The 288,358-nt window shown below is 46.7% G+C and overlaps 4 protein-coding genes across 4 annotated transcripts in view; 1 reads left to right on the forward strand and 3 right to left on the reverse strand.

The window, feature by feature from the left end:
- The first annotated feature begins 3,903 nt into the window (after positions 1-3,903).
- On the forward strand, positions 3,904-49,521 carry NOS2 (nitric oxide synthase 2). The gene is made up of 26 exons (XM_063146846.1): positions 3,904-4,023; positions 7,251-7,332; positions 8,654-8,767; positions 9,494-9,642; positions 15,122-15,281; positions 16,231-16,322; positions 16,404-16,545; positions 18,113-18,252; positions 19,890-20,064; positions 22,808-22,909; positions 25,313-25,507; positions 25,897-25,979; positions 26,861-27,005; positions 29,111-29,215; positions 29,313-29,362; positions 30,443-30,617; positions 33,674-33,806; positions 34,999-35,077; positions 35,987-36,165; positions 36,424-36,587; positions 38,411-38,621; positions 39,564-39,651; positions 40,744-40,865; positions 43,266-43,414; positions 45,647-45,841; positions 49,355-49,521. The coding sequence occupies exons 1-26, from the start codon at positions 3,905-3,907 to the stop codon at positions 49,481-49,483; spliced, it is 3,477 nt and encodes a 1,158-aa protein (XP_063002916.1). The 5' UTR covers position 3,904; the 3' UTR covers positions 49,484-49,521.
- A 6,312-nt stretch (positions 49,522-55,833) lies between these two features.
- Positions 55,834-76,757, reverse strand: LGALS9 (galectin 9). Its single transcript, XM_063146358.1, has 9 exons — positions 76,590-76,757; positions 71,772-71,860; positions 69,108-69,315; positions 66,912-67,031; positions 64,982-65,017; positions 62,943-63,068; positions 59,573-59,661; positions 58,871-59,033; positions 55,834-56,283 (listed from the first exon to the last, which is right to left on the reverse strand). Exons 1-9 carry the CDS (start codon positions 76,617-76,619, stop codon positions 56,137-56,139), a joined length of 1,008 nt encoding a protein of 335 aa, XP_063002428.1. The 5' UTR covers positions 76,620-76,757; the 3' UTR covers positions 55,834-56,136.
- An 8,584-nt stretch (positions 76,758-85,341) lies between these two features.
- KSR1 (kinase suppressor of ras 1) lies at positions 85,342-237,751 on the reverse strand. The gene is made up of 20 exons (XM_063146847.1): positions 237,659-237,751; positions 181,275-181,415; positions 136,876-137,023; positions 135,164-135,629; positions 131,425-131,429; positions 122,289-122,349; positions 121,903-121,986; positions 120,804-120,865; positions 120,563-120,669; positions 119,082-119,250; positions 116,899-116,940; positions 113,109-113,163; positions 109,902-109,950; positions 107,999-108,381; positions 105,755-105,851; positions 105,120-105,253; positions 103,730-103,861; positions 102,158-102,293; positions 100,794-100,927; positions 85,342-90,789 (listed from the first exon to the last, which is right to left on the reverse strand). Exons 3-20 carry the CDS (start codon positions 136,982-136,984, stop codon positions 90,720-90,722), a joined length of 2,295 nt encoding a protein of 764 aa, XP_063002917.1. The 5' UTR covers positions 136,985-137,023; positions 181,275-181,415; positions 237,659-237,751; the 3' UTR covers positions 85,342-90,719.
- A 37,292-nt stretch (positions 237,752-275,043) lies between these two features.
- Positions 275,044-288,358, reverse strand: part of WSB1 (WD repeat and SOCS box containing 1) — a 21,055-nt gene continuing 7,740 nt past the window's right edge. The window contains exons 3-9 of the mRNA XM_063146727.1: positions 288,317-288,358; positions 285,487-285,618; positions 284,571-284,671; positions 281,478-281,650; positions 279,630-279,743; positions 278,321-278,428; positions 275,044-276,237 (exon numbers count right to left, since the gene is read on the reverse strand). The exon at positions 288,317-288,358 is cut by the window's right edge and continues 227 nt beyond it. Coding sequence (XP_063002797.1) covers positions 276,078-276,237; positions 278,321-278,428; positions 279,630-279,743; positions 281,478-281,650; positions 284,571-284,671; positions 285,487-285,618; positions 288,317-288,358 — 830 coding nt within the window. The 3' untranslated portion in view covers positions 275,044-276,077. The remainder of the gene's footprint in view (positions 276,238-278,320; positions 278,429-279,629; positions 279,744-281,477; positions 281,651-284,570; positions 284,672-285,486; positions 285,619-288,316) is intronic.

Genomic DNA, 288,358 nt, shown 5'->3' on the forward strand with positions numbered 1-288,358 from the left:
GGCACAGCAGCTGCTGCCAAAAGACGGCGTAGTGGTCTACATCTTGGACATAAAGTTAAGGATATATATATATATTAGAACAATAGTGTTTAATATACAAGAATAAAATTAAGATTAACAGTAATATTGCATTAAAAGTGCAATAGCATATTGCACAGAAACAAATGTCTAACAGAAACAACGTAGAATAAAAAGGCCAAACGCGTTGCAACACAAAGTCTTCATCAGTGGCTAATGCAGGCTGCTGTATGCTCCCTGGAGACTTAATTGGGCTGATGTTAACAGTTCCCACAGTAATGTGGTAGAGGGTGTCACTCCCATTTGAAAATAATGCAGGGCCTCAGCCTTTTCAAACCGCCTAGGTCGTGGTCTTTAGATAAATGGCGCTATGTATCTATTGCACATTTGTTTCTGTGCAATATGCTATTGCACTTTTAAAGCAATATTACTGTTAATCTTAATTTTATTCTTGTATATTAAACACTGTTGTCCTACTGTGTGTGTGTGTATGTGTGTGTGTGTATATATATATATATATATATATATATATATATATATATATATATCCATATCCTTAACTTTTTGTTTAGTATTACATGTTTGTTGGTTAAGGATTTCACCTGTCTTTGCTCTTGCTACACCTTGGACCTGACATGAGAAAAAGGAGGAAGAATGGGACACAGCAGTTAGAACCCAACTCAAGCCCTACATATTGTGGGATTTAAGGTCATACATCTACGTAGGACTTTAGCTGAATTCTACCCAACATGGCTTCAAACTGTATAAGATGACCAGCACAAGATTTTCCAGGAGTTTCTTTTCCCAGCACCAGAGAGAAACATTGCTCTCAAAGTGAACAGCCTGGTTCTGCCGGTTTCCCTCTCTGTCCGGAACCGGTCTTTTGTAACATAAATGGCTTTTCGTTGTCTGTTGGACCAGACCCGCCCCCCCCCCCTCCAGTACTCTGCATTACAACAAGGAGCAAGATATTATTGTTGGGAATTTTCATTCCCTCCCCCATGCACCATTGTTCTACATGCATATCGATGTATGCCACCTCTGTATTGAGAACCGGTGCGGTGCAGTGGTTAGAGTGTTGGTCTTGGACTCAGGAGAGCCGAGTTCTAGTCCCCACTTGGGACTTTGGGTCGGTCACTAATTCTCAGCCTAACCTCCCTCACAGGGTTGTTGTCGTTGTAGGGATAAAATGGAGAGGAGGAGGGCTATGGAAATCACCATGGGTTCCTTGCAAGAGGAAAAAAGTCAGGATATAAATGTAATAATAAATATAAGCCTCTTCTTGCTCATCACAGGTAGCTGGGGATAAAGTGAGGAGAGATAGTGGGATTGAGGGTGGACCTGGGTCCACCATGTGGTGGAATTCCCGGTTCATACATAATCCTTGACCTGTTCTTTTGTCTGTTCTGGCTCCACATATTATTATTATTATTATTATTATTATTATTATTATTATTATCTTTCTTTTCTCGCTCGGGGCGGTTTTTCTAGGCAGAGATGGCGGGCTTTGCCAGGTCATGCTGTCTTTTACTGATTCAGGGATTTCCTGACTATTGAGCATGTTTTAAGTATGACTGCGTTCCGGATGTTGGCGTGGATGCGTTTTGTCAGGCCCAGTTTCTGAAAGTTTTCTGTATAGTTTTTTTGATGCTGCTGCTGCTGATAGTCAATTAATATCCCACCTATATACAAAATACCCTAGGCGGTATTTTAGTGTTATATGAGACAGCGAGAGAGCAAGAGAATGAAATGACTCTCTCCATACCATACAATGGGTAATTTAGAGAGGGGAGGCTTTTACATTATTTTATTTATTTATTTACTACATTTTTATACCGCCCAATAGCCGAATTCAAAGACTTTATTTATTTAAAACATTTCTTGGCGGCCTTTCAGAGCCCTCTCAAGGTGGTGGACAGCAATAAAACCCATAAAAACCGTTATATTAAGATTGATGAAAACACAATAAAAACAGCAATAAAAACAGCAATAAAACCAACAACAAAATCAGCAATAAAAACAGCCACCAAAGTTAAGCGAATTAGGAGAAGGCCGGAGTAGAATAACATGCTTTCAAGGGTTTCTTAAAAGCTGCAATGTTAGAGCATGGCAGATCCCTGGTGACAATTTATTCCAGAGTTGTGGGGCCACAGCAAAGAAGGCCCTTTCGCGTGTGGTTGTCCACATAGCTGCTCTCGCAGGTGGGCAAGTGAGAAAAATGAGACCACATCACACCAGTCCTTTTCCAGCTTCACTGGCTGCCAGTCCAGGTCCGGGCCCGATCCAAAGTGCTGGTATTAACATTTAAAGCCCTAAACGGCTTGGGGCCAGGTTATCTGAAGGAACGCCTCCGCTCATATGGACCTGCCCGGACCCTAAGGTCATCTTCAGGGGTCCTTCTCCGCGAGCCCCTGCTAAAGGAAGCGAGGCAGGTGGCTACCAGGAGCAGGGCCTTCTCTGCTGTGGCACCCCGGCTGTGGAATGAGCTCCCTAAGGAGGTTCGCCTGGCATCTACACCATATTCTTTCAGACGCCAGGTGAAGACTTTTTTATTCTCTCGGCATTTTAACAGGCTATAAATTCAATTTTAACTTTGCTGATTTAAATTTGTATTTTAAAATTGTATTTCTGCATTGGTTGTGCTTTTCTATTGTATTTTATATCATGTTTTTATGCTGTTTGTTTTATACTTCGAATGGTTTTAATTTTTGTGAACCGCCCAGAGAGCTTCGGCTATTGGGCAGTATAGAAATGCAATAAATAAATAAATACAACCATCTTCCCCTGTAATTTATTATACACTTCTATGGTGCCCCCCTTTGTTGTATGGGTGTGGGTTCCCCCCCCACCCTTTACAAAATAAAAAACAGCCAAAATGCTTTAGCCATCCTTCGTAGAAATTAGGTGCGGAGGTCAAGGCCCTTGAATTTAGACGTTCCAAAATCCAGAAATGTTGTCATTCATTTCTGAACTCATTTCAAAGTGTTTCTGGGTGCAGAAAACAAACCTCCATTGTTGTAGGCAGGTATGTTTCAGGTAGGGTGACCATATTTGGGAAACCAAAAAAGAGGACACCTAGTGTGTGTGTGGGGGGGAAGCAGCTTTCTGAGTCCTGCAGAAAGTACGTTATTCCCCCGCCACCTTAAAGAACCCGATTGGAGTGGAGGAGGGGAAAGGATTTCATTCTGCACCACCACCATCCACTCCAATTGGGGCCTTTTCTATAATGTCCACGAATGACCCACTTTCCCCTTTAAGACCTCAATTGGAGCTCGGGGTGGGGGAATGATGTGCCTCAAGAAAGCATGTCATTCCCTCCTGCCATGCTAATGGCAGCCTTAAAGAGGAAGGTGTGTCATTCCAGGACATTATTGAAAATTATAGAAAATCCCCCCTGACACCATGGAAAGAACAAAAACCAGGACAAATCCGGGGAAATCCTGACAGTTGGTCACCCTAGTTTCAGGCAGCAGTAGCGATGCCATGGAGGTAAGACTTTAGGGCAGGTGTCTGGGGCCCCACTAAGCAAAATAAACTTGAGGGCCCAGAAGGCAGCAGGGCTGGCTTAACTCATTCTAAAGTAAGTGAATAACTACACTGTCAGACCATTTGAAGTAAGTGAAGCAATACTCATTTGCATCTGCATTAGCATCCAGAGTGTAAAATTACTTCACTCCACCGCAGACGGCAATGAAATGTAAGTTGTGGCACAATGGCAGAGGTTTTGGGGAGATTTTGATCCTTCTGAGGACGCGGACGCATTTCTCCCTTTTTAACAGGACGATGATTCTCCGTTCCTGAAAGCCTTTGTTTTATATGTTTCCCTGAACAGGAGAGTGTCCACCTTGCTTAGTAGGACTTGGGTGCTGCCGAACGATCCCCTAATATGCGGAAAATGATGTGTCCTTGGCAGTTACTTTTTAAGCCTCAAGCCGGTAAAAACGAGTCCCAGGAGGAGAAGGACATCAACAACAACATGGAAAAAACCACCAGGAACGTTCGCAGGTGAGCTTGCCTGCTTTTCTCCTTCTCTCACCACTCAGTTGTTACCTGAGGAATGTGGCTGAAATTGAAATTGATTGAGAACGAATTCAGGACAGCCCAAACAAGGTACCGCTTCACGCAGCATACGTAATGGCATCAAATGTCATTACGGCCACTGGTTTATTTATTCAGGGTGCAACCCAATGCATTTTTACACAGGAAAAAAAAGTCCTACAATTCCCAGCAAGCCCCAGCCAGCATGGGAGTTGTAGGACTTCTGTCTGTCTAAACACACATAGCATTGCACCCGTATTGAATTCATTCCTATCCTGCCTTTCTGCCCCAAAATGACACTCAAAGCAGCTGACAATAAATTCCGCAGATTAAAAACCAAATCTCAATGGAAACATAACATAACAAACAAGTTAAAAACACAATTCAAAACGCGAACAACCAAAGAAATAAACTGCACCCCTTTTCTAGGATACTCCATTCCCTTCCTGGTTTCCCATTTTTCCTCCCCGCCCCATCAATCAGTAAAATCCCATGTCTATTGAGCATGCTCAGTCCTCATTGGGCTCTTTTTCGGGGGGGGGCTGTTTGCCAGGGGTGTGTGCCTCCTTAAGTTTTGTTTCCCTGTTTTGTACTTCTGCAAAATATTAGAACCTTGGGTTCAAATCCTGAATCAACCATGAAGCTCACTGAGTGTTCTTGGGTTAGTCTCTCTCTCTCGGCCTGACCTTCCTCACAGGGTTGTTGTGAGGATAAACGGCAGAGGACAAAGAACCGTGTGCACAATCGTGTGCTCCTTGGAGGAAGGGTGGGATAAAAACACAATCAGTCAATCAATAACCTCTCCTGTATCCTGGCAAGCATCAAAATGAAAAGGAAGAGATAAGTTCAGAAGTCATTATTATACTGGAAACCAAGGAAATACATAGCTATTTTCTGAACGAGCACTTAGCCTGGGACTCTTTGAAATATCCGCCCAGTTAATCCCCCAAAGTAATAACTTCTGTCAATTACTTTCCCTGCCTTTGTTTTGCTACTATAACTAGCTTGCTACCAGTTTATATTTGAAGCGGCTTGACGTGGGCCCTTTGTTCTGTCCCCCAGTCTTTGCATCACCCTAAGCGTGGCCGGAACGCCAGGGATCGCCCTTCCCAATTTAACCAGGCTTGGGAAACTTCTCCTGTTTACCTAAGCAGTGGAGTGAGGGCTAATGGCCTTCCTCTCATGGGCTAGATGGGACTGAGGGTTCAAGGCAGCTTCCTATGTTTCTATGAGACATCACAGGGCAGTGACGTGCCCAGGGTATCATAGGATCATAGAACAGTAGAGTTGGAAGGGGCCCACAAGGCCATCAAGTCCAACCCCCTGCTCATTGCAGGAATCCACCTTAAAGCATCCTTGACCGATGGCTGTCCAGCTGCCTCTTGAAGGCCTCTAATGTGGGAAAGCCCACAACCTCCCTAGGTCATTGGTTCCATTGTCGTACTGCCCTGACAGTCAGGAAGTTTTTCCTGATGTCCAGCCGGAATCTGGCTTCCTGTAACTTGAGCCCATTATTCCGTGTCCTGCACTCTGGGAGGATCGAGAAGAGATCCTGGCCCTGCTCTGTGCGACAACCTTTTAAGTATTTGAAGAGTGCTATCATGTCTCCCCTCAATCTTCTCTTCTCCAGGCTAAACACGCCCAGTTCGTTTCCTTTTGAATGAGAGAGTACTCGAGATTGATCCATGGTACTTGTGTATTTTTTTCTTTCTTTAGAAATATACCAGTAGCACAGGTTTGGCAACCTGGAGCCCTCCAGATGTTTTGGAGAATGACTTCCAGGATCCCTGGCTATTATCCATGCCTTCTGGAAGGTCCCAACCATTTGGAGGTCACCAAGTCTCCTGATAAATGGGGGAGGCAAATGGCATAAATACTCCTACAAGGGAACTGATCGGCTAGCCCATATCAGAACCAAAGATGGGAGTTGTACATCTCCAAATGCCTTCAACTAATCACATGTCTATACCACCCAATAGCCAAAGCTATCGGAGCAGTTCACAACAATTCTATCTTTGTTCAGAATGGCAGCATTTTCTCACTCACACTCATGGGCTGGCAGCCGTGACACTGTTCAGCTGGTGGGTCAGGATTCACAAGTCGATTCTGGCCCCACCGAATAAGAAAAGGGGTTCCTTTATCTTAATAGATAACTTTCTTGGGGAACATCACGGAATTCCAACTTGTAAAAAAGTTTGATATTATCCGTTTGGGCAAGAATGGAGATAATGGTTCACCCATCCCACTGCAGGTGTTAATTAACTTAGCCAGACTTGTATTATTGTATTATTCATAGAATTATAGGATAGCAGAGTTGGAAGGGGCCTACAAGGCCATGGAGTCCAACCCCCTGCTCAATGCAGGAATCCACCCTAAAGCATCCCTGACGGGTGGTTGTCCAGCTGCCTCTTGAATGACTCTAGTGTGGGAGAGCCCACAACCTCCCTAGGGAACTGATTCCATTGTCGTACTGCTCTAACAGTCAGGAAGTTTTTCCTGATGTCCAGCTGGAATCTGGCTTCCTTTAACTTGAGCCCATTATTCCATTATTGTCAATTACTGCTGTGGTGAATAGTCACTGTGTATGTTTTGCATTAATTGAATTGTCACAGAGCATTCTTTACGCGTTCTGTTGTCACTTGACCTCACTGTTTATCTTCCGTTTGCCAGTGTGTGTGTGTGTGTGCAATTACCAGCAATGGAGCTGTGAAAAAGAACTATGTGGCCTAGAATTGTATTGTATAAAAGAACATACAGCAAGAGAGTTGAGAGGAACCCAAAATGGAAAAGAATTCCTAGGGTAGCTTTATACAGTACTGGAATAGAATACCAGTTATGAAAATGTTGATAGGGGTGTAATTTAAGCAATAAAGAACAGGATATAAACAGATAGGAATCCTGTCTTTCTTTTTCATATATCTGGTAATCCTAGAGAGAGGAAGAGAAATATGAACATATCCACATAAAGTGTGTATATCAAGTTGCAATTCATTGTGAGTTTTCCTGGATTTAAAATAGTTGAACGGCATTATTAAGGGAGGAATTAGGAGATGCAGACACACACACCCTCCCCAACTTTAGGGCAGTGAAGTGTAGTGGGTAGAGTGTAGGACTAGGGCTGCCAACACCCGGGTTCAAATCCTCACTCAGCCATGGCGATTCTCTTAACATCAATTTCTTCTTTGTTCTTCTAGCTTGGCGAAACAGGAAGGAGCCGTTTTAAATGGCCTAAGCGAGAAACCAGATGTGATCATGCACACAGCAACAGCGGGAGAAGTGAGTCTGAATTTGAGATACTCTTATTCCAAAAGGTCTTCAGAGTTGAAGGCTGCACACTGATCTGGGAGCCGATGTGGTGTAGCAGCTACAGTATTGGGCTAGGACGTGGGAGGGCCAGATCCTGATTTTGGGTGTACCCGTACCTGTACTCAACGTCTAAGGTCTTCCTCTGGTGCCTACTTCAAGGGAAGCTCGGAGGACAGTGACAAGAGAGAGGGTCTTCTCTGTGGTGGCCCCCCAATTATGGAATGATCTCCCTGATGAGGCCTGCCTGGCGCCAACATTGCTATCTTTTCGGCGATTTTTCTTTTCCCCCAGGCATTTAGCAATATTGTGATGAGTTTCACCAATCCTGAATCTGTTTTTAGGTTCATAGCTTAAAGTTGTTTATAGTTGGGCTCTGGAGGTACGGAAGCTTTTGCTTGCCATATAGGATCAAATTTTACTAATCTGAGATTACATGCGGGCCAGTACTGGTACTGCAATTGAGCCTACTATCAGTTTTATATTATTATCTGATTGCGGTGAGATGGTGTGTGGACATGCTATTACGTTATTATGTTAATATGTTATTTTGCTACTATTTTATCTGTTTGCGAATGGCCTAGTCAGCTAACAAGCAATAAAGATTGATTGACGGATATCTAAGTTTTTGTGTATGTTGCATGTTTTTGTGGCTTTAAATTTTGTATATTTTAAATTGTATTATTATTATTAATAATACATGTAATAAGTAATAACAATTGTTTTAATCTTATGTAAACCACCGAGAGAGCTTTGGCTATGGGGTGGCATAGAAATGTAATTATTATTAATAATAATAATAATAATAATAATAATAATAGGACAGCAAATTGTAACGTTATTTAATTTATCAGTCTTGTATTTTTGCTGCACGTGAGGATTTTGTGGGACAAATTAAGTTGCTGGTCTTAGCTACTGTGCACTTTGACGTGGGTTGGCAATGTGGTGGGGGAGGGAACACTTGGGCCAGCAACAGAGGCAAGGAGGCAGTAAGCCTACATATACCAGTTCCTGGGGAACATGGGCGGGAGGGTGCTGTTGGACTGGATGGACCCTTGGTCCTGTTTCCTGCTCACCTCAGGCAGCAAAATGTCTATAAAAGAGAGAGACAGTTTCTGTGGTGGGTTCAAATCCTTCCTCAGCTCTGAAGTTTGCCTGACAGCCTTGGGCAAGCCATTCTCAGCCTTGTCCTACCTCACAAAGTTGTTGTGAAGACAAGACAAGAGACCTGAGGCCCAAAGGTGACAAAGGAATGACATCATATGTATTTCTTTTGGGTTTCTTTTCTGCTCAGAAACTTCTCCAAAATGGCGCCAGGAACGGCACTGGGTGCCCAAGGCATTTCAAAATTAAAAACTGGGAAAACGGATCAACCTTTCAAGATGTGTTACACCACCAGGCCAAAGAGGTACATGGATAGAAGAAGATGAGGATTTAGGAGATCCTTCTCACTCTCTGGGCCTATTCAGACAACACGCTAAGCCATGGTTTGTCCGCTAACCCTTTTGCAGCAAATGGTTAGTGAGTGTGTTTAAACCGTAGGTATGTAGCCACCATGGTTAGGAATGGTTCATATGACAATCTAAGGTTTAGCTCAAAATGCTTAATCACCATGGTTTAGTGTGTCGTCATGTGTCACCATATATGTCACCATATGTGCTAATTGTGGTTAGCAAATTGGACACTCCTCTGCGCACTATATTATATTAGGACAGTGACAGCTGCAGACAGTTGGGAGGGGGGATGAAAAACTGGGATGTAATGGAGTAGCCTAGAAGCGGGCATGGCTGGCTGGAATCTTAAACAGGAACATTCCACACTGCAGCCTTGTGCTGCAGGTCCTGCTCATTCTTAACAAAATGAAAATTCTAAAGGCACCAACGTAGAAGCCTGACTTTGAAAATTGCTTACGTGCGATGAGCCACTGCTCCAGGTGATGGCTCTAAGGCCAACCATGGACATGGAGACATTGATTGGCATTTCCCTCTTACTTAGAATCATAGAATCATAGAATAGCAGAGTTGGAAGTGACCTAAAAGGCCATCTAGTCCAACCCCCTGCTCAATGCAGGAATCCACCCTAAAGCATCCCTGACAGATGGTTGTCCAACTTTATTTTGTTTCTTTCTTTTCAGGCTTTTAACTGCCGGACCAGAGTTTGTCAGGGGTCTCTCATGAACCCCAAAAGTTTGGTCAGGGGTCCCCGAGACGGACCCATCCCCAGAGACGAATTATTACGCCAAGCGACGGAGTTTGTCAATCGGTTCTACGATGCGTTGAAAGAGTGAGCCGCTTTTGACTTGCCATGATCCTATCCTGTGAATCAGTCTGTTATGGTTGTCTCTGGGGGGCTTTTTAGATGGGGGGGGGGGAAGGTTGTGGCAAGTTAGTTTATCCCAGTTCGAGCTCTAACAGTGCAATATCCTGTCTCTTTGCTGCTTTGGGTGTAAAAGAGAGAGAGAGAGAGAGAGAGAGAGAATGTGTGTTTCCTGTTTGAATGTTCACTGGGGGGTGGGGGGGCTGTTCCACACCCAGGACATAGAAAATTTATACAATAATTCGAAACACTTGACTAAGCATTTTCGACCGTTGAAAGCGCTTCATGTGTGTTACTTAGTTCTCTTCCTTATAACAGCCCTTTAAGTTAAGTCAATATTATTATCTTCCATTTTGCTGAGAGGGAAACTGAGGCTGGCAGAGAGAAAGAGAAAGAGAGAGAGAGAGATTAACTGGCTGGTTTAACACCAGCTGGGGAAGACTCGAACCAGGAGCATCCTGATCCATCTTGTAGCTACTGTTTTGCCAAGGGCCAAAGCAATAGCTGAGCACCTGGTTTGCAGGATGCAAGAGATCCCAAATTCAACCCTGAGCACCCACTACTAGTCAGAGTATTATTTATTTAAAATACTTTAGGGTGCCTTTAAGAGTGAAATTGTCTCAAGATAATAAACATATGAAAGTATACAAATAGGCAACACATAAATATCCAATAGCATGCTAAAGAAGACTATAAAAACGGATTACACCAATAAAACCTCTAGCCCACAGATTAGGGGGAAGGCCAGCAAAGACAGGTGGTGCTTCAGAGTAGGGATGTGCATGGACCCCCCGATCCTCTTCGCTCCTGATCCGCAAATTGCGGATCAAGTCCGCTCCGCCCCGCCTCGACCTGCCTAGTGTCCGCTCCGCTGCAAAGTTCCGGCTCTGAATCGGAGCTCCGCAGCGGCGGGGAGTGGAGCCAGGTAAGGCCCCCCTCCCTCCTCCCCCTTACCTGTGTCTGTCCTGGCCCATCCCAACTTCACTAGAGCCCGCGGCTCAACCAGGAACTGTAGGCCCCGGCCTACACTTCCTGGTTGAGCCGCGGGCTCTAGTGAAACTGGCGAGAGGCCACAATGGATGCAGGTAAGACCACCCTCCCCCTTACCTGGCTCTGCAGCGGTGGCGGCAGCAGGGCCAGGTAACCCCCTCCCTCCTCCCTCTTACCTGCATCCGTTCGTGGACCTCTGTTGAACCTGATCTGCATCTTGTTTGAGGAACATTGTCATGGATTAGTTCATCAAAGCTAGAACAAAGAAAAAATGTCTTGAGGCTAATTCTTCCAAGAGTAGGTTTTTAATCATTTCTCCTGTTCTAAGTTAGCTCCGTAGGTGATCCAGGGGTGTGTATGTGTGTTTTAGAAAACATTTTAAGAAGCAAATTGGTTTTGAAATTAGCAGCCTCTCTGCCAATTATTTTTTTATGAAAGCAGCTTCTGATAATCAAGAACTTTCATCCTTCTCTCTTACTTATTGCTCCTGGGGCAATTTTTAAATTAGATCAAATGAGCTTTTGTTTCCCTAGTGACTTTAGAGCAATAAATCTGTAGCTATTGACAACCGTCAAAGAACGATGAAAGGAAATATCAGATTCTCAGATTCATTTGCCGTTTTGCAATGTCACCATGTTAAGGTCAAAGAGGCCTGACCATTCATGGCACCACCGACCTTCAGCCCTCCTTCTAAACTAACCCCCTCCACATACACACACTTTGGCCTTTCCTCACAGGCAAGTGTCATGAGTCCCTTCAAATTTGAGCACCTTTTCCACCTTGATCATAACCTTTCTGGTTGCCCAATCTCAAAACTGTCCACAATATTCCATGATGAAAGGGGTTCAGGGTTTGTACCATATTCCATTCCAGCATAGAATCATAGAATAATAGAGCTGGAAGGGACATATAAGGCCATTGAGTCCAACCCCCTGCTCAATGCAGGAATCCACCTTAAAGCAACCCTGACTGATGGCTTTCCAGCTGCATCTTGAAGGCCTCTAATGTGGGAGAGCCCACAACCTCCCTAGATCATTGGTTCCATTGTTGTACTTCTCTATCAGCCAGGACGTTTTTCCTGATGTCCAGCCAGAATTTGGCTTCCTGTAACTTGAGCCCATTAGTCCATGTCCTGCATTCTGAGATGATCGAAAAGAGATCCTGACCCTCCTCTGCGTGACAACCTTTCAAGTCTTTGAAAAGTGCTATCATGTCTCCCCTCAATCTTCTCTTCTCCAGGCTAAACATGCCCAGTTCTTTCAGTGTCTCCTCATAGGGCTTTGTTTCCAGAGCCCTGATCATCCTGGTTGCCCTCCTCTGAACACGCTCCAGCTTGTCTGCATCCTTCTTGAAGTGTGGTGCCCAGAACTGGACTCAAGATGAGGCCTAACCAGTGTTGAATAGATCATAGAATCATAGAATAGCAGAGTTGGAAGGGGCCTACAAGGCCATCGAGTCCAACCCACTGCTCAATGCAGGAATCCACCCTAAAGCATACTTGACAAATGGTTGTCCAGCTGCCTCTTGAATGCCTCTAGTGTGGGAGAGCCCACAACCTCCCTAGGTAACTGGTTCCATTGTCGTACTGCTCTAACAGTCAGGACGTTTTTCCTGGTGTCCAGTTGGAATCTGGCTTCCTTTAACTTGAGCCCGTTATTCCATGTCCTGCACTCTGGGAGGATCGAGAAGAGACAACCTTTTAAGTATTTGAAGAGTGCTATCATGTCTCCCCTAGACTTATTTCTAATCTGATTTAGATGTATGTAAATGTATCACATACATGATCACCACTGTTAAAGCTGACACCAACAACCATGTGTGTGATAGATTTCCATGTGCCATGTGCCATGTGCTGAATTAGAATCCGCTTACAAATCATGATAGGCAAACTTCCCCTGGGTGAATTTGTTATTTCTACATATAATAATGAACTGATCCATGTAAGCTTAAAACAAACTCTTGTTTTGTGACTCTGAGCTTTTGCGCGTGCACAGTCGCAAAGTTCATTTTGCGAGCTGTGGCTTGGAAATATGTACTAGGTTGTGATGTCCTGTGCACTGCTGTCGTGACTGGTGGTCTCCACGTGGCCTGCCTATGTGACATGATGTTTTCTCCCCATTGCAATGATAAGGGAAGCAGCGATGGGCACACTAGATAATTCAAGGGTTAAACCAACGAACTCTGCACATGCACAGAAATAGTATTGTTTAGAAAGAAACTGTACATGCTCACAAGTTCATGATCAATTCTGAATTTAATAGCAAATTCGTAAAATGTCAGTCAGGATCTTTAAAAAGGTGAGCTTTACGAACAGACGAAATTCGGCCAGTGAGCCAACGAATTGTGAAATGCATCATTATCACTTCTTCCAAGAAGTTTTGCTGAATCAAAATGAGCATGTACAATATAATCCTTATAAAGAGCTTGTTGACTTTGTTGGAATAAATTTGGGGAGGGTTCCCCCCCCCAATAATCATGCCAAACCATGGTTTGACCTTCCAAAGGTACAATACGCAAACCTTGGTTTAGAACTGCTTCTCTGCTTTCATTTTCGATTCTCTCAACACACAGCTTTCTAAATTCACTCCTTTCTACAGAACACAGAAGCCCCTTGAGGCAGCCTGATAGCCAGAATTCTTGCTTGTCAATTCAGACATTACACCAAACCAGAGTTAACAAGCCATCTGCAAACCATGCCTTCTGACTGGGGTTTTCCGGCTGATCGTAAACCATGCTTTGTTAATTTAGGAAACAAATTAACAAATTTGTTAAACAAATTTGTGGAAACAAAGCCCTGTGAGGAGAGACTGACAGAACTGGGCGTGTTTAGCCTGGAGAAGACTGAGGGGAGACATGATAGCCCTCTTCAAATACTTAAAAGGTTGTCACACAGAGGAGGGCCAGGATCTCTTCTCGATCCTCCCACAGTGCAGGACATAGAATTATGGGCTGAAGTTAAAGGAAGCCAGATTCTGGCTGGACATCAGGAAAAACTCCTGACTGTTAGAGCAGTACGACAATGGAACCAATAACCTAGGGAGGTCATGGACTCTCCCACCCAAGATTCAGCTGGACAGCCATCGCTCAGGGATGCTTTAATGGGGATTCCTGCAATGAGCAAGTGGTTGGACCTGATGGCCTTAGAGGCCCCTTCTGACTCTACTATTCTATGATTCTGTGATTCTGTGACCTGGGTATGTTCTTTAACCTGGAGAAGAAGCAATTAAGGGGAGACATGATAGCAGTGTTCAAATACCTGAAGAGCTCTCATGCGGAAGATGGAATAGACCAGTCCTCTGTTGGTCCCAAGGGCAGGACTAGAGTCAAGGGGTGGGAATTATAGAGAAGCTGATTTTGGCTAAACATTAGAAGAAATGTCCTGAAGCCAGATTCCGGCTGGACATCAGGAAAAACTTCCTGACTGTTAGAGCAGTACGACAATGGAATCAGTGATCTAGGGATGTCGTGGGCTCTCCCACACTAGAGGCCTTCAAGAGGCAGCTGGACAACCATCTGTCAGGGATGTTTTAGCGTGGATTCCTGCATTGAGCAGGGGATTGGACTCAATGGCCTTATAGGCCCCTTCCAACTCTACTATTCTATTATTCACCTACACCAAGCAGGATGGTGCACTATGAAAGCTGTATGAAAGGGGGTATATAAAAGGCAGGAGCCACACTATGGCTTTAGAACAGCATTGAAGTGCACTGACAGGAAGCCAGATTCCAGCTGGACATCAGGAAAAACTTCCTGACTGTTAGAGCAGTACGACAATGGAATCAGTTACCTAGGGAGGTGGTGGGCTCTCCCACACTAGAGGCCTTCAAGAGGCAGCTGGACAACCATCTGTCAGGGATGCTTTAAGGTGGATAGTTGCGTTTCCTTAGCCGTGTTTTGTGTGGTGTGTATGGTGTGTGTATGTGTTTGTGTGCGGGTGTTCATTCTTGTTCAGAGACCCTGGCTATTTTGAGAGTTGCTTTTAACCTCACATTTTGCAACCCTAACTTGCCTAGACTAATTTCTAATCTAAATATTTGAAATGAAACACTTCTTGTTTTCTGTACCACAAGAACGATATCTCATTATTTTGTCTTTTGCTGCATCTTGTCAAGGTAATAAGGTATTTTAAGCATCATTCGAATCCCAGGGCAGCCAGCCTTTCCCCCCTCTTTGCTGCATACATTGCTTGGAAGATGAAATTTGGTTTTTTTGTAAATGAATGACGTCAACTTGGGAAATCATAACGCTTCCTACAAATGCACTCACTTCCATGGGGTCCACCTAGGAGAATTTCCTGATAGATTACATCTCTAAAGTCGCATCTGTGTATTCCCTTGACGTGGAAGATGTGCCTGAGGGATATTTTTGCAAGTTGCCTGTTTGGATTATATTAGGTCCAGGTGTCACCCGCTGTTTGCTCATTGTTCACCGTGTTTGCTGTTTCCTCTTTGCACAGACCAAATATAGGCCGTCTCAGACGTTTGGAAGCAGTGGCTGAGGAGATAGAAAGAACAGGAACGTATCAGTTGACCGGGGACGAACTCATCTTCGCGACGAAGCAGGCCTGGAGAAATGCCCCAAGATGTGTTGGGAGAATCCAGTGGTCCAATTTACAGGTGACTGGATTAATCTGTTTGCATGGTGCTTGCCAAGGCCCACAACCTGGCATTGGCTCACTGACAAAAGCTCTCTGGAGTGGTTCCTCCTGGGAAACCCAGGTTTGGCTTCTAGGCTTGAATTCTACATCCCTGATCTAAGAACATCAGAAGAGACCTACAGGATCAGACCAAGGGGTCCATCTAGTCCAGCACTCTGTTCACGCAGTGGCCAACCAGCTGCCCACAGGAAACCCACGACTGAAGGGGGTTCAGAGGAGGGCAACGAGGATGATCAGGGGTCTGGAAAGAAAGCCCTATGAGGAGAGATGGAAAGAACTGGGCATGTTTAGCCTGGAGAAGAGAAGACTGACGGGAGACACGAGAGCACTCTTTAAATACATGAAAGGTTGTCACATAGAGGAGGGCCAGGCTCTCTTCTCCATCATCCCAGGATGCAGGACACGGACTAATGGGATCAAGTTACAGGAAGCCAGATTCCTGCTGGACAACAGGAAAAAACTTCCTGATTGTTAGAGCAGTACAACAATGGAACCAATGACCTAGGGAGGTTGTGGGCTTTCTCACGCTAGAGGCCTTCAAGAGGCAGCTGGACAGCCATCTGTCAGAAATGCTTTAAGGTGGATTTCTGCATTGAGCAAGGGCTTGGACTCCATGGCCTTATAGACCCCTTCCAACTCTACTATTCTATGGTTCTATGACACAGGTGCAACAGCACCCTCCCACCCATGTTCCTCAGCAACTGGTGCATATTGGCTTACTGCCTCTGACACTGGAGGTACCATAGCCATCAGGACTGGTAGCCATTGGTAGCCTTCTCCTCCAGATCTATGGATTGCTTAAGAGTCTTCTGAGGTTTCCACCATTTTCTTTTTTCCTGCCTTTTTTTTTTTGAAAGCTAAACAGAACCATTAACTCTTTCTTTTGTTCCCAAATGGGAACCTCTTAGGTATTTGATGCTCGTAGCTGTGCTACTGCCAAGGAGATGTTTGAGCACCTCTGCCGTCATTTGCAGTATTCAACGAACGGAGGGAACATAAGGTACGGGCTCTTTTCTTTCGTCCCACTGGGATCCCTAGAACCACAGGGACAGGTTGTCATCCGCTCTGTCTCTTGGAACAGGTCCGCCATCACCGTCTTTCCGCAGAGGACTGACGGGAAACACGACTTCCGAATATGGAACAGCCAACTCATTCGATACGCCGGCTACCAAATGCCGGATGGTTCCATTATGGGAGATCCAGCCAATGTGGAGTTCACGCAGGTATGCATGTAATGTAGGAATTGAAAAACCTGAATGAACGGATGAACAACATCCATGTATTCTTAACGTTGGCAAAGCTGCTGGCACATCCAGAAGACAACTTGCGGCAGCCAGCTAATGCTTAACCTGTGTACATTTTAAGCATTTATAAATATGGCCCCATTATGGGGAGAGGACATGCTTTGCATGTAGAAGGTCTTGGGTTTGATTCCTGGCATCTCCAGGTAGGGCTGGAAAAACTCCTGCCTGAACTCCTGAAGAGTCGTTGCTGCCAGTCCGTGTCGACAATCCTAGGTTAGATGGCGCAAGGATCTAATAAGGCATCTTCCAGTACTTGAAAGGTTGTCACACAGAGGAGGGCCAGGATCTCTTCTCGATCATCCCACAGTCCAGGACACGGAATAATGGGCTCAAGTTACAGGATGCCAGATTCTGGCTGGGCATCAGGAAAAACTTCCTGTTAGAGCAGTACGACAATGGAACTAATGACATAGGGAGGTGGTGGGCTCTCCCACACTAGAGGCCTCCAAGAAGCAGCTGGACAGCCATCTGTCGGGGATGCTTTAAGGTGGATTCCTGAATTGAGCAGAGGGTTAGACTCCATGGCCTTGTAGGCCCCTTCCAACTCTACTATTGTACGTAGGATTCTATGGTCTTCCTAAAACTCCAGGGGAATTCCACAGAAACAAAAGGTTGAGAAGCACCTGCACAGAAGGTGACTGTTTGTAGACGCTGCATGCTGCGTGGTCCTTTCCCTCCTAAACCTTCTGAGACATTGGCATCTCCCAGGGTTGAAAAACTGCATTCCTATTGCCATGGCAACTGGATCACAGCTCCCTCTCGCTTCCAGTCCAGCAATGACTGGAGCCAGTGCCAGCTCTAGGGTTTTTTGAGGGCCCATGGGCAGGACCCCTTAACCGGGGTCCTCCCCTCGGGGAGTCTACCTTCTCACCGCCATTGTCACCAGTAGCTCCTCCTCTTTCTCATCCTTGCTGCCACTTGCTTGATTGACAGGTGGAGAGCCAATAAACAAACAGCCCGTGGCAGCTCCTCCTCCTTACCACCACCATTGTCTGAGTTAAAGGGAGAGGCGGGTGAACAAGCTGGTTGTCATGGTGAAGAGGAGAAGGAACTCTCCAAGGGGTCATGTCAGTGGGCCCCTGCTGGGGGTGGGCCCTTGGCAGTAGGCCAACCATGCCTAACCTTCACGCTGGTCCTGATGGGAGCCCACCCTCCTGTTTCTGAAGCAACCAGCTCTGAGTTGCTCTCCTGGCTTTGATGCTGTTCTTCAGATTTCCCCTGCCAAGCCTCCATCTTTCACACACATTACATTGACCCGATTGGACCGTGTTTCACTTTCTGGTCCAAGATCCCCCGCCCACCAGGCGAGGTGACTAGCATGGACCGATTCCTCTCATTGGCTGTGGAGCATGTGGGTCAGGAGTGCATCCAGCCCTTGACGAAAGCCCAATCACGAACAGGCCAAAAGGAAGCACAGAAGGAGTTAAAAGTCCTTCCCCACAACGCACGGGGGAAAAAAACTCCTCCTTTCTTTCCCTCCTCCCAGCTCTGTATCCAGCTTGGTTGGAAGGCCAAATATGGCCGCTTTGATGTGGTTCCCTGGATCCTCCAAGCCAACGGCCAAGACCCAGAACTCTTTGAACTGCCGCCAGAGCTCGTCCTCGACGTGCCGATGGAGCACCCCACGTAAGCGTCTTGGCGTGAGATGACAGAGGCCCGGGCCTCCTCTCGGCCGGCTGAACTGGCAAGGGTCAAAGCGAGATTGTTGGCCCGGGCCTCGTGACCGCTTTCGCTCTCTTGGCTTTCATTGGGGTGGAATTACGTTGAATTAATCTTGGAGATAAAATGCGGGCCAGGGCAGCAAATCTGAGCTGAGACCAACAAGGGAGCAGGAATGTTTGGACACGTAACATTCCTCCACCCCATCTTGTATTTTCATCGAAACAGGCTCTCTTTCACTTGCTTTCTCTGTGGCCAGATCTACACCAAGTAGGATATTCCACTGTGAAAGTGGCATGAAAGCGGTATATAAGAGGCAGGAGCCACACTGCTGCTTTATAGCAGTATCGAAGTGCACTGACAACTGTTGGGGCCCATTGACACGTACCATATACCGCTTTCATACCTCTTTCATACTGCTTTTATAGTGAATTTGAATTTTATTATTAAGGCAACCCAACATGGGTTTTAGCCAAATACAAGATCAGAATCCTGATATACAAACATTACATTACATTACAGCATTGTATTGAACTTCAAATATTGAACTTTTACATATAAAACACCATATATGGCGCTGGGATTTTTACCAGCAATCTTCGATATCATCAGGGGACACTGAGCCTTTCCTAATTTTTGCCGCTTTCACTGCAAAACAAGCCAGGTTTAACAAGATGGATTTCGCAGTATTTGTAAATAGGTAGCCAATTTTATCCAGATCTCTATAATGCGCAATTGAATATCTTGCTCGGTGTAGATCTGGCGTCTTTCTCATTTTATCTGTGCCAAACACGCATTTTGTACATTGCATAGCTGACTGCCTTCCGCTGTAGACATACAGCCAACCTCTGAGATCTTCCGAGGAAGCCTTAACGGTTATTCCGTGACCGATAGACTGTTGCCAAATAACAGCACGTAAGCAGGCCTTCCCAGTGGAGCCACCCACCCTTTCTGCCTCTTGTTCAAGAGGCAGAAATTGTGAGGGGCTTTAAACGCCTCTTGAAGACGTATTGACTAATCCAGGTCCATTGTCTGGGCGTGACTGGTTGAAGCGTAGGTTGTTTGTTGAACTGTGGGTCCGTGCGTTGTCTGCATCCAGGACATTTTCCGGTGGGTAGTTTGTTAACCGTGCATTGTGGCTTACTTTTCTCCAACAAGCCACCTTGAGAACCCATGGCTTGTTATTCAGGGTGGTTAAGAAGCCATCGTGCACGGTTAGAAAGCCACCTTCCAGGAAATGTCCTGGGTTCAGACAACACAGAAACCCACGGTTCGACAAGCAACAACAAATCGTTCCTTGCTCCTGAAATTCAATCTGACCTTCAAGATGTCTCCAAGCCTGCAGGCAGGGTCTTGTTTTACTGTCTATATCAGCCTTCCTCAACCTGGGGCGCGCCAGATGTGTTGGACTGCATCTCCCAGAATGCCCCAGCCAGCTGGCTGGGGCATTCTGGGAGTTGTAGTCCAACACATCTGGAGCGCCCCAGGTTGAGGAAAGCTAGTCTATATGTAAGGCACTCCAGGCACCCTTTTGGCTGAAGAACAGGGGGAAATGCTACAAATCAATAAATTGCTCATTGAATTCTATGTGCTCCTTCTGGCAGGTATGAATGGTTTAAGGAACTAGACCTGAAGTGGTACGCAGTTCCGGCTGTCTCTAACATGCTCCTTGAGGTTGGAGGCTTGGAGTTTACAGCTTGCCCTTTTAATGGCTGGTACGTGGGGACCGAGATCGGGGTGCGAGATTTCTGCGACGTGCAGCGCTACAATATTCTGCAGGTAAGCTTTCGGCAGGGGTGTTCTACAGAACTGTGGTTCCATTGGGTCAGATCCTTCGCCCCTGCTCACCCTTTGCCCCTCCTCCCCGCATCCTCTGTTGCAGTGGAGGCTGGTGGCTCCGATGTCAGTGGGGTGGTGAATCCGCTCTGGGTTTCAGACAGGACCGGCCGGAACTCTAAAGGAGCTCTCCATGGCCCGTCTTATCCTCTTCTATGGCCCCTCCTAGTTGTTTATATTATATATATATATATATATATATATATATATATATTATTAATTAACACAAATTAAAATACATCAACATAACATTAAAACAATCAATCGAAAGAAAAAAAAATTACATAAATTTGCTCAACTGTTAACATTTGTAATTTATCATTATTCATAATCAAACAATACAATTGCTCCCCTTCACCCTTTGGGATCTATTCCTGCTTCCAAAATCTCATTACTTCTGGTGGTGGTTTTCCGCTTCCCTTAGAGAACACATATACCAGGAACTGTTTCCAAATTCCCTCAAATTCATTCGTATTTGTTATGCCTCTTCTTACTTTTATATTACATGTCAATTTATCATTAATGGCAATATCCCAAATTTCCTTATACCATTCTTCAATACGATAATCTCCTTGAACCTTCCAGTTCCTAGATATAATTAATCTCGCTGCTGTCAGCAAATTTGATATCAGTTCTTTAATTTCTTTATTACACTTTAAATTTCCATATAATGATAGTAATGCCACACTAGGTGTCTCTTCAATCTCCATTCCAACAATTTCTTTTATCTCGCCCCTCCTAGTTGTTAAGGGAACAATCATATGCATGTCTATGGACACCAGCTGCTGGGGAACATGGGCAGGAAGCTGCTTTTGCACTCATGTCCTGCTTGTGGGCTTCCGGTAGGAAGTTGGTTGGCCACCGTGTGAACACAAAGCTGGATGGGATGGGCCCTTGGTCTGATCCAGCAGGGCTCTTCTGATGTTGTTATGTTCATGTTCAGACAGAAAAAGATCCCAGCATGGGAATTCCACGTTGGGAATTGTATTTATTTTTGTTTATTATTTATTGCATTTAAATAATGCCATATTGAAATGCAATGGAGACAGGAGAGGAGGAAGTGGGCTGCAGCGGTAGAGTCCAGGTTTCGCATTCAGCACCCAGCATCTCAGTGAAAGAGACGCTGCTTTGCGTGAAGGAGGTCTCAGCTCCCCCGAGGAACCCAAGGAGGCGTACGTAATGCTCCTCCTCCTCCTCCTCCTCCTCCTCTCCATCTTATCCTCACAACAACAACCTTGTGAGGTAGGTTGGGCTAAGTGTCTGCGACTGGCCCAAAGTCACACAGTGAGCATTCACGGCGGAGTGGGGACTAGAACCCGGATCTCCCAACTCACCGTCCAACACTTTAGCTATTACAAAAACATTGGCTTCTTTCTGTCTAGACATGCATAGGATTGCACCCTAACTCCGTTTGTATTTTATTGGTTAGCAGTCTTGGATAAATTCAATCAGATTATCTCTCTCTCTCTCTCTCTCTCTCTCTCTCTCCAAAGGGAAAGGGAATAGTTAAAGAAAAATTTTGGTTGGTATTTATTCCTTTTGGGATGTGTATTGGGATACCCACATCCTAGCAGTCTGGCTTTGCTTACTTCTGTTCAAGCTGACTGGGGCACAGAGCCACTTGCTGCTCCCAACATCAAAATCAAAGAAATGGGCAGCTCAGTCCTATGTGCTGCTGTGCTGAGGTTGCAGAGTTCAAGATCAAGAAACAAGTCTTCTTCTTCTTCATAGAATCATAGAATAGCAGAGTTGGAAGGGGCCTCCAAGGCCATCGAGTCCAACCCCCTGCTCAATGCAGGAATCCACCCTAAAGCATCCCTGACAGATGCTTGTCCAGCTGCCTCTTGAATGTCTCTAGTGTGGGAGAGCCCACAACCTCCCTAGGTAACTGATTCCACTGTCGTACTGCTCTAACAATCAGGAAGTTTTCCCTGATGTCCAGCTGGAATCTGGCTTCCTTTAACTTGAGCCCGTTATTCTGTGTCCTGCACTCTGGGAGGATCGAGAAGAGATCCTGGCCCTCCTCTGTGTGACAACCTTTCAAGTATTTGAAGAGTGTTATCATGTCTCCCCTCCATCTTCTCTTCTCCAGGCTAAACACACCCAGTTCTTTCAGTCTCTCTTCATAGGGCTTTGTTTCCAGACCCCTGATCATCCTGGTTGCCCTCCTCTGAACATGCTCCAGCTTGTCTGCATCCTTCTTGAATTGTGGAGCCCAGAACTGGACGCAATACTCTAGATGAGGCCTAACCAGGGCCGAATAGAGAGGAACCAGTACCTCACGTGATTTGGAAGCTATACTTCTATTAATGCAGCCCAAAATAGCATTTGCCTTTCTTGCAGCCATATTGCACTGTGGCGGCTTCTTCTTCTTCTTCTTCTTCTTCTTCTTCTTCTTCTTCTTCTTCTTCTTCTTCTTCTTCTTCTTCTTCTTCTTCTTCCTCCTCCTCCTCCTCCTCCTCCTCCACCACCACCACCACCACCACCACTTGGGCTTGCACTTGTGGTCCTTCCTCTTCAGCAGTTAGGATGTTAGTGAATATTCTGCAACTTCAGCATTTCCATAACTAGGAGATTGTTTATAGCCTGCAGTGCTACGTTAAGGCCCTTTCTCTAGTGCACTGATGCCAGCCTTTGAAGTCCAGGATATGACACGTTGTTCCTTCTCTGTCTTGTCTCTTTCTAGGACGTGGGGAGGAGGATGGGCCTGGAAACGAACAAACTGTCCTCGCTGTGGAAAGACAAAGCTGTGATAGAGGTGAACATCGCTGTGCTGCACAGCTTTCAGGTGAGTGGAGAAAAGAGAGGAGGAAGCTTGCTGCAGCGCTGCGGTAGAGTCCAGGTTTTGCGTTCAGCGCCCAGCATCTCAGTGAAAGAGCTGCTGCTTTGCGTGCAGGAGGTCCCAGTTCCAGTTCCAGCAAAAAGGCCCTCAGGGAGCAGGTGATGGGAAAGACTCCTGCCTGAAACCTGAGACCATCCGCACACATGCTCCAGCCGGCTACGCGCACGTGCGTAGCTCTGCTCACATAACACCCGCTGCTCCCCGCATGGCTGCCTGGCGGCGATGTTTGAGCAGCCAGTGAGCAGGAAGGACAGATATGTGCGTGCTGCACCCCTGCTGCCCTCAGCAGCGATGGAGGACACTGACCTCCTAACAAATTATAAGGAACGCCAACAGGCACACAATTGCATAACAATGTTACCAATTAAATCAGACAATAGTAGTATGATTGAAGATTCAAAATAATGACTTCTATTTTGTAAAATCAGTTAGAACAGTTCAAACATACAAATTTGTGAAGATGACAAAATATCAAACAAATAGTCACTTTTTTTTATGATACCTTAGCAATAAAATTATAACAACAGACTGGATATTGGTGATGTACTAAGTTATTAATTATTATAACAGGATTCCGGTTATCTTTCCCGTTTCGCCATTTCAGACTTCTTCGGATGTACAATCTTTCAGGTGTCCGCTTGCCATATAGCCGCGGGGGTGTAGACAGAAGATAATGCTCCCTAAATGAACTCCAGTTTTCAGAGAGGGAAATTCTTTCTTGTGTCCCGGCTGAAAATTCATTAGCTGATGGACTGTTTGTTCGCCGCTTGGAAGCTAATGAATTTTCAGCCGGGACACAAGAAAGAATTTCCCTCTCTGAAAACTGGAGGTCATTTAGGGAGCATTATCTTCTGTCTACACCCCCACAGCTTTATGGCAAGCGGACACCTGAAAGATTGTACATCCGAAGAAGTCTGAAATGACGAAACGGGAAAGTTAACCGGAATCCTGTTATAATAATTAATAACTTAGTACATCAACAATATCCAGTCTGTTGTTATAATTTTATTGCTAAGGTATCATAAAAAAGTGACTATTTGTTTGATATTTTGTCATCTTCACAAATTTGTATGTTTGAATTGTTCTAATTGATTTTATAAAATAGAAGTCATTATTTTGAATGTTCATACTACTACTGTCTGATTTAATTAGTTGTGCGCCTGTTGGCGTTCCTTATAATTTGTTATTATCAACTGCAGCCTTCATGTGTGTTGGACACTGACCTCCTGACACCAATATGTCAGGTTCAATTGGTGATGTTTCCAACTGGCTTCTGTATGCTAATTTTGCAAGGGGGCTGCCATCTGGTCCGTTGCCCAGGGCTGACTACAGTTTTTTTTGGGGGGGGGGTCCTTGAGAAAAGCACCCTCGAGGGGCCCCCTCCTTCAGCGAGCCTCTCTTCTCACCACCAATGTCACCAGCTGTTCCTGCTCGCTTGGCAGGCGGAGAGCCAGGGAGCAAGTGGGCCATGGCGTCCACTGCTCCTCCTTGTCAACCCCCCTTTGTCTGGGCCAGAGCGAGAGGCAGGGGAACAGTGGTGAAGAGGAGGAGAAAGACCACGGTGGCCTCATCAGTGGGCCTCTGCTGGATGTGGGCCCTCGGCAGCTGCCCGACCATGCCTGTCCTCCAGGCTGGTCCCGCCGTGGCCTCAGGTAGCAAAATAACTTAGGCCAGCTCTGACATTCCCACATGCGTGTGGGCGGAATGGGTCCCTCTGCATCGGAACAGCTGTCCTTCACTGAGTAACCGATTCTGGCCCGCTTGCATTGGCTGCTTATATGTTTCCGAGCCCAAATCAAGGTGCTGGTTTTATCCTACAAAGCCTTACATGGCTTGGGACCACAATACCTGATGGAACGCCTCTCCTGACATGAACCTACCCGTACACTGCGCTCAACATCTAAGGTCCTCCTCCGAGTGCCTACTCCGAGGGAAGCTCGGAGGATGGCAACAAGGGAGAGGGCCTTTTCGGTGGTGGCCCCCCGACTGTGGAATGATCTTCCCGATGAGGCTCGCCTGGTGCCAACGTTGTTATCTTTTCGGCGCCAGGTCAACACTTTTCTCTTCTCCCAGGCATTGAACAGCATTTGACAACACTAAGTTTGTTTTTTAATGGATCCCAGAACTGTTGTTTTTAAATGGATACCATTGTCTTTATACTGTTGTTTTTATGTTTTTGTTGGTTTAAAATTTTGCATACTTTTTAATGCTTACTGTTTTTAACTTTTGTAAACCGCCCAGAGAGCTTCGGCTATGGGGCGGTGTATAAATGTAATAAATAAATAAATAACCCTTGGAGTAGACGCCCGTCACCTTTACGGATCTGCTGAGCTTCTGTGGTTCTTCCAGAAACAAAACGTCACCATCATGGACCACCACTCCGCCACGGAGTCATTCATGAAATACATGCAGAATGAATACCGGCTCCGCGGGGGGTGTCCGGCCGACTGGGTGTGGCTCGTGCCCCCTATCTCTGGCAGCATCACGCCCCTCTTCCACCAGGAGATGTTGAACTACATCCTGTCTCCGTTCTATTATTACCAAGTGAGCAAAATGGTCTTTCGGGAGGGTTGGCAGCAACTGGGCATATTAGGCTTACTGACCCTGATTCTGGAGGTAGCACATAGCCGTCAGGACTAGTAGTCCTTGAGAGCCTTCTCCTCCAGGAATTTATCCAACCCCATTTTCAAGCCATCCCAATTGGTGGCCATCACTACGTCTTGTGGTAGTGAGTTCCGCCGTTTAACTATCCGCTGTGTGAAGAAGTCTCACACAGAATCATAGAACAGAATCACAGTAGAGTTGGAAGGGTCCTCTAAGGCCATCAAGTCCAACCCCATCGGGTTCTCTTATTGTGCGAGAGGGAGAAAAATGCCTCTTTATCCACTTTCTCCCTACCCTTTAATTATCCGACTTCCGCCTGTCCTTTCAAGGTGGATGCATGGAAAACGCACGTCTGGCAAGACGAGAGACGCAAGCCGAGGAAACGAGAGGTCAGATTCCGCATTTGGGCCAAGTAAGTTTCCAGGACGTGATGTTGTCAGAGAATCTGATGCGGAAGCCGGCCGAGGCTACGCACTTGCAATGAAGCTGTCTTCCGTCTTGCTTGCAGGATCCTCTTCTCGTAAGAACTGGGAGGGAGCGTGGCTCAGTGGTAGAGCCCCTGATTTGCATACAGAAGGTCGCGGGTTCAATCCCTGGCACCCTTGCGTATTTTCCTCCCTGAAACCCTAGAGAGTTGCTGCTGCCAGTCAGTGTTGACAACACTGGGCAAGATGGACCAATGGTCTGATTCAGTAGAAGGCAACTTTTGATGTTCTTCAATGTACCCCCTTCTACCATGAGTCCAAGGGCCCTTCTGGTCCATCTAGTTTCCAATGGATGCTTCTGAGAAGGCCATAACTGAGTGGCCGAGGCCATGTTGTGCATGGAGAAGGCCCCAGGCCTAAGCCCCTGCACCTCCAGTTATGCCAGCAACCTCTGGAGAACCCCTGACAATCACACCAGGCAATGCCAAGCTAGGTGGACAAATAAGATGACCGGGTAGAGGTCCGCTTCCTAGGACCACAAGGGAAGGGTATCTCACCCAGTGCTTCCAACAGCAAGCGGCTCCAATGCACGAATGTATTAAGGTTTTAGAAGACATCTTCCAGGTCAGTTTTGCTACAGCTTGAGATTAGTGATATGCTACAATCAGCCAGTGGACGCTGGTGGCTCTGATGTCAGTGGGGCTGTGAATCTGGTCTGGGTTCCGTTCGGAACCAGTCAGAACTCCCAATGGAACCCAGAGCAGGTTCACCACCCCACTGATCCCCACCTTGGATAGCTCCTTTAGAGTTCTGACTGACTGAAACCCAGATTCACTGCCCCACTGAGTCCATGCCTCCTCTTCCCCAGGGCCGTGCTTTTTGCCTCCTCACTAATGCGGAGAGTCACGGCGGCCCGAGTGAAAGCAACCGTCCTCTACGCAACGGAGACGGGGAAATCCGAAACGCTAGCCCGGAATCTGGGCGATCTGTTCAACTGTGCCTTCAACACCAGGGTAAGACCATTATTTTCATTTTATTTTTCATGAAAGAGAGAAAGGAAAAAAGTAATATTATAGAGAGCACATTGCGTTGTCTTCCTTCCTCTTCACATTGCAGGGGACACCTGATGGCAGTGAGCAAGCTCCCTTTCAGGGACGCCTGTCTGCCATTACGGATCTCGTCATTACAGAAGCTCAGTTAAGCTTCTGTTGAGTAACCCCAGGAGGGATCCCGGAGAAATATGTCCGGGGGGGTGGAGTTTGCCAAGCCTTAAGCACCTCCCACCCTGCCCCCGGACTTCAGCTTGCCTCCCTGCAAGCTGAAAACAAAATAAGTTTAAGGAAACTGATAAAAACAATATATCAAATTTTGGTATAACTATGCTTATTACAATAAAATCATATTGTTAGGAGAAAATATTTTTAATCCTAAAACAAATGCATACATTTAAAATTTAAACAGAATGGTCCACGTACAACAAACATCAAACAAAAATCCCACATTTTGGCTATAATGTGTGTAATTTGCACAAAATTCGGCTGTAATTTGCACAAAATTCGGCTATATTTTCTGCAATTTGTGCAAATTTTGGCTGTGTGTGCAAATTTCGGCTGTAATCTGTGTGAATTTCAGCAATAATGTGTGTAATTTGGACAAAATATGGCTGTATTTTGTGCAAAATTTGGCTGTAATTTCTGCAAATTTGGGCTCTAATTTGTGTGGTTTGTGCAAATTTGGGCTGTAATTTCTGTAATTTGTGTGAACTGCAACTGCAGTTTGAACACCTTGCGGTTTACAGGGCAGGGGGAAATCTAGAAAAGTTACCAGATTTCTGTAAATAGCTCTCGGCTCAGCTCACAAATGCAAGCTGAGCCGGGGGTGGGTGGGCAGGAAAATGTAGCGAGCCCCAAATTGGCTTGATTTCCTCGTGATGGACACTCCTAAACTCTGGGGCAGTTTGAAAACTCTTTCACACACCACAGAAGCCTTTCTCTTTAAACCAGGCACAAAGCTCTCCAGAAATTATTTATTTATTCATCCTAGACAGGCATATACTGCTTTCTATGAAGTTATCACAGCAGTGACCAATACAATGGCGTTACAACTAAAATATAACAATAGAACACATTGGGCCTGTTCAGACGACACGCTAAGCCATAATATTTAGCTCAAAATGCTTAACCATCATGGTTTAGCATGTTATCTGAACAAAGTCAATGGTAGTAATTAAATTAAGGACAAAACTATACACTCTGCTGTATACTGCAGACTATATCTGGCTGGTTAATAATATTAATATTAATAATAATATTTATTTGTTACCCGCCTCTTCCTCTGGATCGAGGCGGGGTACAACACAAATGCAAACACCATAAAATACATACAACTAATTAAAACATTTAAAACTAATACATTATTAAAAGACCTCACATTATTTTTAAAAAAGGCATCTTAAAATTCTACTGGGTAGGCCTGCCGGAAGAGATCCGTCTTTATGGCTTTCTTAAATTCCGGAAGACTGTTAAGTTGACGAATCTCTCCCGACAGGTCATTCCATAATCTGGGAGCGGCAGAGGAAAAGGTCTTCTGGGTAATAGTTATCAGCCTTGTTTTTGTTGACTGGAATAAATTCTTCCCAGAGGACCTGAGTGTGCTGGGCGGAATGTATGGGAGAAGGCGATCCCGCAGGTAGCTTGGACCCAAACCATGTAGGGCTTTAAAGGTGATAACCAACACTTTACACTTCGCCCGGAAACTAATTGGCAGCCAGTGAAGAGATTTTAAAACTGGTGTGATGTGGTCACCTCTAGGTGTACCAGTGACCAGCCTGGCTGTCATTTTCTGGACTAGTTGAAGTTTCCAAACTAGGCACAAAGGTAGCCCTATGTAGAGGGCATTGCAGAAGTTGAGCCTCGAAGTTACCAGCACGTGCCCTCCAGGTATTTTGGATAAACTCCCATCAGCCCCGTCCAGACAGGGATGATGGGAATCTTTGTCCAAAATATCTGGAGGGCACCAAGTAAGTGAAGGCTTTTATGTGTAGGCTCCGTGGAATATATCTTTGCTCATCCACACTGACCCTCCCCTACCTTCTCACCAACTCTTTGTCTTCTCCTAGGTTATCTGCATGGACAGTTACAACCCGAGCGACCTTGAAAAGGAAACCCTCTTCCTGGTGGTGACCAGCACATTCGGAAATGGCGACTCGCCGAGCAACGGAAAAGTAACTTGGCTTTAAATGTGTGCGATCTACGTTGGCTTTCTGTTAGCGGTGTGGTTATCCATGCAATGTCAACAGTTCTCTATTATTTTCCTTGCAGTCGCTGCAGAACTCCCTCCTGACCATGAAACAACTGAGTAACAAATTCAGGTGACTACTAGGGATGTACGAGCGTTACTCTTCCTTTCATTAAACGTCTGATCTTGCCATTGGAGGCTAGTGGGGTGGCGAATCCGTTCCGGGTTTCAGCCGGAACCAGTCAGAACTCTAAACGAGCTATCCAAAGTGGCTTTAAAAGGGGGTTGGACATATTCTTGGAGGAGTAAGCTATTGATTGCTAGTCGTCCTTATGGCTATAAGTGTTGTGTTTCTCGGAAAACCCCTGCTTTCGACGGGAGGCAAACGACAAGGCCTGTTATTAAACAATAAACAAAGCTGTTATTAAACAATAAACATCTCTTCCCACCTGAAGAGAGTCTAGCCTCTTGGGAACGTCCCCCCTAGGCAAAACTATGCAAACTAAGCGAGACAATTGTCCAGTCAAGGAGAACAGGAAGCCTTTTCCCAAAGCCCATTAATTCAGAGAGGCTGGTTTGGAGGCGGGTTCTGGCGCAATGCGAGCCGGGCTGACTTTCTCACGCCTTCCTTCCGCTCTGTGCGTTTTAGCCTGCATCGGACCCTAGGGTCAGTTAGCCTGTCGGTGGTCTTTCCTTCAGAAGAATGTTGGCTTCCCACTGCCTCTGTATGATTTGCCCTTGATGAGATGAGCTCTGGAGAGAGGATCAGGACCAGCTGGGGAATCGCCCGTGAGAGCTTTCTCCCCCACTGGTACAGGCTGGCCTGTATTTGGGGACAACTCCTCTACCTCAGAGTCTGATTCTGGTTGAATACTTGGAAGACCTTCTTCCAAACCAGGGGGAGCAGGGCTAGACCTGACAATATGCTTCCTCCGGGATCAGAGGCAGTAAGCCCATTCTCAGTGGGGAACATGGGCGGGACGGCGCTCTTGCGTCCTCCTTATGGGTTTCTCGTCAACAGCTGGTTGGCCACTGTGTGAACAGAAAGCTGGACTAGATGGAGCCTTGTTCTGATCCAGCAGGGCTCTTCCGATGTTCTCAGCAGGTCTCCTTAGCTTCAGCAATGCTCCCAAACCATTCGCCACCTGCCATATCCTATTTGTTAATAATTCTATCAATGAAGACGGTTAATGCAGGCCTTTTCTTGGAACAGATATGGCGTCTTTGGCTTGGGGTCAACCATGTACCCTGAGTTTTGTGCCTTTGCCCGGGCCATTAACCACAAGCTCGCACAGCTGGGGGCGTCTCCGGTCACCCCGATGGGCCAAGGGGACGAACTCAATGGGCAAGAGGAAGCTTTCCGCACCTGGGCTGTGAATACATTCAAGGTAACCGCAAAAATCGTGGTGTGCCAGAGGTTCTGGAGTTCTTACAGTCAAGATGGGTGCATCAGGCAAGATCCAAAAGCCATCCGTTCCAACTTTTGCTGCGCAGACTCTGAAGAGAAGGGCTGGGTTCACACAACACGCTAACCTACCATGGGTTATCATGGTGTCAGAACGCAGCACTTTTTCCGCAGGGTGGGTTAACGTACTGTCTGAACCCAGTGCAAGGTAGCTTGTCATTTATTTTATTTATTTACAATATTTATATACCTCCCCCCATTGAAAATTTAGGAGTGGTGTACAAGATAAAATTAAAAACAGAATAAAACACTTTCAAATAGATTTTAAAAGAAGTTAACCGTGCAGTGTGGTTTATTTTTCTGGAACAAGCTGCCTTGACAACCCATGGTTTGTTGTTGGGCTGATCAGGGTGGTTAACAAGCCACATTGCATGGTTAACAAGCAGCCCCACAGAAAATGTGCTGGGTTCAGACATCACGATAACCCACCCTGCAGAAAATGCCCTGTATTCAGGCAACACGATAACCCACCCTGCAGAAAATGCCCTGTATTCAGGCAACACGATAACCCACCCTGCAGAAAATGCCCTGTATTCAGGCAACACGATAACCCACCCTGCAGAAAATGCCCTGTATTCAGGCAACACGATAACCCACCCTGCAGAAAATGCCCTGTATTCAGACAACACGATAACCCACCCTGCAGAAAATGCCCTGCATTCAGGCAACACGATAACCCACCCTGCAGAAAATGCCCTGCATTCAGGCAACACGATAACCCACCCTGCAGAAAATGCCCTGCATTCAGGCAACACGATAACCCACCCTGCAGAAAATGCCCTGCATTCAGGCAACACGATAACCCACCCTGCAGAAAATGCCCTGTATTCAGACAACACGATAACCCACCCTGCAGAAAATGCCCTGTATTCAGGCAACACGATAACCCAACCTGCAGAAAAAGCCCTGCATTCAGACAACACGATAACCCACCCTGCAGAAAATGCCCTGTATTCAGGCAACACGATAACCCACCCTGCAGAAAATGCCCTACATTCAGACAACACGATAACCCACCCGGAGAAAATGCCCTGCATTCAGACAACACGACAACCCACCCTGCAGAAAATGCCCTGTATTCAGACAACACGATAACCCACCCTGCAGAAAATACCCTGTATTCAGACAACACGATAACCCACCCTGCAGAAAATGCCCTGTATTCAGACAACACGATAACCCACCCTGCAGAAAATGCCCTACATTCAGACAACACGATAACCCACCCGGAGAAAATGCCCTGCATTCAGACAACACGACAACCCACCCTGCAGAAAATGCCCTGTATTCAGACAACACGATAATCCACCCTGCAGAAAATACCCTGTATTCAGACAACACGATAACCCACCCTGCAGAAAATGCCCTGTATTCAGACAACACGATAACCCACCCTGCAGAAAATGCCCTACATTCAGACAACACGATAACCCACCCGGAGAAAATGCCCTGCATTCAGACAACACGACAACCCACCCTGCAGAAAATGCCCTGTATTCAGACAACACGATAACCCACCCTGCAGAAAATACCCTGTATTCAGACAACACGATAACCCACAGTTTAACAACAACCCACAATGGGTGAGTTAGTATGTTTCCCCACCGCCATGCCAAGGCTCCATGCAGTTTGAAAGAAGTAGCTCAGGGTCTTAGAGGCTGTGTGGCTTCGCCTGGAAAAGCTACTGTGAACTGTAAGAGGCTCAAGGGAAGAGTTAGTGGATTGCAGCATAAGCCCCTGTGATTGGTAGGCAGTGTGAAGGTTCTGGATTGGCTGTTGTATTTTATATCCTAATAGCGAAATTGTTCTCCACATGTTGATTCTTATATAGCCAAAGCAGCACCAGCCACGCACAAGAGGGAGGCATCAGCAGGGAACCCCACAGTTTAGGAACCCCACAGTTTGTGGAAGTACAGAAAAACCTTATGGAGAAAAGCTGAAAGGAGGTAGGGAGCAGTGGCCCCAGAACACTGGGTGTCTCTTGAGGAGAAGAGGAAAAACCTGCGTGGGGGGAGAAGGAAATGGCGAACTTCTCCAAAATGGAATTTGTTCCTTTGCATTGATAGAGGTTCAAGGCCCCTGCACTAAATAGCACAAAGGCAGTGCATGTGTGTATTTTCTGTATTCACCTTGCTGTGTAGTGTGTGGCTTGTTATCTGCTTGCACTACTTCTGATGCCTTTGAATATGGATCACGAGCTTTTTCTACATGAGGCTGTTAATCTGCTGCGTCTACTTTCGGTGTCATCGCAGACTTGAGATCCGAGCTTCACCCAACGAGCTTTTCTTTTCATGCTTTTATGCTGCATATCCACTAGGTGGCGCTGTGCCGTGGTGAAACAGTGTGATTACAGGAAAAGGAAAAACGTTTTCTTTTGCTTTTGCAAATAATACTCCATTTTGCTTGCTCTTTTAAAAAAAGGGGAAAGTACTCTTAAAAAACAGAAGTGAAAGAAGAGGGCCATGATGTTGTCTAAAGGAGCAGTAAACAACCATGAGTGAGGAAGGACAAGTGCACAATAAATGCCTCATGTAGAAAAACTCTCTGTTGGCCTACTAGGCCATGCCACCAGGCTGCTGAACTCTGCCCTTGGCTTGACTTGCCCACTCATGCACAAGAGTGTCCCTATTTATCATGAACTGTTGGACTGCATGGGACCATAGGGGTAAACAAAGCCTATTCCGAGTAATGCTTCCGAAAGAAGTGAATAATTTTGTCCCTTTTGAAGCTGAGTTTTTGACACTAAGAAAATTGTTCTGGAAAATGTCTTTATCCAAGAACAAGCAAACCAATACCAGTTGCATGAATTTTGCATTTGTTTCGCTCTGAATGGAAATGTCATATTTTAAAAAAAATCCAATTAACTAATTGCAATTAATGGCATTACTTACAGCCTCTTCTAATCCAGAGGCTCAAGATTACTAACTGTAGGTCTCCATAATTTTTGTCTTTCTTTCTTTCTTTTTGTATTTTTAAAAGACTGCCTGTGAAATTTTTGATATCCGTGGGAAGCACAAGATCCTGTTACCGAAAACTTATATATGTAATGAAACCTGGGACCCAAAGGATTTTAGGATCATGTATGACTCTCAGCCACTGGATTTGGGGAAAGGTATATTCTCCCACTGCCCCTCAAATGCCTCTGTTGTTGCTTTAATTTGATTATCTCACCTATATCGCTGCTTAATGCACAAAACGCGTTCTAGTAATTATGCTGTTTGATTCACATCTGAGCACTCTATAACCCTAACCTTGTTTATCACTTTCATCTTGCTAGCCCACATTTTGTAAAGTAGTGAACTAAACTGGTTGAGGCGAAGGCAGGTGGCCAAAAACTAAAATTAGAACGGCCGTCCAGTATGCATGCTACTGCACCAAACTAATGCCTGCTTAAGCCGTGCATTTGTTAAGAGACCATTACAAAGACAGCACAAAAGTAATTGTCACAAGCATGTGCATTCCTGAAGCTTCTGCTACTCTGAGCTCCAGTGCTTTAGTGCACTCTCGCCATGCCTGGTGGGTGGATTTGCAGCACGGTACTCACATGACGCCGTGCCTGTCCTGCTGACACCCCGCCTCTTCCCCAGCCTTTTCCGTCTTTTCCTAGAATGCCTAAAGTCTGGATTATTTTCCTTTGTTGGGGGCGTGTGCTGTGACGGGAGCCTTGCTGTTGGCTTGAATGGATTGCATCAGGTCCTGGCAGGGAAAAGCGATCTCTCCCAGCGGCTGGCCCCAAGCCTCAGTATAAAACCCAAACCTTGCATCCCAGGCTCGAAAGCGTTTTTTAAAACCATACAATGCCCAAATCTCTGCAGAAACAGGATTGTACTCCCTCGATGCCCCCAAAAAGCAGACTAAAGGGTTGTTCCATTTTTGCAGGGCAAAAAGGTGGTCTGGTTGAAGTACTTATCTGAACAATTTTTGTGAACCGTCCAGAGAGCTCCGGCTGTTGGGCGGTATAGAAATGTAATTAATAAATAAACAAGCAACAGCAGAGAGAAGCCCGCACAGTTAACAAGCACATAACAGGAGACCATTACACTAATAATATGAATACAAACCGTGCAACTAGATAACTACATTAGCTAAACATTCAATTCTTACAATATACATAAAACCATAGAATGTTATAGGATTTTTTGTATATGAAAAATCAGAGCTACTTTTTTTGCTATAAATATAATGCACAGATGATATATAGTTATAAAGCAATAATTATTATTCCGTGCAGGACTAATATCTATCGTAAAAGCTTCAGAAGGAAAGGAATGTTTGCCAAATTATCTATCTCTTTTTTGCCTCAGCACTCGGTGATATCCATGGGAAAAATGTCATTCCAATGAAACTCAAATTTCGGCAGAATCTGCAAAGTTCAAACTCCAGGTATTCTAGTTTTGCATTGAACGTCTCTCTTTTAACCCTCTTTCCCTTGTAGATTTTTTTTAAAAATAACTAATTTGGTATTGGGGCCATTTAGGCCTCAATGATTACTCCCACTGGCCCCAAATCTGTCACAGGTTGTTGTTTTTAAAAAAAGGGGGGGAGGAAGAAATAATAACTTTACTCCATCCTCTATGTGACTACAGCTCTTCAGATATTTAAAGACTGCTGTCATGTCTCCCTTTAATATTCTTAGTGTGACCCTATGAAAAGGAGGACAGGGCTCCTGTATCTTTAACAGTCGCATAGAAAAGGGAATTTCAGCAGGTGTCATTTGTATATATGGAGAACCTGGTGAAATTCCCTCTTCATCTCACAACAGTTAAAGCTGCAGGAGCTATACTAGAGGGACCAGATTTAAAAGAGGGCAGGGCTCCTGCAGCTTTAACTGTTGTGATGAATAGGGAATTTTCACCAGGTTCTCCATATATACAAATGACACCTGCAGAAATTCCCTTTTCTGTGCAACTGTTAAAGATACAGGAGCCCTGTCCTCCTTTTCATAGGGTCACCCTAATATTCTCTTCTCCAGACTAGAAAAAACGTTACATAGTTTTGAACGCTTTGGAGGACACTTATGGCCCCAAATGGGTTGGAAGACGGAAGTCCCCCATCTCTCTGTGCCGGTTGATTGGCACATTTCAATGACCTCCTTCAATCCGGTGCAACCCCCCAGTGTATTGTAATTGGGCAAGTTTTCCCATATATGGTCTGGAAGCCTTAAAACTTTCTGTGAAACCGACCATAACTCTTCACACCTGTTCCTTGAAATGTATCCCATCAATTGTTGTCAACAAGGAAATCCTGTGACAGTCGGCTTCAGAAAGATCTGTGTTTTTCTTTCTAATTCAGCCGTGCTACCGTCTTAATTAAGCTTTCCTGCGAGGCCAACCAGGAAGCCAAGTATCTCCCTGGGGACCATCTGGGAATCTTCCCTGGCAACCAAAAGTCTCTCGTTGATGGTATCATCAGCCGTGTTGCGGACGCGCCTCCGTCGGATGACATCATTCGCCTGGAAACGCGTCGCGATCGTAAGTTGGCCGAGACAAACACCGTAACAATGGGAGCTCTTTGCAAGTCTGTCCGGGGGCTGGTGGGAATTGAAGTCCTCTCGGCACGTCTTCCATTCCGTTGAGGTCAACGGAAAGCTAAAAAAGACCACTTGGGCAGGGAAAAGGCCCTGCCTATTGATTGCTTTGCTTTACCGTGCGAAATCTCTCCCCTCCCCAGCTGACTTCCTCTTCTGGAAGCCTGAAGGTTTTCCTCTCCCGTTTCCTCCTCCATTCCAGGTGGCTACTGGACCCCTGACAAGAAGTTTCCAGCCTGCACCCTCGCTCAAGCCTTGAGGCATTTCCTTGATGTCACCACGCCCCCTTCCCAGCAATTGCTCAGAGCCCTTGCTCAGCTGGCAAAAGAAGGAAGCGAAAAGGAGAAGCTCAGCGTCTTGTCCCATGTGAGTTCTGGCAGGTCGGAAATGAGGAGAGGTCCCTCAAACGTGGCCCGCTGAGTTCCACAACTTGGCCGGTAGCTACCAGCGCAGGGGTGGGGAACCTTTAGGCCCAGGGGCCGAGTCCTGTCCTCCAGTGTTCACCAGTTGGCCACTCCCCTTTTCCTCAACCACCAATCGCGTTTCTGTCGTTTCTTCCCCCACTCTAGAACATTGAAATCCCTCACCTGGGCTTAGTTACTGTCAGTAAGAGGTTTAAGCTAGAATAAGGTGGCATTTTTTATATACTTTAGCCCTTCCCATTTTGTCCTCGGCCTTGCCCCCTTTAGCCTCGCCCCTCGCCCCACAAGAAGACGGCCCCCAAGAGCTTCCCTGAAATGGAATTCGACTCTCTGGCTGAAAGCGGGTCCCCAGTGCTGTGCAGCCTCAGTCAATTGGTTAGGTGCCCACTACAACTCCCATGACCCCCAGACGGCATGAGCAATAGTGAGGGATGATGGGAGTTGTAGTCCAAAGCATCTGGAGGGTGCCAGGGTGCCTCCTCCTTGTTAGATGAATTGATTAGGCCTATCCAGATCAATGTTAAATCATGAATTTTTAAGATGTCTTGATTTCTGTTCTAATGTTGTTCCCCGCCTCGATCCAAAGGGAGAGGCGGGTAAGAAATAAATAAATAAATAAATAAATAAATAAATAAATAAATAATAATAATAATTAGGATGTCAACTAAAAAGCTGCCCATAAATTTTCAGATGTAAATTTCGGGCAGGGGACTTCGTTGGTCAAGATTGAGGGGAGACATGATAGCAATCTTCAAATACTTAAAAGGTTGCCACACAGAGGAGGGCCAGGATCTCTTCTCGATCCTCCCAGAGTGCAGGACACGGAATAACGGGCTCAAGTTAAAGGAAGCCAGATTCCAGCTGGACATCAGGAAAAACTTCCTGACTGTTAGAGCAGTACGACAATGGAATCAGTTACCTAGGGAGGTTGTGGGCTCTCCCACACTAGAGACATTCAAGAGGCAGCTGGACAACCATCTGTCAGGGATGCTTTAGGGTGGATTCCTGCATTGAGCAGGGGGTTGGACTCCATGGCTTTGTAGGCCCCTTCCAAGTCTGCTATTCTATGATTCTATGATTCTAGGTGAAGCTTTCAAACATATTTCAGAGGCAGCTTCACGCACAATGCATCCTTGTACCTTCAGGCTCCTGAGTACCACATGTGGAACAGTGGATACTCCCCTAGGCCAAAAAGTCCCTACCCATAGAAAGCTGGCCTTGTCAGGGACAAGGATTGTAGCCGTCTTCGTTGTGATGCGCTAGTTTTCTCGGTGTAGGGAGAGCCTTTGAGGCACCTTCTCCACCTGCGAGGCTGAAGTGGTACGGTCCAAGAAGGGTTTACCACCTGACCGTTCTGAATGTATAATTTGGCTCTGGTATGGAGAAGTTGGGCAATGTCAGCTGGAGAGACTAAGGGCTAAATTACATGCTCCTTTGGCTGCAGTGAAGGGTTGTTTTTCCTTTCTTTAGTCCCCATGAAGGCACGGGGGCTGATGAATTTAAAGGACAAAGTGGCTGGCTGGGAAGGTTAACCCCCTCCCAGCCTGTGTGTGGTGGTCCAGTCCATATTGAGACCCTGCACACTTACGCTGGAGTCCATACAATTTTTAGGATCACCTACATGCCCCATATAAGCCTGTAGTCTAGCCCTAAAAGGGATCCTCTTGGCCAAACGGAAAGGTTTTGTTATGATTCTGGAAGTTGGCCATGGCGTAGCAGTGCGGGTATCCTGTGAGATTCCACGTCTGTTTTTGTTTTGCATCTTAGAGCTTGGAGGAATACAACAAATGGAAGTTTTACAACAGCCCCACCATTTTAGAGGTCTTGGAGGAGTTCCCATCCGTCGAGGTCCCAACATCTTTCTTGGTCTCCCAGCTGCCTTTGCTGAAACCTCGGTATTACTCCATCAGTTCCTCGCAAGACTGGGAGCCTGGAGAACTTCACCTGACGGTCGCTGTGGTCACCTACAGGACCAGAGGTAATCGGTGCTTTCTGCAGTGAGGCGGCATATAGGAGACCCCAACTCCTCCTGGACTGGGGCAACGAAACATTCATCTGGTACCAGAGTATCTAAAGGAATGTCGCCTCCTCCTTAGGTCATCTTTGGAGGCCCTCTTCCAGGTGCCTCTGCCAAAGGAAGCTAGTCAGGTGGCTACAAGACACAGGGCCTTCTCAGTGGTGGCATCCCATTTATGGAATAAACTCCCCAAAGAGGTTTACCTGGCACCTGCGTTGTTATCTTTTCAGTGCCGGGCAAAGACCTTTCTTTTTCTCAGGCATTTTTAGAAATCTAATTCTTGATTTTTATGGCCTGTCTTTACCTGTGCTGTTTGTTGTTTTGCATTATACCGTATTTTATTCTGTTAAATATTTGTGTTGTATTTTATATTTTTAATGCCATAGTGGTGGCTCACCATTTATGGAATACACTCTGTTCTATGGCATTTTCAATTTTTTATCTGTTTGTAATCTGCCCGGAGAACATTAGTTATTGGGGGTATTAATGTAGTAAGTAAATAAATAAAATAATAAAGTGGAGTTTGGATGCACATTTTATTGTAAGATATGCATTTAGTTTTATGTATTTTATGGTATTTTTATTTGTGTTGTACCCCGCCTCGATCCAGAGCAGCCTTCCTCAACCTGGGGCGCTCCAGATGTGTTGGACTACAACTCCCAGAATGCCCCAGCCAGCTGGCTGGGGCATTCTGGGAGATGCAGTCCAACACATCTGGAGCGCCCCAGGTTGAGGAAGGCTGATCCAGAGGGAGAGGCAGGTAACAAATAAATAAATAAATAAATTATTATTATTATTATTATTATTATTATTATTATTATTATTATTATTATTATTGGTACATTTTTAAGCCATTTTTTAAAAAACAAACCAACCTATTTTGCCGTTCTTCCTCCTCTTAAGACGGAAAAGGTCCAGTCCACCACGGAGTATGCAGCACTTGGCTGAACGATATCGAACTAACGGAGACGATCCCCTGTTTTGTGCGCAGGTAACAATGCAGCCCAGATATTCTTTGGCAAACTCTTCACCCCAAACTGACGGGTGGTGGCGGCAAAACCGTGTCTTTTGAAATGCAGGCCAATCCTGTTCAAGCATAAAGCACTTGAACTTGATTCTATGCTTCTGCTGACCAAAACAAAGCCCACTACCTGCCCTGCATGTAGAAAACTAGCATATCACCCTGATATGCTAGTCTTCTAAGTGTAGGGATATTTTTTAAAAGTAAGGAGTCATGCAGTGTAAAAGGCCAAAAGGATACGTAGCTACTAGTGCTTGAACCTTCCCCTGCCATAATGCCCTTTTCCCTAGACCCGCCCCCTTTCCCCCCAACTGCCAATCATTGGGTGGTTTCTTGGCTTTTGTGCATTCCCCTTGTGTCCTAAGGCTGTGTGACTGGCAGGAAGAGCCAGTAGTATGTTTTGTAGGGTGACCATATGAAAAGGAGGACGGGGCTCCTGTATCTTTAACAGTTGTATTGAAAAGGAAATTTCAGCTGGTGTCATTTGCATATATGAAGAACCTGGTGAAAATTCCCTGTTCATCACACCAGTTAAAGCTGCAGGTGCCCTGCCCTCTTTTAAACTGGTCACTCTAGTATAGCTCCTGCAGCTTTAACTGTGGTGATGAAGAGGAAATTTCACCAGATTCTCCATATATACAAATAACACCTACTGAAATTCCGTTTTCTATGCAACTGTTAAAGATACAGGAGCCCGGTCCTCCTTTCCATATGGTCACCCTAATGTTTTGTACATTTGGCCCCACCACCTTTGCCCCGCCCCTTTTTGCCTTCCGCTCCGCCCACTGAGAGCCCCGAAATGGAATTCAGCCCTTGAGTTGAAGGAGATTTCCAACCCCTAGGAAAAAACCATTGAGAATCTGCAATGAGTTCAGGACAGAGGCGGAATTTGAACTCAGGGCTTGAATTTGTTGGGGATCTCCCTTAGCCATTACATTAGCTTCCGATGAATGAACATAAAAAGAATGAAGCACCTCCTCCTCCTCCTCCTCTTCTTCTTCCTCTTCTTCTTCCTCCTCTTCTTCCTCTTCCTCTTCACCTTCTTTTGGTGGTATTGTTTAGCGCTGATAACTTCCGACTTCCGAAAGACCCGAGAAAACCTTGCGTCCTGATTGGCCCAGGCACGGGGATTGCTCCTTTTAGAAGCTTCTGGCAGCAACGGCTCTACGATTTGGAAATAAAAGGTAAAGGACTGTGGTATTCATTATCAGACTTTTAAAAATAATATTAATAATAATTGAAGACTTTTAAACATTTCCATCTGCGCTTTATTAATTGCTTGCCCTGTTGAGTCTTAGCAGTGTTCATTTTAGGGGTGTTGGGAACAGAGAAAAGAAGGTTCCAGGTGCGCAGGTGTCCGTGTATCGAGACATGAGTGTTTTGAACATTAATCCTTCAGGGGAGGCTTTCTCCTTTCTTGGTTTGAAAAGCATTTCCCATAATGCTTCTGCTAGTCGTGGGAGAGGGAAGTCAGCAAAACAGTGAGGCCACACACCCAAATTACTGGCCTTTCTGATTAGCCCCCTCTCTGCAAAATAAAAAATGAATAAATTTTTAAAAAACCCTGCACGTAGAAATCTAGCATATCAGCACAGAAATCGGGCATTTATTACATTTCTATACCGTCCAATAGCCAGAGTCCCCTTTTCTATGTGCGTGGATTTGTTGGCTTATTTATTTATTCGCAATGGTGAAGCAGTCGATCCCCCAAAACAGCCTAAAGTAGAAGACTTCATTGAGAAATAGGCCCAAAAGGGAACTGCCCACGCTTTCTTCCGCAGACCCGTCTCCCTGTCTCATGCATACACATTCAGTGGTGTAATTCAGTAATTTTAGACTCCTTGACTTAATGGCTTTGTGAGTGTGAGTGTGTGTGAGTGAGTGTGTGTGTGTGTGTGTCACTGGCAAAATGTATTACTTTTCTTACTCCTAAATGTGATGGCCAACCGTGCTGCAATTATTATTATTATTATTATTATTATTATTATTATTATTATGCCTTACACGGCTTGGGATCACAATACCTGATGGAACGCCTCTCCCGACATGAACCTACCCACTCATCTAAGGCCCTCCTCTGGGTGCCTACTCCGAAGGAAGCTCGGAGGATGGCAACAAGGCAGAGGGCCTTTTCAGTGGTGGCCCCCCAATTATGGAATGATCTCCCTGACGAGGCTCGCCTGGCACCAACGCTGCTATCTTTCCGGCGCCAGGTCAACACTTTTCTCTTCTCCCAGGCATTTAACAGCACATGCTGAGTTTTTTAACTGACCCCAGAATGGTTGTTTTTAAATGGATATTGTCTGTTTTCGTTTGTATTTTATGCTTTTTATGGTTTTAAATTTTGTATATTTCTTTTTAATGCTCCCTGTTTTTAACTTTTGTAAACCGCTCAGAGAGCTTCGGCTATGGGGCAGTATATAAATGTAATAAATAATAATCATAATAATAATATTTCAATTTATACCCTGCCTATATACAGAATGCCCTGGGTGGCATACACAGTTTAAAGCAATTTAAACAGGATAAAACAATCAATAAAATACCACAGGTAGCAAAAAGATGTTAGAAACCATGTAAAAAGATATCTAAAACCATCTAAAACCAGACAGTATAAAAACAATATAGAACGGTCAGCGAGAGGATTCCAAAAGAAGAAGGCCTGCTGGAATAACAGAGTCTTGAATGCCTGCTTAAAGACATTCAAAGACGTCAACAGACGCATTTCAACGGGAAGGTCATCTACTACCGAGGGGCGGCAAAGGAGAAGGCCCCGCGGCGTGTGACTGCCGGTCTCACGTTCAGCAGTCGTAGAAGATGACCCTCCGAGGACCAGAAGTGGTGGACTGGAACATAGGGGAGGAAGGCGCTCCCTAAAGTACCTTGGACTAAAACCGGTGTTTATTTATCTATTTTTATTTATTTATTTATTGCATTCATATCTCGCCTTCTTTCCTCCAAGGAACCCAAGGCAACGTATATAATCCTCCTCTTCTCCATGTTATCCATGGAAACTCACTGGGGGACTGGCCCAAAGTCACCCAGGGGGAATCTGCACGTCGTTCTGAGATCGCTTCTAAGCGACCCCAGTGCGGCGTGAAAGCAAGCGTGTAACTTGCCTTTTGAAGAGCCGCCGCTTCCCGCCGCGGCCGCCGCCGCCCAACTCCCTCCTCGCCGGCTGGGACGGACAGCTCGGGGGAAGAAGGCGGGGCCTTCTTCCCCCGAGCTGTCCGTCCCAGCTGGCGAGGAGGGAGTTGGGCGGCGGCGGCGGCGGGAAGGACGTCTCTTCGTCGGCTCTTCAAAAGGCAAGTTACACGCTCGCTTTCACGCCACACTGGGGTCGCTTAGAAGCGATCTCAGAACGACGTGTGGATTCCCCCCCAGTGAGCTGCCATGGCCGAGTGGGAACTAGAACCCAGATCTCGACTCTCAGTCCAACACTCTAACCACTACACCACACTGTTTGAAGGCCGTCCTTCTGCTGAGTGGAGGTCCCGAAAGTCCTTCTCCGATGGCACCATTGTGCTTGCTGCCCTTGAATGTCCTAGGAAGACGAAACTTATTTGGGGGTTCTGTTTTTTTAGAGATCGATGGGAGGGGCATGATTCTGTTATTCGGCTGCCGACACTCCCACCTAGACCACCTCTACAAAGAAGAGATGAAGGCAATGCACCGGAAAGGGATTCTTCAAGAGGTCCACACCGCATACTCCAGAGAGCCCGGCTGTCCCAAAGTAAGGCTCCATTTTATCTTCATAGAATCATAGAATAGTAGAGTTGGAAGGGGCCTACAAGGCCATGGAGTCCAACCCCCTGCTCAGTGCAGGAATCCACCCTAAAGCATCCCTGACAGATTTTTATTTCATGTTGGTAAACTGCAGAGGGGGGGGGGGAATGGTGTATCCCTTTAAAATAAAGACCTGTATGAATCTCTGAGGTCACAATCAGGCTTACACAACAATGCTCTGAATTCCATCTGAATTGCCAGTTGCTCCTTTTCATTTCAAAATGCTCTTGGGTCAGTTGGGGAGTAGAGTGGACTACAGAGATCATTGCTATTCAAGGACCTGGGCAACACCAGGTAGGTTCATAGAATAGCAGAGTTGGAAGGGGCTTACAAGGCCATCGAGTCCAACCCCCTGCTCAAGGCAGGAATCCACCCTAAAGCATCCCTGACAGATGGTTGTTCAGCTGCATCTTGAAGGCCTCTAGGGTGGGAGAGCCCACCACCTCCCTAGGTCACTGGTTCCATTGTCGTACTGCTCTAACAGTCAGGAAGTTTTTCCTGATGTCCAGCCGGATTCTGGCTTCCTGTAACTTGAGCCCGTTATTCCGTATCCTGCACTCTGGGAGGATCGAGAAGAGATCCTGGCCCTCCTCTGTGTGACAACCTTTTAAGTATTTGAAGAGTGCCATCATGTCTTCTCTCAATCTTCTCTTCTCCAGGCTAAACATGCCCAGTTCTTTCAGTCTCTCTTCATAGGGCTTTGTTTCCAGACCCCTGATCATGCTCGTTGCCCTCCTCTGAACCCCCTCCAGCTTGTCTGCATCCATCTTGAATTGTGGTGCCCAGAAATGGACGCAATACTCAAGATGAGGCCTAACCAGGGCTGAATAGAGAGGAACCAGTACCTTCCACAATTTGGAAGCTATACTTCTATTAATGTATCCCAAAACAGCATTTGCTTTTTTTGCAGCCACATCACACTGTTGGCTCATAGTGTGCAAATCTTGTCCTCGTGGAGGTCGGGACGGGCGAAAGAGCTAGGATCCTCCGAACGTCGTTTCGTGCCTGCTTGCTGCTCGCATTTGCAAACGCTGCTCATTTTGTGCTGACGGAAGGTTTGCACAAAGCGAACAGCGGTGGAATGGGAGATTGGCACCAACTTCCCAAAATTTGCCCAGATCTCCTGAAATTTGCACAAATGCCCTCCATACGCTAAAGCGAGGCTTATTCAGCCGACTGAGGGGATTTGCTCAAACGAAGACATTTGTGCAAAGTGAACTGGGACATTTGCACACATTCGACAATTTGTGAAACTATTCGGCAGGCGTGTGAGCTCCCGCTGACGTTCGGGGCTTCATACAGGGCCTGCTCACATGTTGTGCAAGCAAACCCAAAATGTCCATACCAAGAAAGCTATAGCTGTACGACTGATCAGCCTTTTCCACGCAGAAAGTCTCAGGTTCAAATCCCCAGAATCTCCCTTTAGCAGTACTCCAACAGCTGTAGCAAAAACAGCGAGCTGCTTCAGGAGTAGGTTGTTCTGAAGCCGAAGACGATGGAAGGACGTCTACGCAACTGTTAAAGATATAGAGGCCTGTCCTCTTTTGCCTCTGGCTACCCTAGGGAAGAAATTGAATTCCCTGGAGGTATTTAAGCACGGGCTGGAGGCCATCATCAGTCAGCGAAGGTGCTGTTGCGAGATTCCTGCACTGAGCAGGGAGTTGGACTACATGACCTCCAAGGTCCCTCTCAAATTCTACAATCCTGTGACTTCGGGAGGAACCACAGCTCAGTGGCTGAGCCCTTGCTCTGCGTGTCCGAAGGCCCCAGTTCCATCCCAGGCATCTCCAGTTAAAACAGGTGTGAGGCAACCTGTGGACCTTCAGATATTTTTGGCCTAAATTCCCCTCACCCCTCTCTACTGGCTATGACGGCTAGGGCTGGCAGGAGTTGCAGGCCTGCCTCTAGTCAGGGGTGGGGAGGCAGGAGGGGGAGCAACGGAAGCCACGGCCCACTTGCCCCTTGGCTGTCTACCTGTCCAGCACACAAGTGGTGGCGAAGATGTTGAAGAAGAATACCAGGTGGTGAGAAGGTGGTGAGAAGGTAGACCCCCTGAGGGAGGAGGGCCGTTGGGGATGTCTTGCCCAAGTCCCCTCAAAAACCTAGGGCCGGAATGGATGATAACGCTGTGAAGAACAACGTCAAAGTTGGTTCTTCCCTTTCCCCCCCCCCCCCCCAGGTTTACGTTCAAGACCTTCTCCGGAACAAGCTAGCAGCAGAAGTGTGCAGCCTCTTGCATGAACGCGAGGGCCACCTCTACGTCTGTGGCGACGTCCGCATGGCCCGGGAAGTGGCAAAGGCCTTAAAGGAGGTGTGTGCAAAACAGCTGGGCTTGACGGAGGAGCAGGCAGGAGAATACTGCTTCCAGCTGAAGGTACGTTCACAAGGGCTTGGCTAGGTTTGCTGCCGGATTCCACCCGAGACGTAGTTCATGTGGCAAACGCGTTCCTGTTGCATCAAACAAGGAAGTGTCTGAAATCGCACGGTCTGGTTTGGGGCTGGCCTACACATCTTGGCTTCTCCATGTGTCTTGACTTGACGCCATCCTGTGATTTGGGCTGGAGTCCAGGGGTGGCAGCGCCAGCCCTTTTTTTATTAGCAGGGATGCTATCATCATCATCATCATCATCATCATCATCATCATCATCAATTTCATAGAATCATGCCCAGGGTATCATAGACTCATAGAATCAGAGTTGGAAGGGGCCTACAAGGCCATCGAGTCCAACCCCCTGCTCAATGCAGGAATCCACCCTAAAGCATCCCTGACAGATGCTTGTCCAGCTGCCTCTTGAAGGCCTCTAGTGTGGGAGAGCCCACAACCTCCCCAGCTAACTGATTCCATTGTCGTACTGCTCTAACAGTCCAGACGTTTTTCCTGATGTCCAGCTGGAATCTGGCTTCCTTTATCTTGAGCCCGTTATTCCGTGTCCTGCACTCTGGGAGGATCGAGAAGAGATCCTGGCCCTCCTCTGTGTGACAACCTTTTAAGTATTTGAAGAGTGCTCTCATGTCTCCCCTCAATCTTCTCTTCTTCAGGCTAAACATGCCCAGTTCTTTCAGTTCTTTATTTATTTCTTACTCGCATCTCCCTCTGGATCGGGGTGGGGAACAACATTAAATACATGAAACTGTTCTGTGTTTTAGAGTTTAAATTTTGTATACTTTAAAAACAAGTATATTGAATTTTAGAATTTTAGAATTTCTGTAAACCGCCCAGAGAGCCCTGGCTATGGGAGCGGTATATAAGTGTAATAAATAAATATAAATAAATAAATAAATGAAACTGGTTAAAAGAGTTAAAACCAACACAATATTAAAATAAGAATCACAATAACTTAAAATTCTTAGGTTTAAAATTCATCTGGGTAGGTCTGCCAGAAGAGACTAGTCTTTATGGCTGTCTTAAACTCAGAGAGAGTATTAAGCCAAAGAATTTCTCCCGGCAGGCCATTCCACAGTCTGGGGGCGGCAGAAGAAAAGGTCCTCTGGGTAGCAGTTGCCAGCCTAGTTGTCGCTGACTGGAGTAAACCCTTCCCAGAGGACCTGAGTGTGCGGGGTGGGTGGGATTGTATGGGAGAAGGTGATCCCACAGGTAACCTGGACCCAAACCATGTAGGGCTTTAAAGGTGATAACCAACACTTTACACTTCGCCCGGAAACTAATTGGCAGCCAGTGAAGTGATTTTAAGACTGCTGTGATGTGGTCACCCCTAGGTGTCCCCGTGACCAGCCCGGCTGCCATATTTTGATCTAGTTGAAGTTTCTGGACTAGGCACACAGATAGCCCTATGTAGAGCGCATTGCAGAAATCGAGCCTCAAAGTTACCAGCACGTGCACGACCGTCTTTAGGTCTTCCGACTCTAGGAAGGGGCGCAGGTATCACCTGGAGATATCTGTGGTCTTTTGTCCCTGTTCCTTTTGCCTCCCACCACTGGGCTCCAGCCCAAACCACATGATGGCCTAAAGCTAAGACATGCAGAGAAGCCTCAAGGATCGTTGCCTCCTTAAGAGACCCACCTTCCTTCTTTTTCCTTCCCCTTCCTAGTAACATGCGCTTTAGGCTGTAGATATACAGGTGTACAGTCGTACACCTTTAAAGCTCTCCAAACACTTGCCTTACCACCACAGTTTACTAGTTCAAAGTGCTGGTACTAACATTCAAAGCCCTAAACGGCTTGGGGCCAGGTTATTTGAAGGAACGCCTCCTCCCATATGTACCTGCCCGAACCTTAAGATCATCCACAGGGGCCCTTCTCCGTGAGCGCCTGCCAAAGGAAGTGAGGCAGGTGGCTACTAGGAGCAGGGCCTTCTCTGCTGTGGCACCCCGGTTGTGGAACGAGCTCCCCAGAGAGGTCCGCCTGGCGCCTACACTGTTCTCCTTTCGTCGCCAGCTGAAGACCTTTTTATTCTCTCAGTATTTTAACACCTAATTTTAACTGACACATAAATGTTACTGTTTTAATCCTGTATTTTAATCTATTATCAATTTTGCTGCGTGGTTTTATCCTGGTTGTGCTTTTTATACTGTATTTTGTATTTGTGTTTTTAGATTGTTGGTTGTTTTATTATGTTCTTCATGGTTTTAATTTTTGTGAACCGCCCAGAGAGCTTCGGCTATTGGGTGGTATAAAAATGAAATAAATAAATAAATAAGTGAAACCAGCAACTTACACTTAAAGGTATTTAGTCAATAGAACTGAGGCATTAAAATAAAATAAAAATGCAAGTTCTTTTACCCTAAGCTGCACCTAGACTTCTTCAAGCTGCATCTTTCTGCTCCTTCCTTATGGTCCCCAAAACAGAAAGTACTGCTCCAACTTTGAAGAAATGAAATTTAAATGGAGAAATGAAACTTCTCCTCTCAGGGCTACCCCCTCCCAACAGAAAACCCCCAGACGTCTAAGGCCTCAAACCTTGCCTACCTTGCCTCAGTAGGCCTCAAACCCTCCAAGAGCTCCTCTAAAATTAAATTCAGTGCTCTGGCTGAAGTACTTGTATTTAAAAGAATTCACGCTTTTAAAGAAATGTTTGTCCAAGTATGTTTAATTTTATTAATCGATCAGTGAATTTAATCATTCCATGTTGACAGCCCAGATAGATGTGACGGCCAGGAGTGCCTACTATCAGCTTCGGCTGATACGCCAGCTGCGCCCCTTCTTGGAGTCAGAAGACCTAAAGACAGTAGTTCACGCGCTGGTAACCTCAAGGCTTGACTTCTGCAATGCACTCTACATAGGGCTACCATCGTACCTAGTTCGGAAACTTCAACTAGTTCAAAATATGGCAGCCAGGTTGGTCACCAGTACATCTAGGGGTGAGCATATTACCCCAACATTGAAATCACTCCACTGGCTGCCAATTAGTTTCCGGGCAAAGTACAAAGTGTTGGTCATTACCTTTAAAGCCCTAAATGGTTTGGGTCCAGGCTACCTGCGGGATCGCCTTCTCCCATACAGTCCGCCCCGCACACTCAGGGCCTCTGGGGTGAACTTACTTCAGTCAGCTAAAACTAGGCTGACATCAGTTTCCCAGAGGACCTTTTCTTCTGTCGCCCCCAGATTGTGGAATGGCCTGCCGGAGGAGATTCGTAAAATTAACACTCTGTGTGATTTTAAGGCAGCTTTAAAGACTAGCCTTTTCCGGCAGGCCTATCCAGATCAATGTTAAATCATGATTTTTTAAGATGTATTGATTCCTGTTCTAATGTTGTTCCCCGCCTCGATCCAAAGGGAGAGGCGGGTAAGAAATAAATAAAATTATTATTATTATTATTATTATTATTATTATTATTATTATTATTATTATTATTATTATGCTGCAGACATATTGTTTATTTATGTATTTATTTCATTTCAACCCCCCTTGTTCTGTTTGCTTTTACAGAGGCAGAAGCGGTACCATGAAGACATATTCGGAGCTGTGTTTCCACACGAGAACCCGCGAACCTCAGACGAACAGAAATCCAGACGAGACCTAAGCTACTTGGGATCTCACACCCAGCTAACGTTTTAGCCATAAACTTTGCACACATGCTCCTGTTTTCTACCAAAGTGGGGGGTTGGGACTTGCTTCCTCTCCAAAAATTTGGAAGGAGCAGGATTTAGCCCATGAAACCCAGCCTTTTAAAAACGAAACTACGTTATTTTATTTAATTCTATTTATTCTTTTAGTTAATGTATATTTTATGGGACGTTTAGCAGCGGTCAGCTTTTTTTTTTTAGGTACCTATTATTGGACAAAGGCTCTTACGTTTGTGAGCTGATTTTACCCAGCAGCTGAACTGTTTACGAAAAGGAACAAAAGATAACTTTGAACTTTTAAAATAAGTAATCAGGAGAAATCAATAGACGCTGAAAAATGTCCTCTTCAGTGCAGCTGAGTGGCAGTTCTGCTGGACATCCTCCCGTCCAATCAAACTGTGGCCTTGAACCTGGAGCCAATCTGCTGGGCCAGTGGTTTCCAGGGGGCGGGGCTTAGGAGCGGACTGGTCAGAGGTCAGCTGCCAATTGGTGGGGCTGGGAAGGAATTTCATTTGAAATTCAGTCGGCTTCAGGGGCATCAAACAAATTCAGTTAGTGGGGAGGTGGATTCCATCGGTGGGCGGGGCCGAAGGCGACAATGGGAGGAGCCAAAATAGCCAAAGCGCTCAGATGCCAGCCCGTTTGACCTTAAAGGTCTTCCTTCCCCCAACTAAGCTGTAGGAGAGGCATTTCAGCCGTATAGAACAGGAGCAGGATTGGAGAGTCCTGGGTTCAAATCCCCTCTCAGCCATGCAGCTCATGGTTGAATGACCAACTGTCAGGATTTCCCCGGATTTGTCCTGGTTTTTGTTCTTTCCATGGGGTCGGGGGGATTTTCTATAATTTTCAATAATGTCCTGGAATGACACACCTTCCTCTTTAAGGCTGCCAGGAGGGAATGACATGCTTTCTTGAGGCACATCATTCCCCCACCCCGAGCTGCAATTGAGGTCTTAAAGGGGAAAGTGGGTCATTCGTGGACATTATAGAAAAGGCCCCAATTGGAGTGGATGGTGGTGGTGCAGAATGAAATCCTTTCCCCTCCTCCGCTCCAATCGGGTTCTTTAAGGTGTTGGGGGAATAACGTACTTTCTGCAGGACTCAGAAAACTGCTTCCCCCCCACACACACACACGGTGTCCTCTTTTTTGGGTTCCCAAATATGGTCACCCTAGCTCATGGGATTGAGCCAGTTGGTAAACCTACCTCACAGGGTAGCTTCCGCCGAGCTCTCCGACCTGGGTCACTCTTACCCTGGCAGCAGGAGGCCGGCGGGGAGGCGGCGGCGGCAAGGATGCGGCCGGATTCCCCAGCCGCCGCCGCCTCCGTCTCTTCTGGGCTGCAGGTAGGCAGAATCTACACCATCATTTTGGGGGCGTACTGGGGGCGCATGCATGTGCCTTCAGTACTACGTGTAGATTCCCTCAAAGTTAATGTTCAAAACTGCTACTCCGTTCAAACGTTCCTGCACCCTTGCCGAGCGAAAGTATGACTGGATTCATTTTAGGACACTGAAACTCCTCTCGTGAGAGGCCACGGTTGCTGGCAATGACAGAAAAATTGCACAACACGATGAGGACATTTGGGGAAATATTGCCCAATCTCAAGTTCAATATTTGAGCTACTTTGCAACAAATCTTTTCCGAAGGGTCCCCCTTTGCCTCTACCAGGGGGACTCTGAGAAGCCCTCCTCAAAATCGTAGGCCCATGCCAACTGGCCCCCCTGCCCCCCTGCCCCCCCCCCGCCCAGCCCAGCCCAGCCCAGCCCAGCCCACTGAGTTCAATGGGGTTTATTCCCAGGAAAATGAGTATAGGATTGCAACTTGACTCTTCTTATGTCTGTACTGTAAATAATAAACGCCCAATGCTGCTGTTGCGATTCAATCCAGGCTGTTCTTTACCTCTGGAGGAGGAGATCTTGTGTGTTAATTGTACTGGAGTGAAACACAGGGACTACCGACTTAAAGAGCCCTCTTTGCCTTGTGCCTCTGTCTGGGCCAGAAGACAGCCAGACCCCCCGGCAACGAGAACTCACGGACCGGAAGAACTGTGCGACAGACGCCGTTATGCGACGAACCGGGGTTAACTGATACCCCCGTGGGTTGGGGGCTCTGCCATTTGTACTGTTGATTATTCACTGTTATACTTGTTAGCTCACTGGTGGTGTAAACTGACTTAATTTATCTGATAAAGAAATAATTGTTCCTATCCGTGAGAGTTTGGCGTGCTTGGCAGCCCGGCTGCTCTTCGCCCATGGTGGCGAGGAGCTGGGTGTGTTACATTTGGGGTCACGAACAGGATTGATGGGATTTTCGTGGTGCAACATACCTCCACCACGAGGATGCTGACCACAGGAGGATGCTGGAGTGTACAAATCTCATTTGGTCTGATCTTCACAGTAGGAAGAGTTTTAAGGTGGATTCCTGCATTGAGCAGGGGGTTGGACTAGATGGCCTTATTAACCCTTCCAACTCTACTATTCTATGCTTCTATGGGACATTGGTGTCCCAGCTCTACCTAAGGCGGCTAGCACCCTCCCCAAACCCTACATCACCCTTCCCCAGTCTGCTTTGGACTACATTTCCCAGCATTCCTGGCCAATTTGGGTGGGGAGCTGATGGGGGAACTTGGAAGTTCAACGACGTTTGGACACAAGAAATGCTGTTAGCCCCGTTCTACACATTTTCCCAGCCAGGGTTCCTTGATCCACATTGCACCACTGTGAGAACGGATGTCTGCCGAGGACGGCGCCTTTTTGGTTGCAGCACCCAGGTTTCAAAACACTATCCTGGAAAGCTCATTGTGCCGGTGGGGGGATGGGGACACACACACACCTTCTAGCCCTGCCCCGTCACGTTCACACATGCAACAAACCATCATGTGGGAAGGAGAGGAGGGCTGAGCCAGCTGGCCGCTCTCCATCCCATGCATTGGGGGAGAATATTGAACAGGCGTAACCCAACACCCTGCACATTTAAATTTCATTGGGCACCAGTGGAGGCTGGTGGCTCCGAAGTCCACCGGGTGGTGAATCCGCTCTGGGTTGCAGTCAGACCTCCAAGGCCTCATCTACATCTAGAGGCCTTCCAGGAGGGAGGGAGGATCCCAGGCTTACCTGGGGATCGTCCCCCTGCATCTAAACGCCAGCGCACATCGTCTGAGAACTGAAGAGCACTTTCTCTTTTTTTTTAGGGAGACGTTCACACAATTGCGAGGCCTCGATCCAGCGCCTCGGTGGATTTTTTAAAAATGGAAAAATTCCGCACCGGAAAACGCCGACAGCCATCTCGAGGATGGCAAAAATGCTGCCCGCCGCAACCCACAATGGGCATGGAGCAGCCCGTTTGGGGAGCCCTGCTACTCCCGGGGAGGAGGGAGGACCCAGGAGCCCACATCACACTACCCATGTTTCTCGGTGGTGTGGGAAAATCAGGAAAACCACAATCCCAGTTATCCTGGGACAACTGAGAGGTCGTCCCTGGAGCAGATTCACTGCCCCACAGACTTCGGACCCACTTGTCTCCAGGGCTTGGTGCAATCTCTTGGAAATCTTACTTGCCCCTCCTGTCGGTTTCCATGTGAGAGTGCTAGTTCCAACATTGGCAGGGTGCCGGGACATCCTTAAAGCCTTGCCGGCCTTCGTGTTGCCCGAGTAAGCCGTAGGCTTGCCTCTTTACGGAAGGCCAACGCGGACGCTACAAGTGAGGTTGCGCCGTTTATTCAGAAGGTTACACAGCAGCAAAAGACGGCCGTGTGTCCTGCTCTGAGTTCATAGCCCGGTTCAGAGTACACGAGTCACCGTGCAGCTCCACGTATTCAAAGAAGAGCGGAGTTTGTAGGGAGCCGGCGCTGGCAGTTCACGCTTGGCAAATCCTCTTGAGCAAGAGATGTACACATTCCACGTTGAGCAAACCGGCCTTCGCATTAAAGTGCAGTTCGAAAAGCGAGAGAATCCTTTCCCCTCGCCGTCTGGGTCCATCTGAGCTGCAGCAGCCTCGAAGTTGAGAGGTCTTTGGGGACACGGCCCCACTTTCCCAACCAGGGGTTTCAACACAGGACGGAGAATGCCCAGCGAGTCTGGCTAGAGCAACTAGAATTCTCTCTTCGCCAGACAGGAAGGGTCTGCCAGCTTAATGCAGCCTCCAACTTCGGTAAACTCTTGAATATAACAGACAACAGACGAGGGGTCCTGGAGAGAAGCTGCCGGCGTGGCGTAAAATCTGGCCGCAAGCAAAAGCGAGAAACGTCTGGCTTGAAGTCAAGTTAATGAGACGCCTTTGATATAATTCCCTCTAGTTTCAATGTTCTGGCTAAGAGTGCTGATGTTTTTGCAGCCAAAACTGCAACACCCATGGTACTAAAATGTACTCAGAAAATGGAGGGACAAAATAGCCTCTGGCACACGCACACAAACACGTGTGTCCAAGGGGGGCTGAAGGCACAATCCTATGTGTGTTTAGACAGACAAAAGTCCTACATCTCTGAGCGTTCCCCAGGCTGGCTGGGAGTTGTCTGACTTTTGTCTGTCTAAACCTGCAGAAGATTCCACTCTTGGGGGCTGTCTAAAGGCTGTCTTTGTCCTGTGGCGGCTGAGTCAGTTGTATGACGCAGCCACAGATTTTCAGCCTCCGTGGGAAAAAGTCGGGGACTTACCCTGATTTTTCCCACTGAAATGAGGTCACCCCGGCTCTTCCACCATCTGACATCACTCCGGCATCAAGCTGGGGGCGTTCCCGGGTGGAAGGTAACCTCTGATTGGCCGAGGTTAGGGTCACACACACATGCAAAAAGCACAGGCAAAAACAGCCAATCTACATTTTCAAAAAGAAGCACTGCGCTCAACATCTAAGGTCCTCCTCCGAGTGCCTACTCCGAGGGAAGCTCGGAGGATGGCAACAAGGGAGAGGGCCTTTTCAGTGGTGGCCCCCCAATTATGGAGTGATCTTCCCGATGAGGCTCACCTGGCGCCAACAGTTATCTTTTCGGTGCCAGGTCAAGATTTTTCTCTTCTCCCAGGCATTTAACAGCATTTAACAACATATGCTGAGTTTGCTTGTCTTAAATGGACCCCAGAATGGTGGTTTTTAAATGGATATTATTGTTTTTATGCTTTTGATGGTTTAAAATGTTGTATACTTTTTAATGTTCACTGTTTTTAACTTTTGCAAACCGCCCAGAGAGCTTCGGCTATGGGTCGGTATGTAAATGTAATAAATAAATAAATGGTACATCCCTCCCTAGGCTATAGCATTTCAGAATGGAGATGGGAGAAAATTGCATGATGGAATCATATGCTTTAAACTAAAAGAGAGAGAGAGCTGGGCTAAGGGCTTGTTTATACGGCTTGTTTACCCCAACCTAAATGTGCATATTCATGTTTTAGGTTACAACACAGCTGTCCATTCGCCACAGCGCCGGGTTTTAACTGCGATAGTGCGCATCTTCGCATTTGCGATTTACCGCGACTTTCAGATCACGTCCGAGTTTGCACTGTGTTATGGCTGTGTGTCTTTGGGGGCATTAAATCAGATTTTGATATGTGGGCGGAGCTTTGAGGGTAGAACAATGTGATTGGCCGATTTCCCACCCATCGGCTGCCTCGTTCGTTCGTGCCGATTTTAGTTTGAAGTCTCTCTGCGGAGCTCCGCAGAGAAAGCTTCTTAAAACAAATTTATTCGTGTCTTTATATATTTAGTGCATTTCTGTCCCGCCCGATATGTGAAGCTCTCTGGGCGGTTCACAAAAACAAAGAAGGGGAAACGGGCAGCCAGACGAAGGAGACGTGTTCTGCTGCCTCGTTCCTTTCCCTCTGCTGCCTCGTTCCTTCCTCCCCCCACCCCTGCTCCCGGTTTGTCTGTTCAATGAATCTGCGGAGTTTATTTATTTATTTATTTAAGCATTTTTATATAAAAAATTTATAGCTTCTCTCCTCTCTCCTCCGTAGCTTCTTATATGCGATAATGCGCATGGGCGCATTCATAACTCACTATATAAAAAAAATAATTCAGAAAATAAATCGCTGTTGCTGCTGCAGTGTGACGCTCTTTACCTACATTTGAATCAATGAAAATTCTGGTTTATATTTAACGAGGAGCAATCCCGTTGTTGTATAGATGGGGGCCGTAGAAGACTTCTTCCTGACATGCTGGCTTTCTGCAGGTGGGGAATCCTGGATGCTATAGGAGCTTCCAAATATGCACACACCCCTCCTGCCTTCTGAAGTGGTAGAGTCCTAGGAGGGTTGAACTGTGCCTTTTCAGGGGGGGGGGAGAATTAACATGCTCCCATTTGGAAGTGCAATTTTGAGACAGAGTGCCTCCGCCCGCCCCCCCCCCCTGCCCCCCCGCCGCCCTACTACTGTCTAGAAACTGACCACAAGGACAGAAGTGCATGTTTCCGCTTTAACACTGAAATGATGTCTGGTTCCTTTAAGCAAACAGCCTCCCGTGGAAGCAATTCAAAACAGCTCCTAAAGGCCTTATTACTTATTAATGCTGTAAGACGTGGAATCCCGAAATTTTGCACGAAATAGGTGGGCTATTTTACAGTTTTACAAATTAGGAAGGGCTCCTTGGAAAAGGGCACACAGCAGTTTGCACAAGTTTCAAATCTACAGGCAAGACTGTTTCGAGAAAGGCTTGCCGGCCTAAACCTGGACATCGGTCAGTGTAACATCCCCCTCCACTTCGAGCTGATCTATCTGCTGCAGGTTAGGTGCGCGGTGATTGTAATCAAACTGATGTTGTCCGTTCACAGCCACCCGGAAGCAGTGCATTTCACACAGAATCCAGATCTGCAAAGAGAAAAGGGGTAGAATTGTGGCCCTCATATCCAAATCGTCATTCTCATGCCACAAATCTCAGTTGAAACCGAACGAATTAATTCCATTTCTGATCTGCCCAATAACCAATGTCCTCTGGGTGGATTGTGGATTAAATGCCGTAGAAAGAGTTCAAACATTAAATATAATTCAGATATTTAAAACAATAGAACACGAAACAACGCAAAACAACAACACAGCACAGGGATGGATTTTTTTAAAAAAGCCATACAAATCTAGAAGTCGATTTCTCAAATGCTTTGGGGAGGAAAACGAAGGGTTTTGTCTAGCGTTAAAAAGGTAACAAAGTAGGAGTCAAGTAGACCTCTTTGGTGGTGGCGGCTGGTGGTTCCAATGTCAGTGGGTTACGTCAGAACCAGTCAGAAGTCCACCTTGGAGAGCTCCTTTAGAGTTCTGACTGGAATCCAGAGCGGACTCACCGCCCCACTGAGGTCAGAGCCACCAGCCTCCACTGCTCTTTGGGGCATTCACGCTGTAAATACGGTGCCACAACTGAGGAGGCCCTCTCTCTTGTAGCCATCCATCTACCTTCCTCCTGAAGGTCCCAATCCAGCCCTCCGGAGTTGTCCTTCCCCTGTCCTTCTCGATCCTCCCAGAGTGCAGGACACAGACGAATGGGCACAAGTTGCAGGAAACCAGATTCCGGCTGGACATCAGGAAAAACTTCCTGACTGTTAGAGCAGTGTGACGGTGGAATCAGTTACCTAGGGAGGTTGTGGGCTCTCCCACACTAGAGGATTTCAAGAGGCAGCTGGACAACCATCTGTCAGAGATGCTTTAGGGTGGATTTCTGCACTGAGCAGGGGGTTGGACTCGATGGCCTTGTAGGCCCCTTCCAACTCTGCTATTCTATGATTCTATGATTCTATGAGGCAGCTGGACAACCATCTGTCAGGGATGCTTTAGGGTGGATTCCTGCATTGAGCAGGGGGTTGGACTCGATGGCCTTATAGGCCCCTTCCAACTCTGCTATTCTATGAACCTACCTGGTGCTGCCCAGGTCCTTGAATAGCAATGATCTCTGTAGTCCACTCTACTCCCCAAATGACCCAAGAGCATTTTGAAATGAAAAGGAGCAACTGGCAATTCAGCTGGAATTCAGAGCATTGTTGTGTAAGCCTGATTGTGACCTCAGAGATTCATACATGTCTTTATTTTAAAGGGATACACCATTTTTCCCCCTCTGCAGTTTACCAACATGAAAAAAAATCTGTCAGGGATGCGTTAGGGTGGATTCCTGCATTGAGTAAATGGAGCACTTGCAGAATGCCTCCTGATTGACAGCATCAAGAACTGTCTGGCAGAAGCCTAACATGCTTAGGGTGCAATCCTATGCATGTTTAGGCAGAAAAAAAGCCCTGCAACGGCCAGCATTCCCCAGCCAGGACTTTTTCCCCTGCCTGAACATGCATAGGATTGCACCCTTATTACGGCAGAGGCTTTTGAGTGCCAAAAATCTGACATGCATTTGATGAAGTGGGTTCTGGCCTACAACAGCTTTTATCGAAGGTGCTGCAAAGCACTTTGCTGTTGCAGCAATTTTAGGTGCTTTGGTGGCGGGGAGGTGAAGAGCGGGTCATTCCCAATATCAAGATGCAGGCAGGAAGTGCGATTTTATTGCTCTCGTTTCTACATCAGCCCACGAACTTCGCTATTGTTCTACGAAAACATAACGCGATAACTAAATAAATGAAATATAAGGTAGCTGCGGAGGGGGGAACGTATCAAGTTAAGCAGGAAACCGGCGTGTGGATGCCATTTTTGGAGGAGTTGGAGTGGGGGGGGGCAGGGTGGAACAATGAGAATTTGCTCCAAACGTCCTCCCCCAAAACAAAGGCACATTTTACCTGGAAAGTTGAAGCGGCTGTCCCGCTGGCCCATGGGGGACGGGTTCGGGGGTGGTGTTGCGCTGGGGGGGTTGGAAGACTGGACATCAGGAAAAACGTCCTGACTGTTAGAGCAGTGTGACAATGGAATCAGTGACCTAGGGAGGTGGTGGGCTCTCCCACACCAGAGGCCTTCAAGAGGCAGCTGGACAAGCATCTGTCAGGGATGCTTTAGGGTGGATTCCTGCCTTGAGCAGGGGGTTGGACTCGATGGCCTTAGAGGCCCCTTCCAGGTCTACAACTCTATGATTCTATGTTCCAACTCTTTTTTCCCTAATCACAGATCCTTTGGGTGTTTTACTGGGTTTTGTGCATTTCCCCCCATCCTAAAATGTCGACAAGCCTCTTCCGAAGAGCGTGAAAATAGGCTTTTATTTTCAGATGGGATCTTCCCTTGACGTACCCATTCGGCACACCTCTAAGACATGCCTTTTTGGTAAGCGAGTAATTTTTGGATGCAAAACGAGAGCCGAGAACGGCATTGCAAAGATGTGGGGGGAGTGAGCACTCTGAAGAATTAACGTGGTTCCGATCCGTGTTACTAGTCCGAAAAAATTAGGTCGGCCGGCTTAAAGATGCAAACCAAACCGAAGTCTGTCCAGCCCTCATCTGGAACAGCCAGAAAGGAACTATTAGGAAAGCCCTCTACTCACCGTGAAGGCCTGGCCACGGGACAAAGGCATCCCTGCGGGAAGCTGGCGCTCCTCTGAGCCCCACTTCTCGTTGAACTTAGAGTTTCGAACCATCACCTTTTCGTCGAATCGTGGGTTCAGGTGGAAAAAGACGTTTTGGCCCGCTTTCAGATTGATATGGAACCTGCATGCAAATACGAAAACATTGATTCCAGCAATTTCGGCAGTGAGGTCAGGCGGCTGCCTGGATCCGGGGTGGGTGAATTTGGGGGAGTCCATCAGACCCCCGGACTCAGTCAGGCACTTGCAACACCCATATACATTGTACAATGTACAATGTACAATGTACATTGATGGTGCTATATAAATAATAATAATAATAATAATAATAATAATAATAATAATAATAATATACACACCATCAATTGGAAGTGGATTGGAAGAAAAAGCCTTTTAAGGCCTGTTCAAAAAAACAATTAAAGAGGTGAGAACAGGCACACATCTTGTGGGAGGGAGTTCCCCAAGCTGGCTATTACTATTACTATTATTATTATTATTATTATTATTATTATTATTATTATTTGTTACCTGCCTCTCCCTCTGGTTCAAGGCAGGGTACAACACAAATGCAAGCACCATAAAAGACATATAATTGATTAAAACGTATAAAACTAATACATTATTAAAAGCAGCAGATTATTCAAAGGCATCCCAGATACCTACCTGATGGCGTTTGGAGGCGAATTTCCTGATATCTTAACAGATCTGGAGGGGGAAAGGCCTCCATAGATCGGAGCCCGATAAGGCACAGCCTGTGCAAAGAGAGGATAAACTATATTAAGTTAGAAGAACGTGATTCTGTTTTCAGATTTGGTGCCTGCTTCCCACACACCTTGGTGGTGGTGGTTTTGCAAAATACTTTGTTGCAGAGCAGGCCACGAAACGGCCACGGAGCCACGTGCGGCCTGCGTACTGTCCACCCCGATAACAAGGTCACACCCTTTTTACTGGAAATGACCTGACACGAGCCATTGTGGCCGGTGCTTTCATGGGCCTTGGGGCGGCGTCATCGCTTGGCTTGAGTCGGGGGCCCCAGTGTCCCAGCAGGGTCCCCCACTGACATCTGTCTTAAGACACCCCCCAAGGGTCTCCGGCCTCAACAGCACCTTCTGAGGAGCCCCTCACCCATCAGGCACAACTGATGGGTGAGGGCTCATCAGAAGGTGCTTTGCTCAGCAGGGCCAGAGCTAACATAAGGCAGGGTGAGGCAACTGCCTCAGGCAGCAAACGCTGGGAGGTGGCAGCAAGAATTTGGAGAAGAGAACTGTGGACAATGCAGCCTGCTCTAAACCCCCTAAAGTTAGCTCTGCTGCCTTTGGTGTGTGTGTAGGATGTTGTCCCACTGCCAGTGTTGAAGACTCAACTACCAGTCCAGTCAGGTTTTGTACATGGAATGGGCAAGGGCGCCATCTTGTCTCTTGCCTCAGGCAGCAAAATATCTTGGGCTGGCCCTCCTGCCCTTCAGACTTGAAACCAGCCCTGCGTGGGCTGCAGCAATAACCAAAGCTGTTGTCTCCTCAGTATAACACCCTCACAGTTGTCACTGAGGAGACCAACACAAATTGAGGGCCGCGTTCCCTTGAAGGCGATGTGCTGGAGGACGGACAGCAACTGTGAACAGGGCCAAAGCTAAAAGTGTGTGAGGCCACCCTCTTTCTGCCACCCTTTTCTCTCTCAGTTGCCCCCTTTTTCTCTCTCCCTTCCCAGCAGGTCACTTGCAGAGAGCGTTTGAAATTAGGCTGTAGAACTGCTCACACCTACTCTAGGCACTGAGAAGCCTCTAATCTGGGCCTCATATGACAGGGATCAAGAATACCTTTTGCAACCCGGGGCTTGAGGAATCATGCAGAAATATAGCCTCCAACCTTCCCCACATGCAATATTTGGGTTTGCACAACACACTAACCCACACTCAGTGGCTGAACGTGGCTTGTTGTTGAACCGTGGCTTAGCATGTTGTCTGAACCCAGGATATTTTCCTCAGGATGGCTTGTTAACCGTGTGGCTTATTTTTCTTAAACAAGCCACCTTAAAAACTCATGGTTTCTTGTTGCGTTGTTCAGCATGGTTAACAAGCCATGCTGCGGAAAGTGTCCGGGTTCAGACAACAGTGTGACCCACAGTTCAATAAACAAGCCACGGTTCAATAACAAGCCATACTCAACCACTGAATGTGGGCTAACATGTTGTGTGAACAGCTCCAATGTCCACCCATGGGGGGGGGAGGTTTGCCCCCATTTCTCATTTTCAGGGAAAATCTAACTGAAGATTAGATTTCTAGTTGCATTAAATTCTTGCTCACGCCACACATCCGTTTCTGATCAGAAGAAAGGCGGCACCAAACATGGATGTAAGAATCCATCCACAAAGCAGCGGAAAGGGCAGCATTCTCTGTGTTCCGAAGACAAGCCAGACAACTTTCCAGAATGCTGCTTCACTGCTTTGAGCTTAGTCATTTCCTTTTATTTATTGATGACAGGGTATAATCATAGATTCATAGAATCATAGAATAGCAGAGTTGGGAGGGGCCTACAAGGCCATCAAGTCCAACCCCCTGCTCAATGCAGGAATCCACCCTAAAGCATCCCTGACAGATGGTTGTTCAGCTGCCTCTTGAAGGCCTCTAGTGTGGGAGAGCCCACAACCTCCCTAGGTCACTGGTTCCACTGTCATACTGCTCTAACAGTCAGGAAGTTTTTCCTGATGTCCAGCCGGAATCGGACTTCCTGTAACTTGAGCCCATTATTCCGTGTCCTGCGCTCTGGGGTGATTGAGACGAGATCCTGGCCCTCCTCTGTGGGACAACCTTTCCAGTATTTGAAGACTGCTCTCATGACTCCCCTCTACCTTCTCTTCTCCAGGCTAAACATGCCCAGTTCTTTCAGTCTCTCTTCATAGGGCTTTGTTTCCAGACCCCTGATCATCCTCTGAACATGCTCCAGCTTGTCTGCGTCCTCCTTGAATTGTGGAGCCCAGAACTGAACACAATACTCTAGATGAGGCCTAACCAGGGCTGAATAGAGAGGAACCAGTACCTCACGTGATTTGGAAGCTATACTTCTATTAGTGCAGCCCAAAATAGCATTTGCCTTTCTTGCATCCATATCGCACTGTTGGCTCTTATTCAAGGTGGAGTACATTACTCTCTTTCCCGCCCCCAAATTATCCTCACCACAACCCTGTGAGGTAGGTTAGACTGAGCAAAAATTAACGGCACAAGGTTAATTGTGCTCCATAGCAGAGTGGGGTTTTAAACCAGCGGCTCCGACCCCCAGTTCACAGCTGCCTAGAATGTCTTGTTATTGTTGTTGCATAAATATATGTGTTGTTTCCAGCACAGAAAGCAGACTCAAAGCAACGGACACACACAAAGACAGAGTTTCGTACTGAAAGTCACAGAAAAAAACCCAAAACTGATATAAACCATTGCAGCACAATAATACAAATAAAACAAACACCACAAAACCGCTCTAAAACCCACACAAAACCTCTGCTCACAGCCTAGAATGAACACCATTTAAAAATTGTTTTAAAATAGAATCCCCCGCCTGAAGTGGTACAGCCTACTCCACCATCCCAGGACTCTACCATTTCCCTCTGCTGTATGCCAATACATTAGGTGGAAAATCCAGGGTAACATTTTTGCAGTACGTTTAATTTCTCCATTCCCCGCCCCCCATCATGATCCTCCCAGAGTGCAGGACACGGAATAACGGGCTCAAGTTACAGGAATCCGGATTCCAGCTGGACATCAGGAAAAACTTCCTGACTGTTAGAGCAGTACGACAATGGAACCAGTTACCTAGGGAGGTGGTGGGCTCTCCCACACTAGAGGCCTTCAAGAGGCAGCTGGAGAACCACCTGTCAGGGATGCTTTAGGGTGGGTTCCTGCATTGAGAAGGCGGGTTGGACTAGATGGCCTTTTAGGCCCCTTCCAACTCTACCATTCTATGATTCTATGACCCAAAAGTATCTAGAACTGGGATGAGTGGGGGAGAGAGAGTTCTAGACAAAAATGTATTCTGTGACTCACCAGATAGGTTGGTCCAGTTGGGAAGGCTGGTCCAGTTGGGAAGGCTGGTCCAGTTGGGAAAGCTGGTCCAGTTGGGAAAGCTGGTCCAGTTGGGAAACCAGGATTGGTTGGAAAGCCCGAATAGGCCTGAAATAAAAGAAAAGTGTATTTGCAAACACCACCTAAGAGCTGCCACTAGATGGCACTAGCAATCCACAAAAGAGACTACAACGCAGCATTTTATAAACCCCGCTGCTGCTGCTAAAGGCAGTATCAAAGTGATTTTTTGCGCCATCAATGCAGGCCTCCCACCGTTCATGTTGCACTCTAACTCTTGTCAAGCACGATAGACAACAAAGGAGCTTTTTAGATGCCTTTGCTGCCCAAACGGTGACTTAAAAAAAAAAAAACCCCACAAGCTTCTTTGCAATGTTTCTAGCTTGATCCTCGTATTTACATGGGTATTTTATGCACTGCTTTATTATTCAACAGAACTTCTAGCTAGGGCAGCCTTCGCCAACCTGGTGAACCCCCAGGAGATGTTGGACTACAACTCCCATCATTCCCAGCCAGCTGCCTAGAATGATCAGGAATCTGGAAACAAAGCCCTATGAAGAGAGACTGAAAGAACCAGGCATGTTTAGCCTGGAGAAGAGAAGGTTGAGGGGAGACATGATCGCACTCTTCAAAGACTTAAAAGGTTGTCCCACAGAGGAGGGCCAGGATCTCTTCTCGATCCTCCCAGAGTGCAGGACACGGAATAACGGGCTCAAGTTAAAGGAAGCCAGATTCCGGGTGGACATCAGGAAAAACTTCCTGACGGTTAGAGCAGTACGACAATGGAACCAGTTACCTAGGGAGGTTGTGGGCTCTCCCACCCTAGAGGCCTTGAAGAGGCAGCTGAACAGCCATCTGTCAGGGATGCTTTAGGGTGGATTCCTGCATTGAGCAGGGGGTTGGACTCGATGGCCTTGTAGGCCCCTTCCAACTCTGCTATTCTATGATTCTATGATTCTATGAATGCATTGTTATTGTTGTTGCATAAATATATGTGTTGTTTCCAGCACAGAAAGCAGACTCAAAGCAACGGACACACACAAAAACAGAGTTCCGTACTGAAAGTCACAGAAAAAAACCCAAAACTGATATAAACCATTGCAGCACAATAATACAAATAAAACAAACACCACAAAACCGCTCTAAAAACCACACAAAACCTCCGCTCACAGCCTAGAATGAACACCATTTAAAAATTGTTTTAAAATGGAATCCCCCGCCTGAAGTGGTACAGCCTACTCTACCATCCCGGGACTCTACCATCTCCCTCTGCTGTATGCCAATGCATTAGGTGGAAAATCCAGAGTAACATTTTTGCAGTACGTTTAATTTCTCCATTTTCCCCCCCATCATGATCCTCCCAGAGTGCAGGACACGGAATCATGGGCTCAAGTTACAGGAAGCCGGATTCCAGCTGGACATCAGGAAAAACTTCCTGACTGTTAGAGCAGTACGACAATGGAACTGATGACCTAGGGAAGTCGTGGGCTCTCCCACACTAGAAGCCTTCAAGGGCAGCTGGGCAGTCCAACACACCTGGAGGGCACCAGGTTACTTGACATGATAATCACCTGACTGGCCCTTGTGGGTGTGTCTTTTCTTTATTAAATTGGAGCTGCGTTTGTGGTGGGGAGAATAGGGCTTTGACCCTTTATTTACAAGTGTGAGCTGCAACAGAACGTTGCAGCATGGCATGCTCCTGTCCAGGGTCGCAGCCAGTCATGCCCTGTCCCTGGAGACTCCATTCCATTCTCCACAACAGTTCATCAGCCTTCTGAAGCACTGAGCTTGCTCAGGTCTCATTGGGCTCTTCTGGGAGATTTCTCCCCACCCCACCACTAAAGATATTTCTCTGCAAACCTTTGTTTTTCTCCATACCTGCTGATACCTCCCCTCTTGTTTTGGCTATATGAGCGACGGCACGCAAGGATGAATAAATAAATGACAAGGGCAAAGGCGGAAAGGACGAGGCAGCAAGAGAGGGAAATGGGATGGAATCATACCATTTGTATGGTTCTAGCAGACCAGACATCTGGAACCTGAAAGTTACGAAATAAGAAGTTAGTCTGTGTTCTCATGCGGTGGGTTGGTCTTGAAGCAGGTGCATCCAAGATGCTCCAGCAAAGAACAGAATTGATTAAAAAAAATCATTGGGTGTGTTGTTTTTACCACTTGGGACACCTTGAGGGGAAAGAAGTTCCCCAGATCTGTGTTAAACCAGAAAGGGGGGGGGGATTGGGAGGGAGAAGGAAATCAAGGGTTTTTGCTTGAATACTCTTTCACATGCCGGTCTTAACCACATGTGTGTGTGTGTGGAGTTTGACAACCTTTTAAGCTGCTAGGGGACACTGAGAGCGCCAGCTATTGGGCAGTATAGAAATGTAATAAATAAATAAACAAACAAATAAACAAACAAACAATTATTATTACTATCTCTCTTTTCTTGCTCATGGCAGTTTTTCTAGATGGATATGATGCACTTTGCCAGGTCATGCAGTCTTCTACTGATTCAGGAATGTATATTGGTAGGCCCAGTTTCTGAAGTTTTTTTTAATGTGATGGCGGTGACTGATGCGACTAGCGGAATAATTGTGACCTTCTCCTGTTGCCATAGTTCTTAAACTTCCATAGCAAGTGGTGTATATTTCTCTCTCTTTTCCTCTTCCTTTTCTGCAACATTTTTGTCATTAGGTATTGCTATGACAATGAGGTAAGTGTATTTTTCTTTTTTGTCTATAACTGTTATATATGGTCAACTGCAAGGTATTCTCTTGTCTGTATGAATTGTTCCATCCCAGTATAGTATATGATCTACATTTTACAAGATTGTTCGGGGTGAGTATGTAGGTTGTTTGATGAGGTTGAATTTGATGGCCAGTAGTTGGTAAATTATTTTTGCAGCTGTATTGTGTCTGTATAGTCCATTCCTGCCAGAATTTTACATCCTCCTTTTACATGGTCTATTGTTTCTTGGGATTGATGACATTTTCTTCATGAATCTGTTGTTACACTGTTACTGTGAAGATGGCTACGGTCTTGCTACTCCTTGCTGCCACCTTTCGGCAGAAAGAGAAAATAACAAGACCAGTCCTCAAGGACTGTTCTGGGGAAAAAAACAGCTTATTAGGGGCTTTCTCACAAACAGCGTCTGGGTAGTTATCACCAAGGAGTAATTGGCGAGGATGCTGCTGACTGATTTCAGCTCTGGGGAAAGCGTCCTAGTGGGAAGGGCTCCCTTCCAAAAGGGAGGGAGGCTGGAGGTTCGAGAGGGGCTTGGGATTGGCCAAGGCGGGTCATGGTACCGGCTGGCCCAAAAGGGATAAATGAGTTAGCAACCGGGGGGCGGCCATCTTCCCTGGAACTGAACAGAAGTGAGCGTGGAAGATCCCCCGGCAAGTAGGGTTACAACGTGGGTTTAGATAGGTTTCTTGTTTTAGCGTTAAAGTGCCTGGTTGCGCCAGGGAACAATCTTTGATTTATGGTGGGTTAATTTTTTTAGTGCTGCTAATTACCTTAAGCTTCTGTCCCCTTTTTCCCCTTCCTGCGTCTGTGTTAAGGGTATCTTTTGACTGAGGCCTTCCGTGTTGGTTTTAGAGTTTTAAATAAATTGCTTCAGTCCTTTGTCTGTTGTGCGGTTATTCGCTGAAGGCCGGCTGTTCCCACCCTGGCCCCGGGCTAAGGAGGTGGGAGTCTGGGTAACCAGACGGCTGTCCAGAGCCTACCTTGCAGGGAGGACAGGTGGACCCTGGCCTTCCTTCACAGTTACCTTTCATGATGTATATTTGGTAGTTCTTGGTTGCTATGACTTGATTCTGTATGATGATGATGATTCAACTTATGCCCTGCCTATCTATAAGGTAAATTGTAACACAGAGAGACAGGCTATACCGCCAGCCTAGCTTTGTGATGGTGCAATTCCTGGGAGATCCATACCGCAGGGCCTTGGAAGCTAATGGCAGCTACATCCAGCCCCCCCGAGACGCCGATGGTGTCCACTCTGGAAAGGGGGATCCTGTGCTTGAACTCCAAGTAATGCTTGCCGTCCACAGAAACCTGGAACATGGAGGAAACAGAGATGGAAGGAACAGAATTCAAGAAGGATGCAGACAAGCTGGAGCGTGTTCAGAGGAGGGCAACCAGGATGATCAGGGGTGTGGAAACAAAGCCCTATGAAGAGAGACTGAAAGAACCGGGCCTGTGTAGCCTGGAGAAGAGAAGATTGAGGGGAGACAGGATAGCACTCTTCAAATACTTAAAAGGTTGCCCCACAGAGGAGGGCCAGGATCTCTTCTCGATCCTCCCAGAGTGCAGGACACGAAATAGTGGGCTCAAGTTAAAGGAAGCCAGATTCCGGCTGGAGATCAGGAAAAACTTCCTCACTGTTAGAGCAGTACGACAGTGGAATCAATTACCTAGGGAGGTGGTGGGCTCTCCCACCCTGGAGGCCTTCAAGAGGCAGCTGGACAACCCTCTGCCAGGGATGCTTTAGGGTGGATTCCTGCATTGAGCAGGGGGTTGGATTCGATGGCCTTGTAGGCTCCTTCCAACCCTGCTATTCTATGATTCTATGACTTGTCAACATCCATTAAAAAAATGGAACAAATATTTCAAACGTGAAATATTGAATTCCCAGAAGTGGTATTGGGTTGTTCGTTGAATCGCAGGTTAGCACGATATCTGAACCCAGGACATTTTCTGCAGGGTTGCTTGTTAACCACCCTGAACAACCGAAGGAAAAACCACGGGTTCTCCAGAAAAATAAAGCCAAAATGAAGCCATATACACTTCACCACGATGTCCGTAGCAATTTTTGGGACAGCAACACTAACAGAGGCAAAGCAGCAGTTTCGAGGAACATAAAACCGGTAGTGGTAATAAAGCTCAGTGTGTGTTGTGTGTTTGGCTTTGTGAAACATCTGCCCACACAACCCCCCCACACAAAGCCCCCACATTTGAGCTGAAAACATTCTGAGCAGAACTTCTAAGCTTATCTCTCATAAAAGTAGAGTTGCCAACTGTCCAGAAAAAAACAACCCAACCTGCTCCGCTGCCTTATGGGAATATCCGTTGTTTTATCGGGATGGAGCTAAATGTCTTCAGCTGCTAATTGCTGTCACAGGGGCTGGGTGGGGACTGCTGCAGCCCTATGATTTTTTGGTCTACAACTCCCATTATCCCTGACCAGGAAGTCATAGAATCATAGAATCATAGAATAGTAGAGTTGGAAGGGGCCTCTGAGGCCATCGAGTCCAACCCCCTGCTCAATGCAGGAATCCACCTTAAAGCATCCCTGACAGATGGTTGTCCAGCTGCCTCTTGAATGTCTCTTGTGTGGGAGAGCCCACAACCTCCCTAGGTCATTGGTTTCATTGTCATACTGCTCTAACAGTCAGGAAGTTTTTCCTGATGTCCAGCTGGAATCTGGCTTCCTGTCACTTGAGCCCCTTATTCCGCATCCTGCACTCTGGGAGGATCGAGAAGAGATCCTGGCCCTCCTCTGTGTGACAACCATTTAAGTATTTAAAGAGGGCTATCATGTCTCCCCTCAATCTTCTCTTCTCCAGGCTAAACATGCCCAGTTCTTCATAGGGCTTTGTTTGCAGTCCAACAACAAATGGAGCCCAACAACATCTGGGGAGCGAGGGGTTCCCCCATCCGTCTTGTAGACGAAAACATCTTTAAAGGGACAGCTGTCCCTTGCATCACCTCCAGACCTATGCCAGAATGTCTCCCAACGCTCCACAGCAAATCCTTAAGGGGAACCAGAAACTGCAGAGGAAGGAGGAATTAACAAAAATCACCTCCTCCCTAGTTCCACCAGAGGGATTTCTCTGCTGGACTGGCAGCCTTCTGGAGACAGCATGAACTCTGCCCCCTTGACCAGATACAAAAGAGGGCAGGGCTCCTGCAGCTTTAACGGTTGTGATGAAGAGGGAATTTCACCAGGTGCTGCAGGCATACAAGTGACACCTGCTGAAATCCCCTTCTCTGCACAACTGTTAAAAGACACAGCAGCCCTTTCCTTCTTCCCATATGGTCTCTCTACAGAAGGCCCAAGGCTAAATCCAAACCAATGTGGAGTTAAAAATAATTAACTTTGCCCACAAATGGCATTTATCTTCCCAGTACCATGTAGGAGCTGCTGTTCACAAGGAAGCGGATTTCGAAAGCATGGCCTTTGCGGAATGGCAAGTCACGTTTCCTGTCCTCCTGCTGCCAATTTCCCCTTTCAAGGAAATTCCACACCACGCAGTTCTCATCGAATCGAGGATTGAAATGGAAAGCGATGTCGGAGCGGGGTGACTGGCAAGAGCCACACTGAAGGTCGACCTGGAATCTGCAAAGGGTGAAAAAAGATAGGTTAGAGTGTGTGTGTTTGCACCGTTGGCCAATATTCCCTTGTTGACACCTTTCCCCTGAGCAGTTAGAATGTTCATAGACGTTCTATGGCATCACTACTAAATGAAATACGCATCGATGAACATTCTGAGCTACCACTGAAAATCCCCACTGAAACTGATTCAAGTGTGTAAAGGGGTAACAGAACCCCTAGACTGCTGAAATTCCTTTCTCGGGGTTGCTTAGCTTCCTCAGAGCTGGAGAGAGTATCCTCAGATTTGACCATTAGATACACAAATGCTACATTTGCAGACTTATTTGGCAATCAAAGTATGTTTGGCTATGAGCATGCTACATTTCAACTTCCTACCTGGCGTAGGGCCTGAATTGTTTGGGGAGGCAATTCAGGTTTCAGGGTGGCCCATTTTGGGCTACAGTTCATAGTTTTGTTGTGTGTGAAAGAGATTAGGGCGACCCTATGAAAAGGAGGACAGGGCTCCTGTATCTTTACAGTTGTATAGAAAAGAGAATTTCAGCAGGTGTCCTTTGCATGCATGCAGCACCTGGTGAAATCCCCTCTTCATCACAACAGTTAAAGCTGAAGGAGCCCTGCCCTCTTTTGCATCTGGTCACTCTAGTATAGCTCCTGCAGCTTTAACTGGCGGTGAAGAGGGAATTTCACCAGGTGCTGCATAAATTTAAAAAAAATGACACCTGCTGACATTCCCTTTTCAATACAACTGTTAAAGATATAGGAGCCCTGTCCTCTTTTCCATAGGGTCACCTTACTTGCATCCTATTTTCAGGCCCACTTTGCTGAAGGACACCCGTCAATGGCTGTTCTGTTTGGCAGGGCTGATCTATACTCCAAAGATAAGTGGTGCTAATTATTTGGGCGAACACCACTCCAGCTAATAGTAAATTCAGGTGCTAAGTGCCGAGATCTATGTTGCCCAAACGGGGACAAGGGGGTGATACCTGCATTATTGGGGGAACTGCAAGGTTTGCAGAAGTACAAAAAAATTTAGGGGTTAAAAACCCTAAACGGGCAAAAAAAAGAAAAAAGAAAAAGTTAATGAGGCTATGCTCCTGACCGGAACATTGCCCCTGGAAAGAAAATCTGGAAGACCCCGGCTAGAACTCAGAACAGGTACTTCTCTTGTAAAATTACACTTAGCTAAAAAGAGTTAACAGCTTTGATGGAATACCATTTCCAGAGCTGGGCATGTTTAGCCTGGAGAAGAGAAGATTGAGGGGAGACATGAGAGCACTCTTCAAATACTTAAAAGGTTGTTCCACAGAGGAGGGCCAGGATCTCTTCTCGATCCTCCCAGAGTGTAGGACACAGAATAACGGGCTCAAGTTAAAGGAAGCCAGATTCCGGCTGGACATCAGGAAAAACTTCCTGACTGTTAGAGCAGTATGACAATGGAATCAGTTCCCTAGGGAGGTTGTGGGCCTTCAAGAGGCAGCTGGACAACCATCTGTCAGGGATGCTTTAGGGTGGATTCCTGCATTGAGCAGGGAGTTGGACTCGATGGCCTTGGAGGCCCCTTCCAACTCTGCTATTTATTTATTTATTTTATTTATTTTATTACCACCCCACAGCCGAAGCTCTCTGGGCGGTTTACTATTCTATGATTCTATGATTCTGTGACACAGCTCTACATTAATCAGAGAAAGAAGCTCCCTGATTTTCCAGCTCCTGCGGTTTGTACAGAGACGGGATGATCCCAACTTCGAGTCCCATCATACAATAAGGTTAATACTCTGCTGTCAGCGGCCAGCTCCACTTCTCCATTCGTTGAGTGGCTGTGATGTCACAGAACATACCCGGAACACACCTGGGTATGTCAGGGGTAGTCTGGCTTTTAACCACCCCACGTGAGGACTAGTAACTTGCGCGTGCTTATTGGCAAGGCTTCAAGCCCACCTGAAAGTCATATCCTTTTCTGGGGGAACAGTTTAGGGGAACCACCCATATACAACCCGCAGGTGCCTCACACCTGGAGGGCACCAGTTGGGGAACGAAGGTCATCACTGGGTTCAGCAACAACACTTCAAGGTTTCAGACAGGGGTCTTTCCACGCTCCCCCTGAAAATGGATTTACCAGTGGAGGTTGGTAACTCTGATGTCAGCAGGGAAATGAATCCTCTCCAGGTTTTAGTCAGAACAAGTCAGACCATTAAAGAAGCTCCTTTAGAATCATAGAATAGCAGAGTTGGAAGGGTCCTCCAAGGCCATCTAGTCCAACCCCCTGCTCAATGTTCAAACTGAAGCCTGGAAAGGATTCACTGCCCCACTGTTATCAAAGAAACCAGCCTCCACTGGTATTCAGTATTTTTTTTATTATTTTTTTTGTATTAACAGCATGTTTATTCTGTCCATTAACTATTAACCACTCTTGGCGGTGTATAGAAAATACAAAATACAAATAAAACGGGACTACCCACCTTTTACAAGAGGGCAGGATACTTCCAGTGACCAAGATCGTCTGCCCATCCCGGAGGCCGCCATAAATCGGACCGGTAAATGGGAGAGACTGATAAAGGGGGTGGGGGAAAATAGCATCAATGAAATGCAGACTTGCTCCGCTCCGAACATCCTATTCCGATACGCTACGCAGTTTTTATTCCGGCAATAGGGCGTTCGGTTAAATAGACATGTGTCCCACCTCCCTTTAAAAAAAAAGCACAATCAATGACTAAAATGTTGAAAAAGGGGTAGAATTCGGTTCCGGGCCAATCCGCACTGCACACAGCCGGAATTGGTGTCCCTTGAGCGCCACCTGAGCAATGGGGTGGCACACCTACCCAAAATGTGCCAAGCACATTTGCACAGCAGGCTCACGACTCAAATGAGGTTAAATTTCGCTCTCTCTACATGGCCCTTGGGAGGACAGGAAGCTGCTAGGCCAAGTCTTTGATATCGAAGCACTGAGTCCTCATTGCAGATGGATACTCCAGCAAAGGAAGTGTTCGTATGTTGTATGAAACACTAGTATTTGTGTCTGTCAGTTGAAGCTGCACCATGAGACAATATGGTTTTGTTGAACATTAGTTGTGTATAAATAAATATAAATGTTAGAATGTCAGCCTATGCGGCAGGGTTTTGCTATTTTATTGTTTTACTCTGTACAGCACCATGTACATTGATGGTGCTATATAAATAAATAATAATAATAATGGTCCATCTGGCTCCGGGTGGCCTACACCAGCCCTTCTCAACATGGTGGCCACCAAGTGTTTTCAACGTCAATGCCCATCAGCCTCAACCTGTCTGCCAGTCTGCCGACCAACACAGGCATTATCTGGGCGGTTCAGGGGGCGGAGCCTTCCTCCGTGGAAGCGCCTCAGGGCGCGCTTCTAAACCTTGCCAGACTCTGAACCCAGGAGATTGGAAACTTTTCTCTGGGTCCTCAGGGAGGAATGGGGAATAGGCGGCAGTTCCTCGTGGGGCCTCTCCGCGTCTGACTGCGGCTGGGGGCAGGATGTAGCACCCCTTACAGTCTCGGGGCTGGAACACGTAAAGGAGAAGACTCTGAGCATGTACAGAATGCATCTCCTCCCTGCACCTCATGCCTCCCTGTATTTGATAACTTCCCCTAGATTGTAACTGCTGCTGGGTTTATTTTGGTTTTACAAAGTGTTTTTTAAAACCTTTGAAGCTTCGTATTATGGCTTGATTTGTTGTATTTTCTGGTTTATGGGGGTCTTTTCTCACGCTACCTGGACTTTACTTCTTTATTTGTATATGTTAATGTTTTTATTAGGGCGGTGTTCCACCTCAGGCCGAGGTCCCGAATCTGAGCCAAGGCAGGCTGATTCGGCCTGCCTCGGCTCGGTTCCGAAGCGGTTCTGGCGAAGCTCGAAGCTGAAGCCAACTGGCTCCAAAGCTTCGGGCTGCCTCGGTGCTTCAGAACCAGCCCTTGGCAGGGCCCTTACCTGCTGCCTTCCGCCGTTGCCTTCTTGCTTCTGGCAGCTTCCTGTGCCGCCGACGCAAATGACAGGAAGTAGGCCGTGCGAAATCGCACGGCCTACTTCCTGTCATTTGCGTCGGCGGCGCCGGAAGCCGCAAGAAGACGGCGGTGATGGCAGACGGCAGATGGTGGAGGCAGCAGCCGGCACCCAGAAAAGTCCGAGTCAGTTCGGAGGGCCCGAATCTCGCCTCGGCTTTGGCGCCGAGGCAGGTAGAGCAACCCCGAAGCATCCCCAAGCCGAATGGGGCTGTTTCGGGGGCTCTGAGGCGGCTTCCGAGGCGAATCGGGGGTGGGTGGGTGCACAGCCCTAGTTTTTATACTGCCCATTAACAATACGTTTTCTGGGCTGTGTACCAGTGGTGCGTGTGTGTGTGTGTGAGGGGAGAGGATTAAAAACATAAACTATCGCATCTGCTGCTCCTCCTCCTCCTCCTCCTCCTCCTCACGACCACCGTTGTCTGGACCAGAGCGAGAGGCAGGTGAACAAGCAGGTTGCAATAGTGAAGAGTCCAGGAAACTCTCTGACACTGGACCCCTGCTAAGGTGTGGGGCCCTGACCAGCTGCCCAACCATGCCCGCCCTCGTGGCTGGCGCCAGTGTGGGCAGCTGTTATCATTCCTGACTTGGCGGTGAGGGGGAATCACACATTTTCAGCAGCTGGGACTACAGACTGGAGGCAGATGATGCAGCAACTTTCCTGAAGCTAAGCCGGACCGGCTTTGGCCTCTGTCTGGATGGGAGACTGCCCGATCAGGAAATGCCCAGGATAGCAGAGACCAAAAGGCTACTCAGCCTAAACGCCGCCTCCCATGTAGCTCAAGCAGGTTGAGCAAGTTCACATGCTGTGGGGCGGCAGGGGGCATGGAAGTTCAGGCCCAGAGGTCATCTGAGTCCGGTGCAAGGACACAGCTCTTCTCCCCGTGTCTTAATCCCCCGCTCGGCTTTCACTCGGCGGTGCTGGGCAGGGAACACCATTTCCTGTGTGGGAGGCTGTGGACTTCCCTGTGCTTGGAGGGCCTTTGATTTCCGCCTTGGGGAAGGGCTCCTCCCACCTCCTGCTCCAGACCCGGCAGAGCTATTAAAACCTGGCACAGGGCCCGCACTGAGCGCATAGGGAGGGCCCGCGGATACGAACAGCCAGTAGCAGAGCCATCAGCGGCGGGACCTGCCAAAAGGGGTTTGCCTGTGTATGCTCAGGAGTGCTCTTGCTCAGGAATCCTGCCATGCCCTCTTCTCCTCTCTGCCAGGATCCTGAACCTTGGGCTGTTCAGGGCTGTGTTCCCTTGGGGAAAATCTGCTCGAGGCTGCATGCCAGAAGGGTGCAACCTCCCGTACTGCTCTCTCTTTTCCTGCCACCCCTTCTCTCTCTCTCTCTCTCTCTGCCACCCCCCTTTTCTCTCTCTCTCTTTCTCTGCCACTCCTTTTCTCTCTCTCTCTCTCTCTCTGCCACACCCTTCTCTCTCTCTCTCTCTCTCTGCCACCTCCTTTTCTCTCTCTCTCTCTCTCCCTCTGCCACCCCCTTTTCTCTCTCTCTTTCTCTGCCACTCCTTTTCTCTCTCTCTCTCTCTCTGCCACACCCTTCTCTCTCTCTCTCTCTCTCTCTCTGCCACCTCCTTTTTTCTCTCTCTCTCTCTCTCCCTCTGCCACCCCCCTTTTCTCTCTCTCTCTCTTTTGAAATTAGCTGAAGGGCTACATGAAATTAGCCCAAAGGCATCAGGCTGTTCGCCCCTCCAATAAACTGTAAGGGGCTTAATCAGGTCATTCCACGCTCATCCCTTAATTTTTCATTTTTCTTTTTCAGCGTTGAAGCGAAAACACTTAACATCACTGGGGCTTCTAAGCATGATCAATCCTCACTGGGCTGTTTCCCCTCTCAGGTGTTTTTTTAAAAAGCTGTTTTTGTACTTCTGCATATCCCAAGGTGTGTCTGCGCGTTTGTTTCTCAGCGGGACAATTTCCCATTGGCTCTCGTCACCCGTGTTCGCTTTTAGAGGGAGTCCTAAGGCTGCAATCCTTTGCATGTTTCCTTGAAAGGAGAACTCTAGTTGAAATACAGCAACGTGATGAGGATTGGAATTAGAATTGAACTGAGAAAAGTGGAAACCGAGAGAGCTTCACGGCTGATAGGGGGATTGCAGACAGAAACCTAGCACCTCAAGTAGAATGGCTCTATCCTAGCCTGATCCCAGACATGCTAATTTTCTATCTACGGGGGTATTTATTTTGATTTTTGAATGGAGGCGCATTTCCACAGAGTGAGCCCTCCCTTGCTGATGGGAGAGAAGAAATCGAAATGCCTATTCCAGTATCAACCTGCCCAAGTGATGCCAGCTTCTTTAGGCAGAAAAACTTCTACAGCCCCCAGCATTCCCTAACCAGCCATGCTGCGTTGTAAGTCTTTTTTTTTCCTGTCTAAACATGCATCCAATTGGCCTTTTATTTAGAAGTCCCCTTTAGACGGTTATGTGTATTACTTCCTTCCGCTGTGAAGCACCTGACCCACATTTCTCCCCCTCCTGCACTCCATCCTTTACAACTTCTACATTCTCAGTATGTTAGAACAATAACAGATCTGTTTTCTAACTACGATTGTTAAAAAAACAAAGAAGATAGACTCTTGAGCATGTGCATTTTTGAACTCATTCAACTCACAGCACCATCGCCAGGACAGGAATAAAATGGAGTTTGCTTCTGCTACCCTGGCACTCTCTAGGTAGTCATTTGGAGGGCTGCAGGACTTTGGACCTGCAGGCCTAACTGCAACACTGAGTGGGAGGAGGCACGGAATGGAGTATCGGAAAGAGGGGCTGGCTGGCTGTCATGCTAAACCCCAGCACGCCACACAATTCAGTTTTGTTTTTTGTTTCGTTTTGGGGAAGCGTTTTGGTCGCAGATCCCCGTTGTGTTGTTCAATTTCTAAACTACCCTGGAAATGGATGTAAGGGTGGAACAAATGTATAAATAAATAAATAAATAAATAAATAAATAAATAAATAAATAAATACGCTTAAGTGGCAAGAGGAAGGCACTAGACCAGCCTGGATTTAAGTGGAGCTACTAACTCAGAGATCAGTTCAGAGTGCACCCAAGGGACATCTCTCAGAAGATCCTGGAAATTTTGGGAGTGCAGAGGGGGATGTTGTTGCGGGGGGGGGGAGGACAGGACAAGGAATCTGTCCCTAGACCCTGTGTGTGGTGGGGGTGGGGGTGGATGAGGGTCTGCGTGCTAAGTGGCTGTCCCCCCCTTTTTTTAAAAAAAAAAAAGTACAAAAATATATATTATGGGACTCACCGGTTTGTAGTAGGGTGTTTGGAGAGCCATGGGTAGGAATCGCGTGGAGAGAAAGTGTGTGTGTGGCGGGGGGGATCTTCAGGGAGCGTCTGCTGGCTTTGGGGGGGGGTCTTTTATCCGTCTGGTTGCGGACTGGAAAGAAAGCGAAAGTTCATCGCAAGCCCCGGCGCCTCGGTGATGGGCGGGGGGCGGGGCCTGGATGGAGAAGCGGTGTGTGTGTGTGTGTGATCGTATGGCAAGGAGGCTATTTTTGACCCATATGAAAGATGGGTCCGCAGATCCATCTTTTAATGAGTCTCCTTAGCACCAAACCAAAATTGATCAGCCTCCCTGGGAAACAATGTCGAGTGCGTGCTTTGATGTGTATTATCCGCCTCTGGGGACGAACTGGCAGCCGAAGTTTTTCCGAAATAGCAGCAGGGTCGTTTGAAAACACTCCCGCGAAAGTCAAATTCGGAACTGGGAGCACATGGCGGGGGGGGGAGGGGAGGGGGCGGATTTCACCGCCTCCCCCCACCCCCGTTCCACACTCTTTGGAGAAAGGCAAAGGGAAATGGCAACACAGCCGCAGCCCAAAAATAAACCAGAAAAGAAGGGAGAGGGGCGGGGCCCTTGAGCTGGAGAGGGAGGAAGGGACAGCGGATGATGGGAGTTGCAGTCCACGGCTCATCTCGACGGGACCAGGTTGGAGGGAAGGGTGTCCTGATGCTGCTAATGCTGCATCAATAGTGGCCCCGGAGGAGAGCCATCCTGTGGTGCGCCTGTCCAGAAGAACATAGAAAGCGGAGTGGGAGCAATGGTCCATGTAGCCCAATATTGCCGACACTGGCTGGCAGCAGTAAATCTTCTGGCAGTTTTCCCGCTCCTAGGTGATGTCGGGAATCGAACCTGGGACTTCTTTCCTGCATAGCAGGTGCTCTAGCCCTGAGCTTCGGCCCTTTGCTCGAGAAACAGGAGGGCGACCGTGCGTGGTGACATCCCTGCGGCGAGAAGAGTTCTCTAGAATTCAAAATCTGGCACTACCTCTGGCGGCATTTGGCTGGTCCGAATAAAGGGACGGCACCATAAGAAATGCCAGATTTGTTTTTTAAAAGCCAAGGGCAAAGGGGTAGGGGGGAAAGGATGCTTAATACAATAAAAGAACTCTGACGCATTTCATTATTATTATTATTATTATTATTGTTGTTGTTGTTGTATTATTTATTTATATAGCACCATCAATGTACATCTGGTGAAGTATGTTTCAGTCACTGTGTTAAGAGGTTAGCTTGTGACCTGTCAACTGTATCATAGAAACATAGAGTTGGAAGGGTCCTCTAAGGCCATCAAGTCCAACCCCCTGCTCAAGGCAAGAAGCCACCTTAAAGGCAACATCCTCTTTTTGAATAATTGAAACAAATGGTTTTCTTGCGCCCACTCATTTGATCTGATTCACTGAGGAAGAAGAAAAAGGGGGGGGGCGGTGAGACCAATACTTCACATGAAGGATTTGGGGTCCCTGACCACCACCTCTTTATTAAGCATTCCTCAAGAGTGCAGCATTTCTGGCTGAGTTTCCGATTGCATAAGTTTACTGTAAATTGCAAACTAGTTATCTAATTGCCTAAGTTCACTGTAATATTGCAAAATTGTGTGTGTGTGTGTGTGTTATTTACTGGAAAGAGGAATGAAGTTCATTCCCAAGAATCAACAGGCCAAGCAGTCTGCCCTGTTATTGAGGTTATAGTTCGGAACGGTTCTCAGTTAAATCTGTGGAACGGCTCTGAACATGCGGAAATTATGACCCACTCCATCCTATTGTTTCTCTAATAGTCTTTTCCTCCAGGAATGCCAGTGAGTTTGTTGTTTATTCGTTCAGTCGCTTCCGACTCTTCCGTGACTTCATGGACCAGCCCACGCCAGAGCTTTCTGTTGGCTGCCGCCACCCCTAGCTCCCCCAAGGTCAAGTCTGTCACCTCCAGAATATCATCCCTCCATCTTGCCCTTGGTCGGCCCCTCTTCCTTTTGCCTTCCACTTTCCACTTTCCACATCAGCCTCTTCTCCAGGGTATCCTGTCTTCTCATTATGTGGCCAAAGTACTTGTTTTGCCTTTAATACCAGTGGCTAAAAAATATTTCTTCAATAGTTTCTGCTGGCTGGTAGCTACCAGATATATTGTACACCTATCAGCAAGGCTAGGAGCACTGGTACTTCTGCCTGGATGTACCTGGAGAGAAATGTTTGAGAACTGAGATGTAGTGCTCCACCACACCTACTTTTTTAATTCAGTTTTCGTCCGTGGTTTCCCCCTCTGTTTCCTTAGCGAGATGAGCGCTGGGCACTTTCATGTCTGTGCATTGTTGTCCTCTTTCAGCTCACATATCTTTTCACCTGGAGCACCACTATGCTGGTGAAATCTCCCACCCTGCCCCCTTGGGAAAGGTTTACAGAGGAGAAGGAGCGAAGGTTTGTTTTGCTCATTTCAGGGTGAGCAGATGATCAATCATTTTAACTAATTTCTTTTGTAAAGGTGGTCAGGTCTCCTCCTTTGCTCCAAGGTAACCAAAATGCTTACATCTGTGTAAGTTTTAAAGATAAAGAGATCAAACTTAGCATGGTGATAGCTCATAAGGAGGGCTTTAGCCATCCCAAGTTTGAATCAGATCTGTTCATCCCTTGATTTTAAGGAATTTTTAAAATGGATTTTTTTTAAAAAAAAAAATGCTTAAATCTTGTACGTGGCCAAGGGATACCAAGTGCACCTTGTTTGCTTTGGGATGACGATGCTAATGTATTAAAGAGGGGCAGTGCGGTGTAGTGGTTAGGGTGTTGGACAGGGACACCGGAGATCTGGGATCGAGTCCCCATTTAGCCATGGGTGACTTTGGACCAGTCACTGACCCTCATAAAGAGTGATTTAAGGGCCTTTGGTGTAGTGGTGTTTGGTCCAGGAGGAAAATGATGAAAAGATGAAAAACAAAACAAATAAATGGAAACATGAGAGGAAAATGATGCTGGGGCAGAGGGGAAATGAAGTGGGGTTTGTTGATGAGGAAACTTCCTAGCAGGATTGGGCACCTGAGATCAGCTGTCCACCCAGCGATGATTCCAGCAGGTTTTGAAGGGCCTGTTGGACAAGACACCCCCAACCTCTACTTTCTGCAGGTCTACTTTCTCACCGCCAATTCTCTCCAAGTCCTCCTCCTCCTTCTCCCCTTCCTCATCATGGCTGCCACTTGCTTGCTCAACAGGCAGAGAACCAGTGAGCAAGTTGGCTCTTCCTTCTCACTGCCACGGCTGTCTGGGCCAAAGCAAGAAGCAGGTGAAGAAGCAGTTTGCAAGGGTGAAGAGGAGAGGCAACCCCAGGGGGCTCTGGTCCGTGCCCACCCATGCCTACTCCTGACACTGGCCCATCCATGCCCCACGAACTAAGAGCAGAATTTCCAGACTAGACCAAAGGTCCATCTAATCCAGCATCATGTGATCAATCAGATGCCTCCAGGAACCTCAGAAGCAGGACATGATGAAGGCAATCACCCTGCCTTGTGATTGCCACCTCCCACTGCTACACAGTGGTGGTGTCGTGACTAGGCCTGTTCCCCTTAGGCTGGGGGAAGGAGTTTCTGGCAATCAATCAGAATCGGATTCTGAAGCAGAAGAGACAGCACCGGAAATGTAACAGCCCACAAGGGAAGTGGGGGAGGTGATTCTCACCGGTTCTTCACCAGCTGGGGATGAACCTTCGCCAGACCTTATCACTGAAAACGTTAACAACACACAGTCTGTGGGAAATCAGTATTCTTCCGAGGGGGCGGGCACTTGAGGGCTAGCTGATCCTAGAGTCCGCCGCAGACTCAAACAGGTGGAGCCAAAGGAAGGCAAGAGAAGGTCGGCCCGGCTAGCTCTTCAAATACTTGAAAGGTTGTCACACAGAGGAGAGCCAGGATCTCTTCCCGATCCTCCCAGAGTGCAGGACATGGAATAATGGGCTTAAGTTACAGGACGCCAGATTCCGGCTGGACATCAGGAAAAACGTCCTGTTAGAGCAGTACAAAGATGGAACCAGTGACCTAGGGTGGTGGTGGGCTCTCCCACACTAGAGGCCTTCAAGAGGTAGTTGGACAACCATCCGTCAGGGATGCTTTAAGGTGGGTTCCTGCATTGAGCAGGGGGTTGGACTCCATGGCCTTGTAGGCCCCTCCCAACTCTACTATTCTATGATTCTATGAACAGCTTCTTCAGAACCAGCCTCTTTGAAGTTAAAACATTCTGGAAACGGCTTCCCCTTTTTTCTTGAAAGGGCAATTGTCTTGCTTAGTCTGCATAGTTTTGCCTAGAGGGAAGTTCCTAGTGGTTAGAGTTTCTTCAGGTGGGAAGAAATGTTTATTAGCTAAATAAACCTTTGTGGATTACGTGGCAGGCCTCTTTCTTGTCTCCCTAAAAGGCGGGAGGCTTTTGGAAACAGGACAGGTGTATTGCCCCTCCCACCCCATATCTTGCTTTTAAAATAGCCGTACCCCACCTTTACTCCTAGTTCAGGGCAGCTTACAAAAATAGTCAAATGCAACGCAATTAAAAACAGCAATATATAAAGTGGAAGTACAAGAACAAAAGCCAACAATAAAATAGTTTAAAAGCAACTGCAGTCAAAAGCAGTGTAAAAACATAATAAAAGGCAGAGTTAAAAAAGAAAGAAAAAGAGAACGTGAATGTATAATTAGGGTAAGCAGGAGAAGTAACAACGCGCCTGTTCAGAAGACACACTAAGCCATGGTTAGGCCTATAACCCTTTTGCAGCAAGTGGTTAGTGAGCGTGTTTAAACCGTGGTTATGCAGCCACCATGGTTAGGAACGGTTCACACGACAGGCTAAACCATCATGTTTTGCTCAAAGTGCTTAACCACCATGGCTTAGCTTGTTGTCTGAACAGGGTCGATGTCTTCTAGTAAATAGCCAATAAGTAGGAGGACTCGTAGTCCTTTTCTCCACAAAGGCATCTAACCATTTACGTTCGTGGCCATGTCCACTTTTCGGCTTTGTCTCTGAAAGAGGAAATACAATACTCCAAAAACGAGAGACTGGATTTTGCATAACTGGACGAGCAGCCCATATCGCCATGGTTGCTAATCGTCTGAGGGAGAAAGAGACTGTTTCTTGACTCGTGCTCTGTCAGTTCTGCAGAAGCTGCACCGAAGTTACTTCCCTTCGACGCAAGAGAAGAGTTTTGGGCCTCTCGCTTCCTCACACCCATCACCGCTGAACGAGATCTGCTTCCTCCCCTCACCCTCACGCCTCACCTCCTTCCCATTTCCCCCACATTTAAAAATGCAGCTTTTTCTAGGTCACTTCTTCGCCTCCTTCACTGCCACCTCAGGGTGTCCGCCGCTGCTGCCACCATCCCTGCCACCAATATGGTCACTTCAAGGCCCTCTCTTCTGTCCCCATCTTTGTGTGTTTTTCCCCCTGCATAACATGGAGCTACGTGGCAGCTGTAGTTCCCTAACCGCCTCAGGCTCCTGGCTATTTGGCTATTAAAGCTTAAGCTTCAAACTTTTTTTCAAAATTTCCTGCACATCTACACTGCTCACACTTCAGTTTAAAACAAAACTGAGCAAAATCGGTCTGGTCGATCTCAAGTTCTAAGTCTTACTCTACCTTATATAAGATGTATCCATGCAGTTTTAGACATTATAATTTAAAGAGAAATACAATACATCTCACCACATTGCGAAAGATTGAGACCAGGTGAGCTGAGTGCCCGCTTACTCTGTTGTCTGACAATTGTTAATGGGCAAATTTAAGGCCCCGGTTGATCCTACTTTGTAAGAGTTCTTTACCTTTAAACTGAAGAATTATTATTATTATTATTATTATTATTATTATTATTATTATTATTATTTATTACATTTATATCCCACCTTTTTTCCTCCAAGGAGCCCAAGGCAGCGTACATAATCCTCTTCTCCACATTATCCTCACAACAACCCTGTGAGGTAGGTTGGGGTGAGAGTCTGTGACTGGCCCAAAGTCACCCGGTGGGTTTCCATGGCCGAGTGGGGACTAGAACCTGGATTTCCCAACTCCCACTCCAACACTTTAGCCACTACACCACACTAGCTCTTAAAACAGAGGACTCCTTCAAACAGAGGGCTGTCCTTCATAACGTAGGATACATAGACACCCGACTTCTCCACACAAGACTGGTTCAAGTAAGATCGTGGGTGTGGGTGTGTGGGTCTTCTCCCATTAACTGTGATTTCATACCAAAACAAATACAAAAGGCAGATTTTTCCATGGTACAAAGCTTGTACAAACTTGTTCTCAGGAAGTAGATCCTAAAAACAGGCAGCCGGTCATATTTCTGAAGCCACTGTTCAGAACGTTAGCGTGTTTGAACAGTGTAGTGGCTCTTCAAGCATGTGACAGAGATCTTTTTGAAAGCTTTAGTCAACAGCTAAGTCAAGGGATACTTATTGTGAAATGTAGTTTCTTCCATTGCTTTCGATGGCTGGTGACTGTTAAGACAGTGAAATACCACGGGCTGGATTTCCTGTGCGAGAGCTAACCCACACACCCCTTAAAAACACACGCACACTTCATTTAAAGCACCTGAGAGAGTAGAAACGTATTCTAAAAGGCATCAACATTTTTCGTTGGCTGGTCGCTACAAGTTCTTGGAGACCCACCAGCAAGACACGAAAGAGAAACTGTGGTGGTGATGAACTGCCGTCGCTACATACCGCCTTTACCGTTAGTGGTGGCAGTGACAAGTCAGTAGATTCCATCAAAACCCCAGAAGGCCAAGAAATTTAACTGTAATGTGAAGAACTAGAAGCGTTTCAGCCATTTCAAGGTCACCAGGCCATTTCCTGGAGAGCTACGGAAGCCTATTTTGAACAGTGAGCACACCGTTTCCATCAGAGCTGGTCCTTATGGGCCGGGTTAGGGTCTCAGGAGGTCCGTTTTGGCCCCAGGGTTGAGGTCCCGATCCTTTTTCAGTGGAGGCTGGGGGCTAAGTGGGGCAGTGAATCCACTCCAGGGTTTTCAGAGATCTCCAAGGTGCCTGTAGACAGTTCCTTTCGAGTTCTGGCTGGTTTATTTATTTATTTAAAACATTTGCATTGTTTTAAATAACAATATCTTTAAGATCTCAGGGCACCGTACAGATAAAAGCAGACAGTATAAAAGAATAAATATACACAGCTAAAGACAAGTTAAACCATGAACCAAGTTAAAACAATGTATAATTTAAAAGCAGTAAAAACAATGAAAACAGTTAAAACAATGTTCTGAAACCCGGAACAGATTCAGCATTCCAGAACCACCGGCCTCCATTGCCCTCATTAAGACTGCTTGGGAGCAAGGCTGTCTTGTTTTTACCGTTCTCCGAGCTGCTCTTGGAGTCTTTCCAACTCAAGAACACGGTATAAATGCTTTAAACAAACAAAGTCTAAGCACACTGCAGTTTCTGCCTGCATGTAGCCAGAGGGAAACCGTTTTCAAAACCACGGTGCTCCCAGATGGGGGGCTCTTGGTGTTAACCATCAACGGGCAGCTATTCTGTCTTTTACTGCATTAATAGAAGTATAGCTTCCAAATGGCGTGAGGTACTGGTTCCCCTCTATTCAGCCCTGGTTAGGCCTCATCTAGAGTATTGAGTCCAGTTCTGGGCTCCACAATTCAAGAAGGACGCAGACAAGCTGGAGCGTGTTCAGAGGAGGGCAACCAGGATGATCAGGGGTCTGGAAACAAAGCCCTATGAAGAGAGACTGAAAGAACTGGGTGTGTTTAGCCTGGAGAAGAGAAGATTGAGGGGAGACATGATAGCACTCTTCAAATACTTGAAAGGTTGTCACACAGAGGAGGGCCAGGATCTCTTCTCGATCCTCCTGGAGGGTCACAGAATAGGCTCAAGTGACAGGAAGCCAGATTCCGGCTGGACATCAGGAAAAACGTCTTGACTGTTAGAGCAGTATGACAATGGAACCAGTTCCCTAGGGAGGTGGTGGGCTCTCCCACACTAGAGGCCTTCAAGAGGCAGCTGGACAGCCATCTGTCAGGGATGCTTTAGGGTAGATTCCTGCATTGAGCAGGGGGTTGGACTTGATGGCCTTATAGGCCCCTTCCAGCTCAACTATTCTATGATTCTATTCCTTGATTATTTTTCTGGCAAGAAACAAAGATGGATGAAGTGGTGGAAAGGCTGGGCTCCCTGTACAATTCTGTGGACAAGGCAGTGGGATTGCACCCACAAGAAAAGCCTCATCAGCAAAGCCCCCTTGAAATGTAACCAGCAAAGGAGTCCATGGCCTGAGTTTTAGAACAGGCCAAGGGACCTCAAGGGCACATGCTGTTTGCTTCAGGAGGGGGCTGTCGCTACTTTAAATAGTAGCGCCAATTGTCTGCTCTCTCACACTCCGTTTGCAAATAAGAAGGCCTCACAATAATCCGAGGAGTGGTTCTTCTCAAGGAAACACGCACACACCCCGTCCCCGCCTGCCTTGAAATATCTAGCTGCTCAGGGAAGAGGCTATGTCACAGCCTTCCTCAATCTGGAGCGCTCCAGATGTGTTGGACTGCATCTCCCAGAATGCCCCAGCCAGCAGAGCTGGCTGGGGCATTCTGGGAGTTGTAGTCCAACACATCTGGAGCGCCCCAGGTTGAGGAAGGCTGTTCTATGAGGAGACACAGACCACAAAATCGCTTCTTGTTTCTATCAAAACCCCACACAGATCATTGTTGTTGTTTTTTTTAAAAAAAGGGGGGCATAACTTTGATGTTTCATCCAGAGCAAAGTTTTATTCACTTAGAAGAATTCTAAAATATTCAGAATTTCATTAGCATAGAACGTATTTTCCTTTCTTTTCCGTCTTTCTTCTTTTTTTAACAGTTGGCATGAACTAACAGCGGAGCTCCTTGTTAATACTAACCCTTTTTAAATTAAATTAATAGCTGTTTTGGAAGACAAACTCAGTTGATAGAAAATATATTTATATATATATATATTTATATATATTTACTGTACAAAGTTTACATTACATTTGAAAAGAAAAAAAAAATGTCCATTTTCACCAATATTACAGACTTCATTTTACATACACAGTTGAAGTTGCGGCTAAGGAGTCTTACTTATTTTAATTTGTTTTGTACAACACCAAAAAAAGTTACGGACTCACAGTGCTAATTCACTCCCTTACAATCACCACGAGAAGGAATAGTTACAAACAAGTAGGAACTTATGGGCGCAGGGATCCCTTATCACCATGCAACACTCCCGGTGCAATTCAGTTACAAAAAAGGACTCCCATTTCCCCCCCCCCGCCCCCGCTTCCTTGCTGGCATGAAGTGGAGTGACTCCGGATTTACAGCAGTGTAAACAGAGATGGGTCACAAGGTTGACGTTTGGATTTTCTAAAGGTTCGAACTTTGTATTTACTGATTTCAGACTTTTAAAACCTTAGGTGGCTTAAAAAAAGATTAGACAAAATTTATGGAGGATAGCTCTATTAACAGCTATCAGCTATGATAGGTTAATGATGGCTATATATGAAGAGGCAGATCATGCATATGAAGTACTAGGAAGAGAGAGGAATATTCCTCTCATGCTTTCCTCTTAAGCTCCAAGAAGCATGTAAGCTGCGCACTGTCAGAAACATGATACTGGGTTGGATGAATCTTGGTGTGATCCAGCAAAATGTTTCAATATATATTAAGTATCCAGAGCATTAGGCAGAAATCCCCCATCTCACCTCACCCCCAAAAGAACCCAATATCATAATTCAACACAAGAACTCTGAATCAGGTAAAGTAAAACGGCATTCTCATCATAGCTTTCTCCCTCACCTTAAAGGAAAGCTTTGTGATTGACTTTGCAGCCAGACTGGCAACAGCCTCATGAACAGGCCCAATACATCTTAAGGGTTGGGTTCACACAACACCTTAACCCACCATGGGTTATCGTGTTGTCTGAATGCAGTGGTTTTTCCACAGAGTGGATTAACATATTGTCTGAACACAGTGCGTTTTCCACAGGATGGGTTATCGTGTTGTCTAAACGCAGCAGGATTTCCGCAGGATGAGTTTGTTAACCATGCAGTGTGGTTTATTTTTCTCAAACAAGCCACCTTGAGAACCCATGGTTTGTTGTTGGGTTGTTCAGGGTGGTTAACAAGCCACACTGCATGGTTAAAGAGCAACCCTGTGGAAAACGTGCGGCGTTCAGACAACACGATTTCCCATAGTTCAACAACAACCCACACTGGATGGGTTAGCGCGTTGTGTGAACCTAGCCAAAGTTACACCCTATCTAATAAGCAAGCAAAATAAAACGGCTCCTTGGAATAGCCCAGTGCAAGTTGCAGTCATGACATGAAGTGGAAGATCGAAAAGCGGAATCCGATTCTAAGGTGCGCCTGATTTGGGGCTGTGTTGGTGCTCATGAGCATGAGAAAACGACAGCCAGGGAATTCCCTACCAGCCTTCCCTAACCTGGTGCCTTTTATACTACAGCTCCCATCAGCCCTAGCCAGCATGGCCAATGGCCAAGGATGGTGGGTTTGGTAGTCCAGAAAGTCTGAAGGGCACCATGTTTGGTGAAGACTCTGAAATCAAGAAGCCCGTTAAACAGAGTTGTGCAAAATTCCAAGAAGGATGTTTAAACGTTGCTGACTATAATTAAAAATTGACCCTTGAGCCCACCTTGCCCACTCCTTCCCAACTCAATGAACCACAGTTTACCATTCCATCTCAACCAGGAAACTATGGTTAACAGCTTCAAAACAAGCCAGGATTGAAAACCAAGGTTTGAAATGGACTTAAGATCCTGTCGTCCCCACCCCCCATTAACCATTAAAGTATGGTTAATTTGAAACTCTTGGGCTTAACTGAGACACAATGGGCCTGTTCAGACAACACACTAAGCCATGGTTAGGCTGCTAACCCTTTTGCAGCAAATGGTTAATGAGCGTGTTTAAACCGTGGTTATGTAGGCACCATGGTTAGGAATGGTTTACATGACATGTTAAGCCATGGTACACATGACACACTAAGCCATGTTTAGCTCAAAATGCTTAACCACCACGGCTTAGCAGGTCACTGAGAAGGAAGGAGCAGCACGCGTTGGAACAAGCCTTGTTTGTATCTTGGCTTAAGCTGAGATGTGATTGCTGAACCGGACCGTTGATTATGAGCTATATTAAGAATGTACGTCGTAGAATCTTATGCTGAGCTCACAGCTGGGAACATGGAGGTTAGGTCCATCATGCTAGCTTCACAAGGGCAGGTGGGATACAGGCTAAGGAAGAGCTAACATCTGGAAGGCAGTCGTGTCTATATAGGCTTAGCATCTAAACCCCGTGTGAACAGAACCTAGTGCTTACAAGCACGAGTGGATCTATGCTTATGAGAGTTGGCAGTGCACAGATTCCGAGGATCTGGTGCACTAAGGAAAGCGGGTGGGAAACAAACCACGAAATATATACGGAGGATTGTTAAAGCAGTCAAACTGAGCCTGCCTGCCGTGTTGGGATTGGAAGTCCCTTAAATTGGGCCTGTTGCCCTTTTCATTAGAGCTGCAGTCTCGCTGAAGGGTCATCAGGGTGTGGGGATGGGGCGTGTGGCATGATAGCGTTATGGTTCTCCACGGGTTAAAGAAGGGATACAATGGAGGGGTGGAGTTTGGAAGGGGCCATCTCCTCTGGGAAGGGATCTTCGGTTTCTAGGGCAGCATGATCAATGGTCTTTTGTTTTACATGCGCTACGTTGTTTTGGAGGTCATACCTGAACAGCTTCTAGCATCAGCATGACTGGGCATCTGTCAAGGGACTGCATCTCAGCTGGGGCCCACTGACAAGAGACCTCTGGATTTGCTCCTCCTCCTCCTCCTCCTCCTCATCATCATCATCCTCATCCTCATCATCTCAATCTGCTTGTTCACCTGCCTCTCGCTATGGCCCAGACAACAGGTCAGGTGAGGAGGAGGAGCAATAGATGAACAGCCGATTTGCTGTCTGTCTGTCTGTCTGTCTGTCTCGAAAGCGATGACGATGACAATGACGAGGAGGAGGTGGAGCAATAGCGGCTCAGAAAACAATTCTCCACTCACAGAAATGGAACCTGTCAAGGAGAAGACAAGGTGAACACGGTTTCCCCTGGCATGGTCATTTTCTATCTGCAGAGAACATCCATGCGCCTGGAGGAGCCGCATGGGATCGTCGCCGCCACCACATTCTGGACATGGCAACAGCCCCCAAGCCCCAGCGAGAACTGGGCCCAAGGACAGAAGCATGCTTATGAGATGTGAAAGCTTACGTCTATCAAATAAACCACTGATAACCCAGGGAGTTGAAGGACCATGGAAGGCCATCATCTAACACCCGACAAAATAATCTCTTCTCAATCCTCCCAGAGTGCAGGACACGGAATAATGGGCTCAAGTTAAAAGAAGCCAGGTTCTGGCTGGACATCAGGAAAAACTTCCTGACTGTTAGAGCAGTACGACAATGGAACCAGTTACCTAGGGAGGTTGTGGGCTCTCCCACACTAGAGGCCTTCAAGAGGCAGCTGGACAGCCATCTGTCAGGGATGCTTTAGGGTGGATTCCTGCATTGAGCAGGGGGTTGGACTCGATGGCCTTGTAGGTCCCTTCCAACTTTGCTATTCTATTCTATGATGCTATGAAGTGGAGCTTCCAGGGTTTAGCAGGAACCAGCTGGCAGAAGACAGAAGTCCAGAGGGCTGGGCCAATGAAAGCTCATCAACTGGATTCCTCCAACACCCCTGATTCCACTTATACCAAGTCAAAAAATACCCTCCTTTCCTTGTCCTGTACAACCTCCTACACTCCAGGAAGAAGCAGAATATTAAGCCAAGATTAAGCCCAGATCACCAGCCACCCTAAAATCTGCCCCTACAATTATACGAAGCCAATGCTTGTAAAAAATGTCGAGTTTGAACAAACGGAGTTTCTCCACTCCCCATAGAGAGATGCACAGGGAGGGAGACACAGATTTAGGAAGTCTGTAAGGCTCTCCAGATATTGGACTGCAACTCCCATCATCCCTAACCACTGGCCATGCTGGCTGGAGATGATGGGAGCTGGACTCTAACATCATCTGGGGGCCATAAGTGCCTCACCCCTGCTATAAGGGGAGGAAATAGTGGTTACAAAGTGCAGGATGTGATGCCTGCTCCCCCAGGCCCGGAAGCCCTCTCCGGGGTGGGTGGGTGTTAATCTCCGGCCCTTTAGATATACCCCATGTGCCTCCAAGATGTCCCACCCACCACCCACCCCAGCAAAGAATCAGAGGTAGAAGCTTGTTTTTAAAAAAATAAAAGCTCAACCAAGATGCTAATTTCTACGCAATAGACTACATTTCACACTTGAAACCTCGTTACAAAACACAATCCCGTCACAGAGTCCATTCCATTTCACTTTAGCAGCCTCTGAGCTAAATATATATTTCAAGGGAATGGTCTGCACAATCCATTTAAACCATTTCCAAACTCTGCTGAACTGTCGCCGTTCCCAAACAGAGAAGATTGGGGGCAGAGTATCTCTGAAAAGGGAGCCTGTTTTTTTCGACATCTTCACAAAAGCCACAATTCTGAGTGTTTTTCAGAGGACAGCTGGAATTGTCCAGGCAGTTTCGAACTGGTTTAAACGTTTCGGGTAGACACTCCCTAAGGGACATGCATGCTTCACTTCACACAGGTTGTACGTTTTTCATGGGCAAAATTAAAAACCAGAGCTTCTTCACAAATGAAACCAAGATTTCTAATCCGGTTGCTTAAACATTGCCACTTGAACATCTGAAGGGGGGGGGAGTATGGATTTTTTTAAATTAAAAAAACTCCTTATATCACATTTATTATTAACCATTTAAAAATAGAATTCACACAGGAAAAAAAAGTAATCAGAATGTAAACATTTTTTTTTTAAAGTAAAGTTGCTGACTCAAGATGTCGGAAGCAAACGTTACAAAAGTCTAAATGAAATCTTCCTGGGTGACGGAGGGGGGGGGGAGTGTTGGGCGGGATCTCGCCACGCCGTGCCATTATTTGGGAAATTTCCATGAAGGCCTCCGATCCGTTTTTCCAGACGTGCGAGTGACACAGGTCAAAATCGTGCGTAAAGGACCAGATGCACCAAGCTAAATCTTTTGATTGCTCGATTCCAAATCCCCCAAGGGGAAGCGTTCAAACCGGATGACAACTTTGCTACTGTTAATGCGGTAGAGGAAGGTTAGGGTTGGGGAAAAGAGTAAAGCGGGTGGGGGGAAAAAAGGGGAATTAGAATCAGTTACATTCTGAGTGCTTGAACAAAAACCAGAAGCAGTGAATGAGCCGCTCTTTCCAAAACTGAAAGCCAAAACACGAGAGTATCTTTCGAAGTAACTGCATGATTTAAGCTTCGTTCTTGAGGTTGCTTCACCCATGACAATCGGCCTATACGGAAATATACTCCACAGTTGATTCAAGGTATCTCCCTGCCTAAGGCCTATACATGGGGACTCCCCAAAGTAGCTTCCTGGGGCCCAATCCCTGGGGAATTCTCCCATGCTGGGTGAGACCAAGGGTCCATCTAGTCCAGGACTCTGTTCACACAGTGGCCAACCAGCTGTCGGCCAGGGACCAGCAATGCAGGACATGGTGTAACAGCACCTTCCCACCCATGTTCCCCAGCAACTGGTACAGAGCTTGAGCGTTATTCTCCTGTCCCCCTCCTTTCTGGCCGCACCGGCTTGAGTCCTCATGGTTCTAAATAAGGCTGATTTAAACAGGAACCCTGGAAATGCAGGTTGCTTACCTGTAACTGTAGTTCTTCGAGTGGTCATCTATGCATTCACACATATGGGCTTTGCGCCTGCGCAGAGACCAGACCGGAACCTTCTCTAGCTGAGTGGAACGTTTTTGGCGGGAACCCCTCCCCCCACGCTACCGCGCATGTCCATGGGGTTCCCGCCCTTACCTCAGTTTACAGGAGTCCGACGTTGTGCCCCCATAAACATGAGTGTAAATAAAGTAAAGTACATTCCACAATAAAACAGTGTCATTTGTAAGTCTCACACCACCAAGTGGGGATGGTGGGTGGGTTGTGTGAATGCATAGATGACCACTCGAAGAACTACAGTTACAGGTAAGCAACCTGCATTTCTTCTTCGTGGTCTCTATGCATCACACATATGGGCGAATAGCGAGCTGACATACCTTTGGAGGTGGGTTGGTGCATCATCTGAAGATCTCTGAAAGCACTGTCCTCCCAAATGAGCAGTCCTGCCTCGCACGGGTGTCCAAACTGTAGTGCTTGACAAACGTGGATGGAGTGGACCACGTTGCGGCTCTACAGACTTCAGTCAGTGGAACACCTCTGGTGAAAGCCACCGACGTTGAAACAGCTCTGGTGGAATGAGCTGTTACAGGTTTCACTAACTCTAATTTAGCAATAGAGTAGGCCAATTCTATTGTCTCCACTATCCAGCGTGACAGTCGTTGGCAGGAGACAGGGAGTCCCTTAGAAGGCTCACCATAACAAATAAACAGTTGCTTTGTCTTTCTAAATGTCTCTGTCCTGTCTTTGTAAAAAGCAAGAGCCCTTCTTACATCCAGAGTATGCAAAGAAGACTCAAGAGGTGTAGTTGGATTAGGAAAGAAAGCAGGTAAAGAAATATGCTGTGACAGATGAAAAGTAGACACTACCTTTGGCAGGAAGGCTGGGTCTGTGCGTAGCACAACCTTGTCCTTATGAAAGATAGTGTATGGAACATCTATCCTAAGAGCTTTAAGCTCACTTGCACGTCTTGCTGATGTGATGGCTACTAAAAAGACAGTCTTTAAAGTAAGCAGCCTAAGGTCTGTCGAAGCCATGGGCTCGAAGGGCTTGCGTGTCAATGCTTGCAGCACAACTGACAGGCTCCAAGGCGGCACGATAGTCTTCACAGTCGGTATCGTGTTCTTCAGACCTTTCAGAAATTTCTTGGTTGTTGGATGGGTAAAAGGTGTAAAACCATCCACACCCCGGTGAAAAGATGTAATCGCAGCAAGGTGAACCCTGATGGATGCGAGCTTAAGTCCCTGCTGGAAAAGTGTCAATAAATAATTAAGGATGAAGGGCAAGTGGCAAGATTCTGGTGTTTGATCTTGTACTGAAGCAAAGTTCCGAAATCTTTGCCACTTTGCTGCATAAGTTTTCCTAGTGGAAGGCTTTAGCGCTGCCAATATAATGTGATCCACAGTCAAAGTTCTAGTTGCAGAGGAGGAGTTGTTGTTATCCTCCATGCAGTCATCTTGAGGGTCGACAGATCTGCGTGTCGAACCCTGCCCTGGTGTCGAGACAGTAGCTTCGGTGTCGACGGGAGCCTGATGTAATCCCCTCTCGATAACCGAAGAGCGTGTGAGAACCACGTCTGTCGAGGCCACCACGGCGTGATCAGGATGCAATCGGAGTTGTCCATCTGGATCTTGGCTATCACTCTTGTCAAAAGTGGAAAGGGAGGAAACATGTACAGGAGATTTCCTCTCCAAGTCCTGGTGAAAGCGTCTCCTAGAGAGCGCTTTCCTTTTCCTGCCCTGCTGCAAAACTTGGCGCAGACTGCGTTGTCCTCGGTAGCGAAGACATCGACAACAGGGCGGCCCCAGTACCGAAAAAGGCTTTCCCGCACTTCGACGTCGAGCTCCCACTCGTGGTCGACATGGAAGGATCTGCTGAGAGAGTCCGCAAAGACGTTCTCCTTGCCGGCTACATGGATCGCAGTCAGGTAAGACCTTCTCTTTATGCACCAGTTCCATATCCTGAGTGCAGAACGGTTCAGGGGGTGTGATCTTGTTCCACCCTGCCTGTTGATGTATGCCACTACAGTAGTATTGTCTGTCGCGATCAAGACATTCTTGCCCTCGATCATCTGTGCAAATGCTTTTACTGCATTTTCTACTGCCAGGAGTTCGAGATGGTTGATGTGATGCTCCCTCTGTGATCGAGGCCAACGACCCTGAGAGGTTAAGGAGCTGCAATGGGCTCCCCATCCTTCTAAGGATGCATCCGTCGTGATCGTTACCGAAGGCGCCTGTTGTTGGAATGGAACGCCTTCGAGAAGAGTCGACATCGAGAACCACCATTTCAGCGATGCCCTGACTTGCTTCGGTAACGAAAGGTAAGTTCGTCGAGCATTGAGCCTGAGATCGAAAGTTCTTAAAAACCAGGCCTGCAATACCCTCATTCTGAGTCTTGCAAACCTGATGACTGCCGTAGTGGCTGCCATCAGGCCTAATAGTCTCTGGACTGTCCAAGCCGATACTTTCCGCCGGCTCTCGATGTCGATGGCTAACTGCTGCAAGGTGTTTGCCCTGGTTGAAGGTAAGTATGCTCTCCCGTCTCGAGAGGATAGGGTTACCCCTATGAAGTCCAATCTCTGCTGTGGAGTCAAAATGGACTTTTCGTGGTTGACCCACAGCCCCAACGAGTCCAACAGGTTGAGGGTGGTTAGTATATCCGACTGGAGCGCCTCGCTGCTGTCCGCTACGAGAAGCCAATCGTCCAGGTACGGATAAACACAAATGCCTTTCTGCCTTAGGTGGGCGCATACCACCGCCATGACCTTCGTGAAGACTCTCGGTGCCGTGGCCAACCCGAACGGAAGAACGGTGAACTGGTACTGGGATGTTCCGATCGAAAACCGAAGGTAAGCTTGATGCGACTTCCTGATGGAAATGTGGAAGTACGCATCCTTCAGATCCACCACTGCAAACCAAACTCCTTTCTGTAGAAGCTGCAGAATTGAAGCGACCGTTGTCATACGGAACTTCCTCGGGGTGATGAACTTGTTCAGCTGTCTTAAGTCCATGATCGGTCGAAGACCTCCATCTTTCTTCGGGACCGTGAAGTAACGGGAGAAAAAACCTTGGTTGATTTCCTCTGTAGGTACGGGAGAGATGGCTCCTTTCGATAGCAAGGTCTGTACCTCGAGTAGCAGAGGAGGGGATGGAGCCGTTACTTTCACGCCGGAAAAAGGAGGAAGGGCATCGAGCTCGATGGCATAGCCCGAATTGATGATAGTGAGCACCCAGGAGTCCGATGTTATTAACTCCCATTGATGGTAATGGGGTGCTAGGCGGTTCGCAAAAGGGGGTGGATCTGGAGCCGAGGAGTCAAACCCGCTGCTTCTTAGAGAAGTCGGGCTGACGCTTTTCCTGTTGGAAACGGCTCTGATAAGGCCGCTTCCTTTGAAGTTGTTGCTGCTGCTGCCTTGGTTGCTGGTATTGGGGCCGTTGTTGTTGTGGAGGAGGTCTTATCCATCTCTTCTGTCGGTATTGAGTCTGTGGAGGAGGAGCAGTAAACCCCATCTTTTTGGCTGTTGTTCTCGCCTTGTAGATAGAGTCCAGCGTCTCGTCGGTCTTAGTATTAAATAGACCTTCGCCATCGAATGGCATGCTCTCTATCCTCCCTTTCGTTTCTTGAGTAAGATTGGCTGATCTGAGCCAAGCGTGCCTCCTCAAAGAAATGGCCCCCATCATCGACTTTGAGTGGCAATCCACCTGATGTCGAGCGGTAGACAATTGCTGCCTTGCTATGGCTGTCGCTTCATTCTGGAATACTCTTGCGAGCTCCTTCTTATCCTCCGGAAGATGTTCGCATAGAGAACCCATCTTTTCCCAAAGGAAAATCTGATATCTCGCCATCGTTGCCTCGTACACCGATGCTCTGATGCCCAAAGATGAGGACGAGTAAACTCTCCTGCCAGTTTGGTCCAATTTCCTCCCCTCTCTATCGACAGGTGCAGAATGAGTCTTTTGTGACTGTCCCTGTGCCGATTCCACTACAATGGAATTCGGCTTAGGATGTTGAAGCAAAAATTGTGCATCCTCTTCCTTAACTTTATAGAGTGTCTCCAATCTCTTTGATGTTGCCTGTGTCACTGCAGGGGTTTTCCATGACAGTTGAGCCGTTTGTTTCAAGGCTTGAGGAACAGGAATGGCCAAACGTTGGTTCGTTGTCGACTGAAAGACATCATAAATTGGGTCGACTACCGATTCATCTGTTTCCTGTATGTCAAGTCCCAATGCTCTGGACATCCTAAGCATATGGTCCGAAAAACGTACCATATCGTCCGAAGGCGAGGATGGATCGGCATCTTCGATTGCATCGTCTGGTGAAGGAGCAGCTGGGGCAACTGAATGTTGAGATTCAGAATCAGAAGGATAGCTATCCTCTGGTGATGATAACGTCACCACTTGCAGACCATATTGTTCGTCTTGCGGCAGCACAGTAGCGGATGCAGCAGATGGTATTGCTTGCTGTGCACGGTGTCGAGGCGTCGATACCGTCGACATTAACTGAGCGGATGGAGAAGGCAGAGGCAACTGGCAGACTCTTGTTGTTGGAGGAGGTTGTGCATAATAACCTTCCTGCTGGTAGTAACCTTGATCCCCTTGAAAATATTGTTGAGGACGGTATCTTTCCCAGTCATAATATCTAGACTGGGAATCAGAGTACTGCGATGCCCTGTCCCAATCTGTTCTTGAGGTCCGTCTCGGGGAAGGCTGTACGAGTTCTTGCGGCCTCATAGGTTGCCGAGCGGACGTTACCGACACTGAATCCCGAATTTCACCCTCTGATAAACTTGGAGGGCATGTCGGTACCGTGGCCGTCGGTACTGACATAGATCTTGGTACCGAAGGTGACCTCGGTATCGAAGTGGTCGGTACGGCAGGAGGCGTGGAATGGCTCTTGGCCGATTCCCGATGTCGAGGTGACGGTACGGTGGATTTCTCCACATCCCTCTTTTTCTTCTTCTTCTTTTTCTTCTCCGGCTCAGAAGAAGATATCAGAGTTCTGGCTGTTTTAGGGATTGTCTTAGCCATAGAACTCGATAAAGACCGACCAGGCGTGAGGGGTATCTCAGCCCTATTTGCTCTGGTCTGCACTTCAGTGCTATGGTCTGACGGTTTCTCCGCAACAGTCTTTGTAACTGCCGTTTTACGGGCAACAGACTTATGAACCGCCGTTCTTTCCATCGAAGGGGCCTCTGTGGCCTTGAGAGCCTTCTCCCAAAGTACGGAGCGGAGTCGGTCTGCTCGGTGTTTTCTGGTTTGTTTGGTAAAAGACATACAATGGTGGCAGGTCTCTACCACATGTCCCTCTCCCAAACAGATAATGCACAAAGAATGGCCGTCAGACGGAGGGAGCTTAGCTCCGCACTTGACGCACTTTCTAAATGGTGCTTTGATTGCCATAAAGGCCTCACACGACCGAAGTCGCTGAGGAGAAATCTAACTACAAAAATCTTTTTTTTTTTTTTTTTTTTTATATAGATAAAGAGAGAAAAAGGACGAAAAAGAAGAAAGCTGAAGAAAAGGTAAGTTAGAAAAGTATTTTAAATAGATCAACAGAGAAAACGCTAGAGGTAAAGTTTTTCGGTCTAGGCACAACGGCGGACGACGAAGAACTGAGGTAAGGGCGGGAACCCCATGGACATGCGCGGTAGCGTGGGGGGAGGGGTTCCCGCCAAAAACGTTCCACTCAGCTAGAGAAGGTTCCGGTCTGGTCTCTGCGCAGGCGCAAAGCCCATATGTGTGATGCATAGAGACCACGAAGAAGAACCACTGGTCCATCTAACTCAACACTGTCTACACCAGGACAGATCAACTTTGGGCAGGGGCCATCTTCACCTGCCCATGGGATGCACTGTTGCTGCTACCATGGCCCAATGGAATTTGGTAGTGAAGGGGGGGAAAACATCAATTTCCTGGCGATTTTTGGTGGCAAAGAGGTATGGAATGCTACAAAGGCCATATTCAGCTTGGATTTTGACTTTGCCAATTGTATTGGTGTGGTCTCAACAGAATCGTTTGTTCCTCCTTCTCAAATGCAGAGTATCCCAACCCCCTATGCTGCAAAGTCGGTCGCTTGATGGTATCCACTTTCCATTCCAGAGACCATCTCCATCGAGGGAAAATGTCACGGGTGAAACCCTGGAAGTCCAAATACGCCCTGAGCTATCATTGAAGCAGCAGGCCGGAAGCAACATCAACAAACACCTTATGAACGTGGCATCAAACGCAAAACTGTCTTGCTTGTTTGTAAACCAGGGCTGCTGCAATGTTTAGGTTGCAATGCGCTGCCTGTGTACCAGGGAGTAAGCCCCACAGAATTCAACGGGACTCATTTCTGAGTAGACATGCATAGGGTTACACTGGAAGATGCTGGACTTATTTGATTTTAGATCTTCCGACTAAAAGGCTGCCCCCAATTAAATAGATGATAATACAAATAATGTATAAAAACTGTCATGTTAGAAGAGGCATTCCTCTCTCTCTCTCTCTCTCTCTCTCTCTCTCTGGTGCTCATATACACAAGCATACAGCGGAATGCCTCTTCCAAGAATACCACTTCCATGCACAGAAAGGTGGGATAAATTAAAATGATAAACAAACTATAAATGTGCACATCTTTTAAAAACAAAGGAAAATATTTGTTTGCCTTCAAAACACTTAGCTTTGCTTCCATGCAAATTTATGCCGATTTAATCAATGAAACAATGAGTTGACTAATATTCATAAGATTAAATCAACCCAAATTTCTTTAATTTGGCAGCAGCCCTATTTAACCCCTCTTTTGGGGGCGGGGTTACGGGAGATGAAATCAACAATCATCCCAGCTGAAGCGGGAATAACTTAAGAATTGAGAGCAATTTTTAATGTCCTTTTGCTGGGCAGCCAGGACGCACAGAGCAGCACACCGCTTTTCGAATTTTAGAAAATCCCGTACAAACGACAAGCACATGATGCTGGTGGGGCTTTGACTTTGTTTGAGCTTACACCTTGCGTACAAGGCTGTTGGTCAGAATTCAGAGAAAGAATCATGGAGGGGGGGCACTCCGAGGAGAGCGCAGTTAGACAGAAGGAGTGACACGTGTTGCAGCCGGCGGTTGAACGCACTTCGGAAGGAGAAGGACTTAATCTTTGCCGGGTGTTAGTAGAGCGTCACAAGGTTCTGCAGACGGGAATGTTCATTTCAGGTTAGCAACCAAGAGAAGAGGCAGGAAAAGGAATTCATAGAAGCGCTGGGGGCTGAGAACCAAGGGTTAAAAACTGGCAAAAGTACACGTGTGTGTGTGTAAAGTAGTTGTCCACGTTGCTGAGTGGGTTAGGACAGAAGGAAGCATGCAAGCCAGAATCCAGTAGCTACAACCTAGAAGATAGGAGGCCAAAGGCAAAAGAAGAAAAAGAAGGAGAGACATGCACAAGAGAACAGAGTTAGTCCACTGTTATAGTTCAAAGGTCAGCCAAACAGCAAGGGTAGAAAACACACCAGACTGATGCCTGGTTGCAACAATTCATTTCCTGCCTAGGACGTGTTTCTCCAACCAATCACTCGGTACAAAGCCAGGGTCCTCTTCATGTTTAGGCAGAAAAAAGCCCTTGAACTCCCAGACAACATGTGGGATTTTCTTCTGTCTAAACATGCATAGGATTGCACCTTTAAGCCCTTTATTCGCCTCCCTAATTTCTAACTGAAGGCAGACGTTTTGGTGCTGATTAGCTGAATGTGTGCAGCCCATGGTGTAGTGGGGACGAGGAGATCCAGGTTCTGGTCCTCGCTGGGCCATGAAGCTCACTGGGTGACTTTAAACCAGTCACTGACTCTCAGACTGACCTACCTCACAAGGTTGTTCTAAGGATAAAATTCTCTCCCCCTGGCATCTGCTTCTTTGTCTTTCCCCATCTTCCTTCCCGCCCAGCAGGCTTCTGGGAAAGGACATATCACACCTGCCAGAGGTCTCAACCAATCATTTGCTGGGGGTGCCTGAAATTAGGCCAGGGGCCAAGCGAAGCTAGTGGAGGCCGCTGGTTGCTCAACTCTGTCTTAAAGACAAATACATTTATTATGGCAGAAGCTTTTGTGGACTAGAGTTTGCTTCATGAGATGCATGAAATATTATCCTAAGTTGCCAGGGATATATACACATAAGTGTGTGTTTGTGTGTGTGCATTTATGAGAGAGGAAATAGTGTGAAGAGTAACATCCTGCCGTTTGCTCCCAGTGGCTCTGCATGGACCTGCAGTCGCTTTGCAGTCCACTTTGAGTAGAATCTTTAAGTGTACTGGCTCCCTGACATTGACTTAATTTTGTCTTCTTCTCCCTCTGATATAATTTTGTCTTCTTCTGGTTTAATTTTGTCTTCTTCTGATTTAATTTTGTCTTCTTCTGATTTAATTTTGTCGTCATCATCATCATCATCCCCTTTTATTGGCCACCACTCAGAAATTGTCTTGGTTGCAGAAAGGTATACAAATTGTTTAAATAAATAAAATGTTATCTGTCTGTCCCAAACGTCTTCATTTTCTTCATGAGATTGATAGAGCCCCACTCTATACGGCTAGGCTTGATGCCTTCCGCTGTAATTAACTTACCAACGCTAGCATGTTTTGTGTTATCATCACCATTGTGTTATCATCACCACTTACACCAATTGCCATGTTCTGTACTTCTTTTTTCCATTTCATTTCCCTCCAACCTCACTCTTCACCTTTCTACCCTGCCAACTGGGTGAATAGTTACTTGCCAACTGAGAACAACACTTCGTGCATCTGATGGGGGTTGACTCCACAAAAGCTTTAGCCATAAGGGATGTGTTAGTCTGTAATGGCAGTATCTAACCAGACCACTCTGGGTCTGCTGGTGCCGTTGCACTCGCGGGACCCACCTCTTGCACAAGGGGGCTTTTGCGCTTTGAAAAATAACCCCAGAAATGAGCACAAATGCTTGTTTCTGGAGCTCTACTGACCTGCCCCGTTCTGGAAATGAGCATTTCTGCTCATTTCAAATTACGTTTTGAAGCGCAAAAGCACCGTTGCGCAAGTGGTGATTTCCGGAAGCGCCTGAGCACAATAGGATACTACCTTTAGATGCCGAAAGGCCCTTTGTTGTTTTCATTTGAAGTGTCTAAGTAAGACATAACCATGTTCATACTGGGAGCATATAATGAGAGAGGTTATGTGCGTGTGTGCCTCCTGATCCTATACATGTTCACTTAGAAGCCCCACTGAAATTAACGGGACCTATGGCCATGCAAACACACACAGGCCTGTGGCGTTAGTATGTTTAATTCAAGTACGCGTTAGCCTACTGATGCTCTCGTCCTCAGAGAATGGCTATTTGTCAGCCAATCAGCAGATTAAGAAAACGCAATTGCAGACACAAGATGACACAGACACAGGCCAATACATACTCGGCAGATTTCCAGAAGTGTCCCGGATGAGAAAGTCTCCGGTTGAGCTTTCGCAATTTTTCAAGCATGTCCATCAAGAGCGGGAAGGTGGGCCGCTGGCTGACGTCGAAAGACCAACACACCGAGAGGATTTCCTAAAAGGAGATGTAAACGTTTGTTTCTTTACAGCTTGTCGACAACAGATTCTTGCTCGATGGTGAACGTCAACAAGACAAGCAGAGAGCTTCGGCTATTGGGCGGTATAAAAATGTAATAAATAAATAAATAAAATGAATTGAAAAGCAACCTCAGCAAGGCCGTTCGGACTGAGAGGAGGCCTAGCTATGCAAACCCTACAGCAGGGGTGTTGAACCTCTTTCGGCCCAAGGGCCAAATTCAATTTCAGAGAAGTTTTCGAGGGTCACATCTCAATAATGGGTGGGGCCAAAGGTAAAGGGGGAGGGCCCAAAACCCCAAACTACCAACATATTCACTTTTCACTTTGCCTCTTTTAAAAATCTATTTTAAGGTGTTTTATTCTGTTTTTGTGGTATTTTATCTTGTACACTGCTCCGAAATTTTGAATGGGGAGCGATATATAAATATTGTAAATACATAAACATTGTAGCTTAAAGCTCTTACTGCCAGCATCTAAGCCTTACAGCCTTCCTCAACCTGGGGCGCTCCAGATGTGTTGGACTGCACCTCCCAGAATGCCCCAGCCAGCATTCTCCCGTACAATCCGCCCCGCACACTCAGGTCCTCTGGGAAGAATTTACTCCAGCCAACAAAAACAAGGCTGACAACTGTTACCCAGAGGACCTTCTCTTGTTTGTGGAATGGCTTGCCGGGAGAGATTCGTCAACTTAACAGTCTTCCAAAATGTAAGAAAGCCACAAAGACTGATCTCTTCCGGCAGGCCTACCCAGTTGAATTTTAAGATGCCTTTTTTAATGGTGTGCTGCTTTTAATGATGAACTGGTTTTAAACGTTTGAATTAGTTGTATGTATTTTATGTTGTTTTTATTTGTGTTGTACCCCACCTTGATCCAGAGGGAGAGGCAGGTACAAATAAATTTATTATTATTATTATTATTATTATTATTATTATTATTATTATTATTATTATCGAAATCAACGTGTGGTGCAGCATGTTGTATCTCCTGATGTCTTCTTTTAAAGCTTAAAAGCAGCAAATTGTCTTAGGGCAGGAGGAGGGGCGTGCAGAAATCCTCACCCTTCTCACAAAACTACAGCTCCCAGGGTTCAATGGGAGCCTCAGGGAAGCAGAATCTGGGAGCAAAAGGGGAAAGGGAGGCAGGTTGATAGAGGCGGCCCTAGTGGCTTACGGAAGGATCCGCCCCCCCACCCCACCCCTTACTTACACCAACTTCTTTCCCCAGGCTGCTTGCTGCCAGGACTTGCTTCATTCCTTCGCCGCTCCCAATTTGCCAGATCAACGCCTCGGCCGGCTGGCGCTTAAATGGCCACTCTCTGGCTTGGAGTTCGTACCACACGGTCCTGAGAGGCCAAGAAGTTTGAAGCAATTAAGCTTTGCAGCAGTCATAGCTCATCATCCCAGAGGGCAGGACACGGAATAACGGGCTCAAGTGACAGGAAGCCAGATTCCGGCTGGACAGCAGGGAAAACATCCTGACGGTTAGAGCAGTACAATGGAACCAGTTACCTAGGGAGGTCGTGGCCTCTCCCACACAAGAGGCCTTCAAGCGGCAGCTGGACAACCATCTGTCAGGGATGCTTTAGGGTGGATTCCTGCATTGAGCAGGGGGTTGGACTCGATGGCCTTAGAGGCCCCTTCCAACTCTGCTATTCTATGATTCTATGATCAATATATCAATATACTAGCTGATATACCTGGTGTTACCCAGGTCCCTGAATAACGTGAATATGTTAAAGCTAACAATGATCTCTGTAGTCCACTCCATTCCCCAACTGAGAGCATTTTGAAATGAAAAGGAGCAACTGACAATTCAGCTGGAATTCAGAGCATTGTTGGGTAGACCTGATTGTGACCTCAGAGATTCATACATGTCTTTACTTTAAAGGGATATACCATTTTTTCCTTTGCAGTTTACCAACATGAAGTAAAAATTACAGCAATAGATGATTTCTGATTTTGGCTGGCTGGTGGACATCAGGAAAAACTTCCTGACTGTTAGAGCAGTACGACAATGGAACCCATGGCCTAGGGAGGTTGTGGGCTCTCCCAAACTAGAGGCCTTCAAGAGGCAGCTGGACAGCCATCTGTCAGAGAGGCTTTAAGGTGGATTCCTGCATTGAGCAGGGGGTTGGACTCTACTATTCTATGATTCTAGGGTAAAAGAACGCGGGGGTTTGCAACTTTTACTTTCTTTTAATGCCTTTGGTATCACTCAGCTCTATTGACTAAATACGTTCAGTTGCAATTGGGTTGTATTAATTCCCTAGTAAACTGTTGTGTTAAACCTGAAGTGTCTGGCGCCCCCCAGATCTACAACCTAAACCCCGCATTATTGGGAAGGGGGAAGGCAAAAGACAGAAGCGGGGACCCTTAAGAAGGCAGCGATCCTTAAAGAGTTGTCTCAAAGGGTCCAGGTCGTAGAAGGAACCATGACGTCAGGGAAAACAACGGAAAATCCGCAAGCAGGCCGGCTCAATGTGAGTCAAGACAGCTCGCGGAGAGGTGAACTGAAGTCTGTTGGCGGCTGCTGAAAGATCACAGCGAACACAGCCCCTGGGTGGATCCTTACCCCCACCCAGAACACCCACTGCAGATGGTGAGATCGATGGGCCACTGTGGACCCTTTATCCCAGCCTTCCTCAAACTGGGGCGCTCCAGATGTGTTGGACTGCATCTCCCAGAATGCCCCAGCCAGCTGGCTGAGGCATTCTGGGAGTTGTAGTCCAACATATCTGGAGCGCCCCAAGTTGAGGAAGGCTGCTTTATCCGATCTTACCCGAAAGCATAGACGTCAGCAGCTTTGGAGAACGGGAGCTTATCTTCATCCTTGCCGGGAGCCATTTCACGCACGATCTCCGGGGCCAGGTAGCACAGCCAATCATGGGGCAGCTTCAGTTCGTTCTCACGCCTGACATCAGAAAGAAGGACGTTACAGGGCCGATCCTCCCACACTCCACCGACTACCGAACTTGGGAGCTACAGAACGCAGTCTTTCGGAAAGGAATGATCCGCAACCAACAGAAATGGGATCTGCGCCCGTTCCGCCATGGAGAGCTTGGGTAGGTGCCGTGGCTCAGTGGTAGCCCCATTGCTTTGCATGCAGAAGGACCCAGGTTCAATCCCCGGTATCTCCAGTTAAAAGAAGCAGGTGGTGAGACAATGAAGTGGTCTGCCAGGCAATCCGCAAAAAGCCTTATTCAGTAACTAGACATCTCTTCACACCTGAAGGGAGTGTGAAGGCCAGGAGCTCTCCTCGAAGCTTAATTCGGTTAACAAAGCCAGGCAGTTGCCTATTAACTGAATGGATGGTTTCCTGCCACGCCTGACAAGCTTTTACCAGACCCCCTCTGTCAAGGAGGGTCTTCAAGCTGTAACTTCTGCCGTCTGACTAATCTAGCACACTGCCTCCCACCTCCTCTCAACTCTGTGGCAGACTCCAGTGGACTCTGGGATCTGTCAATTCTGATGCTCCCTCCCCGTCTGACCATGACTGAATTCCCAGGGGGTGGGGAGATTATCTCTGAGCCTGGGCCTCCTGCTTGATAAGCTCCTGGGAAGATTCCTCCTTGACACCTGGAGAGTCTTGGAGAATTTGCTCTCCCCTTCCTGCCTTTACTGGTCTACTTCGATTCGGCTCCGATTCGGGATCCACACCAGGGAGACCAGGCCTGACCCTGACAAAATTCCCTTCTTTATCTGAGAGTCAGGAGAACTACTGTTCATCCCTGTAGGCCAGAAGTTCTGAACCTCATGCCCTGGGGGCAAATCCTTACTTTTGGGGTTCCCTGGACGACTTCTCCCCTGGCCACGCCCCCTTTCTCCCAGCTTTTGCAAAGTTTTTCCCCCATTCTATAGCGCTGAAATGCCTCTTCGCTGCTCAAAGTTCAACAATGCTGTTGCTTTTGGTATGTGGGCTCCACCAAAATGTAGAATGTGACAACATCTCTATGGCATTTAGCTCTTTTTAATAAATAAATAAATAAATAAATTAAAACCTGTCTTCCACCCCCATTTGCATTTCAGTAAATAGATAGCTTTATTTACAATAGACAATTTGATAGATGCAAAAATAAGCCAAAGGCTTGTCTGTAGGTGACCCCGCAACTCTAGAGCAGACCTTGGACATGGCAGGGAGGAGAAATTAACAGAAAACGTCACTGACTTACCTTCCTTCCTGGACAACACCAGAAATTCCAAACAGGCCAAAGTCTGTGATCACCACCTTGCCGTTTTCATAGAAAACGTTCTTGGATTTGAGATCTTTATGCACGATCCCTTTGGCGTGAAGGTAGCCCATGCCCTGAAAAACATGGTTGTGGGGGTTAAACGGGCCTCGTGTGGTGCAGAGCGGTAAAGCAGCCGTTTCTGCAGCTGAAACTCTCCCCATGGCCTGAGTTCGATCCCAGCGGAAGCTGGTTTCAGGCAGCCGGCTCGGGTCGACTCAGCCTTCCATCCTTCCGAGGTCGGTAAAATGAGTACCCAGTTAGCTGGGGGAAAGGTAATAATGGCCGGGGAAGGCAACGGCAAACCATCCCGCTATAAGGCCTGCCAAGAAAACGTCAGCGAAAGCTCCAAGAGTCAGTAATGACTCAGTGCATGCACGAGAGGGGTGTGTGTGTTGAACATAGAAAGAATGTGAGATTGTTTCCGATTGGATCAGTGTTTTCCGCACGCAGATTCAATCAGTGGTGGATGATGGCTCTGATGTCAGTGGGGCGGTGAATCTGCTCCGGATTTCAATCAGAACTCGAAAGGAGCTCTCCACGGTGCTAGGTTGATCTATATGCAAAATGCTTCTTACCTTAATGATCTCCTGGGCAATCTGCCTGGTCATATTAATATCCAAAGGTATTTTGGGATCCCGTACGACGGAGTGAAGCGTCCTTCCTTTGCAGAAGCTAAGGCAGATGGGTAGACAAATGGGTTGAGAAGAAAATTCAAAATAAGAAGCTCTTACTTTTTCCATGAGCAGTTATTAAATAACATTAGGGCAGGAAGGTCAGTTCATATTTTTCCCACCACACACACAATATCTCCCAGAATCTATAGATCCATAGGAGGACTGTCAAAGGAGAGAGAGTTTAGAATCCAGGCATATAAATGGTGCAGCACCACATCCGTATCATTGTCAGAACTAACCATGATTGCCGTCACATGAGCGTTTGCAACCATGGTTCGAAGCTGATTTGCAAACCCTGGTTAAAGGCAATAGCCATGGCTCTGTTTAACAGGATTCCTAAATTCTAAGTCTTGACTGAGTCATATTTATACAGCATTTTAGCAAGATCTCGAAGTGGTTTACCCCAACAATAAATCACAAAATATTGAAATTGCACACAATCAAAACAAAATTAAGTCTAAAAGAGAGCCAGATTCAATCCAGAAACTCAAAGCAGCTTACAAAATACAAATAGAACTCAGATGTACCTACGATTGCCTTAAGGAAGTACTATTTGATCCAGAAATTCAAAGGAATTCTCCGAGCCACTAAATTAGCAATTTGCACTATTTTAATGGCTCTCAAAAGGCTCGCAATCCTGTGCACCAGTGTGCAAATTTGAGCCTGGTGCACAACCAGGCTCAAGCATGGTTAAGCCCTTGGGAGGAGCGTGCCCTCCTCCTCTCTCACAAGCAAATTCCTCCTTCTTTCCCTTTATCTTGGACTTAACCATAGTGCAGCCTCACAACTGCACCACTGTCAGCACTAAACCATGGTTAACTTCAAACCAACGTTTGCAACCGTGGTTACAAGCTGTTTTGCAAATCCTGGTTAAAGCAAACCACAGTTAGCATTAACCCCAGTGCAGATGTAATTGGCTGCACCATGGTTAGCTTCAAAAAAGGAACGGGGTTGGGTGGGGGGAAATTCACTTATGAAGAGGCTGGTGAAAAAAGTCCATAACCGTTGTTAAAAGGACTCCATAACTGTTGTTAAAAGGACTTCTAAAGCAAAACCAAAAACGCCTTTCTCGGCTTTCAGGAAGCAGCACTGGAAAGCCCCGAAGGAGGAAGTTCTGGTGAAATTCTCTAGGGGACTTTTCAGAAAGCTGAAGCAACTAGCGGAGCTGCAAGGACCAAACCGGAGAAAACTAGCAAAATAAAGAGTGCAAACAACCCTCGGCTACCTCCTTACAGTAAGGTAAACCCTGCAGCTTTGCACTCGGAAATGTTTCTCCGAAATCCTCAAGATCCCGAGCAAAGAAGCCAAAGAAAAGGAAAGAAATCCCGGCTGACTCTCTCGCGAAAGGGCAGGTGGTGTTTCAGCACAGCGCTGGTTTTTATACCACCCTTCATCAAAACATTTTCAGGGTGGTTAATACCAAGAACTAAAAGTGATACAAAGACATATGCATAAAAACACAGATACAAGCAGAGAACAGCAGATGCAACTTAGGGGCTGTTCACACAACACACTTACCCACACGCAGCGGTTGAGTGTAGGTTGTTTTGAATCAGAGTATCAGAAGCAGTAAGCCTGTGCACACCAGTTGCTGGGGAACATGGGCGGGAGGGTGCTGTTGCACCTGTGTCCTGCTTGTGGGTCCCTGGTCGACGGCTGGTTGGCCACTGTGTGGACAGAGTGCTGGACTAGGTGGACCCTTGGTCTGATCCAGATTCAGGGCACTTCTTACGTTCTTAACCGTCGCTTGTTTCTTGAACCATGGGTTAGAGTGTTGTCTGAACGCAGCACGTTTTCCGCAGGGTGGGTTACCGTGTTGTTTGAACGCAGGCAGGGTGGCTTGCTAATCATGCAGTATGGCTTGTGAACCACCCTGAATAACCCAACAACAAACCATGGGGTCTCAAGGTGGCTTGTTTGAGAAATGCATGGCTGAGTTCAGACAACACAATAACCCACAGTTCAACAAACAACCCATGGCTTGAAACAACCCATGGCTTGAAACAACCCACGCTCAACCACTGACTGGGGGCGAGCGTGTTGTGTGAACAAGCCCTTAGAGTGGTTGAACATGTTAACAGAGACCTTTCAGGCCTATGAAACAAGGGGTTGGGTGGGTCAAAAATTTAAAATTAAGATCCTTACCTAGTAATAATTGCTAGGTGAGGGGGGTTCATGCAGGCCCCCATGAAAAGCACCACATTCTCATGTCTGGTTTGTCTGTAGTTCATCACCTCCTTCTTGAACAGCTTCAGATGGTCCTGATTGTTCCCATCAATTTCCAGCAACCGGATGGCCACCTCTCCATGCCACCTGCCCCGGTACACCTTGCCCCACCGCCCCTGGCCAATGGGATCACCCAGCTCGATCTGCTCAAAGGGGATGTCCCATTCCTGCAGGTAGACGCTCGTCTGGCTGGGCTTGCGGTCAATCTTGCCTTGCCAGCGCCTTCGCCGGCTCGGGAGGTCGTCAATCTCATCTTCATCGTCCTCGGGTTCCGACTTGTTTGGCTCTTGGTCTTCCGCGTGCTTGAAAAAGAAAGGGAACAGTAGCAGTGATGGGGTTTCAGCTCCTGAATCCTGACCCTGTACCCCATCTTTGCAGTGGCATATTTGGGCCACCCTCCATTCCTACTCATCATGGTTTCTTATCTCCATTCCTACTCATCATGGTTTCTTATCTCCATTCCTACTCATCATGGTTTCTTATCTCCATTCCTACTCATCATGGTTTCTTATCTCCATTCCTACTCATCTTGGTTTCTTATCTCCATTCCCACTCAACATGGTTTCTTATCTCCATTCCCACTCAACATGGCTTCTTATCTCCATTCCCACTCATCATGGCTTCTTATCTCCATTCCCACTCATCATGGTTTCTTATCTCCATTCCTACTCATCATGGTTTCTTATCTCCATTCCTACTCATCATGGTTTCTTATCTCCATTCCTACTCATCATGGTTTCTTATCTCCATTCCCACGTCCGCAGCTTGGGTGTACTTCTGGATCCAGCCCTGAGCCTGGATGCCCAGGTTTCGGCGGTGGCCAGGAGTTCATTTGCACAGTTAAAGCTAGTGCGCCAGCTGTGCCCGTTCCTAGAGATGTCGGACCTGGCCATGGTGACACATGCCTTAGTTACATCCTGACTGGATTACTGTAACACGCTCTACGTGGGGCTGCCTTTGAAGAGTGTTCGGAAACTCCAGCTGGTTCAAAGAGCTGCAGCCGGAGTGTTGACCGGGGCTAGTTACAGGGAGCACACAACTCCCCTGTTAAAACAGCTCCACTGGCTTCCAGTCTGTTTCCGGGCACAATTCAAAGTGCTGGATATGACCTATAAAGCTCTATATGGTTCGGGTCCAGGTTATTTGAAAGAACGTATTCTCCCTTATGAGCCTGCCCGGGCTTTGAGATCTTCTGGAGAAGCCCTTCATTCAGTCCCACCTTCTTCACAGGCACGCTTGGTGGGAACATGGGAGAGGGCCTTCTTGGTGGCTGCTCCGGTGCTCTGGAACCCTCTTCCCAGGGAAGCTAGGCTGGCTCCCTCCTTGATGGGCTTTCAGAAGCAGGCTAAAACTTTTTGTTCAAGCAGGCCTTTGGAGAATAATCCAGCCCTCCATCTATGTTAATGTCTTATAATTTTGTTGTGTATTTTTTAATTGTTTATGGTTTTGTTTCCCTCCCCCTCCCCATATGTATATTTTAAACTTTGTAAGGCCGCCTTGAGGCCCAGCATTGGGCAAAAGGCGGGATACAAATAATAATAATAATAATAATAATAATAATAATAATAATAATAATAATAATACTCAACAACCCATAAGTCTGCTGATACCTCTGTCATATGTCTGGGTCCTGCTGTTTTGGCTGCCTAAAGAACGGCACCCAACACTTAAGCATCAGAAATAGAGGGAATGACCAAACTATCATATTTGTAAGGTCAGTGGCTACCTTATTTGCTGATGTCACTATAATGGCATGGCAAGTGCTACTATAGTAACTAATAATTCACACACAATCCCCCACCTCAAACAAATGGAAACTTACCTCTGGTTCATGCTCTTCAACCCTGTCTGTCTCTAGGTGTTCATTGGTGCTATTCAAGAGAGAAAAGAGAGTCATTGCAAGATGACGCCATAATTGAAGGTTATGACATCATGTGCGTGGATGCTGCCCTCTAGTGCCCCCTAGTGGTGTGGAAGGCAAATACAGGTGATGAAAATACAGAGATGGGGAGGAACTCATCAAATCCAACCTTTCAGAGAGCCAGTGTGGTGTAGTAGTTAAGAGTGTTGAAGTACTGGGTTCCAATCCCCAGTCGGGCATGAATCTCACTGAGTGAAGTTAGGCCGGTCACGCTCTCTCAACCTAACCTACCTCACAGGACTGCTGAGAAGATAAAATGCAGGGAGGGGGGAAACTTTGGAGGTTGCCACCAGCTTCTCCGAAGGAAGGTTGAGAGAAAACAGTAATAAATAGATAAATAAACCACTATCCTGGAATCTTGCTTAATGCTATTGTTGCTGTCGGCCAGGGCTGGAGAACCTTTTTTTCTATCAAGGCTGAATTTCCTGGGGTGTGTGTGATCTTTTGGGTGCTGCATTCTAGTGACAGGTGGGACCAGAGCCAAAAGTGGGCAGAGACACTCTTTCCTCTGTCCTTCTCCCATACCCCTTTCTCTTTCTTTCTCCCCCTCTCTTTCTCTGCCACCCCTTTTCTCTCTTTCATTCCCATTTCTCTCTCCCTCGTCCACCTCCATTTCTCTCCCTCTCTTTCTTCCACTCCCTCTGTTCTCTCTCTTCCACCCCCTTTGCCCTCTCTCCTCCAACCCCCTGCTCTCTCGCTGTCTTTCTTCCACCCCCTTTCTCTCTCTTTCTCTGCCACCCCTTTTCTCTCTTTCATTCCCATTTCTCTCTCCCTCGTCCACCCCCATTTCTCTCCCTCTCTTTCTTCCACTCCCTCTGTTCTCTCTCTTCCACCCCCTTTGCCCTCTCTCCTCCAACCCCCTGCTCTCTCGCTGTCTTTCTTCCAACCCCTTTCTCTCTCTTTCTCTGCCACCCCTTTTCTCTCTTTCATTCCCATTTCTCTCTCCCTCATCCACCCCCATTTCTCTCCCTCTCTTTCTTCCACTCCCTCTGTTCTCTCTCTTCCACCCCCTTTGCCCTCTCTCCTCCAACCCCTTGCTCTCTTGTTGTCTTTCTTCCACCCCCTTCCTCTCTCTTTCCTCCACCCCCTTTTCTCTCTCTGGTTGGCCATTGGGTGATCAGAGTGCTGGACTAGATGGACCCTCGGTCTGATCCAGCAGGGCTCTTCTCATGTTATTATGTACACTACAAAAATGAAGTGAACCATCAGTGCTATAGAGAAGACCAAATACGTCTTTAGTAAGGCTGCCTCCCTGTCCTCTGGTTTAAGTTAACAGCTTGGTCCTATTGTTGAGCCCTGAAGCTCCAGCTCATACAGACTGACTGTTATAGTTCTGTGCTACCTTAAGTGGTACAGTCACAGCAGGCATAGGAATATAGGGAAATGCCTTATACTGAGTCAGACCTTTGGTCCACCTAGCCCAGTATTGTCAACACGGACTGGCAGCAGCTCTAAAGGGTTTCAGGCAGGGTTTTTTCTAGCCCTACCAGGAGATGCCGGAGAGTAAACCTGAGACCTTCTGCATGCAAAACAGGGACTCTACCTCTGTGCCATTGGCTCTCCTAAAGGCAGACATGCCCCCGGCCCTACTTTACCAAGAGAAGCTTCTCTGGCACTATTGTGGGCATATAAGAAGCACTGCAGGTGGCAGCCAGTTATGGACCACACCTCCAAATACCTTTCCCAGTCTCCCCCCATCACACACACACACACACACACAATCCCATCACTCTCTCTAATTTCAAACTCAGGTGGTGCGTGCCAACAGAAATCGAGGCACTGGGAGACAAGAGGGAGGTACTGGCCGGCTCTCAAGGGAACCCCTGAGGCTTTTGAATGTTTTAAAAAAAGAGAGCAGCAAAAATTAGCCCAATTAGGACTGAGCATGCTCAGTAGCCACAGAATGTTGAGGGTCACTGGGGGGGAATGGACAGAAAACTGGGAGGATGGGGAATGGAATGGAATGCCCTGGAAGAGGGCATGCCCCAGAGTTTCGGCTGTGGGGCGGTATATAAATGTAATTAATTAATAAATAAATAAATAATAGGCTTGCACAGCACGTTTCGTTAGGGGCTGCACCCAGGGAATTTTAGACTCCCTTTCCCCTTCCCTCCCACAATGCCTATGATGCAATGTGTGCCCCAATTGGAGTGGAGGCAGGGAAAGTGCACTTTACTGCCCCCTTCTGCTCCAACTGGGGCTTTTAAAGTGTTGGAGCAATAGGATGGGGGCAGGAAAGGGCACTTTCTGGAACCTCCGGAAAGTGTATATTTCCTCTGCTATGCTAATAGCGAATGCCATAAGTGTGTGTGTGTGTGGGGGGGAAATACACACTTTCCAGAGGCTCCGGAGATATTAGGGTGTGCCTGGGCACACCCGGCACACCCTATACACATGCCTATGGGTGTGCCCGTCTGTCTGTCTAAAACAGTGGTTCCCAAAGTGGGCGGTACCGCCCCCTTGGGGGCGGTGGGATTGCATAAGGGGCACTAAGACGTAAAGGGGCGGCCGGGGGGCACCTGAGGTGGTCTTTTTTGAGAAGCACCTCTTCAGAAGGTCTGAAAACCCAGGGACATTTTTATGGGAGAAGGTAGTTTGGTCCCAAGCCATATTTAGGGTCAGAATCCACGCATGTATTAATACCGTTTAAGAAGAGTCCTTTTAACGGTAAATTGAAATATTTCAAAAGCACCAAAACGCTAATGAAGAGACATATTCTGCTTGGTGTGCCCCGCCATGCCGGTCGCAAAACAGAGGCGTTCACTCCCTTTTCCCTCCCTCCCTTGGCAAGCCTGTGGTGAGTGCTTCGGATTTTGAATAAATATTCAATTAATTGTTACTGTTTTGAATTTTATTGTTATTAGCTTCCTTAGTGGGTCGTTGAAAACCGCTGTTCTGAATAATGATTTTTATAGTGTAGGGTAGGGGGCGCTGGGCATGAGTTTGTGGAACCAAGGGGGCGGTTACCTGAAAAAGTTTGGGAACCACTGGACTAAAACCCTAAATAGGAGCACCCCTCTTAGGTGGTGAGAATACACTGCGGAATTTTGTTACAGGTTGCAGTTATCAAATAGTACAGAAAATTATTAGAAACAAGGATAGACTTACTTAGTGCTTTCAGTAATTTCAGGAGGCTGCGTTACATGTGGGGTATTGGGGATTTCTACAAAAAAAGAGAGCAAGATATAAAAAAAAGAGATTGAAGTTTAGTTCTCAAGGTTTGTTTCTTTTTTAATAACTGCCGTAACACTCAGCCAAGAAATACTTTGCCAAATAGAGCTAAAGATCAATATGTATATATGAATCACATGGTACAACCCTCCTGAGGGTGTACTACTTCAAGCTGCGTGTGGGGCGTCCAATCCACCACATAATTCCTCCCCACAAGTAGAAAGCTAGGCTCCCCCCAAGCGGAAAGGAATGATAGCTTCTTCGTCCTTTATACAAGGAAGTGTTCCAAAATGGAATTTCCCACCCACCCGCAGATTGAAGTGGTACATTTCCAAGAGACCCTGATACATATTCATGAGGAAACTGACCCTGCCCACAGAGCTATGCTGTGCTGGAAAGCAGACCGCACCATTTTCAGAGAACTGCCTATAATGCGACACCAGTAACTCTATGCTGATATATGTGAGCAAAACAATATAGAATCATAGAATCATAGAATAGTAGAGTTGGAAGGGGCCTCTAAGGCCATTGAGTCCAACCCCCCGCTCAATGCAGGAATCCACCCTAAAGCATCCCTGACAGATGGTTGTCCAGCTGCATCTTGAAGGCCTCTAGTGTAGGAGAGCCCACCACCTCCCTAGGTAACTGGTTCCATTGTTGTGCTGCTCTGACAGTCAGGAAGTTTTTCCTGATGTCCAGCTGGAATCTGGCTTCCTGTCACTTGAGCCCATAGTTTTGTGTCCTGCACTCTGGGGTGATGGAGAAGAGATCCTGGCCCTGTGTGAGAACCTTTTGAAGAGTGCTATCAGGTCTCCCCAAATGGGAAGTTGTTTTTTAGCAGGTCAGACTATTTGTCCATCTGGCCCAATATTTTCTGCTCTATATGTTCAGCTTCCCAGGGTCAAAGAGAAGCATCGCTCCCACCAACTGTGACCTTGTCCCTTTACGCTCGAGATACTGGGAATGAACTTGGATCACATGCATCCAAAGTGTCTCTTCTACCGCTCAACTACGGCCCATCCCTGTTGCTCCATCACAGGTCCTTCGATGTTTTATACAAAACCCATCGTACTGCTAGCATCAAATCCCCACCTTGGAGAGGTCATTTAGAGTTCTCAGTGGTTGCGACTGAAATCAGGACATTGGAGCCACCACCAGCCTCCACTGGGCGATGGAATCACATACTTGTACCAATGGAGTTGTTCCAATGAAAGAGCGGGGAACATTTTTTCCTATGAAAAGCGGGGGGGGGAGCCAATTGGAGGCCTCAGCCAGCCCCATCTACAGCATTGCTTAATTCACACACACTGCCAAGCCGATCTCTCTCTCTCTTTCTCTCTCTCTTTCTCTCTTTCTCTCTCTCTTTCTCTCTCTCTCTCTCTCTCTCTCTCTTTCTTTCTCTCTCTCTCTCTTTCTCTCTCTCTCTCTCTTTCTCTCTCTCTCTCTTTCTCTCTCTCTCTTCTCTCTCTCTCTTTCTCTCTCTCTCTCTCTCTGAGTGCCATCACATGTGAAATGAAGCCGAGGGCCAGATGCCGCCCAAATATTGCCCACCCCAGTTCCAGGGCAGTTCCAGAGATACAAAATATATTCTCCAAACTAGTGAAGAAACCAGGGCTTTCTCTCCACTGCCCACTCCATAACCGCAAAGACCTTTGTCATTTCCATGACTAGCAGGCAGCCGAATTATGGAAACGTGCCCAATCCCTCTGCAAAGCTGCCTGATTTGCGTCCTGTACACAGGTCAGAGAATCCAGCTTCTCTTGAGGCGGAATTCCGATTGGAAGTGCACGGTGATCACACGCCCTGATCACACGCCCTGCACACAGGCGTCCAAGCTCTTCAGTTCAAGGTGTGGACGACACGAATTTCAGCTCCCCTGGCCCCTTCAGCGCACACCCAGGCAGTGCCACATGCTGGTACAAGAAAGGGGATGTGGCTGAAACCTCTCAGAAGCCCACCCAGAGCTCCGGAATCTTCAGCAAGCAGACAGGGAGGGCTGTGCACAGGAATGCACAGGAATGCACAGGAATGCACAGGAATGCACTGGTGCACGGCCCGTCCCTGGATCTATCTGTGTGCAGTGCACTGCCAATCCCAGAGGGAGGCAAAGAGAATCCTATACAAGTACCTTCTACCAACTCTGTTTGGTGGCCCAGCTATGCCCCTATCTGGACAGGGATAACCTAGCTTCAGTCATCCATGCTCCGGTAACCTCCAAATTAGATTACCACAATGCCCTCTATGTGGGGTAGCCTTTGAAGACGGTTCAGAAGCTGCAGCTTGTGCAAAATGCAGCGGCCAGATTGATAACTGGAACAAGGAGGTTCGAACATATAACACCGATTCTGGCCTGCTTGCATTGGCTGCCTGTATGTTTCCGAGCCCAATTCAAGGTGTTGGTTTTGACCTATAAAGCCTTACACGGCTTGGGACCACAATACCTGACAGAACGCCTCTCCCGACGTGAATATACCCGGACACTACGTTCAACATCTAAGGTCCTCCTCCGAGGGAAGCTCGGAGAGTGGCAACAAGGGAGAGGGCCTTCTCAGTGGTGGCCCCCCCAATTATGGAATTATCTCTCCAATGAGGCTTGCCTGGCACCAACACTGTTATCTTTTCGGCGCCAGGTCAAGACTTTTCTCTTCTCCCAGGCATTTAACAGCGTTTAACAACATATGCTAAGTTTGTTTTTAATGGACCCCAGAACTTTTGTGGTTTAAATGGATACTGTTTTATACGGTTGTTTTTTCGATGTTTCTAAATTTTGTATACTTTTTAATGTTCACTGTTTTTAACTTTTGTAAACCGCCCAGAGAGCTTCAGCTATGGGGCGGTATATAAATGTAATAAATACATAAATACATACATACATACATAAATACAAGCACAACGTCTGCACCCTACCATCCGAACATGCCTAAATGTCGCGCCAACGTACAGATGAAAATAAAAATTAAAGCATCCCTTCAAAACGCCGCCTATATCTGCAGAGACCACAAGTGTGGCTGGATTTCTCACTCCTCTTCCAGCTTTCACTAAGACCCATATCAAGGGTTTGAGGTATCCGGCACTCTTCAGACATTTGTGGACTACAATGTCTATCAGCCATAGCCAGCACGGCCAATGGGATGATGGGACTTTTAGTCCAACAGCTTCTGGAGAGGGTCATGTTTGCTCTACAAACACACACACACACACACACCACTATCACCATTGTGTGCTTATACTATTTTTGTGAACCACCTAGAGGGCTCCGGCTATTGGGTGGTATACAAATGTAATAAATAAATATAAATAAATACTATTTATAAAGGCGAATAACCACATCGAGATTCCTAGTTTTGCAACCAGTTTAATTTGTGGGGGACAAACCAAAGTGGCTTGATAACCATGCACTATTCCAACGTTTTAGGTCGGAATGGTGTACCTAAAATGTCGGAATGGTGTACCTAAAATGTCGGAATGAGGAACGGCTATAAAAAAAAATGTTGGAATGCTGTATAGTTATAAAACATCCTGCATTATAAAATAAGAGTTCAAAACAAGATAGGTCAGCGAGAAAAGAAATGATTCGTTCATGCAAGCAGGAGCCCATTTTTGATGCAACGTGCAGAAGAAAATTAATTCACTGTTATTATTTTTTTCTGTGCATGCTTCTGAGAAGGGATGGGTGGAAACAGAGTTTCAGCAGAAATGGAACTCGGAGGTTAAAGGAAAAACTCACCTGGGAAGATAAACTGTTGTCTATGCTGAATGTAGTAGGCAGCTTTTTTAAAAAAAGAGAGAGAGAGGGACAGCAAATACAAAATAAAAGATCACAAGAGATTAGCATGTGAGAAGATTACGGTGTCAGCAAATGCCCCCATATTTATCTAGCTGGCGAATTAATCCCCAATTCATTGTTAGTAAACTGTAAAAAGGCAATCAGAAACATGGGTGCGTTCGAAACGCATGCATATTGAGACATTAAAAAAGCAAAGATCGCTGTGCTGGTCCATGAAGGGAAAAAAATTAATCATCCAAAATCCACAGTTGGGTCATACCTTTATTAAGACCAACCAACACGCCAAAAGCTTTCGAGACGCAGAGTTATGCATACTGAAAAGAATGCAGCTGGGCTGGAGAAAGCATTATTTTTCTCCAGAGTCAGATGGGGTGAAATTATTAGCTTTTGGTGTTGGTTAAGACAGAACTGGATTTATCTGCCAGTTTCCTGTTCTGGCACATTTGCATCTTTCTTTCTTTTAACACTCTACAAGCCAAGAAAAGTCCCTCTCTTCTGCATTCCCAATCCATCAAGCAACATCCCATCCCCGCCCCCGCTTCAACCTCTTCATCAAACTCAACGTTTTAAGAAAAATATTAAACGATAATCATCATTTCCTCGGACTCTAACAAGAACAGAATCAAAATACAGCTTTACGCAGCGTGACAAGGACCCCAAATGAATAATGATCATTTTAAATTGACGATGTTCATGAACATACCTACAGCGAAATGGATTTTAAGCATGCCCGGAAGGCCCCGTGCTAATTTGTTTGTTAAAAAATAATCTGTACAGCACCTAGCGATGTTTGCGTTTGCTACAGAGGAAACTTGCATTTGTCTCCTGCAGTAAAAAACAGCAGCAGAGAGCCCGGCAGCATCTTAAAGACTTGGGCTGTTTCCAACGAAACTTTATAACAGTATAAAGTGTTGGTTATTACCTTTAAAGCCCTACCTGGTTTGGGTCCAGGCTACCTGCGGGATCGCCTTCTCCCGTACAATCCGCCCTGCACACTCAGGTCCTCTGGGAAGAATCTACTTCAGTCAACCAAAACTAGGCTGACAGGTATTACCCAGAGGACCTTCTCGTCTTCCCGCCTCGATCCAAGTGGAGAGGTGGGTAAGAAATAAATATTATTATTATTATCATCATCATCATCATCATCATTCCCTGTGCCTTCCTCATTCATGGCATTGTACGGGGAGCCCACCATGTCTTCCATCTTTTTACCTTCTCCAGAAAATCTGTTAAGGAGGATTTCTCAATCCTCCCAGAGTGCAGGACACGGAATAACGGGCTCAAGTTAAAGGAAGCCAGATTCCAGCTGGACATCAGGAAAAACTTCCTGACGGTTAGAGCAGTACGACAATGGAATCAGTTACCTAGGGAGGTGGTGGGCTCTCCCACACTAGAGACCTTCAAGAGGCAGCTGGACAACCATCTGTCAGGGATGCTTTAGGGTGGATTCCTGCATTGAGCAGGGGGTTGGACTCGATGGCCTTGTAGGCCCCTTCCAACTCTGCTATTCTATGATTCTATGAGTACATGGAGCACTTGCAGAATGCCTCCTGATTGACAGCATCAAGAACTGTCTGGCAGAAGCCTAACGTGCTTAGGGTGCAATCCTATGCATGTTTAGGCAGAAAAAAAGCCCTGCAACAGCCAGCATTCCCCAGCCAGGACTTTTTCCCCTGCCTAAACATGCATAGGATTGCACCCTTATTACGGCAGAGGCTTTTGAGTGCCAAAAATCTGACATGCATTTGATGAAGTGGGTTCTGGCCTACAACAGCTTTTATCGAAGGTGCTGCAAAACACTTTGTTGTTGCAGCAATTTTAGGTGCTTTGGTGGCGGGGAGGTGAAGAGCGGGTCATTCCCAATATCAAGATGCAGGCAGGAAGTGTGATTTTATTGCTCTCGTTTCTACATCAGCCCACCAACTTCGCTATTGTTCTACGAAAACATAACGCGATAACTAAATAAATGAAATATAAGGTAGCTGCGGAGGGGGGAACGTATCAAGTTAAGCAGGAAACCGGCGTGTGGATGCCATTTTTGGAGGAGTTGGGGTGGGGGGGGGAGGGCGGAACAATGAGAATTTGCTCCAAACGTCCTCCCCCAAAACAAAGGCACATTTTACCTGGAAAGTTGAAGCGGCTGTCCCGCTGGCCCATGGGAGACGGGTTCGGGGGTGGTGTTGCGCTGGGGGGGTTGGAAGACTGGAAGGGGGCCGGGGAGGACGGCGTGGAGGAGGTGGTGGAAGACGGGTTGCTGCTTGAGTCGAGGTGGTTCATTGCCGGGGCATGGTCCTAGAAGCGTTCGAAAGGAAGCAGAAATCCATGAGAATGTGGGCCTTGGAGAGTTGAGAATGAAGATCCACCAGTGTAGACAACGTGGCGACTTCCACCAGTTTTGAACTACAACCCCAAACAGCCCCTACCAGCATGGCCATCAGCCGGGGATTATGGGAGCTGCAATCCAAAACAGCTTGGAGGTCACTGGGTTGCCTTTCCCTAGCGTCGATGTAAACGCTAGGGGTAAGGAGGCAAGCATACCAGCTTTGGAGATCTTTGGAACACTTGATCAGGCTACCTGTTAAACAGCCCCCTTTTAATGTCATCCAAATGGGTGGCCATCACTAGTAGTGAATTCCAAGTCCTTCCTTTTATCTGTCCTGAATCTCCTACCCATCAGCTTCATGAGGGGGTTCTAGTATTATAGTTGGGGGGAACCTCCCCCTATCTACTTTCTCCACACCAGGCATAATTTTGTAGATCTCTGTATAGGAGAATCTCTATCACTCCGGGCAGCTCACTGATTCTACACAACATTGCCACTTTCCCCAACCAGAAGCATTGGACTACAACTTCCAGAATCCCCCAACCAGCTAGTAGATGCTGTAGTCTCACACTTCTAGAGGCCACCAGGTTAGGAATGATGCAATGACATTTAGAGCTTCTCCACACACCAGGCCTTTTATCCCACAACTTATCAAAGCTTCTGCTTCCGGATTCTTTGCGGAATTAAGGTCAGCTCCTTACACAGGCTGACAAGTGCTGTTTTTTTTGGGGGGGGGGGACTTCCTTTGCCTGCAAGTTCTACATGTTTTGTAATACAGCCACTAGATGGTGCTGTGGAATAATGGAACTGCGCAATTACACACAGCCACTAAAACGGATTAACATTTATTACCACATTTCCCCCGATCTTTTTAAAAGGTCAGAAGGCACGGCAGATGCTCTGGAGGTGGATGAGATTGTGTAACAGACTCACAAACTTCCAGAAGTGACCAATCATGAGCGAGCCATAAACGCCTCATGTAGAAATGATCATAACGATTAAACGGGTCTATGTGCTGGGTAAGCACATCAAAGCAACAAATCACACCGCAGAAGGCCCTCCCTTTGGCAGGTGGTAAATGTCCTTCCCTTTTTGGGAGAAGGATTCCTCTGGACTAGGGAGAAGGATCTCCTCTGACGTTCTTAATGCTAGGCCAAGTTGGTCAAAGCAACCTTGCTTAGGAGATGATCAAGCAACAGTGATACAAACACGTCTGTCATCTTTGGAGTGATGAGCGTGTGTTTAATGAGGTTCTCCTCAGCCTCTTCATAAACCCAGTACCTTCTTAGTTAGTGCTTTTGGAAGAGTCCCAAACTGCGGTTCCGATGGTCGGTCCACTGGGTTATTGATATCGGAAGGGACAGATTCTGTCCGCCTCAATGGCGATACTACTGAAGATACATGGGAGAAAAGAGAGAAAAGGGAAGCCTTTTATCTGCATTTCTTGTCATTGCAAAAGCATAAAAAGGCTGGGAATTTGCGGGAGGGGGGAGGAAAGGGGGGGAAGAAAACAGACACTTACTGGGTAAGAAAGATATTCTACAGGGCGGGGCTTCTTTTGTACATTTGTTATGACACTTTAATCTGCGAAAAAGAAAAGGCACGTTAGATGGAAGCAAACTGCTTTATGGACGCACCGCAGAGCGACTTCAGAGTATTTCCCAGGAGCAGACCCTTAAAACAGTGTGCTGCAGTGGTTAGAGAGTCAGACGAAGACCGGGGCGATCCGGAATAAAATCCCCACGCAGCCATGAAGTTCACCAGGGTGACCACGGGCCAGTCGCTATTGTAGCATTTGGAGGCACACTCTTAGCATTTCATAACAGAGGAGCTCTCGGGGGCCGCATTCCGGTGGTGGGCGGGGCTAAAGGCCAGAGGGGCGTGGCCAAAATACAAAAAGATACCTGGCTATTTCAAGCTCAAAGTTGTTCATATGACCAGTGATTAAGCTTCAGGAAAGGCATTGCAACCTTTTAGAATTTGGGGGTGGGGAGAATGCACAAAAGCTAAGAAACCAAAGCCCGGAGGGCAAGATAACCACTATCTCACACTGCCTCTTTTGTCTTAAACCTTTCATTCTACCTGTAATCCCACCTCTTAGTAGGGATGTCGGAGGAATCCATTTGGGAATCCCAACTCGTCCCCGCCCGCCCGCCAACTCCGTTCCATCTTCCGCCAGCTGGTCCGATTTGGTGCGCATTGAGTCAGGCCAGCTCGTGGAATTTCTATGAAAACATTTGCGCAAAAAACATTTGCGCAAATTACAGCTGGGGGGGGGGAAATTCGTCAAAATTCCCCTGAACTCGGGGATACCGTGTGGCCCGGCTCGCAAAGTCCACAGAAGTCCAACGAGCCCAAAAAGGGTCATATTCCGTGGCCACTGACACCCCTATCTGCAAGCCATCCGCGATGCGTAAGAGTAATGGTTTCTCATTACCCAATGCGTTTATAATTAGTAAAAATGTTAAGAGTTCCACCAGGCACATTTCTGTACCTTCTCAATAGGTACGAGGGTTGAATTTTCATTTGGGTGGGATGGCTGTTTTTTAGTGACATTTTCGCCCATCCCTGTCTGTAAAAAAACAAAAACACGGGTGGCGATATTCTCATTGGACACTCACCTGCAATGTTTACACTTCACTCCAAACATCATGCTTTTTTGACACACCTGGCACACCTGAGAGAGCCATGACTTCGTAGAAAATCTGGATATGAAAGAAAAACACAGAGAAAGTAGCAGTAGTGATTGGGAAAAGATATACCATTGAACTAAAACAAATGTTTGTACATTTTACACGGCTAAATTCCACAAGGGAAGGATTCAACACTCCTGACCGGGTTCGCACAATCAGCAGGCAGTGAACAAGCCACATCGGTGTAACGTGGTTCATGTGTCTAAAACCCATCCCACTATAGTTGCAAGTGAACTGGGAATGGCCTGTCCCTCTCCAGACCCCACCCAGGGCTGCCAAGAGATTTCAGTGGCCAAAAGTTCCGGAGTATTTACCTGTGCGTTACAGACAGACCGATATCTCTTCGTACCGTTTGAGGAGAGCCCTGGGGGAGATCTGAGAAAGCAAAACGTAAAAAGGAAGCATGTTAGTTCAATTCTGAATGCGCCTGCAGATGGCGTTGCTGCCGGAATCGACACACAGCCGGTTCCGAAGGTCCACTTCTACCAACTGGGATGTGGGACGACTGAAATGGTTTTGTGTGGGTTCGGGAAAGGTGAGGTAGGTAAAATGAAAGCGAGCGGTTGAGGGAGAACTATCTAATACAGTGGTTCCCAACTGGTGGTTCACGGACCCCAGGGGTCCACGTAACCCACCCAGGGGGTCTGTGACACCATTCACATATTAGCTCTGCAAGGTCCGCATTTTAGTAAAAGAAAATATGCCGTCTCCCGCGCTCCATTTGCTTCGACAGTGACGTCATGCGCAAAAGCACCTGCATGATTTAGCAACTAGCTTCAGAGATTCCTTCCCTGCACCTTATTATTATTATTATTATTATTTATTTATATAGCACCATCAATGTACATGGTCCTGAAAACTCATGGATAAGGAATCCTTTTGAATGTGGTGATGTACAACTGACAACTCTCTCTGCGGAAGAGCAAAATGCACTTGTTGACGTGACTTGTGATGGTTCATTGAAATCATTTTTCAAAGAATATAAACTGGACCAATTCTGGGTGAAGGTTTTTCCTGATTATAAGAAGTTAGGTGAAAAAGCTTTGAAACATCTAGTTCCCTTTTGTTCCACATATCTTTGCGAACAAACATTTTCGACATTTTGTTATATGAAGAACAAGTGTAGAAATCGGCTCGATGTTGATCCAGATTTGAGATTACAAGTAGGAAATATTGAACCGGATGTGGAAGAGATTGTTGGGGACAAAAAGAGGCATGATTTCTCTCATCACATTTAGGTTTAGTAGCTGCTAGAAAAGTCATGATTTGGTCAATTGTAAACTAGACATTAGTAAAATTAAATTCGTCTTTATATTCCTAACTAAATCATTGTCATTTTTGCGTGGTAATATCACAAATATCACAAATTTTATGGTCTTTTTTTTAGTATACCTAAAATCCTTTGCTTATTAGGGGTATCCCTTATTTTCTCCAAAAAATTGCTTCGCACAGGTAACTACCGTAGAGATAACAAAATTTTCGAAAGTAGGGGGTCCATGGCTTGGCATTTGAAAAACAAGGGGTCCGCAGTACTTAGCTAATTGGGAACCACTGATCTAATACCATTCGCTCTAGCAGCAGTGCTAGTCCTTAAAGAAGCACTCCCCAGTCAACTGAGTTCCAAACCGTCTGGCTGCTCCATCATCAAAGCTTTCCTCTAAATTGACTGCAAAGATTCAGGACTCGCTTCCATCTGAAGATCAGAGGACTGTGTCCCCCCCACCCCCGAATTTTGACGAAGGTGTCAAGTTGGATTGCAGGGAGACATTATTGCTCAATCATTATATCCCCCGTTGCAGTTGGTAGCCTTGTGGGCAATTGAGTTGTGCTGTATGGTAGTCCTGGGGACAAATGCATTGTACTTGTACTCAGTAAAACTGAGCGGTACCCTTTTCTCTTCGGTGGTCTGGGTTTCTGTTGCCCAGGGCTCCCTCAAAACTAGAGATGGTCCTGATGCTACCCTCTAGAGCAGGGGCAAGCAACTTGTGGCATTCCCAACTGCCCTAGCCAACGGTGAAGGATGGTAGGCCAAAATATCAGTTGCCACAGATTATCACAGGAGACAATTATTTTGCTAGAGAAAATTCTGCAGACACTATCTTCTAACAAGCCCCTGAGGAAGGCCTTTGACTAAAGTACAGGCCAAAATGCGTGGAGATAAAATATTTGCATCCTGAGAACCCCTTTCTCTTTTCTCCGGACGTGTTTTGGACGCTCTCCTGATTTTGTTTTTGCCCAAACATCTGGAAGGCCACAAATTGCCCGCCCCTGGAGTAAAACCAACTAAAGCACCCCAAAAACAACTTTGGATCAAAGAGACGCGAACGATACAGCAGCCAGCGAGGGAAAATTACAAAGCCTACATATTATTCCCTACTCTGGAGCTGCATTACCATCCGTATGCACCCTCCTTTACTCAGCCATTTCCCGAACAACTGGGGATTTGCGGCACGGACGTCAAGCATTTGTGGTAAGCAGGAGAACCCATTCGCCTTTCCCCCACCACCCCCTAGAAAAAGCTAATGGACTCTAATTCCTGCCTATATTTCCCCACTCTCTGCTACGGCCTGCTCCACAGCTTGATAGTCACGGGGTAAATCAAATGTCTGGCCACCCAAGCACCCTCGTATCTTGGATTCGGCACAAAGCCTTGGCGGAAACTTCTCCACGTTCATTCTTTTATCTGCCAGGCTCCCCTGGAGGGCACTCCTTCCTCCTGACTCTAGATGGCACCAGATTCTCACTCCTGATGCCAGGCAGGAAAGTGCTTTGACTTTTTTTCCTTACAGATTTATTTGGCAAATCACCAGGCCCGGTTGGTCAATGGGGATGCCAGAGCGACAAGCTCATTTCCCGCAAATCACCCGACCAGCTCGGAACGTGCATTTTAAGATTCAGGACAGATCAAAGGAAGGACTTCTTCATACTGTGCAGATTTAAACTTTGGAATTCGCTACCACAAGATGTAGTGATGGCCACCTATTTGGATGGCTTGAAAAGAGGGGAGCAGCCAAATTCCTGGAGCAGAAGGCTATCAGCAGCTCCTAGTCCTGATGGCTATATACTATCTCCAGTATCAGAGGCAATATGCCCATGTACACCAGGTGCTGGGGAACATGGGTGGGAGGGTGCTGTTGCACACGTGTCTGCTTGTGGGTTTCCTGTTGGCCACTGTGTGAATAGAATGTTGGACTAGATCAGTGGTTCCCAAAGTGGGGGGTACTGCCCCCTTGGGGGCGGAGGGATTGCATAGGGGGGCGTTAAGAGGCAAGGGGGCTGCAGGGGGGCGCTCGAGGTGGTCTTTTCCGAGAAGCACCTCTCCAGAAGGTCTTAAAACCCAGGGACATTTTTATGGGAGAAGGTAGTTTGGTCCCAAGCCATATAGGGGAAGAAGCCACACATGTATTAATACCGTTTAAGAAGAGTCCTTTTAACGGTGAATTGAAATGTTTCAAAAGCACCAAAACGCTAATGAAGAGACATACCCTGCTTGGTGTGCCCTGCCACGCTGGCTGCAAAACAGAGACATTGGCTCTCGTTTCCCTCCCTCCCTCGGCAAGCCTGCAGCAGGTACTTTGGATTTTGAATAAATATTAAATTAATTGTTACTGTTTTGAATTTTATTGTTATTATCTTCCTTAGTGGGTCGTTGAAAACCGCTATTCTGAATAATGATTTTTATAGTGTAGGGTAGGAGGCACTGGGCGTGAGTTTGTGGAACCAAGGGGGCGGTGACCTGAAAAAGTTTGGGAACGACTGGACTAGAAGGACCTTCAGCCTGATCCAGCATGGCTCTTCTTATGTTCTTATAGGGCCTGTTCTAGCCATGGTTAGGCCGCTAATCCCTTTGCAACAAGTGGTTAGTGAGCGTGTTTAATCCGTAGTTATGCAGCCACCACGGTTAGGAATGGTTCACACAACATGCTAAGCCATGGTTGACATGACATGCTAAGCCATAATGTTTAGCTCAAAATGCTTAACCACCATGGTTTAGTGTGTTGTCTGAACAGGGTCAATGTTTCTGTTTACAGTCATAGAATCATAGAATAGTAGAGCATCCCTGACAGATTTTTATTTCATGTTGGTAAACTGCAGAGGGAGAAAAAATGGTGTATCCCTTTAAAATAAAGACATGTATGAATCTCTGAGGTCACAATCAGGCTTACACAACAATGCTCTGAATTCCAGCTGAATTGCCAGTTGCTCCTTTTCATTTCAAAATGCTCTTGGGTCAGTTGGGGAGCAGAGTGGACTACAGAGATCATTGCTATTCAAGGACCTGGGCAACACCAGGTAGGTTAATAGAATAGCAAAGTTGGAAGGGGCCTCTAAGGCCATGGAGTCCAACCCCCTGTTCAATGCAGGAATCCACCCTAAAGCATCCCTGACAGATGGTTGTCCAGCTGCCTCTTGAAGGCCTCTAGTGTGGGAGAGCCCACAACCTCCCTGGGTAACTGGTTCCATTGATGTACTGCTCCAACAGTCAGGAGGTTTTTCCTGATGTCCAGCCAGAATCTGGCTTCCTGCAACTTCAGCCTGTTATTCCGTGTCCTGCACTCTGGGATGATCGAGAAGAGATCCTGGCCCTCCTCTGGGTGACAACCTTTTAAGTACCTGAAGAGTGCTCTCATGTCTCCCCTCAATCTTCTCTTCTCCAGGCTAAACATGCCCAGTTCTTTCAGTCTCTCTTCATAGGGCTTTGTTTCCAGACCCCTGATCATCCTGGTTGCCCTCTACTGAACACCTTTCTGAACCCAAATGTCCACTTTCTAACCAGATCAAACCTCAACCCCCTTTTCCTTTTATAACTAGCACAATCTGGGAGAGACAGGAGGTGCAGCATTCATGAAAAACTATGGAGATATCTAAGCAATAGAGAATATCTTGGATGCTGAAGGCATTCAAGTGGAGACCAGACAGTCATCTATTAGGGATGCTTTAAACTGGAGTCCTGCACAAGATGGACGCAACGGCCTAAAAGGCCCCTTCCAACTCTACTATTCTATGCTTGGCATGTCACAAGCCTCAACATTAGCATCTGGACTTCCAGCCCTTGACGAAAAATTTCATGCTCCCTATCCCTCCCTCTCACACAGATTTCTCAATTTCCTATACACTACCCTGCATCAGATCAAAGATGTCACACAGCAAAACCTCTTGAACAGAACTACCAGAGCTATGCTAAGACAAACCTCAGTTGCCTTTATGAAGGCTTCCAAAATTCCACAACGTAAGACTCATAAAATCGTAATCTCAACCACAGATCAATTTGAGAAACCATCACTGTTCATATTTCGATGACTAATCTGACTGCAAAACTTGGCCTTAAGCGTCAAACAGCATTTTAAAAATTACAGTTTCTGTTCAAGCCGACATAGTCACTGCACGCTGTTGCGCTTCGCACACAGAGCTTCTCAGCACTTTCCCTAAACTCATTTTTTTTTAAAAAAAAAAGATCCACAAACTGGAATGCCAGAGGTGAGGCCCACCACGTGGCGCTGATCTAGTCCCTCTCTCGCATCCACATGTGCAGTTTACGTTTCTGTAAGGGGTTTGGATTCAATGACCTAGGGAGGTTGTGGGCTCTCCCACACTTGAGGCCTTCAAGCGGCAGCTGGACAAGCATCTGTCGGGGATGCTTTAGGGTGGATTCCTGCATTGAGCAGGGGGTTGGACTTGATGGCCTTGTAGGCCCCTTCCAACTCTGCTATTCTATGATTCTATGATTCTATGAGGCAGCTGGACAACCATCTGTCAGGGATGCTTTAGGGTGGATTCCTGCATTGAGCAGGGGGTTGGACTTGATGGCCTTGTAGGCCCCTTCCAACTCTGCTATTCTATGATTCTATGATTCTATGAGGCAGCTGGACAACCATCTGTCAGGGATGCTTTAGGGTGGATTCCTGCATTGAGCAGGGGGTTGGACTTGATGGCCTTGTAGGCCCCTTCCAACTCTGCTATTCTATGATTCTATGATTCTATGAGGCAGCTGGACAACCATCTGTCAGGGATGCTTTAGGGTGGATTCCTGCATTGAGCAGGGGGTTGGACTCGATGGCCTTGTAGGCCCCTTCCAACTCTGCTATTCTATGATTCTATGATTCTATGACTTTCAAGATGCCTTCCAATTCTGTGATTCTACTGGGGAGGCTGGTGGCTCCAATGTCAGTGTGGCGGTGAATCCGCTCCGGGTTTCAGTCAGAACTCTAAAGGAGCAAACCAAGGTGTGGAAGAACCTTGCAGAGCTCCTTTAGAGTTCTGACTGAAACCCGGAGCAGATTTATCGCCCCACTGACACCGGAGCCACCAGCCTCCACTAGATTCTATGCCTCCTCAGAAGTAAGTCCCAATGAGTTTGGGCATAGAATTGCAGCCTAACGTGTTCTAGATTTCTAGGTAAAAAAATAAAATGTAAGAATTACGGTTATACGTTGTGATTAATCAAATGTTAACAACTACTTATCAACCACTGCGCTCCTTTGCTGGGTGAATTTAAACAGAGGTGTGACAGCCATCTACCAGGGATGCTACATTTGCAGGGCCTTAGACAAATTATCTCCAAGGACCCTTCTAAGAACACGCAACCCTTAATGTAGAATTCAGGATTTTAGCTGAGGGGCAGTCATGGGCTGTTCACACAATACGCTAACCCACGTTCAATGGTTGAGTGTATGTTGTTTTGAACCGTGGGTTTGTTGAACCGTTGGTTAGCGTGTTGCCTGAACGCAGCCATACAGTATGGCTTATTTTCTCAAACAAGCCATCTTCAGAACCCATGGTTTGTGGTTGGGTTGTTCAGGGTGGTCAACAAGCCACACTGCATCGTTTACAAGCCCCCACCCCCACCCCGGGCTGCGTTCGGATGACACAATAAGTCATCTAGAGGAGAACGTGCTGTGTTCAGACAACACGCTAACCCATGGATCAACGAACAACCCGTGGTTCAAAACAACCCATCCTCTGTGTTGTGTGAACAGCCCGAGTCTGAATCTCTATACAATCCTGGTTATTGTTCGTCCCAAAATAGACAGAGCAAGAGTGGAAAAGGTTGCAATCAGTTTGAGGCATGCATGCGCCTCCTCAACAGCTCAGTAAAGGCACAGAGAGAGAGAGAGAGAGAGAGAGAGAGAGAGAGAGAGAGAGAGAGAGAGAGAGAGAGCATCCTTCTAGATAGCTCTGATCACCGCTATTTCAGCCCTGAAGCCACAGAAGGATGAAGCATCTCAAAAATTTTAAGCTGCTGGAATTTCCTCCCAACTTCACAGTGAGTCATCATTCACACTTTGCTCAGCCACCCAGTGCTCAGCAAACTTCTCAATTACGTCATTTCTTTTAAAATTGGTTTAACCATTGGCTGTATAAAAGGAGTCACCCAAACCAGATGTGATGGTAGCAGACCCAATCGGTCTGGAACCTGCAGCCCTCCCACTGCTGAAACGCCGGTCAGGCCCTATCAGCATAGCCAACGGCCAGGGATGATGGGAACTGTAGTCCAACATCTGGAGGACTGCAGTTCCTCACCCCTGGTCTAAAACGCGAGTCAGCTCGAGTTGAAGGATCTAACTTTTAGAGTGGAAGTGTTCCTATGCCTGGATCTATGGAATCCCAAATCTATTTCACAGGGCCCTGAGTGGCCTTTGATGTCAAAGGAAGGTAGGTTTATTTATTTATTTCACAGAATCATAGAATCATAGAATAGCAGAGTTGGAAGGGGCCTACAAGGCCATCGAGTCCAACCCCCTGCTCAATGCAGGAATCCACGCTAAAGCATCCCTGACAGATGGTTGTCCAGCTGCCTCTTGAAGGCCTCTAGTGTGGGAGAGGCCACAACCTCACCAGGCAACTGATTCCATTGTCGTACTGCTCTAACAGTCAGGAAGTTTTTCCTGATGTCCAGATGGAATCTGGCTTCCTGTAACTTGAGCCTGTTATTCCGTGTCCTGCACTCTGGGAGGATCAAGAAGAGATCCTGGCCCTCCTCTGTGTGACAACCGTTTAAGTATTTGAAGAGTGCTATCATGTCTCCCCTCAATAAATTTATTTATTTATTTATTGCATTTCTATACCGCCCAATAGCCGGAGCTCTCTGTGCGGTTCACAAAAATTAAAAACATTCAAAATATAAAACAACAGTATAAAACCATAATATAAAATACAATATTGGGTGTTTTTCCCCCTCAGCTTAATTGCCATGCAACGAGAACTTTCTAGACAGATTGCACCCTTTCCCACATATTTCAACACACACACACCCCCTAGAAATGACAATTAAGATGAGGGGGGGCGGACTTTTCCCCTTTGTTTGGGATGATCTGGATCAGGGTGCAAATGGTTCGAAGAATTTATTCACTTTGAAATTATTCGCCTCTTATCAAATTTAAAGAAATCCCAGGACGCTTTTCCAAATTCGTAGGTATAAATTGGCATATGCAGACGTTGTATTAATTTCTGTCCCAAATCTTTCTAAGTGCCTAGCAATGCCCCTGTGAGAGAGAAAACTGTGCGTATGGAGAGTTAAATTCTCCTCTCTCCACTTTACCTCCACCGCACTGTGCCCCCGGACCTCTACCCCCCCCCCGACCCCAACCCGCCGTGACCGTGACCCTTCTCCTTTGCCCAGTTCCAAAACCAGAAGTGAGTTGGGCGAGGAGGTTACATGGAGGGAAACACGTGAAAGGGACCAGCTCCCCTTTCACCACTTTTGCTATAACCCCCCTTCACACAGCGCGTAGTCAAACTATGGAACTCACTAGTATGTAGTGATGGCCACCAATCTGGATGGCTTCAAAAGGGGGTTGGATAAATTCCTGGAGGAGAAGGCTATCCACGGCTACTAGCCCTGATGGTTGTGTGCTATCTCCAGTATTCGAGGCAGTAAGCCTGTGTGCACCAGTTGCTGGGGAACATGGGCGGGAGGGTGCTGTTGCACCATGTCCTGCTTGTTCATCCCTGGCCGATGGCTGGTTGGGCACTGTGTGAATAGAGGGCTGGACTAGATGGACCCTGGGTCTGATCCAGTGGGGTGCTGTTGCACTTGTGTCTTGCATGCAATTTCCTGGTCACTGTGTGAAGAGAATGCTGGATTGGGTCTTGTCTAGCAGGGCTCTTCTTATGGTCCAATAACGCCCCCTACACACACTTGCTTTATTCACAATTGGGAAAGACTCAGGTTTAAACCTAGCCCTCGTTCAGGGCCTTTTAAATTTCAGAATAGGGCGGCTTCAAAACCCCTTTAAGGATAGAGCTCCCCACCTCCTCTGTCTCCTTCCCACTAAATGCCCTTCCAAACGCATCCGGCGCAGTTTGCTCCTACTGTTTCGAAGCAAACTCCCGACGAAGGTAACCAGGGATGGGCGCGAAAGGCTAGACTTCAACGCTACAAGATTTGGCTTTCTCAACCCTCTCCGGAGCGGGGCGTAAAGAGCGCCAAAACAAAGCCAAATCTCTTACCGAATCTAAAAGACACAAAAAAGAAGGAGGGAGAGAAAAGAAAACAACAGTGAAGCATGGCAAAACATGAATCGGAGGAGTACATCGAACATACGAAGCTACTTTATGTTGGAGTCAGATGGTTGGTCCATTTGGTTCACATATGGGCAACCGGCAGGCTGCATGTGGCGCTTGGCTGCTGTCTTGTGGCCCACGGAGCCCTGGGGTGCCCCACACGTGTTTCCCGGCTGCTCTAACAGATGGCTGCTCTTCCTGCTGCTTTAACCTCTCCCCTCCCCGCTCCCAGAGTTGCAGGCATGGCTGTTTCTTTGCCACTAACGCGCAGATGGCAAATGGCGCTCAAGAGCTGTGTTCGGATCACTGGAAGACTCCCCCCCCCCAACCATCAGTGATCGGAAACAGCATGCTGAATCAGGACTGTGGGAGTGGGGGAGTCTTTTAACTCCCCCACCCTCAGCAATCCCACCTCCAGTTTATAGTTCCCCATTCCTGTGCGCTGAGAGGTGGGTGCTAGGATGCAGATGTATACGGCCACATGGATATAGGTGGGTGCGCACGCACGCACGCACGCCACCCGACCCACCACTCGGCACTGCAACTAGCTTCACACTGTCTCCAACGGCTCTCCGGGATTTCAGGCAGGGGGTCTTTCCTGGCCCTACCTGGAATGCCGGGGATTGAACCTAGGTCCAGCTGCATGCAAAGCATCTGCTCTGTCACTGAGCCAGGGCCGGTGCCAGACGATTTGGCGCCCTAGGCAGGTGAGCTGCTTTCACCCACCCCAGCGTACCTGGGCATGGGGCGCCATCTTGCCCGCCCAGCCGAAGCGAAGCCAGGACACTGGGGTGGGGGCGGCAGCTTCGGAACAGTGCGCCTGGCCAGAAGCCACTCTGGGAGAGCGACTTCCGGGCGCGCCGTTCGGAAACCGCCCGCCCGCCCCAGCGTCCTAGCTTCGCTTTGGCTGGGCGTCCACCCAGCCGAAGCGAAGCCAGGACACTGGAGTGGGGTGGGCGGGCGTGGCTTCGCTTTAGCTGGGTGGGTGCCCAGCCGAAGCGAAGCCAGGACACTGAGGAGGGTGGGTGGCTTCGGAACGGCACGCCCGGAAACCACCCTCTCAGAGCTGCTGTGGGAGAATGGCTTCCGGGTGTGGCGTACGGCGCCTCCCTTACCTTGGCGCTCTAGGCAGCCGCCTGAGTGGCCTCTATGGTAGCACCGGCCCTGCACTGAGCCACGCAATCAAAGAATTCAGGGCTGGGCAGGAAATAGGTCTCTGAACCATTGGCAGGTGCTTCAGCCAAAAACATCTAGAAATCGACCTTCTGCTCACCACTGTTCTAGAATCATGGAGTTGGACGGGAGTCTTGTAGGCCATTTCCAGATGGTTTGGACTTGAACTCCCAGCATTCCTGACCACTGGCCATGCTGGCAGGGGCTTCTGGGAGTTGAAGTCCAAAATACCTCCTGCCCATCCCCTACTTTAGAGGGTGTTTGTGTCTGTGTCCAGAGTGGGGAACTGTTTTCTTGTTGGGGGGTGGATAACCCCCCCCACCCCCCCAGGCCTCCGCGACTGATGTCAGGGGGAATGGCAAAGGGGAAGCCTGTGCATGGCCAGGCCAGGTTTTGGCTAGCACAATGACCCTGTTCAGATGACCCGCTAAGCCACGTTAAGCATTTTGAGCTAAACATTATGACACAGCGTGTTGTTTGAACCATGACTTAGCACGTCGGGTGAACCATTCCTAACCACGGCGGCTACATAACCATGGTTTAAACCCCACGTGCTGCAAAAGGGTTAGCAGCCTAACCATGGCTGGGCGTGTTGTCTGAACAGGCCCAGTGGGTAGCTCATCCACCCAACATTTTGGCAGGGCTGGCTTTGCCTTCCCTGCGCCTTCGCTCATTGGAAGAGGACACAGGCAGACGGAGTTGGGCTGTCCAGGCTTCTCCTCCGGCTGGCAAGCAGTGAGCAAAGATAAGGAGATCAGCTGGCATTTACAAGAGAGCCGGTCTCTTCCACGCCCCCATGGTTACTGCTTAAACTGAATTTCCCGTGCGCATTTTGTATTTTATCATGTACACCACCTTATCAACTGAATGCTGAAAGGCAGCTTATACCTGTCACTAATAATTAAAAGCGCTGGGCTAAATGAACCAGCAGTCTAGCTCTCTACAATGGTGCAAGGTAGGCAAAGATTCCGAGGCGAACACAAAAAGAGAAAAGAATCTCAGAATGCTGTGAACGGCATTACTGATGAAAAGCCCAGGACTTTCATAGAACAGTAGAGCTGGCAGGGGCCTCTAAGGCCATCGAGTCCAACCCCCCACTCAGTGCAGGAACCCACCTTAAAGCATCCCTGACAGATAGCTGTCCAACCACCTCTTGAAGGCCTCTAGTGGGGCAGAGCCCACGGCCCCCCAACGTCATTGCCAAGAGCACCTTTTATCAGCTTAGGTTGATATACCAACTACGCCCTTATCTGGACAGAGATAGCCTACCTACAGTTATCCATGCTCTGATAACCTCTTGTCTGCAGTACTGCAATGCGTTATACGTGGGGCTGCCTTTGAAAACAGTCCGGAAACTTCAACTGGTACAAAACAGGGCAGCATGCTTACTAACAGGGACTGGCCGACGAGATCACATTACGCCAGTCCTTTTACAACTTCATTGGCTGCCAGTCCAGGTCCGGGCCCGATTCAAAGTGCTGGTATTGACATTGAAAGCCCTAAACGGTTTGGGGCCAGGTTATCTGAAGGAACGCCTCCTCCCGTATGTACCTGCCCGGACCTTAAGATCATCTACAGGGGCCCTTCTCCATGAGCCCCTGCCAAAGGAAGTGAGGCAGGTGGCTACTAGGAGGAGGGCTTTCTCCGCTGTAGCACCCCGGTTGTGGAACGAGCTCCCCAGAGAGGTCCGCCTGGCGCCTACACTGTACTCCTTTTGTCGCCAGCTGAAGACCTTTTTATTCTCTCAGTATTTTAACACTTAATTTTAACTTAAATTTAAATTTTACTGTTTTAACTCTGTATTTTAATTTTATATCAATTTTGCTGCGTGGTTTTATCCTGGTTGCGCTTTTCATACTGTATTTTGTATTTGTGCTTTTAACCTGTTGGTTGTTTTATTATGTTCTTCATGGTTTTAATTTTTGTGAACTGCCCAGAGAGCTTCGGCTATTGGGCGGTATAAAAATGTAATAAATAAATAAATAAATAGCTTCCATTTTTCCATTTTCATCAATAAAGTCGTTTGCAGCATCCTGAGATTATTCCCTCTTTCATGTTAACTCTGTACAAGGCCTAGATCCACCAGCAGCTGAGAACACGAACACACACGCACACACACACACACACACCTGCTACCACTGTTGCAGCTGAGCCCATCAGAGGGAGAGGAAGCAGGATTTCAGCCTCCTCCCATTGGGCCCAGAACTGTATGAGGAGAAGGACACAGCAGCCCTTTCCCTGTGCCCATGCCCTGCAGGTCTTTGCAACTAAGGATCTAGTGCCTGAAATTGCTCTTTTCCTCCTCCCTCCCAATCCACTTTTCCTTTTGTGTCGTGTTTTAGACTGTAAGCCTGTGGCAGGGGACCGTCTTAAGAAATATCTTTGACAGGTGCCTTGGGAGCCCCTCTTTCGGCGAAAAATGCTAGAAATAAATAAGGCAACGCTTGAGAAAAACCGCAAACTTTGCGTATAAGCAAGCCCACCGCCTGGGCGGGAACTGGAGGACACTTACTTCATCGGAGGAACTTCATCGATCCTGTTGCCAAGCTGGGATTCGTGGGATTTGCTCCTCGTGAGGGTGGTGAAGTTGGGCAGCAGCTGGAAAACCTTCCGGCACGGCGGGGGAGGCGTCCGTGGCGGTTTCCCCCGCTTGAGCTGGGGGGTCGTCGGGGGCGTGATGGTGATGCTGTGGGGGGTCCTGAGGTTCCGCCGCCCGCAGTGGGTGGGGAAAGCAAAGGACTCCAGGAGGTTTTCGGCACAAGCGGGAGGCCCTTGGCCCGAGGGGAAGTTGTCCGAAGATGGGATTGCGGAGACAGAGATGGAGCGTGGCTGGGGCCCATTGCCCTTCAACAGGGGCAGGCTGCCGTGCATCCACGTCAGCCCCATGGGGCAGGGGGACAGTTCGGAAGGGGGCATCAAGCTGCTTTCACGGCACATGGCAGGCGGATGCCACACCAAGTCGTCCTTGTATTCTCCACCTGTGCATGGAGAACAGAGCATCGTGGTGCATCAATAACGAACACAGTGTATTGGGACAGGCAAAAAGGCCACCCCACGACACACACACCCCACGGCCACCCCCCAGTCTGCCTTCTTTCGTTTTTTGCACCCGGCTACAACTCCAGTGCCGTTCAGACCGACGGCCGCTTGCTTTTCCGCGCCTCCCAGCCCAGTTTCAGCAAGCCCCACCGCTCCAGTGTGGCTTTCCCTGATACCTGGAATTTTGTACACATTTTTTTTATTGGCGAACTCCGACGAAAAACTAGGAGAAGTGCGGATTTGGAAGGATGATGGTGTTTCAGTTTACAGAGTGGTTCACAAGGGCAAAATTCGGCAAACGTTCCCACGAAAACTGAAGGAATTTCTCCACCGGCCCTAATCTGTCGGGGGCCAGAGTGGGTGGGACACCTTTTCTCACTCTCACTCCCTATCTTTCTGTCTGTCTTCCCATCAGTCTGTCTGTCTTCCCTTCAGTCTGTCTGTCTTTACTTCCATTTGTCTGTCTTCCCTTCAGTCTGTCTGCCTTCCCTTCAGTCTGTCTGTCTTTACTTCCATTTGTCTGTCTTCCCATCAGTCTGTCTGTCTTCCCTTCAGTCTGTCTGTCTTTACTTCTATTTGTCTGTCTTCCCTTCAGTCTGTCTGTCTTCCCTTCAGTCTGTCTGTCTTTACTTCCATTTGTCTGTCTTCCCTTCAGTCTGTCTGTCTTTACTTCCATTTGTCTGTCTTCCCTTCAGTCTGTCTGTCTGTCTTCCCTTCAGTCTATCTGTCTTTACATCCATTTGTCTGTCTTCCCGTCAGTCTGTCTGTCTTCCCTTCCTTCTATCTTTCTTCCTCCTCGCCCAGTAGATCCCTGGGAGAGGGACCAATTCCTCATGCCAGAGGTTTGGACTGTTCCCTTCCAGAAGGCTTCCCACCGCTTCTGGCGCTCCATCCATTTTCACCCTTCTCCCAACCCTCGTTTCCTGCCCCCCCCCCCCCCGTCTTTCCCTGATCTCTGAATCAATCAGCTTGCAGAGGGCTTTCCCTGCTCCTCCTCCCACGGCTCCATGCATTTCAGCTTCCCCACCACCACCCTTCTTCCTTCCCTCTGGGCTCTCCCCCACTGGCCTGGAATTAGGCCCTCCCCTGCCCTAAAGGGAAACATCTCAGGGAAACATCTGTCTGAGCCCCCTTGCCTCCCCCCAAACAGAGATCCCCCAGTGGACAGAACCGGAAGACGTTTACCTGCCCGGGTCACTTTCCGCAAGCAGGCAAGGGCCCCGTTGAGCCGGGAGCAATCCTCTGTGCTGGCCCCACATCGCTTCATGGTGTCCTTCACTTTCGACTCGTTCATTTCCAGTAAGGCATCAAGGGTAAGCTCCTCCGGTATCTTCTGCCGAAAAGAGAGAGGGAGAGGTTTTTGGAAGTCCGAGAAAGCTTTCAGGAAGATTCAGTTCGAGCGTCTCCGCTACCCCCTGCCCTGCCTCCCAGTATTTGGGGACAGAATGAATCGCTCTTTGTGGTTTTGACATGCTCAGGAATTTCACTGGCTCAGGAACAGAGTCGTCCCCCCGCCATTCGGCAGCAGGCAGCAGCTGCTTTGGCAAAGGGTTTTCTGTTTTTTTTTAAGCTGAACAAAGGAATGAGAAATTTATTTCTCATTGGACGGCCCGGTCACTCTGGCTTTCGAGCAGTGACGAGACAGATGCGGGAAAAGCTGGCTGAGGTTTGCGCTCTGGCAACCCTACGCTCTCCCTAGAAGCAATGACTGGCATTGTGTGGTGACCTTTGCCGGAACGGCTTCTCGGCCAAAACATGTACAAAGAGCAGCCCACCCAAAAATTACACATACGAACATACGCAGGTACAGAAGACGACCGCAAAAGCAGGACGCTGCAAATTCTCCGCACACATTTATTTATTTATGGTTGGCTGCCATCTTTACTTTCCTAGTTCAGCATCATTATATTTGGGGGTCTGGAAAGCCATCGTAAGGAAACCGGGTGTATCCAACTCGAATGTGTATATGCAAATCCCTACCACAACGCCGCAAGGTAAGTCAACATTATTATCCCTGCATACTTTTGTATGTATTTTTTGTATGTAGGTATGTATTTCTTTGTATAAAAGTTGTGAACACTTTTAGTATTGTATTATTATTATTATTATTATTATTATTATTATTATTATTATTATTATTAATGCTTTTATGGTATTTGGATATTGATTTTGGATTCCCCGCCCCCCCCAGTTTCTGTATCGGGTGTGTACGTCGCTTCGAGACTGCTTTCTGTAGTGGGAAGGACACATGGGTTCAAACAACAGCAACCACAATGGGAAGGTAGGACTAAGGCTAAGAGAATATTTAAAAAGTTGTCACATAGAGGAGGGCCAGGATCTCTTCTCAATCATCCCAGAGTGCTGGACACAGAATAACGGGCTCAAGTGACAGGAAGCCAGATTCCAGCTGGACATCAGGAAAAACTTCCTGACTGTTAGAGTAGGATGACAATGGAACCAGTTACCTAGGGAGGTTGTGGGCTCTCCCACCCTGGAGGCCTTCAAGAGGCAGCTAGACAGCCATCTGTCAGGTATGCTTTAATGTGGATTCCTGCACTGAGCAGGGAGTTGGACTCAATGGCCTTGTAGGCCCCTTCCAACTCTACTATTCTGTGATTCTATGAGTCTATGAATACCTTCCCAGAGGCGAAATCGTGAGTTAAGGGAAGAGGTGAGATTTGAGACTCATAGCTCAGTCTTATGAGCCCTACGCTACATTAGCCTTCAAGATACAGGCATTGGCATGAAAAACCAAAAGTAGAAGACAGAGACAAAAAAAGAGAGAGACCCAAAGCATGCTGGGAAAAAGGCGAGGGTTTGATAACTTAAACCGGGCCGAGATCCAAATCACGAAGCAAGAGAGTCACAGAGCGTTCTAGAAATTCATTCCAACACCAGATGATTCGAGCACATGGTTAATATGTACTTGTGCGAGACAACGGCTTCTTCAGAGAATGCTTCCAAAGTTCCCCATCCCTTTCCACCAAACAAGAATCTGACTGCAAAGACAAAAGGTACTTTGGATGGACTCACACGAGACTGTCAGGTGGTACGGGGCTCGAACGCGCCACCAATTCCCTAGGCACCACACAAAGCCATCGGTCAGAGAAGGAAGCAGCAGACGGTTCAAGCTGGGATGTTAACACAACCCAGAATCCTCCTGGTCCCCATCAGGTAATCCCAGAAAGCCAATCCCATGTCTCTATTTACTATATAACTCCAAAGTCTGTGACATTCTCTGGCTCAGTTCAGACAACACGTTTCCCAACGGTGGTTTTAGAACTCTACGGTGGAGCTTTTACACCACCATTGAGAAATGCATTGTCTGGAGGAAAATGTCCACCCTACGGTGGAGTTGTTTTAGAAAACACTCCACGCAGAATATCAACGCTGTGCAGAGGAGAGCTCCTGCACAACCGTTGGGTTGCGTGTTGTGTGACGGGCTCCGTGGAGTTTCCCGTTGCGTTGAGTGGACTTTTCCCACTGGCTACAGCGTTCCCTGTCAAGAGCGGCGAAAGGAGCGAGTGCCACTCTAGAACAGCCACTGGGGTTGTCGGTTTTTTGCAGCAATGGCTGATGGGATACCATCACGAGGACTGGGGGAGAAGAGAGGGCGGAGGAACCGTCAATCAAACGCCGCGTTGTCATTTACTTAACTCCATGGGAGCCCACAGTCACACAACGGTGGAGTTAGAACATGTCGTGTGGCAGTACCCCCTACAAACTCAACCATTGAGTGGAGTTCTCCCACTGCATAGAGAAAAGTGTTGTCTCAGTCTGGACAACGTGTTGCTGAGGGAAACCCACTTGGCATTTCCAGGTTGTTCTGGTGGTTGTGCCACCTGGCCTTGACAGGTTTATCTGGCAGCCACCATTTTTTTTTCCCACCATCTGCCAAAACGACGTCGCATCAGGGATGTTGTGGGAAATTTAAACGGCCAGCTGCCCAGAGAGCTGACCAAAGATGCTGCACGTTGACACGGATGGTTTGGTTTGGTTTGGTTTTTAGCAGGTCCTGATCCAATAAGGCGTACGGTGCAAAACGAAAGCCAACACCGAAGTGGCTTGAATTAGCGGCACCTCGAAACACAGCCCCACGCTTGCACCTGGGCGGACAGAGAACTGCCGTTGCCCTGAGCAAACGTTAATCCAGGCCAACCAAACCACAAGCAACACCTCAGCCCACACGTAAAACAGATGATAGGCCCCAGGCCTTACGGTTTATGCGCCCTGAAGAGCGATTAGAAGAATTTAAAAATGAATTATGTAATTTTCATTTCATTACCAAGACACACCCTTGAAAGCTGGCAGACACAGCTCAGGAGTGAAACAGAACAGGATTTCTTTCGAGGGCAGCAGTGAGAACGGTTGGGAATGAACAGATACAGCGAACCGCCCAAACGTTAATAATTATTTATGTAGCGTCATAATCGTGCATGGTCCTTTACAGAAGCATAACCCAGCCTGGTGCCCTCCAGATTGGTTGGACAACGACTCCCATCACCCTCCAGCCAGGATGATGGGAGTTATAGCTCGATATATTGATTATGATTTTATTGATTAAAACAATTGTATCCTGCTATACAACATTGAGATATCATATCTAGATGGTGGCAGTTTGGGGAACAGAGTAGTACACATGTGCACACATACACATACACACGAGACCAAGGATTTAAACAGAAGGCATCAGAGGGGAAGAACATACATGCACAACGTTTTTTAGGCCTGCCAGCCACACCCAACTGTTGAGGCCTCAAGGCCCAGCAGCTCTGAAGGGGGTGGGTGGGCCTAGGAGCCGCCATTTTAATTTACCACATTCCCCTCCACACACCTCCAATGTAGCACCACTCTAGGGCATTGTGGGAAATTTAAATGGCATCTTCTGCCTGGCACTGATTGAAGCTGTAACCCCATGGGGCCCATTGCACAAGGAGAGGCCCACAACCGCTGAGGTCACCTCAAATGCAGACCTGCCCCCCCCCCCCGCTCCATTTCAGTAGGGGGTTGAGGGCTGCAGGGTTCTTCCAAGGGCTTCACAGACAGAGCTCCAGAAAGATGTGGCTACAGACACCTTCCCCAACTGACTGGCCTTCAGCTTTTTTGGAGTACACCTGGTTGGCTGGGGGATGCTAGCAGTTGCAGTCCAGCACATCCGGAGGGTTACACATTCATTAAAATGACCTTACGAGTGCCATCTCTCACTCCGCTTATGTAGGAGCGGATCATGAACATGCAAAATATGATATTAACGTAAGAACGTAAGAAGAGCCTAGCTCAGCATTTTGTTCATTCAGTGGCCAACCAACCGCCCACAGGAAACCGCCAACCAGGACATGAGTGCAACAGCACTCTCCCGCCCATGTTCCCCAGCAACTAGTGTACATAGGCTTACTGCCTCTGCTACTGGAGGTGGCATACAACCATCAGGACTAGTAGCTATTGCCAGCCTTCTCCTCCATAAATTTATCTAACCCCCTTTAAAGCCATCCAAAATGGCGCTCAAAACGTCCCTATTTCTCTATTTGTCTCTAAGTTAGAATGTTCTAAGTTAGAATGTTCACTTCCTTTGGTAGGGGCTCACGGAGAAGGACCCCTGAGGATGACCTTAGGGTCCGGGCAGGTACATATGGCAGATACAACACCTGATGGAACGCCTCTCCCGACATGAACCTACCCGTACGGTACATTCAACAGCTAAGGTCCTCCTCCAGGTGCCTACTCTGAGGATGGCAACAAGGGAGAGGGCCTTTTATGGAACGATCTCCCTGACAAGGCTCACCTGGTGCCAACATTGTTATCTTTTCAGCGCCAGGTAAGCGCTTTTCTCTTCTCCCAGGCATTTAACAGCATATGCTGAGTTTTTAACTGACCCAGAATAGTTGTTTTAAATGGATATTGTATATAATCTGTTTTTATGGTTTAAAATTTTGTATATCGGTTTTAATGTTCCATGTTTTAATCTTTGTAAACTGCCCAGAGAGCTACGCCTATGGCAGTCTTCCTCAACCTGGGGCGCTCCAGATGTGTTGGACTGCATCTCCCAGAATGCCCCAGCCAGCTGGCTGGGGCATTCTGGGAGTTGTAGTCCAACACATCTGGAGCGCCCCAGGTTGAGGAAGGCTGGCCTATGGGATGGTACATAAATGTAATAAATAAGTAAATAAAAAATAAAAGAAATTTCAATTTTTTAGGATAGGGGAAAGAACTGCACAAAATCTGGGGAAACTCCAAACTATCAGTGACGTTAGGAAAAGGATATGGATCCAAGTGTCGGGGACATAGCCAACACAGTCCTGACGTGCTGCACCCCTGGGGTAGACCCTTACTTAATAAACTCAGCTTTTAGCACTGACAGTGGTACAATCTAGACAGCCTGTGAACTTAATTATGCTGGGAAAACTGGCACCCTTGCCATTTTATTCTGCTGTATCTTCTCACATAATCTGGTGTCTGAACTACATTCCGGAACACTCTGTTAATTCTTGCCGACGGTCTGGCTCGCACCCAGAAACAGAAGAAAACCTGCTGTCATAGAAATACGGGTGGGAGAGGAGTGAGAAAAACAGCGCCAGGGAAAAAAATTATGTCTTCAAGACACAACCGGTAGAATAGGATCCATTGCATTTCTTAAGCAAACCGCTGGATTCGGTCGCAGAAAAGTACAGGATACGGTGGCCCAATTAAAACATTTCCAAGCATTCAAAACCAGGATTAAAACCTTGAAAGGCTGAGATATTCCATTACTCTGTTGAATTCCCAAGAAGCAAAGTGTTCAGGCATATTGTATTTTTATAAACAGCAGGCATGTAGTCCTCATTGTTGTGAAAAACTGCATTAAAAATGAAGGCAGTGTCTCATGGAGGTTCTGGGGCTAGAGTGGGTTTTGTTCAGATGTACTTCCAGGCAGAGGGCTCCTAGAGCTATTTCTGAGAAGAAAGCATTGTGCCGCTACTTTAGTCTTTTCTTACTCAAAGGATTTTCATTGTAAAGGGGGGGAGACGGAAGTATCATAGAATCATAGAATAGTAGAGTTGGAAGGGGCCTATAAGGCCATCAAGCCCAACCCCCTGCTCAGTGCAGGAATCCACCCTAAAGCATCCCTGACAGATGGTTGTCCAACTGCCTCTTGAATGTCTCTAGTGTGGGAGAGCCCACAACCTCCCTAGGTAACTGGTTCCATTGTCGTACTGCTCTAAAAGTCAGGAAGATTTTCCTGATCATAGAATCATAGAATCATAGAATAGCAGAGTTGGAAGGGGCCTACAAGGCCATCGAGTCCAACCCCCTGCTCAATGCAGGAATCCACCCTAAAGCATCCCTGACAGATGGTTGTCCAGCTGCCTCTTGAAGGCCTCTAGGGTGGGAGAGCCCACCACCTCACCAGGCAACTGATTCCATTGTCGTACTGCTCTAACAGTCAGGAAGTTTTTCCTGATGTCCAGCTGGAATCTGGCTTCCTTTAACTTGAGCTTGTTATTCTGTGTCCTGCACTCTGGGAGGATCGAGAAGAGATCCTGGCCCTCCTCTGTGTGACAACCTTTTAAGTATTTGAAGAGTGCTGTCATCTCTCCCCTCAATCTTCTCTTCTCCAGGCTAAACATGCCGAGTTCTTTCAGTCTCTCTTCATAGGGCTTTGTTTCCAGACCTCTGATCATCCTGGTTGCCCTCCTCTGAACACGCTCCAGCTTGTCTGCGTCCTTCTTGAACTGTGGAGCCCAGAACTGGACGCAATACTCTAGATGAGGCCTAACCAGGGCCGAATAGAGAGGAACCAGTACCTCACGTGATTTGGAAGCTATACTTCTATTAATGCAGCCCAAAATAGCATTTGCCCTTCTTGCAGCCATATCGCACTGTTGGCTCATATGATGTCCGGCCACAATCTGGCTTCCTGTAACTTGAGCCCGATATTCCGTGTCCTGCACTCTGGGATGATCGAGAAGAGATCCTGGCTGCAGAAGGGCTGCAAGCGGAAGACGACAACGTCTACCTTGCGTAAAACTCTGTGATTAAGGCAAAGCAATGGCGTGCGAAAAGCCTCATCTAGGGGGTGACTATACACTCTATTAACCCCACAGTGGCTGCGCAGTGGTGTTGCATTGTTTATACGACGCAGCCACCAACGCGCGCCCACGTCAGGATTTTACCCTCGACATGGCACTTTTTCACGGCGTCGTTTTACCGCGATTTTTCCAATTGCTCCAATGTTTCTTTCGCCTGTCTCCGGTGTCTTTGGCTCCAGGGAATTCCCAGGGGTGGATCCCAGTGCACGGTAAGCCTGAGAACGTAGAGCAGAGGGTGGGTTTGGCAGGCCATGTGTCCGCCAGCGCGGAGATTTGCCTGGCTGGATAGCCCGTGCTCCTTCCTGCCATCTCACTTTCTCGATTCCACTGTGCAGCAGCAAAGCTGCGGGGCTTTGAGGGAATCCGCATACAAAGCGACGACGTATAGACAACCTTCTAGAAGCTTCCAGGCTTTCAGGCTCCCAGGAGGAAGACTGTCTTCATTCTCCACTACGTTCTTCAGAGGAGGCCCTGTTGCCTGTGCTGCAGCCTACTGTTCTCTGCTCAGTGGCAACGCCAAAGCATACATCCACAGGAAGCTGTCTTAGACTGAGTCAGACCAGTATTGCTAACACCAACTGGCACCACGGTTCCCCGGGGCTTCAGGCCGGATTCTTTCCGCGCCCTACCTGGAGATGCCGGAAAATGAACCCGGGCCTCTCTGCACTCTACCACTGAGCCACGGGCCTCTCTGCAGCACCAGCAGCTACCTGCGGAATGATCTCCCACCTGATGTACGTCAGGCCTCAGCTCTGACGCGCATTCCACGTCGATTGAAATTGTATCTGTTTATTTTGGCTTTCGCCCAACTGTGAGCTCTTTGAACCAACCTCAGGCTACAAGGGTGTGCGTGTGCTTTAATTCTCTTGTAAACCACTTCTGAATTTGATCAAGTCGATCAATATTGCTAATAAATTAATAAGTAAGTACCCCAGCACCAATGCAACACCCCAGTCCCGTAGGAAGGGCTTTATACATTCCAAGCTTTGTGGCCACCTGAGAGTTTGAGTGTGCCGTTGGCAAAGGACGTGTAGGTAGGTTCCCTCCTACGTCGCTGGCAGGGTGACCTGGCAACACCAGCACTCCAAGCTGGAGCGTGTTCAGAGGAGGGCAACCAGGATGATCAGGGGTCTGGAAACAAAACCCTATGAAGAGAGTTGGAAAGAACTGGGCCTGTTTAGCCTGGAGAACAGAAGGTTGAGGGGAGACATGAGAGCACTCTTCAAATACTTGAAAGGTTGTCACACAGAGGAGGGCCAGGATCTCTCCTCGATCCTCCCAGAGTGCAGGACACGGAGTAACGGGCTCAAGTGACAGGAAGCCAGATTCCGGCTAGACATCAGGAAAAATGTCCTGACTGTTAGAGCAGTACGGCAATGGAACCAGTTCCCTAGGGAGGTTGTGGGCTCTCCCACACTAGAGGCAGGTGGACAGCCATCTGTCAGGGATGCTTTAGGGTGGATTCCTGGACTGAGCAGGGGGTTGGACTCGATGGCCTTGTAGGCCCCTTCCAACTCGGCTATTCTATGATTCTATTATTCCACCGGGCACCAGGCAGCCCTTAGCGGGGGGGGGTCTGGCTGGCAACAGCCATTTTCATTTGCCACAGTGCCCCAAAGCGCTGTTAAAAGAGCCAAGCTACACATCACACTTGTCAGGCCTTTTTCCTTGCTTTTTTTTTTTTTAACGCATGCTTAAAAACACTTTTATTCGGAAGGAAAAGAATCCAGCGCCACCCTCCCCATAAAGATCTGGTGCTTGCCTTAGTTTCCTCTTGAAAATCCTCCTCTCCACAAGCACAGAGTTAGAACACAAGAAGAGTCAATGCTGGATCAGACCAAGGGTCCATCTCGTCCAGCACTCTGTCCACACAGGGGGCCAAACAGCTGTCACCCAGGAACCCACAAGCAGGACACGGTGCAACAGCACCCTCCCACCCATGTTCCTCAGCAACTAGTGTTTACAGGCTTACTGCCTCTGATCCTGGAGGTATCACGTAGCCATCTGGACTAGTAGCCATGGATAGCCTTCCCCTCCAGGAATTTATCCAACCCCCTGTTGAAGCCATCCAAAGTAGTGGCCATCACCACACCTGCTGGTTATGACCTATAAAGCCCTATATGGTTCGGGTCCAGGTTATTTGAAAGACCGTATTCTCCCTTAAGAGCCTGCCCGGGCTTTGAGATCTTCTGGAGAAGCCCTTCTTTCAGTCCCACCTTCTTCACAGGCGCGCTTGGTGGGAACATGGGAGAGGGCCTTCTCGGTGGCTGCTCCGGTGCTCTGGAACTCTCTTCCCGGGGAAGCTAGGCCGGCTCCCTCCTTGCTGGACTTTTGGAAGCAGGCGAAAACTTTTTTGTTCCAGCAGGCCTTTGGAGAATAATCCGGCCCTCCATCTATGTTAATGTCTAATAATTTTGTTGTGTGTTTTTTAATTGTTTATGGTTTTGTTTCCCTCCCCCCCCCCCCATGTATATTTTAAACTTTGTAAGGCCGCCTTGAGGCCCAGAATTGGGCAAAAGGCGGGATACAAATAAATATAATAATAATAATAATAATAATAATAATAATAATAATAGTGAATTCCATAGTTTAACTCCGCGCTGTGTGAAGAAGTCCTTCCTTTGATTGTAAGCCTATGCGGCAGGGCCTTGCTATTTACTGTTTTACTCTGTACAGCACCATGTACATTGATGGTTCTATATAAATAAATAAATAATAATAATAATAATAATAATAATAATAATAATAATAATAATAATAATGATCTGTCCTGAATCTCCCACCCATCAGCTTCAAAGGATGACCCCAGGTTCTAGGATTATGGAAGAGGGAGAAAAATGTCTCCCTATCCACTTTCTCGTTTTGTACACCTCTACCACGTCTCCCCTGAACCCGCTTTTTTCCCAAGCTGAACAATCCGAGCGGTTTTAACCTCCCTTCATAGGGGAGAGTTGCTATTTTGCCCCCACTTCAGGCGCCGTTTGCAGTTAAGAGCATGGCTTAACGTAGCCAAGGATTTTTGAAAGAAAGATTTGCTTGTCCGAAGTGGATTCTGCCGAGATTTCTCAACAAGTCTGGCGGGATCAAACTCCTTAATCAGCATTAGGCCTTATGAGGATCCAGTACATGGCACGCTGCTTAAAGATGTTTAAAGCCGCACCCTAAGGGTGCTATGGAAGTAGCACCACAGGCAGAGTTAAAGGGCTGAAGGCTACGTGGAGCTTGGGACGAATGCCAGTGCACCAGGAATGCGCCCTCTCTCTCTCTCTCTCTCTCTCTCTCTCACACACACACACACACACACACACATACACACACACCCCAACACATATTCCAGCTAAAGCGAGCTATTATTAGCAGACGATCAGCTGCACACACCAACCTCGTGAGCTACACTGAGGCCTAATTCTTACTGAGATGTTAGACTTGTGTCTGGGCCGTACCACTTCAGATAGCAGGCGGATCTGAGCACTCCTTCAAATAAATACTTTCTCTGCATAAAGAAGCCTAGTATGTCAGGGAAGGAGCCTTCCTCCTCAATGCTTAGTTTTCTCAGTACAGGGTTGTGTTGTTTTCATTTCACGCAGAGGAACTTCCCATCTGTAAACCAATACTTGAACTATAAAGGGGCCCAGGCACGAGTTTACCTCCACGCTGAAAGCCAGATCTGAGATTCTTCCTTCTCACTGTCCAAAGTCCCTTCCCAGGAATGTAATTTTAGAATGCCGGAACGACAAGTTGTAGGAGAAGTATAAGCACAGAAAAGGAGATTATATTTAAACAATCCCAATGACCTTGAATTGGAAGAGCTCAGACAGGATTTCAAAGCCTGCTGCCAGTCCTCATGACATGTGCATGCACGCACACACACACACACACACACACACACACAGAGCCCAGAGGGGAAAGGAGAAAAGGAATAAGAGGCTAACTTTAAACAGCCTGCCACTCACGCATTGTACATATGTGGCAGCTTAACATGAAAACCGCTCGGCCACGTCCCTGGGAGGTTAGCCCAATATCATCCAATCCCTACGGGCGCCCGCCACAACACGAAAAAGACACTGCTTTGTCACTAGTTTAAACAGAGACAAAGATTAAAAACTAAGCTTCATCTCGTTTCTCGGAAGGTTTGGTGAAGAACACGTTAAATCAGAAATCTGACATGCGATGAAATGGGTTGTACGCAACCCATTTTTATCTGATGAGAGATGTTCCAGAAATGTTGATATCTCAAGTTGCTAGATCTCAATGAGTGAGATCAGTTTCCTCTCGCCTTTCTGTCCTAGTTCTCTCACTATTCAAAGAAAGACCAGTATTCCCTTGTGGCCACCAGTAAGGGGGACCTTGAGGTATGTTGAGTTAAATGGCCCAGTTTACATCTCCCCTCCACACAACCCCGAAGAGCAGGGAGTTTAAATTCCCAGTCTAAATTGCTCCTTTCAATGAACTCGACAGCGTGGCTTTAGGCAAGCCTCCCTCTCTCTCTCTCTCTCTCTCTCTCTCTCCCTCCCTCCCTCCCTGCCCCTTAACTGTAACATGGGGTTAATCATACCAGCCTACCTTGCAGGGCTGCTGTAACGTTGACTAGTAGATGATGTATGCAAAGCACTATTTACTTCTAAAATGTAGTAGCTGCTTTTTATCACAGAATAATCCCAAAGTAGGATTTACAAAACCGGTAAAACGTAATAAAATCTACAAGGATCATAATAGGAAGCTGGAGATTTTGCCCTTTTTATCTGTGCTGATCTAGTACCCCACTGGGGAGCTCTTGATTTATGCTAATGTGACTTTCCATTTTTATATTCTTGTATTTTTGTTTACTATTTTTTTATTTTATTTTAAATTATCTATTTTTATTCCATTTACTTTAGCTCATCTTTTTTACTTGTGTTTTATGTTTTTAACTACCCTACTTCTTCAATTCTAAGACACACTTTTTTCCCATATAAACATCTCTAAAAATGGGGTGCGTCTTAGAATCACCGGTGTGTCTTAGGGCTTTTTTTCTGATGGTGGTACTGAAATTAATGTGCGTCTTACAATCGATGGCGTCTTACAATCGAAGAAATACGGTATGTCAAATTGTGATTTCTTATCGCTTTCAGCAACAAAGATTTCATATAAATATACACCGATAAATATACACACTAGAGGCCTTCAAGAGGCAGCTGGACAACCGTCTGTCAGGGATGCTTTAGGGTGGATTCCTGCCTTGAGCAGGGGGTTGGACTTGATGGCCTTAGAGCCCCCTTCCAACTCTACTATTCTATTAACCTACCTGGTGTTGCCCAGGTCCTTGATTAGCAATGATCTCTGTAGTCCACTCTACTCCCCAACTGACCCAAGAGCATTTTGAAATGAAAAGGAGCAACTGGCAATTCAGCTGGAATTCAGAGCATTGTTGTGTAAGCCTGATTGTGACCTCAGAGATTCATACTTGTCTTTATTTTAAAGGGATACACCATTTCCCCCCCCTCTGCAGTTTACCAACATGAAATAAAAATCTGTCAGGGATGCTTTAGGGTGGATTCCTGCCTTGAGCAGGGGGTTGGACTCGATGGCCTTAGAGCCCCCTTCCAACTCTACTATTCTATTAACCTACCTGGTGTTGCCCAGGTCCTTGAATAGCAATGATCTCTGTAGTCCACTCTACTCCCCAACTGACCCAAGAGCATTTTGAAATGAAAAGGAGCAACTGGCAATTCAGCTGGAATTCAGAGCATTGTTGTGTAAGCCTGATTGTGACCTCAGAGATTCATACTTGTCTTTATTTTAAAGGGATACACCATTTCCCCCCCCCCCCCCTCTGCAGTTTACCAACATGAAATAAAAATCTGTCAGGGATGCTTTAGGGTGGATTCCTGCATCGAGCAGGGGGTTGGACTCGATGGCCCTGTAGGCCCCTTCCAACTCTACTATTCTATGATTCTATGATAAAATGGGGGAGAACAGAAACACAGATGCGTGACCATACATGACCATATGTGAGGGGGAGGCATTCCTATATCGAGAATGCCCTCTCTCAGTGTGACAAAACCCTACTTTGACTATACTTCCATAGTAACCCCTAGAGTTGGCACCCTGCTGGGCACCCACACAGATTTATCTAGGGTGTCTCGCTTGTTTGTCCTCACAAATGCAACCAAATCTTAATCCCCATTTTGGAATAGGTTGACTGGCTCAAACCAGCTTGGTCTGTTGCTATGAAAGCTTACGGCAATTAAGAAGGTGGGTCCAGCCAATAGGTAGTTTTCTGATTTGCTGGCTAGACTACTAACATCAGAGGTGGAGGCTATCACATTAAGGGATAAAACAACTATCAGTCTCATAGAATCACAGAATCATAGAATAGTAGAGTTGGAAGGGGCCTCTAAGACCATCAAGTCCAACCCCCGGCTCAATGCAGGAATCCACCCTAAAGCATCCCTGACAGAGGGTTGTCCAGCTGCCTCTTGAAGGCCTCTAGTGTGGGAGAGCCCACAACCTCACCAGGCAACTGATTCCATTGTCATACTGCTCTAACAGTCAGGAAGTTTTTCCTGATGTCCAGCTGGAATCTGGCTTCCTTTAACTTGAGCCCGTTATTCTGTGTCCTGCACTCTGGGAGGATCGAGAAGAGATCCTGGCCCTCCTCTGTGTGACAACCTTCTAAGTATTTGAAGAGTGCTCTCATGTCTCCCCTCAGTCTTCTCTTCTCAAGGCTAAACATGCCCAGTTCTTTCAGTCTCTCCTCATAGGGCTTTGTTTCCAAACCCCTGATCACCCTGGTTGCCCTCTTCTGAAGGGGACTGCGTTTACTGAACTGAGAACCCCATAAAAGAAGGGGCCTCCATATACCATCAAACTGGAGGCCAAGATGCTGTCTCTCAGATCATCCTCTCTGCAATAAACTCTGCATACATTCGATGACCCCAAAATCTAGTTAAGCAGGCAAAGTGACTAGATCAGTTAGACTGACATTTAAATTTTTATTTAGAAATCTGTGCATGTGTCTGATTGTTGCCTTCCCTTTGAGGGTTCCTCCGCTTTTGCCCTTTTCCCTAAATAAACTCATATATAGACATTGGCTGTGTTGTTTTAAAAGGAATTTCTCACGAAACACTTCCCCATGTGAAAGACCGCGTGGTTGTCAAGCTATCGCTTGTGTTTTTAGGTTGCTGGTATTTTTAAGGGTTTTATTTATTTATTTTTTATTGAAATTTTAAACATTATCTAACAAACATCAAATAAATCTTACACAAAACACAAAATTATAATGACAATACATAAGCTCTGTATTTTGGGGCTTTGGGAATAGAAGTCCAAAGTATTTCCTAGGCATGAGCTAAAAGGAGAAAAGAGCAGGTAAAGGAAACCCACCCACAAGAGAGAAGGTATCAGCTGGCATAGGGGAGCCCCAAAGTTTGAAAAAGTGCAAAACAAATTGGAAAAAAGTTCTGGTGGGGGGAGGGAGAACCCCAAAAACTAATGAGGGCTGGTCAAGCCCAGTAGCCATGGAATGCTGCCTGACTGGAAAACCAGGAAGTGGAGGGAATGAAATGGAGGATCCTGAAATATGCCGCACTGCAACATTTTGTTACAGTTTCAAATTCTTGGCATTACTGTTATTATTTAAAATTATTCTGAGCTGTAAGGTTTAAGACGCGTGCTGTGACAATGGGCACCATATAACCTAGAGTGACCATATGAAAAGGAGGACAGGGCTCCTGTATCTTTAACAGTTTAATTGAAAAGGAAATTTCAGCAGGTGTCATTTGTATATACGGAGAACCTGGTGAAATTTCCTCTTCATCACCACAGTTAAAGCTGCAGATGCCCTGCCCTCTTTTAAATCCAGCCACTCTAGCTCCTGCAGCTTTAAATGTTGTAATGAAGAGGGAATTTCACCAGGTTCTCCATATATACAAATCATGATACCTGCTGAAATTCCCTTTACTATGCAACTCTTAAAGATACAGGAGCCCTGTCCTCCTTTTCATATGGTCACCCTATATAACCACACACTTATTATCGGGGAGAAAAGACCTGGCAAAGGAAACTTCACGGCCTGCTCCACTGGGACATTAACAGCCTTGTGAGAAAGAAGGAGTGAGCCCTACTGACAGCTTACGTAGGTTTTTTTCCCCCCCTCTTCCCTCCCCATCTCATTTTCCTTGTGTGCCGTGTCTTTTTAGATTATATACCGGCAGGCAGGGACCGTGCGTTTTTTGTTGATTGATTGTAAGCTGCTCTGGGAGCCTTTTTTGGCTGAGGAGCATGATGAAAATACTCTATATAAATAAACACTAAAGTGCTTTCACTTTTTGATAACCAACCTCATTCATCGTGTTTTTCAACAGCAATTAAAGTAGGAAAATAATCATAATAAATCCAACCACAAACCAGAAAACGGGCCCTTCTTAGCAGCACAGGAAGGCATCACTTACTAAACCAACCTAAACTCTCTCTCTCTCTCTCTGTGCCCTTTGATGAAAACATGCACTTAGAAGCCAAATTTTAGAGGTGTGCAGCAGGAAGAGGCCAGCAGCTGCAGGGTTTTCTCTTGTACCACCCACCCAAAGGTAAGGCCCGTCAGGTCTACACGTGTGGCAGAAGAATGTGGGTATATTTTAACATTTATCCACGGATATTTAAGGCTACCTTTTAGGGCATAGCCTTTGGGGCTTGTCCTGATGAAGGGTTTGCCCTGGGGTGGATTCAGAGTGGTGACAAGTCATCTAAGCCATCCAGAGGCAAACCCCAGAAACTCCGCCTAAAAAAAGTCGGGCACTTACCCCGAAATTTTTTTGGGCTATGGAGCCTGTGGCGCCCCCTGATGGGCCGCCATCGGCTGGGCTGGACAGGGAAAAGGGCGGACGTCTGGGAGATCCAAGTCAGGAGAGCCGGTCGGGTGCCGCACATCCCTGTAAATAAATAAATAAGTAAAAACGATGGGGGGGGGGAGAGGAATGAGGCAGCTGGAGGGAGGTCAGAGGGAAAAGAGCCTATTCAGGCGCTACACATCCTTCTCTGTCTCCTCCGGCTGCCCCATTGCTTCTCCCATTATTATTATTATTATTATTATTATTATTATTATTATTATTATTATTTCTGTAGATGCGAACCTTTGCATCTACAGATTAAAAAATAGTGGGAGGAAAGCAACAGGGCAGCTGGAGGAGGAGGAAGAGAGGGATGCAAGGTGCTCAAACCAGCATTCCTCCCTCTGACCTCCTCCTGGCTGCCCCATTGCTTCCTGCCCCGTTTTGTTTCGTTTTTAATCTATAGATGCGAACCTTTGGATCTACAGATTTTTTAAAAACCGGGGTGGGGTGGGTGGGGAGAGGAACGGGGCAGCCAGAGGACGGTCAGTGGGAGGTGAGCCAGCTGCCCTGTTCCTCCGTCCTCCCTAGTGCTCGGCTCTGTGGTGACGGCAGATGCTGGGAAGGTGCACCAATGCCGGAGCCTCGACAACGTCAAGACGGGGGCCAAGGCAGCTTCCATAATCATCAAACACACAAAACCCAATGAAAACATTGCATCCAAACAACTGCAAAACAGCAGCACGGAGCTAATACACAGGCAAGGTCATGTCAAACATTGAATAAAACAGCAACTTAAAACTGAGCTCAGCAGCACTAAAAAAAAGGACTTTTTTTTAAAGGCAGGTCATTTTTAAAAAGCCTGTTTCGAGGCTTTGTAATAATGGGACCAAACGCAGAGCGGTGGGAAAGGAGTTCCAACAACCTGGGGGCCACCACTGAAAACGCCCTGTGTGGTAGAGTCCTGAGGGGGCGAAATAGCTTGTAACATACCTGCCCAGACCTTAAGATCACCCTCAGGAGTCCTTCTGTGTGAGCCCCTGCCAAACAAAGTGAGGCAGGTGGCTACCAGGACAAGGGCCTTTTTTTCTGCGGCACCCCGGTTGTGGAATGAGTTCCGTAGACAGGGTCGCCTGGCACCTACATTGTACTCTTTCCGGCACCAAGTGAAGGCCTTCTTATTTTCCCAGTATTTAGCAATTTACTATCCCCTAGTCCAGCCTTCCTCAACCTGGCACGCTCCAGATGTGTTGGACTGCATCTCCCAGAATGCCCCAGCCAGCTGGGGCATTCTGGAAGATGCAGTCCAACACATCTGGAGCGCCCCAGGTTGAGGAAGGCTGCCCTAGTCTTTTAACTCTGCTATTTTAAATCTGGGTTTTAAATCTGAATTTTAAATCTCTGCATTGATGCTTGATTTTTATTCTGGTTGTCCTTTTGTATTGTGGTTTTATATTGTGTTTTTAAGCTTTCATACTGTATTTTATGCTGTTCCTTATGGTTTTAATTTTTGTGAACCGCCCAGAGAGCTTCGTCTATTGGACAGTATAAAAACGAAATAAATCCATAATGCTCCACCAGCCTGCTGCTTAAACTGACTCCACACCCTAGAACCACGAGAACAACCAGAGAACCATTTGCAGTCGTTGAATTTTCATGGCAGACAACTTGGAGTGCAAAAGAATCCTGGAAAGCAACAAGCTTGAAAGCTTGAAAGCCACCAACACGGTAGCGCCGCCTGCATCTTTTCAAACCGAAGGCAGAAACAGCAAGAGCTAGAAACTTGGGGTTTTGTTTTGTTTTTAAAACATCATATCCACCAGTTGTCAGATTCGGTCTCTGCAGAGCACACTTAGGTTCAGTTTAGACAACACCTTAGTCAACGCAGTGTGAAAACTCCATTCAACGGTTGAGTTTCTAGGGGGCTCTCCCCACACAACATGTGGGCACCACACTTCAAGAAGGACGCAGACAAGCTGGAGCGGGTTCAGAGGAGGGCAACCAGGATGATCAGGGGTCTGGAAACAAAGCCCTATGAAGAGAGACTGAAAGAACTGGGCATGTTTAGCCTGGAGAAGAGAAGATGGAGGGGAGACATGAGAGCACTCTTCAAATACTTAAAAGGTTGTCACACAGAGGAGGGCCAGGATCTCTTCTCAATCATCCCAGAGTGCAGGACATGGAATAAGGGGCTCACGTTACAGGAAGCCAGATTCTGGCTGGACATCAGGAAAAACTTCCTGACTGTTAGAGCAGTACGACAACGGAACCAATGACCTAGGTAAGTTGTGGGCTCTCCCAATCTAGAGGCCTTCAAGATGCAGCTGGGCAACCATCTGTCAGGGATGCTTTAGGGTGGATGCCTGCATTGAGCAGGGGGTTGGACTTGATGGCCTTATAGGCCTCTTCCAACTCTGCTATTCTATGATTCTATGTTCTAACTCCACCCACCGTTGTGTGACTGTGGGCCACCACTGAGTTAAGTAAAACCCATTGCGGCATATGATTGACCGTTCCTCTGCCATCTGTCCTCCCCTGGTCCTTCCGATGGTCTCCCATCAGCCATTGCTGCAAGAAAAACAATCCTGGTGGCTCCCCTAGAGTGGCACTCGCTCCTTTCGCCGCTCTTGCCAGGGAACTCTGCGGCCAGTCGGAAAAGTCAATTCAACGCAATGGAAAACTCCACGGAGTCCATCACACAACACAACAGTTGTGCAGGAACTCTCCTCTGCACAGCGTGGATATTCTGCGTGGAGTGTTTTAAAAAAAAACAACTCCACCATGGGGTGGAGTTTTCCCTCAAGACGACACATTTCTCAACGGTGGTATAAAAACTCAATCGTGGAGTTCTAAAACCAACGTTGAGAAATGTGTTGTCTGAACTGACCCTTAGCATATTGCTCTCTCCCAATTCTAGCGACCAATTCACCGTGTCGTCTGTTAGCTGTGTTTCTTGAAGATACCTTGTGAACATCTTTGAGCTGGCAGTGAAATATCCAATGACAGCACACCAACTAGGTCAAAAAATATAGGCCTTTCATTTTCTTAAAACCACTGAGTCTTTAAAGGGTCCCTGTTCCAACCATCTAAGCCCTTTTGGACGCATGGGGACATTTGGGGATTTGAGAAAGTGCTGTGGGCACCACCACCAAATGCCTCATCAGTGGATCGCCGCTTTGGCGTCCACCTGTCGCGTCTCTGAGACTTAGGCTGCGTCTTATTCAGCAAAAAACGTTTGTTTCCTGTCTAATGGACACCGCAAAGCCTCTTTAATAAGGGATTGTCTAATTCAGCTAATTGCTGGTGGTGCAATTCAGCTAATGCTTCTTTTAGACATATATTTTGGCAATGTCCAGTAGTTGTTTCTTTTTGCAGGGAGGATATTACACAGATCAGCTTTGTACTGGAACAGTCTTTAACATTCACACACTGAATGCACACGCTGTTTTAAATTATTTACCTGCATCATGGAAAACAACAAATTGTCAATGTTAATGGGTTCCCTGAGCCCTTTTGACAGCTAAAAGACTGATATGACAACATTGGAATGATAAACACTCACCTCCTTTAATGTAATGGATGGAGGACCTTACAACGCTTTCGTTATTTGAACAAGTGGCATCTAGACGCCATCTTCAAATGGATACTTATTTGGATATTTGGTCCACTTTTGTTGAAGCCTATATATAATTGCTAGAAATTTGTATGCATCCATGTACATATATTTTTAAAAAACGGGGATTTTTTTTTAATTAATCCTGTTGACCTACAAAGCTGTCTAGCTCCTTCACTGTCTAGCTCCTTCCTATCTCTCCTCTCTCACCTCACACTATTGCCCCGCTCGTGCTCTTCGCTCCTCTGATGCCATGCTTCTCGCCTGCCCAAGGGCCTCTACTTCCCTTGCTCGGCTTCGTCCATTTTCTTCTGCTGCCCCTTACGCCTGGAACGCTCTTCCAGAACATCTGAGATCCACAAGTTCAACCGCAGCTTTTAAAGCTCAGCTAAAAACTTTTCTTTTTCCTAAAGCTTTTAAAACTTGATTTTGTTCTGACTTTATACTGTTGGTTTTACCCTACTCAGTGCCTGTTTACCCTACCCTGTGCCTGTTTGCATTCTCTTCCCCTCCTTATTGTTTTATTATGATTTTATTAGAATGTAAGCCTATGCGGCAGGGTCTTGCTATTTACTGTTTTACTCTGTACAGCACCATGTACATTGATGGTGCTATATAAATAAATAAATAAATAAATAAATAATAATAATAATAAAACATTTTGGGGGTGCCTGCAGCCTCCACACTGGGGACGCCTTCATAGGCACAGAGTTGGGGACCCCTGATACAATACGTGTCTTCCTTATCCAGAGCCTGACTTTTTGTCTCATTAATGTGCGACATAGGCATGGGCCTCTGTTCGCATGTAATGATAACCCATCAGTTTAAAAACTGAACAACAAACCATGTACTAACTACTGTGTTGTTAAGCCCCTTAAGAACCCCACGGTCCAGGTTTGCACATCACGCTCACAACCAATGAAGGAGATGATTGTGGGTTGTGTGGTAAAGCGGAAGAAGTGGGTGTGATGCACATAGTGTGCCTGCTTATACACGACAATCCATCTGTTTTCAAAACGATGTGTTGCTATTACGTGCAAAACGGTGTATGTATGTTGCAATTCCGAGGAAGCCCTGAAAAGCTGCAGCACATGGTTTTGGCAGCAAAGAATTCAGTTTCCTAAGAGCCGTTTCTAGTTTCTCGTTCTTATGATATTGAAGGTGCGGCTTAAAGCACGTAGGTAATGCCCAATTAAAATGTCAGGCGGAGAGGAGCTTCCAAATACTATTTCCACAATCAAAAGACACACTCTTCTTACATGTTCAACATTTAAATCTTAACTAGCTTGACTCACACGGACCATCTGCACGCTAGTACTTTATTACTCGGTATCAAACTTTTCAAGCTTTTCTGCGGGCACCTGGAAAAGCCGGGTGTGAGGACAACTGGGACCCCTTTGGACTCCCCTCTCCCAGGCACGCCACCTCCCTCCCAGCTGCTCCACCCCATTCCCTCCCAACCATTTCCCCCAACTCACCTGCCCATTGACCCGCGGGGCTTACCTGAGGCCTACACGTGCACCAGCGAGCCACCCAGTGGCTTCCCCCACTACCAGCCACTCCCCCAAGTTTCCTCCTAGGCGCTCCTCCCCACTCCCATTTCCAGCTGTGTTTATATATCCTGTTGCTTAGCCACACAAAGTTCTTCTCATAGCTCGGAACTTCCAGAGTACAAAGTTCTTCTCAAAGCTCGGAATCTCCAGCGTGTCATAGCTCAGAACCTTCATGCCACGCATTACCCACATCGCCTTAGCATTTTATATAGAGAGATTTGCTTAGTAACATTCATTAACAGACTCTCAGAATTCCATGGAATAGAGCAGGGGTAGGCAACTTGTAGCCTTCCAGATGTTTTGGCCTACAACTCCCATCAGCCCTGGCTAGCAGAGCCAACAGTGAGGGATCATGGGAGTTACAGGCCAAAACATCTGGAGGGCCACAAGTTCCCCACCCCTGGTGTAAGGCCTACTAATAAATCCTATTACACTGTAAAACAACACTACCAACTTAGGATCAAAAAGTTGTGAAGGATACAGCAGCCAGTGAGAGAAAATAAGGAGGCCTTTCCTATCGCCAGTGCCACCATCAATAGCCACCACAATTTATTTGTTTAAAAACATTTCTTAGCCACCTTTCGGGGCAAAAGCCCTCCCAAGGCATCTTACAGCAACAAAATACATTAAAAAAACCAGTTAAAATATTAAAAGTTGTAAAAACATAAACACAGTAAAACAGCAATTAAAACCAACAATGAAAGCCGACAATAAAACCACCAGCAACAACAGCAGTCATATCACGAGAAGGCCATGGTAAAATAATACGTTTTCAAGGCCTCCTTAAAAGCCTGCAGTGATGGAGCATGGTGGACCTCCGATGCATGGCAGCTCGTTCCAACAGCGAGGCCTAGCCCACATCGTGAACCGCAGCAGAAGGAGAGGGCTGGCACTCTACGTGCAAGCAAAAAAATGTGTCTCACAGTGATCAGGAAAGCGATTGCCATGTGGGCTTTATCACACCTGGCCAGAAAGATCTCTTCGCTCAAACCCACATGGGGGGGTGCTCTAGTCGGCTAGCAGGTGAGCCTGAGGCATACTCCTGATCTCACCTGGGGATAGAATACCAGGGATGAAGTAACGTCTGAATGACAACTTATCTTTGACAAGAGACAAGCCGACACCGAGTAAAGCACAAGAAGAAATGGCGATGCATTTACTCAGCATTAATGTCAGGATCATGCCCATTCTCCCTGGTGTGTATCTCGAATCAGACTCAGAGCCAGAAGAAGAAGAAGAAGTCCTGCCAAGACAGGAAGTGGGGGAAGAAATTCTCTAAGATTCTCCAGGAGTCAAGGAGGAATCTTCCCAGGAGCTTATCGGCCAGGAAGCCCAGGCTCAGAGATCCTCCTCCCCACCCCTGGGAACTTAGCCTTTGTCAGAGGGGAGGGAGCATCAGAGTTGACAGACCCCATAGTCCGCCACAGGGTCAAGTGGGCGAAATTGAGAGGAGGTGGGAGGGAGTCCGCTAGGCTAGCCACTTGCTAGAGGTTTCAACTCGAAGACCCTCCCTGAAGGAGGGATTCAGGAGAAGCCTGTTGGGCACATTTCCCCTGTTGGGGAAACTGTCCATTTAGTTCAGCCTTCCTCAACCTGGGGCGCTCCAGATGTGTTGGACTACAACTCCCAGAATGCCCCAGGCTGGGGCATTCTGGGAGATGCAGTCCAACACATCTGGAGCGCCCCAGGTTGAGGAAGGCTGATTTAGTTGATAGGCAACTGCCTGGCTTTGTTAACCGAATTAAGCTTCGAGGAGAGCTCCTGGCCTTCACACTCTCTTCAGGTGTGAAGAGATGTGTAGTTACTGAATAAAGTTTTCTGTGGATTGCACAGCAGACCTCTTTACTGTCTCACATCTCGGCAGGAGGGCTTAGAATCGTGACAGTTAATTTACTGCAGTGCACATACAACCATGAGGCCTTTGCTCCACTTGTGAAAATTTCATGTGAAATCAGAGAGAGAGAGAGAGAGAGAGAGAGAGTTAAATTCTCCTCATCCCACAGATAGGCATTATAGGCAACTAGTCCTCATTACTGTGTGCCAACCATGATGTTATCTCACACAATCTGTTTCAGGGAGCATTCAGATGGGTGCTTATTATTTATTATTTTTATTATTATTATTGTTATTAATAATAATAATAATAATAATAATAATAATAATAAAATAATAAATACTTTGATGCTGGGTTTGCCCCTGGGAACGCATTCCATCTATCCATGAAATATCAAAAACCATCCACAAAACTAGCATGATTACCTCTGAGAGATAGCCAGAGAATCCCCCTGAAAAGGAATCTGAAAAGCCAAAAGATGGATTGTGAAAGCTTGCGCCACAAACAGTATTAAAGGCAGGGCTGGCATCAGGCACATGCCAGGGCTACCGGAAACCAGTGCAGGCTACCTCCAAGACTTGCCTTCTTCTTAGAAACAGCCACTCTTAACATGCCCCAGCAACTTCTACCTTTGTTTTAGACTAGCCTTCCCGAACGTGGTATCCTCCAGATGTTTGTGGGGCATGCTGGGTGTTATAGTCCAACACATCTGGAGGTTGAGGAAGGCTGAAAATTCCCATTGAAAAGAGAACTCCAATTCATGGTATTATTGGGAGGAGGGAATTGGCCTTAAGCCCCTTTTTATGCCCCCCAAATTACCATTTGGGGAAGGGGGCCCACCAGATGGCACTTCGCTGAGGGAGGCGGTTCTCACCACAGTATTCATTATTAACTACCTAGCCACCACCTCAGGGTGCTTCCACATGAGGCCTTTATGGTACCGTCACCTCATGCAGGGACGTTTACAGGCAGGCCAGACGATGTCTTCCACTCATTACCCTCCCGTGTTTTCCCCACAACTTCTTCCGTCTTTTTCCTGACCTCTGGAAATCCGTTCAGTGCAGGGGGGGGGGGGGTGTCATAACAGCTGCACAACAGCCAAATTTGCCCACAGAGGAAAAAAAGGCTTTTTTAAAAAATCCTGGGTTCCCGTAAACAGTCCAGCATGCTAGTTCACACACAGCTCGGTCGCTGACTCTTACGGGAATGACAAACCAAGCCAGACATGTTCCGTTCCTGGCTTGGCTACTGTTACGTCTGAACTGGCCAGTGCCCTCTGGCTGCTAGTACTAGCAGTCCTCCATCTGGAAGCACCCTCTGTCTCCTGTTTGTAACACTCCCATATTTTCTCACCATTTCTTCCGTCTTTTGATCGGTACGACTAGAACCATCTGTCCGGAAGCAGCAGCAGCTTCTAAAATGTTCCCAATCAGCAGACATGTGCGTGCCAGCACTTAATTTTTAAAGAGAGATTCTGAAGTCCAACCCTGTCTGAAAGTCCTACTCTTTGCCAGCTGTGCTTTCCGTCTCCCAACCTCGGAAATATAGAAGACAGGTTGCCCAAGGAGAAGGATCTCTGCGCTAGCTCAGAGGCACCCTTACGTCACACGTTGCAAGACTGAGCACAGAAAACGTGAAAAGCCTGAGCACAAATTAAGCCCCCCACACATACCCTCATACGATGGCTTGCTTCTCTCGCAAGTACTTACTTGCTTCTAAGGAATTTTTTTTCGGTTTACAAAAAGAAAGCTTGTTGCTAGATATATATAGATTTTCTAATTGTAAAAAGACCAGAAGCTAGCACTTAATTTTGGATGAAGTCTAAAATTCACACGCAAGAAAGCCATTCAGCCCAGGACGCTGCGCAGTAATGAAATTTGTAAACCAATCCACTCATTTTAAGCGCTCTCACGACCCGTTTTTCTTTTTTCTTTTAGGAAGGGGATGACACCTCACCCAACATTTTCTGGAGCCTCACTTTCCAGCCGCCGGAGACTCCTTTCGGGCTACGATCTCCCCAAGAGCGCACGGCAATTGCCTCCAGCCTCCCAGCAATCCAACACTACAGACAGGCAGACAAAACTTGATGGACTAGAACCGCGGCTACAGAAGGCTTGCTCAGACACGCCTTGCAGAGAACCGGCCTGCCTAAACCCATCAAAACAAAAACACACAGACACAAGGAAGTGAGGGATGAGGGAAAGAAGGATGTTAATGTCCCAGGGTGTTAATGTCCTTTCGAGACTTGTTGGTTTTGTTTCGCTTTCAAATCTTAACAGTGCTGCTGTCGGGCAGAGAGTCCAGGGACTCGCTTTGCAGATAGGGCCAGAGAGTCCCCAACTGCAGCAGGGACGGCTTACTACATTTTGGCCCTGTTCAGACAACACGCTAAGCCACGGTAGTGAAGCATTTGGAGCTAAACGTTATGGCTTAGCGTGGCGTATGAACAATGACTTAGGGCAGTGGTTCCCAATTGGTGGTTCGTGGACCCCAGGGGGTCCGCGTAACCCACCCAGGGGGTCCGTGGCACCATTCACTTATTAGCTCTGCGAAGTCCACATTTTAATAAAAGAAAATACGCCGTCTCCCATGCTCTGTTTTCTTTGACGGTGACGTCACGCGCAAAAGCACCTGCGTGATTTAGCGGCTAGCTTCAGAAATGACTTCCCTGCACCTAATCCTGAAAACTCATGGAGAAGGAATCCTTTCGAATGTGGCGATGTACAACTAACAACTCTCTCTGCGGAAGAGCAAAATGTACTTGTTGACGTGACTTGTGCTGGTTCATTGAAATCATTTTTCAAAGAATATAGACTGGACCAATTCTGGGTGAAGGTTTTTCCTGATTATAAGAAGTTAGGTGAAAAAGCTTTGAAACATCTAGTTCCCTTTTGTTCCACATATCTTTGTGAACAAACGTTTTCGACATTTTGTTATATGAAGAACAAGCGTAGAAATCGGCTCGATGTTGATCCAGATTTGGGATTAGAAGTAGGAAATATTGAACCGGATGTGGAAGGGATTGTTCAGGACAAAAAGGGGCACGATTTCTCCAATCACATTTAGGTTTAGTAGCTGCTCAACAGGTCACAATTTGTTCATTTGTAAACTAGACGTTAGTAAAATTAAATTCAGCTTTATATTCCTAACTAAATCATTGTCATTTTTGCATGGTAATATCACAAATTTTATGGTCTGTTTTTTAGTATACCTAAAATCTTTTGCTTATTAGGGGCTACCCCTTATTTAATTTTTGTGAACCGCCCAGAGAGCTTCGGCTATTGGGCAGTATAAAAATGTAATAAATAAAATAAATGAATAAATTATTTCCCCAAAAAAATTGCTTCGCACAGGTAACTACGATAGAGATAACAATATTTTCAAAAGTTAGGGGTCCATGGCTTGGCATTTTAAAAAACAAGGGGTCCGCAGTACTTAGCTAATTGAAAACCACTGATTTAGGGCGTCATGTGAACCGTTTCTAACCACAGTGGTTTAAACACACTCATTTACCCTTTGCTGCAAAAGGGTTAGCAGCCTAACCCTGGCTTAGTGTGTTGTCTGAACAGGTCCTACAAAGTATGCAAAATAAACTACATCGCCATCTAAAGAGCCTCCCCACAAAGATTCAGTCCGCACATTATGGCAAATCATGGGTTAACTAATCTGTGTTTTGCCGGGCATGAGCAGAAGCAAGCAACTGTGCTGCATGATTTGTTGTAGGGTTCCAACCACTGGGTTGTTTAGCCCCCAAACAACCCGCCGTTCCAGATTTGTATGCCATGCTCATAACCTATATATGGGCCAATTGTAGTTTGCAGAAGGGAGCAGTGTGCTTACTTGCTCCATCTTGTGCCCAGCAAGTTGTGAGTTAATTAACCCACGCTTTGCTGTTTCGCAAACTGGCTTGATCAAGTCTAAAATTACTCAACTGCACTGCTGAGCAACAAATATTTCATTTTCTTTGAAGCTATCTTAAATGCATCGAGGACATGAATGCAATGACTTGGGGGGAAATTGCTCCCTTCTCTCAACCGTAAAAGGGATCCTGGTGACACAATTGTCCACAGAAAGAATCCAATTTCAGAATTGTAGGAATGGCTAAACTTCAAGGGTCAATTTGTCTCAGGGATGACTTGACGTATATCTATTTATTTACAATATTTATATACCGCTCCACATCGAAAAGATTTCAGAGCGGTGAACAACAGGTAAAATGAATAAAATCACCATATTAAAAAAAAATACTATTTTTAAAAGAACAGAGTTCTGATAAAACTGGAGAACTGGTAAAACTGTGACCAGTCACTCAAGGAAAGCTTCCTGAAACAACATTTTTAGGCAGTGCCAGAACCAATACAAGGTTGGCACCTGCCTGACCTCCAAAAAGAGGGAATTCCAATAGAAAGGGGGCCACCACCCCAAAGGCTCTTCTCCTGGTGGACTCGGTCGAACCATAGGTCCATGTGGAACCACCAGGAACATGCCTGGTGGGACTGCCCAGAAATCAGACTTTTGTGGGAAATGATTCCATATGTCACTATCCAAATTATCAAGTGACCTATAACTGATGATCCTATGGTCAATTTACTTGGATACATAAGGTGCCATTGACGTAGCATTAGTGTAAGCAACCTTAAGTGCAACACCTATAGCAGTGGATCCCAAAGTGGGCGGTACTGCCCCCTTGGGATTGCATAGGGGGCGTTAAGAGGTAAGGGGGCAGCAGGGGGGTGCTTGAGGTGGTCTTTTCCGAACCAGGAATTTTGGTTACAGAAGGAAATTTCTGATCGCTATCTTGCACTATGGCGAGCGGTTCAGAAGCTCCTGGTTGTATTTCCAACGTCATATTTGGTGGAATGTGGTTTTAGTGCGGTCTGCCTACTTCTCTCCAAGCAAAGAAATCGTCTCCAGATTACTAAACGGGGTGATTTAAGACTCATGTTAAGTGACTTTAAACCAGACATTGGGAAACTGGTATTCCTTCATCAAGCCCATCCATCACATTAAGAATTTACAGAATAGTGAGGTACTCTACCCTAGGTACTAAATGTGATATCTAATATTCTTGCTAAATGACTATCAGACTTTGAAAATATGATATCACTGGATCAAGTTCATCAATTATGATTAATTGAATAAACTAAAAATGTAATTGGATTCTGAATAAATATTCAATTAATTGTTACTGTTTTGAATTTTATTGTTATTATCTTCCTTAGTGGGTCGTTGAACCACTATTCTGAATAATGACTTTTATAGTGTAGGGTAGGGGGCGCTGGGCACGAGTTTGTGGAACCAAGGGGGCGGTGACCTGAAAAAGTTTGGGAACCACTGACCTATAGCGTATGCTGGTGCAATGAGTTTCCCGGGGTGTCAACTGCATAAGCGGAGCAGCTGTGTTGGATCCTGCCCAATATCAACATACTGAAAGAAAACCATCAAGAGCTGGCATGGAACAGGGTGGCTGCTGAAAACATTTTGGTCCCCGTCCCCCCAGAAAAATGCTGTAAAGTCTGAGTCCAGTAATTACATTACAGAAAATGGAAGTGATGATTAAATAAAAAGCCGGGGCGGAGTGATCCCCTTTTGCTGAGTTTAGGAGGCATAGACCCAACCTAGATTTGCTAACACAGAGAAGCTTTCCTACTCTGCAAATTAAGAAGCTGAATATTTCCTTAGGTAATATGGGTCAAGTTGAATCATGCATCAGTTTCTTTATTTCTACAGTACAGAGGTAGAGAATCTCAAGCACAGGCGATAAATTCACACACACACACACACACACACACACACACACACACACACAGCTTTTGTGTAATGTTTTCACCATTCTAAAAGAACATAAGATCAGACCAAGAGTCCATCTAGTCCAGCACTCTGTTCACACAGGGGCCAACCAGCTATTGACCAGGGACCAACAAAGCAGAACATGATGCAACAGCACCCTCCCACCCATGTTCCCCAGCAACTGGTGCACACAGGCTTACTGCCTTGAATACTGGAGGTAGCACACAACCATCAGGGCTATTAGCCATGGATAGCCTTCTCCTCCAGGAATTTATCCAACCTCTTTCAGCCGGAGGGCCAAATTCCATTTCATAGAATTCTTGGGGGCCGCATTCCAGTGGTAGGCAGGACCAAAAGGGATGTGGCCAAAATACCAGCACCTTGGATAGTTCCTTTACAGCACCTTGGATAGATGCCCTCTTTGGTGTCTGGTCAAGATAGCAGGGCTCCTGCAGCTTTAACAGTTGTGATGATGAAGGAATTTCACCAGGCGCTGCCTGCTGACACCTGCTGAAATTCCCTTTTCTATACAACTGTTAAAGATACAGGAGCCCTGCCCTCCTTTTTATATGGTCACCCTACTTAATGAAAGGGACCTTTCGTGCAAGCACTGAGTCACTGCTGACTCTTGGAGGGATGCCAGCTTTCGCTGACGTTTCTTGGCAGGCCTTATATCGGGGTGGTTTGCCATTGCCTTCCCCGGCCATTATTACCTTTCCCCCAGCTAGCTGGGTACTCATTTTACCGACCTCGGGAGGATGGAAGGCTGAGTCGACCCAAGCCGGCTGCCTGAAACCAGCTTCCACTGGGATCGAACTCAGGCCGTGGGGAGAGTTTCGGCTGCAGAAACTGCTGCTTTACCACTCTGCGCCACACGAGGCTCATGTCACCCTACTTAGACAGGTGTTAAAAACAACCAACCCAAACTAAAACAGGCTCACAAAACCCATCTGACCTGGAGAAATAGGGCAGAGACGGTAGTATGTATTGGTAGACGTGGGTCTGGGTGGTGCAAGTAGGAGAAGCAGGTGTTTTTACGCTCCTCTGTGAAGAGAAAATTCTCAACACATGGAAATGTAGCATGTCAAGAAGAAGGCAAGGCTAGAATCAACAGGCAGGGGTTTTTATTTTATTTTTTGATTGAAGGAGCATTCCATCATGCAAACCCCTCCCCAACAATCCAAAGCTTAAAAAACAAAACCCACCAATTTTCGCATTCTTATGATGATGAAGATGTTGCTTAAAGAATGTAAGATGTGGCTTAAAGCATTTTAATGCCCAATTAAAATTTCAGGCACAGGGCAGCTTCCAAATAAAATTTCCATGGTCAGAGGGCAAACTTTTACGTGTTCAGCATTTATATCTTAATTTGCTTAATAAGATTCATTTGCAGGCTTTCAGTATCCCATAGTAATACTGAAAGTATCCCAGGGATGAACAACTTCTGGCCTTCCAGATTCTTGGAGGGGATTGGTGTGGGGTTGGGGTTTTTTTTTTTGGGGGGGGGGGGTGTTGCCTACAACTCCCATCAGCCCTAGCCAGCAAAGCCAATGATGAAGGATCCCGGGAATTGTAGGCCAAAACATCTGGAGAGCCACAAGTTGCTCACTTCTGATGTAAAGCCAACTAATAAATCCTATTACACTGTAAAACAACATTACCAGCTGTGGATCAAAGAGACGTGAAGGATAGAGCTCCCAGTGAGGGAAAACAATGAAGGCCATGTATCATTCCCCACCCTGGAGCCAAATTTCCACCCTCACCCCTCTTTACAACGCCATTTTCCTAAGGACAGGCTGTTAAGGTCACAATTCCTAGAGAAAACACCTGGAACACAGGCCCGGACCACACAACGGCTGAAACCGTACCCAAACCAGTACACAATTCAAAGTGGTACAGGCCAGACACAAATTCAACCACCTCAGTTAGCCCTGGGCCTAAAAGAGTTCGAGGCATTTCACGCATTGAACCAGTTCACACAATCATCACAGCAAACTGGGGCTTATTTAAGGCATCGTGGGTTGTGGCACCTGCCAGTGGCCATTGGGAACATTCAATCCGGAGCATGGCTTCTCGTGACGTCTGGACCTGGCAAGGGTGGGTTGCAGCCATAGTTAACAAACCGCCCACCGCCTATGGGATGTTTTAGGGTCTTGGTGGTTTGTTAACCACAGCAACAACCCACCTTGTGCCGGGTTCGGATGTCACAGTAAGCCACAGCGATTGCCCGCCCTGGGTTGAATCTTCACAGTTGCCACTGGACTGGTACACGCCACAGCCCACTGTGGCTTAAGTAAGTGGGCTGCAGCCACGGTGGGCTGCAGCAATCATGTGAATCTGCCCAGTATACAGACTTTTTAAATGCTCCCCCACATTTTAAAAAAGCACCCAAAACAGAACAGGGCTAGTTTGCTCTGATGTGCTAGTTTATATGTATGGTTGGTTGATTCTCTTTAACCTAACAGAGCATTAAATGCAAACACATGCACACACGCAATTGGAAAGGGGGGGGGACCCACAAAGATTCGTTCGCCTCAGTCTACGATTTACTTCTGTGTAATGGGTACGCCCTTCTTCCCTTAAACTTCACACGGTCTTTCAGCTCCCACAAATTAGTCAGGCGGGATTAATGAGTTGCCTGATTGGTCAGTCCACTCCACCCTGGTTTTAATAAGTAACAGAAAGGGCAAAGAAGATGCCGGCCTCTTACCTACCTCAGGAACTACAGTCTCCGGACAGACGAGGCCTCGCACCCCCTGTAGCGTGACCGGCTGGCGGTCGTTCCCGCTGGCCGGAGATTTGGCCACGGCCCAGCTCCATAAGCACTGCATTGTTGCCCCAGGAATCTCTCCCCCAAACTAATGGATTTGACAAGCTGCCATGAGACTGGCTTTTAACGCAGGCTTTCGAGTCTGAAGATTTAAAAAGCCAAGCCACACAGCACTCAACAGCCCAGAGCGACCCCACCCCAAGGCACAGACCAGGACTGGATCGGGCCGGGGGGGCGGGGGGGAGTCAGCCGGCGAAATACAAGCTGATCGGTGGAGTCAGCAGATATTTTAAATTGTACCCGGCAGGCTATTTATGAAAATGGGGGGGGGAGGGTCTGGGGCTTTCCAACCTACCCTGTGTAGCAGGTTTATTTTTGGAATTGGCCGAGCAGGAGGGGAATAAAACACATCCTGATTTTAATGATCAAGCTGGGGGGAAAAGCAAAGCAAAAAAGAGCCAACCGTTTGTTTTTGGAAAGGGATGGGGTGGGGCGTTCGTCTCCGCCGACATTCATCCGATGCAAAAATAAGGCCACGCGCACGGATCTGTAACAATCCGTCACCCGAGCACCACCCCTCCCCCACCCCCCAATGCATTGCTAAAAACTCTTTCGCACCTGCTCAGTGGTGTATTTGCCTGCCCTGCAATGGGCCATACTCCAGAGATGCAAAAGCAGGGAGAAAAAGGACATGCATTGGGCTAAATGTTTACGAGAGCCAGTGTGTGTGTGTGTGTGTGTCTGTTATAACGGTTCTCCAACCTGGTGCCCTCCAGATGTTTAGACTTCAACTCCCATCAGCCCCAGCCAGGATGGCCAATGGTCAAGAGTCGTCGTCGAAACCATCCAGAGGGCGGCAAGTTGAGGAAGGTTAAGACAGGGCATCATAGAATCACAGAATCATATAATAGCAGAGTTGGAAGGGGCCTATAAGGCCATGGAGTCCAACCCCCTGCTCAATGCAGGAATCCACCCTACAGCATCCCTGACAGATGGTTGTCCAGCTGCCTCTTGAAGGCCTCTAGTGTGGGAGAACCCACCACCTCCCTAGGTCACTGATTCCATTGTCGTACTGCTCTAACAGTCAGGAAGTTTTTCCTGATGTCCAGCTGGAATCTGGCTTCCTTTAACTTGAGCCTGTTATTCCGTGTCCTGCACTCTGGGAGGATCGAGAAGAGATCCTGGCCCTCCTCTGTGTGACAACCTTTTAAGTCTTTGAAGAGTGCTATCATGTCTCCCCTCAATCTTCTCTTCTCCAGGCTAAGGACCTTCTCCAGGACCTTCATTCAGACTAAACCTGGGAAGGTCCAGACCCAAATCTCTACTCAGCTACGCACTTTCATAGAATCACAGAATAGTAGGGTTGGAAGGGGCCATTAAGGCCATTGAGTTTCTCAACAGCCTTCCTGTTGTAAAGAAAAACTAGGAACGCCATCTGTTAATTCGGTTTTGTTTAACTTCAGACCCTATACCTATGCCCGTTGCTGGATGGGGATGGCCTAGACCCACTGGTAACCTCACGATTAGACTACTGCAATACGATTTCTGTGCAGCTGCCTTGTGCAGCTAGTGCCAAATGCAGCAGCCTCAGCCTTCCTCAACCTGGGGCGCTCCAGATGTGTTGGACTACAACTCCCAGAATGCCCCAGCCAGCTCTGGCTGGGGCATTCTGGGAGATGCAGTCCAACACATCTGGAGCGCCCCAGGTTGAGGAAGGCTGAGCTAGAGTGTTCACTGGGACACCCAGCTATGCGCACATTCTGACCCTGTTAGGCAATGTGCTAAGCCCTGGTGGTGAAGCACTTTGCGCTAAACTTTATGGCGCAGCGTGCCGTATGAACTATTCCTAACCACGGTGGCTGCATAACCACGGTTTAAACACGCGCACTGACCATTTGCTGCAAAAGGATTAGCGGCCTAACCACGGCTTAGCGTGCTGCCTGAATGGGCCCAATATCTGTGTTAAAAGAACTGCACTGGGCCACATTCAAGGTTATGTTATTGGGCGTTTGAGAAAGTTCAAAGCCAAATAGGACGTTTTGGTGCCCAGGCTAAGACCCTGAGGTGGTCGGGGAAATACAACTTCCGCAAAGATCCAGAGGGAGAAAAACTCAATGGTGGGGATGGAGGGAAGGGCTTTGGTTTCGCGAGAGAAGCCCGCTCTTGGGGCAGCCATATTGGTGGTAGGGATTGGTGGCGAACACTCTGAGGCACTGGAGGAGTAGGAGGGAAAGAAGAGGCCCTAGGAAAAGCCAGGTTTTAAAATGTGGGGAAAGGTAGGACTTGAAGGCCTGAGGGGAAGAAGAAGATGTCGTTCAACAGTGACAGGCGTGAGGAAGCGAGGGCCAAAAGTCCTCAGCTGCGTTGAAGGAAAGTAACCTCCACACAGCTTCTAGAGGACTGACGAAGCGAGAGTCAAGGAACAGTATCTTTCGCCCTCAGACTATTCACTCCCATGGCGACATGGGCTTTACACTCGTGTAAATAGATTTCAAATTACTTTTTAGTCTTTGGTGATGTTTGCCTGTTTGGACATAACTTTGTTGACCCCACCGGGGTGTCTAGAACTGAACTGGTGTAAGTTCTGAAGTGAGACAGGACCGAATTAACACCATCATGAGCATTTTGGAAAATTTGGGGCTGGGAGGAAAAAAGCAGATTAAATAAAAAAATATCCTACATACCAACCATCCCCAACCTGGTGTCCTCCAGGTGTTTTGAACTAAAACTCCTTATCATGGGCCATGCTGGCTGGGGATGATGGGAGTTGAAATCCCAAATATGTGATAGGCACCAGGTTGGGGAGACTATTATACAGTAATAGCAAACTCATTATCCAAGTGTGGATCTTTATGTAATCTGAAGAGCTACCAGTGCGTGACCAGGCTTGGGGGAACCCTGGGACTTGTAAAAGTAAAAAACCCCAAAAAAACATCCCTAGGGAAAAAACCCCACGCAAGGGAGGACCGAAAACTCCTCAGAGAGAACTGAGCAATGTTCAGTGGGCACAAAATGTTGACCGGCTGTTGATGCAGAGGAATGGAATAGAGTCACCTAGAAAAGGGCACGGGTTGGGTGGCTGGCACCCTGAATAGCAATACTCCACACCACCACATTTTGTTGCACTGGTGGACCAAACCCTGTGCGACATTAAACACATCGCTTGTATTTGGGTGAATCTTTTAACCCTAACCCTGTCCAATGCTGCATTCCTAACAAAAATAAATCATCCCATGATTCTATCTAGTATGGTAGGCAAGCTCTAGGCAGCTGAACTTGGAAGTGAAATTAGGAGTGTTTAGGATTTTCTTATTTCTCCATCTGTGAAATCTTGGCAAGATATGGACAATTAAGAAAACAGAGGCAGGCCTTGATGTGAAAGGGACCCTTTGGAGCACCCAGGAGTTGAGCAAAGGATCAGAAAGGATCTGTTGCAATTCCCCAAGAGAACAATAGTGGCTTTTTCAGAAACAGCCAAAATAACAATTACTTCACCTAATGTCCAATCTATGCAAAAAAAGAGAGGAAAAAACACATCCCCCAGAAGGGGTGTTGCTAAGCGCTCAAAAGATGAGGGGACCCAGGCCCGTCAGACACAAATCAGCATAAAATTTAGACACGCTAATTTATATCTCTGTTTGCAAAATCTCCACCGCCACCCGCATCATGGCAACTGATCTTCTATTGGCACCAAAGGACACTCAGGGCCGGTTCGCATGATCACTACGGGGGACCCATTCTCAAGTGTTCCGAGGAAAAAACCTGGAGCCCTGAAAAATAGATTCAGGGTCAAGATTCCACCAGCTCGGGCCCAGATCACTCAAATCTAGGGTGACCCTATGAAAAGGAAGACAGGGCTCCTGTATCTTTAACAGTTGCATAGAAAGGGAATTTCAGCAGGTGTCATTTGTATGCATGCAGCACCTGGTGAAATTTCCTCTTCATGACACCACTTAAAGCTGCAGGAGCTATACTGCAGCTATACTGTGACCAGATTTAAAAGAGGGCAGGGCACCTGCAGCTTTAACTGTTGTGATGAATTTATTTATTTATTTATTTATTTATTTATTTATTTCACTTATATACCGCTCCCATAGCCAGGGCTCTCTGGGCGGTTTACAGGAAATTTCACCAGGTTCTCCATATCTACAAATGACACCTGCTGAAATTCCCTTTTCTATGCAACTGTTAAAGATACAGGAGCCCTCTCCTCCTTTTCATCGGGTCACCCTACTCAAATCTACTTTTCTAGACTAGATTTCAATGTTTTAATGAGCTGTTTTCCCACAGCCACGGCTGTACAACGATTATTCTACGGCACTGTTCTTTCCCGCAACACCCACCTGCAAGATATTTTTCACTGGAACATAACCTTTTCCAATGGGAAATTCCAAATAACTCTCGTCAGAGGGGGAAAACACCTCCTCCGCACAATCCCAAGCCATCGCAACCAAGGAATCCCACCTTCCACGCATGCAAATGGAATCCAGGAAAATCCTTCCAACCTACCCTCCCTGATAAGCTGAGCATTTCCCCTCCGTCAGCCTGTTTGCAGAGCTCCCAGCTAGAGAAGGCGGCACGAGGGGGTGGGGGAGTGAGCAGACCAACATGAGCCAGTGTGGTGTAGTGGTTAGAGCGTTGGACTGGAGAGATCCGGGTTCTAGACCCCACTCTGCCGTGAAGCTCCCTGGGTGATTTTGGGCCCGTCACTGACTTTCAGCCTAACCTACCTCACAGGGTTGTTGTGAGGATAACATGGGGAGGAGGAGGCGGAGGACCATGTACATTGCCTTGGTGGAAAAGGTAGAATATAAATGCAACAAATAAATGAATGAGCGGTGACAGCAATATTTCAGCCGCTACTTGTTATCTGTTCTTCCTATTCAGGAATTTAAAATAGGGGTGGGGGGGAACACACAGCCTCTGCCCAACTCTTTCTAGTAAACATGTATGAAGAGGAGGGAGAAAGAACAGGCACGCTCCACCCCTGACCTAGGGGTCCGGTGTACGGCCATCTACACAAGCTCAGGCCCTGGTTAGGCCTCATTTAGAGTACTGCGTCCAGTTCTGGGCTCCACAATTCAAGAAGGACGCAGACAAGCTGGAGCGTGTTCAGAGGAGGGCAACCGGGATGATCAGGGGTCCGGAAACAAAGCCCTAGGAAGAGAGACTGAAAGAACTGGGCATGTTTAGCCCGGAGAAGAGAAGATTGAGGGACATGAGAGCACTCTTCAAATACTTAAAAGGTTGTCACACAGAGGAGGGCCAGGCTTGATCCTCCCAGAGTGCAGGACACGGATAACAGGCTCAAGTTACAGGAAGCCAGATTCCGGCTGGACATCAGGAAAAACTTCCTGACTGTTAGAGTAGGACGACAATGGAACCAGTTACCTAGGGAGGTGGTGGGCTCTCCCACACTAGAGGCCTTCAAGAGGCAGCTGGACAATGATCTGTTAGGGATGCTTTAAGGTGGATTCCTGCATTGAACAAGGGGTTGGACTCGATGGCCTTAGAGGCCCCTTCCAACTCTACTGTTCTATGATCCTATGATGCTGGAAAAGCAGGATTCCGAATCACACGGAGGAAGTCCACCAGAAGGTTCTCTACAGACACTGTAATGAATGAGTATAGGTCGGATTGGGGGTGGGGTGAAGCCACATTTATTCTACTGGGTTTCTGGGTAATAGACGGGGTGGTGGGAAATCTCAAACTAGATGCAAGGACTGAACCACCTGGCACACGAGAATTTGGAGATCAGATGCATACCTGATCCTGAAAATAAGTGCTGCTTGAATGATCACAGCCGATATACTAACCGTGAGCTCATTCTCTGAGTGGAAGTGAGCCTTACGAAGCCCAAATGACACAAACCACTTGTGGGGGGGGGGGTAACCCCAAGATTTGCAGAAGCCGGAACAATCTTTAAGGGGGGAAATCCTAAATGGGGGTGTGGGGTACAACCCGATAGCATACTCAGCAGTAACGGAACATTGGCTGACTGTTGCGTGGGGGACGGAAACCTAGGCAGGGGAGTGGAGAATGCAATGGAGTATCCCCAAAAAGGGTCGGCTGGCACGCTGATCAGAAGCAGGCCACACGCTCCCACATTTTCTGCATGTGCCTCTTGTATATAGCTGTCAGCCAAGGCCTCTCGCTATTTTAATGACTGTGATGACAAAGTAGAGATAAGGTCACCGGAGTTCCTGGACATCACAGGGACGGTACTTTCCCTTGGCCTTCTGAGTAAGATCTCTGGGAGGCTGACAGGCAGACACACACACACAAGGGTGGAGCCCTTGGGCTGGTTCTTTTTGGGCTTAAGCAATTCTAGAAACCCCCAGCAGGTTATGTCAACATCACCGCTGAGATGTTGAGGGTTGCGTTCAAACCTTCTGGAAAATTACTGGCCCCAGCATTGTAACATTGTAGCCAGGCACCTCTCCACCGTGCCTGGGTCCAGCTCCAGCTCAGAGCCCCCTCCCTCCTGCCACCAACTGTCTCTGCAGAGGCCACCAGTGAAGGAGGAAGCAGCAGCCAGGCACCTCTCCACCATGCCTGGGTCCAGCTCCAGCTGAGAGCCCCCTCCCTCCTGCTGTCAACTGTCTCTGCAGAGGCCACCAGTGAGGGAGGAAGCAGCAGCCAGGCACCTCTCCACCATGCCTGGGTCCAGCTCCAGCTGAGAGCCCCCTCCCTCCTGCTACCAACTGTCTCTGCAGAGGCCACCAGTGAGGGAGGAAGCAGCAGCCTGGCACCTCTCCATCGTGCCTGGGTCCAGCTCCAGCTGAGAGCCCCCTCCCTCCTGCTGTCAACTGTCTCTGGAGAGGCCACCAGTGAGGGAGGAAGCAGCAGCCAGGCACCTCTCCACCGTGCCTGGGTCCAGCTCCAGCTGAGAGCCCCCTCCCTCCTGCCACCAACTGTTTCTGCAGAGGCCACCAGTGAGGGAGGAAGCAGCAGCCAGGCACCTCTCCACCATGCCTGGGTCCAGCTCCAGCTGAGAGCCCCCTCCATCCTGCTGTCAACTGTAACTGCTGAACTTTGCAACTAAGATTGTAGTGCCTGAATTTGCTTTCCTTTTCCCCCTCCTCCTCCTCCCTCCCAATCCCCTTTCCTTTTGTGTCATGTCTTTTCGATCGTAAGCCTGTGGGCAGGGACTGTCAAGAAATACTTTGGTAAGCCGCCGTGAGAGCCTTTTTTGGCTGAATGGCGGCATAAAAATCCTTAAATAAATAAATAAATAAAATAATAAATAAACATGAAGCCCCAGAGGGTTCAACACCTGGCCGAGGCACCTGGCCGAGGCCCGTATGCCAGAAGGGGGATGCGCCCAAAGCTCCCTGGTCCTGCTTCTTCCGTACCTTGCCGTTGCCACATGCGAGCATGCAAGCAAGAAGGCATAGATGGAACAGCCTCCAATTGCTTTCTGCATGGATTTGGCCCAGAGGCAGAGAACAAGTTAGCAGGCAGTGGCGAAGGGGGAGCACAGGGGGCAACTTGTCCAAGGCCTCTCCGAACACTAGAGCCGACAGGGATTAAAAAATGTCCCTTCACCAGGTTAATTATGTCTCGCTCGTTTGGAGGAAAGACAGCTATAACAGCAACAACTCTTTGATTAATGCTTTTTTGGTAAATAACAAGCCTGGCTTGTTATAGAATCATGTTGTTGTTTATTCGTTCAGTCGCTTCCGACTCTTCGTGACTTCATGGACCAGCCCACGCCAGAGCTTTCTGTCGGCTGTCGCCACCCTTAGCTCCCCCAAGGTCAAGTCTGTCACCTCCAGAATATCATCCCTCCATCTTGCCCTTGGTCGGCCCCTCTTCTTTTTGCCTTCCACTTTCCCTAGCATCAGCCTCTTCTCCAGGGTATCCTGTCTTCTCATTACGTGGCCAAAGTACTTCAGTTTTGCCTTTAATACCATTCCCTCAAGTGAGCAGTCTGGCTTTATTTCCTGGAGTATGGACTGGTTTGATCTTCTTGCAGTCCACGGCACTCTCAGAATTTTCCTCCAACACCACAGTTCAAAAGCATCTATCTTCCTTCGCTCAGCTTTCTTTATGGTCCAGCTCTCGCAGCCATAGGTTGCTACGGGGAATACCATTGCTTTAACTCTGCGGACCTCTGTTGTCAGTGTGGTGTCTCTGCTCTGAACTATTTTATCAAGAATTGTCATTGTTCTCCTCCCAAGAAGTAAACGTCTTCTGATTTCCTGGCTGAATCATAGAATCATAGAATAGCAGAGTTGGAAGGGGCCTACAAGGCCATCGAGTCCAACCCCCTGCTCAATACAGGAATCCACCCTAAAGCATCCCTGTGTGGGTTAATCCCGATCCGAGCTCAGGCAATGGAGGAAGTCAAACTGGATTCACTGAATGCAAATGAACTGCATTTGGGGAGTTTCTGATCACAGCAATGGAAGGTCTGGTGTCATTAAGTCAAGGAGAGCGTGCGTGTTCTAAGCACAGATACAGATTTGGCATTCAAGGAGGGACACAGGCAGCATCAGGACTCAACTAGATAATGGCGATTGTTGTCCAGAGGTGGTGGTGGGGAAACTGCAGTGGGGGTGCTCGATTCTGATCAGGACTTCAGCACTAGAGGAAATGGTGAGAGGCGGGAGGAGGAAACGTTTTCTCCCTGCACCATTTTCCAAGATGAAACCCACAAACATGCAGGTAAAGCGGCCGCTTTTGCATAGCCAAAAAAAGAAGGAACGCATCACCCAAACAGAGAGCACAGATTTGCATAAAACTGGCCTGGGCTCCTTTATATGTATAGATGCAAATAGGGAAGTCATTCCTATAACTTAAATAGGAATACAATACATATCACCCTAGCGGGGAAGGTTGTGGCCAGGTCACCTGTGTGTCTACCTGTTCAGTCTGCTGTTCAGGTGCTAACTGTTCATGGACAGCAACTTCAGGTCTCCTCTGTATTCCCTTTTTTATGGTTCTCTCTTTTTAAACTGGACTTGGACAAATCAACCCTTCAAACACGGGACTGTCTGTCCATAGGGAGCAAACAGCAGCTGTGGAAAGGTGGGTGACTTCCACAGGGGAAAACACTGGGAAGGGGGACTGAATGCCCCTCCCCCAGCATAGCAGCCCTAATCCAAAATCTCCCTGCCATCATGGTTGCGCTTTGCAAACATTTTAAGGGACGGGAGAGCTGTACACAGATCTCTGCTGTCCCATCTACTTGCTCGCTAGCAGCCCACAAACTTTCTGCCACAGCTACGTGACCTGTATGTAACTACAATCCGCAGCAGAGCGTCATTGTGAACATTGCCCATGCACTAAGATCTTCAGTGGGAGCTCTCTCTAGGTACCGCTACCCTCTGAGAGACAGTGGGTGGTTAGCGTGAAAAGCCTAGCGACACCCCAGCTTTGGAACGCTCTCCCCAGGGAGGCTTGCCTGGTGCCCACCTTGATACCATGCTGTCATTAGGAGGAGAACTTGTAATTATCCCTCCCCTTAATGTTTCATCTCTTTTATCTCGACTGTTGCACTTATCGCCCCCTAGTGTCTGGAGGCCTGCGGAGATGGTTGTTTTGCGTTTTACTTGCTGCTACTTTCTTTAGATTTTCTACTTTTAGTACATCGCTCATTTTTTTATTGTATTTCTGATTGATTTAGTCTTTCAAGCCACCCTAGTAATTTGTTTTATGGACTGAAGAGAAATCCCCATTATAAAGAAAACTCTGGGATCTTCACTACATAGCCCGTTGGAATCTATAAAGAATTAAAGAGAGAAAGAGAGACAGACAGACCACAAAACCAGTGTTAAACTAAAACCTGCCTCCCAGTTTCTAAGGCTTCACCCAGCATTTCCTACAAGCTATTTTTACAGGCTTAAGGAAACTTTTTCTGTGCGTTTGTGCCTGTAATTTTTAGAAAAACCAAAGCAGAAATTCACAAGAAGCTGAATTCTGTGTCCAGCGGCCAGTTTTGCTGCTCTTGCATGATAAATGCAAAATATAACCCAAAGACTAAGTCATGGTAGTTCAGGAAAAAACACTGCTAAGCAAGTTTTTTCCCCCCCAGTGAAAGGTGGAGGGGCGGGGAGGTGTAGAAGGATGAAGATAACATCTGACACACTTTGCTGATGCGCTGTTTTTACAGGCCAACAAGTCATCATCAAAATGCTGCAAACCAGCCAAATCTCGTCCCAGCAAAAGCACAGAGCTTGGTAAAGGTTGGCACACGGCGGCCAACATAAATCATTGCCACGCTTCCTAAAATAAAAACGAGGCACGCGACAGGCATTAAAAGAAAAACAAGAAAAGACAAGCAAGAAGCCACCAAGCGCCAGAGAATTTCGTTCAAGTTCCAGCATGCTTTGAAGGCACTGTCTTTGGCTCACCTGCAAGAAGAGCCACAAAACGCCCCCAAAATTATCTCTCTTTTTTTAAAAAAAAAATGCACACGATGACTAACTAATAGTATGCCTTAGGAGCGAGAGCTAAATGCAAACAGCTGCCTGCAAATCTTGTATGGTTTGATTCGGTTTGAAAGGCAGGCTTATTGTAGGTGGGAGAATACTGTTTTTGAATGCTCCCCTACTTTAAAATAAAAGAACCCAAACATAATAATCACACTTGGGGGGGGGGGAGATGCATTCACCTCCACAAATCTGGCACGCAACGGTTTGGGCACCCTCCTATGGGCCATTCCATTCATCCAGGCAGTACTGGATTTCAGAACAAGCCAAGTAAGCCATGGCTTAGGGCCTCATATTATGACGGGCCTCTAAATACTTTGGAGGTAACTAAGATGTATTATAATTGAAATTGCTTTGGCTTAAAGATGTTGGAAAGTCTGGGGTGACTTACAGTAGAGTTGCCTTATATAGAGAGAGTGCGGCAACACAGCATTTAGTATTGGAGGCAATAAGTGCAGACTAGAGCCAGTTTAGAAGAAGCTCGAATCATAGAATCATAGAATAGCAGAGTTGGAAGGGGCCTACAAGGCCATCGAGTCCAACCCCCTGCTCAATGCAGGAATCCACCCTAAAGCATCCCTGACAGATGGTTGTCCAGCTGCCTCTAGTGTGGGAGAGGCCACAACCTCACCAGGCAACTGATTCCATACTGCTCTAACAGTCAGGAAGTTTTTCCTGATGTCCAGCCGGAATCTGGCTTCCTTTAACTTGAGCCCGTTATTCCGTGTCCTGCACTCTGGGAGGATCGAGAAGAGATCCTGGCCCTCCTCTGTGTGACAACCTTTCAAGTATTTGAAGAGTGCTATCATGTCTCCCCTCAATCTTCTCTTCTCCAGGCTAAATCAACTAACTTAATTAGTGTTTGCAAGCACAGAGAAGGCTATCTAACACAGTTCAACTACAAGCATCCCGTAATGCTGGGTGGTACCACTTCTGTTATAATGTAATAGTTTTTTTCCCTCTCTGAATCTTGACATGGGTTAGGGCCTCAGGATGTCTTAATCCAGCTGTGCGCCCAGGTCTCGGCTGGAGCAGCAGGAAGGTTCCTCTCCCATGCATTTCACATCCACCTCCCTCAGGTGGGTTCCCCCCACAGCATGGCAACGTCTGCTTTCGCTTTCTTGAAAATGTGACAATCCAGCCTGGCCATCCCTTTCAGCATCACCGGGTTCCCCTCCTCTCCCCCCCCCACACCCCTAGACCCAAAGTTGCTTAGACTTCTCCACCGCTGCTATTTTACAGAACAACGAACGCACATTAACTGCATTCACTCAATTAACCTCACAGCTCATTTAACCATCACTCCAAATCGTGATGCAGGGCTTAATTCGAGGCCCAGAAGCAATTTACCCTGCCGGGGCTCAACTTCAAAAGTAACAGTAAAGCGTTCTGAGTCTCTGCAAATGTTAGTTCCTTTTCCTCCGGGTACTCTGTATCTCCCAGACAACTGGAGTTGGGGTGGGCGGCCTTTCAGGATCCGAGGCCTGACTGCCATACAGACCTGAGGCCTAACACGCTCACATATTACACATGAAATTCCTGTTTACGCCCTGGGTGGCCTTGCCAAAGCTCTCTGGGGATCTTATTGCAAGAAATGAAATGAAAAACGCGGCAGACGTGTTTCGAGGTTCCGTGAGATAAGGAAGTGACATCATCGCCGCTGGAGTTTCAAGATAAGGCGGCTATAAATCGAAGCAAATTTCCCTGTTTGGTTTTGCAGTGAGCCCCAGTGAACTATGCAAACCATGAAGGGGAGGAAAAATAACGGCAGGGTTCTGCCGAGTTCCGTGCAAAGTCAGAAAATTTGCATGCAAAAATCCCACCCACCCCAGGTGGAATTTTGAAGGAGCTTTGAGTTGAGAGTGAAAGAGAGACACAATACCTTAGATCTGACTCCTGAAATGATAGCTACATGAACAAAGTTCCTTCTACAGAGCCAAATCAAAAAGACACGAGAGCACGCATTAAGAAACATGTTCTGGAGCTTACAAAAGGAGCACTGAAGTCACAATCTCGTTGCCGCGTCACAGAAAAAAAAAATAAGAATGTGCAGAAGAAGACAACCAAAACAACACACTAACCCACACTCAGTGGTGAAGTGTGGCTTGTTGTTGAACCATGGATTGTTTGTTGAATTGTGGGTTAGCGTGTTGTATGAACCCAGGACATTTTCTACAGGATGGCTTGTTGACCATGCAGTGAGGCTTATTTTTCTCGAACAAGCCACCTTGGGAACCCATGGTTTGTTGTGGGATTATTCAGGGTGATTAACAAGCCACCGTGCGGAAAATGTCCTGGGTTCAGACAACACACTAACCCACAGTTCCACAAACAACCCACAGTTTAATAACAGCCTACACTCAACCACTGAGTATGGATTAGTGTGTTGTGTGAACAGGCCCAATGTCTGGGTTTTTTTTTTTGTTTAGGACAGCTTTCTCCAGGCTGGTACCCTCCATAAGTTGCTAGACTTCAACTCCCATCAACCCCAGCCAGCATGGCCAATGGACAAGAATGATGGGAGTTGAAGTCCAGGCTGGGAACGTCTGGTTTAGGAAAATCAGTGACTAACTGCGGGTCTTGATAGATGTTTATAAAATTATGCATGATGTGTGGAGAAGGTGGAAAGGGAGATATTTTTTCTCTGACTTTCTAGAATCCAGGGTCAACCTTTCAAACTGATTCGCACGTTGGCACACACCCTGAGGACCTTACCTGGACGACGTCTTTCCTCACGTTGACAAGATACAGCCAGTCGCTGAACTTTGGGTAGCTGTTCAGCTCAGCTGTCCTTTCGTTTGGGGGGACGCTCAACTTGCACTGCAGCTGGATGCCAATATAACGGACGAGTTTTACCTGCCGAGGGAGACAGAAGAGGATTCAAATGGAGAAACGAATTTTCCAAGCAAAAATATATTGACTTGGTTCGCACAACACGACAGCCCACTGTGGGTTAATTTACCCATGGCTTGTTTTAGGGTTGAAGATTGTTTAATCCTCAAACAATCCCTGCTGCCTGGGTCTGCACGACACGCCAAACCATGTGCCTATGGGAGCCATGTAATTAACCCACGGGGCTTTTCTAAACGAGCGATTTATAGCATGCTTGTGAGGGGCCACTCATGGAAGTTTGCAGGACGATTACATGATAGCGTCAACAGACAGGATGTCTCCCGGCCTTTCCCCCGTTTATCCCGTTTTCAAAAAGATCAGAGATGAGCTGGAATAAATCCTTAATGGCGAAAAATCGGGAGTCCGTAAAGGTGGCGTTGCACTATAAACTTGCTGAGAAAGGACCATCCATGTCTGTGATTGGAGGGTGAAGAGGGCAAATTGCCTCCCTGCAACAAAGGGAGTCAGTTCTGATACCCCTCACCACCACCAAATGCACCCCTTTAAGTTCAATGGGGCTTACTCCCAAATGTGCCAGGGATTACAGACTTACAGTGCAATCTTATGTCTACTCAGTACTAAGTCCCATTGTACTAACCCACAATGTGGGCCGCGCAGTAAGTGAGCCTAGAGTTGCAGGCTTACAGCATAATCTTACATCTACTCAGAAGTAAGTCTTTCCTGGGAGCTGCGAGAAAACGGTATAGCACAAGTTAAGCAACGAAAACAAGACTTCCTCCCCCCTTTTGCACACATGCCAAGGAGGGAGGGAGGCGCCCCCTTGATTTAAACCATGTATCAGCTGTATAAAGAAGTCCATCCTAATACCGCAAAGAACAAAAAAAAAAAGCCATGGTAAGTATGCAAGTTTTTCGCTTAATGCAGAGACACCCATGAACTAGCTGCTCAGAGGAACTCGCTATGTACCTGGTGAGTTCATGTGTGCAGTGAGATTTGAGCCAGGGACTTCTCTCTGCCATTATGCATAAAGTTTCCACAGTGTTGTCCAACCAGCGGTTGCGGCAAAACAAGCGTAGAGCAATCTCAAGCATTTCCTTTTAGGAAACGGTTTTAATTGCCCGAAAGGAAGACTTGAAAAACACAATGGGTGTCCATAACCTGAACGACTTCTCGTGCACCTGCGGGGTTTCCCTGCTTTTTGCTTGCTGAATCAGTGCCTCCCTCCCTTTCCACACTAAAATCAACCAAAAATAAAACAAAATAAAATGTAGGCCAATCTGATAAGGTCTCCAGATCAATATTCCCCCAACTTAGTGTCGTTGGACTTCAATTCCTATCAGCTCCAGGCAGCATGGATGTTGGGAGTTATTTATTTATTACATTTACATCCTGCCTTTTTTCCTCCAAGGAACTCAAACGTAGCGTACATAATCCTCCTCCTCTCTATTTCATCCTCGCAACAACAACCCTGTGAGGTAGGTCAGGCTGGACTACAACACAACATTTGGAGAGCCAGTGTGGTGTGTGTTGGACTGGGAGTTAAGAGATCCAGGTTCTAGACCCCACTCGGCCATGGAAGCCCATCATGTGACTTTGGGCCAGTCACAGACTCTCAGCCTGAACCACCTCACAGGGTTGTTGTTGTGAGGATAAAATGGAGAGAAGGAAGCATCTATAGGACATCACTTTGCCTACTGATTTCCCGAAAACCCCGCAGCAGCAGTAGGGTTACATGGCAGGAGTCAACGCAGGCTATCCAGCCAGGAAAAATCACAGCGCAGTTGCCAGACGAAGTAAATGGGCGGCAAATATCAAGGGACTGAAAACTGTGAAAACCTTTTTCTTCTTCTTCGGGCAACTCTGCACAACACTGTAGCTTTGAAAGCCTGTAGCTGTGCATCCGTGAATTTACGCGTGATACATCATAACTGTCCTTACTTTCCTTCGCCAGACTTTAAAACTGCAATGGCGGCCATGACTAGGCTCATCAAGCGCGCCCCGTGCCCCGCATTCCCGCGCCTATCCTGCACTGGGATCCGGCCCTATACACCCACTCTCTTAATCCAAACTGAAGCCACCGCTGACAGATGAACAAACAACTGTGACGACATCAGAGCAATGTAGAAAGTGGCGATAAAACAACGTATCGAAAAAGCGAAGTTTTGTGGCGAATAACACAATGCCAGCTGGCAAGTTGCCAGCTGCATCATACAGACCAGGGGTCCCCAATCCCCGGGCCATGGACCGGTACCAGTCCATGGCCTGTTAGGAACTGGGCCGCGCAGGTGAGCTGCTTTCACCCACCCACCCCAGCGTACCTGGGTGCGGGGCGACATCTTGCCTACCCAGCCGAAGCGAAGCCAGGACGCTGGAGGGGGGGCGGCTTCGGAACGGTGCACCCAGCCGGAAGCCGCTCTGGGAGAGTGAATTTCGGGCGCGCCGTTCCAAAGCCGCCCACCCGCCCCAGCGTCCTGTCTTCGCTTCAGCTGGGCGCCCACCCAGCCGAAGCGAAGCCAGGACGCTGGAGTGGGGGGGCTTCCCAAAACCATCCCCTCAACCCCCGCCCCCCAGTCCGTGGAAAAATTATCTTCCATGAAACTGGTCCCTGGTGCCAAAAAGGTTGGGGACCGCTGATATAAACAATTGGGCGCAACTGCGCAGCTACGAAAGAATATATAGAGCGTACAGCCAATCCTCTAGTCCATTTAGTTCCGTATTACCTGCTCTGAATGGGAGCCGCTGTCCAGCATCACAGGCAGAGAGCTCTTTCCCATCACCTGCTAGCTGATGCTCTTTTTTAACTGGGGGATACTGGGAGATTGATCCGGAGGCCTTCTGCTCGTGTTGTACTTGTTTTATGCTACTGTTCAGAAGATGCTTGGCATTGATCTTAAATTGTATCATTGCATTTCGATTCTTTCATTTAAAACCCTTTTAAAGCGGGGTACAAAACGTCGGTAAACAAGCAAAGAGACAAAAACAACATTCTTCGATTCTAAGACGCACTTTTCCCCCCATATAAACATCTCTAAAAATGGGGTGCGTCTTAGAATCGCGGGTGTGTCTTAGGTGTTTTTTTTTCTGTTGGTGGTACTGAAATTAATGTGCGTCTTACAAATCGATGGCGTCTTACAATCGAAGAAATACGGGAGAGAGAGAGAGAGAGATGCAACTTCCAAACTGTTACTAATGTCAGTTCAGGGTCACATTTTATGGTTTGCATTGCAGCAACCAAAGCTCCAGGGGACTGGAAGTGGGGATATTTTTTCCACGACTTCCACGTCGCCCATCTCCAGAGGGCAAAACGCAAGCTCCAAAAAGGCTTGTAAACCAAAGACTGGAATTGCTCTGAGATGTAGCTAACTGGATTTTTTTACGATCCAAAAACGACGCCTTGCAAGAATACACGCAAAGCATTTTGGGCAGGCCTCGCTCAGACCAGCCTTCCTGTCAGGGAATCGTCTTGGCTCTGCCCTGGGCTCTGTAGTTCGTAGCTAAGAATTGGTCAGAAGTAGCCTGGAAGGGTTTGGGCCAATTCACAGCTCAGCTGAAAACTTTTCTTTTTTCTAAAGCTTTTAGAACTTGATTTTGATCTGACTTTTATACTGTTAGTTTTACTCTACCCTGTGCCTGTTTGGTGCATTCTCTTCCCCTTCATATTGTTTTATTATGATTCGATTAGAATGTTAGCCTATGCGGCAGGGTTTTGCTATTTTATTGTTTTACTCTGTACAGCACCATGTACACTGATGGTGCTATATAAATAAATAATAATATTATTATTATAAATAATAATAATAATAATAGTAATAATAATTCAGCCGACAGGATATCAAAATCTGGCTAAGCTGATCTCTGTCGGTGTTCTCAGAGCGGAGCGAAAAGGGGCTTCGGCCTGGGAGAGAAGCAACTGTGAGTTGCTCCCCATGGAGTCCTGCTTCTCCTTTTCTATACTGGCCAACCAGACGTAAGCTCAGAGACAAGGGTGAAGGTGTGATGGATAACAGGGACAACCGTGCATGCTTCCAGACACTACAAAGCAACAGGTTAACCTAACTGAAGCAACCTTCTAGCCGGTCAGATTGTTTGTTTATCTAGCCCAATAATTTCTTCTCTGACTGACAGCAACTGTCCTGGGCCTCACAGTGTGAAGAGCATTTTCCCATCACCTGCTATCCTGATCCTTTTAACTCACAGGTGCCAAACCTCTTTCAGCCAAAATTCAATTTCGGAGAAGCTTTTGGGGACCCCGTTCCAGTGGTGGGACAGGGTGAAAATACTAGGATATTTTAACAGAAAGCTTTTACTGCCAGTAAGACGGCCTCAGGAGAGGCATTTCAACATTTTAGAACCGGAGGGGGGGGGGAACATGCACCAAATGATTGGTGGGTCGAAGTTTAACAACCGTGTGCTAACCGGAGGTGCCAGGATTGAACCCGGGACCTTCTGCTTAAAAAGGAAGGGTGTTGTTGCTGTTGTCGTCATCGTCATTGTCATCATCAATTTCTATATCACCCAATAGCTGAAACTCTCTGGGCAGCTCACAAAAGCTACAAACCATAAAATGCTAGATAATAAAAAAACACAGCATAAAGTTCTTAACATACAAAATTTAAACTGCAAAACAATTTCAATAACATTCTACGCCAGACAAAGACAGCTGACATAGAATCATAGAATAGCAGAGTTGGAAGGGGCCTACAAGGCCATCAAGTCCAACCCCCTGCTCAATGCAGGACTCCACCTTAAAGCATCCCTGACAGACGGCTGTCCAGCTGCCTCTCCTCGAGGGTGGGAGAGCCCACAACCTCCCTAGGTCACTGGTTCCATTGTCGTACTGCTCTAACAGTCAGGAAGTTTTTCCTGCTGTCCACAAGCCAGGCAAAATCAGAAATCATCTATTGCTGTAATTTTTACTTCATGTTGGTAAACTGCAGAGGAAAAAGTGGTATATCCCTTTAAAGTAAAGACATGTATGAATCTCTGAGGTCACAATCAGGCCTACCCAACAATGCTCTGAATTCAAGCTGAATTGTCAGTTGCTCCTTTTCATTTCAAAATGCTCTCAGTTGGGGAGTGGAGTGGACTACAGAGATCGTTGTTAGCTTTCACATATTCACATTATTCAGGGACCTGGGTAACACCAGGTATATCAGCTAGTATATTGATATATTGATCTTAGAATCATAGAATAGCAGAGTTGGAAGGGGCCTATGTAGAGGGCATTGCAGCAATCTAATTTGGAGGTTACCAGAGTATGGGCGACTGAAGCTAGGTTATCCCTGTCCAGATAGGGGCGTAGCTGGGCCACCAAAGTTGGTAGAAGGCACTCTATTCCACCGAGGCCACCTGAGCCTCAAGTGACAGATATATACAAACCTCAGCTGCCCCTACAAGGCTCCCTTCTGCTTTCGCCGCCTTTCCCCTTTTCTCTCAGCCCCGTGCACGAGAGAAGAAGAGCGCTGCATTTGAGCAAGGCAACTCCTGAACGATACTTTTCGAGAAAAGAGCAGCTGCGTTTTGCACAAGAAGTAAAAGCTGACTAAACCAGCTGCTTTCTGGGGCAACTGAGGTTTTCTCACTTCCCACGCAGTTACTTTCTCAGGTCTTAGAACAGCTTGCTGGAATTTTTAAGAAGCTTTAAAATATATTTTTTAAAAAAAAGGCTGGGTAGGGTGAACAATGCAACTGAAAGCAGAAAAAAAGTCAGTAGCAGAAAGAACATGAAAAAAGAAAAAAGGCAACAGAGTGAAAGCAATGCACACCGAAGGTGTCTTCTAACACCAGTGCTGTGTGGCTTCATAAAATGTTAGGAAAACTGCAATCAAGTGCTGGGGGGTGGGGGTGGGGAAACACACACACACACATACACACACACATATCCAAGAGTCCCTGTGAAATCAGACAAAAGGGCTATCAAGTTTGTTTATTTATTTATTTATTTATTTATTTATTTATTACATTTTTATACCACCCAATAGCCGAAGCTCTCTGGGCGGTTCACAAAAGTTAAAACCATAATAAAACCACCAACAGGTTAAAAGCACAATTACAAAATACAGTATAAAAACCACAACCGGGATAAAAACCACGCAGCAAAATTGATATAAGATTAAAATACAGAGTTAGAACAGTACAATTTCAATTTAAGTTAAAATTAAGTGTTAAAATACTGAGAGAATAAAAAGGTCTTCAGCTGGCGATGAAAGCAGTACAGTGTAGGCACCAGGCAGACCTCTCTGGGGAGATCATTGCACAACCGGGGTGCCATAGTGGAGAAGGCTCTCCTCCTAGTAGCCACCTGCCTCACTTCCTTTGGCAGGGGCTCACGGAGAAGGGCCCCTGTAGATGATCTTAAAGTCCGGGCAGGTACATATGGGAGGAGGCGTCCTGCTTCCTGTTCCAAGAGTGGCCATCTAGGTGCCACCATGCCCTGCTTCTAGGCATCTCAGAGGCAACCTTTGGTCTTCAGAGGTAGCCTGCCTTTAAACCTGGAAGTTCTAATTAGGCACCATGGCTAACACTAGTCATAGGAATACCGAAAGCTGACTTATCTTGAGACAGAGCCTCGGTCCATCTAGCTCAGTATTATCAACACTGGCTGGCAGCAGCTCACCGGGGTTGCAGGCAGGATATTTTCCCAGCCCTACTTGGAGAGGCCGGGCATTGAACCTGGGGCCTTCTGCATGCCAAGCAGGGACTCCACCACTGAGCTACACCGGGGCATTGCTATGTAACTTTAGACCCTGGCCTTGATGGCATTATGGTGGGCGGTAGGCATTTTAAACAGCCATATTTATTCCTTAATTGTGAAGCACACAGCTAACACTTCTTTTCACACACACACACACACACACACACCACTGTCTTTTTTGCTAAATGTAAGCCGCTCTGAGAGCCTTTTTTGGCAGAGGAGCGGGGTATAAGTATGATAAATAAATAAATAAAATAAACCTCCAGTTGATTTACAATAGCGTCTACATTCCTGATATGTTAGAATGGATGGCAACTCTGATGAAAGAAAGAGAGAGGGGTACTCTGACCATGTGCAGGTTTGCATTTTAAATTCACTTAAAATCACTGCACCATCGTGTCTAGAGGAATAAAATGGTATTTCTTTGTTTGTTCCAACCTATGATGCGGTTCTGCAAGTTGTGAGTTGCTAGATCACTCCTCTGCCACTTGTCTAATTCCAGGGTGGGTGAACTGTGGGCATCCAGTTGCTGTTGGGACTGCTGGCTGGGGCTGATGGGAGTTGGAGTCCGGCAACATCTGGCCGGCCGCAGTTTCCCCAACCCTGATCTCATTCCTCATTTTAAACGTTAGCTAAGCCTGACACCTGGCACAAGGGACGTCAGAAAAATCCACAGTGGAATCAAATCAGCTTGTATTTCTATGAATCAGAATTGCCATTTCCACAGCAGACCAGCTTGTCCCGAGCCGCACGGGTTCCGCGGACTTTGGCAGATGAGATTTCTTTACTTTCCGGAATTGTACAGAAATTTAATCGCCGAGAAATTTGTAAAATAGAAAAACACCGGTCGAAAGTCTGCATTTCCCTCATTGGCTGCAGCATTAGATTGTGCATTTTGGGGAGAATTTGTGCATTGGGGGTGGGGGAAATTTGCACATTTTGACAAGAGCAAATTTGCACAAATTCGGGAAATTGGCAAAAATCCGATTCCGTCAGCGAGCGGACATTGGAATGTAAGACAACTGGTAATCCGTGAAATGCAGCTTGCATGACATCAGTTTGTAAACCTCCCATCATCCCTCACCCAGCTTTTGCCAATTTCTTTCTTTCTTTCTTTATATCCTAAACAAACCCACATGCTTTTATAGGGGAAGTGTTCCAACCCTGGGATCCTTTCGATCACCTTTTCTGCGCACAAACTGTGTAAGGAAAGTCGATTGCCTTACAGTGCCTGTTTTGGGAAGACTTTCAAGAACCCAAAACCGAAGAAGAAAAAATCCTTCCGCTTTTTTTCGGAGGCGGGGATGATAGTGGCCCTAAATGCAGAGACAAAACCAGACCCAGCGCCAGCACCAGGCAGGCTAGGGCAGCCAGCCAAGGCCCTAGCAGGGCCCACCAAAGTTGACACCTGCCTTGAGCTTTCCACGCTGGGCAGCTGGTGCTGCAAACCAGAGTATGTCAGGCGCTCTAGGAAATTGTGAGGAGTTAAATTGGCAGCTTTCAGGCAACGGTGGGGTGCTGCTACCACAGCCAGAGATGCCTGAGGGGACCCCATTGACATAAGAGCCCCCCCCATAGAGGGCACTTTGCCCACCCCCACCCCAAAGCTGGAGCTGACTCTGGGTGGAATTTGAACACAGGTCTCAAGCTGTGTCCACCAGAGTACATGAGCAAGGCAGACGTGCTCTCACCACCACTAAACATGCAGCTACTGAGATACACAAACACTCACAGGTAAATCAACATGACTTCCTGCAAACAGCTCTTAACCATCAGTTGTGGTCTGCAGGAGTTTGCTCCAAGCTATGATGCCGTTGTGCACCTGGCATTGGCGAGCTTCCAGCGAGACAGGATTTTCAACTTTCCCATTTCCAAGCTCCAGCAAAAACCACTTTCAGCTGAAACCTGTTATCATTTTATTGCTTTCTCAATCTTGCGATCAGTGACCTTGCAGGCAACGTGGAAGGAGCAGGTGGGGTAGCGGGAGGCAATAGACACACGACAAGGATTTTTCTTTCCACGACAGGGGAGGGAGGGTAACACCTTAAATTTGGACTTCAGATCTTCCAAAGCGCGATATACACCATTATATGCCAACAATACCCTTTGGTTTTGTCCAGTATGTACAACCACTCCAGCTCTATACAAAAGAATAAGACTGAGCAGACATCTGACCCCTAAAAGTCACTTTCTTTTCAACAAAAGAACTTCAAAAGGGAGAGCACAGCATGAGAATGCTAAACTTGAATCTTCTATCAGTAAATTTGATTATGTCAATTCAGGGCTCAAATGAGAGCAAGGTTCTTTCTCCCATTAAAGGTGTTAAATGTGGTAGACTGTGTTAATCACCAATTACTACTATTTTAAGCGGTCATTGTGCTCATCTTCCAGGGGGATAGCTGTGGTTCATCTTATCACACACACACACACACAAAATTTGAGCTTTGCATAGAATAGAGCACAGAATATGATCACACTCAAATGTAACAATAAGCCTAGCTACGTCTGGCTTACTCTGAATGAGTAGCGTGCACACAACCCATTCATTTTTCCCTTCACACAAGTGGGTAAAAGAAGTGAGAAATGAGCATTATCATGTCATCTAAACTCAGGATCCTGGTTTGTTACTCCCAGACAAGCCAGAATTCCTAAGCCAACATTAAAACTTGGCTTGTTGGCTTACAAATGCTAGTTTGTTTGGAAGCCACAAACCAGGATCCCGGGTTCAGATATCATGATAAGCTATCCATTTCCCGTTAGGTTTACCTGCTCATGCAAAGTGGGGGTGAGGGTGGAGACCTCAAACTGGCCTATATCTCTTGCATTTCATGCTTTTGGGGTTCACTCTTGACCTTTTTGTCTTCCCTACAGCTGTGTGTGTGTGGACGTGGGGGATACTTTCTGTGATTTTAATCACTGCCCTAGCATCTGCATGGGGGCCGTTTTAGAATGATCTAATCAATAAAGCCATATATGAAGTCAGCTCAGGTCAGCAAAGACCTACGCTACAACAAATGTGTTCGTCTTTAGATGCCAAACTCTTCGTTATATTCCGTCCAATATCCTTGGTATTTACTGAAGGTGGGGAGCCACTGATTGGTGTTTCAAGAGTGCAGAGTCCATAGCAAATGTTGCCTCTAGTATATGACTTAGATATTCCAGATATTTGGCTTCCATTTCTTTTAAGCCAAATATCAACTTGCTGGACCGATGAAGGAGCCTACCTTGCCCAGCGTCTTCTGCAAGGAAAGTGAGATAACAATACTTAACATTCATATCGCCCTTTCAAGTATTCAAAGCACTCTGCATGCATGATCTAATCATCAACCTTACAACATCCCTGTAAGGTAAGCCAGTATCATTATCCCCCATACTAGAGACGGGGGAGGCAGAACTGAGGCTGAGACAGAGTGGCGTAACAAGCCCATGGTAGAGGTGAGATTCACACCAGGCACTTCCTCATTCATAGCTCATACTACACCAGTTCTCGGTATAAAAGCATGCATCTGCTGTACAGTCCTAACAAACAAAGGTACACCGCCTCTAACTATGGAGGTTCTATGCCTAATGTACATATTGATATACCTAAGGCTGATCACTTTAAACACAAACCACTGAGAAAGGAAGAGAGAAAGAAAAGGGAGTACCAGAAGGGTGTGTGTGTGTGTGTGTGTGTGTGTGTGTGTGTGTGAGAGAGAGAGAGAGAGAGAGAGAGAAGGTGGCCTTACCCACTGTGCGATCTGGCCCCACTCCCAGGCAAATGCAGTCTTTACCTTGAAAACACGTTCCCCACTTGTCTTTTAGTAAAAAAAATAATGCCCAAAGTAAATCTCACAAGTCTGCAATCTGCCCACATCTGATCTCAGCTAGCTTTAAAACAATTTGTACCTTTAATGATACGTTGTGTGTGAAATGGATTTGTCAGTTTGCTTGTTTTCGTCTGGCGATTCTGAAACTTATCTCCCAGTCACACCAAGCTCCTCCTTTCACACCCTACCTTATTTTATAAGAGAGAGAGATGAGGTTTCTAGTCCTCATCGTTACAGAGAAATTCAGCCTTGTTGCTAAATCAAAGCTGGGATCATGCCCTTCCTGAAATGTACTCAATACTTATGAAGCTCAATAAGAGAAAGGACTGAGGAACAGGGTTTTGAATCTACTGGTGACCTGAAATAGGGTAGCTAGAAAACAATAACCAATAATAACCCCCATGGGAAGACATCTAGTGGGGCTTAGGATGGGATAGGGAGGTCCACGGGTAAATTTGTCTAATCCATGAATTTCTCTAATCCAGTGGTTCGCAATGAGTTAAGTACTGCAGACCCCTTCTTTTTCAATTGCAAGCCATGGACCACCTACTTTTGAAAAAATTGTTATCTCTATGGTACCTGTGCGAAGCAATTTTTTGGAGAAAACAAGGGGTACCCCCTAATAAGCAAAGGATTTTAGGTATACTAAGAAACAGACCATAAAATTTGTGATATTTGTGATATTACCACGCAAAAATGACAATGATTTAGTTAGGAATATAAAGACGAATTTAATTTTACTAACGTCTAGTTTACAAATGGACAAATTGTGACCTGTTGAGCAGCTACTAAATCTAAATGTGATGGGAGAAATCATGCCTCTTTTTGACCCAAACAATCCCTTCCACATCCGGTTCAATATTTCCTACTTCTAATCTCAAATCTGGATCAACTTCAAGCCAATTTCTACGCTTGTTCTTCATACAACAAAATGTTGAAAACGTTTGTTCGCAAAGATATGTGGAACAAAAGGGAACTAGATGTTTCAAAGCTTTTTCACCTAACTTCTTATAATCAGGAAAAACCTTCACCCAGAATTGGTCCAGTCTATATTCTTTGAAAAATGATTTCAATGAACCAGCACAAGTCACGTCAACAAGTGCTTCTCGCTCTTCCGCAGAGAGAGTTGTTAGTTGTACATCACCACATTCAAAAGGATTCCTTCTCCATGAGTTTTCAGGATTAGGTGCAGGGAAGTAATCTCTGAAGCTAGTTGCTAAATCACGCAGGTGCTTTCGCGCATGACATCACTGTCAAAGCAAATGGAGCGTGGGAGACAGCGTATTTTCTTTTATTAAAATGGGGACCTTGCAGAACTAATATGTGAATGGTGTCACAGACCCCCTGGGTGGGTTAGGTGGACCCCCTGGGGTCCGTGGACCACCAATTGGGAACCTCTGCTCTAATCCCCTTTTAAAACTATCTAAATAGGCACTTATCATTGCAACTTGCGGAAGCAAATTCCGTCTATATAGCGCCTCATTTTCTACTGATTCCTCCCAAACCCCGCAGCACTGCTGCTGCAAAGCAGCAATGATAGGGTTACATGGCACGAGTGAGCAGGGCCTATCCAGCCAGGAAAATGCGCAGTGCCATTTTTCCATGGCGGCAATGCACAGCAAACATTGAGTGACTGAAAACCTCCGAAATCATTTTTTTTTCTGGCAACACTGTAGCTTTGAAAGCCTGTATCTGCGCACCTACGGTGCACTGAATTTGTGTGTTATACGTAATAACGGTTCTTACTTTCATTCCAGAATGAGACTTTAATGTCCATTACTAAACATTCACCTGGAGCCTGCTCTCTGCCCTGTATTTGCACACCTACCGTGCACTGGGATCCGCCCCCTACCTACGCCCACTCTCTTAATCCGAACCGAAGCCACCACTGACACCTGCACAAACAACCGCGGTGACGTTGGAGCAAAGTAAAAACTCGCGGTAAAACGAGACATCGAAAATGTGCAGCTTTGCAGGGAATAATACGAGGTGGCTGCAATGAGTAGATACAGAATATAGGCAAAGCCCTTTAACTCTTCACTGTATAAAGAAGTCCTTCCTTTTGCGCGTCCTAAATCTCCCAATACTCAAGAGGGAGAAAACTGTCTCCCTATCTGCGCCCCACACAAAAGAACCCTTTTATACACCTTCATCAAGGACTTGCCCCAAACATGTCCTTTCCTCACAGGGGAGTTGTTCCACTGCCCCCTGCTCATTTTGGTTGTGTCCTTTTGAGCAACTTCTCTGGTCCGACAATATGCTTTAGGAGCTGCTGTGACCAGAACTATTCACAGTATTCCATATGTGGTCGCACCATAGCTTTGTAGAAAGGCATTATGACATCATAATCATTAGGAGGGTGGGTGGATTCAGCCCTTGGGTAGCCAGCTGCTGATCTCTAACCCTATGGGTAGCCCACTACTTTCTTTTCTAGTGGGGACAGAAGGGAAAAGCCATCATTTCTTTCCTTCAGCATCTGCTTGTGTGTGTGTGTGTATGTTGTGGGGGGAGTTGTGATGTTGGGGAAGACAGGTACAAACTCGCCCTGAGATGAGAAATAAAAGATTTCCAAGTCAAAGTAACATTTTACAGGCACGCTTCATCCCTGGCATTTCTTAATTTAGCAGCTAAGCTCTGGTTGCCACAAGGCTGCTTTTGCCTGGCTGGTCAGCACTGGCCGGACTTTGATACCCAACTGGCAAAGAAACATTGGCAAAGGCAGCCGGATCGGTTAGCAGGTGAACTCCTCCACACAACAGACTTGCTGGAAAGTGGGAAAGAGGACATGTGTGTGTGTGTCTGCAGTGCTGCCTTATGGGAAATGCCTTCCTCCAGCGGCGCCTTTGGCCATTTGAGAAGACAGTGAGTAGCTATCAGAGTGCCCCACCTTCCTCTCAGCCATGCAAGCTCCTCCTTGCTTGTCCTTCCTTCCCTCCCTAAACCCTGACCGGTTGAGCACAGCCGGCCTGCAGAAACGCGCGGGCGTCGAAATCCCAAGGTTGGCTAAAAATAAAACAAAACAGCAAGCGTCACCCGGTTCACTTCAGCTTTCGTCTTTGGACTGCCTGCCTTCTCCGCTCATAAAAGAACGGCAGTGGGCCCAGTCCTATCAGGGCCCGTTATTCTACACTATAACCGTATCAGCCTTCTTCCAAGTGGAACAGTCATGGCTTTCCCGCAAAGGATTCTGGGAACTATAGCGCCATGAGGCGCTGAGAATTCTGTTGGAGACGCTGAGCCCTCTCTTTCAGAAACGTGATTGTCGCAGTTCTCTGAGAAGAGGGGGACGATCATTAAACCGCTTGAAGTCTGCAGTATAGCTATGCCTCCAGACACATCATGTTGGCTGGGGGATGGTGGGAATTGTAGTACAACACAGCTGGCAAGGAGCAGACTGGGGATGGCTGATAATATAAATTTAGCTAAAGAAAGAAACAGGAGTACAGCACCATGTACATTGATGGTGCTATATAAATAAATAATAATAATAATAATAATAGGAGGAAGGCATCCAAAGGTGCCCTAGGACAGTGGTGGGCAGAAGGTAGTCCCCAGATGGTTTGGACTTCAACTCCCAGAAGCCACTGCCAGCATGGCCAACCGTCAGGAATGCTGGGAGTTGAAGTCCAAAACATCTGGAGGTCTACCTTCTGCCCTAGGAGACCAGGTAAATTAGTTCTTCAAGTTTACCCAATATATTTGGCGTCCGTTGTCCTTCCCCATAATAGTATTATGCTGCTTGCCAAGAATGTTACGTATTTCTTCTCTACATGAATCCAGGTCCAACTTCAGGTCTGAGAGGACACACGGGAACGTGCCACACCTGGGGGGGTGTCTCTAAGCCGCAGCGTTGGAATGTGATTCCCTCAAAACCCGGCAGCGAGGCGGAAACGAAAAAGCCAGACGGAAAGGAAAACCTGCCGCACCGGCAGCCATTCCGCTTGTCAAGCCTGCGGTGTGTCCTGCGTTCCCACGCTTACCCAGGGATAACCCGAACAATGTGGTAACCTCGGAGCAAATTGAAAAGTCACGGTAAATGCTAGTACCTTCCAACCTTACCACCACCAGAGTACGGCCCCTGAGATATTGAATTCAGCCCTCAGGTTGAAAGAGAATTGGCACCCCTGCTCTAGAAGTAAACTTTAAGGGCTTTGCATGTGAAGCGTCTGTCCGTTTGCGCAGAGCATGAAAAGCAAAAAAAAAAAAAAGTAAGTCCAAATTTTTGGAATTTCCCCCCTTTTTGGTAATATTTATTTATCTTTCCTCCCCAGGCCCTCAAATGGTTGACTGTTTGGTGCAAACCCACCCACCCAGTTCTTTCTTCCAAATCAATCTCATTTTGCCATTTCCTGCCCGGTTGTCTAAGTAACGTTTCACAGTTTGTCTGCCGGCAACGGCTGGGGTTTGTTACAAAACTGGTTTCTCAGAAGGGAGCAGAGTTCAGTGACGCAAACGTGGAAAAACAGAAAGAAAGGGGAGGGGAGGGGGAAGATGGCCACGGTGACACCTTCAAAAAATTCCTAAAAAGTGGTCCATGTGAAAGAAGCAGAAGATCAGGGGTCCCCAACTTTTTGGACCCAATGGGCACATTTGGGGATTTGAGAAACTGCTGTGGGCACCACCACAAAATGGCTCATCAGTGGATCAACACTTTGGTGTCTACCTGCCACAACAATGGATCTTAGGCTGTATATTTCAACACACACACACATGTATGTTTCAACAAATGCTCAAATTAAATACTGAATAGCTCCAAAAAACAAAAACAAAAAGATTTCTTAGCAAACATTAAACATATTTTACAAACTCAGCAAAAAAGGAATACATTTTAGATTTAGATTTTAGATTCATTTTACTTAAGGAAATAAACATATTAAAAACAACTGAGGAACTTAGGAAGCGGCTTTATATCACTTCTGACAATTGGTCCATCTAGCCCAATATTGTCAACGCTGACTGGCAGTGACGCTTCAGGGTTGCTTTCTCAGCCCTTCCTGGAGATGCTGGGGATTAAACCCGAAACTGTCTAGGTCCAATTTACATACTCGAGGACTGCTTCAAAGCCCTTCCAAGGTTTTGCTTTTTTAAAAAAAATGATGAAATGAATAAAAAATTGGTACAACCCAAAAGCAAAGCTGAATACTGCATCGTGCCTAATTTTTGCAAATTAAGCAGACAAAGCTATTACTGCGGACCTATTAGGCATAAAAGAATTTGTAGAATTTATTCATGGATCAAGATCCCTCAGGCTTTTGAGTTTTGGTTGCAAAAAGAGCTAGAAACAGGGCTTTCTTTTTTACTTTTTTTGCAAGCCTACAATAATATTTATTCGAATATCTGCCTCGTTGTATCCAGAGGGATTTTAGGACGCTTTTAGGATTTTTAACAACAACAACAACAACAACAACAACAACAACAACAAGAAGAAGAAGAAGAAGAAGAAGAAGAAGAAGAAGAAGAAGAAGGCTCAGTGTGGCCAAAACAATTTACAGGGATTACAGCATATGTGTGCAGGTCATCTATTTATCTATCTAGTCAACTAGCTATGCACAAGGACGTCACCCCATATTGATCTCCAACCACTGATGAACAGAGGCTAGAAACCACCTTTGCTTAAAATAAAGAAGTAGAAATTCTTTGGAAGCGGTGTTCTGTGCCAAATCCTGATGAGGTACTTTCCCCATATTTGCACAAAATTACAACACACACACACACACACGCAGAGCCGCAGTTATGCATCGTATGTCACAGTCAATGTATATAGTACTAGACACAAGATAAATCATATTGATAATCTCAGGTTTGAGCTTTACTTAGAAAACCAAGCCTCTAGTCCTCATGTTCAGGATTATAACAGAAGCCTGCTGGCACAGAGATAGTGAGAGTAGTTGTAGGGCCATACTTTTCAAATGAAATTGCTTTTGTCTTTCCATGATGAGAGAAAAGGTAATTTGTTAAAAAAAAAATTTAAACGGTAGTGCTTAATTTCTAAAGTGAGGAGATTTTGTCTTTTAACCTGCCTGAAGTCACGTTCTGAAAGCCTTGGACTATGCAAATATGTTAGCGAAGAAGCGACCTCTGAGCATGCACAGAGCTCTTTTTGTTTACCAGGTGTTAGTCTGTCGTGGGAAAGTTTGGAACGCGAGTGTGAAGGAAGAGGTGGGCCAGGATCTTTTCTTGATCATCCCAGAGTGCAGGACACGGAATAACGGGCTCAAGTGACAGGAAGCCAGATTCCGGCTGGACATCAGGAAAAACTTCCTGACTGTTAGAGCAGTCCGACAATGGAACCAGTTACCTAGGGAGGTTGTGGGCTCTCCCACACTAGAGGCATTCAAGAGGCAGCAGGACAACTGTCAGGGAGGCTTTAGGGTGGATTCCTGCATTGATCGGGGGGTTGGACTCAATGGCCTTATAGGCCCCTTCCAACTCTGCTATTCTATGAGGAGTTCAGATGCAATGTGCTAACAGGCTCCTCCTCCTGGCTCTCGCAAGCCCCGCCCCTTCACTCCTTGTGCCGCCACGTCTGTGCCCCATCAGATGTTGCCCTGTTTAATCCTGTCTTCCAAATGTGTTTGTGGTGGGGAGAAGGCGTATTCTTCAGTGGTGAGCCCAAGGAGCTCTGTGCATGGTCAGAGGCGCTTTCGTCACTTCCTTCTTCGCAGCATCCAGCTGGGAAAATGGTGTTGCAGAGCCAATTAAAAGTTAAGGTTCATAATTAAACCCCAGGCCTTGGCCTAAGCAAGAAGCAGCTCGTGTGTGTGTGTATGAGAGAGAGAGAGAGAGAGCACGCAGGGTTGCTGTGCCAACTTTGGAATTATTTGTTGTTCTATTTATACCGTAACTAGCTAAACCTCTTGAGACACAAGCTTGAATTATTTTTTTAAAACCGTGACGTCAAACGAACAGTTGGAAGCTTCAGAAAAACAACACACACCAAAAGCAGAGAACCGCTGGAGAGCCACGGCACCTCCCACCAGGACCGTAAGGCAAATGTGCTCCTGCAAAGCGAACATTTCCCGACACCAACTGGCAAAACTAACAGGTTTATAACTTTCCCTGACAGATTTTTTTCCCCTCTTGTTTCCAGATAAAAAGATACGGTGGGATTCAAAAAGGGCCCCGGCAGATTTGAAACTCCAAACCCATCCTGCCACAAACCCTGCCACGCCGAGACGAGCAGACCTCAAAAACAAGTAGAGCCTACGGGAAAACTGAACTGAACATAAAACCGCAATTGCCGTGTCTTTCAGCTTTTATCCCGAGGGATGCCAGCAAGACATTTCGCCCCGCGCTCAGGAGGGTTTGACCTCAAATATGTTCTGTTCAAAATTAGGACCAGAAACTTTTTTTACTTCAAAACGAAGTAGCACCCGGAGGCCAAGCAAATGAAGTTCAGCCTGTGGTTCTCGCGGTTTATTTGCCTACAATACAGTATGTTTTCGCCTCTCTCTCTTCTGAAAGTCTGCTTAACCCATTACGTGCCACTGCCCTATGCGGCCGACAGATTTAATTAAAAGCTCCCACACCCACGCATTCAAATTTCTAGTCTTCCCGCTATCTCAGAAAGACCTTCAGCAGTATTGAGTACAGAAACCAACACTTTGACTCATCTGGGAGAAGACGGTTTCTCATTTTCATCAGGGGTTACTAAATGTGTGCAGTACAATGCACAAGGCAGGTATGTTCTGGGCCAGCTTTACAACTTTGCAAGATTGCATTCAAGCTGGTATCCATCGTTCTACAGGTTAAAGGGAAGGATGATTTGGGGGGGGGGCACACAAACACACCGGTGACATTTTTAAGAACACAGAAAAAACACCCGCATTGCACGGGGCTGAAACATGCAGGCTTTCAGTTTTCCCCCACCCCACAACCTGACCTCAATGCGGAGTTCACTTCATGCTTGTGTTCCTTTTTTTCTTGACGGAAAGAGCAGAAGTTCAATTTCTGTGCCTCCTACAAATGCAATTTGCCAGAAGTTAACAGCCACACCAATTAAGCACGGTGTGGAGAAAGGAGCCAGATAAATGTTTCGCCCGCTCTCATAATACTAGACGTTAGGGCAGAGCTTTCCAAACTGTGTGTCGCGCGAATGTATTACAATTTATGTCTGTGTCCGTATCTCTTATAAAGGGTTAGTTTAACCTCCGGTTTGCTGGTAAAACTGAATTACTGTGTCGCAAAATGATGCATGTCTAAAAAGTGTGTCACCAACAGGAAAAGTTTGGAAAGCTCTGTGTTAGGGGGTCATTAAAGAAAGTACTTTTTAACTTTAAGAGTCTTTTTTTTTTAGCTGTTTACATTGTTTTAATTTTTCTATGTTAAAAAATAGATAATTTTTATTATGTTGCATTTTGTTCTTTTATCAATTGTAAACTACCCAGACAATGACAACAACAAGAAGAACCATGAGAAGGAGGAGGATTGAAATTTTGGCAGGAATGGACTATACAGACAGACACATTACAGCTGCAAAAATAATTCACCAACAACTGGCTATCAAATCCAACCTCATCAAACAACTTGCACCACACTATACATACTCACCCCAAACAATCTTGTAAAATGCAGATCATAAAATATGCTAGGACAGAACAATTCATACGGACAAAACAATACCTTGCAACTGAACAGTTATAGACAAAAAAGAAAAACACACCTACCTCATTGACATAGCAATACCAAATGACAGAAATGTTGTAGAAAAGAAAGAGGAAAAGAGAGAAAAATATACACCATTGGCTACCAAAGTTAAAGAACTATGGCAACAGGGGAAAGTCACAATTATTCTGCTAGCCACATCAGTGACAGGCATCACATCAAAAAACTATACAGAACTCCTTCAGAAACTGGGACTACCAAAATACATCCACACCAAAATCAAGAAAGCAATCATACTCAGAACATGTTCAATAGTAAAGAAGTTTCTGAATCAGTAAAAGACAGCATGACTTGGCAAACCCTGTCATGCCCGTCTAGAAAAACCGCCACAAATGTGAAAAGAGAAATAATAATGATAATGTGTTTCTCTGCATGAGATATAAATTCAGCCATGGCCTACAGGTGGTCAAACCTTAAAACTACTGTCCATCTAATATTCTATCTAGTCATTCTGGCAGACTGTACTGAGGGAGATGACAGGGAGAAGCAAGGCCAAATCCACCAGCCCCACTGAAAGACTAGTTTTTTTCCTCCTCCCTCCACGTTCCTTTTCCCTTGTGTGTTGTGTCTTTTTAGATTGTAAACCTGTGCAGCTCATTTTACTCTCCTCTCCACCGTGCCTGGGTCCAGCTCCAGCTGAGAGCCCCCTCCCTCCTGCTGTCAACTGTAACTGCTGAACTTTGCAACTAAGATTGTAGTGCCTGAATTTGCTTTCCTTTTCCCCCTCCTCCTCCTCCCTCCCAATCCCCTTTCCTTTTGTGTCATGTTTTTTAGATTGTAAGCCTGTGGGCAGAGACTGTCAAGAAATACTTTTGTAAGCCGCCGTGAGAGCCTTTTTTGGCTGAATGGCAGCATAAAAATCCTTAAATAAATAAAATAAATAAATAAAAAATACTGATCGTATGTGAAGTCGCCTCAGGGTCCTGTTTGGCATTAATGCACTGCGTCAGGGCTCACTACTTTGCCTACCAATACATCGCGCATGATTTCAGAGTCACCCAGGGTCCATACGGTCTCCTCCGTTTCCCCAGTTCTCAGCATCTGAGAATGCAGGAAAGCGATACATCACCATTCTCACAGGCAGAATAGGGAAGGTGATCCCAAAGGCTACTCTGCCCGTGATAACAGTGATTACACTTCAAGGATTTCTCCCACAATGGTCAAAACAGGGAGCCGATTGTTGTGGTGAAAGAAGCAAGCACTGATTTAAAGTACCACAAAGAACCAAGAGCCAGAACTCCCATAGGTGGAGGCGGGAGGCGTGGAATAAATTCCTACCATCAGAGCTTCGGATTCAAAAAAGTTTATGAGAGTTGGGCAGAGACACGACGAGCCGGACGCATCACAGCAAATCAGGTCACAGACGCTAAAACAAGCTCACTAGTCCACATGGATTGCCCACTGGTCAGAGGCGAGATCTACACCTTGTGTCAAATCACTACGAATGTGTATTAAAAAGCGGGGAGGGGAGGGGAACACTTTGAAAGCGGAATACAGAATGTGGATTTGTGCCCCAATAGTTATCAGTGCACTTCAATGCCGCTATAAAGCAGTAATGTAGATCTAGTCTGAGTTAGACCTGGGTTCAAATCCCCACTCAAACTGGCTGACTTTAGGGCCAGCTCAGAATGGGGGGCGCTTCCGGGTGCAGCTTTTGTCGTGCAATCACCCTGCCTCGCTCGCAGAATTTTACCGGAGGGTTACGCACGTGGGCATCTTCTGCTTGCAACCCTCCCAGATTTTCCTTAGCACAGAAAACCCAATAAAGTGTGTAGGGAGGGGGGAGAAAGAATCGTTGCGCTGTGTGCCCTTCGATTGGCCCGTCTGAGGCAGGCGTGTGCAACCCTTTGAGTCTGAGGGCCGGCTTCCATTTGAGAGAACCCCTTGGGGGCCACGTTTCAGCATGGGCGTGGCTAAAAGTTAAAGGGGAAGAGCCAACATATTTTAAAAACATACCAGCCTATTCTAACTTAAAAGTGCAATCCTATGTATGTTTAGACCGAAAAAAAGGCCTGCAACTCCTAGCATGCCCCAGCCAGGCCCTTTTTCTGTCTAAATTTATTTATTTATTTATTTATTTATTTATTACATTTCTATACCGCCCAATAGCCGGAGCTCTCTGAGCGGTTCACAAAAATTAAAACATTCAAAGTATAAAACAACAGTATAAAACCATAATATAAAATACAATATAAAAGCTCAACCAGATAAAAACAGCAGCAATGCAAAATTACAAATTTAAAACACCAAGTTAAAATCTATTTATAGGCTGTTAAAATGCTGGGAGAATAAAAAGGTCTTCACCTGGCATCTAAAAGCATATAATGTCGGTGCCAAGCGAACCTCCTTAGGGAGCTCATTCCACAGCCGGGGTGCCACAGCAGAGAAGGCCCTGCTCCTGGTAGCCACCTGCCTCACTTCCTTTGGAGTAAACCCATAGGATTTGCGCACTAAGTTTCTCACTGGTTTTGCGCCTTTGCTGTAAGGCATCATCGTATCACTCACTGTGAAAAGTGAGTAGATGGCATGCTGAATTGTTGACAGCAATTTCAAGAGGCCTATCCGTGCTCTCAGAACTGAAAGGGCCCTATGGTGCAACTGGATTTTGTTGGGGGGGGGCACAGTCAGGGGAGAAAGTCCCTCGCCTAGATCCCCAAACTTTTCCCGGCCGCTTGTTCCATCACATGCTCCGTTGCGCCCCGCTCAAAGCTCGCCCTCCGCTGTCACCCTCCCTCTCCGGCTCGGAGCACGTCACGCTTAATTATCACTTCCAGATTAAAAATAAAACCCCGTGATTATGATCCGAGGCACACGCCAGCACCACGGGGCTGGGGTTTGGTAGCAGACGACTGCAGCAAATGGCAAACGAGCCGCACAGGGAGGAAGAGAGGCGGGACAGGAGGAGAAGAAAGCCATCGTTCCCGTAACGTGGGGTACTTTTGGGCACGTGCTGTACAAAAAAGCAAGAAGCCCGAGCAGACAAGGACGAAAAAGAGCCTTGCAGCACCTTCAGGATTAACATCTTGTCACAGAAGCTTTTGTCGACAGGGCCGGCGCCGAGGGTCGGCGTCGCTGGGCCCGTGCCGAGGTCCACCACTCGGTCGGGGGCTCCCCACTGTCCAGCCCTCGTCGCTGCCACTACTCAGCGGTCCTCCCTGAGCAAGCAAATAGAGAAAGGAGGTGGTACCCGTTGCCATCAGAGGGAGAGGCAAGCAGATGGGCAGTGATGGTGTGAAGGAGGAGCCAGCCCACTGGTCCTAACCGGGACCGGCCCTGTTTCATAATCCAGAGCCGTTTTTGCTGGATGTATGATGTGATCTGCAGTTCACAAAAGCCCAAAGTGGCCCACCTCCCGTTTCACCTACGAAAGCCAAATGGGCTGGCAGATAAATGTGTCTTTAGCATCCTCCTCTGCAGATGAAGCCAGAGGCTAAGTGAGGGGTTGCAAAACAGGCTGCATGGCTCCCATGTCTGTCCACCACCTTTCTGCCACCTCCTAGCATCTGCCGCCTGAAGCCACTGCTTCATTCTGCATAATGACAGGGCCGACCCTGGATGGGACAGCATCCTCCACTGCACCTGGAAGCAGCAAGCTAGCTCAGGGGGCACTGGGCCGGCTGAAAAGCCTACTGCCCTCTCCTCCAAGACCTTGCTACCACCTCCCAGAACCTGCCGCCTGTAGACCTTATAAAGACGGACAAAAGCATCTGTCATTTTAAGGTCTACAAGACATTCCCAGACTCTCAATGGAAGCTGCCCATTACCAAGACAGGTCATTGGCCGCTCTATTGCAGTAGTGTTCACACCAGCCTCAACAGGAAGATCATTCCAAAATCAGGGAGCCACCACTGAAAAGCCTCTCCCTTGTTGCCACCTCCCAAGCCTCTCTTGGAGGTGGCACTGGGAGGAAGGCCCCAGATGTTGATCGCAGCACCCGGGAAGCTTCAGATCAGGAGAGGCAGTGGGTCAGGCATTGCAGTCCTGAGAGGTGAAAAACTTTTTAGGATAAAACCAACACCTTGAATCAGTCTCAGAAATGTACAGGCAGCCAAGGCAAGTGGGCCAGAATTGGTGCTATACAATCAGACCTTCTGGTCCCAGCGATTAATCTGGCTACTCTGGATTTGTGTCCAGCAAGTTGGACAAAATGGCTTACACAACCCCCTCCAGCTAAATGGTGCTATGATATTTTGGATTCCAGGCTACATCGGTCGTGTGCATTTGAGGCTGTTAACAGCAATGCAAGTTTATTGGCCATTACTGCTTTTTGCCTCGCCTCTATTGTGGGATTACATTTTAATTTTTTTTACATTATCGCATCGAATCGTGCCGTGTTGTTTTTGCAAGATTCCTATGAAACTTTTACAGCAGGGAGAAAAGGTTACCAAAAATAAGGAAGTCCTTAAAAAAAAACAAAAAAAACACTGGACTAAAAAATAATAATGGAAAACTAGCCGTTTTCTCGCTAACCCACAGCTCAGCGACAGGGAAAAGGAAGCATGATTGTTAAAAGACTAGTCTCTTCCGGCAGGCCTACCCAGATGAATTTTAAACCTAAGAAATTTAAAATTTGTTATTTTAATACTGTGTTAGTTTTATATGCTCTTTTAACTAATTTTATGTATTATATTTTATTTAGTGTTGTTCCCTGCCTCGATCCAGAGGAAGAGGCGGGTAATAAATATTATTATTATTATTATTATTATTATTATTATTATTATTATTATTATTATGTCTCTTCCGCCAAGACGCTTGTTCATGCACTGGTTATTTCTCGGTTGGACTACTGCAACCTTCTTCTCACTGGCCTTCCTTCTTCTCACATCAGTCCGTTGGTTTCTGTCCACCACTCTGCCGCTAAGATCATCTTCTTGGCTCGCCGCTCTGACCATGTTACTCCGCTTCTGAAATCTCTTCACTGGCTTCCAATTCACTTCAGAATCCAATATAAACTTCTCCTGTTGACCTACAAAGCTTTTCACTGTCTAGCTCCTTCCTATCTCTCCTCTCTCATCTCACACTATTCCCCCGCTCGTGCTCTTCGCTCCTCTGATGCCATGTTTCTCGCCTGCCCAAGGGTCTCCACTTCCCTTGCTCGGCTCCGTCCATTTTCTTCGGCTGCCCCTTACGCCTGGAATGCTCTTCCAGAACATTTGAGAACTACAAGTTCAATCGCAGCTTTTAAAGCTCAGCTAAAAACTTTTCTTTTTCCTAAAGCTTTTAAAACTTGATGTTGTTTGGACTTTATACTGTTAGTTTTACCCTACCCTATGCCTGTTTACCCTACCCTGTGCCTGTTTGCATTCTCTTCCCCTCCCTATTGCTTTACTATGATTTTAATAGAATGTAAGCCTATGCGGCAGGGCCTTGCTATTTACTGTTTTACTCTGTACAGCACCATGTACACTGATGGTGCTATATAAATATATTATTATTATTATTATTATTATTATTATTATTATTATTATTATTATTATAAGAAAGATCAACAGCAGAAAAAAATCTTGTCCGTGCCAACTGCCATATTCCATATCAACATGCATCTTTTTTTGGAGGCTGAACCATGGCCCAGGTTAACGCGTCTCACTCGCTTTTGAAGTCGGCATTTTAATTGGAAAGGCAAGCAAAAATAAATAAATAAATCCTTTACAAAAGGAATTTCCTCCCCCTAAACTCTCCCTCCCTCCCTCTCTCTCTCTCTCTCTCTCTCTCTTTTTAAACTGATGATAAAAAACCAAGCGCCATTGGATATTGCGAGGGTCAGCTGATGCCCAGCGATTAATCTGGCTGCAGAAGAAATTTCCTGGCCTCTGTCTGGCTCGGACAAAGTCACAAAGCAAAGGAAGGAAACAAAAGCCAATAACTGGGGAAGGAGCAGAGATCCAGCCAAGTTTCAATAGTTTATTATTTGATATGGGGGTGAAGGGAGAGGAAGCAACAGCTGACTAAAAGAAAGCCCATTTGAGAGGTGTTTGATTCACAGAACTCCTTCACATGATCTGCAGTATGATCAACTCCCAGAAAGACCGAGTCCGGCTGCGGGTAAATTATTAATAAAACGGGTATTAAATGCAAATCAAGAGCCACCCTTCTACCACTGGCATTTTGCTTGCCAGGAAAATAAAACGCAAGAAGGAAGCTCAAGTTCACTCACACCCACACCCACACACACCCCACCTGCATCGCTCCAGGGATGCTTCCAATACAGGCTCCTGGTTAATTTTTTTTATCCCTCTGCCTCATTCACAGAATTTTACAGGGGACACGGAGAACGACTTGTTCCCTGCGCAAATCTGTCAAAAAAGGAAAGACAGAAAGGCTGCCCCGTGTCGGAATAGTGTTAGAAGCCGTCTACCTGGAAACGCCCCAAGTTAGTTTTGATGAAACCGTGAAATCTGGATCAAGAAATTAAGGATCAACTTTTTAAAAAATATATTCTGTATGTGTGTGATAATATCCATATCAGATAAATGCAAACAGATATGTGCCTTAAAGGACAATCTTTAATAAACAATCCATAGAGGCTAATCAATTTCCTTTGATTGCTTGCACGAGAGGTTCCTTTCATTAAGTAGGGTGACCATATAAAAAGGAGGGCAGGGCTCCTGTATCTTTAACAGTTGTATAGAAAAGGGAATTTCAGCAGGTGTCAGCAGGCAGCGCCTGGTGAAATTCCTTCATCATCACAACTGTTAAAGCTGCAGGAGCCCTGCTATCTTGACCAGACACCAAAGAGGGCATCTATCCAAAGTGCTCTAAAGGAACTATCCAAGGTGCTGGTATTTTGGCCACATCCCTTTTTGTCCTGCCTACCACTGGAATGCGGCCCCCAAGAATTCTATGAAATGGAATTTGGCCCTCCGGCTGAAAGAGGTTGGATAAATTCCTGGAGGAGAAGGCTATCCATGGCTAATAGCCCTGATGGTTGTGTGCTACCTCCAATATTCGAGGCAGTAAGCCTGTGTGCACCAGTTGCTGGGGAACATGGGCGGGAGGGTGCTGTTGCACCATGTCCTGCTTGTTCATCCCTGGCCGATGGCTGGTTGGCCCCTGTGTGAACAGAGTGCTGGGCTAGATGGACCCTTGGTCTGATCCAGCATCAGGACACTTCTGATGTTCTTATGAATTTATAGCACACCTTTCCTGCTAACATCTAAGGTCCTCCTCCGAGTGCCTACTCCGAGGGAAGCTTGGAGGATGGCAACAAAGGAGAGGGCCTTTTCGGTGGTGCCCCCACCCCCGACTGTGGAATGATCTCCCCGATGAGGCTCACCTAGCGCCAACACTGTTATCTTTTAGGCACCAGGTCAAGACTTTTCTCTTCTCCCAAGCATTTAACACCATTTAACAACACTAAGTTTGTTTTTTAACGGACCCCCAGAACTGTTTTTTTTATACTGTTGTTCTTGTGTTTTACATTTTGTATACTTTTAATGTTTACTGTTTTTAACTTTTGCAAACTGCCCAGAGAGCTTCGGCTATGGGGCGGTATGTATATGCAACAAATAAATAAACAAATAAATAAACAGGAGAATGAAATAAACACACCTGCGCTGGCACACATTGCAGCTGCAAAGGAAACGAGTCAGGGGTTCTATGGTTCTGTCACAGGGATGCATGCAAAATCTCAAGAAGGGAAGAGCTAACCTTACTGTATTCATATTGCCAGAACAGAACAGTGACACCCTAGCCGGGTCTACTCAGAACTAAGCCACGTCTCTTTCAGCGGGACTTGCTCCCAGGCAATTGAAGTCTAAATTTCCATTCAGTAATTTATTTATTTATTTATTACCTTTCTAATACCACATAACAGCTGAAGCTCTCTGGGCAGCTGTCTGGGCAGTTCACAAAAATAAATTCAAAAAAGATCTGGTGGGGGGAATATAATAACATAGAGGTTTACCTCTAACTTAATGAAGTCGATCAAATAATAATAATAACGATGATGATGATGATGATGATAGGGGAATTAGGAGAAGGAAGAGGAGAATTTTAAATGTCCAAATTGTTGCCCACATCTTCTGTTAGTGTAATCTTTGCAACAACGCTGTAAGGTAGATCAGTATTATTGTACCCATATTGCAGATGGGTTGACTGAGGCAGCAAGTATCAGGCTGGTCTGAGGCCAAGTGAACTGGTGGTAGATGTAATTTTTTTTATAAAAAAACCTGACTTTCTGAGTTTTAGCGCCAAATCTACAGTGCAATCCTATTCAGACTTAAGTCCCATTGAACTCAATGGGGTTTACTTCCAGATAAGGCTGCACGCTTTTCCGGGAGTAAACCTCACCAAGCACAGTGAGACTTACATAAAATGGCTCCGTACACCAATACGCTATCCAAGTTAGCAAAGGAGCAAATTTAATTAAATTCTTCTTTTCTTCCACATAATTGTGTACCGCTCTGAGAGGATGTATTTTTTGCTTTTCCGAACGTCAAGTGGTGTTTTTTTTTTAAATGTTTCTCTCTTTTTTATTATTATGGTTAAAAGAGAATGGAAAACCGTAATAGATTACAGATGCAAAAAAAAAAAATGAAATAAAATTCATGAAGGCAGAACAAAACAGACGATTTCTTCAACTTCAGCTCCCATTTAATCACATGCAGAGAACAGCCAGCTCTTGAATCATAGGATCGTAGAGTTGGAAGGGGCCTATAAGGCCATCAAGTCCAACCCCCCCTGCCTCAATGCAGGAATCCACCTTAAAGCATCCCTGACAGATGGCTGTCCAGCTGCATCTTCAAGGCCTCTAGGGTGGGAGAGCCCACAACCTCCCTAGGTCACTGGTTCCATTGCCGTACTGCTCTAACAATCAGGAAGTTTTTCCTGCTGTCCAGCCGGAATCTGGCTTCCTGTAACTTGTGCCCGTTATTCCGTGTCCTGCACTCTGGGAGGATCGAGAAGAGATCCTGGCCCTCCTCTGTGTGGCAACCTTTTAAGTATTTGAAGAGTGCTATCATGTAACCAACATCTTACTTCTCTCAGCTAAGTATAATTGTATCTTCAGTTGTTCCATCAAGTGCCTTTGGTTGCTGCATTCCTTGTTATTCCTTGTTATGGAGCAGCCTTCCCTAACCTGGCGCACTCCATATGTGCTGGGAATTGTACGCCCAACACATTTTGACGATGCCAGGTTAGGGAAGGCTGTTATAGACAGGTATATTTCATGACTAGTGTAAAGACCATGGCGCTAGCAGTCCTGTTCTTTTCTCACTATTTTGCCCCTCAGTCCCCTCACGAATCATGCAAACGTGGTTCATGCATAATGAATCTTCCCTCCAAAATTTCAGGGCCGCCCCCTCCCTCGCACACCCCGATTGGCTGCCTCCGTCCCCTTCCTCGCTGGCAGAAACGGTCTAACCGCATAGCTGCACCTGAGGGCCCGCCTTCACGCCACACTGATTGGCCAAATGGGGCTATCCATCATCCCGCTGGCAGAGGGGGGCTGCTCTGCCTGTCTGGTGCAGAAGAAATTAATTGCTATTAAAGCTCGAGTTTTGAACTTCTTCGAACTTTCAAAAAGAGGCCTGAACGTCTGCACTACCCAAGCTTCCGTTGAAAACAAAAATGAGCAATAACGGCCTGGTAGATCTCAAGAAATAAGCCTTACGCTACCCTATTCTTATATAAGACATATAGAGATATTGGCCCCGTTCAGACAACATGCTAAACCAGAGCTTTCCAAACTGTGTGTCGCAACACGTTAGTGTGTCAGCTGCGGTGTGTAGGTGTGTCACGCGAACATAACGAGAAACCTCTGAGTCTATGTGAAATAAGCAATACCAACTTGCATGCATTTTTACGCAGCAAAGGTGCCGATTAGTATGGTGCACTAGTATATTCCCCTTCTGTCCTATCCGTGCATGCACACCGCGGTCGAGGGATCATACAGGTACTGAGCACGCGCAGCGTGCATAATCGGGTTGAAACAGCTGATTCCGCGTCACTTCCGGTGACGCGGCTGCACCCGAAGTGACGCATTCGAGAAATTCCGTGGGTCCAGTTTTTTGACAGAACACCGTCTCAACCGCCGCTCGATCGCAGCTCGACAAAATTGGTTCAATGTGAAAAGTCTTGGAAATGTATATTACTATCTTGCAAATCATATATTTTTAAAAAATATAAATAAAAGGTTTTCATGAGATATGTTGTGTCCCCATACACTCCGTTATTACAATTTATGTCTGTGTCTGTATCTCTTATAAGGGGTTAGTTTAACCTCCGGTTTGCTAGTAAAACTGAATTACTGTGTCGCAAAATGATGCACGTCTAAAAAGTGTGTCAACAACAGGAAAAGTTTGGAAAGCTCTGTGCTAAACCATGATGGTTAAGCATTTTGAGCTAAACGTTATGGCTTAGACTAGAGTGTGATGCGAACCATTCCTAACCATGGTGGCTACGTAACCATGATTTAAACACGCCCACTAAGCACTTGCTGCAAAAGGTTTAGCGGCCTAACCATGGCTTGGTGTGTTGTCTGAACAGGCCTATAGATATGTCCTTTGCTAATGTTCATATAATGAAAAGCCACATCGAGAAAGAAAACCACAGGTCTGTACGCATCACCTCAAGGGAAGGAAACTTCTTCCTCACCACCTCCCGGGCAATCACAGGCCGCACGCCTGACAGCGACTCTATGGGTTTCATGCTCTTGCAGGCCTGGCATTTTCTGACTCCCTCTTCCTTTCTGCAGAGGCCGGGCATTCCGTTGCAGCAAGAATCGCTCTGCATTTTGCAAGAGGGAAGCAAACCGACGCATGTCGCATTGAGTCAGAGTCCAGCCTGCCTAGCATCTGACTGGCAAGTGCACCCTAGGATCCTGGACTCTCTTTACCTGGAAAAGCCGGGGACAAAACCTGAGACGTCCTGCATGCCAACCAGGCAGTGGTGCAGCCAGGGTCATTTCAGACCCTGGACGTAACGGCCTTTAGGCAGCCATGCGCGTTACATCCACCACGTCACACACAACTGGCATTTCTCTTCGCCCCCTCGAACCCCCACGCTTTAAAATGACTTCTACGCTCCTGAGATGGCAGAACAGCCCTCCCCAATGTGCTGGAACGGAGTCCAGCACACATCTGGAGGACACCAGGCTGGGGGAGACAATCCTAGAACAGAAACAGGGCCACTCATTTGCCAACTCCCACGAAAAGAGAAAAGAAAACACACACACACACACACACACACAGCCCGAGTTCTGCATTTGAAGCTCACTTCAATCACAGCACGGCTGAAATAAAAACAAAAGTTTCTGCTGCTCTCTCATCCGCCCCGGCTCTCCGATGAAAAGCCGGCACTCCCCAGGCTGAGCCGTGGCACTCCAAGTCTTTCTGCTTGGATCGGAAATCCCCTCCAAGAAAGAGAGGAAGAGATCAAAGTACCGCAGCACCGCTAATCCCAAGCGGTGCGCCCCAAGAGGGGCCCTGCCCTCGCTCCCTTTCTTACCTGGCTGCAAAACCCATCCCTCCGCCGGCCGCTCCAGCAGCCCAGCTCAAACTCAGCAGGAAGTCCACGGCAGGCAGGCAGGCAGGCAGACAGCCGGCCGGCCGAGGTTCACCTGCGCCCTCCGCGCCAGCCGCCTACCACAATGTTATCAGCGGGGAGACGGCCTGGCCCAGCCCAAGCCACCGTCATCACCGCCACCCACTTTCCTGCTCAAACCACTGCTACCGGGTCAAAATGAAATCATGCAGATCTAATCCACACAGGAGCAACGTGCCAAGTTTCTGGGGCCCTTGGAGTGGAAGCAACGCGCCGGTCCATGGAATTCGGTGCGGCTGGAAGCGTTCGCCTCGCCGCCCCCCACAAGACACGCCACCCTTCCTGGCCCAGCTTCTTACGGAAGGCGCAATGAGCCGGCCGCTTTCGTCAGGAAAGGGGAATGGATGAGCGACGGGCTGTTTTGCAACCCAGAGGGCTGGAGCGGCGAGAAGGACAATGACATCTTAAGAGAAAGTAAGAAGACCCAGACGGCGTGAGGGGCCGCGCATCCCTGGGAGGAATTCAACCATGCAGAGATACGAGACCTAACAGCTTGAGCAGGGGGGAATTTCACAGCTACGGAGGAAATCAGTCCCGAGAATTGAGCATCGCGTATAGCCTAAGTGGGCAAATTCTGGTTCGGGGGGGGGGGGCTAGTTGGCCACACACCCCTTTTCCCAAGCCACACACCCCTTTTTCCTCCAGGACTGACCATTTGGAGGTTCCCCAGCTTTTGGGTAGCCAGCATTCTAAAAAGTTCAAATGCCGCTCCTAAGGCCTCTAAGCCTTACTGGCAGTAAAAACTCTAAGCTAAAATATCCTGGGGGAAGGGAATTTTTGCCCACCCCCTTTTTGCCCTTGGCCCCACTCCCTTCACCTACAGCCAGCCAGCCATCCCTACACCCCCAGGAACTTAAATTGAATTCGGCCCTCGAATTCTCCACCCGTCCTATAAAAATAGGTCGAGTTAACCTGTTTGTTCCACCTTGCCCAGCCTCTTGCCTTTCCAACTGTTTTGGACTCCAGCTCCCATCAGCCCTGCTCAACGCAGCCAACGATCAGGAGCACCGAGAGTCGTGGTCCCAAACATCTGGAGGGCACCAGGTTGGGGAACGGCTGTGGCGAGGGAGGCCTTGGATTTGGATAGACTGACCTCGCCGTGCCAATGAAGGCAGCCTCTCCGTGAGTCACCAGAACTGGTCCGTCATCTTTGAGCACGCGCCCTATCAAAGTAAGTGCTCCCTCGGGCCAACGCGGCTGTGAATAATTCATCAGCATCTCCATAAAGACTTGGTTCAAACCGATTGAAAGAAGGTCATCTAATTAAAAAGAGAGAGGCGGCTTGGAAAAGAGCCCTTGATCGATTTGATGAGGAGACCGCAAGCAGCAGATGGCATACCCGGGTGGTTCCAAACCAAGAAGCACAGGAGGCCTACATATACAGCAGAAGTATCCATTCGTTTGCGGACGTACGGGGACGACTATTCAGGAAAATACCAATGCCTGGAACAGCCCTTCCTCGTGTGTTTTTTAATGCATTTATTGACCTTCTCCAAATACTGTTCAAAAGGAAGTTACAACAAAATCAATTCTTGAAAGTGTGTCCCAAGACAAAAAAAAAAATTGTACCAGGATGTGCAATCAAAGGGGACAGAGTTCAGGCACATCAGCAAACCCTGGTTTGAATTAACCCTGGTTGAGAACTCAAACCCTGGTTTGCTCTTCCAATTTCAATTCAGAAATCACACCAAACCATGGTTTGCAAATTCTGATTTCCTGGCCAACCACAATGTAAGAGTTTGAGCAGGATGTCTGAATGGAGCCCGAATAAAGACAATAGGGTTGAAGATATTTGGTCATGGAAATTATTATTATTATTATTATTATTATCATCATCATCATCATCATCATCATCATCTCTCTAGCTCCCCATAGCAGAAGCATTCTGGGTGGATTACAAAGACCAAAACAATTAAAAATACAGTATACAAAGTATAAAAACTATTTGCATAAAAAAACCACAGAGAGTATACACAAATGCCTGAGTAAAGAGGAAGGAATTAACTTGGGGCCAAAAAGATAACAATGTTGGCACCAGGTGGGACTCATTGGGGAAATCATTCCATAATTGGGGGGCCACCACTGAAAAGGCCCTCTCCCCTACTGCTGCCTTCTGAGCCTCCCCCGGAGTAGGCACCCAGAGGAGGAACGTAGATGCTGAGCATAGTGTACGGGTAGATTCATGTCCGGAGAGGCGTTCCATCAGGTATTGTGGTCCTAAACCATATAAGGCTTTATAGGTTAAAACCAGCACCATGAATCGGGCTCGGAAACATACAGGCAGCCAATGCAAGTGGGCCAGAGTGGGTCTTATATGTTCAGACTTTCTGGTCTCCTTTATCAATCTGACCACCACAAGCTGTAGCTTCTGAACCGGCTTCATAGAATCATAGAATAGCAGAGTTGGAAGGGGCCTACAAGGCCATCGAGTCCAACCCCCTGCTCAATGCAGGAATCCACCTTAAAGCATCCCTGACAGATGGTTGTCCAGCTGCCTCTTGAAGGCCTCTAGGGTGGGAGAGCCCACAACCTCACCAGGCAACTGATTCCATTGTCGTACTGCTCTAACAGTCAGGAAGTTTTTCCTGATGTCCAGCTGGAATCTGGCTTCCTTTAACTTGAGCCCGTTATTCCGTGTCCTGCACTCTGGGAGGATCGAGAAGAGATCCTGGCCCTCCTCTGTGTGACAACCTTTTAAGTATTTGAAGAGGGCTCTCATGTCTCCCCTCAATCTTCTCTTCTCCAGGCTAAACACGCCCAGTTGTTTCAGTCTGACCACCACAAGCTGTAGCTTCTGAACCGGCTTCATAGAATCATAGAATAGCAGTTGGAAGGGGCCTACAAGGCCATCGAGTCCAACCCCCTGCTCAAGGCAGGAATCCACCCTAAAGCATACCAAGGCAGCCCCACATACAGCACATTGCAGTAATCTAACTTGGAGATTACCAGAGTATGGATTACTGAAACCAGGTTATCTCTGTCCAGATAGGGGCACAGCTGGGCCACCAAAGTTGGTAGAAGGTACTCTACTCCACCGAGGCCACCTGAGCCTCAACTCACAAAGAAGGCTCCAGGAGAACCCCTAAGCTACAAACCGGCTCCTTCAGAGGGAATGCAACCCCATCCAAAACAGGCTGAGCACCCCACATCCAGCCATGATATTTATGGGCATTTATATTCAGGCAAGGTTTACCCAAGCAATAGATAAACCTGTTACTGGACTGTACCACTTTGACCTGGTGTTGTGGCGGTGAGGGGGTGTCACAAGGTTGAAAGCACTTCCACAATGCAAAAAAAAAGTTCCCTACATACTGACACATTCTAGCCCACACTTTCCCCCAAATATACTAGATTTGTACATGTAAGCAACTCAACCAAAGGAGCCTTGTGGGCAGTCGAAGGTGGCACTGCCCAGGAAGAATTAGAGCACCCCAGCTGTTCGTGTGAACCAGGGCTCACTTGGTTTGCCAACCTGGGAACGGTCCTCCCCCATCTATCCTGCAAGACAACGTGCAGCCAAAGTAACTTCTTGTCCTGATCTTAAAGAGCCAAGAAAAAGCATATATGGAAACATGCTCCTATAGCACACTGTGCACCGGGTATTTTAAAGAACAAGGGGGCCTGTCCAGACGTTATCTTTGCCTCGGGGTGGCTCCGAATCGCGCTGCATCGCTTATATGACGCAGCAGTGGATTCAGAGCCGAAGAGCCGCAGCTGAAAAGTCAGGGACTTTTCCTGCCTGAGCGAGGTCAGTGTGGCTGTTCTGACCTCACCATCTGACCTCGCTCCATGGCCAATCCGCTGGGCGGTCCTAGAAGTCAGCAACCGGCGATTAGTCGCCAGAAGCCAGGAAGAGGGCGGAGGGCAGCTCCAGGATGCAGCTGGCTGCTGGAAACCCCACACTCCCTCCTCAGCGTGGGGATTAGCAAGCGCAACTCTGCAGGAGGGAAACTGTGGGGTCAAGGCCGGCCCAAGGAAAGATTCATTTATGACTATTTAAATACGATTTATACAATCATAGAATCATAGAATAGCAGAGTTGGAAGGGGCCTACAAGGCCATTGAGTCCAACTCCCTGCTCAATGCAGGAATCCACCCTAAAGCATCCCTGACAGAGGGTTGTCCAGCTGCCTCTTGAAGGCCTCTAGTGTGGGAGAGCCCACAACCTCACCAGGCAACTGATTCCATTGTCGTACTGCTCTAACAGTCAGGAAGTTTTTCCTGATGTCCAGCTGGAATCTGGCTTCCTTTAACTTGAGCCCGTTATTCCGTGTCCTGCACTCTGGGAGGATCGAGAAGAGATCCTGGCCCTCCTCTGTGGGACAACCTTTTAAGTATTTGAAGAGTGCTCTCAGGTCTCCCCTCCATCTTCTCTTCTCCAGGCTCAACATGCCCAGTTCTTTCAGTCTCTCTTCATAGGGCTTTGTTTACAGACCCCTGATCATTCTGGTTGCCCTCCTTTTTAAATAATTTAATTATTTAATAATTTAAACAATTTAAATAATATTGTAATGACATTTTTACAGCTGCAAAGATAAAGCCCAGAAAGACACAGGCGATCAGCTGCTTTACTTAGCGCCGGTCGGGAAATCGCCACTCACCTATGGTGAGTAAAAACTGCATCCAAGCAACTAGGCGGAAAGGTCTATATCAGCCTTCCTCAACCTGGGGTGCTCCAGATGTGTTGGACTACAACTCCCAGAATGCCCCAGCCAGCTGGCTGGGGCATTCTGGGAGATGCAGTCCAACACATCTGGAGCGCCCCAGGTTGAGGAAGGCTGGTCTATATGAACTAGCACAAGCTTGACAGCCACGCTTTTCTTTGGAACTTAGATCCTTCCCTTCCAAACAATGTGTCAGGTTGGCTTAGAATGGAATAAGAAAACACAAGCCAAGATAGCAATTCGGCAAGACTCCGTAGTATATCACGTCTTACGTACACTGGAACGTGCTCACAGGAAGGGTGGAACAGATTCTGGGCTCAGGTTAGCAACTTCCGCGGATTCATTTCACCTGGCTTGCTAGTTTGCACAATCTCGTTTTGTTTTTTTTCCCTTTTAAATGGATCCACTTGTCAAGCAGTGATGGCTTCAATTTAAAATTATCTGCTCATTACGTCAGGAAAACAAACAAACAAACAAACTCAGTGGGAGGAACCCTGTTCCGAACCAAAACGCAGTCCCCCGGGAGCAGGATCTCAGCTTGTGCTCAGAGAATGCGTGAGATTTCGAGAAATAACTTGCTTCACGCATTTGTTCCAGCTCTGGTTGCAGAGCGCGGGACAGCCAAGTTTGCTTGTTTGTTGAGAAGACCAAGCAAAATGAACAAAACAAGCCGGGATGCCAAAGGACAGTTCCAGCTATTTAGAGGCCAGTTAAAAATGAACACATGAAAAGTGCAACCTGTGTTTCTGGGAAGCCATATGCACGCAGTGCAAAGCCTCGTGGAGCAGAACTAATTCGGAACAGGGCTCTCTCCCAGCTCAGTGGGAGGACGCCTGCCTTGCACGGAGAAGGTCCGGGTTTGAGAACCAGTGTGGTGCAGTGGTTAGAGTGTTGGACTGGGAGTCGGGAGATCTGGGTTCTAGTCCCCACTCGGCCATGGACGCTCACTGCGTGACTTTGGGCCAGTCACAGACTCTCAGCCCAACCTACCTCACAGGGTTGTTGTTGTGAGGATATAATGGAGAGGAGGAGGAGGAGGATTATGTACACCACCTTGGGTTCCTTGGAGGAAAAAAGTGGGATATAAATGTAATAAATAAATAAAATAAAATAAATCTCCAGGTAAAGAACATCAGAAGTGCCCTGCTGGATCAGACCAAGGGTCCATCTAGTCCAGAACTCTGTCCAAGCTGAACAACGATCCTTACTGGAGAATGTGGAAAGCTGGCTGAAAACCAGAGTAGACAAGACAGGGTATATAGATGAATGGCTTGACCTGATATATGTGAACCGCCCAGAGAGCTCCGGCTATTGGGCGGTATAGAAATGTAATAAATAAATAATAAATAAATAAATAACAAATGTTGAGGAGGGACCCTAACTCATTGGTAGAGCTAGGACACTGCAACCAGCCCCACCTCTGAGGGAGGCTTGGGAGATGCCAACAAAGGAGAGGGTCTCCTCAGTGTTAGCCCCGATTCTGGAATGAGTTCCCTACCGGGGCCCGTCTCACACCGACGCTGTCAACTTTTCCGTGTCAGGTTAAAACTGTCCTCTGCTCCAAGCCCCAGGCATTTAGTAGCATATGATAAGGGCATTTATCATAATTTATCTAATTAAGGATCTCTTCTCGATCCTCCCAGACACGGAATAACGGGCTCAAGTTACAGGAAGCCAGATTCCAGCTGGACATTAGGAAAAACTTCCTGACTGTTAGAGCAGTACGACAATGGAACCAGTTACCTAGGGAAGTTGTGGGCTCTCCCACACTAGAGGCCTTCAAGAGGCAGCTGGACAAGCATCTGTCAGGGATGCTTTAGGGTGGATTCCTGCATTGAGCAGGGGGTTGGACTCGATGGCCTTAGAGGCCCCTTCCAACTCTACTATTCTATGATCAATATATCAATATACTAGTTGATGTACCTGGTGTTATTCAGGTCCCTGAATAATGTGAATATGTGAAAGCTAACAACAATCTCTGTAGTCCACTCCATTCACCAACTGAGAGCATTTTGAAATGAAAAGGAGCAACTGACAGTTCAGCTGCAATTCAGAGCATTGTTGGGTAGGCCTGATTGTGACCTCAGAGATTCATACATGTCTTTACTTTAAAGGGATATACCATTTTTTCCTCTGCAGTTTACCAACATGAAATAAAAATTACAGCAATAGAAGATTTCTGATTTTGGCTGGCTGGTGGACATCAGGAAAAACTTCCTGACTGTAAGAGCAGTACGACAATGGAACCAATGACCTAGGGAGGTGGTGGGCTCTCCCACACTAGAGGCCTTCAAGAGGCAGCTGGACAACCATCTGTCAGGGATGCTTTAGGGTGGATTCCTGCATTGAGTGGGGGTTGGACTCGATGGCCTTTTAGGCCCCTTCCAACTCTCCTATTCTATGATTCTATGTCTGTTGTCTTTGTCTGGCATAGAATGTTATTGAAATTGTTTTGCAGTTTAAATTTTGTATGTTAAGAACTTTATGCTGTTTTTTATTATCTAGCATTTTATGGTTTGTAGTTTTTGTGAGCTGCCCAGAGAGTTTCAGCTATTGGGTGATATAGATGATGTAACCTTCCCTCAAAGGGGAGATGCTCCCGCTCCTTAATCGTTTTAGTTGCCCTTTTCTGCACTTTTTCCAGCTCTATAATATCCTTTTTTAGGTGTGGTGACCAGAACTGTACCCAGTATTCTAAGTGTGGTCGCACCATCGATTTGTATAAGGGCAGTACGATCCTGGCCATTTTATTCTCAATTCCTTTTCTTATAATGCCTAACGTGGAGTTTGCCCAAACTCACAACACAGAACACCACGAGCATGGGGCGGAGCTTCTTCAGGGACCAATAAGAAGCCCGCACACCTGCAGAGCACATGAACTTCCTTTCTATATTAAACTCACTTCAAAGAAGCACAGGAAGCTCTTTGATTCGTGTGTACGACTGGCAACCAGACCTCATGGATGGGGGTGGGGGGTGGGGGGAGGTCATGGAGCCACTCTTTGAAGGGGTAGACAGCAAGTCACTTTTCTTTTTGTTTACTCCCCTTTGCACGGCGTACAATAACGGCATGTTTTTAGGGGTGCAGCTGAACGTGTAAGCCTGCAACAGTGACAATATTTGCCTTGGCAAAACACACATCACATAGGCACACTCATTTGGGAGAAGCAACCGGCCATAGCATTGCATGGAGGGTACCCAGTTTCACCTCTGTGAAACAAGCCAAATCTTGCATTCCCGGTCTGTGTCTAGGCCTACCTCCAAGGGCTGATTAATACATCTCCTTTAGGGCTTTCAATGGTTTGGGACCAGAGGAGGAGGAGGAGGAGGAGGAGGAGGAGGAGGAGGAGGAGGAGGAGGAGGAGGAGAAGAAGAAGAAGAAGAAGAAGAAGAAGAAGAAGAAGAAGAAGAAGAAGAAGAAGAAGAAGAAGAAGAAGATATTGCATCGTGCATTTAGAAATGATTATTATAATTTAAATAGAATACGCAGTACATCCCATCATAGCATGGAAGATAGTGACCTGGCTATTCAGGTACTACCTGTGGATAACCAACATTTCTTACGGTCCTTTAGTTTGAAATCAGAATTGGACAGGACAGCCCTTTAAATTGAGGACAACTTCAAACAGAGGAGAGTCCTTTGGCAGCTCTTTCAAATAGAGGACTGTCCTTCGTAAAAGAGGACACCCGGCCACCCTAAAAAAAGGCACAGAAGTGCAATTGATGGGTACACAGGACAGGGCATTTTCAGCTATTGCGCCCAGGCAGTAATACTCCCTTCCCCGCCTGGCCGACATGCTTTTTATAACATCTTGCCTGACAATGAACTCTGTAGATCTCGAAAGCTTGCCCACTTTTTGTGATCTTTAGGTTGCCGTAATAATGGTATTACACTAATGAACTTAGTTAAAATCATTAACAAAACTCATTAAAAAGCACACTTGGAATTTCCTGATTTAAGTAAGACTGGTTATCTAATAACATCAAGAGTGCAGCCTTTATTGATTTTTTACATCGGCCTTCAATCTAATCAACACGGACTGATTGTGGCACAAATCAGCGACAACTAATCTTGATAAAAGATGAGGCTTATGCAGTGGTTTACGTCATAACAATACCAGCAGTATAATTTAAGGAGGAGCCGGGGGAAGGAATAATTTTGTTGCTGCTGTGCTTAAAGAAGGGGGCGGGGAGGTCAGAAATCCTTGGCAATTTACTCCAAATCACTGACATGTACCAGAAGATGCAGAGAGTGGAGTCTGGTGGCTCCAATGCCGGTGGGGTGGTGAATCCGCTCCAGGTTTCAATCAGAACCAACCAAATCAGGAGATTCCGCTCAACCCCTTAGAAAGGTAGCAATAAAACAACTGTGTTGGGCGTACTGGTGATAGTAAATATAACTGGAATAAAACCTATTTTTATCTATATAGATAAAACATATACATAAAGAACACACTGTTATTTTGCAGCAAAAAAAGTAGACATCAAAACAATGAGAATACAATGTTGTTGTGTAATAAAAACAATGTTGTTGTTGTGTAATAAAAACAATGTTGTTGTGTAATAAAATAACCAATATGAAACAAACCAAAAGCGTTTCAAAACACACTCATCAGTGTTCTAGTGCTAAGTATAGGGTCTAGTATGTAAGAGGTAATCCTCCAAATAATTGTGCTGAATGTGTTACATACATTGGGCTTGTTCAGACAGCATGCTAAGCCATGGCTAGACCACTAACCCTTTATTTATTTATTTATTTATTTATTACATTTTTATACCGCCCAATAGCTGAAGCTCTCTGGGGCGGTTCACAAAAATTAAAACCATAATAAAACAACCAACAGGTTAAAATCACAATTACAAAATATAGTATAAAAAGCACAACCAGGATAAAACCACGCAGCAGAAATTGATATAAGATTAAAATACAGAGTTAAAACAATAAAATTTAAATTTAAGTTAAAATTAAGTGTTAAAATACTAAGAGAATAAAAAGGTCTTCAGCTGGCGACGAAAGCAGTACAGTGTAGGTGCCAGGCGGACCTCTCTGGGGAGCTCATTCCACAACCGGGATGCCACAGCGGAGAAGGCCCTCCTCCTAGTAGCCACCTGCCTCACTTCCTTTGGCAGGGGCTCACGGAGAAGGTCCCCTTTTGCAACAAATGGCTAGTGAGTGTGTTTAAACCATAGTTATGTAGCCACCAGGGTTAGGGAGGGTTCACACGACACCCTTAAGCCATAATGTTCAGCTCAGAATGCTTAACCACCACGGCTTAGTGTATCTTCTGAACAAGGTCAATGCGTTGTTCTATAAATGTGTGTTTGCCTTGGGGCACACTTCGGTCAGAACCAGTCAGAATTCTAAAGAAGCGATCCAAACTGCAAATCTGGCTCTGACCAGCCTCCGCCACACTGAGTTCTACCTTCCTCATCCGTGAACCACCGACTACCACGACTGTTGGGCCACACCGAATGCAGGATGGATTCCTGCATTGAGCAGGGGGTTGGACTCGATGGCTTTGTAGGCCCCTTCCAACTCTGCTATTCTAGGATTCTTCCCAACCGCAATAGCAGGTGCAGCAGCTGGCTGGTATAAGGGGACACAGAGAGAGCTGCATCCCTGGGCAAAGTCCACTGACAACTGGCATTGCACAGGGAGAGATCTATCGATTGCAGAGTTCCTCGCTTTGCTCCAGCCTGCTGGTCGCCCCCCCCCCCCCGGTGGTGCGGGAGGGGGGCACCAACCAAGGAGGGGAGATGGCAGCCCAGCCTATTTTTAGCGCCAGAGTCGCAGTCACGCATCACAAGGCTCTCGTTCGGCCTATCTGTGGCAACCTCCCCGCACCCGCCTTCTCCTCTGCATATCCCAATCTTTAACACAGCGTCGCACCGCCTGGAAGACCGGGGAGGAAGAGAACCCTCAAAAACAACCAAGCCGACCTCTCTCCCACTCCGGGGTTAGAAAAGCATTTGGCAGGCAACAGGACGTTGCTGCAATCCCCTCCCCTCCATTAGGACACAGGGTATGTGCAGCGCTTCGCCACACACGCGGCACGCACCATCTGGTGCTCCCTTGAAACACTTTTGGGAAAGAAAGAGGGGGGGCGGGGGAGACCAGGCCCCAACGGTTGCCTAATCAGGTTGAAATGAAGAGAAGAGGAAGAGGGGTGTGTGAAAGGTTTGTTTCCCTTATGTAGTCTGTTCCAACCCAAGCCTCTGCTTTATGGCACATCCTCTGCCTTGGAGGGTCTTTTTTCGCACAGCACAGAGCCTCCGAAACGCCACCGCTGCCGCTGCCAGACGTTCCACACGGCAGAGTGGCCTTTCAAGAGCATCCGGAAACCTCCGTCACTGCGGAAAGCCGAACTGTTGACAGTCCATTTGATCACATCACTCCATGATTATCTCCAGCTCTTAGGCCTTCCAATATCATAGAATGCCTCCTCCCATATGTACCTGCCCGGACCTTAAGATCATCTACAGGGGCCTTCTCCGTGAGCCCCTGCCAAAGGAAGTGAGGCAGGTGGCTACTAGGAGGAGGGCTTTCTCCGCTGTGGCACCCCGGCTGTGGAATGAGCTCCCCAGAGAGGTCCGCCTGGCGCCTACACTGTCCTCTTTTCGTCGCCAGCTGAAGACCTTTTTATTCTCTCAGTATTTTAACACTTAATTTTAACTTAAATTGAAATTGTACTGTTTTAACTCTGTATTTTAATTTCATATCAATTTTGCTGCGTGGTTTTTATCCTGGTTGTGCTTTTCATACTGTATTTTGTACTTGTGCTTTTAACCTGTTGGTTGTTTTATTATGGTTTTAATTTTTGTGAACCGCCCAGAGAGCTTCAGCTATTGGGCGGTATAGAAATGAAATAAATAAATAAATACTGGCAAATGTTTAATTGTTGTTGTTGTTTTTAAGCTGGTGAAAATATAACCATCGTCTTCCCAGAAAGTTACACGTCTCTCACTGCTGTGTTCTACTCAAGTGGTTCCCTGGCATCTAGACTTTGCTTTTTTGGAACGGGCTAAGTGAATTCTGCCGTGGTTAAGCAATGCGAACACCACACGAGTCAACACAGCAGGCTCGCACGGCTTGGTTGCTTATGAAAGCCTTGCTTCCGAGTCTGAGGCATAAAGCTGCAGCTGAAATAATGGTTACGTCTTATTCAACATCGAGGACCTAATAACATTATCAACTTTTGAAGGAGCGTTATATAGACGTAACTTGAAAGTAAATAAATTCACAGATATCAGGTCTGCTTTTCTTGAAACATTTGTATAGCCAGTGTGGTGTAGCAGCTAAAGTGTTCTAGTCCGCACATGGCCATGGAAACTCCTGGGTGACTTTGGACCAGTCACAGACTCTCAGCCCAGCCTACCTCACAGGGTTGTTGTTGTGAGGATAAAAATGGAGAGGAGATTATGTACGCCGCCTTGGGTTCCTTGGAGGAAAAAAGGCGGGATATAAAGTAAATAATAACTCTCTCCCTTTTTTTAAAAAAAATGAACGGTTCACATGATGGGAAATGACGATAATCCTATATACATAATGTATTGCTTTTCATTTTCACAATGTATTTTCTGTTCTGTTTCGTAGATATTCACAATAAAAAAGAAATTTTAAAAAAACAAAACCCATCCGAAACAATGCAAGTTATCAGACCGTAAGCACCATCTGTATGAGCAGAGTGTTCAAGACACAACAGGGGTTTTTTTGGCAGGAGGGCAGGTCATAGTTGTGGGGCAATACTGTTCTGGTTCTTCAACATGGGTGCCTGCCTCTCTTTCACACTCACTATGATATTTATCACACACAATAGCATATTTCGCTCCATTTAATACACAGGCTCCACTCGGATGCTACGACAGTCAGTGGTCAGTTAATAGTCAACTCACGGTCGCTTATTTTGCAGGTACTCCCCACACAGTCCGAGAAATAATAAACTGTGAGTAGATCATAACCAACTGTGAGTGGATTATTAATCCACGGTGCGTTGACTAATTTGTCCCCCATCCTCCCTCCTCCTCTCAGTCCTCCCACTTGTATCCCATCATCCCTTCCTGCTAAAAATCTATCATGCCGCTCTGTCAGCTAGAGCGGCAACCCTCACTTTGGCCACTCTTGCCAAGCGACTCTGTAGCCGACGAAAATGACCCTTCCCACCACACGACACGGAAACCAACGGTGGTTTAAATAACCCACTCTGCACATTGTGGGTTATTTGTGTGGGTTATTTCAGAAAAATAAATAAATCCCGTCACGCGCCGCGACAACCCAAGGTGGGCTAAATAATCCACCGTGCATTATTGAACCCATTGACCCAGTCACAATCACATTAAGGATGTAGTCATAGAATCATAGAATAGTAGAGTTGGAAGGGGCCTATAAGGCCATCGAGTCCAACCCCCTGCTCCATGGAGGAATCCACCCTAAAGCATCCCTGACAGATGGTTGTCCAGCTGCCTCTTGAAGGCCTCTAGTGTGGGAGAGCCCACAACCTCCCTAGGTAACTGGTTCCATTGTCGTACTGCTCTAATAGTCCGGAAGTTTTTCCTGATGTCCAGCCGGAATCTGACTTCCTGCAACTTGAGCCCGTTATTCCATGTCCTGCACTCTAGGAGGATAGAGAAAATACCTTGGCACTCCTCTGTGTGACAACCTTTTAAGTATTTGAAGAGTGCTCTCATGTCTCCCCTCAATCTTCTCTTCTCCAGGCTAAACAGGCCCAGTTCTTTCAGTCTCTCTTCATAGGGCTTTGTTTCAAGACCCCTGATCATTCTGGTTGCCCTCCTCTGACCATGCTCCAGCTTGTCTGTGTCCTTCTTAAAAGGTTGTCACACAGAGGAGGGCCAGGATCTCTTCTTGATCATCCCAGAGTGCAGGACATGGAATAACGGGCTCAAGTGACAGGAAGCCAGATTCCGGCTGGACATCAGGAATAACGTCCTGAGTATTAGAGCAGTACGACAATGGAACCACTTCCCTAGGGAGGTTGTGGGCTCTCCCACACTAGAGGCCTTCAAGAGGCAGCTGGACAACCATCTGTCAGGGATGCTTTAGGGTGGATTCCTGCATTGAGCAGCGGGTTGGCCTTAGACGCCTCTTCCAACTCTGCTATTCTATGATTCTATGACTTGATCTACTTCCCTCCTGGGCCCATGAATGAAGCCAGGGTATGGTGCAGTAAAAGCCTCATCTGGAGGCAGCTGAGGTTGCCATCAAATTATATCTAAGGCTAAAAACAATTGGTTCCTGGACCAATCAAAACACTCAAAGGGCTTGTCTATACGCCCTGTTTACCTTGTGGTGGCTGTACAGTGGCGGCGCATCAGTTAAACGCGCAGCCGTCACGGGACATTTCCCCGAAACTGCGCACTAAAGAAATCACGGACTTACTGCAACTTTTGCATTTGTTAGGAGGTCTCCACCATCCTCCTTGCATGAGTCAATGGTGAGCTCGCTTCAAGTTCACGGCAGGGGGGTGGGGAGGCGGTGGGATTGTGGCCACCAATTGGTTGCCGGAAGCACAGGGAGACCAGGCAAGGGGCAGGGAGCAGGCTAGGCGCGCCCTCTTGCAACGGGGAGTTCCAGTCCACACCCCACACCTGCGATACTGTGGGTTTTCACCAGGAAGGAGTGGCAAAGCAACGCCGCGAACAGGCACACACACACCCCCAAGGTTTTTAAGACAACTAGCAAAATAGGGTTTTCACGCAGTCACATGAATGGGGTTTTCGATTTAACTAAAAGTTCCAACGGACTTTAATTCTTGCACGCCCTCATCCAGAAACAGCAAGAGAAGAAACGCACAAACATCTGGCACAGCAGGGAAGTTAAGGGAATTTAAAAATAAAATTTTAAAAGATACAAAGTTTCCACTAGGTCAAGCCAGCTCGTACCATCAAAAATATGCTAGCGTAACCTCAAATTGGTGGGTCTTGAGGAGCGCCATTCCAAAAAAACACAGTCACCAAAACCACTTCCTTCCTTCCTTCTCCTGCCTCTTCAATCCGTCTCTTTGGGTTTGTGCATCCACCAACAGCCTCATCATCTGCAGCTCTCAAACAAGTTTTAAAGCCGGCAATTTCAGCTGCTGGTGAAGCTCTGAGCATGCAGGTCCCAAGGGACGGCACGGAAGCCGCCAACGCTGTTTTATGCACAGACAAATTGGCGAAAAGGGAAAACACAGAGCAGGTGGTAGGCGACAAAGTGAAAGAGAGGTGCACTTCAACACCAGAAGACCTTGAAGGAGCCAATCTCCTTTCCCTATACCTCAACTTGTAGAATTAGGATATTATTATTATTATTATTATTATTATTATTATTATTATTATTTATATAGCACCATCAATGTACATGGTGCTAAAACAGTAAATAGCAAGACCCTGCCGCATAGGCTTACATTCTAATAAAATCATAATAAAACAATAAGGAGGGGAAGAGAATGCAAACAGGCACAGGGTAGGGTAAACAGGCACTGGGTAGGGTAAAACTAACAGTATAAAGTCAGAACAAAATCAAGTTTTAAAAGCTTTAGGAAAAAGAAAAGTTTTTAGCTGAGCTTTAAAAGCTGCGATTGAACTTGTAGTTCTCAAATGTTCTGGAAGAGCGTTCCAGGCGTAAGGGGCAGCCGAAGAAAATGGACAAAGCCGAGCAAGGGAAGTAGAGACCCTTGGGCAGGCGAGAAACATGGCATCAGAGGAGCGAAGAGTATGAGCGGGGCAATAGTGTGAGATGAGAGAGGAGAGATAGGAAGGAGCTAGACAGTGAAAAGCTTTGTAGGTCAACAGGAGAAGTTTATATTGGATTGTGAAGTGAATTGGAAGCCAATGAAGAGATTTCAGCAGTGGAGTAACATGGTCAGAGCGGTTTTATTTTTAATACTGGTTACAGCATGAAAAAAAAGTCTAGTACCAGCCCTAGGGCTCCTCTAAACGAGCGACATTGCACTCCCATGACTGGCCACTCACGAAAGTTTGTCGGTCATTTAAATGACGCAGTGAATAACCAGGATGTCTCCCGCGGCATCTGTTCCATCATGAGATCTGTTCCATCATGAGAAGAACCACTTTTAAAGTAGTAATAACTGGGGGGAAAGCAGGATCTCCCACCAGTAGATGGCGCTGTCTCAATGGCAGTGAACAGAACACACTTAGAAAGGAAGTACTCCATTCAAACCATGTGGTCACTTCCTCCGCCGTGTAATGCAGCCCATAACAATCTTACCAAAAAGCAGCAAGCACAAACGCCCCGGGTAAGCAACGGAATTTCTCTTTAATATAAAGACGTCCCTCATCCTTGAGAAAGAAGCGGTACCCTCCTTCCATTGATTCAAATGGGGCAGAATTCACTGATAAGTGAATTCTGCTAGTCCCAATCACTGCCGTGCAGAGTGACCCATGGATCAGACCCATGGTTTCCCACTGTGCTGCCTTTAATGGCATCCAAACATCACCACCCAGAGCAGCCACTATTGCAAGGCTGTCTCTAGCTTCCACCAGGCCTTGGTGCTGCATATTTGAGTTGCTGATTTCCCCTCTCTCGGTGGCATGAAAGGAGCCTTCGTGAGCAGACCAGCTCTTAGCAGCAGAAGACAATCAGGTATACGATGAATTCAGCACAGTAAATCCAATATAGAGGTGTCAATTCTCTTTCAGCCAGAGAGCTAAATTCAATTTTGGAGAAGCTCATGGCGGGCGAGGCCAAAAATGTGTGCACACACCAACGCCACAAGATATTTCAGCTTAATGTCTTACGGCAAATAACTCTGCCTTAGGAGAGATATTTAATTTTTTTTAGAACGGGGAGAAGTAAAAATGCCCAGCAGATGGGATCCGGAGCGGATTCACTGACCTACGAGCTGCTAGCCTCCACCGTGTGCAAGGGAAGGAACAGTGTCTTCCAAAGGGTCGCTGCACAACCGAATACTTCTCATTCGGAGGTAGAGGGGTTGTTATTAAACCAAGCAGGTTTAAGAGTTGCAGAAATATACACTTCCTGTTACTAGGCCCGCATTCCAAAGAAAACACTTTATCCTTTCCAACACGACTGGGGTGGGTGGGAAAATACACTGTGCTGCTTTCAAGACTAATAGGTTGATTGAAGGACAAGTTTTTGGATAGCAAATGCCAACTTTAAGCTACCGAGACCCGCAACACAATCGCATTTTTAGCCTCCGGAGAGCTAACCGCTGGGACTTCCTGTCGCACGCGGAAAGAGCATCTCGCTTTTTCACCTTTTTCTTCGCTGTGTTCCTCATTCTGTGAAACCAGCGCGGACGCCCAGAGCTCAGACGAAGAGCACTGCAGCGCAAAGAACCAACAGGCCTTTGGACTTGGGGGCCCTTTATGTTTGTTCGTAATGAAATCTCGACTCAACCTTCCACGTTCCGAGTTTCTGGGGAGCCTCATTTCTCGGAACCATCTGTTCGAAAACCACAGGAAAAGAGAGAACACCAGCCAGGAAATTTGGTGTGCACATCTATGACATAGCTGCAAATTTCAGTTTGAAAACTGTTTGACCGTCCCATCTGTTGGGCTGCGGGGAGGACAACAAATTAATAATGTTCCCATACATCGGCCAGAGAAGCAGCAACCAGAACTTGTTTTGCCCTTCTCCGCCAGAAAGACGTAGAAGATCTTTGAAACTAAAAACTGATGCCTGTGTTTCATTTTTCCTCCTCCCTTCCTATCCCTTTTCCTTTTGTGTTGTTTCCTTCAGATTGTAAATCAGGGACTGTCGCATTATAAATCTTTGTAAGCCTCTCTGGGAGCCTTTTTTGGCTGAAGAGAGGGGTAAAAAATCAGTTAAAAAAAGAAAGACCATCCATTGTTTTAACAGGGCAGGGGCCAATGGGACAGGATCACTTTATATAACCAGTTGAATCAAGCTTTCGCTGGATGTATCCGGCTATCGATGAGGTGGTTGCAATGTTGGAATGCTCGAAGGATGATGATGATGATGATGATGATGATGATGATGAACTGCCCAGAGGGCTTCAGCTATTGGGTGGTATAGAAACATAATATATATATAGCACCATGTACAATGATGGTGCTATATAAATAAATAATAATAATAATAAATAAATAAAAGACACTCCCTGCAAGAAGAAAAGTAGCATTTGAAAGGAGATGGTTTCATCTAGCCTTATCCCTGGTCTGCTATTCTTCTACGTGCAGATAGCTTTGTCTTTTTTGGTATGAGAGAGGTTTTTAAAATGCAACTCCCCATATTCTTTCTCCTGCCTGACACTGCCATAGAACCGAAAGTGCTAAATTCCACCACAAGCAGCCCATGTTCCCCAGCAATATGGAGGTAATACTGCCTCTGCTACTGGACAGAGTATTTGCATCAGGACTACTAGCCATTGACAGCCTTCTCCACCAGGAATTTATCCAACCCCCTTTTAAATCCATTCAAATTAATGGCCGTCACCACATTTTGTGTGGTGGTGAATTCCATAGTTTAACTCTGCGCTGTGTGAAGAAGTACCTCCTTTCATCTGTCCTGAATTTTCCACCAATCAGCATTTATTTATTTATTTATTTATTTTTATTACATTTTTATACCGCCCAATAGCCGAAGCTCTCTGGGCGGTTCACAGAAATTAAAACCATAATAAAACAACCAACAGGTTAAAAACATCCTGAGATGACCCCAGGTTCTAGTATTTTTGCCCATTAACAGTTAATATCTGGACATCAGACTGACTAGGCACACGGTTCACATGGTTGTTGTCTATTTAAATTATAGTTATTATTTTTAAGTTATGCAAACTAGTGCCCTCTTTTTCCGCTTTTGAGGACAATGCATATAAGCAGCTACCCTCTCCGTCGTGAAGATCTTTGCAAACGTTGGTAGAAAGAAAAAGCAGCACAGCAGACTTGAATGGAACGGAGCCGGGTTCAACCCCCTTGAAGAGTGGGGGGAAAAATCAAGATGTAGGCAGGACGGGTGACCCCCCCTTGCATCCTCCACCCACCCCACCCCCACCCCAAAAAATCATCCCCTGCATTTGTGACGTGTTTGTGATGAATTAGCGGGGAATTGATGAGACAGATGTGTCTGGAAAGATACCAGGTATTTTGGAATGAGAGAAAAAGTGAGGAGGTGTCCCCAAGCCTGGAAGCTGATTAGAAAATGGGGGGGGGGTGTTTTTGCAGGCAGAAAGTGAGGAGAAAGGAAGGAAGTTCCTTCCAGCTATTGTAAGAAAGAGCGGGGCGGTGGTGGGGTGAAAGAAGGAAACAACCAGGCTCCATTCTACAAAAGCCTCTCGCTTGTTGCAAGGCGAGACAAATTTTTTTTTAAAAAAGTTGATCATCACAACTTTGTCCTGATCCACAACTTAATCAAATTCTGAATGAAAACTGGAGAGAGTTTGCCTTCATCAATCGGGAAAGGAATATATTTCTTGGCAAACATCGATTGGGAAAAGGGCAAACTTCACCAACCTGGTCCCTTCTGGATATGACTACGTATTTAGCCAGCACGGCTGGCGATCTGTGCTGCCTAGGGACAATGGGAGTTGTAGTCCAGCCCATCTAGAGAGCACCAGGTGGGCAAAGGCTAGAATAGAGATTTCCCAGCACGCGGTCCTCGTAGGACCATTGAGGACATCACCCTCCAAAAAGAGGCAGGCTTAATTTTTATACTTTGGACTTATTCCCAATCAGTTGCATCAGATGGGTGGTTAACAAAAGGTTCACCACAACTGAAGTGTAAACACACGCGCACGCACCAAATTACAAAGGCCACAAAATAATCAAAGCACAATTGGGTCAAAATTGGATCACAAAAGCTTCAGAATGGGGGAAGGCTGCGAAAATGACAAAAAGTTAGGCACCAGGCAAATCTTCTACAACTTATGGTGCCGCCACCAATAAGGCCCTCTCCCTGGCAGCCACCTGCTAGGTGCTGGGGGCACCCTCCATTTAGGGCACCCTGCCCCAGTCTGGTGCCCTCTAGCTGTGTTGGGACAACAATTCCCAGTATCCCTAAGCCAGCATGCCTGTTGTTCTGTGGTGACTGGGGATGCTGAGAATTGTAGTCCAACACATCTGGAGGGCACCAGGTGGGGGAAATTAGGCTTATGGCTATGGCATCAACCTCTATGGTATATAAGACGCAGGAGCCACACCGCTGCTTTAGAGCGGTATTGAAGTGAACTGACAACTGTCGGGACCCATTGACACATACCATATACTGCTTTCATATCACTTTCATAGTGCTATGTCCTGCTTGATGTAGATGTGTCATGGGCCCCAACAGTTGTCAATGCACTTCAGCAGCAGTGTGGCTCGTGCCTTTTATATACCGCTTTCGCAGTGGAATATCCTGCTTGGTGTAGACAAGCCCCATGTCATTCATGCTGCCTTAACCTCTGTTGGCAAACCCACGCATGGATAGAGAAAGAGAGAAACTGAACACAGCAGGGCCGCTGGAGGAACATGAAATGCAAGAGGTACAGTCTGCGACGTTACTATATTACAAAGCTCAAACATAATACAGATTCGTGATGGGAAAATCTGTCATGCTCAATCTAGATCAAGGCTCTCGGTTTCCAATAAGCTCATTTCACCCCAGTTTCATTCCCAAACACAGAAATTCATAGGTTTTTCAAAATGGGCATTTCTGTGCAGATTTGTCCACGGTACGCTTTTTTGGGCTGATGCACCCATTGACTGAAGTGGGTACATTTTAGAAAAATACTTTTTTTTTCTTTGTGCATTTTTCCAACGTGTGCACATGGAACCCTTTTCTTTCCTTTTCTTTTTTGCAGAACACATCACAACGTACGGAATTCCAACCACCAATTGCATTTGGGTCAAAAAGGTGTGGACTGGGCAAATCCATTTAGAAAACAACAACACCTCGACAGAGAGAATTTCTCACATGTCCCTATGCAAAATACACACAGCGGGCCTGCTCAGACGACGGCACGCTAAGCCGTAGTTAAGCCGCTAGTCCTTTTGCAGCAAGTGGTTATTGGGCATGTTTAAACCGTGGTTATGTAACCACCATGGCTTAGCCTGTCGTCTGAACAGGGTCAATGACGGTTAGCAAACATTGATGATAAATATAACCTTCCTGGCTTTACTATGCTAATTTAATACCTGCAATGAATGATAGAGCACAATCACTGCTGAGCTGACAACCTTCTCTAACCCAGACCCATTTCAAGTGGTCCAGGGGTGCTAAGTAGCAAAGGGGGGTATTTTTTATTATTTATTTATTTATTACATTTCTGGCCAGATCCGGCAGGCCAGAAAGCAGGTAAGAGGCAGGGAGAAGAAAAGAGACTATTGTTTTAATGTTGCACCAAAATTAAAGCTTGCCCTGCCAACCGAGATCAAAGTTGTCGGAGTCCAACTCCCATCATCCCTGGCCACAGGCCATGCTAGCTGGGGCTGACTGGACGTGGGGTTGAGCAACATCTAGAAGGCTGCAGGCTGCCCGCGCTTGCTCTAGGATGTTTTAAGGATGTTTTAATCATGTATGCTATGTTTTTAATCAGTTTTTAATGCGTTTTATATTATTTATTATTTATTTATTTAGAATATTTATACACCGCTTCCCGTTGAAAAATTTCGGAGCGGTGTACAAGATAAAATGAAAACAAAAACAGAATACAACAGCTAAAACAAAATTTAAAAGAAGCAAAAACAGAGATTCAAGGCGGCGTGTTAAGGAAAGGCTTCTTGGAATAAAGATGTTTTCAGGAGGCGCCGAAAGGAGTACAAGGTCGGCGCCTGTCTGACCTCCAGAGGCAGGGAGTGTTCACTGCTGTTCCCCGCCTTGATCCAAGTGGAGAGGCGGGTAAGAAATTTATTATTATTATTATTATTATTATTATTATTATTATTACTACTACGTAGTCCAATTAAACACCATCCGGAGGCTTGTGCTCAGTGGTGCAGTGGAATCTGAGCTCACAGGGTCGAAGTCCTGGGATTTTCTGATTAGCAGGGTTGGTGATGTCATCAGCCTCTTAGACTACCCTGTTTCCTTGCCTTTTATTTATTTATTTATTTATTTATTTATTGTCTTTATATCCCACCTTTTTTCCTCCAAGGAACCCAAGGTGACATACATAATCCTCCTCCTCTCCATTTTATCCTCACAACAACAACCCTGTGAGGTAGGTTGGGCTGAGAGTCTACGCCCGGCCCAAAGTCACCCAGTGGGTTTCCACGGCCGAGTGGGGACTAGAACCCGGATCTCCTGACTCCCAGTCCAACACTCTAACCGCTATACCACAGTGGCTCTTTTGAGCTTACATATTAAGACGACGCAGCTCAGAGGGAAACGGATTTTCGGATCAACAGTGTATTGCTCCCTGCTGTATTGCAGAGTATTTTGAGTTGCTAGGCTTTGAATGGGTAATAATTATGCTCCAGCAGCTGTAGAAAAGTCCTGCAGAAGGCATATATATGGGAGAGAAAGTGAAATGGATCTGCTTGCATTTGGGGACTCTTATTGAGGGCGTGGCTATGGGGTGGTTACGATGACCACCTGCACCACGTCACAGTTCGCACATCACAACATGCCACTGCAATGCCGCGTAAGCCTGCATAGTGGCATAGCAAAACGTGTATTTGTTTGTTTTGTTTTCTTTAAAATTATTTTTAGACAGCCATTTTAGACAGCCCTGTCATGGCAGCAAAGACTGGGAGACGGGCCACCATCAAAAGGAGCGGCAGAGGAAATACAACCCAACAGCTGATCTAGGGGAAAAGAGAAGTCCACACATTCATGTTCGGTCAGGTTGGAGGCACAGGGTCTTTTTCAGGGAGGCCCCCACACATATGGAATTCCCTCCCCCTGAGAACTCGGCTTAGCTGCCTGTCTTGGGGCCTTTAAGCAATTTTTAATACCTTTTATTTTTTTAAAAAAAGCACCTGCCAAACTTCTTGATCTTATTACTGGCAGCAGGTGTAACGGGCAGAGCAGAGGTGAGCCATATGCCACGCTCGGGATAATTTCATGTGGCCCTCCTGTTGAAGAAATTATGGAAGATGAGAATTTTCATCAGCACCAGAGCTTGCCTCTATTTTTGCAGTGCATTCATGGTGCTTTTTTCCTTCTTTTCCACACCTCTGCATGCAGTCAGATCTCTGGCAAGATTGATCCATCCCTTCCTTGGCACCCCACCGGGTAGGAAGGAATGGGGAGAGAGAAAGAAGGAGAGAGAGAAAAGGGGTGGTACAGAGAGAGAGAGAAATGGGGTGGTACAGAGAGAGAGAGAGAGAGAGAGAGAGAGAGAGAGAGAGAGAGAGAAGAGGTTGCACACACACATGGAGGGGGGGACAATACAGAGAGAAAGGGGGTGTCAGAGAGAGAGAGAAGATGGCATTAAGAGAAAACCCACCCACTTTTGGCTCTGGCCCTGCTAATATGCAGTTTATACACAAGGGAATGAGGCCCAGAACAGAGAAACAATTGCCCGCCCCTGGGGTATAGTGCCAGACCTAGGCTGTGAAGAACCTAGGTTCAAATTCCCCAGACAGGCATGCCACTCACTGGGTGACCTTGGGACGGTCACCACCTCTCAGCCTACTACCCTGACTTCGAAAGCTGAAGGGACCACCTCGCCCATAAAAACACACAGGATGGGAGCAAGCCAAGGAGCTGATTTTGCTTCCCCGAAAAGAAAAGGTACTCCCCACTCCTGGGAACTGACAAGACATGCCCTCTCAGGGCAAAAGAAAACAAAAGGAATGCTTGTAAACCTGACCACATCCTAAACAAACACCATTTTGTAGGAAGGGTCCAGAGGCAGCCCCTCCCTTCAGAAACAAACCAAAATAATGTTGCAATAAAACTGCATTGTGCAGGACACATTTCCTTTTCTTGCAACTTGAGGGGGGGTGTATGAGAGAGAGAGAGAGAGAGAGAGAGAGAGAGAGAGAGAGAGAGAGAGAGAGAGAGAGAGAGAGAGAGAGAGAGAGAGAACACACCTCAACCCTTTTCAGGAAAACATGCAATTTCTTTTTCATATGGCTTTTAACTGTGTTTAAGGGCGCAATCCTATGCTTTTTTAGACAGAAAAAAGTCCTACAACTCCCAGCATGCACCAGTAAGCATAACTGGCTGGGGCATGCTGGGAGTTGTAGGACTTTTTTCCCCTGTCTCAACATGCATAGGATTGCACCCTAAAAGAGATTGGTTGCGGAGTCTTTTTGGATTACAGATTACTTTCTATTGCTTCTTACCATTTTATAAATCGCCTGGGCTTTCGTTTCTAGCAGAACGGCAGAGGGAACAAACATTTAATAAAGTCCTTCAATAAATTATAAATTATAAACACACACTCGCACACAACCTGCTGCAAGAATGAGAGCTTTCCTCTTCTCTTTGTAATAGCTTCAGGGGTTGTTTCCGAGAAAATAAATAAAATGCGTAAAGATTTAAAAAATATATAGAAAGGAGTACAGCAGAGGAAGTGATGAGTAGTAGCCAATGTTTGTCCTACGTAGAGTAGACCCATTGAAATGAATGGGATTTAAGTTCATCATGACCAACTTAAATCTCATTCATTTCAATGGGTCTACTCTACGTAGGACTAACAGTGGCTACTAGTCTATACATCCCTATTCTTAAATTTATTTAAAATTGATTTATAATTTCATGAAGTTGTCATACTGATATGGAATTACATGCTTCATATTGTAAGCAGCCTGGGGAATATCACACTCTTGGAAAGCAGCTAAGAAAGGCAATAAGTACATGAACACAGGCTTATATGGGAGTAAATCCCACTAAATTTAATGGGACTTACTTCCGAGTAGACATGCGTAGGGCTGGGCTGTCAAAAAGGAATAAATTTTGTTTTTGATTGCAGGTAACTCTGCCAATGTATTAAAACAGCTGTTCCCAACATGATGTCCTCCAGATGTATTGCACTACAACCTCCATCATGCTGTCCAGGGATGATGGTGGTTGTAGTTCAATACATCTGGAGAGCACCAAGCTAGGGGAAAGCAGCATTACAAGAAGGGGAAATATCTAAACTCAACAGTAGTGCAGAATACCTTAGCACTGTACTAATTTAAGAAAATTTTACGGCTTTTATTCTAGCTCAGCAAAGGTCTAAATAATAATAATAATAACAACAACAACAACCACAACCACAACCACCTCTTTTGGGAATGTGTTTGCGATTGGGTGAAGGACAGGAAATACACACACACACACACACACACACACAATATATTACTGCAGTGTCAGCCAGGGTTGATGGGAGTTGTCGTCCCAAAATATCTGGAGACCACCATGACATGGGGAAAGCCGCATTTTTTTTATCCTGTCGTTTTTTATGGTTTTTATGGTTTTTAAATTTTGTATACTTTTTAACGTTTACTGTTTTTAGCTTTTGTGAACCGCCCAGAGAGCTTCGGCTGTGGGGCGGTATATAAATGCAATAAAATAAAATAAAATAAATTAGAGGGAGACTTCCCCCTGCTGCATGATGCCGCCACCACCCCACCCCACCCCAGACAGGCTGGACCACCACGTCCCATCATGCTGGCCAGGGATGATGGGGCTTGTAGTCCAACACATACTGAAAGGCACCCGGTTGAGGGAAAAGCTGCACTGGGTAGGCGGAGCAGGGAAACTATGCAAACACACGACAGCCGCGCAAAATAAGGGTGAGGCAGATGTATTCTCCGACTTTTTTCCTAGCTCAGCAAAAGACCTCCAACAACTCGTGTGTGGCGATCGCTGGGGGGGGGGGGGGAGGAAATCCTCACAACTACAGCCCCCTGCAAAACCTGCCCGGATCTTCTCCCTGGGGGTGGGTCGGTGGGGGGGGGGGGTCGGGAGAGGGTCTTGCATCCGCACCCGCGAGCCCCCTTCTGCCGTTGCGCGCCTTACCTCCAAGGTGCGGATCTCTTGCTGGGTGAGGTCGTTGGACGCGGCGCACTTGGTGCGGAGCCCCTGCAAGCTGGAGAGCGAGATGGCGATGAGGTCCTGGAGCTGGCCGCATTGGTGCAGCGCGTAGCCCGCCCGGCCAGCCCCCGCCGCCGCCGCCACCCCGCCGGCCTGGCTGCTGCGGCTGGCCGTGCCTGGCCGGCCTCCGCCCGACGCCTCGCCGCCGCCACAGTCTTTCTTCTCGACCATCTTCTGGGCTCCTCCTCGCGCGGCAGCTGTTTTATCCATTCCTCGGCATCAGGGAGGCGGGGGGGGGGGGGGGCTGTGGCTGGCTGGCTGGCTGCAAAGCGGATTCCCTGATCCGGAAAGGAGGGAGGGGAGCGGAGGGGAGGGAGGCGCAGTTTGGAGATGCCCAAGCGAGCCCCCGACGCTGGCGAGGAGGATGGTTATTTCGGGGCGGGGTGGCGGGGTGGGGAGGGGAGGAAAAGAAAAACCGGGCACGAATTATTGTTATTATTATTATTAATAATAATAATTTTATAAAAAAAAACCGAGAAAAATGCACGATCAACGCAATCCACGCCTCTCCGTCCACGGGACTCTGCGCATTTTTCTCTCTCCGCACGCGCGCAAAAAGGGGAGAGAGAAAAAGGCAGCGGAGCGAACAGGTTAATTCCCACCAGGGGAGGAAAAGCGGCGAAGGCGATGACGGCAGCGCGGCTGCGAGCTGACAATCGCCTTTGCTGGCTTGCTGGGCTCTTCTTCCCTTTTTTTTTCCTCTCCCCCCCCCCCCCTTTCTCCTCTCCCCGTCTTCTTTTTGTATCAGCTGGGGCCAGGTCGCGGCCCGCAAGGATGCTGGGAGCTGTAGTTTTCTAGGCAGGAGGAGGTGGGGCTGATGGCGGCGGGCTCTGCTTCGGGGGGGGGGGCGTGTTTGTTTATCTGTTTGTTTATCTGTTTGTTTGTTACAGCAGCAGCAGCAGGCCCCCTCCTCCCCACCCACTCGGTGGGTATTGAAAACGAAACAGCGACAACAATGATGCAAAGTTGACAGTTTTTTTTTTTAAAAGCCCTTTAAATTGCTGGTACAAGAGGGGAGAAAAAAGCCCTTTAAATTGCTGGTGGCAGAGAGGGGAAAGACCCTTTAAATGACTGCTAGAAGCACAGTGATGAAAAGACTGAGCCACAGATCAGGCAACCCCCCCAATTTTGCCTGTGCCGCACCCGCAGTAGATTTAGGCCGGCCGCTCTCCCTCGAGTCTCTCTTTTTGCAACACAGGGTGGTGGTCGTTTAATGACACTGGCCTACCGTACAGGGTTGTTGTGACGACAATTGGATCATGCAGGGGAAGCTGTTTTGACCTTTAAAAGTGGGATAGCCGCCTCCCCCAGCCTGGCACGCTGTAGATGTGTTGGAATACAACTCCCATTTTTGTCAGCATGTCCAATGGTCGTGCTGGCCAGGGAGACTGGGACTGGAAGCTGCCTTATACTGAGTCAAGGCCATTGGCCTATCTAGGCCAATACTGGCAGCACTGACTGGCAGCAGCTCTTAGGGTTTTTTAGGCAGGTAAATTTCCAGCTCTTCCTGGAGATTTTTATTTTATTTTCATTTATATCCTGCCTTTTTTCCTCCAAGGAACCCAAGGTGACATACATAATCCTCCTCCTCTCCATTTCATCCTCGCAACAACAACCCTGTGAGGTAGGATGGGCTGAGAGTCCGTGACTGTCCCCAAAGTCACCCAGTGGGTTTCCATGGCCAAGTAGGGACTAGAACCCGGATCTCCCGACTCCCAGTCCAACACTTTAGCCACTACGCCACACTGGCTCTCGCCACACTGGAGATTGAACCCGGGAACTTCTGCATGCAAAGCAGGGGCTCTACCAACACATCTGCAGACCGTCACATCTGGAGGGCACCAGGTTGGGGGAGATAGTACTATAAAAATGCTTGCGATTGTTATTAGCAGTAGTGATGTGACTGGCAAAGCATGGACAGACCAAAGGTTTTGGCAGCAGGAACACAGAGCAATGTTGGGGGCTCTTCACCAGTGGAACTTCTGCCTGGGTGGTTATGCACACCCAAATTTATATTATGTTAACAAGAAAGAAAGAAAGAAAGAAAGAAAGAAAGAACAGATACCCTGATCTGACTTGTAATCAGTTTTATCTTCTTACAGAAGATTGCAATAATTCTCACAGATATACATAGCCCTAAAAGCTACACAGCCTTACAGCTGTGGGTTTCCCCTCACTTCTGCAGCCCCAGGGCAAGGGCCCCCCAGGGTCCTTTCTGGCAGAGGAGGAAAGACACAAACTCCCTGCAGCTGGTCCCTCTGTGGCCCATGGCAATCAGGGCAGCTGCACCTGATGCACAAGGCTCTAGGTTTGAGACTAGCAGGAAAGACCTGGCATCATATATTTCAAACTGACAATGAATGTGTGATACTTAAAGAGCCTGGAAAGGGCCAAGACTGAATATGGGTATATACAGTGGTTTGCAGCAATCAACACTCCTAGTTTGATGGGCATATATGACTAGTCTTTCTATAAAGCAAGGGTGCAGAAATGCAGGCCTGGGATCCAAATTTGGCCCGCCAGGGTCCCCCAAGTTGTAACGCCCCCTACCCCTAACCTAGGGTGACCATATGAAAAGGAGGACAGGGCTCCTGTATCTTTAACAGTTGCATAGAAAAGGGTGTCCTTTGTATATATGGAGAACCTGGTGAAATTCCATCTTCATCACAACGGTTAAAGCTGCAGGTGCCCTGCCCTCTTTTAAATCTGGTCACAGTATAGCTGCAGTATAGCTCCTGCAGTTTTAACTGTTGTGATGAAGAGGGAATTTCACCTGGTGCTGCATGCATACAAATGACACCTGCTAAAATTCCCTTTTCTATGCAACTGTTAAAGATACAGGAGCCCTGTCCTCCTTTTCACATGGTCACCCTACCTAACCAAATAGTAACACCCCCTAACCCTTTCCCAGACCACCTATCATTTGTTTCCCAGTTTTTGTGCAGGTTTTCCTCCATTCTAAAAGCTTGAAAGAAATGTGTCTCCTAAGAACCAGTTACTGGCAGTGAGAACTTTAAGCTAAAATGTGTTAGTATTTTTTGGTAATTTTGGCTCCACCCCTTCCACCTTTGGCCGTGCCTACCACTGGGATGCAGCCCTGGATGGATTCTCTGAAATAAGATTCAGGTCTTGGGTAAGAGAGGTTCACAAGCCAGGGTATAAAGCTCAGTTCATCCCCTTAGAAGTGACATCAGGCTCATTCTGAAGAGGATGGCCGGCCTTACCGTTAGGCAGAGTGAGGTGGTCGCCTCAGGCAGCAGGTGCTGGGAGGTGGCACAAGGTGTTCAAGGAGAGAGATGTGTGCTACATGGCCTGCCCTGTGCCCCCTAAGCTAGCCTGCTGCTTTCAGGTGTGGTGGTGGAGGCTCACCCATTGTCAGCATTGAAGGAAGTTTCACCTGTCCGTCCAGTTGGCTTTTGTCCATGAAATGGGAGGGGTGCCATCTTGTTCTTTGCCTCAGGCAGCAAAATGTCTTGGGCTGGCCCTGCTGAAGAGAACAGAAGTGGTGAGAATGGGGTGGAGGAAAGGAAGCAAAGCTTTCTAAAAATTACCTTCCCAACATGTCCCAAAAATCCATCCCCTCGGGTGCTTTAAGCAGCCTAAGTATTTACACTTTGTACAAAAGACGCCGAGTGTGCTTTTCAAATTTGAAGTGGTCATAAACTTGCATAAACCATCTTCTTCAGCCAATGTAAACACTTAAGCCCACAAGTCATGCAGGTTCCTTTGAACGGAGGCCAAGAAACGTTCCTGGTAGGGTGTCGCAGGACATCTCCAGTTGTGGTTACCCCTGGGCTGGAGATTCCATTCCAAGAAGATGCTTAAAATCTAGACGTGTTTAGGGAGGAAGGCAGGTTCTTTTGACCCACGGAGCAAGCAGCAGGAACACCAAGAAAGTGAGGGAGAGGGCTTTGGGAGGATACATGCCTTGCATCAGAAGGTCCAGATTTTAATCCTGGGAAGGGACATCTCCAGTGGAGGCTGGTGGCTCCGATGTCAGTGGCACGATAAATCCGCTCCAGGTTTCCGTCAGAACCAGCTGGAACTCTAAAGGAGGTACTTGGATAGCTCCTTTAGAATTCTGACTGGTTCTGATGGAAACCCAGAGTGGATTCATCATCCCACTGACATTGGAGCCACCAGCCTCCACTGGAAATTTCCAATAAAAAAAATGCCATGGGAACATTTCTGCCTAGGACTTGGTAGTGCAATTTAAGATTTGGAGGGAGCCCCGCCCCCCAAGCCCATAACAATGCAGCTGCTAGGCCGGCTGGTGTTGAACCCTCAAAGTTCACTTTTCAATTTACAAAACTGGACACAGATATCTTCTGAAGGGGCCCTCCCTTCAGGGGTCAGGAATCCACTTGAAAACCACCAAGAGCAGGGCCTCTAGTGTGGTGGCACCCGAACTGCTGAGTGCCCTTCCAAATGAGATTAGACACACACACACACACTGCTTCCTTTGCGTCCATCGCCGGAGGCTTTTCTTTTCAAGGAAGCGTTGCCTGTCTGATGAGAAAATTCCAGCCGCTGTTCAACTGATTTGTTTGCTTTTACTGCACTCTTTCACAGTTTCTTGTATCGCGCACTGCTCCAATATCTTTCGATGCAAAGCGGTTGATCAATTCCGCAATCAATCGATGAAATGAATTTCGCATCGCCGAGTTAACGGATTCCTCTGGGAGCGTTTGCCTAATTAATGGGCTGCTGGAAGCAGGCATGCAAGCTTTCACTTCGATGATTTGCAGCGAAAAGCAACCCTCTGGGCTGATGCAGGGAAACAATGCGCTGACTAAACATTTTGCCCTGTTTAGCATTAATGCTGCATCCATCCCTACACATTCTTTCCCTTGGCTCAAAGGGCCCAGATGGTGTGATTTGAGAGGGGGCAGGACGGGAGAGAGACCGGACAGAAAGCTTTGGTTCATGGATGAAGATTAGACAAAAGACAAACCAACGCTCTTTCCTCCTCCTCCCCCGCCCAATTCCCCCAGACTGAACTGTGTTGCGCTGGGAGCAGAAGGGGAGACAACCAAGGCTAGATCCCCTACTCACAGGGAAGCCATTGTTCCATTGAGAGGCAAATAAGAGCGGGAAAACATTTTAGCACATCACTGCAACTTTGAGTCCGCTGCGAAGGTCCGGGTTGCATCAAACTGAAATATTGCGCCCGCCCTGCCGAAGGCTAGAGCAGCTCCGCTCTGGGATGGCTGGTGCACTCGTTCCCGGAAGTCCGGGAACATGTTTTCCAGCCCTTTCCCCGGGTGAATTGGGGCCTAGTCCCGGTTTCCCCGGAGACCTCCATTTTTCTGGAGGTGTCCGGGGTTTCCCGGTGCATCTGGCCACCCTATGTGTGGGTGAGCATATGACACACCCACCCTTAGTGCACAATCTTATGCATGTTTAGGCAGGAAAAAAAGTCCTACTACATGCGGTCTGGGGAATGCTGCAAGTTGTAGGACTTTTTTCTGTCTAGACATGCATAGGATTGTACCTTTAATTACCAGGGTTGGTCCCTATTTGCTGCTGTCTGGCCTCAATAATAATAATAATAATAATAATAATAATAATAATAATAATTTATTTCTTACCTGCCTCTCCACTTGGATCGAGGATCGAGCTTTGTTTACTTGTGCACCCCACACACATGCGCGACGCTTCCAGAGCAATCCTGCGCATATCTGCTCAGAGACAGAGATGTACGGATTTTGATAAATCCATTCCATCTTGTGTTTTGCAGATGGTCCAGCATCTTTCATCCCATCATCTGCTCATTGACGAATCTTTTTTTTACCAGAATTTCGTTCTGCTTGCTCTAAATCAGATTCGCGTTCATTCGCATTAGCACAAGCATGCAGTGTAAAGAATCACTGTCATTGAAATAGAAATGCAGTCCATCTCACCAGAGTTTGGGAGACTGTGACTAGGTAACGATGTGTAGGGTGACCGTATGAAAAAGGAGGGCAGGGCTCCTGTATCTTTAACAGTTGTATTGAAAAGGGAATTTCAGCAGGTGTCGTTTGTATGCATGCAGCAGCTGGTGAAATCCCCTTTTCATCACAACAAGTAAAGCTGCGGGAGCCCTGCCCTCTTTTGTGTCTGGTCAAGTGGGCAGGGCTCCTGCAGCTTTCACTGTAGTGATGAAGAGGGAATTTCACCAAGTGCTGCCTGCATACAAACGACACCTTCTCAAATTCCCTTCTCTATGCAACTGTTAAAGATACAGGAGCCCAGTCCTCCTTTCCATATGGTCACCCTAACGGTGTGCTTCGCTCAATGTGTTTCCGCCACATACTGCCCAATTCTTGCTTCGGATGGGTCTTTATCTTAAAACCAGATTAAAGGACACTGTCAAAATAGAGGACAGTCCTCTGTAAAAGAGGGCACGTGGCCACCCTAGGGGCATATCTTTAGGGCATGTTCAGTAAGAAAGAAAAAGAAAAAAAGAAGCTAAAAGAGGTTAATTATTGCAATTCACAAGTGTTTCCTCTCACTCTGTGAAGAGTTAAAGAGCTATTTGCCCGTTTCTCTATGTGGTAGAAACACATCAGGATGAACCATGGGAATACTTAAAAGGTTGTCACACAGAGGAGGGCCAGGATCTCTTCTTGATCCTCCCAGAGTGCAGGACACGGAATAACGGGCTCAAGTTAAAGGAAGCCAGATTCCAGCTGGACATCAGGAAAAACTTCCTGACTGTTAGAGCAGTGCGACGGTGGAACCAGTGACCTAGGGAGGTTGTGGGCTCTCCCACACTAGAGGCATTCAAGAGGCAGCTGGACAGCCATCTGTTAGGGGTGCCTTAAAGCGGATTCCTGCATTGAACAGGGGGTTGGACTTGATGGCCTTAGAGGCCCCTTCCAGCTCAACTATTCTATGATTTTATTGATTCAACAGGAGCTGATTCGGTTCTGCATTCTTGTGTTTAGGTTCTTCTATGTTACTCAGATACATCCTTGTTCCTTAATTTCATGTTGCTCCCCTTCCTAATCTACTGTTTTGCATCTGGGCTCTCCCACACTAGAGGCATTCAAGAGGCAGCTGGACAACCATCTGTCAGGGATGCTTTAGGGTGGATTCCTGCATTGAGCAGGGGGTTGGACTAGATGGCCTTGTAGGCCCCTTCCAACTCTGCTATTCTATGATAATGGGATCAGATATGAAGTTATATTCAGCTTACAGTAGTCTACCTGCATTGATGCATTTGGGAATTACTTCACTCAAGCAACAAACTGGCCACATTCCATGAAAATTCCCTGAAGTCATTTGATTACAGATTCTAGTCCGCTTTGCAGCACTACAAAGTTCCACTCTTAATTGATGTACAGCTGAACTCTTGCAAAGCTGAAGCTGCTGGACTTGCAAAGGAGCTGCAAGGCGGTCGGGTTTGAGGTAGCAACTGAGCTCTTGCAAAGCTTCTCTGACTTTCACTCTTCGACAAGGAAAGAAAAAAAGCCGCTGGGTTCGGGTGCCCCTTATACAGAGTTCTACAAACACCCACGTTACCTTATAACAGGCCTTGAGCTGAAATCACAATATTTAAAGTGCAATTACTCAGTTTGATCTGTTTTAACGCAGGTAATGGAAACACTGCTCTGAGAAGTATCGCGTCGGGAATTTCAAGAGCTGGGGTGTTAATTGGTTTCAGAGAAAGGAGGCTTCTATTACCGACAATTTCCCCTGAAAGGCCGCCTCCCACACAGCCTTTGAAAGCACGTCCCGCCATTTCTCTCTGTGCCACTCAGTACAAGAAGACGTTTTTACAAAATAGTCACTATTTTTAAACTTACTTACAGAAATTTCCTGATGGATAATATCCTTTTCTTTTTTTAAAAGAGGAGAGAGAGGCCACAATCCTCGGCACACTTTCCGGGGAGTAAGCCCCGCTGAGCTCATTGGGGCTTACCTCTAAGTAGGCGTGTTAGAGGGCCTTGGAGGGTCAACCACAGGCTCATTCGTTGAATTGACACAGAGGTAGTCAGCTGTCTCCCAAGGGTGCCCCATCTCAGGTGTGGGGCCAAATCCAATCCATCTCAATCCGGGCTTTCCCAGACAGCCACGCCGCCTTCTGCGCGCCCCACTCTACCAATTGTTTGGGGGTTTCCAGTGGAGGCTGGTGGCTCCAATGTCAGTGGGGCAGGGAATCCGCTCCGGGTTTCAGTCAGAACTCTCAAGGAGCTCCCCTAGGTGCTCCAGCTCCACACCTTGAAGAGCTCCTTTAAGAGTTCTGACTGAAACCTGGAGCGGATTCCCTGCCCCAGCCTCCACGGGTGTTTCTCCACCTTTTGTGCAGTGTTTTCCCCAGTTCTGAAAGTTTGAGATGCCTCTCTCAAGGTTTTAAGCTCAACTCATGGCTAAGCAGGGATTTGTGCCTGGATTTCTCTCATCATCTGTGCCAGCTCCAGGTTTTTAAGGGCCCGCTTGGGCAAGGCACCCTCTGGGGGCCCCCTCTCAAAACGAGTCTACCTTCTGGCCGCCATCGTCACCAGCTGCTCTTCCTCCTCCTCCTCCTCCTCTTCCTCATCATGGCTCCCATTTGCTTGTTTGTCAGCCAGGCAGCGAAGAGGCTGCAGTATCTGTGGCCTGGGTCAGAGGAAGAGGCAGGTGAATAGGGTGACCTTATGGAAAGGAGGACAGGGCTCCTGTATCTTTAACAGTTGCACAGGTGTCATTTGTATGCAGGCAGCACCTGGTGAAATGCCCTTTTCATCACACCAGTGGAAGCTGCAGGAGCCCTGCCCTCTTGACCAGATACAAAAGAGGGCAGGGCTCCTGCAGCTTTCACTGGTGTGATAAAGAGGGCATTTCACCAGGTACATGCTCCCGTATGTACCTGACCGGACCCTAAGGTCATCCTCAGGGGTCCTTCTCTGCGAGCTCCTGCCAAAGGAAGTGAGGCAGGTGGCTACCAGGAGGAGGGCCTTCTCTGCTGTGGCACCCTGGCTGTGGAATGAGCTCCCTAAGGAGGTTCGCTTGGCACCTACATTATATGCTTTTATATAATTTTTATACACCAGGTGAAGACCTTTTTATTCTCCCGGCATTTTAACAGTCTATAAAAAAAAATTTAACTTGGTGTTTTAAATTTGTAATTTTGCATTGCTGCTGTTTTTATCTGGTTGAGCTTTTATATTGTATTTTATATTATGGTTTTATACTTAGAATGTTTTTAATTTTTGTGAACCGCCCAGAGAGCTTCGGCTATTGGGCGGTATAGAAATGTAATTAATTAATTAATTAATACAGTGCAGATGCAAAAGGTGACACAAGCTCTGGTGCTGGCAAAAATTCTGATCTTTAATAAAAAGGCTGAGGGTTCTTCATTCCTTGTTATATATTTTAACAGCTCGTGTTACTTCAGGTCAGCCCATTTGGCTTTTGTCCTGCCAGGGTGTGTTTGATAATCACAATGTACAATGTTATTGTGTAAGAGCACGTTTACTGTCTCATAGGCATGGGTGTTGCCTTTCATTAGTACTTATTTTGTATTTATCTTGTATTTGTATGCCTAAATTAACCAGGTAGCCCCTTTCCCCATTGCTGTAAAAACTGTTCAGTTTCTGTTGTAAGGCTGCCATGAAAGGCACAGGAGCCAGTGAAATTGTTGGGAACCCTAACTTTGACAGTTAGCTGTCAACCCCCAAGAAGACGATGCACATTTACCCAGCAGTAAGTCCCACTTTGTTCGACTGGACCTACTCCCCGCATAAATGACATGCATAGGACTGCAGCCTCAAACATTCTTGATTTATTTCTTTGGATATATCGTTCCCTTTCTATCTGATGATCAGGTGGTGAGTGACGTTGCTTACGTAGCCAAAACTGAATCACCCATGGACAAGAGGGAAATATTAGCAGGCTTGTGGGAATCTCAAAGTCCGCAGAACTACAAATATACATACAGAGAGAGGGTGAACCTCACCCCAAAATAGCTCAATGAGGACTGGGTATACTCAATGGCTATGGAAAAATATATACTCAGTGGCAGGGAAAATATATACTCAGAGGTGGAGAGGCATGGAAAATATATACTCAGTGGCAGGGAAAATATATACTCAGAGGTGGGGAGGCATGGAAAATATATACTCAGTGGCAGGGAGGCGGGGATAATTTACACAGTGACAGGGAGGCATGGAAAATATATACTCAGTGGTGGGGAGGCATGGAATATGTAGTGGCTAAAGTGTAGCCAGTGTGGTGTAGTGGCTAAAGTGTCAGACTGGGAGTCGGGAGATCCAGGTTCTAGTCCCCACTCGGCGACTTTGGGCCATTCGCAAACTCTCAGCCCAACCCACCTCACAGGGTTGTTGTTGTGAGGATAAAAATGGAGAGGAGGATTATGTATGCTGCCTTGAAGGAAAAAAGGCAAGATATAAATGCAAAAATAAATAATTACAAATAAAGATATAGACTTAGTGATGGGGAGGCATGGGAAATATAGACTCAGTGGAAGGGAGGCATGGAGAAGTTTCATTTCTTGTTTCCCTACCAAGTCTTGTGTCTGGCCATGCATATGGAGCCTGGATTTCTCCAGACAGGAGTCCCATGCACACCACGGGGCCCTGTGAGCCTGGTGAAAAGCCTGCCCACATCTAGCAGGCCTTTCAGATAACGAGAGACCCAAAAAGTTCATTTTCCCATCTGGTTTTGGAAGCTCTCAAAAGAACAGGGATCGGAAGCATTGGGAACGTGTTCTGCTCTGTGTCTGTTCCCGCAATCTGGATTTTGTGTTCCCTGCGCAATCTGGGCGTCCTTGGTCCTGCGCGGGGAGGGGGTGGGGGGTGGGAACGTGCCTGGTGAGGACAAAACCGCTCATTCGCAGGCGACTAGACAGCCAACTGTGGGAAGTGCTTTAATCCTATTGTTCAGTGGGGATGTTTGGCCAGTAATTGGAAGAAAGCTGGGGTGGTCACATGTGGCTCCTCCACCAACGCCACCTCCACTTTCCCTCCTCCCTTTCTGCAAATGCTTTCAAGAAACAGCTGGTGTGCAGACAGAGGCTTTGGACACACTCCTTTGGAACTGCATCTACGTGCTGACATCTCTTGGGGCAGGGAGAGAATTTGGGGGGGGGGTTCTCTTTTTCAAACTCTCTTTGGAACCTGCAGAGAATGCTCTCCTTCCCTTCCTCTAATGCAAAGTGTGCTCCCAATTTCTTTACTTTCTAAACAGCATATCATGCACACAAACTCGTTCCCCTGAGCAGTGGTACTCTCAGGGCAGGACTTTGGGGTGGAGGTCTGGAGACCACTCAGTGGGTCCTGAGCACCCTTTACAGGCTTAGGCTGATAGGAAAGGAAAGGAAAGGAACCTCTCGTGCAAAGCACTTGAGTCATTGCTAACTCCCAGAGTGACGCCTGCTTTCACTGACGTTTTCTTGGCAGACTTTGTAGCAGGGTGGTTTGCCATGGCCTTCCCCAGTCGCGGTTACCTTTCCCCCAGCTAGCTGGGTACTCATTTTACCGACCTCGGAAGGATGGAAGGCTGAGTCGACCGGAGCCGGCTCTGCCTGAGAACCAGCTTCCGCTGGGATCGAACTCAGGCCGTGGGGAGAGTTTCGGCTGCAGTAACTGCCGCTTACCGCTCTACAAAGTGCAGGTATTAGCATTCAGAATCCTAAATGGCTTAGGGTAAGGTTACCTGAAGGATAATCTCCTCTCGTTGTTCCTGCCCTGATCCTAAGATCAACTTCAGCCATCCTTCTCTGGGAGCCCATGCGAAAGGAAGTGAGGCAGGGCCTTTTCTGCTGTGGCATCCTGGTTGTGGAATGAGTCTCACCTGGGCCCTATCTTGTGGTCATTTTGGCATCAGGTGAAGACCTTTTCCTTCTCCCAGGTATTTGAATCTTTTAGCTCTGTTTCTTTCTTTTTAAAAATCTGTCTGTGAACCGTAAATCTCTGCATTGCTGCTAGGTTTTATTTTTGAATTGTACTTTTGCATTGTGGTGTTCAACTTTTACGTTTTATATTGTGTTTTGTCGTGTTGTGTTTTTGTGGTTTGAATTGTTGTGATCTGCCCAGAGAGCTTCAGGTATTGGGTGGTATAGAAATGTAATAAATAAATAAAAATAAATAAATGAGTAGAAGTGCCCCCCAAACTCAGCAGGCCTGCTTTAACCCATTTTGAAGTAAGTGAAATCATACAGAGCACCCACCCACCGTAAGACCAGATTCTAATGTCTAGGGTGACCATATGAAAAGGAGGACAGGGCTCCTGTATCTTTAACAGTTGTATTGAAAAGGGAATTTCAGCAGGTGTCAGTTGTATATATGAAGAACCTGGTAAATTTCCTCTTCATCACACCAGTTAAAGCTGCAGGAGCCCTGCCCTCTTTTAAATCTGGTCCCTCTAGTATAGCTCCTGCAGCTTTAACTGTGGTGATGAAGAGGGAATTTCACCAGGTTCTCCATATATAAAGAACACCCACTGAAATTCCCTTTTCTATGCAACTATTAAAGATACAGCAGCCCTGTCCTCCTTTTCATAGGGTCACTCTAACATGTCGCCAAAATTGCAACTTCTGCACACAAGAAAGAAGTATTTGCAGGCTAGGGGAAAAAACCCAAAATTTGCATAACAAGAGATTTTTAGGAAAGAAAAAACCTAGTTTGGGGGGGGGGTGCAGGGCAAGGATTGAGCATGCTCAGTGGGCACAGAATGGTAACTGCAGCGGGGGAGGGGCAAATAGAAACCTGGGGGGGGGGGTTGGAATAGAATGGAGTACCCTAGAAGAGAGCTCTCCATACTGCAACAATTTGTTGCAGTTCTCACTTCTATGATACAATAAATCCGGTGCCAAACCTCAACACCATCCCAGGAAGTTCAAACAAGGGGTTTAGTCATTTATTATTATTATTTATTTATTTATTTATTTAGCACCATCAGTGTACATAGTGCTGTACAGAGTAAAACAATAAAATAGCAAAACCCTGCCGCATAGGCTTAAATTCTAATAGAATCACAATAAAACAATAAGAAGGGGAAGAGAATGCAACAAACAGGCACAGGGTAGAGTAAAACGAGCAGGGCAATAGTGTGAGATGAGAGAGGAAAGATAGGAAGGAGCTAGACTGTGAAAATCTTTGTAGGTCAACAGGAGAAGTTTATATTGGATTCTGAGGTGAATTGGAAGCCAATGAAGAGATTTCAGAAGTGGAGTAACATGGTCAGAGCGGCGAGCCAAGAAGATGATCTTAGCAGCAGAGTGGTGAACAGAACCCAACGGACTGATGTGAGAAGAAGGAAGGCCAGTGAGAAGAAGGTTGCAGTAGTCCAACCGAGAAATAACCAATGCATGGACAAGAGTCTTGGCAGAAGAGACAGACAAAAATGATCGAATCCTGGCAATATTATACAGGAAAAAACGACAGGATTTAGCTACTGTCTCAATATGAGGAATAAAGGAGAGCGAGGAATCAAATATAAAGCCAAGACTACGAACTTCCTTGACTGGAGTAAGCGTAACATTATTGACAGTAAGAGAGAATGAGAGATGAGGAGAATCTTGCATTTACATCCCATGTTCTTTTCCTCCAAGAAACCCAAGGCGGCGTACCTGGTCCTCCTCCTCCTCCATTTCATCCTCACAACAACAACCCTGTGACGTAGGTCGGGCTGAGAGCCTGTGACTCAGCTATGGAGCTTACCGGGTGACTTCGGTGCAGTCACTGCCTCTCAGCCTAACCTACCTCACAAGGTTGTTGGGAAGATAAAATGGAGAGGAGGAGGAGGACCATGTAACTTGCCTTGGGTTCCTTGCAAGAGGGAAAAAGGCGGGACAGGAGCGTAAATAAATCAGAATATTTACAAGGGTCATAGGCATGCACAGCACATTTCATTAGGGTGTGCATCCAGGGATTTTTTTTAAAGGTGAACATTGATTGAATACTCAATCATAAAGAACATTATTTTTATTCATTTATTTATTAAACCCTGTAGACCTCTTCGAAGTGCGGCTCCGGGCAGAGAGGCTCAAAGCAGAGAGATTCCTTTTCGTTCCTGCTACCGGGAGCATTGGCGCGTTGTCAGGGGCAGCGGAGCAGGCAGAGGGCAGCTGGAGGAACATTCCTGCTACGTCTGGATCCTCCCTCTGGATCCCTACTAAATGGCCCCCCAATTCAGCACTTATTGCTTGAGACATTAGGGTGTGCCTGGGCACACCTGGCACACCCCTTGTATACACCTATGAAAAGGGTCAAGAATGACGAGGGGGTGGATGGGAGACTGCAAGAGATCCTTATCACTTCTAACAATGTCCCCTTTAAGCATATGTGAGATCTGAACTTTTCTGAAGTTTACAGACGTGTTCAGTTAGGATTACTCAGGAGGGTCAGCCGCTCCTGCTGTGTTTAAGCCACTTAAAAGGGCCATGAACTCTCGGGCTAAAAAAGGCACATGGGAACGACAGTAAGATAGGACGTGGGGAGATGATAGAAAGAAGGCAGAGCCTTGGATGGGTGGATGGTAGCTGCCTAGGAAGCGTTACCTCTGATTCAGTTTCATTGGCTGTTCTGAACCCGTGCCTGGGCACGGTAATGGACTGAATGAGGGCTAATAAACTGAGACTCAATCCAGACAAGACAGAGGTACTGTTAGCGGGTGGTTCATCTGTCCGGCGAGGTGATGTTTGCCCTGTCCTGGACGGGGTTGCACTCTCCCTAAAGGATCGGGTCCGTAGTTTGGGGGTGCTCTTGGATCCAGAGCTGTCACTTGAGGCACAGGTGAACTCAGTGGGAAAGAACACCTTTTATCAGCTTAGGTTGATATACCAACTACGCCCTTATCTGGGCAGAGATAGCCTAGCTACAGTGATCCATGCTCTGATAACCTCTCATTTGGATTACTGCAATGCGTTATACGTGGGGCTGCCTTTGAAAACGGTCTGGAAACTTCAACTGGTACAAAACAGGGCAGCGCGGTTACTAACAGGGACTGGCCGACGAGACCACATCACGCCAGTCCTTTTCCAGCTTCATTGGCTGCCAGTCCAGGTCCGGGCCCGATTCAAAGTGCTGGTATTAACATTCAAAGCCCTAAACGGCTTGGGGACAGGCGATCTGAAGGAACGCCTCCTCCCGTATGTACCTGCCCGGACCCTAAGGTCATCCTCAGGGGTCCTTCTCCGCGAGCCCCTGCCAAAGGAAGTGAGGCAGGTGGCTACTAGGAGGAGGGCCTTCTTTCCTGTGGCACCCCGTCTGTGGAATGAGCTCTCTAAGGAGGTTCGCTTGGCACCTACGTTATATGCTTTTAGACGCCAGGTGAAGACCTTTTTATTCTCCCAGCATTTTAACAGTCTATAAAAAAAATTTAACTTGGTGTTTTAAATTTGTAATTTTGCATTGCTGCTGTTTTTATCTGGTTGAGCTTTTATATTGTATTTTATAGTATGGCTTTATACTGTTGTTTTAGACTTTGGATGTTTTTAATTTTTGTGAACTGCCCAGAGAGCTCCGGCTATTGGGCAGTATAGAAATGTAATAAAATAAATAAATAAGTAAATAAATTGAGAGGAGAAGAGAGGAACAGTCTGACTCATGGATGAAACCAACAGAGCTTCGGGCTGTGTTGTTTTCAAGGCCCCAAATGAAGCTCTGTCAATTTCACACCAGCTGCTAAAGCAAGGCTGTGAAAATCAGTTGGGATTTTGAATGAGCTCTGTGGGTGCTCTCACAAAATGGCTGCCGTGGGGATTGCTCGGCCATTCACAAGATGGCTGCCACTTATTATTATTATTTGGTGCCCCAACAGTTGTGCAAATGGGCGGGAACATTTTGTTGTTGCTTTTGCTGTTTCCCGCCACACAGGAATGTGCGGGAAATGTCTTTGTAATTTATGTGTGTTTTAAAAGCTTTTCACAGTTATGGAGGTGCGCAATTGAGGCCATATATGTCTATTGCCTTCTATCTTCAGCTGCCAATGTATGAAACATACAAGGTAATTGACAGCCTTGAACAGGGGGAAAGGAGACCAGATCGCCTCTTAGCTGCAAGAAAGACAAATGCTATTCTCATCGTACTGGATGGGAGCGTGCCTCCTAGTGGGTGCTTTGTATCACAACTTCCCCTACACACGGTAGGAAATCCCAAGATATTTCAGCAGAATCAGGACATCTCATGGTTTTTTAAAAAGCAGAATTACCAGGGGAAGGCACGGGAGACGCACAGGAGGTTGTCAACGTCATGAAAAGGGGCCGGGAACTTCCGGGAGTGGCCAGTCGCGAGCATGCCTTATTTCACTCGTGCGAAGAAGCCCTTATAGTCCTTTAGCTTTGCTGTTTTAAACCTGTTATTTTAAATCTGTTTTTTAAATCTGTATTTTATATCTCTGCATAGCTGCTGGGTTTTATTCTGGTTGTACTTTTATATTGTGGTATTAAGCTGACATATTTTACATTTTATGCTGACCCTTGTGGTTTTAATAAAGAGCTTCATCTATTGGGCGATATAAAAATGAAATTAAATCAATAAATAAACAAATAAAACACCAAAAGTTGCTGCTTGGTCCAGATAGACTAACAATTTGGGCTACAAAGTTTACTCCTTGAAAAGGTGACAAGTTGATATTTCTCTGTTCATCTGCTGTGGATTTTGTTATGCCTCTATCTGTCTCTGTCTCTCCCCGCCCCTGTTTCATTTCTTTCTGGAATTAATTACGGGTGTGGGGAGCAGGTTTGGGGAAGGCATGAGTTTGTTTTCACGGCATGCTGGACTTTTCCCATGGGAAAGTTGAAACTAGGATCAAACCTTTAAGACAAGGCAACATTAAAAACAACAGAAGATTCCACTCGGTACTTTGGGATTTCTGTTTCAGCCGCAGGGCCTGCTAAGGCAGACGGTCTGCAACCTTTTCCAGACATAATAGTAGCCAGACCTTTTGGAGCAGGGTTACCTGCCAAAGACAAGCCAGGTAACAAAAGCAAGCATGGGATCCAACAGTAGGGTGACCATAGGAAAAGGAGGACAGGGCTCCTGTATTTTTAACAGTTGCATAGAAAAGGGAATTTCAGCAGCTGTCATTTCTATGCATGTCGCACCTGGTGAAATTTCCTCTTCATCACAACAGTTAAAGCTGCAGGAGCTATACTGCAGCTATATTGTGACCAGATTTAAAAGAGGGCAGGGCACCTGCAGCTTTAACTGTGGTGATGAAGAGGAAATTTCACCAGGTTCTCCCTATATACAAATGACACCTGCTGAAATTCCCTTTTCAATAAAACTGTTAAAGATACAGGAGCCCCGTCCTCCTTTCCATATGGTCACTCTAAACAGTGGCTCGCTTGGGTCTTGCCCCACTCCTGCCAGCAATGACGCAAAGCCTTTCAGAAGCAGGCCAGCCCTCTGGCCTCCTCTTGTGGCCAGGTTACCTGAAGAATCACCTCCTCCTCCCATGAGCCCAGACCCTGAGATCATCCTCACGGGTCCTTCTCCATGAGCCCCTGCCAAAGAAAGTGAGGCGGGTGGCTACCAGGAGCAGGGCCTTTTCTGCTGTGGCTCCCCAGCTGTGAATGAGCTCCATAGAAATGTTTGCCTGGCGCCTACATTGTACTCTTTCCGTACCAGGTGAAGGCCCTTCTATTTCCCCAGTGTTTTAGCATTTTACCATCCTAGTCTTTTAACTCTGCTTTTTTAAATCTGTACTTTAAATCTGTATTTTAAACCTCTGCACTGCTGTTTGGTTTTATTACAGTTGTACTTTGATATTGTGGTTTGATACTGTGCTTTTAAGCTCCCATATTTTACGCTGCAACCTATGGTTTTAATTTTTGTGAAACGCCCAAAATGCTTCAGCTATTGGTTGGTATAGAAATGAAATGACATCAATCAATCAATCAGCAAGCAAGCACGAGTGGAGTCCGGTGGCTCTAAAGTTAGTGGATTGGCGAATCCACTCCAGATTTCCGTCAGAACTAGTCAGAACTCTAAAAAAGCTATCCAAGGTGCTGAGGTTTGTAGCTGACACCTCTGGAGGACTCCAGGTTGTGGAACGCTGCTCTTGGCCTTCAGTCAGCCGATCCGGAGGCCACACGACAGAGCAATTCACACGCCAGAGGGCTGCAGGCATAAGAAAACGGGCAGGTGTTCACAAAAGCACCTGCCTGCCTCCCCCTCACTCCTCTGCAAAGACAACTTAAAAGGTTGTCACACAGAGGAGGGCCAGGATCTCTTCTCGATCCTCCTAGAGTGCAGGACACGGAATAACGGGCTCAAGTTAAAGGAAGCCAGATTCCAGCTGGACATCAGGAAAAACTTCCTGATTGTTAGAGCAGTACGACAATGGAATCAGTTGCCTGGTGAGGTTGTGGGCTCTCCCACACTAGAGGCCTTCAAGAGGCAGCTGGACAACCATCTGTCAGGGATGCTTTAGGGTGGATTCCTGCATTGAGCAGGGGGTTGGACTCGATGGCCTTGTAGGCCCCTTCCGACTCTGCTATTCTATGATTCTATGATTTTCAGGCAGGCAAAAAATACCTGAGACCAGTTAAGAGGACTGTAGGAAGCTGCTGCTGCTGCAGACCAGGTCAGACTACTTTCCCATTATTTATTTATTTATTATTTATTTATTACATTTCTATACCGCCCAATAGCCAAAGCTCTCTGGGAGGTTCACAAAAATTCCCATCTCGCCTAGTGTTTTATCCACTCTACGCTGCAGAGTCCCACGCAGAGAAGGTTTTATTTTTCCACCTCCTGTGACCTGATCCTTTTCATTAGGAGTGCTGACAATCGAACCCAGGACCTCCTGCATTCAAACCAAGGGCTCTGCCAGTGTGGTACAGTCAGCTACAGTGTGGTACAGTCAAGGTCCTCTTAGGCAGCCAGGCAAGAAAGGGAGATTCCTCCCGCTTAACAATGTGTTCCATCATGGAAGGCTGACGGGCCACAGCAGTGAGGGAGGGAGGATGCGTGACAAAAACTTTATTGCCCTCCTCCAACAAGAACAGGACAATCACAAGCCTGCCCAGGTTTTCAGTTCTTCAGGGAGGCCCTTTTCTCAATCCCACTGACATCAGAGGCATGTTTGGGGGTGAGCCAAGAGAGGGCCTTCTTGGTGGCTGCTCCCAAGCTCTGGGAAAGGTTAGGTTGCCCCCTTTCTGTCGTCCTTCCATCAGCAAGCAAAATCATTTCTTTATTCCAGCAAGCCTTTGGCATATAAGCCAGTCTATTGCTGAAGGGAGTTTGAATTGTTGGTGCTGTTTACTTCTTATTGAGTTATTGAGTTATTATATTTCTCTGCCAATGCTCTCTGGGCAGTTCTCAACAGTTAAAACCACAAAATACAGCAGAAAAGTACAATAGAAAAAAAATTAAAGTTTTAAACTACAGCATACAAGTAAATCTAGCGGCAATGTGGGGATTTTTAACACTACAGCCCTGTTCAGACAACCTCGTAAGCCATGGTGGTTAAGCATTTTAAGCTAATCATTACGACTCAGCGGGTCCGGTGAACCGTGGTAGCTACTAATAACCACAGTTTAATCCATATTCACTAACCATTTGCTACAAAAGGGTTAGCAGCCCAACCATGGCTTAGCGTGTTGTCTGAACCGGCCCAAAAATTCGTTATTGCGTTTAAAACACAATGACAGATTTAAAAGAACAGGACAAGAAGACGAAAATGCCTGGGGAAATAAGGTCTTCACCTGGCGCTGGAAAGAACACCATGTAGGTGCCAGGCGAGCCGCTCTAGGAAGTGCATTCCACAACTGGGGTGCCACAGCAGAAAAGGCCTTTTTCTAAGCGGCACTTACTGCAGCCAAAACTCTCCCCACGGCCTGAGTTCGATCCCAGCGGAAGCTGTTTCTCAGGCAGCCGGCTCAGGTCGACTCAGCCTTCCATCCTTCCGAGGCCGGTAAAATGAGTACCCAGCTAGCTGGGGGAAAGGTAGCCGCGACTGGGGAAGGCCATGGCAAACCACCCCGCTACAAAGTCTGCCAAGAAAACGTCAGCGGAAGCAGGCGTCCCTCTAGGAGTCAGCAATGACTCAAGTGCTTGCACGAGAGGTTCCTTTCCTTTCCTTTCCCCCCGCCTCACTTCTTTTGGCTCTCGGAGAAGGGTCGCTGAAGATAGTATACTACTTGTGTTTTTAATTCATTTATTTTTATGTTACGTTTTAATTCAGGTTTTGTTTTTCACCTGGATTTCCTAGTTAGCTGTCTCGAGCACCATTTTTAAAACGTATTTTGTGTGTGTGAAAAGGCGGGTTAGGAATCAATTAATGAAATCACTGTATGTACATAAACTCCTGTCTCCACCCTGATGCAACTAAGTCTAGTGCCATCCTGTGACTAAATAATATAATGACACTAACCCCCACCCACAACACACACAGACAAGTCTTGACCCCTTAGATAGATCAGCATTCCCCTACAATCCGTAGCATTCCTGGCCATGTTGGTTAGGGCTGATGGGACTTGAAGTCCAAAGCATCTGCAGGCCACAAGATTAGGCAACGCTGCCTTCGATAACGTTCCCATTTTCGCATGCTGCAATTTACTGATCATCCGTGGACTACCTTATACCAGGTCAGGCTATCTGTCCATTTAGCCAAGAATTGTCTAGACGGATTGGAAGCAGCTCTCTCAGGCAAAGAGAAGGTTCTTTCCCATGACCTGAACCTAAGAAGAGCCCTGCTGGATCAGACCAAGGGTCAATCTAGTTCAGCGTTCTGTTCACACAGTCGCCAACCAGCTGCCCACAGGACACCCACAAGCAGGACATGAGTGCAACAGATCTCTGCTCTATTGTAATGCGCTCTACATGGGACTGCCTTTTAAAACTGTTCAGGAGCTTCTGGTCCAGCATGCTGTACTCAGACTGTTGACCGGGGCTGGTTATAGCAGCTTCACCAGCTACTCATCTGTTTCCGGGCGGAATTCAAACTGCTGATTATGACCTGCAAAGCTTTGGATGAGGCTACCTGAAAGACAGCCTTCTCCCATACACACACCACAACAGCAGTCACTGGCGGCAACACAGTAATCTTTACTCCGCTATTGGGCAGAATAGAAATGCAATAAATAAAATAATAAACATGCAAGAGAACTTTAGTCTGGATTGAGTCCTAAACAATGAGACTCAAACTTACTGGTAACATCTTAGCTCATCAAGTTCACACAGTCACTGGGATTTCCGTTTGGTGTTCATTTGTTGAAAAATTTTGACTTTCAGATAGGCAGCAGAGTGTCTCAAGCGAAACTCCTGGGGAGAGAGTGTAAATGTTTCAAGAACAAAAATCTAAAATACTTTTGTGTATTTGAACTTCGTGAATTCTACAGGCAATTTTTGGAACTATATTTATTCATTATTATGCTTATGTCCCACTTTTTTTTTTCCTCTTGCAGGGAACCCAAGGCGGCTTACATGGTCCTCCTCTCCACTTCATCCGCACAACAACCCTGTGAGGTAGGTTAGGCTGAGACTCGCTAACTAGCCAAAGTCACCCCGTAAGATTCATGTTGAGCAGGGACTACTCAGATTTCTCAAGTCCAAGTCCAACACACTAACCACTACACCACAATGGTTCTCATTAACTCCAAACAATTGCAAAGACAATTTAAGCTTGCATTTCCTTGCAATTGTTTTATATAGGTTGTTTTAAAATCCTTGCACGTTATGGGGGAAAAAAGCCTACAAACAATGCCCCAATCCATTCTCAACGTAGACATGCAGGAACACAGCATGTTCAATGGCAGCTTGGACTTTTAGCGATTGGGTCACACGATGCGCTTACCACAAGCCAGGAACATTCATAGGGGAAAGTGGTGGGAATTCGGCCATTCAGGAGGAGGGGATGTGTGTATTTTAGCCTTGAGAGAAATGTATGGTCAGAAGAGGAAGTTGAAAGGAAATAGCTCTTGGTTCTGTGGAAAATTCATGATGATGTTCTGGTGCCACCTACAGGCAACTAGCCTCCAATTCTTCTCCAGGAGAGTTGTAATATATGAGAGAGAAAGAGAGAGAGAGATTAATCCTTTTCATGACAGCTTCATCACTCTAGCCGATCTGGAGGGAGGGCTGTGTCACTGCTAAAACAGGAAATGTGTCACTGTGTATACTGGCGAGCCAATGTTTCCCTATTGTGCGCAACAGCGAAACCGGATTTGGAGACAATGGCCGGAAATTAGGAACGGAAGAGTGGGATGTAAAACCAATAGGAGAATACTCATTGTCATTAGATGCCTTTTTTTTAATTTAAACGCAGACCGTTTTCCCAGATTTGGAGTTTTTTGCTAGTAGGCCTCCTGAAAGGTAAAGGATGTAAGTTCAAGACACTAATGATAGCATGACGGGCAGATCTTTTTACATTATGATTTAGTTATTTACTTATTTTAAGCAAAACTGGATTTTTATTCTGAAAGAATCTGGGGTGGATCTTTCCCCACCCACTTGCATTTTGGATGTATCTACGTGTAGTTTTATCATGCTACATTCTAGACATGAGACCTGCCTCTGCTATTTTGGTTGGGCTGACCATAGGAAAAGGAACTTTAACAGTTGCATTAAAAGGGGCATTTCAGCAGGTGTCATTTGTATGCAGCACCTGGTGAAATTCCCTCTTCATCACAACAGTTAAAAAAGCAGGAGCCCTGCCTAGCATGACCAGATACAAAAGAGGGCAGGGCTCCTGCAGTTTTAACTGTTGTGATGAAGAGGGAATTTCACCAGCTGCTGCATGCATACAAATGACACCTGCTGAAATTCCATTTTCTACACAACTGTTAAAGATACAGAAGCCCTGTCCTCCTTTTCATAGGGTCAGGAGATCTATGAGACTTTATATCCCTCAAAGGCTCATTGGCATCACCTACCGTCCAAGGCCAAGAAAGATTATGGGCTGTTGTGGCAAACTCCGCATTGGAATGGCCTCTATTTCTAACTACTCTATTTCTAACTACTATTCTGGTTGTGCTTTTTATATTGTATTTTGTATTTGTGCTTTTAACCTGTTGGTTGTCTTACTATGGTCTTAATTTTTGTGAACCGCCCAGAGAGCTTCGGCTATTGGGCGGTATAGAAATGTAATAAATAAATAAATAAATAAATACAAGGCTCCCAATTTGAGATCCGCTGTGATGGTGAACTAAAATGCCCATTTTGAGATCCCTTATAGGAGTTTTGCAAAACCTATATAGCTGGGCTGATTTTTTGACGGGATAGTTGAGAATCTGGTAACCTCCAAGCCAGCTACCTCAAATCTGGCCCTGACTACAAACATAATTCAGTCCCCACTTGTAGTTATGTATGGTTACATTTCCCTTCTATGCCAAGTAGAGATGCACCTATCTACCTTTAACATAGTGAAACTTCTTAGTAGCTGAGATTAATGGAAAGAACTTTTCCTGTGGGAAAGCAGTCTCCCTAATTCACTTCTGCCCCATCATAATAACTGTGGTGTAGTGGCTAAAGTGTTGGACTGGGAGTTGGGAGATCCGGGTTCTAGTCCCCACTCAGTCATGGAAACCCACTGACTGGGTGACTTTGGGCCAGTCACAGAATCTCAGCCCATCCTACCTCGCAGGGTTGTTGTTGTGAAGATAAAATGGAGAGGAGGATTGTGTACACCGCCTCGGGTTCCTTGGAGGAAAAAGGCAGGATATAAATGCAACAAATAAATAATTCTGTGCCTTGTGCTCCTAGATTATTTTGTTGTTGTTATTGTTGTTGTGGCACCGGACAACCACCAGAGAGCGCTGATGACTCAAGAAAAAAAAACCCAGGGAAACAGAAGAGGAGAACAAAAATCTTAAAGTTGTAATCCCACAGTGTGAATCTGCTGGTCTAAATACACACACACACACACACACACACACACACACACACACACACACACACACACAAACCTGGGGCGGTGAATCCGTTCAAGGTTTCAGTCAGAACCAGCCAGAACTCTAGAGAAGCTCTAGAAGCTCTAGAGCAGTACGACAATGGAATCAGTTACCTAGGGAAGTGGTGGGTTCTCCCACACTAGAGGCCTTCAAGAGAGGCAGCTGGACAACCATCTGTCAGGGATGCTGTAGGGTGGATTCCTGCATTGAGCAGCGGGTTGGACTCGATGGCCTTGTAGGCCCCTTCCAACTCTACTATTCTATGATTCTATGATTCTATCCAAGGCGTGGAGCAAGTTGGGGAAGGAAGAGAATGATGTCTGCGAATGAAGTGAAATAGTAGGGTGACCCTATGGGAAAGGAGGACAGGGCTCCTGTATCTTTAACAGTTGTATAGAAAAGCGTTTTTCAGCAGCTGTCATTTGTACGCATGCAGCACCTGGTGAAATCCCCTCTTCATCACAACAGCTCTGCCCTCACTTGTATCTGGTGACCATCGCTCTGGCTGGAAAAGTCGGGGGACGTCCCTGATTTTTCCGCCGCACAGCTTTGCCTCTTTGCCCTGGGGGTGGCTGCAACTCTGCAACTGCGTCACATAACCAACACAGCGTGGATTTGGAGTCACTCCGGAGCAAAGATGACGTCAAGACAGCCCTGCAGTATCTCCGCTTTACTTTTATACTTTTACACTTGAACATGATATGTGGTATGATTGGCTACTGTACTTTTAATTCCAGCTCTTCTTAGTGATTCATATTTACATGACATATTTTTATTTGTACAGCTCTACAGAAATTTCCCAGTGTGACTTGGGCATGAACTTTATTGAGTAAGAATGTTTCTTGTAATGTCCTCTTTTCGCCAGGTTAAGCTTCCTGCCACTAATAGGTCGAAACTTGGGTTCGGGTGACCATTTTAGCTATGCCTGATATGACCATTGCCTGAAAATTGCCGACCACATGGCCACTGAGTATGCTGCCAGCATGATGGTGGTTTCACTGGGCACTTGGCCAGGGCCTAAAAATTGTGTGTGCTTCTGCATAAGGTTCTCTTAAGGGTGACCCGTGGCCCTCGGCCTAATTTCAAAAGCCCGCTGGATGCAGGAAGTTCTGGCCTCTAGCAAAAGCCGTCACTTCCTTCCCTAGCAGCCTGCTGGGTGGGGAAGGAAGAAGGAGTGAGAAAAAACACATAATTTCTGCAGACATTGCTACAATCCCTTGAAGAAGACTTAAAAAAAGCAAGAGGCTGAAATGCGTCAGGCTTTTCTACAATAAATTTGTCTATAGCATCCTGAGATTTTTCCCCCTTTCTGTACTTCTTGGATGCACCCTCGTTTTCTCCTGGTGAGAAAGAGAAAGAGGGACAGAAAGAGAATGAGAAAGGGGGTGGCAGAAAGAGAGAGAAAAGGGGTGGCAGAAAGAGAGAAAAGGGATGGCAGAGAGAGAGAGAAAAGGGGGTGGAAGAAAGAGAAAAGTGGGTGGCAAAAAGAGAGAGAAAAGAGGGTGGCAGAGAGAGAGAGAAAAGGGGGTGGCAGAGAAAGAGAAAAGGGGGTGGCAGAGAAAGAGAAAAGGGGTGGCAAAAAGAGAGAGAGAAAAGAGGGGTGCAAAAAGAGAGAAAAGGGGGTGGCAGAGAAAGAGAAAGGGGTGGCAGAGAAAGAGAGAAAAGGGGTGGCAGAGAAAGAGAAAAGGGGGTGGCAGAGAAAGAGAAAAGGGGGTGGCAAAAAGAGAGAGAGAAAAGGGGGTGGCAAAAAGAGAGAGAGAAAAGGGTGGCAGAGAAAGAGAGAAAAGGGGGTGGCAGAGAGAGAGAGAGAGAGAGAAAAGGGGGTGGTAAAAAGAGAGAGAAGGGGTGGCAGAGAGAGAAAAGGGGGTGGTAAAAAAGAGAGAAAAGGGGGTGGTAAAAAGAGAGAGAAAAGGGGGTGGCAAAGAGAGAGAGAGAAAAGGGGGTGGCAAAAAGAGAGAGAGAAAAGGGGGTGGCAGAGAGAAAGAGAAAAGGGGGTGGCAGAGAGAGAGAAAAGGGGTGAGACACCCACTTTTGGATCTAGCCTTGCCCATCCCTGGCTTTGGCTCCACCCGCTGCTGACATGTGGCCCCCAATAAATTACCTGCAAGGAGCCAAGACCTCCCGGGATTCAATGGTGCACAGTGTCTCAAAAGAGAAGATGTGCCCCCTCTGTGCCTACGTTTATGAAGCAGAAGCAGGTCCTCCATAATGGACAGAACTGTGAGGGAGGAAATGGCAGGGTGCATTTCAAACGCGACCCCAGTCACCTTTTGGGCTGAGCTTTCCCCTGGTCCTGCCAGACTCGTAGCAGAGAATAGGGAGCTCTTGCACACGTGGAGCGTATTTACACCCAGAAGCCCCTGCTGACTTACCGGAGGTGCTGGACCCCAGCACTTATCGTGAAGAACGAATTGCTGTGGTTCTACTTTCTTTGCACAGTACTCACAGTGAGGATTTGATTTTTATGATTTTAAAGCCTAACCCACCCAGCCAATGTTTGCGCAATCCACACCTCGGCCTATTATTAGCAAACAGCCGTCGTGTTGCTTCAGTCATCGCCAGGGATGAGTTTAGCAACAGCAAAACCCCTGGAGAAAAAGGGGGAGGAGAATTTGCACACAAACAGGTAGGTTTTTCCCTCAGTCCAGCCTCGCAGATAATGAAGAGCTAAGCATGCATCTCTGCGCAACAATCTGGGTTTTATGTTTGCTGGTTTGTTTTGATCCGCTTTGGAGGTGCCCTAGATCTCCTCCAAACAGGATATACTCCTTTGCTTGTGATACCATCCACATTTACTTTGAGCAACCAGTGGAGGCTGCCCTGGGTTTCACCGCCCCACTGACATCGGAGCCACCAGCCTTCACTGCATACAGCTATACCCATTTCACAGACGGGTACTGAGGCAAGATTACACTTCTGCCATTGAAGCTTTCAGGTTTAAAGTAGGGGTGGAGAACTTGCTGAATTGTCCTCCACCGGGCCCTTCGTGGGCTGGATGATGTCATTGGTGTGGCCACGCCTACTAATATCATAGCCACGCCCTCGCCCACTTTGCCTTTATCGGTGCTGGGAGACACACCGAATTTCTCACCTCTCTCAGCACAGAGAAAGGGACTGCACCGTGCTGGGAAGAGCGGCTCTTGACTTTGCATGTCTCTCACCGTTCCCACCAAGGGTAGCATGAGGCAGTGTCGGCTCCGGTTTCTGTAGGGCTCTTGAGGCTGGCCTTACTGAGACACATGTGGCAGATGGCCCTGCCAGCACCAGGAAAAATCCCTGCCTTTGTGGATTGCTGGTTGTCCTGAATCGGCACTCCTTTCACGCCACACAACTCAGACACCTTCCCTGTGTTCCTCTCGCCATCCCCTTTGGGGACATGGAAGGAAGATGTGGGTTTGTGCACACCTGAATCTCTGCTGTTATTTCCAATCTGTAATTGGAGATAACCTCAGCCATTCCTCCAGGTGGTGGGGCTCGGAGGCCTGAAGGAAGAATCTAAGGATACTCTGCAGGTCAGATGGGGAACCCCTACAGGTCATTGGTTGCTGATTTGTTTCTGGCCACAATTCAAAGTGCTGTTCTTGGCTTTTAAAAGCTGCACCAGCCCAGAGGCTGGGGTATTTAAACCAGCATGAACATTAAGATCTTCTTCTGAAAGCCTGCTTAGAACGCCTCCACTTTCTCAGGGGTGGCAGGTAGCCACAAGAAGCAGGGCTTTCTGGGTTGTGGCATCTCATCTCTAGAACTCCCTACTCTCATCAGTTCATCAGGTGCCCTGCCCTCCCTGACAGTAATAGACCATTTGAGGTCCCTCTAGTATTTAATGGCATTTGGCATTATTATTATTATTATTATTACAGGTGTTGGCTCATTTTCATTTAGTTTATTTTTTTTGTTTTGTTTATATTTAAAAAAAATGTTTCACTAAATTTACTGTTTTTCAATGTTGTTCACCACCTCAAAAGTCACTGACATGAGACGCACTGCAGTAGAAAATTTGTAATAATACAAATAAATTATTCTGCTTATGCTAGACTAACCCACCCCAGGGTCTTTGGGTTGCAAAGTGTTGAATGATGCCATTTGCAAGGGAAAAGATCCCACCACCGTCATACCCAAACACAAAGGGTCTGGCCCTACCATGAGACAAGGTGAGGCAGTTGCCTCAGGCAGCAGATGCTGGGAGGTGGCAGCAAAGTGTTGGAGGGAAGAACTGTGGGCTACATGACTGCCCTGCACCCCCTAACCTGGCCTGTTGCCTTCAGGTGTGGTGGAGAATGCTGTTTCATTGTTATCCAGAGTTAAAGATTCACCTGTCCAGTCCACTTTTGTACGTGGAATGTGTGTGGCGCCATCTTTTCTCTTGCTTCAGGCAGCAGAATGCCATGGGTCAGCCCCAAACCTGGTTCTGGACCTCCTCAGTTGTCCGTGTTTGTGCAGGAATGTCAGACTTCACGTTGGCTTTTCGAAACAGTCGCCGCTATCTTCACCCAAATTCCAGTGCTGGAACAAGGCTGCGGCCTTGCTGATAACCACAGTGGTGTTTCAGTGACCTCTACAAAGTCCTCGATTACTTATCTAAAGTAAATGCATCAGTTTGGCTGCCTCCCCATCGCGACACAGGTTGAAGCCGAGAGGCAGTCGAACACAAAGGCCGCCTAGCCAGTGTAGCATAGTGGTTAGAGGATTGGACTGGGACAAGGGAGATCCAGGTTCTAGTCCCCACTCGGCCATGAAGCTCACCGGATGATTTGGGACCATTCAGTGACTCTCAGCTCAACATACCTCACGGGGTTGTTGTTGTTGTTGTGAGGATAAAACGAAGGAGGAAGAGGAGGAGGAGGATTGTGTAAGCTGCCTGGGGTAGGAAAAATAGTGGGATATAAATAAATAAGTAAAAATGAAATAAATACATTGCCAAAACCTGTGTCCTAAGGCAGGAATGACAAGGTGGGATCAATCAACTGTCCCCCTAACGCAGCCTTCCTCAACCTGGGGCACTCCTTGGTGGTCTCACGGAGCTGAGGTAAAGCTAAGAAGCGTAAAACCGTTACCCAGTTTTGGTGGTCTCACGGAGCTGAGGTAAAGCTAAGAAGCGTAAAACCGTTACCCAGTTTTGGTGGTCTCACGGAGCTGAGGTAAAGCTAAGAAGCATAAAACCGTTACCCAGTTTTGGTGGTCTCACGGAACTGAGGTAAAGCTAAGAACTGTAAAACCGTTACCCAGTTTTGGTGGTCTCACGGAACTGAGGTAAAGCTAAGAAGCGTAAAACTGTTACCCAGTTTTGGTGGTCTCACGGAGCTGAGGTAAAGCTAAGAAGCGTAAAACTGTTACCCAGTTTTGGTGGTCTCACGGAACTGAGGTAAAGCTAAGAAGCGTAAAACCGTTACCCAGTTTTGGTGGTCTCACGGAGCTGAGGTAAAGCTAAGAAGCGTAAAACCGTTACCCAGTTTTGGTGGTCTCACGGAGCTGAGGTAAAGCTAAGAAGCGTAAAACCGTTACCCAGTTTTGGTGGTCTCAAGGAGCTGAGGTATTAGGCGGGAACTCATTAGGTCATGCGCAGCAGGCAGTGGGGGAAAGGTTCCCGCCTAAAACGCCTCAGCTATGGAAGTTTCCGAGACAAGGCTCTGCGCCATATGCGTGATGCACAGGTTCCACAAAGAAGAGCCTGGAGTTTGTGGTCCTATGGATCCCCATTCAGACCGCCGTGTGCATTACTTCCATTTTGAACCAAGCAACTACCATTTCTCTGGCCCACTGCTCAACCATCCTTCATGCTTTACAGTTGCTTCTACATTCTTTATATGTTCATTTATTTAAAAGATGTTGAACCCGCCTTTCAGGCTGCACTGCCCTCAGAGAAACATAATTAAATAGGATCTATCCAACTCCCACTCCCCCGCCAAAAAAATAATAATAATATGGAAACAGCTGTCAGGTGACTGTCAGGGATGCTTTAGGGTGGATTCCTGCATTAAGCAGGGGGTTGGACTTGATGGCCTTATAGGCCCCTTCCAACTCTACTATTCTATGATTCTACAATGAAGAGCTATAAGTGAAATAGGCAGGGGTGGGAGGATGGAGAAGGAATCAACCTGGCAGGCCAAAAATCGTCAAGAACAGGGAGTTCCACAGGTCGTTCCTGAATCATGCATCATTTCTAAACTGCGAAGTGACAGGGCTCAAACGCGCCTAGAAAGTTCCTCCTCCTCGCTCATTATCCCAGATGTGTGAGCACACTGGGTGTGGGGAGGGAATGAGCTTTGCACATGCCCAGAGACACTCTGACTTTTTTGTTGTCGCTTCACCCGCTCAGGTAGCCATGTGTCCTCTTCTACAGATGACAATATTCTAGTTGAAGGGCCGTCGTGTCCATATAATCCTAGAATAGTAAAGTTGGAAGGGGCCTATAAGGCCATGGAGTTCAACCCCCTGCTCAACGCAGGAATTAATTCTGTTTTAAAGCTAAGAACCATAAAAACTGTTACCCATTCAGTTAGCACTTGAACAGGTAAGTCACCTGGTCCCAGTCTTCCACACTATGCTGGATGTACACCATTTCTATTCCAATTATCTTCTAAATTTGCATGTTCTCCTCTCCTCTCCCAGGCATTTAACAGCATTTAACAACGCTAAGCTTGTTTTTTAATGGACCCCAGAACTGGTTTTTTTTTTACGTTTTTGATGGTTTCAAATTTTGTATACTTTTTAATGTTCACTGTTTTTAACTTTTGTAAACTGCCCGGAGAGCTTCGGCTATGGGGCGGTATAAAAATGTAATAAATAAATAAATAAATAAATATTTCCTCTTTTCCCCCTCTTATTTCCTCTTTTTAATTTCCTCTTTTGGGGACATTTAAAAGCAGCCACCCTGCCCATTCCAGAGGCGAGTTGTGCCGCTGAGGGGAATCAAAGATCAATCCTGGTTCTGACCCCTGGCAAACCCTTGCCAGAATGAGGCCTGCTTGTCAATCTAGGTCAGCAGAAAGCCCAGGAAAAGAGCTGAGGATAAAATGCAGTAGCTCTCAATACACTTTAATAGTTCCCTGGCATTCCTATCCGAAATGAATCCGTGTTGCTTTTTTTATCGCCTCTTGCTCCGAATATTTTGATGCACAGCCAAGCGAGCGGCTGCGCACAAGTCATTCAAAGCCACACATGGGGGGACAATTTTTTTCAAGTGCCAAGCTGCTGCTGCTGCCTTAACACGTACTGGTCTGGGTGTTTTTCTGTCCCCAGCTAGGTTTCAGTCCAACACAAGCACGGGGCTACAGGATGAACCCCACTCCTACAAACAACGCTCCTCTTTCATCATGCTGCAGTTGGAAGTCTGAGCCCAAGGACCGATGGATGCTTGTACCGTATTTGCATGTTTTGCCCAGGAAGGCTATTCCACCCTCCTGCTCTTGGAGATGGGGAAATCCAGTCCTTCCAAATCGCTAGCAATGGAAAACGTTCTAGCTAGTTGCTTTATTTACAAAGTAGCTGATATACCTGTGTTCAGCGGAGGGCAACCAGGATGATCAGGGGTCTAGAAGCAAAGCGCTATGAAGAGAGACTGAAACAATGGGGCAGGTTTAGCCTGGAGAAGAGAAGATTGAGGGGAGACATGAGAGCACTCTTCAAATACTTGAAAGGTTGTTGCACAGAGGAGGGCCAGGATGTCTTCTCCATCCTCCCAGAGTGCAGGACACGGAAGAACGGGCTCAAGTTAAAGGAAGCCAGATTCCAGCTGGACATCAGGAAAAACTTCCAGACTGTTAGAGCAGTGTGACAATGGAACCAATGACCTAGGGAGGTTGTGGGCTCTCCCACCATAGAGGCTTTCAAGAGGCAGCTGGACAACCATCTGTCAGGGATGCTTTAGGGTGGATTCCTGCATTGAGCAGGGGGTTGGACTCAATGGCCTTGTAGCCCCCTTCCAACTCTACTATTCTATTAACCTACCTGGTGTTGCCCAGGTCCTTGAATAGCAATGATCTCTGTAGTCCACTCTGCTCCCCAACTGACCCGAGAGCATTTTGAAATGAAAAGGAGCAACTGGCAATTCAGAGCATTGTTGTGTAGGCCTGATTGTGACCTCAGAGATTCATACATGTCTTTATTTTAAAGGGATACACCTTTTTTTTTCCTCTGCAGTTTACCAACATGAAGTAACAATCACAGCAGTAGAGAATATCTGATTTTGGTTGGCTTGTTGTGAGGCTCTTGGCTGCCTCCAATGCCAAAGCATTGCTGGGGAAGCGCCTCAATCCTTGAGAAATAGATTCTTATATTATTTTACAAAGTGTTACCTATCTCACAATGGCCACCAAAGGCCAGTAAGTCTGGCCTCCCGCTCAAGGCACGCTGGGAGTTGTAGCTGTAAGCCTATGTGGTTTTTTTTATTAAATTCTTTAAAAAATACTTAAAACCCAATAATGCATGTTTTTAGATTTTTCTTGTACATTGTACAGCCAGACCTATCAAAGTGCCAAATTTCAAGTTTCTAACTCATCTGGAAGTGGGTAAACATTTCCAGACATACAAACCAGCTTTATAAGTAGAGACTAGAGCAGTGTTCCCCAACCTTTTTGGCACCAGGGACCGGTTTCGTGGAAGACCATTTTTCCACGTACCGGGGTGGTGGTGGTGTGAGGGGATGGTTTTGGGAAGCCTCCCTGCCCCGCCCCCCACTCCAGTGTCCTGGCTTCGCTTCGGCAAAGCCAGGACGCTGGGGCAGGCGGCTTTGGAACGGCTCGCCCGGAAGTTGCTCTCCCAGAGCAGCTTCTGGCCAGGTGCACCATTCCTAAGCTGCCCCACCCCAGCGTCTTGGCTTCACTTCAGCTGGGCAGGCAAGATGGCACCCCGCGCCCAGGTACGCTGGGGTGGGGGTGGGTGGGTGAAAGCAGCTCACCTGGGTGGCCCGGTTCCTAACAGGCTGCGGACCGGTCCTGGTCCATGGCCCAGGGTTTGGGGACCCTTGGACTAGAGAATGGACCTGGCCTTCCACAGGTTGGAGCAGCCCTTACTTTGACACAGCAAAGCCTTCAAGCAAACTTACTTAGCTGTCGGAATTGGACGTGTCGTTCCGTACTGTATTGACACCAGTCCTGTATTTGAAAGGGCCGGATTGCTGGATATCCCTCTATTTGAACGGCTGTACAGTTGAAAAATAAAGACCCCAAAGAAGGCAAAACGAGGTTTGAAGTGGTCTGAGTTTCCCCCACTGTGGCAAAATATGCTGTCAACTGTAACTGCTGAACTTTCCAACTAAGATTGTAGTGCCTGAATTTGCTTTCCTTTCCCCCCCTCCTCCTCCTCCCTCCCAATCCCCTTTCCTTTTGTGTCATGTCTTTTCGATTGTAAGCCTGTGGGCAGGGACTGTCAAGAAATACTTTTGTAAGCCGCCGTGAGAGCCTTTTTTGGCTGAATGGCGGCATAAAAATCCATAAATAAATAAATAAATAAATAAATAAATAAAAATATTTCTATTTAAATTATAGCAATTACTACTGCATTTGCATCTTTACATCTAGGTGCAAAAAGGGGAGAAACGAGTTCTCAAGATGCTGAACCTTTAATTTTTTTCGGCCTGCACTTTTGCTAGGCCTTCCTCAGGGGCTGTAAGCAGTTAAAATGCATATTGTAAATACATATTGTTAAACATGGAAGTGATGCATAAGTAGTCACCTGAACACCCAGTGTTTTATAACACAGGTTATTTTCCAACACCAAACACTTTTTGAATACCGTATTTCTTTGATTCTAAGACGCACTTTTCCCCCCATATAAACATCTCTAAAAATGGGGTGTGTCTTAGGGTTTTTTTCAGTTAGTGGTACTGAAATTAGTGTGCGTCTTACAATCGATGGCGTCTTACAATCGAAGAAATACGGTAGTTGGGAGACGACAGCCGTGTTAGTCTGTTGTAGCAAAAAATGGCAGTGTCTCCTGGCACCTTGATGAGTAACAACCAAAATGGGCAAGGAAACCCCTTTCTAAATTAGGATCAACATCAGCAGCACGTGCATTTGGGTAATAACACATATACTGCTAAATGGCTGGATCTGGTTTTTCTTCAAGTTCAAGGAAGGTTGCAAATGTGAATTTTAATGGCTTCCTAAAATGAGATATCCCAAAATCAGCCACTGCATTGACCGTCAATTCTTGCACCTGGCTGTTGCTGCCCCCGCCCCCCAAATTAAATCACGATTGTTTCTGAAATCTCAGTCTAGCTGCAGAGTTAAAGGCTTAATTAAATTGATGCTTGCTGGCGGACACTGAGTGCCAATGCGTCTGGGGAAGGCATTTTGCGAACAGGAGAACACATTGCTGACTTGACAGGCTATTTTGGCTGCATGTACTGTTACAGCTTCCAGGGGCTGTATAAAACTTGAGCGGTTGGTCTCTCTGACTGCAGGCAGGAGCGCCAAAGGATATCAATGAAAACCGCTTTGTAAGCAAAGTATTGTTTTTCGCCCTGGCACCCTGTGGTCAACACGCTTATTTGGCTTGATGGACACCGCAAAGTGATTCACAGCCCTACAAACACAGTTCCCGTTTTGCGGCCACACTGGATACTTACCGTGCAGTTTCCTCATCTCTGTTCCTCTGCTAGTATGGACACAAGTAACGGGAAGTCAAGGCAGGATTTCAGAGCTGACCATGAGGTGCGGGGCGGTCTGCATGAAACTGTTGCATGCAAAGTGGAGCACTGTCCACAAGATGCACGCTCCCAGCTCGGCAGCATGTACGGCCTCACGCTTTTAGACCGCCACCACCAGCCCATATCCAGGGTGGTTCGCAATAGTGTGCTAAAACCAGCTACATCTTGAGGACATTCAGTGGTTTTGATAATTTATTTACTTACAATATTTAGATACAGCTCCATATCCAAAACAGATTCAGGAGCAGTGAACATAGGAATAAAACAGTAAAGAGTGAAAAAGATTAGAACAGCATGTTAATATATACCAACAAAAATTGGTCAGCTGAGGAAGTCTTCCTGGAAAAGAGCTGTTTTCAGGACGTGGTCCTGATAACGCCTGCCTGACCTCCAGGAGCAGGGAATTCCAAAGAAAAGGGGCCACCACACTAAAGGATCTTCTCCTGGTGGCCATAGGTCCATGTGGAACCAGCAGGAGCATGCCTTCTAATGACCTCAGTGATTGGGCAAGTTTGGTAAGGGAGAAGGCGCTCTCTCAGGTATCCTGGCCCCAAGTTGTTTAGGGCTTTGTACACAAGTACCAAAATTTTAAAATCTGGCCTGGTAGCCAACAGGCAGTTAGTTCCTCAGCAAATGAGTCACATGCTGTAAAGGGGTGGCTCCCAATAACAGACAAACTGCTGAGTTCTGCATTAGCTCCAGCTTCCAGAACAACCCTAAGGGCAGCCTCTCATAGAGCACATTGCGATAATCCAGTCTTGAGGTTATTAGGACTTGTACCTCTGTGGCCAAGCTATCCCTGTCCAGGAGAGGGATAATTTACTAAGTACGTTTTTTATTTTTGTCTTCTTTCATGAAAAGTCACCACCGCGGTTTTTGTCTTCCCGGAATGCCTTGCTAATATGTTAAGAGGGAGTCGCTAGTGATGCAACTCTTTGGGGTTCAGCTCCTTCTCCAGAGCGACTCTACTACACGGGTGGGCAGCCTATGGCCCTACGGCTGCATGTGATGCTGGGCCTAATTTCTGAAGCCCTTTGCAAGTTCAGATCTCTGGCAAAGGCTATCAGTTACTCTTCCAGCAGTGAGGTAGGGAGAGTGCAGGCCAGAAAGAGAAAAAGGGGTGGACCTGCGCACTGCTGGGTTCAGCTCCATCCATCAGGCACATGGACACTCTCAAGGAATTACCCAAGAAGGGAATGTGGCTCTTGAGAGATAAAGGCTCTCTGTCACACAAACACACACTGCTGGTCTCTAAGCAAATGCGTGTGCATTGTTGCATTTCATCTCTAGGGCAGAGCCATGTGAATGTATGCACATGAATGCAAAGGCAAAGTGCAGCCTGCTGATTTTCACATCTTGCACATTTTAAATTGCCAATAGTGTTAAGACACACCAGGCAAAACCTAAATCGTGCATCAAAACCCCCGAGCATGGGGCTGTTGCAGTGAATCAACACAAGATGCAAGCAATCCTTTGAATGACACGTAACAGTTCACAAACCGTACGTTAGGAAAGATGTTCCTGTTTTTCTGCTTGTGACACATTTGAGTGTATGCTTCAGGCCTCTTTGCTATATATTGCAGACTTCAGCTCAGCACTGCAGGAAGAGGCCCTGCAGCCTACCGGAGGTATGGAACATGACAGTGAATTGTCAAGGCTGTCAGAACATTCTTTTGCAGGATGACACGTTTTTAAAATGGGTCCATAAATTACCTCTCCTCTGTTCTGTGCCTCGCTTTGCTGGATCTGCCATTGGCAGATACTTCTAAAGAAATGCATACAGCGCCTAATGCTACCTTAGGCATCTGTTAAATCATGAACAGGAAACGAAATGTTCTTGTTAACAGCCTTGAGAGCTTTCAAGAAGGGTGGGATAAAAGTGCTAAAACAAATAATAAAGTATTACACCATAATAGGGGCAGGGGAGCCATGCTGGTAGCACGTCTTTCTGCCCCACATGGCAACACGTTGGATTTACTTTTAAAATTCTGACTTTGGGGCAATTGAAAGAACGGTGACAAAGAAGCCCAGAACGTCAACGCAGTGCCGTTCAGCTGACCACTAAATCTACAGTTACATCATCATCGTTGTAAAATGTAATAGGCAGTATAGTTTAACTCGCTTAGCATGCCAATACGCAAGACCGTCGAGGGGAAGAAGGAAAACTTAAAAACCACTGTATCCTGTCCATTCTGCTTCTGTTCCTCATTCACCAACTTCCACCACAGCACAGGAAGCTGAGTGAGTGAGAGCCCAGGCTATTTTACTCATCTAGCAGCCTCGTCTTTGCCTGCTTTGACGGACAAGATGCTCTCCAGGTTCCTTGAAGGCGGAGGCCTCTCCACAATGCCTGTCCAACTTCAGAAGCACCGGAGAAATGGCAGGGGCTTGGAGAACTTGGAAAGTCTTGCTGATTCCTGAGCATCTGAGGTTTAGCACCATAGGGACAAGTCACTGTCCCTCTGTTCACCTTTTGGGTTGGGTCATGAGCACAGCATAAAATCAGAAGATCCCTCTGGAAGGGGGCAGAGTCACATTTTTTTCTGGCTACGGGGTGAATCAAGACCACCAGTTTGGAGATAAAAACAGAACCCAATTATTGGGTATAGCTACTGCTAACTCCTAGCAATTTGTGGCAAGTTCTTTTGCTTACTGTTTGTTTTATCATTTCCTTTCTTGGATTTTAAAAGTGTTGTTTGCTGGGAGTCTTTTAGATGGAAAAGTGGGCTATAAATATATTAATTTCAGTTCCTCCATATTTTCCCAAGCTGGTTTTCTAAATCAAGCTCAGCGTACATATCAAATAAGCAGGCTTCCAACAACTCACAGAGACTGGGGTTTTTTTTCCGTACAATTCTTTAATATAAAAAAGTTCAAACAAAATATATATAATCAGGCATTTTATGTGATGCATACAATCGTTGTATCTGCAGGTCCAAATACACGGAAGGCAAAAGCGAAGAGGGGGAAAAAGATGCTCGTCTTTGGTAGTTCACCCAATGTCACCCCTTGAAATGACAAAAGGTCACAGAATAGTGGGGGGGAAACGCCTCTGATTTAAGGATCCCATACTATCCAAAATATTAACCAGTTGTTTCGTTGGAAAAGTAAGGCCTCCCTGAAGATGACACACCTGCTAAATCAACTTTACAAGTTTTGCGCCTATCTCTCCGCGCTCCCTTTTTATGCCGTGGGCCTCAAGAAAATTCACTTCCTCTGACTCACAAGATGAACACAACTCTGAATCTGGGGGGGGTGGGGGCGTCTTTGTGCGACCCACGCAATGTGCAGAACCAAAGCTGCCTATGATTTGTCAATGGTTGCTTATCTCTGTGCTCCAAACGCAAAACCAGCCGGTGCTACTTTACACAGCAGATGTACAGCCTGTGGCTCCAAAAAGACCTACATAAACAAAATAGCGGCTCTTGTGTTCAGGGCACAGAAATAGGCAAACATTGGCAATCTTAGGTTTTGTACTGTATGCATACACAAATACAAACACACACTCATATATATATAATATATATATATACACACACACACACTCTATATCAAAAGAGCAATCACGAAAGATATACGTGGATAGCACATTGCAGCTTACACCTAAATATGTACATGTTTTCACAGTTAGAATTTCTTTGAAAAACATTGTCTGACAACGTCAGAAATACATCTATCCTGTTCTTTTCTATACATAACACCTTTGAACGCTCCTCGGGATCAGCATTAAGAATCTTGACTTTTTTCTTTTCTTTTTAAAGAATGATGGTCAAATTTATTTCCGAACCCATGAAGTGTTGAAGCTCGGAGGCTATTTAAAAAACAACCACTTGATGTCTTCTTTTACCCGATGTGCCAGACAGATCTTTCTCCTAAATTCGGTAGGAAAGGAAAGCCGCGATCGTGGAAGGAATAGACAAATTCTGCACTTGGCTGGTGTTCATCACGCGCCTGATCGCCATGCGGCACAAGTGCTGGAGGCTGGGAACATGCTTGGGTGTGGCCCAGAAGTGCACACTTCCGTCTTGCGTTCTGTGTACAAAAGTAAATAAACATGAATACAGAAGTAGGTTATGCCACTCACGCGCCCATGTATGGTTTCCCCAAAGTTAACTGCCAGCACTTGGTTACAGCATCTTTTATCAGCTTAGGTTGATATACCTACTACGCCCTTATCTGGACGGAGATAGCCTAGCTACAGTTCTCCATGCTCTGATAACCTCTCGTTTGGATTACTGCAATGCGTTATACGTGGGGCTGCCTTTGAAAACGGTCCGGAAGCTTCAACTGGTACAAAACAGGGCAGCACGGTTACTAACAGGGACTGGCTGGCAAGACCACATCACACCAGTCCTTTTACAACTTCATTGGCTGCCAGTCCAGGTCTGGGCCCGATTCAAAGTGCTGGTATTAAAATTCAAAGCCCTAAACGGTTTGGGGCCAGGTTATCTGAAGGAACGCCTCCTCCCATATGTGCCTGCCCAGACCTTAAGATCATCCACAGGGGTCCTTCTCCATGAGCCCCTGCCAAAGGAAGTGAGGCAGGTGGCTACTAGGAGGAGGGCCTTCTCTGCTGTGGCACCCCGGTTGTGGAATGAGCTCCCCAGAGAGGTCCACCTGGCGCCTACACTGTACTCCTTTCGTCGCCAGTATTTTAACACCTGATTTTAACTTAGTTAAATTTTACTGTTGTAATCCTGTATTTTAATCTCATATCAATTTCTGCTGCGTGGTTTTTATCCTGGTGGTGCTTTTTATACTGTATTTTGTATTTGTGTTTTTAGATTGTTGGTTGTTTTATTATGTTCTTTATGGTTTTAATTTTTGTGAACCGCCCAGAGAGCTTCGGCTATTGGGTGGTATAAAAATGTAATAAAATAAATAAATAAATACAGCGAACCAGGACTGGGAAATTTGTGGCGCTACAGAGGATGGATTTACCATCGCCATGCTGGCTAGAGTCCAACATCATCACAAGCTGCAGACAACTGGCTGGACCCAAAGATCCCCTTCTTTCAACAGAAGGAATCCTTCCACCGGAGGAAGGGAATTTTGGTATCCAAACCAGTTACTGCCATAAGGGGCTAACTTTTTTAAAAAAAAGAACAAACATCTAAGAATAGTTTGGCCTACAATTCCCATCAGCCCTGGCCAGCATAGACAATGATAAGGGACCATGGAAGTTGTGATCCTCCAGATGTTTTGACCTACAAGCTGCCCAGTGACTTCTAAGTACCGTATTTCTTCGATTCTAAGACGCACTTTTCCTCCTAAATAAACAGCTCTAAAAATGGAGTGCGTCTTAGAATCGATGGCGTCTTAGAATCGAAGCAATATGGTAAGAGGAAAAGAGGAAGCTCCTGCAGCAGCCTCGAGCCATGTGAGCGAGGAGGAGCTGGGAGGGTAAGCGCCTGTTTTTTGGTTAGTCAAATTTATTCATAAGTCCCATCGATTTCCATGGGACTTACTCGCGTGTCGTCGTCGTCCCCTGGTGCACAGACAAGTAAAGAGCGGGACTGGAGAGTTAAGTGTTTTAGCTCCTTAATCGCGTCTTCCCCTCTCTCTCCCCGCCCGAAAATATTGTTTACTCTTTGTTTCAACGCCCCCCCTTCTTCCTGCGCAAATGGCGGTTTCTTCTCTCACAGATGGAAAAAAGAAAAGGACAAAACCGTTAGAAGAAAGCGCGGGGGGGGGGGGGAGGTTGGCTGGGCGGTGAGGGAAGTAGTATTTCTTCGATTCTAAGACGCCCTTTTTTCCCAAATAAACATCTCTAAAAATGGGGGTACGTCTTAGAATCGATGGCGTCTTAGAATCGAAGAAATACGGCAGCTGTTAGAGAATATTTAACAGAGGAAGGCAACAATATACCCTAAGCAAAAATATTACCAGAACTCTTCATCAAGCTGAATGTTAAAACAAAACTGGGGGGGAGATAAAAAGCCGGGCACGGTGCTGGAGGTCCAAAGCTTACAGTTTATAATAGTCTTAACACCACAAGTGTAAGAGGCTTAATCTGGGAGTCTTCGTTTATGCTGGATCTTAGACGAATATAAAAAGCTGTGTGCCAAGTGACGTTGAGTGTGCACGCATACATATATTTTAAAAATCTGCTTACCCAGCAGCTAAAACATTGCCATCAGTTGAAAAGGCACAGCAAAGTCCGTTGCTTAAAGGTGCAACCTGCACAGGGTATTCCTCATCAATGCGCCAGAACCGCACCATCCTGGGGGGGGGGGGGGAGGTAGAAAATAGGGCAAGTTCAATGCCTAGTCCTGACCCACCAGAGACCCCGTTTTTATCCTCTTTCCTAAGCTTTTTAGAAGCTGAATTCAAGCAACACAAAGACAATAAAGGCGATCAAATTTATGCAGCTCCCTGCCGGAGGGCTTCTCCGCGAGTTCATGGGGCCAAAATTCAGTCCCGGAGATGCTCTCCGGGGTGGGCGGGGCCAGAGCCCAAAGGGGGAGGGGCCAAACGAGCAAAAATAGCAGTGTGGCGTAGCTTGAAGGTCTTGTTGCCAGTAACTAAGCCTTAGGAGAAGCATTCAGCCTTTTAGAATAGGGGGGAAACTGGCAAAAGCCAAGAAGCCACCAAATGCTGGGGGTAGGAGGAGTGGCCACCCGCCCTCCAGACTTCCAAAGCTGAGTTGTCCAAACCCCCTCCTCCTTTCTCCCCCCACCCCCACCCTTTGGAAGTTCTCTCCCACTCTAAACAGCTGAAATGCCTTTCTAAGGGTCTGGCAATAGCAGCTTCAAGTGAAAACACAATAGGACTTCTTTTTTAAAAATGGCCATACTGTCTTTGCCTTCTGCACACCACTGGAAAGCTGGCTCAAGAGTTATCTCCAAAATGTAATCTGGTCCTTGGGGCTAAAGAGACTAGGCATCCCCGCCATAAAGTATCCAGCTGCTTTCAAACCATTTAAAAAACAACAACCAGCTAACTGCATTCAACTTCAGAGGCCCTGGTGAACTATCCCCACTACATCTGGAGGCCTGATTGGTTGGGACAAAAGGCAGGGCCTTTTCTGTCGCAGCACCCAAGGGGGAAAACTCTTTCCCTGGAATGCTTTGGTTGGCTCAGGCAAACTGTTGGGTTTTTTCCCAAAATCACCTGGCTTTTTAGTTTTGTCTCCCGTCTTGATTATGCTTGGTTTTATTCTGTGGTCGGCTTGATTTTATTGCATTGAATTGGCTTTCCTGTATTTTAATTGTGTTGCTGGCTGCTTTGGGGGCCTTTTTAAAGACCAAAAAGGGGACAGAAATGTAATAAATAAATAAATAATAAAAAAATCTTTTCACATCTACCTAAGCTCTCAAAAATGGGGAGCAAAAAGGGACACCCCCCCTTCAAAAGCGTAGAACAAGTTCCTTTTCCCAATTAGCAAGCCCCAGAAAGAGGAGGCTGGGCTTCGCCATACTTACTTATCATCAGCAAGAGATGCAATATGCATTCCGTCATGACTGAACGAGACAGATCTGACCCATCGGTCATTTGCGCCCCCAGCAAATATTGGAGTAGGAGGGGGAAAGAGATGCCTGGGGACAAAAATGGAACTTCAGGACAGAGGGCAGCTATGCAAGCATTTGCTTTCCATTTAATCATTAACGAAAACACATTCAACCGGGGTCCCTGCGATTAAGAAGGGAAGACGTAGGCAACACCACCAGTTCCTAACAGCCAAGCCAATAAAAGTCATTGTAGACAGTCTGTCGTTTCGAATCAAGCAAGGCGACATTTGCCTTAGATTTGGAGCTATTTGTTTCACAATTGAGTAGGGCCGTGCCCTGGAACTTCCGGATCGGGCCCGAACCGCTTTGGGTCGATCTGCCCCTCCCCCGCTCCGCAAGATCCAGAGGGGCGGATCAAGATTTTGCCCCCCCCCCCCCCGCCCGTCCCCATGGGCGGAAAAGGAGGCCACGGCCTCTTCCGGCTTGAAGCCGGGGCCTCAACTAAAGCCCACGACGGACAGGTAAGCCCCCCTCCCCTCTGCCCCCTACCTGGCTCCGTCGCTGTCGCCGCACGGACTGCAGCGCCAGGTGAGTCCTCCCCCCCCCCCCACTTACTTATTATTATTATTATTATTATTATTATTTATTTATATAGCACCATCAATGTACATCTGGAGCTCCGGATCGAGGTGAACCGCTTCGCCTCGATCCGCAGCTCCCCCAACCCGAGCTGTCTCCACCTTTGGCGGAGGCGAATCAGGCTGCTCCGCTATCGCTTCTACGAACTGAACCAAAGCAGAGCACAGCCCTACAATTGAGTATCTCATCATCCTTGTCAAAGACAACCCAGGTCGGCTTAACTGGGAATAGCAGGGACCAAACCTGGGACCTTCTGCATGAGATCGACGACTGAGCTACAGACCTGCCCATTCATCTATATTTGACAGATGGAAAACTACAGCCCTTTGCCTACAGTCAAGCATTCGTGACTCTGGCGGGATCTGAAACCAGGTCTCCCAGCCTAATGCTATCCAAGGAACAATACTGGCCCCAGGATGTTTGAATGTGAATTTTCTTCTTCGCCTGTAAGCTTATAGAATCATAGAATGGTAGAGTTGGAAGGGGCCTCTAAGGCCATCAAGTCCAAGCCCCTGCTCAATGCAGGAATCCACCCTAAAGCATCCCTGACAGATGGGCTGTCCAGCTGCCTCTTGAAGGCCTCTAGTGTGGGAGAGCCCACCACCTTCCTAGGCAATTGGTTCCATTGTCATACTGCTCTAACACTTAGGAAGTTTTTCCTGATGTCCAGGAAAATCTGGCTTCCTGGAACTTGAGCCCATTATTCTATGTCCTGCACTCCGGGGGGATCGAGAAGAGATCCTGGCCCTCCTCGGCATGACAACCTTTTAAATATTTGAAGAGTGCTATCATGTCTCCCCTTGGTCTTCAATTCTCAAGGCTAAACTTGCCCAGCTCTTTCAGTCTCTCCTCCAAAGGTTATGATGTGAATCTAAGTAAAGACTGTCCTTCCCCAAAAGTTGCATTCTAAAACTTGCCCCTGTGCAATGATGGTGATGATGACATTCTATCCAATGCTGTGCGAACTTAAGGCACAAGCCATTCACAGCCACCTGCGCCCCCCTGAAAAACCTCTCCTTAGGGTCAGGGTGGAGGATCTATTGAACAATGAGGCTTGTGTCTTACAGGACAGCAAATACAGGAAGGAGGGAACTGCCCAAACTGGGCAGAGGGTTCTTGCCCCATTTGCTATACTAACTGCCCCTGCCATCTGCTTGTGCCAACGCCATTCCCTTTGCTTACCCAAACTCCATCAAGATTGCTCCAATATGTGGGTCCCAGACATAGACACGGGTGTCGTGTGATGCCGTAGCCAGCAAAGCTCCATCGGGGGAAAACTCGCAGGCTACAACATCGTTGTGGTGCCCTTCCAGCTTCCGGATGAGGACGTACTTATCCATGTCCCAAAGTAACACCTGGAATTAAAACAGACTAATGTTCTAGCTCTGCTCGGGCCCACCTGTAGCATTCAAACAGTCCCACCACCCCGCTCCCCAACGATTTGTGCTAGTTTTACTTAGGATTAAAATTAAAGCCAAGCATTAAAAATTAAGACAATTAAGGAATATGCTCAGTGTCATACTCAGAATTAAATTAAATTAAAGCATACATGCAAATGCTAACTTGTTATGTGTTATTTATAACGTAAGCCAAAAAGATAAATGCAAAATGGCATTTTAACTGTGTATATTTTTACTAAAACCCATGTATTACAACTATTTTAACGTTAAAAATATACAGTAATAGGTTTAAGTACTAACATCCCCCCACCGTCCTTTTTTTTTTTGCCAGTAATCTACCAATATTTTAAGAAATATACAGACAGAAAAAAATGTAAGGTTAACATATTGTTACTCCCGTGGAATCCCCTGTGAGTTTAAGACCACTTGATTACAATAGGCTTGGATCGGCACGTCAGCCTAGGAAGAGAAACAGATACTGCAAGCAAAAAGGGAATTGTCACAGCCAAACACATGACTTTGGCATAAAAATAAAGAAATTAAACCAAGTTACTAAAAGTTTACACATTTTAAAGCTTAACTTTAAAAAAAAATCAAGCATCAATGACTACTTAACAGGTTTTTTAAATGAATAAATAAATACAGGTCTCAGTAAAATCAGCCGTTTACACATACAGGCAGGGCCTGGCACAAGTCACATGCATCTGTACATTTTACAGTACTGCAGTCAGTTTAAGCATGTGCAGGTATCAAATTTCCACTACACATTTTAGCATAATATTCTTGACAGGCTAGGAAAGGTTTATGGATACAAGAACAGGTTTGCACTGAAGGATTTCAGTGTTTTTATGGCACAGAATACTTTAAAAAAAAAGTATTATAAGCCACTCTGAACCTTAAGAACAGGCAGAGATAAATAAAACTGCAAGATGACTTATGTGTCACTATAGAAATGGGCCATTCATGTCTGCCTTACTTTACTGTAATTAAACTTGGTTAAAGTCAGTTACAGTAAGCTCAGCTTAGTTAGAGGCTCCAGTATTCCATATGAATGGAAAAAATAAGTATTAAAAAAGTTGGGTTAAAAAGGAGCCAGTGAAATCTCACCAACGAGAAAATAATAAAAAGAAAAGGAAGGGAGGGGGGGAAAAGCAGAAAGTCGACATCAACCAGGACCTGTGTACGTACAGTACACCCTGCAGCCGAATGCAAGGTTACTTCATCCTATGGTAAAGTTCGCCTCCAGCTGGTAGCCGGAGATGCCAAATCTTTCTGCCCAGCTAACACCAATGTGCGCTTGTCTGAGTGGTGTCAGCTTACCCTCAAAGACACCAATATTGCTGCCACCACCTGTGACAGGGAAAGCAAGAAGCTTATGGAAAACACACAACCTAAAAGATCAATGCATACATCTACATCTGTTCTATTTTAAGGGTTGTTACGGATATTCTCTTGTATCTCAGCTACTTTTTTTTTTTTAACTTTACATATGCTCTTCCCACCCCCACCCCGCCCCAATTAAAAAAACAGCAATGAGACTATCTCAGCTATCTTTAACTGGACATTTAAAGTTGGAATTCTTACTAGCCCAAAGGATGGACAACTTGTTCAACCGTCGAGGCCGCACCGGAAAAAATGTAAACGTTTACTAAGAGGGTAAGCGACCAAAGACAATGTACATACAAGCCAAGGCTGGTTTTGTTGCATTCTCATGAACGTCGCAAATGCAAGGCTATTAATTAAGACGTGCAGAATGTATTGCACAATATTTATTTGGTTGTCGCGGTGCTCAAATAATAATAATAATAATAATAATAATAATAATAATAATAATAATAATAATGCACCAACAAGCCGACTCTGAAAAAGGAACTTAACACACAGGTTTAGAAATAGTTTCCCAGAAGGGTATAGAAATGGCAAATTTGAGCTTTCTCCTGTCCTCTGGGTTTCTGATTTATTGCCAGGCTAAAAGCTTAATATGGAATTTTAGATTCCAGATTCTAACAGGACGCTTGAGTCCACACAGATGCGCCTCAGGAGACGCAAGTTGCCCACCTTCGTACTAATACAATCTAAAGTTTACTAAAGTAGCTTTACGGAAGTTCTGCAACTCAATCCTGGATGTGCTTACTCAGAAGCCAGCCCCACCGATTTCAGTGCGGATTGGCTCACAAGCAAGCACAGGGTTTCAGCCTTACGTTAACTGCTTTCCCTCTTTAAATGGTTGCTTTACACTAAAAGTAGCAGCTCACTGATGGTCTCTAACTGCACTGCATTACTCTTTGTAGCGTTACGATACAGCTCCATACAAATCAGGGTGCTGCTCTTCCTTGCAAGCCACTGAGCATGTAACTAAAGACTGGACGAGAATGCCGTTTTACGATTAAGACCAGCATCCCAGACTTTGGAAAATGGAACTTTTGAAGTCAGCAAGGCAAGAGACTAGCGAATGTCAAGAGACACCGAGTATTTACTACACTATAACAACAACATTGTATTACTACAGAATCAAATGAGTTCTTTCTTTCTTAAACCAAAACATATGCCTTCCCTTTTCCTCCACTTCCAGCCCCCACCCCCGCCCCAAGAGTCATGGAACAGATGGAGATGTGCAGTTACTTGGCAAATAAGATGCATCAATTTCTTGGAAACTAAAAGCAATGCAAGTTCAGCTCTGTAGCTGCTAATTGAACAAGCCCTTATGCTAAGTTACTGTCACATTTTCGTCATGCAATTCCTGGCATCATCATCATCATCATCATCATCAAAACAGCGTGACACCGAGCACAAGCCGGCTTTATGGTAAGATTCCAAACTATTATTTTGCTCACAATCAAAGACAAGCTGAAGATCGCGAAACATTGATACGTACTGTTTTATTGGCCCCCACGGAGCAGAGAATGGAGGAATCGGGAGAAAAAGCAGAACTATACACCCAGTTTGGGTGGCCTCTTAATACTTTCATCATATTTCCTGGAAAATGAGAAGGGGGGGGGAAGCTAGTTTAGCATCAATCATTTAGGGTGGATTCCTGCATTGAGCAAGGGGTTGGACTAGATGGTCTTGTAGGCCCCTTCCAACTCTGCTATTCTATGATTCTATGCTCTAAACCAGGTTACTGGTGCAGCTCCCCTCCCTCTGCGTGCCTCAATGCAATACTTCTGTAGCTATATTAAGCCAGAGTTTCCTGTTACATCCAAATGAGGATAGCAATTTAGAATCTAACCACAATCTTGGCTTGCAAACCTGGCAGAGTCAAATTATGATTTTAGGTTTGGACGTAACAGGGAACCGTGGTTTAACAAATAGGTAAACCATAGCTCATCAGACCAAGATTATTATGCCTGAACCGGGTTAAAATGATCCAAGAGCAGGCTCCTGGGGAGATCCAGGAAGAGGTATAAGCGCAGAAGCCATGCAGGAGCGCTGCCCATTCTGCAAGGCGCCTCAGTTATATTTCAGCTATTGAGGCAAGGACAAGCAGTGATTATTCCTATTAACGCTCTCAAAATGGGAGAGTTCACGGCTGTGCCTGCGTAACACAAGAGACCTCAAAGTCTCCCTTCCAAGCCCAATTCATTTAGATTTTACTGGTCAATAGCCCAAGATATACAGAAGCAAGGCTCCCAAGCAGATGATTTCTGAACTTGTGATATAAAGAAAATCCACCCCACCCACTCCGGCCGCCAAGATTGACTCTTGTATCACAGCTTTCCACTGCTGGAGAAGAATTTGAGGAAATGGCTTTTTTTTTTTGAACTCAACGCAACACACTCCCGATAACGTACCGTCATCTTTGAGGTCCCACACCCTGAGCGTTTTGTCTCTTGAGGCAGATACTAGAATCAGACTCCCATCGGGTGCAAAAGTTAAGTCTCTGACAACTTCAGTATGGTCCATTAAGTTAAGGAGGAGCTTCCCTGTTGAAAGAACACATTTTAAAATGTTATTATTATTGTTATTAATATTTATTTATAAAGCGCCATCAATTTTCATGGCGCTGTACAGAATAAAACCAAACAAGACCTGCCATACGGCTTACAATCTAAAATCACTGTAACAGACAGGGGAGGGAGGGGAAGAACCAGCCGGGGTAGGGGGCATTAAAACTAAAATATAGGCTGGTATGACCACGCTACGGTTAAAAAGCTTTCGAGAAAAGAAATGTTTTCAAGTGAGATTTAAAAACAGAAAATGACGTCGTGGTCCGCAAATGCACGGGAAGAGAATTTTACGCCTTGAAGTCATGCTTAGAACGTTGCTCTTCACGTCCCATATGTGTTAGGGAAAGCAAAGGAGTTCTTTCTATAGCCAGAATAATGAAATGCCTACCACAACACTTTTTTGGGGGGGGGGAATGTTAAGGGCTGGTTTCAGGATCTGCCTTCGGTGAGAGCAAAGGCACCACACATAGAAGACCCCTCTGGCCAATTTAGGGGCAGGGGATTCCCGCTCCCCCTAAATAACACAGCTCACCCCATTCCTGACTCTTTGTGTAGCATTTCCAGGAGGGTGGAGGCAGGGGCTTCCCTGGGAAGGGGAGGGCAGAAAAGCCCACTTCCACCCAGCGTAAATCTGGACGTGCATTGGCTTCGTCTCTATCATTGTTTCAAATATTTAATATTTAGCTAAATAAACCATAAAACGCTTAAAATGTAACTGTTACGTCCCATGTGGCCTAAAGCCTCCCACACACAGCCCCAACTGCCCAGAGAGCTTTGGCTATTGGGCAGTATAAAAATGTAATAAATAAAATAAACTGAAATAAACCAAAACGTAGCCATCTCTACTTGTGAGTAATGGGGTGTTACTGTACACTTGCATACTATTAACATATAGAGCACGCTGGGAAATCAATCACACACACAAGCAAGCTTCTCTGAGCGCCTCCATTCTGGAGACGGAAAGGCATGGAGCAAGTCACAGAATCACCACTGGAAGGGACCTCAAAGATCATCTGGCCCAACCCCCCTTCCAATGCTGGAACTACACAGATGAAGCGTCCCGAATACGTACTCTTCCAGCCTCTGCTTAAAAACCGCTAACCACTAGGAGCCACCCCCACCCAAGGTAACCTGCTCCATGCTTACTGTCAGAAAGTTCTTCCCAGCGCTAGTCAAGTCCTCCTTTCATGCAATTTGAACCCATGGGGGGTTTTGGTCCTGTCCTCTGGAGTGGCCTCCCCCAACCTAGCGCCCCCTGGGACTCTCTCTCTTTGGGAAAGGCTGTTCTGGAGAAACTAAACACAAATCGGATCCATCATCAACATGAAATCTTCAAATATCTGAAGACAGCTATCACATGGCCTCTGTAAGTTCTCCTTTCACCAGCTCCCCAACTCCTCCAGGCTTTCTTCACGGGACTTGATTTCTAGGAACCTTACCTAACAAATATTGCACAGTATTTACGTTTAGCCTTTTCTTTATTTAAACCTTAATCCCAAAGGTGATTTCCTTTCAGTCAATATACTTGCTTTATCTAATGGATAAGCTCCAGAGTAAGTGCTAAGAGAGCTTATCCTTTAAACCGTGCTAAGGTTTACTTTGAAACTCAAGACGGCTGGCAGGTTGCTAGATATTTAAGCACCACCCTGTGCCAAAATCTGAGGAACTAGGCATTCGTTTTCACCCAGACGAAAAGTTAACTGGGTTAAAACTACAGCTGAAGAGACACTCCTTCAGGGATCGATGCAATTTATTTAAAAGATTTCTAACCTGTTTCAGGGCACATTCTCACAAAGTGAGTATTATAAAAACACGAACATACAATTATAAACGTACACACCTCAAATGTTTGTGTTTATTCAGCAAAAGAAGGAATAAAGTGTTTTAAAAAGAATCCTGCCATGATAAGGCCACGTGCACCTTCCTGGGGAGGGAATTTCAGAGGTGTGGGGCCACCACCAAGGAAGCTCTATCTTTAGAACCCACCAACTTCATGGTTCTGCATGGATCTATGGCCTGACTGAAGTCCACCCAGAGAAGAGCCTTCAGTGTGGTGGCCCCCTTTCTATGGAACTCCCTGACTCTCGAAGTCAGGGAGGTGACAACGCTGTGTTTCCAGCACCTCCCTGAAAACAGCTTTATTCCAGCAAACCTTCTTTGACTGACCATCCAGTTTTTATTGGCCCTCGCTCCTACCAATTCCTAGATCAATTCCTAGAAAGGGGATCATGCATAAAATGATGCCCTTAATAAAGGGTAACAGCAGTCCCAAGCACACAGATGATTTGGTTAAGTCCTGCACTGGCACTGAGCAGAAAGAGAACAGCAGCCCTGCAGGATTGGACCACGGTTTTGTGTAGTCCATCATCCAGTTTAATAAATGTTTTGGAGGAAGCTCATAAGCAGACATAAAGGTGGCAGCTCTCCTCCATCCAGGTGGAAATTGGCACAGTTCTGAGACATCAGGATTAACTTCTAGTTCAGCCTACCCCCAACCTAGCTGCTCTTCACATTCTTTTAAAATACAAGTGGGGAACTGGTGGCTTTCCAGATGTTGTTGCACTCCAAGTCCCATCAGCCCCAGCCAGCATGGCCAATGGTAAGGGATGAAGGGGGCTATAGCTGCCTTAAAAGGAAAGCGAGGGGAGTGAAGGTGCATCAGGATGTTCCTCACCTGTATAGGCATCCCATATTTTGATTCGCCCATTGGATAAGC

Source organism: Elgaria multicarinata, chromosome 22, assembly GCF_023053635.1.
Source record: "Elgaria multicarinata webbii isolate HBS135686 ecotype San Diego chromosome 22, rElgMul1.1.pri, whole genome shotgun sequence".
NCBI lineage: Eukaryota > Metazoa > Chordata > Lepidosauria > Squamata > Anguidae > Elgaria > Elgaria multicarinata.

Bases quoted from the DNA above. Each gene is read 5' to 3' on its own strand.
- NOS2 (XM_063146846.1), top strand. From the start codon at position 3,905: ATGCGGAAAATGATGTGTCCTTGGCAGTTACTTTTTAAGCCTCAAGCC. The intron at 29,363-30,442 runs GTGACTACTAGG...TTCTTGGAACAG, and splicing joins CAACTGAGTAACAAATTCAG to ATATGGCGTCTTTGGCTTGG. The intron at 36,588-38,410 runs GTGAGTTCTGGC...TTTGCATCTTAG, and splicing joins AGCTCAGCGTCTTGTCCCAT to AGCTTGGAGGAATACAACAA.
- LGALS9 (XM_063146358.1), bottom strand. From the start codon at position 76,619: ATGGCTCTCCAAACACCCTACTACAAACCG. The intron at 63,069-64,981 runs GTATGATTCCAT...CTTTTATTTCAG, and splicing joins CTGCTAGAACCATACAAATG to GCCTATTCGGGCTTTCCAAC. The intron at 59,034-59,572 runs GTAGGTATCTGG...ATTTGCATGCAG, and splicing joins TCGCCTCCAAACGCCATCAG to GTTCCATATCAATCTGAAAG.
- KSR1 (XM_063146847.1), bottom strand. From the start codon at position 136,984: ATGAACGAGTCGAAAGTGAAGGACACCATGAAGCGATGTGGGGCCAGC. The intron at 116,941-119,081 runs GTAAAATGTGCC...TTTTTAAAAAAG, and splicing joins CAGCCGCTTCAACTTTCCAG to CTGCCTACTACATTCAGCAT. The intron at 113,164-116,898 runs GTGAGTTTTTCC...CTTTTTTTGTAG, and splicing joins ACAACAGTTTATCTTCCCAG to AAATCCCCAATACCCCACAT.